General features: G+C 43.5%; 1 protein-coding gene and 3 non-coding genes across 4 annotated transcripts; 1 reads left to right on the forward strand and 3 right to left on the reverse strand.

Annotated features, from left to right (window-relative positions):
- The first annotated feature begins 14,846 nt into the window (after positions 1-14,846).
- LOC145405145 (5S ribosomal RNA) lies at positions 14,847-14,965 on the forward strand. The gene has a single exon (XR_013898267.1). It is a non-coding gene; the product is annotated as a 5S ribosomal RNA (ribosomal RNA).
- A 16,160-nt stretch (positions 14,966-31,125) lies between these two features.
- Positions 31,126-192,128, reverse strand: msk (importin-7 msk). The gene is made up of 22 exons (XM_080276609.1): positions 191,969-192,128; positions 173,835-174,070; positions 159,956-160,114; positions 156,830-156,986; positions 154,187-154,371; positions 152,202-152,375; positions 148,508-148,653; positions 135,565-135,728; positions 127,818-127,937; positions 122,795-122,983; positions 112,509-112,664; positions 108,034-108,202; positions 100,184-100,275; positions 97,565-97,708; positions 94,083-94,247; positions 93,367-93,503; positions 81,159-81,304; positions 71,381-71,446; positions 49,205-49,326; positions 40,472-40,604; positions 31,408-31,551; positions 31,126-31,254 (listed from the first exon to the last, which is right to left on the reverse strand). The coding sequence occupies exons 1-22, from the start codon at positions 192,050-192,052 to the stop codon at positions 31,190-31,192; spliced, it is 3,153 nt and encodes a 1,050-aa protein (XP_080132735.1). The 5' UTR covers positions 192,053-192,128; the 3' UTR covers positions 31,126-31,189.
- LOC145405214 (5S ribosomal RNA) lies at positions 163,717-163,840 on the reverse strand. The gene has a single exon (XR_013898313.1). It is a non-coding gene; the product is annotated as a 5S ribosomal RNA (ribosomal RNA).
- LOC145405199 (5S ribosomal RNA) lies at positions 189,994-190,112 on the reverse strand. Its single transcript, XR_013898299.1, has one exon. It is a non-coding gene; the product is annotated as a 5S ribosomal RNA (ribosomal RNA).
- Positions 192,129-210,888: the final 18,760 nt, after the last annotated feature.

A 210,888-nucleotide genomic window follows, 5' to 3' on the forward strand; every position in this document is an offset into this window, starting at 1 on the left:
TTCCAATTTATGTTTGTATTAAAATCTCCAGTTAGTATAATTCTTTTTTATTTTTCTTCCATTTTATGTAGTAAGGACCTTAAACTCTGAATTGTTCTCTCCGCCAGGTCCTCATATTCGTCTCTTTCCCATGTGTTTGATCTGGGTGGCATGTACAAATTGGCTACAATTACTTTCCATTCCCTCCTGTTTATGTACCACTTTCGTACCTGCAATCCTATTACTTTGTAAAAAAAAAAAAAATGTGTTCTTCTCCTCCTCTGATCTTCCCTCATTTTTTGTTTTTGCTTCCTCTCTCTTCTCTTTCAGAAATTCCAGTTCCTCTTGTGTTAGGCATCTTTTTATCCTTACATTTTTGAACTCCTCTTTTTCCATAAGATTCTTTGCATTTTTTAGTATCTCCACGGTGTTTACACTCTGGAAGGTTACCTTTAAGGGTCTTGATTTACTTGTCTCGTATTTCCCGAACCTTTTGTGTTCCTCTGTCTTTACTACAGATTTCCTCTGATACTTCTTTCAATATGCCCATTACATTTGCCATCTCCTTTTTGTCTTTTGAGATCTTGTTTTTTACTTCTTCCTCTTCTATACCAGTGATTACTATAGATTTGTTAATATCTACTGAATCCCTAAATAAGGATTGTTTTGGATTATTCTTTTCACTTCCTTTTTAATGCTTTCTTCTTCCACCCTTGTTTCTAAGTCTTTCTTTACTTTCACCAATTCAGCATATGTGGTTTCCACATCATTTTTGTAGCTTTGCACAGCTTCATTCACCTGTGTTATCTTCTCAATATCACTGCTCTGATCTATCAGACTGCTTACTTGCTTAATTGTCTCTGTATCACTTTTGAACTCTTCCATAATACTCTCGTGATTGACTACTGTACTTGCCATTTCACTAATTTTTCTCCTAAGTGTACCCACTTCAACGGATCTTTTTTGTTGACTTCCTTTCCTAATTTTTCTATTTCTTCCTTTTGCAAGTGCATCTGTTTCTTAATTTCATCAATTTCATTTTGAAAAGCAGTCTCAAGCCTGTGTACTCGCTCAACCAGTTTGTTATGAGTCTCCATTTCAACCAGTTCTTGGTAGAAATCATCGTCCTGCTTTCTACCTTTATCCCTTTTCTTTTCCAAATTTGCTTTACTAAAGTCTGTGGCCATGTTGCAGTACTAAAAACACATATGGTACTTACATTCCCTGGAGCAGATTGTAGACTAAACAAAGATCAGCTGACTGTGCGCATTCTTACTCTAAATTGTTTTCTTTTCTGTTTGAACAAGTCTTGCTTTAAAATTTCTTTTTTTTTTTTTTATATATTAGAACACCATTTGGTCTAACCTGATACAGAGCTTGACGCATATAAAGATACAAATTTAGGTAATGTCTCTGGCCAGGTTGGCCGTGTATGGAGCGATGTCGGCGTGCGTCTGGTCTCCTCCGTGCCTTGTGTGTGTGTGTGTGTGTACAGTAGTCCCTCAATTATCCGGACACTCATTATATGGATGTGTTCAGTAACCGGATGCTGGTCCTTGGCTCTGTCAAACCACTATCCGAATTTGCTTCATATTATCCAGACATAAAAGAGCCCGAGAACTTCGGCCGGCCAGCCAACTTGTCCAAACATTCAGTATCGTGGCCGCTGGGCTCGAGCTGTGAGCAGGAAGTACTCCATAACCTACAACCAGAGCTAAAATGTCTGTCTGCCCCTGTACTGAATAGTCAAAGTCGCGTGCTCATCCTATCACTCCCAATGAACCTTCAGCACCCAAGCAATACGACTGTTACCAGCAACCGGTGTCAAAACGTCCGTATGCATCCCCATCGAATGACCAGTATCGTGCGGCCACCTGGCTAACTCTTTCCTAAATGCCGTTGAGATTGTAACACAGACCGCAAGCCACGAGTACATTTTCGGTGACGGCGGCCGTCCGCCTCTCTACCGAATGTTGCGCTGCCAACAGGCTAAGTCTTGCCCAACCGCCACCATCATTGAACACAGACCACAAGCCATGAGTACATGCTCGGTGACAGTGGCCATCTACCTCTCTACCAAACACTGAAAGTCGCACAGCCACCGGGAGACACACACACACACACACACACACACACACACACACACAAAGAGAGAGAGAAAGAGAGACATTCCTTCCCACAATATGATTACAGTATCAGTACAGTAATTTTTGTACCAGTGCAAATGATAGTACTGTACACAGTATAGTACTGTATGTGTGTATGTACTGTTCAGTACACTTCTATTGGGTGTGGGTACTCATTTCAATACCACAGTCAGCTATCTTAGCCAAGCAGCCCTAATGGGATAGGATAGGTTAGGTTTAGTTAGGTCATAGAAGAATAACTATGTAATTTTGACTGGAAAACACATTGAGCATATTTTTGAGAAAATCCTATGGTTATTTTTGAAAAGACGAGGCGAGCGTTGTTCCTGGCTGAAGGGTACCGGTGGCTACCACGCATGTAACGTAGACCACAAGCCGCGAGTAAATGTATGGTAAAACTGCCTGTCTGCCTCTACACCGAATGGTCGGAGTCCCCTGGCCTCCGAGATTAGTGCGAAACCCGCCACTATGCGTGCCTGTCCACTTCCCTACTGAATGATCAGAGTCGCCAGGCAGGCCGCATTAGTCATACACTGTCTGAGGCAATGATGTACTGGTAATCTGCTGTTGCAATTACATACACATACTAACCTTTGCCTGGGCAAACAGATGTGATCCTGATATGCAGATGTCAGGTTGCTGCGTTTTGCTTCCTCTTTGCTCGAACGCAACCGTTGGGTGTGATATGACGGTGCTGTATTGCTTGCCGGTGAACACAAGCCCGCACCTCAGTTCCTGCAGGGTGACCAGGTTTGGCCTTTTTGGGCCAAATTGGCCTTTTTGAAGGGTTGTTAGCTTAAAAAAAAAATACAGTTTAAGGCCAAATGCTATTTGGCTTTAAATATGGCCTTTTTCAACCCATTAAAGCTCACGGTCCCGATTTGGAGACTGTTTTTCTGCATATATTTTTTTTCTTAACACTAAAAAAAATTAGTCATGTAAAACTGCAATGATGATGGTAAAACATGTATGCTTAATAATTTGACACAGAATGTTTTAGGTTTGTAACCCTGGTCCCTGATGTCAGTCGTGTACTCGTGTCACTGTTTACAAAGACCTTCTTAGGGGTAAGTCGGATATTTGGCTTTGCTCTTGTTTGTACTAGTTACCTCAATCTGTAGGGATAATCATGATCATGACAAAAGCATTGATGGTAATTTGGATGAGATCAGTGAAATTCCCTTTTGACAAATGCTACATGATTTTCACACTATCTGAGTGCCTCACAAATATTTAGGCATTTTGTAACGAGATGGCAGTTTTGCTTGTTTGGCAATAAGCAGATATGTATCTTTATTTTTTTTTTTTTTTAGTGCAAATGCTCATAATGAAAGTGTTGATGAACACTAATGTATTTTCCTTTATGTGATCGAATTTATGGGCTGTCACACCAACAAGCTAAAAATACTTGTTCCAGTAATTGAAACTTGTACAGATATTCAGGGTAAGAGAACTGATGATTTTTTCATTTGCTGAAATTGGAATTCCTGTTATGCGGGATGTTTTTAGTCCGACTCCCTAAAAACGCCCGCGACTGAGCGGGGTCCTCTTTCCGGACCGGAAATAAAGCACTCACAAAGGAACAGGGCACAAAAACTAGGCAGTACACCTTAATACATCTATTGTCTTAATTCAATACACTGTTACAATAAAAACAAAGAGTTACAGGATATGATGGAGACAGGTTTACAGAATTAGCTTCTCAATATAATGTATCACACAGCGCAGGCAGAGAGTAAAGTTCTGCAAATACATCGATGGTGAGTTGTAATTTCCTTGTACCCGTCTTAAGTCCATAGGCAGAATTAGCATTTAATAGTCTAAACCAGATGCACTAGGGTTAAAGAGGGTCAGGGGTCGAGAGAGTGAATATTACTATAACTTGTCAGAGCGCGAGTCACGACACTCGGGATAGTTACTTAGTCGCGGAGACACCGTTCTTAGGTTTTTGGTTTTTCCTCGTGCTCTTACTGTTTCTGTATATTCTTGTACCCGTGTTTACTAGTCTTTTCTGTTCAGCCTGGGTATTTGTCTCACTGCGTGTCATATTATTCTGGCCTTACTCTTTCACTGTCACTGATAACCCCCGTCTCTGTGGGGTTTCAAGGCACACGAGATGCGTTAAAGTCACTACTTGCCCTTGTTTCCTGGGCTTAACATAGGAGGCGCCCGGGCGTGGGAGGGGGCTCTACTGGAGAGCCCTCCTGCAGGAGACAGTGCACTACCCGTAGGGGTGTCACTGCCCGGGCCTTCTTCGTCAGGGGGTGCAGGGAGACTCTCCCGTCTGGGGGCCTCGACCTGTCTGGGGGCCTCGACCTGAGAGGCCCTTGTGCTGGAGACTCGTCGGTGGGGTGCAGGGAGGCCCTCCGGCCTGGGGGCCTCGACCTGAAGGGCGGCCCTCGGGACTGGGGCCGAACAGCTGCAGGAGGCGGGCCTGTCGCCTCTTACTCCAGGCGGAGAGCCGTGAGGGAGTGGAACCCAAACAGCCTGGCTCAGGCCCGCTGGTCCGGTCTGGGAGCCCGGGTGCTGCGGTCGCCTGTAGGGAGGGGCGCCGTCAGGGGCAGACTGAGGCACTTCTTCTGTCTGGCGTCCGTCATGGACCGGGGCAGACCAGGAGTATGTGGCAGGACCGACACAGGGCCGCGCCACCACTCCGGCAGCACCTCCAGGGAACCACACCTGGAGGGAGTAAGAGAGGGGCGTCCCACGCAGCCGAGAGGTGAAAGGCCAGCCGCACAAGGGACCTCCTTCTCCGGGAGAACCTCAGGAATCACGAATGAAGGGCGTACAGTGGCCGCTCCCTCCCCGACACGTACAGTGACCGTTATTGCGGTTCCACTCCTCCTTCCTTTGCCAGTCGGAGTGCACTCAATAGCTAACACTCCGGTGGTGTTACTCCCATAGGAGGAGGAGGTAGTGGATGAGGGGCGTACAGTGGCCGCTCCCTCCCCAACACGTACAGTGGCCGTTATCGCAGTCGCTCAATAGCTAACACTCCGAGGCCGTCTCCAGATGTGGCTGTAGCTGAAGGGCGTACAGTGGCCACTCCTTCCCCCACACGTATAGTGGCTGTTGTGGCGCCGTTACAGGGGGGAAAACAACTGAGGGGAGTACAGTGGCCACTCCCTCCCCGGCACGTACAGTGGCCGTACCGCGGTGTTGCCTGGGACTGAATCTGGCTCAGTCCCACTCCGAACCTGGTGAAGGCTGCCCCGCCCGCAGGGTCGTGTCTTTTGCCGGCATAGCTTCTTTCGGATGAGTGACAGAGAGACTTAGGACGGGGGAGCACCGGCGCCCTTCTTGTCCTGGGTTGACCTCTCGGTGATCCGGCCCTCCGTGATGTCCTCCTGGGGTGGTGGTGAGTCGGCGGCTCAGTGGTAGGGTGGGGGGTGGTGGGGTGGTCGGTCCGGCGGCAGCGGGTATTTCACCACCTTCCGCGGTCGAGAAGTCACGCCCCCGTGACTGGAGGTGATATGTTGTGGTGGTGCAGGTCTGGTGGGCCGCTGTGAGATGGTTGAGGAGGTTGGTCCAATGGCAGGTGGTGAGGTTTGGCTCCTGGTGGGGGTTGAGGGTGAGGCGTAGGGACGATGGTTGGGTGGTCTGGCGTAAGAGACGGAGGAGCTGGTGTGTCACCCTTATCCTGATGGTGGTGGGTTGTGGGAGCGCCATAGTACTCTTTCAATCTTCATCTCCGGTGGTGGTGCTTGGTGCCGGGGCAGAAGCTGTATGCTAGCGAGTGAGGAGATCTTGGGGTTTATATGGGGGATGGTTTGGTGGGAGGAGAGTTTTCCTTTGAGGAATTGGGAATTGGGAAGTTTCCACCTTGCTTGATGGAGGGGGAGGGTGATGGAGGTGGTGTCTGTGGGGAGGGTGGCATGTGTTGGGGAATGGGGAGCAGGATGGGGAGGAGATGGAGGTGTTGGGGTGTATCTAGATGGTGGGCGGGAGAGGCGTCCTGATCTGGTAGTCTTGGTGGTGAGGGTGGGTGTAGGTGGTGAGGGTGGTTGGACACGTGGTGGTGTTGGGGTGTTACTGTGGGTGGTGGAGGTCGTGGGCGGTGGTGTGGCACGTCGTGTGTAGTGAGAATGGTCAGTGGGTAAAGGGGGGGCAGAAGTGGTGGTGTGGGTGGTGTGTGCGAGAGGTGGTGTGGGCGCACGTGGTGGGCTGGAGGGTGGTGTGGTGGCAGGTGTAGTGCGTGGGGTGGGTGGTAGGATGCTGTGGTGTGGTGGTGGTGGGCGTGAACTGTGTTGGTTGGCGGGGAATGGGCGGGGTGGTGGGTGCCGTGGGTGGTGTTGGAGACGGGTGTGGAGATGGTAAGGTGGGCGTAAGAGAGGCATGGAGAATTGTTGGTGGTGGGGGATAGGGGTCGGGGAGAGGGGGGGGGTGTCGGAGGTTGGAGTAGGGGAAGGTGGCGTGGCTGTAGGTGAGGTGGAGGGGGGGTGAGAAGGAGTAGGAGTCCGGGGGGTAATTCTGGGAAGACGCTGCGGTGGTAGGTGCGCAGCGGGTGGTGTGTGGCGCACCGGTGAGTGTGGGGTCATTGTTGGAGGGTGGGAAGAGACGCACGTGTCTGTTTCTCTAGGTTCGTGGTTGTCCCTGGTGGTGAATCGTGACTTGATAGAGGTTAGGGACTTTGATGATGGTGAAGGGACCGTCAAAACGGGGGGAGGTCTTAGTGGGGGTAGGCAGACGTGCCACGACGACGGAATCTCCTGGCTTGTAGGGATTGGAGGGGTTAGTGTCGGGTTGCAGGTCTTGTTGTGCTTGGAGGTGATGGAGGCGTCGTTTGAGGTGGTGTAGGGGGTCGGTGGTGGAGGGTGGGGTGGGAGGTTGGAGGTGGTGGTGGAGGGGTGGGAGGAGTGGGGCTTCCCCGAAAACTCACTCGTGGTGGGTGATGCCGTCCTCTCTGGGGCACGTGTTCAAACCTCATTGCACGATTTTGACGTGCGCCGGCCAATCGTCATTTCCAGTTTGTACAATTCTCGTCCTTACTTGGTTTACGAGGGATCTATGACTCCTCTCACAGATGCTGTTTCCCTGTGGCCAGTATGGAGATGAGTGGGAGATGCGGTAGCCAAATATTGATGCGAGTTCCTCCCAGATTTTTCCCGTAAATTCTGGTGCGTTGTCTGAATGTAAGGCCTGTGGGATTCCGAAATAGGGGAAAACGTGACAGACTAGGGCGTCGGCAACTGAAATGGCATTGTGGTCTTTAGCGGGGCATGCAATGATGAATTTGGAGTAAACGTCTACGAAGGTGATGATATATTTGTATCCTGCTTTAGGTGTGAGGGGGCCGACGACATCGAGAGAGAGCAACTGCCATGGTTTTTGTGCGGTGAGTTCCCCTGCTGGGCCAGGTGTGCGGGTGATGTCTTTGCCCAAGGCACAGGCACGGCATGCTTGAACAATACTTTTGGCAATGGTGGAGGGGTTAGAGGTCCAATATATATCATTGAAAACTTGCAAAAGTTTCTTTGTACCGAGGTGGATGCCGTTGTTGGCATGGAGATGCAGCATTGCGTCGTGTGCGGTGGTTGGGTCGAGGATGATGTGGCCGTCTGAGTTGAACAGGTGATCGCTGTGTCGGTGTAATTTGGTGAACGTGCGCTGCGGAATCCAGGTGGGGCATTGTTTATCCTGCCACATTTGAATGAGGTCAGGTTTGGGGCGGATAGCATTGATGGGTAGGCAGGAAAGGGCGTCAGCGTTGGTGTGTAATTTGCCGGGCCGGTAGGATATTTCGAAATCGAACTCCTCAAACGCTTCTCGCCACCGGATGAGTTGGGCATTGTTAGTATTGGACTGGCATAGCCACTGGAGGTATTGGTGGTCGGTGATGATGACTACGTGGGTGCTGGAGATATATGACCTGAAGTAGTCTAACGCCCAGATGATTCCGAGGCACTCACGCTTGGTGGCCACGTAATTACATTCGGCCTGATTCAGGGTGCGGCTGGCGCAGGTAATGATGTGTTTGCGCCCATCATGCACTTGAGCAAGAACAGCCCCTATTGCAATGAGGGAGACGTCAGTGTACAGACGAAAGGGAAGGTTGTAATCTGGAAAGGCAACGATGGGGACTGAGATGAGTTTTGACTTGAGGTTGTTGAATGCAGCTTCCCTTTCCTCAGTCCATACGAACGGTTCGCCCTTCTTTGTCAGGTCATGGAGAGGCTTGGCGATATCGGTGAAGCCTTTCAAGAAATGCTGATAGTATGAAGTTAGGCCTAGGAAGGCACGGGTTTCGTTAGGTAGAGGTATGTCGGCTATCGTGCGTAGTTTTTCTGGGTCAGGTGAGATGCCCTCGGCTCCGATCACATGTCCTAGGAGGGAGACGGATCGCTCGGCTAGGACGCATTTGGAAGGCTTGAGTTTTAGTCCAGACTGGCATATACGTAGGAAAACTTGTTTGAGGCGGTGTAGGTGGTCGGCCCAGGTGCGGCTGAAGACAATGACGTCGTCGAGATACGCCAGGCAGATTTCCCAGGTTAGACCGCTCAGTACAGACTCCATGAGGTGGGAGAATGTAGCTGCGGCATTGCAGAGTCCGAAGGGAAGAACGTTGAACTCGTAGTGTTTGCCGTGTGAGGTTGAGAAAGCCGTCTTCTGTTTGTCCTCTGGATGAATGGGGACTTGCCAGTAACCTGACTGTAGATCTGGCGTGGAGAACCAGGTTGAGCAGTGTAGGGAGTCGAGGGAATCGTCGACTCTCGGGAGGGGCGTGGTGTCTTTGGTGGTGACATCGTTGAGAGTGCAGTAATCCACACAGAACCGCATTGTTCTGTCTTTTTTTCTAACTAGCACGACGGGGGAGGACCATGGGCTATTTGATTTGGAAATGACACCGGCATCAAGCATGTCCTGGACCTGCCAGTCTTCTTCTGCACGTTGTTTAGGGTTTTTGCGGCGTGATGGTTGGCGAATGGGTGGTCCGGTTGTGTGGATCTCATGGCTGAGGTAAGTAGTGTGGCCGATGTCTGTAGGGCCAGATGAGAAGAGGTCTTGGAAGTCCAGGAGTATCTGTCGGAGGCTGTTAGTTTGGGAAGTGGATAGGTGCGGAGGGAGAGTAGGTAGAGTGGGGTGGTTGGAGGGCGGTGTTGCACAAGGCTCGGCTTCTTCCATGTCGCCTACAATTAACCCTCGTGGTAGGGTAAGTGGTGTGGCGGCGAGGTTTGCGACATGGATAGTTCGGACATGGGGGGGGAGGAAAGTCAGAGACACTAAACATGACGACAGGGGTCCGGTTGGTAGGGCGGGAGAGAAGAGGATGGAGGTACCAGAGGGTCTATTTAGTTCTAACCAAGCCTCGTGGTGGGGTGGAATGGTGATAGCGGAGGCGATTGTGGCGGGGAAAGTTGGAGAGGGAGGTGGCATAGGGTGGGTGGAATATGAGGATGGTGAGTGAGGGGATGAGGTGTGGGGTGATAAGGAAGTGGAGTTGCATGTGCAGATGGGTTGGGGAGGATGACTGTCAGGGGGAGGTGGTTTGTATGTGTTGTGTGGATGGGTGGTGATGTTTTTTTTTCCTTGGGGGGCGTTGGGGGCTGGACTGAAGTGGAGTCGGCGCTGGTGACAATCGATAGTGGTGTATAGTTTTTGTAGGAGGTCCAGCCCCAGGTAGCCATCGTATGCATGGCAGGTGGAGTCGAAGATGATGAAGGGATGCATGGTGGATACTTGTTGGTGGGTTTCGGTCTGCAGGGCCCGAGTTTCCCCACGGATAGGCAGGGGGCCATCCCCTGCATCTACGAGGTTGGCTGAGGTGGGGAGAAGGGGGCCAAAGGCGGAATTGTGACGGGAGTAAAAGTGTGAAGACAGGCATGACCTGGCAGCTCCCGTGTCCACCAGTAGTCTAGCCTTGACCCTGTTCAGGCGTATTTTGTCGTAGACTGGGGGTCTGTACTTGTGTGAAGTGGCCCCCGCCACCGTGGGGAGGTGCGGGGGCAAACCTAAAAATCCATCTGCTGAGTGTTATCCTCTTCTTCGCGCTGCTCGTCGCCGGGTTCAAGGTAGATGATGGGCGGAGCATCGTCTTGTGGAGTGTCGTCCTCAAGGGATGAGACATTCCTGTGCCCCTGTGTAAGGGTCCTGCGTCAGTTCGCCTTAAGCTGCTCCCTGATGTCGTGAAGGGGGCAGGTACGACTACAGGCAGTAAATTCCCAGGGGTTAATAGAGATGAGGTTGAAATTTTCCCTGGGGTTGGGGCGTTTTCTCTGTGGGTGAGCCCTGGGGACGGTGATAGACGGCTCCGTGGTGGGTTGGGTGGGCTGGGTGGGCGGCGTCCTTGCCTTGGGTGGCTGGGGTTTGGTGGTGGGGAATTTGCTCACAGCGTGGATAGGTTATGGATTAGGGCGTGCGGCGAGGAGCCGTCAGACGAGTTGTAGGTCATGATCCATGTCTCCTGAGGGATCATAGATGGTGAAGTGCTCCCGTACTGTGCTTGGGAGAATCCTCAGCAGGAGGAGACCCACCTGACGGACCCCGACGCAGACTGGTGCTGCAGCCCCTTCCTGACGGTGCCGCCAAGCACCGGGGACCGCAGCCCTCGGGAACTCCAGGCCGCCCCCAGGACTCCCGGGCAGGAACTCCCCATACCTCGACGCCGGAGATCTTCGTCCTCCATCAGGAGCCTGAACGAAAGGTTCAGGCAGTTATTCGGTCCCAGCCCTGAGGTCCATACTCCAGCCCCCAGCCCCGAGAGTGCGGGACCCCTTCGCCACCCACAGCCCCGGACGAGAGAGGACGCCCTTGCACGTGATCCCGTGGCCTGTGGATATAGAGGCCCCCGGCGGAACCCAGCCCCATCAGTACCGGAGCTGTGACACCTCTGCCGTCCTTGTACCTGATCGCCACGACACCCGGACCCGAAAGGAGTGACAGTGATAGTAGTGTCTGTGACCTAGTAACATAGAGGCAGAACAGTGAACTAACCCTCTAATGGAAGTCAGTGATAATACCAAAGTGGCGGAGTGAGTAACAGTGACAGTTAGAGTCGGGTCTATTAGAGTGAATACACTACCACCAGTAAATACCTCCTGATACTAAGACCATATCCAGATCCCAGTGCCAAAGAAACACTTACCAGCAAGGAACAATATTAGTGACTCCACAAATATAGAAAACCCAGACTTCCTATAATTAATAATACTCTGCCTCAAGTGCTATTCACTGTGATCCGAGAAGTATCCTGCGCGATACTGATAACCCATATCTAGACGTAAGGGTTGTAATTGCCCAGTGTATCTTTATCAGTGACATGTACTCGTTCCCCTGTCCAGCTTAGTAATACACGTGTAAGGTTGTTGCCTTGAGTTTTTGTGTCCTATCTCTCTCCTATTTGTCCAAGCTCCGGTCTAGAAAGAGAGCCCTGCTACACACTAGGCGTCTACGGGACGGGAAGCCTGACCCTAAAACACCTAGCATTACACAAACCAAGCCTCCAGTACCAACGACAGAGGGGGGGCTCGTTGGCTTAGTGCCTGCTAGAGGTGGCACAATCGAGCTTGCTAAATGTGGCTCGGCAATGCAGGAGTTCCGGTGTTCCAGAGTGCTTGCTAGAGGAGGCACAACCGAGCTTGCTAGAGGTGGCTTTGCAATGCAGGAACTCCAGTGTTCCAGAGTGCTTGTTAGACGCAGCACAACTAAGCTTGCTAGAGGTGGCTTGGCAATGCAGAAGGAGTTCCAGTGTTCCAGTGTGCTTGCTAGATACAGCACAACCAAGCTTGATAGAGGCGGCTTGGCAACTCAGAAGGAGTTCCAGTGTTCCAGTGTGCTTGCTAGATACGGCACAACCAAGCTTGGCAGAAGCGGCTTGGCAATGCAGAAGGAGTTCCAGAACACACACTCCCTGGAGTCTGGAAGGCTTCCCCAAAATGATGTTGAAGCTAGAGTCAGTCCCCCACACACATAGACATCCCCTCACACAAGTAAAGCCTGCCCTCCTAGACCTGGAAAAGGAATCCTGGGCTTAGTAATATAAACTTGTTGTCCTGACTATCTTGGGTCCTCTTTAACTTCACCGTTAGGCCCACTCTGGGTACAGACCACACTACTCTATTCCTAGGCTGAGAGAGAGAGAGAGAGAGAGAGAGAGAGAGAGAGAGAGAGAAAGACTGACATCAGGTCTCAACTGTGCCGCAGCCAGGGTCGTAGTTTATCTGCCCCTTGGTCCTACCTCAAATAATACACTACATCCCAAAATTCCCTACAGACGTAAAGACAAATTCCGGCCCCATCCTTTTACAGAGGGGTCTTTGTGACGGGCGTCAGTGTCATATGCGGGACGTCCCCTTCAGATCTCCCCTCCGAATTCCCCTTTGCCCCAGTTGACCATTTCTTGTATATAACTCTCACGATATTGGAAGTAAGGTGGTATAAAGAGGCTTATGCAATAATAAATCTTTTGTCCTGCCATCTGGAGTTTCTGTGTCAACCCTGTACTCTTAAGGTGTGTTGAAGCCTGCTTTGGTATTCTTCCCTGTTTAGAAGAACCCCACTAGACCAGAAGGACTTCAGTATAAAAATGTATTTATTTATTTATTTATTTTCAGTATAATGTTACCCATTCTCATCAGTTTAATCCATCAGTAAGTGAGGACACACAACACACGAATGAAACCTTCACTATAACATTTTATGAATCAATAGTAGAAGACGGGACACCCTAGAAGAAAAGCAAGAAACTTTAAAAAATTTCATTGGAACTTCTAAACAAAATAAGGAAATTTATTGTAGGGACAAAGAGAGATCACAGAATTGGCCAAGCTAATGCAAACCATCTCCAAATAGGTAATTGAAGATATCCTCAAGTTTAACACCACTCCCTCTGAAAATTAGGACAAGTAGATGGATACGGCAAAAAAGTATGTGAGGAAGTGAGGTGTGGAAGTTGATATGGCTAAGGAATTACCAGGGGCTCGAGCTAGTCACGTGCAGTATTGACAGAGTTGCACCTGAAAATCGCTTAGCACACCTTTTTAAACTTAAAAGACGACGGAATAACTTCACTGGCAGGTGTTTATATATATATATATATATATATATATATATATATATATATATATAAAGCGCAAATGGTTAGGATTGTGAAGTGAAGCCCTGTTTCAGGCTTGGATGCTGTGTGAACGACGATGTCTCATTTCGACGGGTATGCTCATGACAGTAGATCTACTTCGTATTTTCTCATTCCATGTTTCTGGTTCCTAACTCATCCCATCCTTAGATGGGAAAAGAAAGATCACGATGATGATGATGATTATGTTGTTGTTGATGATGATGATGATGATGATGATAAGTGTTTGCAGTACATGTGTCCTGATGGCACAACACGTATACTTTTTGTATGTTGCACGAAATCCTACTGATGCTGCACACTGATTCAGGAATTACTCATACTCAGTATAACAAGAACAGTCATTAATCCAGGAGACTATGTAATATTGCCAAAAGTTGCTTCAGTTGAAGGGCTGTAAGTCTGCATTATTTTTAGCTCAGACCAGTCATCATAATTCTCCCAGTTAAACATATTACCAGGGCTTATACCAAGAGATAAACACTTAATTTGCTTTTTAGTGTATCATCAACGCATGACCTGGCCAACCAGTAATGGAATTTATTAAATATTATTCTCTGTTTTCAGGCCACACGAAGGAAAAAGTAAAGATGCGGAACTGTTGCACGAGTATGTGGCTGCAAGGAGTCTGGGCAACATGGATGAAGCTTTGTGCAGTTCTCATTACTACTCCTGTCCATTCAGCATCTTCAAGTACTTTGAGAAACTGGCAAATATCACCTCAAGCCTCTACACAGATCAGTAAAAAAAATATAGTAATGACTTTTTTTTTTTCAGAATGTAAATCACACAGCAACTGTATGGTCATAATCAGTTAAAACTGCCGGTACACATTATTTCCATCCGTCTGATAGCACAAGCATTTATTATTAAACTATAGTTCAATATTAATAATAAATTAAACAATACTGCGTCTATGTATCCTTTACATAACGCTATCATGACTCTCATCATATTCTAGTGTTAACTTCTTATCACAGCTGAGCTGTCAAGATGGAGAGAGGGCAATTTTAGGCCTTTAAACTGGACAACGCGTAATGAAAAATGCATGTGTTAACCATGTATTTCGAACACACTGTTCGTACTTGAGGATGCTCTGAACAAATTGAACGTGATAACGTTCTGAAAAGCAGTATCATCTATGGTAATCCACACCCTCTTATTTTGACATTAAAATGTCACTGACTTATTACAATGTTTTCAGAGTAACATTATATATAGTACCTGTATTAGTAATATTGTTTCCTCTCCCATCACCCTATATTATCTGAAATTTCACCAATCCATTTAGTACGCCACTCAACAGAAAATCTGAGATCTGTAACTTTTAACACACACACACACACACACACACACACACACAGCATTGTCAGTCAGTCCCAGAAAAAGGTGCATAAAGGACCCAAAACGAAGTTGAAAAAAATTACATTATTCATTATAATGGGGAAGGGGATATAATGAGACAGCCTCTGATAACACTGGTTTATTAAAAAAAAAAAAAAAAAATATCTGAGGCAAGCATGTGAATAGGTGTTTTGGACTAATTTTGATATGCTTAATTCAAATTTCTAAGCAGTTTTGCTCTATCACCTCTAGTTTTTTTGCTTTCACATATCCCGTTTTTTTATTATAATGCATATATTCATACAGCCAACGGCCATGCCACGTTGAGTACACCGCTTCCCGTCCGATCAGCGAAGTTAAGCAACGTTGGGTCTGGTTAGTACTTGGATGGGTGACCGCCTGGGAACACCAGATGCTGTTGGCATAACGTTCTCCCTACGTGTCAAGTGGGGTTGGTGGAGGATTAGTGCCCCTCCCCGTAAAACAATTAACTCTGAGCCCTTGGCCACCCCGTTTGGGATACGTGGCATCTGGCAATGGATGGATGATGGATGGATGGATATATTCATAATATAATGACTTTATTTCATATATCAAAATGGCATATTACAGAACGAAACAAAACAGGCACAGAACACTGACAGAACTAAATATTACCATTACTTGGATGTAAGCATATATATACACATCATAGTACTACAGACAGTCAGAAGTGAGTTTGTTTGGACGATCTGGTGTACTTTGACTCCTTGATGTCACGCATCAGCATCCAGCAGAAGTCCCCCATCATGCTGGGGTTCCACTTGCCTTGGTAGTTACTCTTCATCTTAGTAATATCTTAGTGGAATCTTTCCCCATGTTCGTCACTTACTGCTCCGAGGTTCTGGGGGAAGAAGTTGAGGTGGAAGTGGAGAAAGTAAATCTTGAGAGACATTCGGCACCCCATATCCTGATAAGCCTGCAACAACTTCTCGACACGCTCTTGGTAATCAAGTGCCCGTGTGTTACCAGGGAAGCCATGGCCGACTGACTTAAATGCTTCCCATGCTCTCAGTTCCTTCAAGGTGAGCTTCTCCTCGAATACCTCATCCTTCAGCACCTCCCAGATCTGAGGTCCGACGAAGATGCCCTCCTTGAGCTTAACAGAACTGAGAGCTGGGAACAGAGTACACAGGTGTTGGAAGGTAGCGCCATCCTTGTCCATGGCCTTCACAAAATTCTCCATAAGGCCAAGCTTGATATGAAGAGGGGGAAGAAGCACCTTGTTCACGTCCACCAAAGGATTTTCTTGGACACTGTGTTTCCCAGGCACGAAAGTGCTCCTAGACCCTCAGTCCTTCTGCGTGTAGTGCTTGTTGTGGCGCGCGTTTTAAACAAGTTCCAAGAAAATAGGACGGTAAATTGATTTTTGACGAATATTTTGGATCTAGGCCTATATGTATACATGTACTTACATGTATACATGTATATCTCAAAAACTAGAGGTGATGAGTGAAAACGGATTTCGAATCTGAAATCAGCACCCCAAAATTAAGTTAGAACACCTAAGTTCATGCTTGCCTCAAATATTTTGTAAACCAGTGTAATGTAGGCTACCAATTTATATGTAATATGAAGGAAATTGACAAGACTGAACAGTCAAGAGGACATGGAAAGAAATTACATGAAGTACGGGGTGAAAGCGATGTAAGAAGATACTGTTGAGTTTTTTAATGACAACATGTGACTTATGGAACCAGCTATCAGATGATGAACCCAAACCAAACCATTCATAAATTTAAATAAATGTCTATCAACTGATCTGTCTATAGCTAGACCTCGTAATCTCGGAATATGCTAATCACCTCCACATCACCCTGTCCTTTGCTATCAGGCAGCCCTCCCTCCATCCCACACCAAACTAAGTTATATGATTTTCCACCCCGACCATCCGCCTTATTCTTGGTGTCATCCACTTCTTTCACCTTATCTATCGATCTGTTGCCAGACGCCTTAATCCCAGAAGGGGTGGCCACAAACAAATTGCCTCCGTGTCGCCCTATCCCCCGCCATTTCACTGCCTTCCCCCCAGCTCACACTCCCCTCTCTCAAACTGTATAGCTCTCCACTTCATCCTCGGCCTCCTCCTCCCTCAACCTCACTACAAACACTCTCCTCATAAGTCTCTCACTCTCCATCCTCTCCACATGACCAAACCACTTCAGTGTAAAGAAGAGAGAAACCTGTATTTTACACAGGAAATATCATCTGAGAAATTACCAATATGCCGGAAATCGAACCCAGGAATCTCAGGTGAGAGCCAGGCAGCATACCACTACACCACGACCAGGTAAAAGTTAACTCACGTTGTCACAATCTTGTAACCAACGTCCCTCCGCCCCCACTGTGGGCCTGAAGAGGGTGAGTTAACCCCCTGGCACTCGGGCAAGTAGATGCTTTTAATCTATCCCAAACACTTCCGGTAAGTCAGAATGAAGAGAGAAACCTGTATTTTACACAAGAAAAATCATCTGAGTGTAGTGGTATGCTGCCTGGCTCTCACCTGAGAGTCCCGGGTTCAATTCCAGGCATATTGGTAATTTCTCAGATGATTTTTCCTGTGTAAAATACAGGTTTCTCTCTTCATTCTGAGTTGCCGGAAGTGCTTGGGATAGATTAAAAGCATCTACTTGCCCGAGTGCCAGGGGGTTAACTCACCCTCTTCAGGCCCACAGTGGGGGCGGAGGGACGTTGGTTACAAGATTGTGACAAAGTGAGTTACCTTTTACCTGGTCGTGGTGTAGTGGTGTGCTGCCTGGCTCTCACCTGAGATTCCCGGGTTCGATTCCCGGCATATTTGTAATTTCCCAGATCACTTCAGTGTACTTATCCCAACGCTTAATTTCTATCACATCCAAATTCACACTACAACGTTTCTTCACTTCCTCATTTGTCAGTCGGTCTCTCCATGCAACTCCACATGCTCCTCTCAGATAACTAATTTCCACTGCTCTCATTCTTGACTTCTGTCCTTTCAACAAAGTTTAAGCCTCATTTCCATATGTCAGAGTTGGCATCACAATATTATCATGCAGAGACATTTTTTTACTTCCATGTTCGCTTCCCTATATCTTACCACTGCTTTCAAAGAACCAGCAACCATTCTTCCCTGTTGTACCCTTTCAAGCACTTCGTCCTCCAAACTTCCATCCATACTCATCACACTACTGAAGTACTTAAATGCACTCACATTTTCTATTTTTTCATCATCCAACCTCACTGTGCATTCCCAACATTCACCTTTAGATTCCGTTTCCTAAACACTCTCCTAAACTTATTCACCAAGCCTTGCAGTTCCCCTTTGTCTTCACATGACAATACATTATCACCTGCAAACAATACATGCAGGAAGCTTCCAAACGCCGCCCACTCTCATTAAGGCCGCTTCAGCATCCGCTGCCCTACCTTGCATCTCTTTTATTACCCCATCCATATACAGATTGAACAACCATGGAGACATGACACATTCCTGTTGCAATCCAGCAGTCAGATAGAAAAATTCACTCAGTTCACCCTCCACACATACTGCACCCTCATGCATACTCACGGCATTCAACAGCTTCCCATTTACTCCATGCCGTATATTCTTCATATTTTCCACACTCCTTTTCTGTCTATTGTCATATGCTTTCTCCATATCCATGGATGCCACATACAACTTCTTTCCCTTTCCTAGAAACTTTTCTTTACTTACATACACTGTCTTATTCCCTAACTGTCTGCATGGCTAAACCATCTCTGCATACTCTTAATTTTCATAGAGATCCACAACAGTGGCATAGCCATGGGGGACCTGTGGGGGGGGGGGTGGAGGTCCAAGCCCCCACAGTCAGATCTTTAGCCCCCTACTGGCCCCCTAATTTGAAATTTAGGCTTCTTATTACATGTGCTTACACTATGCAGCAGTTATCCCCTCAGATATAAGGCCTGGTCCCACCTTGACCTCCTCATTTGTAGAAGTTTGACTACGCTGCTGATCAACATCAACACCACAAATTTACCAAACTTCATATGACTGTCTTCACCTAACTCCACATACTTCTCTCGGATAACTTATTTTCTTTCCCCTCGATTGATTTGTGTCCACCCAACAAAGTCCCAGCTTTGCCACTACATGCTATCGTAAGCATCACAATATCGTCTTAAAACCACTTCTTTGCTTCCATACTCACCTTCCTATGTCTTGTCACTGCCCTCAGTGTACCTGCAAACCCCCTTCATTGCAGTACCCATGCTCTCATTCTCCATACTCCAATTTTCGCTCATCACGGTACCTAGATACTTGAAGGTGTTCAGAGTCATCTTTTCCTGACCATTCAGCCCCACTGCACATGACTTCTTTAGTCTCTGAAACCATGGCATTACTTTTTGCAACATCTTTGTCTGATTCCTTACATATACTTCCAAACTCATTCATCATGGCTCATGTCTCCAACTCATCTTCACTTACTGGTAACAGAACAGTATCATCAGCAAACAGTAGTTTAGATATTTGCTTCACCTAACCCTCTCTCACAGTGGACAGCATAACAGCCACTATTAGTATAATTTTCTAATTCCATTCCTCTCTCTCTCTCTCTCTCTCTCTCTCTATTATATATGTTTACATATATATATATATATATATATATATATATATATATATATATATATATATATATATATATATATATATATATATTCTCATTTTATTTCGTTTTTGAAGGCTCTAACATGCTTGGTTGCGTCGGCCTTTGTCACCTAATCGCTGCTCTCCATGCTGCTCGATCTCTGGCAGCATCTCTATTTGGTCCCTTGCTCCTGAGGCCACATTCAATGACCTCGTCCCACGTCTTTTTCGGTCTACATTTTGCTACCCTACCCCTAACATTAACACTTATCCTCTCCACATGCCCAAACAATCTCAATCTACCCCTCCTCATCACAACACCAATACACTCCAGTCCCATGCTACCTCTCTACTCTTCCTTGTAAACCTAGCCCCCCGAGGCCTCGCGCTCAGGAGCGCACTGCCATGTCTGCACGTTTGAGCCTGCGAATATCCTCTTCCTTCACTACCCAGGCCTCACTACCATACAGCATTACATTCTTAATACATGCCGCAAACAAAGATCCTTTTCACGGAGGGAGAGCCCTCTCAATGTCAGGAGAGGCAACAGCTCCCTGAACTTCTTCCAGCCACTCCTCACTCTAGCCATAGAGCTAGCTCAGCCCCATCTCCAGCACATAACATGTCCCCCAAATAAAACTCGTCCACACATTCAAGAGACTCACCAGTAGGTTCAATCCTTTCACGCCTGGCCATTTCCACATGCTCCCCCCGACACATCGCACGTGTGAAATCAGCATTATCTTGCAGTTTACCTCTAATACCACTACATCTCTTATGCATCCACTTGTCATAAACACTGCACAAGTTGGAATTACTTCCGAAGCCCTGGTGGCAAATCGCTCATGGCCAAGCCCCCTCTTCTTTGACAGCACCACCCCCAACCCTAGATATCATCAATTTTGTTTTATCTGCATTCACTCTTAAGCCCTTATACCACGTACCATCTGTTCATTTTCTAAATCTTTCCTCCGCCTCCCTCTCAATCTCTGCAATGAACACCATACATCTCAAACGGGAGTAAATTTCTAAAGTCACATGAGAGGGCTTCAAGACTGACCCTGATGCACACCAACATTCAAGGAAATGTCCTAACTCATACCTCCATTCACCCTTATCTGGTTGCGAGCTACCACATACATGGCCATAACCACCCTAATAGTCACTCCTCGATCCCAAGCTTTCTCATTGTCCACTTCACCACCACTCTAGGGACTCTGTCAAAGGCCTACTCCAAATCAACAAAAACAAAGTACAGTTCCATTTTCTTTCCAATATATTTTTCCTGAAGCTGTCGAATAATGAATATGGCATCAGTGGACCCTTCGCCTGGCATTAACCCAAACTGCATCTCATCAATATTCACTCATTCTTTAATCATACCTTCTAGAACTCTCTCCATTACCTTCATTATCTGGTCCAAAGGCTTTACGCCTCCATAATTTCCTCTTTCCTGGGCATCACCCTTCCCTTTGTACAAATTTTCAGTTGCACTCCAGCAAATCATCTGGGACAATACACTGATGTATAATCGTATTTATGAAATCATTGACTAACCCCACTCCTATATATCCTGAGAATTTCAACATTTCTGCATTCAACCCAGACATACCTTCTGCCTTCCCCACCTGCCTCTTACCTATAGCCCTGCTCACAGTTGCTGCGTCAATCAAAGGCCAAGGGTCAAACACTGAATCTGCTGGCTCCAAACCTTCCCTGTCCCAGTTAAACTGCTCATTCAACAACCCGTTGTAGTGCTCTCTCCAGGCGTCTTTAACATCCCCACTGTTCAGCACTACCTATAATGGGGGCGGTCATCATCCATTCAATGTAGTATTGCCTTATTGGTCACTACACTGAGTGACAAGCCAAATGGTTTCCTGTACCCAGGAAATCATTTAATACGCTGGGTGGTAATCATATAACGGGGGTTTCTGGCAGGGTTAAGTGTCCCTCAGATACCCCTATATATCTAACATCACTAAATTAAGGCAAACGTTTCGGAGAGCCTCGGAGGGCCCAATACCTGCCCAGGGCCCCAACCAAATGGGCAGATTCGCATGGCCATCTGGAATGTGAGAGGTGTGAATGAGAAGAGTAAGAGGGTGGAAGTGGTGAATGTGTTCAAGAGTGCGAGATATGCCGTGATGGCACTGTGAGAAACTAAGATGAAAGGGAGTGAAGTAGAGGAGTGGGAGGGTGTAAAGTGTGTAAGGTCGGGCATGAAAGGGCGAGGAAGATGCAAGGAAGGAGTTGCTTTGTTGATGAATGAAGTGTGGCAAAGTGGAATGAGAGATTGCAAATGTGTCAGCTAGAGATGTATGCATGTCAAGTTTGAGAAGGTGAAAGTGGCAGTGACTGTGGCGTATGCACCGTGTGAGAACAGGAGTGAGACAGAGAAAGACTGGTTTAGGGATGGGCTAGATAAAGTAATAGGAGAATTGCCCAGGAGTTATAAAATGATTGTAATGGGCGATATGAATGGTAGAGTAGGCACTTGTCCTGTGAATGATATAATGGGTATAATGGAGTACCAGGAAAGAATGATAATAGGAAGCGACTGAGGGACATGTGTCAGGAAAGGAGGTTGTGCATTTGTAATTCTCATTTTTAACAAAGATGCACGTAAATATACGTGGTATAGAGGGAATGGAGCTCATGTTCAAAGGAGCCTGGCTGATTACGTGCTCCTAGAGAAATCGATGCTGGGTAGTGTTGCTGATACGAGGGCAGCGAGAGGAAGATGTGGAGGTTTGTCAGGTCAGATAATTGTGGTATGCAAAATCATGCTGAGAGGAATGAGGTAGACCAAGAGAGAGGAGCTGTCAGGGAGAGAGACTGAAAACTGAGAAGCTAAGGATCAAAGAACTGGCAGAGGAATACAGGTCCAAAATAGGGGAGGAGTTAGAATCATGAAATTGAATGAAATGGATCTGGACAGCTTGTGGAATGTATATAAGGCTTGCATAGTTTGGAATGCTAAAGCAGTGTGTGGTGTGGCAAGAATAGCAACAAAGAAGAAAGGTACGGCATGGTGGGATGAAGAGGTTAAGAGAGCAATGAAGGAAAAGAGGAAGAAGTGGGTAGAGTGGATACAGGACAAGGGTTCAGTTGAAATAAGAAATGAATATACTGAGATAAAGAAGCACGTAAATAGACTACTGAAGAGGAAATGATGGTCTATGAAGAAAAATGAATGCAAATTATTTTTAAAATAAGAAGTTATTCTGGAAAGAGATGCGAGAATGTAGCAGTGACAATGGAAAGAAATGTGAATGTGCGAAGGTTTTAAGTGGTAGATTATTAACCCATAAGGATGAAGTAAGAACCAGATGGAAAGAATATTTTGAAAGTCTGATGAATGGGAATATAGAAAGCAAAGCGACTGTTAGCATGATTGGTTTTAGGGGTGTACAGAGAAGGAATACAGTACAGTGCCCGGAAACGTGACACTCGCGCAGGTAAAGAACGGCTGAAAATTGGGAAAGCAGCTGGGGATGATGAGGTGTATGCAGAGATGATTAAGTGCAGTTGAGAGAGTGGAATGAAGTGCTTGTTGAAGATATGTAAGAAGGCCTGGATGAGTGAAACTGTCAGTAGAGTGGAAAAGCGCAGTAATTGTACCCGTACTAAAATAAACGTGTGCGAAGTGAGTGCAAGAATTGTAGCATAAGTCTGTTGCATGTGGTAGGGAAGGTATATGGAAGAATTATTATAGAGAAGGTATGACAGATATCAGTAAGTCCTACTGAGCGACGAACAGGGTGGCTTTGGGAGTGGCAGAGGATGTGTGGATCAAATATTTGCAGTGAGAGAGATAGAGGAGAAGGAGTGTGAGAAGGACTATTAGGTGTTCATGGCATTAAAGGCTCTGGAAAATGCATACGACAAAGTAGATAGAGAAGGACTAGAAATTTTGCGCATTTACGGTGTAGATGGTAAGCTGCTAGGTGCTGTCAAGAGTTTTTGTGATGGTAGTGAGGCATGTGTAAGGGTAAATGAGTTCATGATCAGTGTGAGTGTGGGCATGCGACAAGGTTGTGTGACATCACCATGGTTGTTCAATATATATATGGATGGGGTGATGACAGAAGTCAAAACACAAGTAATGGAGAGAGGGATGGCGTTCGTAATGAATGGTGATGGATGGAATATCTAAAATTTGTTGTATGCTGATGACGCAGTGCTAGTTGCAAATACCGGACAAGAGCTTGGTAGACCAGTGCAGTTTAGTAGATGTCTGTGAACGTTGTGCCTTGAGAGTAAATGTAGAAAAGAGTAAAGTGAAGGTTACTGAGAGAGAAGGTGACTCCCAGAGTGATGTGACAGTGAATGGAGAGAGATTGAAAAGAGGAGAAAAGGTTCAAAAGAAGTGGAAAGTAGAGTGACACAAGGACGGAAAGTAGATGGTGCTATGAAGGCCCTGAAACAGAGGCTTGAGTGTTGCAGCTGTGCGAGGCTTATATGAAGGGGTGTTAGTGCCAACTTTAACCCCCCGCATCCTGACCTATTTTTCACCACTGTCCCGCCCCAATCCCGGCAGATTAAAAAAAAAAAAAAAAAAAAAAAAAAAAAAAAAAAAAAATGGCTAAAACCTCCGCTTTTTATGAGAAACATTGGAAAATGCCCCCAAAAGTGCTCACCTGAGCTTAGAAATGGTCTAAACAGGTGACCCTTTAAACACCTGGTACAGTACTCTGTTCTCTGGAGCCGAGTTGTTGGTGTCGCGTTTTCTGTGGTAGCGGTAACGATTGCAAACCACTCGGAATAGGTAGATATTTTTTCATTTGGTACGAATTTATATGTAGTACAAGAATATGTTGGTTTTCACACAATAATATGAGCGACATAAGCGTTGTTTCACTCACTGAACACATCAACATGCTGCACCTTCCTTGGCGACGTTACTTCCTCATAATTTCTGCTCGTTTCTTCCTCTGATGCCACGTAATCTTTGTCCTCCACATTGTCATCCATTGGGGAATTGCTCTCGCCTTGACATGGCGCGACATGTCTTTACTGGCCAGGTCACTGGTAACAGGTGAGTTGCCGAGACAATGGCATGCTAGGAGAGGTCACACAAGGTAAGGCAGTGTCCCCGCCTGGCGGCGGGTAGAGGAAGGTGTCCTGCGTATACGTACCAAAAATCACATGCGAAATTTAAAAATTGTGCAAATGACGGACCTTGCAATAGCAAAATGTGTGGGTACGTCAACAGGAGTCAGTGTAAAAAGATGTTGTGACATACCCATATGTCAACGGGATGCCTCAGGTTAATGTAGGGATGTGATTCTATGGTATGGAATGAAAATGAAAAGTCAAAAGTGAGAGCAATGGAGATAGGACTGCTGGGGAATGTATGTGGAGTACAGAGAATGGATAGGGTATGGAATGATGTGATTCGTGAAAGATGCAGTGAGGAAGTCTGTGACACCAGAATCTAAGAGTGTACTGAGATGGTTTGGTCATGTGAAGAGAATAGATAACAACAGTGGGGTGAAAAACGTATATGTGAGAGAATTTGAAGGTGGGAGGAGGCGAGGTAGGCCAAGATGAAGATGGAGGGGTATGGTGGATGAGTGTGTGAGGAAGAGAGGTATGGAAGTTGGTGAGGATAAGGGACTGACAAGAAACAGAGCTGACTGGATGAAAATTGTGCGGAGGAGCGCATAACCAGGGAGTTGGCACCTTTTTTTAATGTGACTGCGTTCAGATTGACTCTCATCTTTGGTATATGTGAAGCTACAGAAGGTGGTAAAATTTTCTTGGCCTACCTGATGGAGCCAGGATTCCGTGGGCCACTGAGCGATGAGTGAGGCTGGTCACTCTCATCTTTCATTTATCAGGACCAACTTGCCTAGCCCTGGGCTCCTATGCTCCTCATGGGGCAATGTAGGATTATATGATGAATGGATGAATGAATATATATATATATATATATATATATATATATATATATATTCATCCATCCATCCATCATCCAAACCTACGTTGTCCCATGAGGAGCGTAGGAGCCCAGGGCTAGGCAGTTGGTCCTGACATTTAAGACGAGTGACCAACCTCTCATCCCTGAATGGCATTACGTGAGTAATAAACCCCAACCACCCCTTGGATATAAACCTTCACCGGCTTAATCCGACTGGGGCATAATAATTACCCACTGAACCACCAGGCGTCAAAATTTGGTTATATGGTTACCACCCAGTGTATATATATATATATATACTGTATATGTAATCATTCATTCATCATCATCATCCAATCTTACATTACCCCATGAGGATTAAGGGGATTAATCCCCAAGCTAGACCTCATCAGATCATATAGCCCTGCTAGGGTTACAGGAGAGCTCTACCCCTCCCAGCAGAGCAGCCACTGGGCGGGGCATGAACTCGCAACCTTACGATTACGAGCCCGACACCCTACTGCCGAGCTACAAGGCTCCCCTTACCCCATGAGAAGCATAGGACCTCGGGGCTAGGCAAGTTGGTTCTGACATTTAAGATGTGAATGACCAACCTTACTTACCCCTGAGAGGCATTATATTAGCAATAACCCCAACCATCCCTTGGATATAGACCTTCACCGGTTCAATTCGATTGGAGACCGGCAATTACCCACTAAACCACTAGGCACCATAATTTGGTTATATGGTTACCATCCAGCATAGGAGATGGTTTCCTGGTGTACAACAAACCATTTGGCCTGTCACACAATGTAGAGTCACCCATGGGCAGAAGGAACAGGAAAGAATGAAAAGAATATATGCATATATATTCATTCATCATCCAATCCTACATTGCCCCATGAGAAGCGTAGGAGCCCGTGGCTAGGCAAGTTGGTCCTGACATTTAAGATGAGAGTGACAGCCTCACTCATCCCTGAGTGGCATTACGTGAGCAATAAACCCCAACCATCCCCTGGACATAAACCTTCACCAGCTCAATCCGACTGGAGCTCCATAATTACCCAATAAACCACCAGGCGCCGAACTTTGGTTATATGATTACCACCCAGCGTAGTAAATGGTTTCCTGTTATACAGAAAACCATTTGGCTTGTCACTGAGTGTAGAGTCACCCACACGCAGGAGGAGGAGGAAAGAAAGAAGGAAAGAAAGACAGAAGAGGGAGTGTAAAGTCACCTGTAGGCAGAAGGACGAGGAAAGAATGAAGGAGAGAAAGAAAGAAGAGGATGGAAGGAAAGAAGGATGGAGGAGAGGAAAGGGCAGACACCCGACAGCAGCACTACATCGAGTGAGTGGATGGTGAGCGCCCCCACCTACCACAATATATATATATATATATATGGAGCCTCTGTGGTACAGTGGTAGAGGGTGCGTTTTGCATCCTGGTGAGCGCGGGTTCGCCTCCCGCCAGAGTTGTAAAAACTTTGGGAAGCATTCACCAAGCCACTTGCTACTTTGGCAGACACAACGGGTGCTGTGGTTGAACCAGTGTTGCATACTAGTATGCTTGCACCCAATCTACACACGTCCAAAGCCACTACAACACTACAATCACATTCACAAGCACTTCTCACCCTACATGCAGTCTCTACCAGACAGCCTAAGCCACTGGGTAGAGATACATTGGCTGTATCGTCCCTGTTTCGGTAGGGATAGGCCGGTCCTGCAGTGGACCTCAACGGCTGATGATGATGATGATGATGATGATGATATATAGAGAGAGAGAGAAAGAGGACTTTAAGGAATGGGAAATGATCCCCTGAGTTAGACCTTACTAGGCCATATAGCCCTGGTAGGTGAAACACAGCAAGGAGAGTAAGACTAGAGACAAAAAGGCCCTTTTAGCCACCTCTTATGATAAGCAGGGATACTGGGAAAGTATTGTTCCCCTCACTACCATACAGCATTACTCTCCTAACGTGCGCTGCATACGTGGACCCCTTAGCATGGAGGGGGAGCATATCAGGAGAGGCAATAGCACCCTGAATTTCTTCCAACCATTCCTTACCTAGCCCCACCTCCAGCACATACTATGTCCCACAAATAACAAAACTCCTCCACACATACTTGAGACCCCCCAGCAAGGTTGGTCCTTTCCCACCTCTGTTTCTGCATACTCTCATCAACGCACCACATACATTAAATCACAATATCGCAGCCTATCCTACTGCATCTCTTCTGCACTTGGTTGTTAGAAATGTACAGTATATTGTACTGAAATGTTCTCTCTTTACTCGTTTTCTTTGGTGTTTCTCTCCCCAGCATACTGTATAATGTATATAATGCACTTCCAAACAGGAAAATAATGCATTCATAGACTTAAAAAGTTTATTAAAGCAACATGACTGATTTGTATGGTGAATGCAACAAGATTAAAAAAGAAAAAGGTAATATATATATATATATATATATATATATATATATACCATGAGACTATCTTGTTGATCCCTATGATGACTTTTTTTTTCTTTTTTTTTTTTCTTTTTATGATGGAGGGCAATGAGACCAAGACTAGAAGAAGAAAGTTTGAAGATGTGATGAACAAAGACAAACATTTCTAAATATAAACAGAGTCAGAGTATATTATTAAAAGAGTAGGCGAGCGAGCAACGTTGATGAGTAAGTTTGTCATATCCTAAGAGTGAAAAAACTATTTATAGTAATCAACATAAATAGATGTGACCCATAGCAGTGCTAATAGAGTCATGTGTCCTTAGAAGGGCTGCCACACCTGACCCCACCTGGCTGGCTGACTGGCTTGGGGTGTTTCATTATATTTCCTCTCTGTGCAATGATGGCAATTTGGTGAACAGTACTCTTAGGAATGATTCACACTTCCATCCAACTTCAAACAACTGAACAATGCCCATAGTTCACGACCACATAAACCTCTATCTTACCAATTAAAGTACACACACACACACACACACACACACACATAGTATCAGAGGCAGCCCAGGATGAGAGATCCAGCCAGGGGGAGGGCAGAATGTCACTGACCTATAGCAACAGCTAATGGAGGTCTGGCGGTGACTAGCATCACTAGTTGTCTCCGCCGTGGTGGCGTTGAGGTATAAAAATATATCTTTCTTTCTACTTAAATTAACTGATGTATTTACAAGGCCCATAGCACATGCTACTGCGGACCAAGGCCACTGTGATCCTTACAGAGTGGGAATGTGCATTGGGCAGTTTGGTTGATGCTGCAACACCAACACTGGCCAGGATGATAATGCCATCTGAGCAACACGGGGCTAATGGTGTGTCACCAGGACATCAACCAACCACCTGCATGTCCAGATAAATGAGCAACTGTGTCAGCCATCCTGATGCTGACATTATATCCTGAAAAATAACAAGTGCAGAGAAGTGTAATGCGGCATGCTAGCACATTACTTATTCCTAAAAACTGGGAACAGGCATTTTAATAGTATGTAGGTCCTAGACTGACTGCAGATCCAGCTACTATTTATGACTGAATAATTTTGTTTGTACAGTAGCATGATCAATAGGGTTACAGTATGAATTTAACAGCTACAAGAAGTCAGGAAAAGAATATCACAGATGGCCTTTGAAAATATTCAGAGCACAGTCTGCACATGGCACAACTGTTCAGTTAATGAGCTTCTAGTTACAGTAGGATACTGTACATGACACACATGCCAAGTCAAGCTTCTCGCACAACATCTTATCTGAAAGGAATCCCTCTCAATATTCTACTTTAGTGGACACAGTTCATCAGTTTATAATATCTAGCCTTTCAACAGAATTATAATATGCAACACGTGATATATACACACATACATACATACATACACACATACACACAAAAGGCATAATCAAGAAGCTCAACAATTCAGGTGTGAGAGTGACTGGACTAGATAGCAAAGTGCCCAAGGATCCCTTTTCGTAACATAGGCATCCTTTACAACAAAACAACAAATAGCTGCTACAAAACAAACTTCCTGAGCCATTGCATCACCTCAAGAATACACATGTGCAACAAAATCTCTTCCTGCTGACTTTTGCTACAAAATAAAATTGAGAGGGTTCTTGCAGTAACTATTCTAACACTGTGGAACCCATGTGCAACTTTTAACAAAACCTTGTATACTCATATATCAAGAACTTTTACTCAAAATCTAATCTAAGTTACTTTAGAGACTGGAGTCACATTTAAAATATCAACAAATACCAAAAATTACTCTACTTCAGAAGGGTAAAAGTCAGTTTCTACCTCAAATTATGTTACTACTTACAACATTAACAATCGTATTTCCTTTGAAGCTCAATTTAGTGATAAAATGCCATCACCACTTAAACAGCCATCAATGATTAGTTTTACAACACCAGCACCATATTTATCTCAGCTAGTGGAAGAATACACAAAATGAGCCTCACACTGAATATGAGAACAGATTTCTTGGACCTCAACCCCATACATTCTATTATCTGATCTCAGTAAAACATAAGAATATGCATAATTAGAAAAGATCAAAATGAAAAGTGTTGCATACAGCTTAAAAATACATGGAAGTGATAACTGTACAGATGGAAAGAATTCAAGAAATACTGTACAAATCTTATAAAATATTGCATTTCTAATGATGTAACAACACTTAATATTCAGCAGTGATTACATGGGCCACTTCTTAACCTGATCATACAGAAAGAAAACTGTACATGAAATACCTCATGTATCACAAAAATTACTGGAATCACCGACATGAAAACTAACACTGCAACCCAGATCTATTATGAGTATTACACACCAAAACTGGAAGAAGTGTAAGGCAGCAGTAGGAGCTGTGACACATGAGGGGGAGGGGGGATGTGGGTGGGGGCAGGGAAACAATGACTTAGAAGCCATCTCTCCCTCTAATGATAAATATTGAGAGCAGCCCGTGCCACCTCATCTCATACCGACCTACAGGTTTAGCTGTATTTTAATCACAGGTCTCTCAACTTCAGGGACTGTATAAAGACAACAGCCACATGCACCAACTGGGGTCATAGAGGAGAATTACTGGGGGTGTAATGCTAAGGGTGGTGGGAAATGCAGATATCCAATTAACATTTAACAGACACAAATTTACAAACATATACAGGTGATCAACTGATATCAGGTGTCACAACTGTACATTCCGGGAAAAGGTCTTACTGCTTTTTCTAAGTATCAGCTGATGGCATTTTGATTTACAATCCTTTTGTACGAACCAATACCATGATGGGATAAATGATAAGAAAATAAAAATGATAAGCATTTTCTATGAAGCTTTAAGTGTGTGTGTGGGGGGGAGGGGGAATGGGGGGTTTCTCACTACACAAAAAGGGAAGGAGGAGGGAGGTGATATATAATATTTCATTGCAGAAGATCAGAAGGGTATGGAGGGGGTGCGGTCGGTTCCAAAGGTGGGGCCACTCTTTTGTACGTAAGATCATTACTGTGCTCCAGTTCACTGTAAGCAAATACGAAGAACAACAAACATGGCCCAAAAAGTAATTACAAGTGCCTCAAATGCAGGAAGCTCCAGACTTTACACAGTGGTAACTGTATATTATATAAATAACCAACACAATCAATTGCTAGTACAGTGCCCTACCAATAATCAACCACAGCAGGAAATGTAACCACCAAGACATACAGTATCAGTGTACAACAAAGATACAGGCATTACAAGATTTTAACAAAGTGAATAATGATCAAGAAGAAGGAAGGATGAATAATGAAAGGATGGGGGAAGTCTGTATGCACAGACTGGCACACATTCAATGAGCTCACTCTATTTCACCGTACCTAAGACTCTATCACCACTAAACTTTTAATTAATCAACCAAGGAGCTGTGGTGCTGAGTAACATTCTTGGTGAACACAGGTACTGATAATAAATAATAATGTAAAAAAAAAAATCATTTATGATTACTAACAACATGAAAGATTAGCCGACTGAAATTATGCCTACAGCAATATTTACCTAAGGCACTAAAACCAAATCCACTACAAATGCACACTAGCCAAACTAATTACCATGATTAAGAACCAAAGGAGCCACCAAAATTGAAACTTGCAGGAACTGCTGTTTGCTGGAAGTTGTACCCTGAAATTACAAATTGGTATGAGTTTAATTAATAAAAGCATAATATTGAAAATTCAGTTCAAGAAGCCTGATGATCAACAGGTAATTTTGCACAGTAATGACTGTGATGGCTAACATTCTGTCCATTATATTACCAAGCGTGTGTGTATTCACCTCCACTCTGTTGGATCTTCTTGCTCTGTGCAGCAGCACGCCTCTGGTCTGCCAACGTGGCTACTTCCTGCATAATCTTTTGCTGTTCCTCACTCAGGCCCACTGTTAGGGCTTGGTACCATCCAGGATTAGTGCCTTCCATATCTAAGAGCAAGAATATTTTATTTATTTATTTATTATATATATATAATACTATGCCAACCATGTATTACATGTAATCCTAAATATTTATATCAGAACCTGGCTAAGAAAATTTACCATACAGAGTAGATCCTCACTACAATAAACCTGTATATAATAGATTTCTGATTTAACGAATGCCACAGAGACCACTGAACTTTCGACAAATAATACAATGGTCATTAAATGAGGTGCAATGAGTTGCAATACATGCTTCCTACCCTTTTCACTTCAACCTGGCCTGACATTGACCTCTCCCCATCACAAATGGCAAATTGTAACAACAGATGTATAGTAATGTGTTACTGTACTATAGTCAAGGCGCGCAACACTGAGATTGTTATTATCGTGCTCTGGCAACCTACCATTCAAAAGTGCGTCTGATTTCAGGTATGAGACGCTTGTGATTCATGTATAATATATTCCTGCATAATAATATGATTCATGTATAACATAATACAAAATCAGATGCACTTTTGAATGGCAGGTTGCCAGGGTATGATAATGAAAACCTCAGAGTCATGCGCTGCGACTATAGTCATAAAATGGTATGATATAGATGTGAAATAAGCTGCAAAAGGGCAAAATTATGGATCAAATTAGTGTAAAATGTGTCCACTCATGTGCTGCTAAATGTCCCACCACACACAGTCCGTTCACTTAACGTCCAGGGACCCATAGGAATATAACAGAAAATGGACTCGTAAGACATCATAAGACTGACTCTATCAGATACGTTTATGTGAAGCTACAGAATGTGGTGAATGTCTTTGGCATATCAGATAGAGACAGGATTCCAGGGGTTTGAATGGTGAGCAAATGGAGGCATCGCCCATTGGACTGGGCAAATTTGGGCTGTCTGAACACTGCTACGGTACTCCTCACCCTGCCCTATAATGAGAAAGGAGGTCATGATGATGATGATGATGATGGACTTCAAAAAAAAATAAAAAATAAAATAAATTTAAAAAAAATAAATTTGAAGAACAGGACATAGTAAGTGTATGTGGGCGCAAAGTAGTGCTGCTGCGTGACGGCCAGCCAGCATCCCAAAACAAAGCCATTACACTGCCAGCTGTACGATACACAGTACATGTATAACCTACACAGATACACTGTAATACTATTCATATATCTTAATATTTTTCTTTTTTTCCCTACTTACATAAAAGCATTGAAAATTATACCAAAAAGCAATAAAGAGTTTACTAACAAGCTGTAAAAAGTTTATCACATAACAGTGTCATCAACACCAGCCGCACGCAGCCGTGTCCAGTCGCTTATTTTATAGGCTATGTACAGTAATCCCTCTACTATCTGGACCCCCTCCCCCCCACTACCCGGATATTTTGGGCCTGGGACTTCATACCCCCCCCCCCCTCAAAAAAAATAATAACTAATTAAATAAAAAAATAAATAAAATAAATCCTATTTTTTTTTCCACCCATAATTTCAACTTGGCGCATGGAGCTGCGTTTTGCCGGGTAGTTCCAAAAACGTCCGGCATGGCAACGATGCTTCCTCCCCATTTCTCGCCCGTCCTTCATCGTGAGTGCACGCTTGTCTCCATGGCTGCCCATGTGCTCGTTTTTGTGGTGGTGCCCTACCTTCTGCAGGCTCTGCTGTTCCTCTCCTTCCTCTTCTTCGTGTGTGTAATGATGGCCCCGCTGCCCGAGAAGAGGAAACGAGTGGTTCTGACTCTGGAGAAAAAGAGGGAGATATTGGACAAGGTGGACGTGGGATGGTCGACGTCACGCATCCTCCGTCAATTCAACCTGGCCTGCTCTACCTTGTTTGATATCAAGAGATTCTGGGACAAACTTACCCAGTACAGGGCTGACTTCCCATCCAAGACCAAATGCAATGTGGAGAGGAAAGTTATGTTCACTTCCCGGTTTGCAGAAACTGACCACTCCACGCTGATTTGGTATCGTCAACAATGTGCTGCTGGTGTTCTGGTGTGTGGTACGGAGTTGAAGGCTGCTGCTGAGAAGTTTGCAGCGATATACGACACCCCAGTCTTCAAAACATCAGAGGGTTGGCTCTTCGCTTTCAAGTTACAGCATGGACTCATCAACTGTAAGGCCCATGGCAAAGCTCTGGACGCCAATGAGGAGGGAGCAGAACAGTTTCGACAGAAGATGAAGGGCTTGATCGACAGGGAGGGCCTCACTCTTGGTCAAGTCTACAACGCTCATGAAACTGGTCTATTCTATTGCTCGATGCCGACGAACACTCTAGCCAAGAAGATGGAGAAGCATGTACCTGGCTGCAAGCATTGCGAGCAACAGATATCTGCTTTGTGTTGTGCCAATGCTAACGGCATGCACCACCTCAAGCCCATTATTGTTGGCCGTGCAAAGCAACCTCGGTGTCTTCGTGGGGTGATGGACGTCCTTCCTGTCATGTGGTACTATTCTCTTGAAGGCTTGGTTCACAGCCAATATCTTCAACGACTGGTTTCACAGCCACTTCGTCAAAGAGGTCATCCATTACCAGAAGAACGCACTGGGAATCCCGCATGACCAGGTAAAGGCCCTCCTTCTTCTGGACAATGGACCTGCGCATCTGTCCAACAAGGAGTTGGTGGTGGAGAATGCCCGCACTAGGTGCATGCTTCTGCCACCTAATATGACTGCTCTCGTCCAACCAATGGACCAAGGAGTGATCGTGGCAATGAAGAGGCTGTAGTGTCGCAAGTTCCTGGACGAGGTGATGGTTGTTCTAGAAGACGAGGACGAGCGCAGGTAGGGACGGGACATGCAAGGCCAGCAGACTATGGAAAACCTTCCCCGCTACAACATTGAGTCTGCCATCTACAACTGGGCCAGTGTATGGAGGGAAGTCTCTGTCAAGACTCTGGAAAGTGGTTGGTCTAATCTGCTTCTTGCAGACAATGTGGTGCACGATTTTCTAGGTTTTAACATGGACGACTTCCATGCATGTCTTCGTGCGGCTGGCGACAATCTTGATGTGGACAAAGTACGTGAGTGTTGGATGACAACGAGGGCGATCCTGGGTACCATATCATGTCCGATATCGAGATCACATCTTCGGTTGCCGGTACAAGTACTGTACCCAGCTTGAAGATTCCAACGAGGACAGTGACGATGATGCGGACTCCTCTCAGCGTGCCACTACTCCAGCCATCCTCAAGCTGAGTGCACTCAGGGAGCACTTAGAGTTCATTTTCGACTACCTGGAACACCTAGACTGTGACAGGGAGATGGGCCCCCTGGGACTTGTGGTGGAAGTGTGCGCTTTCAAGCAGTACATCATCAATCGCCAGAATTGTCATTCCTTGCATCACTCAACCACTGACAGTTTTGTCAGGCCTGTTACCCCCACCGTGCCGAGCCCTGGCTCCACACCGCTGCCTCCTCAAGATAGGCCTTCCACCTCTAAGCCACACCCCAGGACATCAGCCACAGTGGAGTCGCCACTGGACGTGAGTTTGTGCCTCTTTTCGGAGTTGTCTGCAGTGGGTAGTCCATCACCACGTCTCAGCGACGCACCCTCGGCCACCTGCAACACATACTCTAGGACTCTGACAGTGAATTAAAAGCAAAAACTCGCTGCTAGACCAAATGGGAATTTACAGTGTTGCGTAGTGAAAAGAACACAATGTACAGTATTAAGAAATTACAAATCAGGGTGCAAAGGCTTCAGTGCAGAGTGCAACAGTGGTGAGAGTCAAGTACAGTAGAGTGCAAGTGAGAAAAAAATGCACAGTGTTAAGAAATTAAATTCAGAGTGCAAAGGCTTCAGTGCAGAGCGCAACATTGGTGAGAGTCAAGTAGAGCGCAAGTGAGAAAAGAATGCGCAGTGTTAAGACATTCAAGTTCAGTGTACAAATGATAAGTGCAGTGCAACACTGGATTGCTGTAGGTGCTTCAGGTCCACCTCACTACTGTCAGAGTCTGAGAGGAGGTGGGTTATTCATCGCGACAGCCACGGACTTGTTATAAGTACCCTGGATACTGCTAAATATTTTCCATACTCACCTCTAAATCCTCATTCTCTGGTTCCTTTTCATTTATTTTGTCCTTTCTGTCCCTTATTTGTGTGATTAGGGCCTTAAATAGGTGCTATGCATATCCGGTAGGGAGTTATGTAGGTGGTTTTCTGAGTTAGAATGGGTTATGGCCCATATGTACCAGTCCAGGAGGCAGGGGCCCACTATCCAGATGAACCCACTTCCTGGACATGCCTTTGGCTGTATTACATCGGAAAATGGGACTATTACTGTATGCAGAATTTCACGAGCTTTTATACGGTGTCTCCAGAATTTTGATATGACCAATAGTTTTTGAGTCAATTGACAAAATTTGTGAATGTGCACCCCCAAAAAGGCAGAGAGAAAGTTGACTATCTGAGCGCGCTGGCCTTGAAATAGACAACCTCCCCTATGACACACTTTATCCTAAAACTTAATACTTGGTTATTGTCTAAAACTGCCTCATTGGCATCCCTTCAGACCAAGAGTGACACGTGCATCACAGTGAGTCATTGGTTCCTCTTCTGCCTAACATCATTTTGACTCAACTTGTGTCATTGTGCGCAAGGGGGTTAATTGTGGCAGGCACTTCTACCCTTCAGAATTAACTGATTCTGACCAAACCTAGAAGCAATGACCTGTCTGACCTACTTGTGTCTGCAAGGTTTTGGTTGCTAGGCAATTACTTGTTGCCTAGCAACAGCCAAAAAACCATTTTTTTCATACTTTTCACGTTTCGGGATGTAGATGCATTACTAATGGGCAAAGAAACTCTTGACTTCTTTAGACGTAATCTTGGTCATTCCCTATCGGAAGTGTTCTATCCATTTCTCCCCTCTCTCCTCTAGTTTTCAAGTGGCAACCCGGCAAAGACTGGCCTCAGCATCCCTAGCAATCTTGTTTAACTTTGGTAAGCACTTCTACCCTTCAAATCACCCAATTCCAACCAAACCTGGATACAATGACCAGCCTACTACGTAGCTGTATCCACAAGGTTTTGGATGCTAGGCAACTACTTGTTGCCTAGCAATGGCCGCCTTAGCCCTTCCGTGGCCATGAGTCTGGAAATTGTCAGGACCCAGTGGCCAGACCCGACACCATTTTTTTTTTTTTTTTTTTTTTTTTTTTTTTTTTTTTTTACCAAACTGAACAGAAACGTCTGGTGCACCTGGCAATGCAATTTTTAGTTTCCTAAACCCATCCTGAGCTTTGCAATGAAGCACAAATAATTCCACAAAATGACTGCATAAACTATCAATCTATCTATTGCCAGATGCCTTACTCCCGTAAGGGATGGCCACAAAAAAATCACCTCCATGTCACCCTGTCCCCTGCCATTTCACTGCCCTACTCCCAGCTCACACCTCTCTCTCTCTCATATATCTCTCTACCTCATCCTTGACCTCCCTCTCCCTCTCCCTCCCTCCACCACCCCACTCACATAATCTCCTTCTCAGTCTCTCACTTTCCATCCTTTCCACGTGGCCAAACCACCTCAATGTGTTTCTCCTAACACTTCCTCTCACATCCACATCCACACCACAACGGTCCTTCACTTTCTCATTTGTCGGTCTTTCTCTACATGTGACTCCACAGGCTTCTCTCAAATAACTCATTTCCACTGCTCTCCCTCTTGACTTCTGTCCCCCCAACATGGTCCAAGATTCATTTCCATATGTCAGAGTTGGTATCACAATAGTGTCATGCAGTAACTTTTTCACTTCCATGCTCACTTCCCTGTTTCTTATCACTGCTTTCAAGGAACCAGCAACTTTTCTTCCTTGTTGTACCCTTTCAAGCACTTCACCCTCTAAACTTCCATCCTTACTCATCAGACTAACCAAGTATTTAACCCGTGGATTGCAAGCCACAGCTCAGACTAGGTAACATCGGGTTGCAAGCCACAGTTCAGGCTGTGCTGGCCGTGAATCACCGTTAACAACTCAACCCCCACGGAAACTTACGCATGGCGCTACACTAAGACAGACAGACATATTTTTTTTTTTTTTTTTTCCCCCCCCACCAGATGATGCCCTGGATGTTTATTTTCAAGTTTATAATAAACTAAAACATTTTTTTTTTTTTCACTACTCCCCTATGTAAACTTACACATGGCCCTATGCAAAGATGGAGAGAGAGAGAGAGAGAGAGAGAGAGAGAGAGAGAGAAATTTCCACCAGAAAATGCCCTGGATGTTTATCAAGTTATAAAAAATAAATAAATAAATATATAAATAAAAATTCTTCATTTTTTGCACACCACGGGGTGGGATAAAAAAAGGTACAGTAATTGCGCAATCCATGCGATAAATGCACTCACATTTTCCACTGCCTCCTCATCCAAAATCACTACATTCACCAACTTCATTTCTCTCGAAGACCATCACTTTACTCTTCCCTACATTCACCTTTACATGCCATTTCTTACACACTCTCCCAAACTCATCCACCAAGTCTTGCAGCTCCCCTTCATCATTACTTAACAACACAGTATCATCTCCAAACAACAGTACAGGGAGTTTCCAAACATTACCCTCTCTCATTAGGGCCACTCCACCATCCCCTGCCCTACTTTGTATCTCTTTTATAACCTCATCCATATACATATTGAACAACCATTGAGACATGACACATCAATGTTTCAATCCAACCTTCAAATAGAAACATTCATTCAGTTCACTATCCACATGCACTGCAGCCCTAGCACTCTCATACATATTCTTCAAGGCACTCAACAACTTCCCATCTGATCCATATATTCTTAATACTTTCCACAATCCTTGTCTATCCATCCTGTCATACTATCTATCTACCTATTGCCAGACGCCATAATCCCGTAAGGGGTGGTCATTTGTCTATCTATCTATCTATCTATTGCCAGACGCCTCAATCCCGTTTGGGGTGGCCACAAACAAATCGCCTCCACGTCGTCCTGTCCCCTGCCATTTCACTGCCCTGCTCCCAACTCACACACCCCTCTCTCATATACCTCTCCACCCCATCCCTCCATCTCATCCTCGGCCTCCCCTTCCCTCTTCCCCCCTCCACCTCACTCACATACACTCTCTTTGTCAGTCTTTCACCCTCCATCCTCTCCACATGGCCAAACCACCTCAGTGTGTTCCTTATAATGCTTCCTATCACATCCACATCCACACTACAATGCTCCTTTATATCCTCATTCATCAGCCTGTCTCTCCATGTGACTCCACAAGTTCCTCTTAAATAACTCATTTCCACTGCTCTCACTCTTGACTTGTGTCCTTCCAACAACGTCCAAGCTTCACTTCCGTACGTTAGAGCTGGTATCACAATACTGTCATGTAGTAACTTTTTCACTTCCATGCTCAATTCCCTGTTTCTTATCACTGCTTTCAAAGAACCAGCAACCTTTCTTCCCTGCTGTACCCTTTCACGCACTTCACCCTCCAAACCTCCATCCTTACTCATCACACTACCCAAGTACTTAAACGTACTCACATTTTCCAATTCCTCACCATCCAACCTCGCTGTACATTCACTGACTTCACCTCTCTCAAAGACCATCACTTTACTCTTCCCTACATTCACCTTTAGATTCCGTTTCTTACACACTCTCCCAAACTCATCCACCATGCCTTGCAACTCCCCTTCGTCTTCACTCAACAACACAGTATCATCTGCAAACAACAGTACAGGGAGTTTCCAAACATTATCCTCTCTCACCAGGGCCACTCCAACATCCACTACCCTACCTTGTACCTCTTTTATTACCCCATCCATGTACAGATTGAACAACCATGGAGACATGACACATCCCTGTTTCAACCCAACTTTCAAAGAGAAAAATTCACTTAGTTCACCATCCACATGCACAGCAGCCTTCGCACCATCGTACATACTCTTCACAGCATTCAACAACATCCCATCTACTCTATGTATTCTTAACACTTTCCATAATATATATATATATATTGTGGAGGGGGGTCCTAAGTCAATATGCAGAAGCTATATACAGTGTATATATATATATATATATATACCTAGGCTGCTTCCCCCAAGGAAAGGGAGGTAGCCGAGACAGGATGACACACTCCCCATTTACTCATCCATTCAAACACATTCATTCGCATCTTAGTATATATAGTACAGTATGTATATATATATATATACATAGGCAGATAAACAGACATAGATAGATAGATAGATAGATATACAGTATATAAATCAGATTCAGGTATAGTACTGTACTGATTACAGTATTGTACAGTATACAGTACTCTCTCCAAACACATTGTAATACCATAAGTGGTGATGACAGTGTTCACCAATAAATTTAAGGTACTGAGTGGGTAGGTTATTCGATTATTCGGCAAATCCAATTTCTCGGCATCAGCCCGGTCCCGTAGATGCCAAACAAAAAGACTTTTACTGTACTACTTCCAACCCTGATACAAAATCAGTGGAGCTTGGTCACCGAGGTGAGTTACCATACAAACACTTATGAATTGTTACCATGGGGGATGGGGGAGTGGGAAGAGGGGGTGAATGTGACAGTGAAACAGATGAAGTAGTAAATGCTTCAGCTACATGGCGAAGGAATGAATGGAGTAAGACTATGTAACTGTCTGAGAATAAAATGGAACATGAAGAAGCACATCATAAAAAAATGATGAAGAGACATGGGTAGAAAAATACAGATATATAAAGGCTTGTACATCATCAAAAAATGATGAAGAGACAGGGGTAGAAAAATACAGATATATAAAGGCTGGTGGTGTATGATGGGTGCAGGGGTATTTACTGTGTCCACGCAGCTCCTTTAGTGAAATGCATCCTTTAAAAAATACAGCATCTGGTGCAACAAGATATAAGAAGAATGCAACATTCTCAACATTTAAAAACGTACTTTGCATAACTTCCTTGAAAACACAATACTCATCCACATCACAGTCATCTCGGTCAAGAGGTGTGGTGAATGATTCTAGAGCTGTTTCACCCATATCATCATCAGAGTCATCATCATCTTCCTCTTCTTCATCCTATGGGGTGATAAAGGTTAGTAAAACATTAGTTACCAAAAAAATAAAAAAGGAAAGAGGGAAGCAAGTTGGCAGAATTAAAACTGAATACTAGAAGGAAAAATGCATCATCATCATCCAAACCTTTCCCACGCCCAAGGTGTAGTAAGGTAAGGTCTAGAGACCCAGAAAAATATACACAAGACTGGAAGACACATGGGAGAGTTCAAAAGCTGCAGTGAAAGGTAAAAGGAAAAATAAAGAATTATAATAAAATTTAGATGCAATATACATACATAATAATGATGCCAAGCTTCCTCTCAGAGAAACTGTACAAGGATTGGCATAGTACAGTTGATGTTTTCTATGGACTGGAAGTTAACCCAGTGCCATAATGTGAGAGTTTCAGCTTGGATTTTGACTCTAAATACACCTGAATATTTTCTGCCATGAGTGATGATTGTGTGGCTAGATACCAAGCTTGCAGCAACACTTCACTCTCATGACAAAACTTTCCGAGTCGATGGTAGTCTTTCATCTACTCTGATTCATATACAAAATGATAAAAAATGCAATAAATGTTTCACTAATTTCATCCACATACAACACTGTCACTTGAAAAAAAGAAGTGCTTGACAATACAAAAACAGTACAAGTGCTACAAATAAAAAAATATACAAATTGGAAAAAGTGAAATAATTTAATCATCCTAATCCATTTTCCAACTTGAAGATAAACTGAAGGTTTGAGAAAGAAAGAAATCACAAGTGGCAAAATTACCAACAGCATCCCCAGTGAAATGGGTAAAATTTTGACATACCATTCTAGCTGCAATAATCATGGCTCCACTCCAAAACTCCATTCCATCTCCACTCATTTTTATTGTACTTTATCATCATCATCATTTATCATCATCCGGACCTCCTTTCCCACCCTAGGGCAGAGTAAGGAGTAGCAATATCCAGACAGCCCAAATCTGCCAAATCAAATAGGCCACGCTTCCATTCACTCATCATTCAGGCCCCCAGAATCCTGGCTCTTTCTGATGCGCCAAAAACATTCACCATGTTCTGTACCTTCACATAAACGTATCCAATTGAGTCAATCCAGACGCTGCCATGTTAAAAGGGGCGCTAAGTCGCTGATCATGCACTGCTCCTCACAACATTCATCCAGCCAGCTTGATCTCTTGTCAGTTCCCTAGCCTCACCGACTTCCAAACCTCTCTTCCACACACACTCATCCACCATATCTCTCCACCTTCTCCTTGGCCTACCTCGCCTCCTCCCTCCTTCAAATTCGCTCAGATATACTTTTCTCACCACTCTATTGTTATCCATTCTCTCCACATGACCATACCATCTCAGTACACTCACTTTGATTCCAGTGTCCACCAACTTCCTCACTCCACATCATTCACAAATCACATTATTTCATATCCTATCCACTCTCTGTACTCCACATATACTCCTCAGCAGTCCCATCTCCACTGCTCTTACTCTTGACTTTTCATTTTCATGCCACACCAAAGTCTCACACCCGTATGTTAGTGTTGGCACTAACACTCCCTCATGTAAGCCTCGTGCAGCTGCAACATTCAAGCCTCTGTTTCTTATCAAGGCCTTCATTGCACCAGCTACTTTTCTTCCTTGTGTCAATCTACTTTCAACTTCTTTTGCATCACTGTACCTAGGTATTTGAACTCTCTCACCAATTCCAATCTCTCTCCATTTCCTGTAACATCGCACTAGGAGTCACCTACTCTCAGTTACCATCACTTTACTCTTTTCTATATTTACTCTCAAGGCACAATGCTCAGACATCCAAAAAACTCTGCACTAGTCTACCAAGTTCCTGTCCAGTACTTGCAAGCAGTACTGCATCATCAACATAAAAAAAATTTGAAATATCCCATCCATCATCATTCATTACTAATGCCATTCCTCTCTCCATTACAGGTACTTGCGTTTTTACTTCTCTCATCATCCAATCCATATATATAATGAACAATCATGGGGACATCACACAACCTTGTTGCACACCCACACCAATCGTGAACCATTAACTTATGTGCTCATTAACCCTTACACATGCACATCCAAGTGAATGGTTCACGATCGGTATGGGTGTGCGACAAGGTTGTGTGATGTCCCCATGGTTGTTCAAAACATACATGGACGGGGTGATGAGAGAAATAAAAACACGAGTAATGGAGAGAGGGATGGCGTTGGTAATGAATGGTGATGGATGGAATATCTCAAATTTGTTATATGCTGATGATGCAGTACTGCCTGCAAGTACCAGACAAGAACTTGGTAGGCTCGTGCAGAGTTTTGCTAATGTCTGTGTGCATCGTGCCTTGAGAGTAAATTGCACTTTATATTACAGATATAACGGACATACATCTTCCAGAGCTGTTTTGTGTTTTGGTTATAAGGGTTTCCGTATGTCTGCATGAACCGGCCTAGGTCACGTACTGGTAGCTCTCCATGCAGCTCAGTCCTTGGCAGCCTCTCTATTCAGTCTTTTATCCCTGAGGTCACACTGTATGACCTTTTCCTAAGTCTTCGTTCATCTGCCTCTACAACTCTGCACAACACCAACACATTAAAAGTCCAATCCTTCCTCTCAGCTCTTCATTTGCAATCTTAAACTACCCAGGCCTGTCATTCAAGGATGCACTCCACATCCATCTGATCATTCTCATCCCCACACAATTGGTGAGAGATTTCAAATACCTGGGTACAGTGACAGAAAAGGGAGGAAAATGTGCGAAAGAAGCAGAAAGTACAGTGAGATATCGAAGGAAAGTAGCTGGTGCTATGAAGGCCTTGATGAAAAACAGAGGCTTGAGTGTTGCAGCTGCGCCAAGCTTACATGAAGGAGTGTCAGTGCCAACTACAGACTGATATGAGGCTATGGTATGCAATGAAAATGAAAAGGCAAGAGTAAGAGCAGTGGAGATGGGACTGCTGAGGAATGTCGTGGAGTACACAGAGTGGACAGGATATGGAATAAAGTGATTCGTGAAAGATGCGGAGTGAGGAAGTCTGTGGACACCAGAATCAGAGAGAGTGTACTGAGATGGTTTGGTCATGTGGTGCGATGGATGACAACAGAGGGGTGAAAAAGGTATATCTGAGCGAATTAGGAGGAGGGAGGAGGGGACATAGGGCAAGAAGATGGAGGGATATGGCGGATGAGTATGTGAGGAAAAGAGGTATGGAAGTTGTTGAGGCTAAGGGACTGACAAGAGATCAAGTTGGCTGGATGAATTTTGTGCAGGGAAGCACATAACCAGGGATTTGGCACCCCTTTTTAACATGACAGCATTTGGATTAACTCTATCAGATAGCTGTATGTGAAGGTACAGAATGTGGTGAAATTATTTTGGCCTAGCAGATGGAGCCAGGATTCCATGGGCTTGAATGATGAGTGAATGGTAGCATGGTCCATTGAATTGGGCAAACTTAAGCTGTCTAGACGATGCTACTCCTCACCCTGCCCTAGGATGGGAAAGGAGGTCCAGATGATGATGATGATGATGATGATGATGATGATGATGATATCATCCTCATTTACGGCCACAGTTCATAATCCAAAGCATTATTGAACTAATAACAGATAAAAACTATCAGATCAGAAAAAAAAATAATAAGTATGGATGAAGATAGAAAATGGAGGGTTTATAGACAAGAAAAAGCTAACAATTACTTCTTAGCTGCTTTACATTAACCTCTGCTGAATTTTTTCTTCAATACTATTCTACCTGTTGGTTGTGAAGAGGTTAATTCATCGTTTTGTTTACAAAAGCTTCAACATGCATGCATGAAAACAGTAACACCACCACTTCAAGGGGAATGGGAATGCTGGTAATAGGGAGAGCAGGAGCTCCTGTTTCAACAGCTACCAGAATATCTGACCATCCCCCTTTGATGACCTTTTCAATAGAAAGTTGACCAGCATACTCTCCCAAAAACTTTCCTCCAACTATTCCATGCATTACTCTACATGAACTTTACATAACAACGTACACTCAAACCTTGATTTAAGGTATTTCAGATTTAAGGGACTCCATATTCTACCTGACAAACGGACAAGACCATTAAAAAATGATGTGTAATGTCTAGGTTATACATATTAATATGTTTCTTTATACAGTACCCGTAAAATAATATTCATAATCATATAAATATATAAGTAAGATAAGTGAAACAATCATTGCATTTCATAATAAGATTGTCTTTATATGTGGTAAAACAATGGACATTTTTAAGCAAGGGACATTTTCAAATAAGGGACAAGTTGATTCCCCATTTAGTCCCTTAAATTGAGGTTTGAGTGTATCCCACTACATCACAGGGGTTGACACCAACTAGGACAGGCTGCCAGAAATTTTGCCCCCCCCTACTTAGTGGCTGACCCACTGAGTGGAGGCGTGATGAGGGCTCTGCCAGCGAAGTTCTTGGGGTCGGTATGGAATGGGGCTCGGATCTGTGCTAGAGGGTACACGGCATTGCAAGTTTCCAGGCTGCCGCTCCCACCCAACAGAGACGGGCCCAATCCTGGGAGTAGTGCCCCAGGAGGCTGCCCTATCAGTGGGTGAATAAGGGAAGGGCAGCTAAAGTGCCAAGGTGCCATTGGAGGGTGTCTCCATAGCTGTCCTGGGAGGGTGCCCCGAGGCCACTACCACAGCCACTGGTCACGGCTTCAGAGCTATAGGTCCCAAATCCCATGCCTGGACTTGGGACTATGTGGGTGGGCGTGGCCTGTGGTCTGTCTTTCCTTGTCATTTTTATTTTTATTGATTATGGGAACAAAGGAAAATCAGAGCAAGCCTGGAGAACATAAATCACCCAAGAGGTTCAAAGTGCCATTAGGGAAAGTGGGTAGTTTGAGGGGTAGAACAAGGGAAGCATTGGAGGCAATGAGTAGGAGGTGGGTGGATGTTGGATGTATGCAAGATGGACATGAGGAAGAATCAGCCAGAATGACTGCCGGGAGGAACTGTCAATACAAATTTTTTTGGCAGAATGAGGCAGATGGATATGGTGGTGTGCGTGTGTTAGTTAAGAAGAAATGGGTGGAATATGTCATGAATGTAACGAAAGTGAGTGCCAGGATAATAGTAATAAAATCTTTTTTTGATAGGATAGTATTTGCATTTATATCGATGTATGTTCCACAGGCTGGCTTGGATGAGGAAAAGAAGGATAGATTCTGGGATGACTTATACATGTAGTAAGTGGTATGGGGGATGATGAGATTGTAGTTTTGGGTGAGGACTTGAATGGTCATGTAGGTGAAGCAGCTCAAGGATATGAAAATAAATGGGTGATGTGTATATGGTACAAAAAACATGGAACAAGAAAGGATACTTGAGTTTGGGGGGGCAATGAACATGACTGTGTGCAGCACACACTCATGAAAAGAGGGAGAAGGTTTATTACATAAGAATCAGGGGGAAACAGCTGCCAGATAGAATATTTTGGCCAGGAGGGCTGATAGGTTAGTGTGAGATGTTAAAGTTATAGGAAGCGAGGACTGTGAGCAGCAACACAAGCTATTGGTATGTGACAAAGCACTTTAAGAGCAAGTGATGAAATAGAGTACCTATGCACCTAGGAGGAATATATGGAAGTTGAAAAACCATGAAGTAAAGGATGCCTTCTATAATAAGATGTGTAGGGTGGTGGCTGAACAGGGAGCTACTGACACAAGTGTTAATGAATAGTACAGAGCTCTCAAGAACAATCTCCTGAGAGTTGCTGATTCAGTGTATGGATGGACAAGGGGCTCCCCCAAGACATAAAGGAACTTGGTGGGATGAGGGTGTAGAAGTTGCAGACAAGGAGAAAATAAGGCTTTTCTGGGAATGGAAATGGATGGTAACAAAGAGGAACACTTGGCTGCCAAGTGTAGGGCTACAAAAGAGGTTTACAGGGCAAAAATCTGAGTCTCAGAGACTTGTACTGGATAACCTAAATACAGTGAGTCTTCGAAATACGAAAACCCGAAGTATAGATTTTGATGGTACAAAAACGATGAATATAGAACAAATTCCACAATAGGAAAATATCTGTCTCAATTATACGAAAATTGATACGAAAGGAAATACAGAGACAGCCCATTTATCCAGACTATACGGTGTGAAGAGGTGCCTGAAAAGTCTGAAATCACGATTAATCCAATGGAAACAAAACACAAGTACTGTTAGATTGATTTATTTACCGGTAAATGTACAATGAATGACACAACTATCTTCCCAGTTCTGTCTGAAGAAAATTTACACCAGGCAAAATACAACGAAAACCTTGTTTCTACTAGTGGGTGTTTCAAATGGTTCGATTTTTCCACGCTATTTTCGTCAGACTTTGGGAAGATACTTGTGTCTTTCACTGTACACTTAAAGCTGCAGAAAGACCTTACCAATTCAATTCATAATCCTCCAGCTTGTTTCTGTAATGTTCTGACAACTTTCAGTTTGGCAAATTACTTTTTCTTGCTGAAAAATTTCCTCCCTGTTATTATCGTCACTTTCCCCTACGATCGTTTCCAGCGCAATGGAAGAAAACGTGCTCAAAGGTGGATATAGTTTCCCAATTTCCCAACAGGACGTTAGGTTAGGTTAAATTATTAGACAGATAGGCGTGTATGAAGATACAGAATGTGGTGAATTTTTTTTTTGGCCTATCTGATGGGGCCAGGATTCTGTGGCCTTGAATGATAAGAAAGTGGAAGAGTGGCCCACTGAACTGGGCAAATTTAGGCTGTCTGGATGATGCTACTTCTCGCGCTGGCCTAAGGTGGGAAAGGATGTCCGGATGATGATGATGATATGATTGTAAATGTGTACAAGGGGAAGGGTGATGCCCTGGAAAGGGCTAATTATAGAAGCATAAAGCTTTTGGACCAGATAATGATGGTACCAGGGAGGGTCCTAAAAGGATCCTCCCCACTCCCACTGATGACATATTCACTGTTCAACACCTTCAGGAAAATTTATAGGAAGAAAAGGGATCTGTACTTTGTTGTCACTGACTTGGGGAAGGCCTTTAACAGAGTCCCTAGGGAGGTGCAGAAGTGGGCAATGAGAAAGCTTGGGATCAAAGAGTGGCTGGTTAGGATGGTTATGGCCATGTACTGTATGTGGGTGCTCGCACCCAGGTATGGGTGAACGGAGGCTTGAGTGGTGAGTTTTCCATGAATGCTGGTGGGCACCATGGGTCAGTTTTGAGCCCCTTGTTGTTTATCATGGTACTTGAAGCCCTCTTACATGACTTCAGAAATGGACTCCCATGGGAGATGTGTCCCGATGATTTAGTGTTAATTGTTGAAAATAAAAGGGAGGTGGAGGAAAGATTTAGGAAGTGAAGAGATAGTATGGGACACAAAGGCATGAGAGTATATGCATATAAAACAGTACTGTCAAAGAAGAGGGAGAGTGGCCATGTGTGATTTTGCTCATAGGTGTGGGAAGTAATTCCACTTTATGCAGTGTTTGTGGTAAGTGGGTGCACGAAAGATATAATGGTATTAAAGGCAGACTTGAAGATAATGCTGATTTTATGTGTGCTGTGTCGGGGAGAGCATGTGGAGATTGTCAGGTGTGAAAGGACTGAACTTGCTGGTGAGTCTCTCGAGTAAGTGAAGGAGCTTTGCTATCTGGGAGACATTCTGTGCTGGAGGTGGGGCTTGATCTAGCTCAACGGCTAGAGTGAGGAGTGGTTGGAAAAAGCTCAAGGACCTGTTGTGTCTCCTGACATTGAGAGGGCTCTTTTTCTGTGCTAAAGGATCTCTGTATAAAGCACGTGTTAGGAGTGTAATGCTGTATGGTGGTGAGACCTGGGCAGAAAGGAAGAGAATAAACGAAGGCTCAGATATACAGAAATGACAATGATTAGGTGGATCTGCAGTGTGTCCTTGAGTGTGAGACCTTGGGGGCTAAGTTGATGATGGAAGAGTCAAGTGGTAGGATGTGACTGGAGTGTATTGGTGCTGTAATGAGGATGGGTAGATTGAGATAGTCTGGGCATGTGGAGTGAATGGGGGATGACAACTGGGTGCAGAAAGTTAGGAATGTTAACATTAGGGGTTGGGTTGTGAAAGGCAGACAGAAAAAGACCTGGGATGAAGTCACTGTGCGTGGCAACGGGGATAAGGGACTGAACAGGGAGGCTGCTAGAGATCGAGCAGCATGGAGAGCAGTCATTAGATGACCAAGGCCGACACATGCAAGCATGCTGGAGCCTTCAAAAACAAAAATGAATCTGCACCCCTGATGGCCATGATTAGAACTAATTTGAAATAATCAACGGTACTCAATTACAGCAGTTTTTTTTTACTTCTACAACTGTAGCATTAGCTCCAATGGGTCAGACGGATGGACAGACTGGTGGAGTGGGTGGTTGGGTAGAGGAAAAATAGGTCCAAGGAGAATATATCCTTGGGAGAAATAAGTTGTGGAGGAACATAGGTTTCAATGGGTAAAATGGAACCCTGGGAGTCTTCCCCAATAGAAGAAGTGACCATCCAAAGTCCCAGGCAATGCTAATATGTACAATTACTGGGTTTTATCAGGGCAATGTCAGGTACCCCTGATTGTAATAATAAAAACTCACCTGGATAGAAGTGTTGACTGGGAAGGGAGATGATCCAGACCCTTTCTTCACCTTCTCCTCTAGTTTTTCCAAATATTCAAAACCCTCCTCATCAATCTCATCCTCATCACTTTCTAGCACCTCTGAGGAAGTCAAAATAACTTTATTTAAAAACCTGTCTCTTGGGAAATGATATATTTGACAATTTGGTCCAATATCACACATAAACAAACAATAACTGATGTAAATGACAGTAATACAGTTTCAATCTAACATCCAATCCAATACTACTATCAAAACACTGAAGGCCAGGATTAGGGTAATCAGTCCTGATATTAAAGGCAAGAGTGACCAGTTGCCCACACCTTAGCAGCCCTGCAAGGGCAATAAACCCAACTATCGCTTGGAATTAGATCCTTTTGAGCCACATCTTGCTACAGTCTTGAATTACTATCAGGAGTCTAAAAACTGTATGAAGGTAACGGGACTAATGAACCACAGCAGTATGCACCATAAAGGCCTAACTTTGATCTCCCTGCATGTTTGAAATCCACATCCATGAAAGTAGGAACAGTTTGTGCAATTTAATATATGTACGTATGTATATACCCTATACGGTACATATATATATGATCTCCCTGCATGTTAAAATCCACATCCATGAAAGTAGGAACAGTTCGTGCTATATTATATATGCACGTGTGTGTGTGTGTGTGTGTGTGTGTGTGTGTGTATATATATATATATATATATATATATACAGTAATCACTCTAATATCCGAACGCCCAATAACCGAACATCCCCACTAACCGAACCTTATCGTCCTGGGATCAAACATTCCCAAAATGGTCCGAAAATCCAAAAAAAATTGGGGAAAAAAATCGATTTTTTGCCGTCCGTAATTTGAACTTGCCGCGCGCGCCGCGTGAGAGCATTGTTTTGGTTCGTCATTCCTCCGACGTCCGATAGAGCGCCGCTGCATCCTCCCCACTTCCCGCCTGTCTCTCACCGCGACAAGACCTGCGCTGTTCGCCATGGCTGCCCACGTGCTCGCTTTTGTGGTGGTGCCGTACTTGCTGCAAGGCCTCCTGCTGCTCTCTGCCATACTCTTAGTGTGTGTGATGATGGCCCCGCCTCCTGAGAAAAGGAAGAGAGTGGTGTTGACTCTGGAGAAGAAACGGGAGATATTGGAGAAGGTTGATGCGGGTTGGTCTTCCTCTCGCATTCTCCGCGAGTTCAACCTGGCCCGGTCGACTTTGTTCGATATCAAGCGTTCCCGAGACAAGCTCATGCAGTACACGGCTGACTTCTCGTCGAGAAGCAAACGCAACGTGGAGAGGAAGGTTATGTTTACCCCCAAGTATGCAGAGATCGACCGCTCCACGTTGATTTGGTATCGACAGCAACGTGCAGCTGGTGTGATGGTACGTGGAACGGAGCTGAAGGCTGCTGCTGAGAAGTTTGCAAGGCTTCACGACGCCCTTGACTTCAAGGCATCCGAGGGTTGGCTCTTCGCGTGCAAGTTACGACATGGCCTTACTAACCGTAAAGCACATGGCGAAGCATTGGATGCTAACGAGGATGGAGTGGACAAGTTTCGGCACAAGGTGAAAGGCTTGATCGACAGGGAGGGCCTCACTCTCGGTCAAGTCTATAACGCTGACAAAACTGGCCTATTCTATCGCTCGGTGCCAACGAACACTCTCGCCGATGAGACGGAGAAGCGTGTACCTGGCCGCAAGCTTTCTAAGGAACGGATATCTGCTTTGTGTTGTGCCAATGCTAACGGCATGCACCGGCTTAAGCCCGTTATTGTTGGCCGTGCAAAGCAGCCTCGGTGCCTTCGTGGGGTGATGGATGTCCTTCCTGTCGTATGGTACCATTCTTTGAAAGTATGGTTCACAGCTGTGATTTTCAAAGACTGGTTTCACCATCACTTCGTCAAGGAGGTCATACATTACCAGACGAAGACGCTGGGAATTCCTTGCAACCAGGTAAAGGCTCTCCTTCTCCTCGACAATGCACCTGCCCAACCGTGCGACAAGGACTTGGTTGCTGAGAATGGCCGTATTAGGTGCATGTTTCTGCCACCTAATACGACTGCTCTCATTCAACCAATGGACCAAGGAGTGATTGTGGCAACAAAGCGCCTGTACCGTCGGAAGTTCCTGGACGAGGTGATGGTGGTTCTCGAGGACGAGGACGAGGACGAGCGCAGGGAAGGACGTGACACTTGAGGCAAGCGGACTTTGGAAAACCTTCGCCGCTACAACATCAAGTCTGCGCTGTACAACTGGGCTAGTGCATGGAAGGAAGTCCCTGTGAAAACTCTTGAAAATGGTTGGTCTCGTCTGCTTCTCGGAACAGATGTGGAGTACGATTTCCTAGTATTTGACGTGGATGACTTCCATGCACGGCTACGTACGCACGGCGACGATGTTGATGTGGACGATGTTCGTGAGTGGTTGGACGACGACGAGGGCGATCCTGGGTATCAGACGTTGTCTGATATCCAGATCGCGTCTTCGGTTGCTGGTGTCAGTCCCGAACTTGAAGATTCCGACGACGAAGGCGATGATGATGCAGACTCCGCCCAGCAGGACACTACTCCAGCCATCCCCAAGCTGAGCGCACTCCGGGAACATCTAGAGTTCGTCCTAGACTACCTGGAACACCCGGACTGCGACAGGGAGATGGGGCCCTTGGGACTCGTGGAGGAAGTGCGTGCTTTCCGGCAGCGCATCATCAATCGCCAGAATCGTCGGTCCTTGCGTCAGTCAACGATTGACAGTTTTTTCAGGCCCGTGACCCCCGCTGTGCCAAGCCCTGGTTCACTCTGTTGCCTCCCCAAGACAGGCCCTCATGCTCCGAGCCACAGCCCAGCACATCAGCTACAGTGGAGTCACCGCTCGACGTGAGTTTGCGGCTGTCTTCAGAGTCTTCTGTAGTCGGTACGCCATCACCACTACCCACCGATGCACCCCTTGGACGCCTGTCAGTGATACTCTCGGGCTCTGACAGTGAATAAACAGCAAGAACTTCTCCACTAGACCACACGGGAATTTTGAGTGTTGTGCAGTGAAAAAAACGGTGTGTTGTGTTAAGGTTTTCAAGTTGGGAGAAAAGACTAAGTAGAAAAGAAATTTAACGTAACTAACCTTCTTTGTTTTGGCTTTGGAAACTTAAAAAAACTTGGGAAAAGTTAATGTGCAACACTTAAATTTAATGGAACATTATTTGGACTTAAGTGAACACTGTGAAAAGAACGGACTTCTGTGTGTTAGTGACTAAGTTCAGTGCAAGACTTCAGGAAGAGTGTAGTGCAAGTGCTTCAGGAAATCGTTCTTACTGTCAGAGTCCGAGAGGAGGCGGTTATTCATCGAGGTGGCCAGGGACTTGCTGTAAGTAGCCAAAATGTTTCATGTTGTACTATTTTCCATACTATATTTACCAGAATGTTTCATATTGTATTTTTTCCCATACTATACTTACCAGAAAGTGTCATACTGTACTTCTTTCCATACTAAACTTACCTCATGCATGTGCAGTAGGAATGTGTTTTTCAGAGTTCGGTTAGGTTCGGTTAGGTTAGGTTCGGTTAGAGTCCATAAGTACCAGAATGTTTATTAATGTATGAACATACTTCTAAACCCACATTTTATGTTTCTATTGCATTTATTTCAGTCATTTATGTGCCTTATTGGTGTGATTTGGGTGTTAAATAGGTGCTATGCATGTCCGGAGGGAGTTGTATAGGTGTTTCTCTGTGTTAGGGTCCGTAAGTACAAGTCCATAAGCTGGGGCCCAATATCCGGACGAAACCAATATCCGAACCTACCGATGGCTCTATTGATCCGGATATTGGAGGGGTTACTGTATATATATATATATATATATATATATATATTATATATGTAGCAGCCATGGCTCAGTGGGTTAGAGCGCTCTGCTCTAACCGAAGGGTCGGAGGATCGAATCCACCCAAGGATCATTGCTAGACATCAGGAAGGGCATCTAGTCATAAAATGTTATACGCTCCAGTCCAAAAGTCCTATACTCAGGGGCAATGGCTTAGCCCTTCAGGAATACCTGGAGTGAAACCAAATTATTTTATTATATATATACAGTACCCTCGTCCAACAGGGTAATATTGCCATGCACAGGTCCCGTGTTGGACCAAAAACGTGTTGGACAAACAACAGAGCTTATGGGGAAAAATGAATTATGTCAGCAACCCTAGGAAAAGTCACCCTAAATACCTACCATATACCTTTACATATATTGGTACTACTGTAATTATAATAAATGGTGCTGTACTATGAATGATAACTAACCTTTTAGGATAGTGTCGGTGGGCTTGCAGGGAATGGAAGGTGGTATCCAAGGATGTAGGTAGTCCTACTGGGTCCCCGGAGGATGGCTGCTGGCGTTACCAGCAGGTAATGACCGCTGCTCCTCCTCAACCTCCCTCATAAATCCTTCGAAATCACACTCAGAATCACTATTCTTATCCACATCCATGGAAAGTCCTGCTTCTGCCTGTCCTAGCATTCCGTAAGCCTTCACTGCTGCCAGGATCTTGTCTTGGTTTTTATTATGGTCCTCATGCTGGCTTCATTCACGTCGTAGGCCTTGGCGATGTCCACTTTCCTCTCCCTTTTCTTCTTCCTCTCAATGATTTCTAGCTTGGTGGCCTGAGGGAGGTGCCGCCGCTTCTTGGGGTTCTCAGAAGGCTTCCTAGGCATCATGAGCAGGATAAAATGCAGTTGCAAGGGCAGAAAATGCAGCGAGAAAAAAGCACCTTCCAATGCAAATTATGCGACTGAGTGGCACTGTGGCGGGAGAAATTTAAACAAAACATCACGTGAAAGCAGAAGCATTTTTGATTGGGCGACTTCACGATCACGTCACGATAGCGGGTGGGGGAGGCAACTTGATCAGAAGTTTTGATTGGCTGTCAGGATCACAGAAACGTCCAGTATGACCGTGTTGAACCGGGGGTGATCGACCTAGAGGTGAACTCTGCGGATTTCACCCACTTCTCGGAGCTCCATGCATGTTATGCTAATGCACCCATGTTACAGTAATTAAATTGTATTAAATCGTACTAATTCTTTGCTCTCCGTGCTGGACGCGAATCGTGCTGGACAAACGCGTGTTGGATGCGAGGGTACTGTGTATGTGTATGTGTGTGTGTATATATATATATATATATATATATATATATATATATATATATATACTGGATACAGTATATATATATATATATATATATACAGTATATATATATGAGGCGTCTAGAACCAAAGGGGCATCGGCGCCAAAATGTACTTTTGAGTTATAACGCTTTAAAGTTGTGTTTATCGGAACATCATAGCCAGAAGGCAATAAACAAACCTTTTGTACATCAAAATGATCATCAGCGCCTATGCTCTACATGTCAAGCCAAAAAAACAAAACAATAATGACCGTAACCACAAAATAGGCAGTAAACAAAACCCCCAATTTATAAGTGGGCATAATAACATATTGTAGGGATTTAAAAACATAGCAGAAAAAACATAAACGAATGTATTAATGTACAAAACATTATTAACTGAAGATTCCAGTTCACTTATTATTAATAAACGAATAATTATTACTGTAATTTCACGTTTTTTACAACTAAAACTGAATTCAATGCAGTTATTATTTTTCCTCTACCATAATAGATTGAAATAATAACACTAAAAAAAAAAAAAGTAGTGTAGTGCTTAAGTAAATTGAGAAGGGGCAGTGGGGGGTTAAATGGTGGGGTCGTCATCTAGGAGATCAACATCCAACTCTGCGTCCTCGGTGCCAAGCCCCTCCCGCTGTCTCCCCTCACCACTCTTTTTTCCTCTTCCTTTCTACCTTTTTCCACTTCTCCACACACTTCTGACACTCACGAGAGGTTATAGGCACCACCTCCTCACTGTACCTATGTGATGAACTCATCTTGTCACCCCCCCTTCAACCCCAATAACAACAGCTCATCTTGTCACCAATAATCCACGATAAATGGGGTAAAAATCCAATACGTAATAATTATACACATCAGTGAACACGGGAGGGAATCCTCACCGTCACACCGGGCGGGCCACACGCTTGCTGATTGGCTGCTCTGGGGGAGTGGCAGAGAGTGAGAATGCTGATTGGTTTGGGCTGTGTGGCTTAGATGCTTGCCTGCTCTGATTTGTTCGCCCGGCAGCATGGACAAACCCACGTGACTTTGAGTCCCTCTACCACTGTCCAGAAGGCCGAATCTTGTATGGCAACCAGTGCTGTCACTGAGAAGAGAGTTAAGCCTGTTGTCTCCCCTACCTAACTCAAAACCAGTATATTGGTGGGGATGCCCCTGTGGCTCTAGACGCCTCATATATATACAGTATATATATATATATATATATATATATAGTATATATATATATATATATATATAGTATATATATATATACAGTAATACCCGTACTATCCGGACGCCCATTTTCCGGACATCCCCACTTACCGGATATTTTGGTCCCAGCACCCAGTATTTCCAAAATGGGCAAAAAATCGCAAAAAATTCGGAAAAAAAATCCAACTTTTTCCCACCCGTAATATGAACTCGGTGCGCGCGGCGCGGCCCAGCTGTGTTTTGGTGAGTAGTTCCGCCGCCGTCCGCTAGAGCGACCCTGCATCCTCCCCACTTACCGCCCGTCTCTTGTTGTGAGTGCACACTCATGATCATGGCCGCCCACTTGCTCGCTTTTGTGGTGGTGCCTTACCTGCAGCTCTCGTGCCTCTTATTAGTGTGTGCGATGATGGCCCCGCCACCTGAGAAGAAGAAGAGAATGGTTTTGACTCTGGAGAAGAAGAGGGAGATATTGGACAAGGTGGATGTGGGATGGTCTACCTCACGCATCCTTCATGAATTCAACCTGGCCTGATCTACTTTGTGTGACATCAAAAGATCCTGCGAAAAACTCATGCAGTACACGGCTGACTTCTCGTCGAGAAGCAAACGCAACATGGAGAGGAAGATGATGTTTACTCCCAAGTATGCTGAAGTCGACCGCTCCACGTTGATTTGGTATCGACAGCAATGTGCCGCTGGTGTGCTGGTGCGTGGCAAGGAGCTGAAGGCTGCTGCTGAGAAGTTCGCAAGGCTTCACGACGCCCTAGACTTAAAGGCATCCGAGGGTTGGCTCTTCGCGTTCAAGTTACGACATGGCCTTACCAACCATAAGTCTCATGGCAAAGCTTTGGACGCCAGCAAGGATGGAGTAGAGGAGTTTTGACACAAGGTGAAGTGCTTGATTGACAGGGAGGGCCTCACTCTCAGTCAAGTCTACAACGCTCACAAAACTGGTTTATTTTATCCCTCTTTGCCTACAAACACTCTAGCTGAGGAAAAGGAGGAGCATGTACCTGACCACAAGCTCTCCTAGCAACGGATATCTACTTTGTGTTGTGCCAATGCTAACGGCATGCACCGGCTTAAGCCCGTTATTGTTGGCCGTGCAAAGCAGCCTCGGTGTCTTCGTGGGGTGATGGATGTCCTTCCTGTCGTTTGGTACCATTCTTTGAAGTCGTGGTTCACTGCCCAGATCTTCAAAGACTGGTTCCACCGCCATTTCATCAAGGAGGTCATCCATTACCAGACGAAGGAACTGGGAATCCCGCTCGACCAGGTAAAGGCCCTCCTTCTCCTCGACAATGCACCTGCTCACCTGTGCGACAAGGACTTGGTGGCTGAGAATGGCCACATTAGGTGCATGCATATGCCACCTAATACAACTGCTCTCATCCAACCAATGGACCAAGGAGTGATCGTGGCAATGAAGAGGCTGTACCGAAGGAAGTTCCTGGACAAGGTGATGGTTGTTCTCGAGGACGAGGACGAGCGCAGGAAGGGACAGGACACGCGAGGCCAGCAGACTGGAAAACCTTTCCCGCTACAACATCAAGTCTGCCATTTACAACTGGGCCAATGCATGGAAGGAAGTCCCTGTCAAGACTCTAGAAGATGATTGGTCTCGTCTGCTTCTCGGAATGGATGTGGAGCACAATTTCCTAGGTTTTGACGTGTATGACTTCCATGCACGTCTACGTGCGCATGGGGACGATGTTGATGTGGACGAAGTGCGTGAGTGGTTGGATGACGACGAGGGCGATCCTGGGTATCAGACCATGTCTGATATTGAGATCGGATCTTCAGTTGCAGGTGTCAGTACCCAGCTTGAAGATTCCGACGAGGACGGTGACAATGATGCGGACTCCTCTCAGCGTGACACTACTCCAGCCATCACCAAGCTGAGCGCACTCCAGGAACACGTAGAGTTCATTCTGGACTACCTGGAACACCCGGATTGCGATAGGGAGATGGGGCCCTTGGGACTTGTGGAGGAAGTGCGCGCTTTCAGGCAGTGCATCATTAATCGTCAAAATCGTCGTTCCTTGCGTCAATCAACCATTGACAACTTTTTCAGACCCGTGACCCCCGCAGTGCCCAGCCCTGGCTCCACTCCATTGCCTCCCCAAGACAGGCCCTCATGCTCCGAGCCACAGCCCAGCACATCAGGCACTGTGGAGTCACCACTCGATGTGAGTTTGCGCCTCTCTTCAGAGTCGTCTGCAGTGAGTACTCCATCACCACGACCCAGCGATGCACCCCTAGGTCACCTGCATCAGCTACTCTCAGACTCTGACAGTGATTAAAGGGCAAGAACTTCTCCACTGGACCACATGGGAATTTACAGTGTTAGGCAGTGAAAAAAAAGTGCATAGTGTTAAAAAATTAGAATTCTGAGTGCAAAGACTAAAGCGCAGAGTGCAACATTGATTTTATAAACTTTCAATGTAGTGCAAATAAACTAGAGTGTGTTATGTTTAGAAAATGGATTTATGAGTGCAAAGACTTTAAGTGCAGAGTGCAACACTTATTTCATTAAGGTACAATGGAGCGCAAGACTAGAGTGCGCAGTGTTATGAGAATGGAATTCTGAATGCAAATGACTAAGTTCAGTGCAAGACTTCATGTACAGTGTACTACAGGTGCTTCAGGGACTCCTCCTTACTGTCAGAGTCTGAGAGGAGGTGGGTTATTCATCGAGATGGCCAGGGACTTGTTGTAAGTACCCAGAATGTTTCATATTGTACTGTATTTTCCATACTTACCTCTAACACCTCATTTCACTCTTTTATGTCCCTTATTGGTGTGAATAGGGTCTTAGGTGCTATGCATGTGCAGTAGGCAGGTGTTTTTCTAAGTTAGGCTAGGTTAGGGTCCATAACTACCAGTCCAGGAGCCAGGGACTTGTTGTAAGTACCCAGAATGTTTACTATTGTAGAAACTCACATCTAAAACCTCATTTTATGGTTCTTTTGCATTTATTTCAGTGCTTTATGTCCCTTACTGTTGTGATTTGGGTTTTAAAAAGGTGCTATGCATGTCCAGAGGGAGTTGTATAGGTGTTTTTTTGAGTTAGGGTCCATTAGTAAAAGTCCAAGAGGCTTGGGCCCACTATCCAGACGGGACCACTTTGCGGACATGCCTTTGGCTCTATAACATCGAATAGTGGAGGGATTACTGTATATATGTATATGTGTTCATATATATATATATATATAATATATATATATAATATATATATATATATATATATATATATATATATATATATAAATATATATAAATATAAAACACCTCTATGCAACATAAGGAGCCTCTGTGGTACAGTGGTAGAGTGTGCCTCTCGTACACAGGTGAACCAGGGTTCACGCCCCGCCAAGGTAATAAACTTTGGGAGTGTTCATCTGGCCACGTACTGCATTGGCGGACACAAGGAGTGCTGTGGATGAACCAGTGTCGCTTACTATAAAGTATGCTTGCATCCAGTCGGCTTGCGTGGGCCGATTACACTTGGTTCACAGACTACACACTCATCCAACGCCACTCCAACACTACAATTACACTTACAAGCACTTCTCACCATAAATACAATCTCTACCAGACAGCCAAAGCCACTTGGTAGAGAAACATTGGCTGTATCATCCCGACTTCGGTCAGGATAGGCTGGTCCTGCAGTGGATACTCAAATGGCTAATGATGATGATGATGATGCAGCATAAAGGCCTAACTTTATCTCACTGCATGTATAAATCCACATCCAGGAAAGTACGAAGAGTTCGTGCTATTTTATACATATATACAGGTAAGCCCTTAATTCACACGAGGGTTACGTTCCCAGACCCTTCACGCATGTGGTAAATTCGCGTATACATTCTGCCCTTGTGTGCACAATTACGCATGTCTACTAAGTATATTGCATGTCTACTAAGTATATTACATCTGAATAATACTGTTTATGCACTACATACACCTTATAAACTAGCATAAAGTATGAAAAACAACAAAAATATAAGAAATTTAACACTGAAACCTGACAACCACAGGCGTAGGTGGAGACACTTCAGCAGTCTGGTACAAAAACCCTCACTACCTCCCATATGCTACATTCTGCCTTCTTTATTGTCCAAACAGTTGACTCATTCACCCTAAACATACGTTCCAAGCCAGTTCACAGGCGTAGGTGGAGACACTAGCACAGTCTGGTGCACTAGCCCTCACTGACTATAATCATATGCTACGTTCTGTTTTCTTTATTGTAAGGACAGTTGACTCACCCCAAACACACGGTTCCAAGACAATTCACCATTAAAACATGGACGACTCCCTGTCATTCTATAAATATACTTATTATTGATTAATACTTTAATAACTAACTTTCAGGGGGATTTTATAACTCATATAAGTAAAAAACTAGTGTACTGTACTTGCTAAATAAACTGGTATGCAAATACATGACGGGGAATCGTCCTGACGGAGAATTGTCGCCGACATTCCTCCTTCCTCCCTTAAGTTTGTCCAACACTTTAACTTTCTCTGTCACCAACATCACTTTACGAGTCCGTTTTGGTGTGTTACCACATGTATCACTAGCACTACGCTAATGCCCCATGTTGACAGACAAGGCAGGCAATCACTGCAAGGCAGAAAAATAAGCCACAAATAACGATTCGCGAGTCCTGCATGATTCGACCGTCGGATTCAAACTGCCTGTGTGTATGGTGCGTGGTATACAGACCTCCCACACACACACACACACATACATATATGTATGCACACGGGCAGCAGGTAGGCATTTTTATATTTTATTTATTTCTCTTGTATATTAAAATTATTTATTTAAACACTACAATTTTGTTTTAATTAGTGTACGAAAAATTCGTGGATAACCGAAATCGCGTGAAAAAAAGTTCGTGTGAATTAAGGGCTTACCTATATATATATATATATATATATATATGTATATGTATATACCGGTAAAATTTCTAATGCAAGAAAGAAGGAATCAAAGGGCAGGGGCCAGCAAACCATTCCTTCAAAAAAAAAAAAAAAAAAGAGAGAGAGAGAGAGAGAGAGAGAGAGAGAGCCAAATTCAAAATCCGATCATTTTGAGATGCCTGGACACACTGCATTTGAAAGACTGGAGATCATAGTAACTAGGAAATACAGACAGAGGGAGACAGTTCCAGAGTTGACCTGTTGCATAAATGAAGGACTGGGAGTAATGGTTAATTCTTGCATTAGAGAGTTGGACAGAAAAAGGATGAGAGTTTGTTGCTAGACGGGTGTTACGCGCCCGTTGTAGAGGTAGAGGGATGCAAGCACACAGTTCAGAGAAGCAGTGACCATTGAAGTAACAATAGAAAAGAGATAAAGAGGCAACACTGTGACGAAGAGACAGAGGTTGAAGGGAGCCAGTAAGAGAAGGAGAGTTGAAACGAAAGGCCTTTGACTCCACCCTATTGAGAAGACCCGTATGTGGGGAGCCTCCCCACACATGAGAGTTGTACTCCAAACAGGGGGGATAAAACTCGTGTATAAAGTCAAAAACTGTGCAGGGGTAAAGAAGGGACGAAGTCAGCTTAGCACATCTAATCTCTTGGAAGCAGATTTTACAAGAGATGAAATATGATCTTTCCAAGATAAGTCCCAAGTGAATGAAACCCCAAGCATGTTCAAGGATGATGCAGGACTGAGCTGGATATTATTAAACATTAGTGGGTGCACCTGTGGAAGATTGTGTCGGGTTGATAGGTGTAAAAACTGAGTTTTTGATGCATTCAACAACAAGATTATTTTTACCCCAGTCAGAGATACAAGCCAAGTCACACATTAGGTTTGCCATAGCCTCATCCCTTGTCTGTTGAAGTAACAGCTGAGATGGACATTGCAGGAACCGAATGGAAAGGTCAAGGGTGGAATCATCAGCGTACGAGTGGATAGCGTTAGATGTACAGCTTAGAAGGTCATCGATGAATAGAAGGAAGAGAGTCAGTGATAGGACAGAGCCCTGAGGAACACCACTGTTGATTGATCTAGGAGAAGAATGATGGCCGCCTACAACAGCGGCTATAGAACGACCAGAAAGGAAGCTATAGATGAAGGCACAGATAGAAGGATAGAAACCGTAAGAGGGTAGTTTGGAAATTAAAGATTTATTCCAGACTTGATCGAAAGCCTTTGAGATCTCAAATGCAACAGCAAAGCTTTCGTCAAAGTCCCGAAAGGAGGATGACCAGGAGTCTGAAAAGTATGTGAGAAGATCGCCAGTGGAGCGTCCCTGACGGGATCCATACTGATGATCAGAAACCAGGTTGTGATAGGAAAGATGCTTTAAAATTTTTCTGTTAAGAACTGACTCAAAAACTTTTGAAATACAGGATGCAAAAGAAATTTGACGATAGTTAGAGGGTTGGGAATGGTCACCCTTCTTTGGGACTGGCTGAATGAGAGCAAACTTCCAGCAAGAAGCAAAGGTACAAGTTGATAGACAATGGCGAAAGAGTTTACCTAGGCAGGATGTAAGCACAGATGCACAGTTCTTGAGAACAAAAGGAGGGACTCCATGAGGCCCATATGCCTTGTTAGTATAAAATCCAGTGATAGCAGAAAATACATCAGCTGAAGAAATTTTAATGTCAGCCATGAGGAAGTCAGAGGGGGGAAGTGATGGAGGAACAGCACTGGAATCATCTAAGGTGGAATTGGAGGAGAAAGTCTGGCCGAAGAGATCAGCTTTATCAGTAGAAGAAATAGCTACAGAACCATCAGAATAAAAAAGAGGAGGGAAGGATGATGAGGTAACGTTGTTAGAGAGGTTTATGGCAAGGTGCCACATGGAGCGGAAATAATTCAAGTTGTTATATATAAAATATATATATATATTCTCCATCCATCCATCATCCAATTCTACATTGCCCCATGAGGAGCGTAGGAGCCCGGGGCTAGGCAGTTGGTCGCAACATTTAAGATGGGAGTGACCAGCCTCACTCATGCCTGAGTGGCACTACATGAGCAATCAACCCCAACCATCCCTTGGATATAAACCTTCACCGGCTCAATCCGATTGGAGTGCAATAATTACCCACTAAACCACCAGGCGCCAATATTTGGTTATATGGTTACCACCCAGCGTAGTAAATGGTTTCCTGGTGTACAGGAAACTCTTTGGCTTATCACTCAGTGCAAAGTCACCCATAGGCAGAAGGAAGAGGAAAAAATAAAGAAAAGAAAGACAGAAGAGGGAGTGTTTTATATATATAGACATAGATAGATAGATACATATTGCCAGACGCCTCAATCCCGTTCAGGGTGGCCACACACAAATCGCCTCCACGTTGCCCTGTCCCCCGCCATTTCACTGCCCTGCTCCCAACTCACACCCCCCTCTCTCATATACCTCTTCACCCCATCCCTCCATCTCATCCTCAGCCTCTCTCTCCCTCTTCCCCCCTCCAACTCACTCACATACACTCTCTCCATCAGTCTTTCACCCTCCATCCTCTCCACATGGCCAAACCACCTCAGTGTATTCCTCATAACCCTTCCTATCACATCCACATCCACACCACAATGCTCCTTTATATCCCCATTTGTCAGCCAGTCTCTCCATGTGACTCCACAGGCTCCTCTTAAATAACTAATTTTCACTGCTTTCACTCCTGACTTGTGTCCTTCCAGTAACGTCCAAGCTTCACTTCCATACGTTAAGAGTTGGTATCACAATACTGTCAGGTAGTAACTTTTTCACTTCCATGATCACTTCCCTGTTTCTTATCACTGCTTTCAAGGAACCAGCAACCATTCTTCCCTGCTGTACCCTTTCAAGCACTTCACCCTCCAAACCTCCATCCTTACTCATCACACTACACAAGTACTTAAACGTAGTCACATTTTCCAATTCCTCACCATCCAACCTCGCTGTACATTCACTGACTTCACCTCTCTCAAAGACCATCACTTTACTCTTCCCTACATTCACCTTTAGATTCTGTTTCTTACACACTCTCCCAAACTCATCCACCAAGCCTTGCAGCTCTCCTTCGTCTTCACTCAACAACACAGTATCATCTGCAAACAACAGTACAGGGAGTTTCCAAACACTATCCTCTCTCACCAGGGCCACTCCAACATCCACTACCCTACCTTGTACCTCTTTTATTACCACATCCATGTACAGATTGAACAACCATGGAGACATGACACACCCGTGTTTCAACCCAACCTTCAAAGAGAATAATTCACTCCGTTCACCATCCACACACACTGCAGCCTTAGCACCATCAGACATACTCTTCACAGCATTCAACAACTTCCCATCTACTCCAGATATTCTGAATACTTTCCACAATCCTTGTCTATCCACCCTGTCATATGCTTTCTCCAAATCCATGAATGCTGCATACAACTTCTTTCCCTTCTCTAGAAACTTTCCCACTAAAGATCTAAGAATGAATATCTGATCTACACAACCTCTTCCCTTCCTAAAGCCTCCCTGTTCTTCTCCAACTAATTTCTCTGTTCTTTCTCTAACTCTGTCAATAAGTATCCTACCATACACTTTTCCTATTATACTAAGAAGGCAAATGCCCCAATGATTACCACACACTTCTTTTTCCCCTTTTCTTTTGTACAAGGGAATAATTATACCTGACTTCCAATCCTACGGGACTCTACCTTCCTCCCAGGCCAATCAGCACATTTTCCACATCCATTCTACTACTCTCTCTCCGCCATGCTTCAGCGTTTCACCACACACTCCGTCAATTCCTGGGGCTTTCCCCAATTTAACTTTCTTCATTGCTTCCACAACTTCTATCCTACTGATTTCTTCCTGTCTTCTCCCCTCCCTCATTCTCCCAGCCATTCCCCAGCCACATATACTCACATTACTTCCATCCTCTAGGTTCAACAATTCCTTAAAGTGGTCTCTCCATCTGCTCACTTTTTCTCCCTTCTCCACTGGTAATCTACCATTTTTATCTTTCACTCCCCTGCTAATTTCACTTCCACCCTGTCTTATTCTTTTCACCTCTTTCCAGAACATTTTCTTACAGTCCCTCCACTTTACACTCAAATTCCTTCCAAATTCCTCATCCACCCTCTTCTTACTCTCTCTTATTAATCTTTTCACCTATCTCTTTCTTTCTACATATAACTCTCTCTTCCGCCTCTCAACTTCTTTCACGCCCCTATTTCTCATCCATTCATTGTATGCTTTCTTCTTTTGTGCCACAGCCTGTCTCACCTCATTCCACCACGCTGTTCCTTGCACCCCCTCCGTCTTCCCTTCATCCCACACACCACATCACATGCTGCACATATTTCTTCTGTGAATATCCTGCACACACCTTCCAAGTCCCCCATCTGCTCCAATTCATATTTGCCCAATCGTTCCTCCACTTCTCTCTTATACTCTGCCTTTTTCTCATCTCTTGTAACCTTTCCACTCTCCTTACAAATACTCCTTCTTCCCGTTCTTCCCTTCTTCTATTTCTCCATCTTATTTGGATCTTCATTCTGGCCACCACCAAGTAGTGGTCAGAAAGTCCACTCCCCCAACCTCTATAAGCTCTTGCATTCATTACACATTTTCACATCCTTTCATCCACACACACATAATCAATCATTGCCTTCCTTTCATTCAGTTCACCACCCACCCTTCTCATCACTCGCCATGTATACCTGTGGATCATTTTGTGCCTGAAGAGGGTATTGGCTATCACCAACCCCCTCCCAGCACAAATGTCCACTAATGCACTGCCATTCTCATCTATCTCAGCAGGCACACCCCACTCACCAACTATTCCATTCACCTTCACATTCCCTACTTTTACCATTCACATCACCGATCAAAAACACTCTCTCATTCCTTCCAAACTTTTCCATGCATACTTCCACGTTTGTCCAGAACTCCTCTTTCACTCTGCTTGCACAATCTTGCGTTGGCGCATACACACACACAATCGCCTACATTTGTATTCCAACTTTCAATCTTACTCACACAATCCTTGACCCAACTGATCCATACTCTCTTATGCTCTTCTTCCATCTTTTGCTCACAACTATACATACTCTTTCTTTTGCCCTCTCATTCTCACCTACTCCTGCACATATACCCCATTCATACTCCCTTTCTCTCAAACTCTCACCTTCCATTTAGTTTCAGTTATTCCGCATACATCAACTTTCGCACCCTCAAGCACCTGGACAATCTCTCTCTCTTTCACCTCATCATTCGCTCCCCTTACATTCCATGTTCTGATTACTATGTCCTTTGTCAAGTCCTTGGTCGTCATCTTTTGGTCAGTCCTTGTCCGAGGCTTATTGCTTGTTGTTTTAGTTATTTGTTTTCCAGGGAGGGGCACTAACCCTCCGCCAACCCTTTTAGTCGCCTTTTATGACAAGCTGGGATACTTGGGGAGTATTCTTGAAATATATATATATATCCATCCATCCATCCATCATCCAATCCTACATTGCCCTCATGAGGAGCGTATATATATATATATATATATATATATATATATATACAGGGTGTAACGCGACGTATGACAAAAACTTACACCAATGATCTATCATGTAATTTTGAGTATATTTTGTTCTATAGACATATGCTCTCTGCGACCCCAGTTCAGTACCCAGGATTCGGCTGTTTTGTGTAAAAGCTTCGTGCCTTGCATGTGCCATTGGGTGAGAGCTTCGCAGAGCGATGGGAGACGAGTATTATTAGCTTATACTGTACTGTACATATCCCATATCCTATCGGTACACACGAGTTTTAAGAAGAAACTTTACGTAGTCTATTGATTCTTTAACATCAAGTCATGCATTCATGCAATTCTTTTGCACGAATCGACTGTAATTAAGGATTAAATTCAAATTTTATTGCTTGCAAAGGAGTAGGGAGGGAGGGAGGACAGGTTGGTGTGTTGTTGCCAGTTATGTTATATTTGGTTTGTAGGATGATGCTACCAGCATTATCATAACACCCACTGCTCATTCAGTGAATAAACATTATTCTAATGGGAGATTAGCCTCACTTTAAGTCAGGAAGAATTTTATTTATCACAACTATTCTGCGCAAGTAAACGTGGCACGATTGGGTATCTACACCTGTATTCCTCTCTCCAGCACTGGCATTATCATCTCAGAATCCGTGAAAAAAATACACGATATCTGCATATTCTTCATTGCTGTATGTACGTGGTATGCTGTTTCATGAACATGTGAAGCTGAACCCGGTGAACAACAGAACGTGGAGAACAATATTTGAAGCGTGTGCCTCCCCTGCAAATGTTCCCGTTCAAATGACAGTGGACGCAGGGTTGCCAAGTCCTTATCATCAATCTCGCTAATTTAGTCCTGAAAACTTGCTAGAATGTCGCTAGATAGTAAACACTGCAAAACATCGCTAGAAAATACGATAAAATCTCTAGAACATCACCTCAAAATGGCAAAAATATCCACAATGTAGCTAGATATCATGTTGCCAGATGTTAAATAATGGCGCTAGGTGGATGCAAAAAATAGGTCTAGCTGCACAGCCGTCACATTGGCAATCCTGTATCACTGTTCTCACGTCAATATCATATGAAAAAAATGGTGCCACGTTTACTTGCAGCGGAAAAATTGTAATTAATAATAATATTACTCCTGCCTTAAAGTGATGCTAGTCACTCAGAACAGTAATGTTCTTTCACTGAATGAGCAGTGGGTGTTATGATAATGCTGGTAGCATCATCCTACAAACCAAATATAACATAACTGGAAACAACACACCAGCCTGTCCTCCCTCCCTCCCTACTCCCTTGCAAGCAATAAAATTTGAATTTAATCCTTAATTACAATCGATTTGTGCAAAAGAATTGCATGAATGCATGACTTGATGTTAAAGAATCAATAGACTACGTAAAGTTTCTTCTTAAAACTCGTGTGTACCGATAGGATATGGGATATGTACAGTACAGTATAAGCTAATAATACTCGTCTCCCGTCGCCCTGCAAAGCTCTCACGCAATGGCACATGCAAGGCACGAAGCTTTTACACAAAACAGCTGAATCCTGGGTACTGAACTGGGGTCGCAGAGAGCATATGTCTATAGAACAATATATACTCAAAATTACATGATAGATCACTGGTGTAAGTTTTTGTCATATGTCGCGTTACACCCTGTATATATATATATATATATATATATATATATATATATATATATTATATATATATATTCTATCTATTTACACCCTGTATATATATATATATATATATATATATATATATTCTATCTATCTATAGCCAGACGCCATAATCCCATAAGGGGTGGCCATTTGACTTTGAGTTAGTTGTTCTACGGGGAGGGGCACTAACCCTCCACCAACCCACTTGTTGACACGTAGGGAGCACGTATGGGTTGGTTATATGGTTACCACCCAGCGTTGTAAATGGTTTCCTGGCTTACAAGAAACCATTAGGCTTGTCACTCAATGTAAAGCCACTTGTAAAGGAAGGAAAAGCCATAAGAAGTGGCAGGAAAGATGGGAGAAATAGGAAGAGAGGAGGGCAGGCACAGAAAAAGAATGATAAAGGCTAAGGAAGAAGCAGGCAGCACTACATCAAGAGTGTGGATGATGGTCACCAATATATTATATATATATAATATACATAGAGAGAGAGAGAGAGAGAGAGAGACTGTATCTATCTATCTACATATATATATATATATATATATATATATATATAATACCAGCCAGTTGGAGAAATCCATTCATTCTATCTAACTATTTGCATCACCACGGTTTGATGCTTTCAACCACATCTACAACGAAAAATTCTTTTCTTAAGACAGACTCTTAAAGTTTACAATCAACATATTATCATTATGCTCTATAAATATAGTCTTGGAATGATCAGACTCAATGATTTTAACACATAATATGAGGGGTCGCGCAGTGTAAGGTGTTCTCATGCCACCATAATCTGCCAGAAAACGGGTTCAAAGTTCAGTAATATTCTCGCAACCTTAACTTTTTACATTTTGATGGTAGAACGTCACTTCCTTTTTTCTAGGAAAGGTTTTTGAGTGTAGATTGTGATTCTTGTAATATTTTGGTCATATACTGTATATGAAACTAATACTGTATTAATGAATATTATTTGTTAATTTAAAAAAAAAATTATTTTGCTGAACTTTTAACCCATTTTCTAGCAAAACTTTGACTGCTTAAAACAACATTGATTAGAACGATGATAAGTACCATTAAACAATATACAGTAAAACCTCGATTTAATGGCATTCATTCTAACGGCAACCCCAAACTAACGACACAAATCTCCTGAGCAATATTTATGCAAAAAATAATAATAATAATAATAATAATAATTATAATAATAATTCACCCAAAATGGGTAAAAATTAGAAATTCAAATGTGGCGGGCACCGCATGCATCTCAATTGTCTGTTTGCAGTTTCCCACCAACTGGGTATGTTTATGCTCACTTAGTCTTCCTCCTGCTTTGCCTGACCCCAAAGCGGAAAAAATTAGCATGTAAGGTTAAATTTAAGAACTAGGGTTATAAACTTCATAACTTAGTGAATTTATTTACGTAGTGCCCTCTATTCTACTTCAACGTACCAACTAACTTACCTGGATTACAGTACAGTAGAGTTGCGATTTAAGACCAAACGAAACAACGATCTTACAATAACACGAGCATTTAATTTCTCCCATAATTATATAATAACACGGTAATACCACTCAACTGCGCGAGACAAACTGTGGGAAATGGGTGTTTTGGTACTGGATTTCCAGTACAACTCGTGTGTTATGCTTTTGTCGGTCACTGATTGGTTTCCTCGACCCGACCCGACCCGACCCATGTGACCCCCATACCACAGGCCACAGCCTGCTGCCTACCTCAGTGTTGTGTGAACGGTCACTGTGATGAGAAGTTTATTTGCTTATTTCCTTGCTCCTCGTTTCCTTTCAGAACTATGCACGTGGTTCCAAACTAACATTATGCCTAAGCACCCTGAAAGTGCTATGAACACAAGAAAAGCATTTATTCTAAATGAAAATGTAAAGCTGTTGGACGAAGTGACGTGTAGCGCTGCAGCTTAAGTGCAAATGATCAGACAGATAAAATGAGTCGGTATGTTTACGATGTGGATAGTTTTCTTTGTTGGAAAAAAAAAAGTTAATGATGGAGCAGTAAAATTCATGTTTTTGCCTTAGTGCAACGTGTGTGAAAAGAAAAAAGAAAAAAAAAGGGGCTTTGTGCTTGATCTTTTTGTTATAAACTGACGATCTTTGGTCAAGTAAAATTCAGACCTTACAATACATGAAGACACCATGTGTTGACATAAACAGTTAGGCAAAATAATTATGTGGGTTCAGTTCTTGTGAATTATACTGTCATACAAATTATACTGTTTGGCTGACTTGTTTATTTTTCACAATTTATGCATTTGTGTGTATCTGAAAAGTGAGATACGCAATCACTCCATGCTGACAATTTCTTTATAGTTTTTTTTCTTTCTTTATTGTTGATGACTAATGGCTTTTAGAAAGTTTCACAATGCATTTTTTTTTTTTTTTTTTTTTTTTTTTTTTTTAAAGTACCGAAAGTGATTCGTGACAAAATATGTGTGATGCTGGCCGGCCATTATTCACGTGTTGTTTAGGTCAAGTTTATGCTTGATTTCTAATAAGGACTGTCAAGAGGCTTAGTGGCAATCCTTGGTGATTAAAATTTTTATGGGGAGTATTAGGGGGCAAAACTAATCAGTTAGGTTAGGTTAGAATGCAGCAGCTATGGATTAATGTCTCCAGTCGGTGAGGTCATATGTAAACACACTGTCTTCGGTGTCTTAAGGCAGACGTATTTCTAATAATCGATCTTTAAATAAATTTTTAACGAAAAATATGAGGCTCCTAGAACCTAACCCTTTACTTTACATGTAAATATATGTCACATTTTAGCACGAAATTGACTTTGCACGTGGTTCTGCATAACATATCTTGAATTGTATGAAGACTCAACTGTACTGTACTTACCTGGATTACTATACTGTACTTACCTGGATTACTGTACAGCACTTTACAACAGTACAACACCACACCTACCTGCTTTCTTTTGATCTAAATATAAATTTTTTTTATTGATTTTGTATGTTTGCACATGTTTATACGCTTAAAAATGTGTTAAAATGTGTTAGTGTGAGTTCCGAGGGTACTGATAGGTGTAAGCCTCAATCTAACAGAATTTTGCTTCTTTCGGCATGCTCAGGGCCCCCTAGGGTGCCATTAAATCGAGGTTTTACTGTAAATGCGCTACGGACCCCCAAAAAAGGTCATACAGGCAGGCTATAAAACGGCAAGAATTTCTTTTTGCGTGCTATGAACATAGCACAACAGCAAGGACTGACAAATGGTGCAGCAGAAACTCCCCCCAAACACACCGCCATGTATGGCCAGCCAATCAGTACGTGAGGCTTGCAGTCTGGCTACATTCTCATTAGCCACAACCAACACACGAGCACACAGGCACAAAACCTAGATGCGCTCCTCTGCTCCCATACCACCACCACAGCTGGATTCATGTACAATACTTCTTTTGAAGGACTTCCAACCATATTTCCAGTGGGGGAAGGTGTTCTCATCCATGACCACATGATACAGTATGGGTGAAAATAATGTTACCCAACAAAAATACATTTTCCAGCCGGTGGTCTGTGAACCCCTTCCATTGCGCGGCCCCTCATGTGAAAATAAGAAATGGTCTCACCATGTTCGATATCTTCATCATCATCCTCTTCTTCATCATCATCATCATCCTCTTCACTGGCTTTTGCTGAAAAGAACAAATATACATGTGTCATTACCATCAATCACCACTGATCATCCTCAACATCACCCAAACTCTCATCCACACCTAAAAGGTGAGGTAGGATCCAGACACAAATAATGAGATTATGAAAATACACAAAAGTAGACTGGTTCAGCTGCATTCTCACTGAAATAGGCCACACATCATTCAAATCTCTGAAATCCTGGCTCCACCTGAGAAGTAAAACTATCAACACATTCTTTTAAAACATGAACTTAAAAAAAAAAAAAATCATATTTCATCCATCTATTCTGACCACTTGAGAACTCCTTAGCTGCCAAGTTTCCACACCTTCCTTTATCAGACATTCATTTACCACATCCACCCACCTTCTTGGACTACCATGCCTCCTCCCACCTTCATAAACATATCCTCCTGGATCACTTTATTTCAATCAATTTTCTCTCTGTGACCACACTATCCATGCAAAAATCATCCACCCTTTTATAGAAAGAATTCTTAATGGTGCATATTTCAACAATATCTTTACTTTCTTCTAACACTCTGTGCAATCCACACACATTAATAATAATAATAATAATAATAATAATCTGCTCTTTTGTTTCTCAAAGGTACCAGTTCTTCCTTTGGGAATCCACTAGCGCTCAACACACACACATTATTTTTATCATTACAAGAATAGTGATATCTCTCACATATAATACAGCTACATCATATACATATGGAAGTGGCAATAATTAAACCCTATAATCATCTGTCATAGTACAGTAAAAGTCCTATTATTCGGCAGCTGACTGTTGGGTAGATCCGACATTTCGGCAGTTTTGAGAAATAGTCCCATTTACGAAAATCATTGATTGTTCGGCAGATGTCCGGAATCATCTCGGCAGTCTAGGAAGTGTTATCTGTGGTTTGTAGGCCTAATGTTTCATTACACTTCTGTATGTTCACTAATTTCTATATTTTTATTCAGATTCAGGTATAGTACTGTACTGATTACAATATTGCACAGTATCATACACTACAGTAACCACCCCCACCAAATTAGCGAGGGTTACGTTCCAAGCCTCCACGCTAATTCTTGAAATTCTTTCATTCTTGATGCCTTCCTGAAAATGACACCGGTAATTGAGTAGCCCATGAACCACTGACACTGTAATGCATTACCCATAAATAAATGTTGCTTGTCAAATCAGTTTCCCCGTTGTTTTTAGCTGTACGGCTGTGACAGCTCTAGTATTTTTATTCCTCAGCATAATGGTGGAAGGGACTGTCCTGTTTAACTGAACCTAACCTAACCGAGTTTAACTGTACCTTATAATTTAACCAAACCTAACCTAAAGTCAGAAAAATACTTAAAAATAAACTGGAGGAATATGAATTGCTAAGGTCTCTCTGATGAAAGTTAAACGTACATTTAGTGCTCATTCTTTTGTTTGTTTTTGTGCTTAACGTGAAAGAGAGAGCATTGATGCAAACAGTAATATATCCCATTAACCCCTTAATAACCTCCGGCACTGAACAACCTTTTACAGTACCGATGTCAGTGATGTTAAGTTAGTGTGAGCTATAAAGAAAACTGAACAATTATGGGGAGGGAACGAAGGTCAGTGGTATGTTTACATGACTACGCTACGATTCCAAGCAGTTAGGCAGTCGGTTAATCTCAGATGTTTTCGCCCGTTTGGTAAATACACCGTAACTTTATCAATCTTTCCGTGACTCATAACGAATCATAGCATGGGTTTAAGAAGCTAAATAACACATTGCTAGGTGAGCCAGACGATTATCTTCCCATCTTTAAGAAAAATAAATTGATTTCAGAAGAATGGAAGAACTTTACGTACTCAGAAAGGGATTTAATTTCTTCCATTTTCTTATAAGATGTGAAGATAATCGTCTGGCGCACCTAGAAATGTGTTATTTAGCTTCCTAAACCCATGCTATGATTCGCTATGATTGACTGGAGAATTGATAAAGTTACGGTGCATTTACCAAATTGGCGTAAACATCTGAGATTAACTGACCCCCTGACTGCTTGGAATCGTAGCATAGAGTCGTGTAAACATACCAGTGACCTTCGTTCCATTCCTATAATTGTTCACAGTTTTTCCATAGCTCACTAACTCGACATCGGTACTTTAAAGGGTTGTTCAATGTCGGAGGTTATTAAGGGGTTCATGGAATACATTACTGTTTCCATCAGTACTCTCCTTTCACATGTAAAAAAAAAACGAACAAAGGAGTGAGTGCTAAATGTAATTTATGACTTTCATCAGAAAGACCTTACCAGTTCAGATCCCTTTATTTTATGCAATTTTCAGACTATTTTATTTTGTTTGGAAAAAGTACTGTATACAGTACTCACTCCAAACATATTTGTAATAATATAAGTAGTGATGAGTTCACCAATACAAGTGATGTACTGAGCTGATAGGTAATATTCCGTATCATTTCGGCCATCCAGGAAGTGTTATCTGACTTGTAGGCCTACTGTGTCATTACCCTTGTATATGTTCACTAATATATATATATATATAAATATTTCAGATTCAGGTATAGTACTGTATTGATTGCAGTATTGTACAGTATACAGTACTCTCTCCAAACACAGTTGTAATACCGTACCATAAGTGGTGATAAGTGTTCACCAATATATTTAAGGTACTGAGTGGGTAGGTTTTTGATTATTCGGCAAATCTAATTTCTCGGCATCATCCTGGTCCCATAGATGCCGAATAATGGGACTTGTACTGTACCTCTCTCAAGGTCATAGCATTTTGAAAAAAGAAAGGCTTTCATCTGTCTCTTAATGGATTCAACAAAAGAAAGTTGTTTTATGGACAATGGCAATCTGTTATATAACCCAGGGGCTCTATACACAAAAGAACGATCAAAGAAAGATGACTGGTGAATGGCTCCAGGCTCATTAAGACGCAAGGAATCATCTTCACTGCATAACATCACACTCGGGCGTGCCGATGGGAATCTTAACAATTCAGCAAGATACTTCAGTTCACCAAACTTCTGAACCTTGAATGTAATAAGTAACTAATGCAACCCAATCAGGAACAGGGTAGCCAAGGTTTGGAGGGGGGGGGGGGGGTCAAAGATAAGCCTTGCTGCCCTGTTCAACCCAGACCGAACCTTTGTTAGTACAGTATATTATTTGGAAGACCAACCCACAGTGAATTACAATAATCAACACGAGACAAGATCACTGCATGGACCAATGTTAAGAGGCACCGTCTATTACAGGAATTTTCTCATAGAGTACAGATTTCTGATGTGCAAGTTTCACCCTCTGACAACCTGATTAATATGTTCTTTGTAATTTAACTCTGAATTAAAATAAACACCCAGATTTTGAACAAAACTGACTGGATGAAGCTGTGACACGCCAATGTTCAAAGCCAAGGCATTATCAGTGTCATCACCCCTTTTGTTTCCTCTGATGTTGATGATCTCAGTTTAACCATCATTCAGCTCAAGTTTCCCCTTAGCCATCCAAATCTTAATATCAGACATTAGAGATTCAAGTTTTGTCTTAGTATCATTGATATCTGACATCTTAACATAGAGCTGGGTGTCGTCAGCTTAAAAATGATGGGACAAATCGTGCGCATCAAGCAAAGACAATAAACTACTTGTGTAGATAGTGAATAGAATTGGACCCAGAACTGATCCTTGAGGGACTCCAAATAAAATGGGGGCAGAATCAGAGCTAGAGTAATCAACAACCAGTATCTGAGATCTGTCCGACAGATACGACTTGAGGAGCAAAAGAGGACTATCATGAACGCCATAAAAATACAGATAATCCAACAATAGTTTATGATCTACTGTATCAAACGCTGCAGACAGATCCAACAGAACTAGGAGAGAGGACAAACCCATTACAAGTGTTTGCCACCAAGTCACTATGAATCCTTGTTTGTGCAGGTTTAGTTGAATGGTCTTTTCTGTATGCTGACTGAACAAGAGGAACAACTCTGTTGTGTTCCAGTTGTGGTACGAGTTGATCAAGTATGGCCCACTCAATAACCTTGGATAAACAAGACAGGTTAGAGACAGGACGATAATTTGTCATGCTCTCGACATCAAGGCCAGGTTTCTTAATTAGGGGCCTAAGAAAAGCACATTTCTCAGACTGCACAAAATTACTTTCTAAGAAGCATCTATTTATTATGCCACAGATAAATACTGCAGAGTGCTCATACACATCAGGCAGTTGTGACATGTTACACGGATCAAGTGAACAAAATGTTTTATTAAGCTCGCTGATGTAACATTTGACTTTGTTTACATCCAGTAGATGAAATGTTGAAAGCAAATGATCCCCGGTGCACAGTGGCTGGAAGTCAACTGAGTACGCTTCACTAGGAGAACTGCTGTCTTAATCACTTCTTATGCGAGATATCTTAGTTGTACAAAATGAAGCAAAATTAGAAGCCAATTGGGCATCAGATACAGAAGCTGCTTTAACAATTACATTCCTCCAACCAACCAAATTGTTCAAAACTGCAGACAGTTTTTTTTATCACCACCACATGAATCAAATTTATTTTGATAACACCTAGCCTCTTGGGCTTTTACAGTGTGAACGACAGCTCTTCTCGCGAAAACATAACGCAAACGAGTTACTTCGGTCCGCTGAAAGCGCCACTCACGTTCTGCCTTTCTACGTTGTCTACACAAAAGAATTAATGGATGGACCATACCATGGAGAATTATCATGTACAGTGATTGTTTTTACTACCTCAGGACAATAATGGTCAAAAATTGACTTAAGCTCACTGTTGTAGATATCAACCAATTCACCAGAAGAAAGATTTGAAGAATTAATGTAGTTTAAATGGTGATCAATTTTAAGACACATCAACTGGCAGTCAACATTCCTGTAATTTCTGAACCTGATGACCTTTTTATATGAAGGGGATTTCAGGACATCAAAACTAAGAGTGATCAGGGCATGATCAGAGATACGGGGGTCAAATGAGTCAACCTCCACATCTAACACACGCCTGCAATGAACAGGGGACAAGATCAAGTCAAGGACATGTCCTGAGACATGAGTTGGATTACTCCATCCATCCATCATCCAAACCTACGTTACCCCATCAAGAGCATAGAAGCCCGGGGCTAGGCAGTTGGTCCTGACATTCAAGATGAAAGTGACCAACCTCACTAATCCCTGAGTGGCATTATGTGTGCAATAAACCCCACTGGCGATCTTTTCACCTACCTTTCAGACTCCTGGTCCTCCTCCTTTCGGGACTTTGGCGAAAGCTTTGCCATTGCACTTGACATCTCAAAGGCTTTCGATCGAGTCTGGCATAAATCTTTAATTTCCAAACTGCCCTCCTACGGTTTCTATCCTTCTGTCTCCTGACTGGAAGTCAGGAGTACACACAGTATCTTTGGCAGCACGGCACAACCCAGATTTGCATCACATGGCTACTTTCAGTTACCATCAGCAGCGAATGTGGACAGATAGTCCATTTTGGTGTACAGTAGGTGGATGCATGGAATATTGTAGTATGGAAATGTAACCTGGTGTATGAAATGTGGCCACAGTCAAAACTATGATGATGGGAAGTTGGGGTTCTGTGCTAATTTTACATATTTTTGCATTCACTTCTTTTCTTACATTATACTGACATAAGGTATGGGAGGGGAGGAGGGGTGTCCATCATCCCATTTACTGTCACACACTAAGGGAAGACTCAAACATTTTCTTTTTTAATATAACAGAACACAGGAAAAAAAAAACAAATGAATAAAAAAAAATAATAATAATAATCCATACACCAGAATTCATAAAATATTTGTAATTGTTGGACTTGAACAGCTGTTGGTTGAAGTTTCAGGGGATACAACTTCAGGGAAGTGAGTTCCAGAGAGATGCAATTCAGGGAATAAAAGAATTCTGATAGGCAGAAGTTCTGCAATATGGCTGTGTGACATTCCAGTCATGAGCGCTACCAGATGCCCGTGTAGAACGAGGGAAGGCATGGAGAGATGGCACAATGGATGCAATATCATATGAGCATTTACCATAAAAGTATATATAAAACAATACATGGGAGGCAACATTCCTCCTTACTTGTAGGGGAGGTAGTTTATCTATAATAGCTGGGCTGTTAATAATTCCAAGAGCTTTGTTCTGAATTTTGTCTTGTTGTTTTAATGCAACCTCTCCACATCCATTCCACAATGGTATGCAATATTCAAGCTGAGAGCACAAATGACTTTTATAAATTATAGCTAACTGCCCATCAGCGAAGAAGTTACGGACTCTACAATAATCCAAGTTTCTTTGAGGCGGTTTTGTCAAGTGATCTGACACGAGAGGTCCAGCTGAGGGCATAGTAAGTGAAACACCAAGAATTTCAACACTTTCTGAGATGGGATTATTAGTAGCACTGATGGTAATATACAAATCTAGCAATATCTGTCTATTCTGCGCAAATGTGTGAAAAACCATGTCCATGTATATAATCGGTCTCAGAAATTTAGGGTACTATGAGCTAGTCTGTATATATACGGACTAGGCAATTTTGACACTATTGGTTTGTCAGTACAGTATCCCTCCAAGACCCAGCGTAAGTGAGCCAAAGGTATGTCCGGGACTTGGGAAAAATGCCCCTGGACAGGTACTTACAGAACCCAACCCAACCCAACTTCAAGCAACCTGAATAACTCCCTACTGGACATGCACAGTACCGATTCACACAAATATGGGACAGCAACCATACAATAAATGAAAAGGAACCAGAGAAATGAGAAATAAGAAGTGAGTATGGAAAATATTTAGCAGTGTACAGGGTACTTATGACACGTCCGTTACCATCGCGAAGATTAACCCGCCTCCTCTATGATTCTGACGGTGGTGAAGGTGCACTTAAAGCACATACACTAAGCCAGTGTTGCGCTGCACTTAATCCTTTGCAAAGTGAATTATAATCGTTTAACACTGCACATTCTGTTCTTACTTGCACCATGCCAGTGTTGCACTCTATACTTAATCCTTTGCCTTAAGAATTTAAATTTCTTAACACTGCACAACACTGTAAATTCCCATGTGGCCTTGGTTTAATCACGCTTGTTCTAATGCTATCCACAACAAGGAGATGGCCTACAAAAGGTACCGGAGACAACCCACCCTGAATCTCATCATCTTTACGTTTCTGCCCGGAATCGTGCTAAGTCTGTTCTTCGCTCTACTAAAAATAATTTCATCCATACTAAATGCTCTCAACTCTCCAACTCGAATTCTTCCCGCTCATTCTGGCACCTTGCCAAAAATCTTTCTAACAACTTTACCTCATCATCCTTCCCTCCTCTTTTCTACTCAGATGGTTCTGTAGCTATTTCTTCTACTGATAAAGAAGATCTCTTCGCACAGACTTTCTCCTCCAATTCCACCTTAGACGATTCCGGTTCTGTTCCTCCATCACTTCCCCCCTCTGACTTCCTCATGGCTGACATTAAAATTTCTTCAGTTGATGTATTTTCTGCCATCACTGGCCTCAGTACTAACAAGGCATATGGGCCTGATGGGGTCCCTCCTGTTGTTCTCAAGAACTGTGCTTCTGTGCTTACACCCTGCCTAGGCAAACTCTTTCGCCTTTGTCTGTCAACTTGTACCTTTCCTTCTTGCTGGAAGTTTGCTCTCATTCAGCCAGTCCCAAAGAAGGGTGACCACTCCCAACCCTCCAACTATCGTCCAATTGCTTTAACATCCTGTATTTCAAAAGTTTTCGAGTCAATTCTTAATAGAAAAATTTTAAGGCATCTTTCCTATCACAACCTTCTTTCCGATCGTCAGTATGGGTTCCGTCAGGGACGCTCCACTGGCGATCTTCTCATCTACCTTTCAGACTCCTGGTCATCCTCCTTTCGGGACTTTGGCGAAAGCTTTGCCATTGCACTTGACATCTCAAAGGCTTTCGATCGAGTCTGGCATAAATCTTTAATTTCCAAACTGCCCTCCTACGGTTTCTATCCTTCTATCTGTGCCTTCATCGCTAGTTTCCTTTCTGGCCGTTCTATAGCCGCTGTTGTAGACGGCCATCGTTCTTCTCCTAGATCTATCAACAGTGGTGTTCCTCAGGGCTCTGTCCTATCACCAACTCTCTTCCTTTTATTCATCAATGATCTTCTAAGTTGTACATCTAACCCTATCCACTCATACGCTGATGACTCCACCCTTCACCTTTCCATTCGGTTCCCGCAACGCCCATCTCAACAGTTACTTCAAGAAACAAGGGATGAGGCTACGGCACACCTAATGTCTGACCTGGCTCGTATCTCTGACTGGGGTAAAAATAATATGGTTGTCTTTAATGCATCTAAGACTCAGTTCTTACACCTATCAACCCGACAAAATCTTCCACAGGTATACCCACTAATGTTTAACAATATTCAGCTTAATCCTGCATCATCCTTGAACATGCTTGGGGTTTCATTTACTCGGGACTTATCTTGGAAAAATCATATTACATCTCTTGTAAAATCTGCTTCCAAGAGACTGGGTGTGCTAAGCCGACTCCGCTCTTTCTTTACCCCTGCACAATTGTTGACTCTATACAGGGGTTTTATCCGCCCCTGTGTGGAGTACAACTCTCATGTGTGGGGAGGCTCCCCACATACAGCTCTTCTCAATAGGGTGGAGTCAAAGGCTTTTCGTCTCATTAACTCTCCTCCTCTTACTGACTCCCTTCAACCTGTCTCTTCGCCGCACTGTTGCATCTTTATCTCTTTTCTATCGCTACTTTAATGGTCACTGCTCCTCTGAACTGTCTGCTTTCATTCCTCCACCTCTACGACGGGCGCGTAGCACCCGTCTGGCAGCAAACTCTCATCCCTTTTCTGTCCAACTCTCTAATGCAAGAGTTAACCGTTACTCCCAGTCTTTCATTTATGCAACAGGTCAGCTCTGGAACTGTCTCCCTCTGTCTGTATTTCCTGCTTCCTATGATCTACAGTCTTTCAAACGCAGTGTGTCCAGGCATCTCAGAATGATCAGATCTTGAATTTGGCTCTCTATTGTATTTTGTTTTTCTCTTGGAGGGAACTGTTACTGCGGGCTCATGGCCTTTGGTTCCTTCTTCCTCGCATTAAAAAAAAAATAAAAAAAAAAAAAAAAAAAAAGTTATTCACTGTCCATCACAAAAGCGAGCACGTGTGCAGCCATGGCGACGACAGTATGTAGGCGGGAAGTGGGGAGGATGTAGGGGCGCTCTTGTGGATATTGCCGGAACTACATGCCAAAACACAGCTGTTCGTCACTGCATATACATATAATAAATCAAGCCCAAAATGTCTGGGACTTGGGCATCCAAGTCTAAAAGGAATTACTGTATATATAATGACTCAGCATGGAATGCATTAAAGGAATCTTACTGTATAACTAATATTGGCTAAGTTTTGTTTGTGTACATTAGTTTGGTACATATTAAACTTAACCTCCTTTCATGTGGTTTGGTCAAATAAAAACCCAGCACAAAATTAAGAGAGTACATCTGGGCAAGGCAATTTGAAAAGGCATTTTTAGGCAGAGAGCAAAATAAGGAGTATAACAAAGGAGGGTGGTGCATCAAGATAGAGTGGTCTTCAAAAAGTAGGAAATAAATATGTATGACAGCTGGTCTTCGTGCTGGGGGTCATTCTTCAAACATGATGCATACAGTAACATGGATACAAAACTAACCTGCATATGCCCTCTTCAGACCCTGAAAGAGCATGAGCATGGCTGGGAGAATCTCTTTGTGGCACTCTTGCAAAACAGTCAGACGTTCAGGTCCCAGCTGCAATAGTGTGCACATTCCAAGCACACAGATCTTACGGTCATGAAGCCTGCAAAGATAAAGGACTGTGCTATTTAACTCTTTCTTTGACATCATCATCATCCGGACCTCCTTTCCCCCCCAAGGGCAGGGTGAGGAGTAGCAATGTCCAGACAGCAAAAACTTGCCCAATCAAAATACAGTAGGCCACACTTCCATTCACTTATCACTCAAGCCCCCGGAATCCTGGCTCTACCACATACACCAAAAACATTCACCACATTCTGCAGCTTCACACCGCGTATTCAACTGAGTCAATCCGGACGCTGCCATGCTCACAAGGGGTGCCAAAATCCATAATCACGAACTTCTCCTCACAAAATTCACCCAGCCAGGTCAATCTCGTCAGTTCCCTAGCCTCACCGACTTCTAAACCTCTCTTCCCCACACACTCATCCACTATATCTCTCCACATTCTCCTTGGTCTACCTTGCCTCCTCCCTCCTTCAAATTCGCTCAGGTATACCTTTTTTACCACTCTATTGTTATCCAGTCTTTCCACATGACCATACCATCTCAGGACACTCTCTTCGATTCTAGTGTCCACCGACTTCCTCACTCCACACCTTTCATGAATCACATTATTTCATATCCTATCCACCCTCTGTACTCCACATACATTCCTCAGCAGTCCCAACTCCACTGCTCTTGCTCTTGACTTTTAATTTTCATGCCACACCAGAGTCTCACACCAATATGTTAGCGTTGGCACTAACACTCCCTCATGTAAGCCTCGTGCAGCTGCAACACTCAAGCCTCTGTTTCTTATCAAGGCCTTCATTGCACCAGCCACTTTTCTTCATTGTGTCACTCTACTTTCAACTTCTTTTGCACATTTTCCTCTCTTTTCGATCACTGTACCCAAGTATTTGAACTCTCTCACCAATTCCAGTTTCTCTCCATTCACTGTCACATCACAATGGGAGTCACCGTCTCTCTCAATAACCATCACTTTACTCTTCTCTACGTTTACTCTCAAGGCACGACGCTCACAGACACCAGCAAAACTCTGCACTAGCCTACCAACTTCTTGTCTGGTACTTGCAAGCAGTACTGCATCATCAGCATACAACAAATTTGAGATATTTCATATACCACGATTCATTACCAGTGCCATCCCTCTCTCCATTACTTGTGTTTTTACTTCTCTCATCACCTCATCCATATATATATTGAACAACCAAGTGGACATCACAAAACCTTGTCGCATGCCCACACCAATCGTGAACCACTCTCTTAGATGCTTAGCTACCATCATAAAAACTCTTGAAAGCACCTAACAGTTTACCATCTACACCATACATGCGCAAAACTTTCCACAATCCTTCTCTGTCTACTTTGTCGTATGCTTTTTCCAGATCCATGAATGCCATAAACACCTTATGGTCCTTCTCACAAGCCTACTCTGCTACCTGTCTCACTACAAATACTTGATCCACACATCCTCTGCCACTCCTAAAGCCACCCTGTTCATCACTCACTAGGACTTCTGATATCTCTCTTACTTTATCATAATTCTTCCATATACTTTCCCTACCACACTCAATAAACTTGTGCCACGATACTTCTTGCACTCACTTCGCTCACCTATACCTTTGTACAGGGGTACAATCACACCCTTTTCCCACTCTGCAGGCAGTTTCACTCGCCCATGCCTTCTTACGTATCTCCAACAAGCACTTCATTCCACTCTCTCCACTACACTTAAGCATCTCTGCATACACCTCATCAACCCCAGCTGCCTTCCCATTTTTTAGCCATTTCACAGTGCTCTTCACCTGTGCAAGTGTCACGTCTCCTAGCACTGCATTCCTCCTCTGCACACCCCCAAAACCAATCATGTTTACAGCTGCTCTGCTCTCTCTATTCCCATTCATCATGCTTTCAAAATATTCTTTCCATCTAGTCCTTACTTCATCTCCATGGGTTAGTAACCTACCACCTGCATCCCTCACACCATCACATTTCTTTCTGCTTTCACTTCTACATTTCCACAACTCTTTCCAGAATAACTTCCCATTTTCAGAGTAGTTCGCATTCATTTTTCTTCCCAGATCATCATTTACCTCCTCCTTTTTCCTCTTCACTAGCCTCTTTACATGCTTCTTGCTCTTGATATGCTCAGTTCTTATTTCAACTGAACCCCTATCTTTCTTTGACAAATTCATTATTTTTTTATTAATAACATATGAATTATGCAGCACTTGAAAACCTTATGGGGTGGAAAGTTAACTTCCTTTCCACATTATGGTACCATTTGGCCTTTTGAGACTGGAGAAGCTAGCAAACACCACTTATGATACGAGAGTCTTTGTTTGAAATTTTGAAACTCAAGAAATACTAATTTAAAACTTACATACAGGAAACCATTAACCCCTTAAACGCGGCCGTGACCAGTCGACCCCCCCCCCCCGAGTGGCGGGGTTGTATCGCGGTCTGAGTACCTGTAGGAAAATATTAGCCAAAAATCAGAGATTAACCCTACAACATTATACTTGGTATGGCAGATAGTACTTACATTCAGCTTTCTCCAGAGACAGGTGTTGAGCCTTCATGGACTACCCAAGGACTTGTGGAGACTTGCAAAGTTGGGTAACCAAATCTTCACTTTCACACCTCCAGCAACCCGGTTTCCCCTCTACCACAGCCTCATTCTGTCACAGTAAACTTTATACTACAACGTAAAGGCAGTTTGGAATCCGTATTTGTACAATAAGCACTGAAAATAAGGCTAAAATCAACAGAGCGTACGGCTGACATGCAGCGTGGCGGCGGTCTTCCCATCACTCAACAAACATTTCCATTTTCACAGCTAAAAACATGTATACTACATTATTTTCAATCATATTACTTCCCAAAAGATCACCGCGGCACGCTTTTTATTCTGCCTTACACCCGTCACTTTATTCTCGTTCCTGTCGGCCGCTTGCACTGACTCGGAAGAGCTAGAACTCGCCATAATGTCACTTTGAAAGCCTGCGGTAAACTGACGCTAAACAGGGGCAAACCGTGCAAAAAAAAGCTAGTGTTACAACTGGGGAAACAAGCGTTTCCTATTAGCATAAACTGCTTGTGAGAGGAGAGCGCAGATTTACAGTTCTGAGCACTCAGAGCGCTGCCATGTATCACAGCCAGGCTGGCTGGGCCGTGGTGGGGGGGGGAGGGGGGAAAAAAACGCGATACTTGGCAACAACGGAGGTCAGTAATACAAAGGTAAAGTATGCTAATTGTAGCTAAAGGGTGGTGGTACTGATAGATAATACCAGCTGGAGCCTGCCTGCCCGCGGTTATTCAAAATTTACTAGAATCGCAAACGCGACGCTCCGCCGTTATGTCCTTTTCGCCGAGCGTCGCAAATGCGACGATCCGCGTTTAAAGGGTTAACTAAGCTGGGTGGTAAGCATATAACCAAACTATGGCACCTAGTGGTTAAGTGGGTAATTATAGCACTCCAACTGGATTAAGCCTGTGTCAGTTTATAGTCAAGGGGTGGTTGGGGTGTGCTGCTCATGTAATGCCACTCAGGTATAAGTGAGGTTGGTCACTCTCATCTTAAATGTCAGGACCAACATGCCTAGCCCCTGGTTCCTATGCCCCTCATCAGGCAACACAGGATTAGATGATGATGATGATAAAAACTTACCCAAAGACATATATCTCTTTTCCATTATTGGTACTGCAGTGAAGTATTATTTACCAATTTCGTTTCATTTCCCAGCACATCGCAATGTGACTCTGAGTCACCTATTTTCACACAGCCATCACTAAACTCCACTTTAATTACAGTTCACATTACACAAACAAAATTAATATACACATTCATAAACCTAACATTTGTGACCCTTAATAAACAAACCTTAACCTACTTCTGTTATCTGTCCCTATGGGGATAAACATGAACAAGTTCACAGACAAACAGATGAAGCTATGATGAGCAGACTGGGCTCAACCCCTCAGTGCCGACATTGTTTTGAGGCCGACACATTCTCACTACGGGCATTTTCTTGAAAAGTCTATTTTCAGACCACCATATCAGGAAAGGTATAGCAGTTTGCGATACAAATTAAAAACCATATTACTCACCAACTCTTCGTCCTGTGAATGAAACCATCCCCAGGTCTGCAGGCTGCCCCATTGATGAGCAGGAACGAGAAGAGAGGTGGTTTCTTGCGGCCTCGGGCTGTGTTCGTGCAGCAGCTCTCAGCTCCAACTTCCGCTGTGGAAGCCAAGCACCTGGCTAGCTTTGGTAGCACTGACCAGGCTGTCAGACTGGTACACTTGTAACAATGGCCAGCCTTTCTTGCAAACGTACTCTTATTTTCTCACTCATTTCCTCAACTTTCCATACTCACCACCAAAGGTACGAATGATCACACTGCACATGTGGCTCGTCACTGGTTTTCCGACCATAACAGAGTGACAATGCCTCGTAGGTGTGTGGGGGAACTGACGCAAATACAATAAAGGGTGAAAAAATAAATATTTTCTTTCCAATGACAGTCTGCAAACTTTCTTTATATTCACTTTGAGAGAAGACTAGCGATGATGCACTTTCCATTATAACTTTTCTGCAGCGTGCATGCATTATTCTCGACTATTAGGTAAACGCTTGTACAGTAGCGTACTTCTATTTATGCTTTTCTGCACTTTTTTCTGGGATGGTGATAATACTTTACTACTTATGCTCTACAACACTTACTGTAGGATCTCGCCAATAATAACTCTGACTATAACATTTTCACCAATTACGGTGAGTTAGAATAGATACCCAGTTTCTATAATAATGTTAGGATTCACTTGAATAATGGTTATTTTGCAAATGCCAAGTTGTTATACTACAAATATGTCCACAACAAGATGAAGAATCAAACAGACAAACAAGACGAGATGAAGGAAATTGCTGAAATGTGAGCAGCAGCGAGGGGGAGATGGAGGATCCTCCCCTCGCCACCTCTCCTGTCCCGCCCGCCGCCATCCCCTCCACCTCCACTGCTCCATCTGATTCACCAGCTGCCTCCCCCTTCACCTCCACAGCCTCACCTGACTCACCTGCTCCATCTGGCATACCTGCAACCTCCACCAAAATAACTGTTGTTGCATTCTGGAAGAAATATAACATTCGACAGGCCGTAAATTTCTTCGTCAAAGCCTGGAATAATACAACACTGGCAACTGTTACACATGCTTGGTCTGCATTCCTGCCACAACTCAAGTCTGCTGAGACGGAGAGAGAGCAGCCATCAGAATTAATGACTTATGATTGGACTTGTAAATCAAATTTCAAGAAAATACCTGAAACAGTATTACGGCCAAGTAAATATCCGCCATCAATCACTCATCACTAACTCTCTTTCAAGATGACCAGCTGAGAAAGAACAACAGAGAGGGATTCAGTAGACGAAAACATTGATGACATTGGGGACTTGCCTGAAGATTTTGACTTTGTGGGGTTTGATGAAGTGTTGACGAAGTGGGTGACCCTGGTGCGAGAGGTAGGAGTGGGGACGAGGCCAGTGAGGGGTCAAGGGGTAGGACGCAGTAGCCTCCATGCGCAAGCCTCGGAACAATCATCACACCAAACACCTCTTTATCTCCTTTACTGTGATTTTTACATTACTCATGGTGATTTAATAAATAATCTTATTATTCCAGCTAAAAAAAAGCAGTGATAGGAGCTTCAAATGGGAGAAATGGATAAAAGTCCTGGGGTGGCGGCACCACTCATTCCATGTAGTGCTGCTCTCAGGTGTCTGCCCTTTCCTCTCCTCCATCCTTCTTTCCTTCCATCCTCTTCTGTCTTTCATTACTTCATTCTTTCCTCGTCCTTCTGCCTACAGGTGACTTTACACTCCCTCTTCTGTCTTTCTTTCCTTCATTCATTCCTCTTCCCTCTACCTGCAGGTGATACACTGACAAGCCAAATGATTTCCTGGAAACCAGGAAACCATTTACTATGTTAGGTGGTAACCATATAACCAAATTATGGCACCTGGTAGTTTAGTGGGTAATTAAGGTGCTCCAATCGGATTGAGCAGGTGAAGGTTTATATCCAAGGGGTGGTTAGGGTTTATTGCTCACGTAATGCCACTCAGAGATGAGTGAGGCTGGTCACTCTCATCTTAAATGTCAGGACCAATCCGCTTAGCCCCAGGCTCCTACGCTCCCCATAGGGCAAAGTATGATTGGATGATGGATGAATGGATAATGTCACGCAAAAAATGCTTTCCCTAATCATGGCATTTTTCTGGCACCAATTTGTAAACATGGTACTGGCAAAATCCTACAGTATAATATTTGCTCTTCATATCACAATTACGGTGCATCTTCCAAACTAATTTCAAGAGCAAGAAAAATGAAGATGTTCAATCCAAGAAAGTAATTTTCTAAGTGTACATACTAGGTTTTCTTCCAGTTTTGCTAGAGTGACTCAATACATTCACAATCTTTGCTGTACATATTACCTTTCCAAATTCATTATCACTTATGATAAAAAAAAAATGCACATACTGTACTTATCCACTATTTACAATCACTCACACGCTTGTTCACGGACGTAGTCAAAAAAAAAGCAGGAGGGAGAGAGGAAGGTGGGTGATGACACCTGATTAACCCTTTAAACGCGGATCGTCGCGTTTGCGACGCTCGGCGAAAAGGACATAACGGCGGAGCGTCGCGTTTGCGATTCTAGTAAATTTTGAATAACCGCGGGCAGGCAGGCTCCAGCTGGTATTGTCTATCAGTACCACCACCCTTTAGCTACTTTTAGCACACTTGACCTTTGTATTACTGACCTCCGTTGTTGCCAAGTATAGCGTTTTTCCCTCGTCCCCCCCCCCACCACCACCACCACCACGGCCCCTGCCAGCCTGGCTGGGATACATGGCAGCGCTCTGAGTCCTCAGAACTGTAAATCTACGCTCTCCTCTCACAAGCAGTTTATGCTAATAGGAAACGCTTGTTTCCCCAGTTGTAACACTAGCTTTTTTTTGCACGGTTTGCCCCTGTTTAGCGTCAGTTTACCGCAGGCTTTCAAAGTGACATTATGGCGAGTTCTAGCTCTTCCGAGTCAGTGCAAGCGGCCGACAGGAACGAGAATAAAGTGACAGGCGTAAGGCAGAATAAAAAGCGCGCCGCGGTGATCTTTTGGGAAGTAATATGATTGAAAATAATGTAGTATACATGTTTTTAGCTGTGAAAATGGAAATGTTTGTTGAGTGACGGGAAGACCGCCGCCGCACTGCATGTTGGCCGTACGCTCTGTTGATTTTAGCCTTATTTTCAGTGCTTATTGTACAAATACGGATTCCTAACTATCTTTACATTGTAGTATAAAGTTTACTGTGACAGAATGAGGCTGTGGTAGAGGAGAAACCGGGTTGCTGGAGGCGTGAAAGTGAAGATTTGGTTACCCAACTTTGCAAGTCTCCACAAGTCCTTGGGTAGTCCACGAATGCTCAACACCTGTCTCTGGAGAAAGCTGAATGTAAGTACTATCTGCCATACCAAGTATAATGTTCTAGGGTTAATCTCTGATTTTTGGCAAATATTTTCCTCCAGGTACTCAGACCGCGATACACCCCCGCCACTCGGGGGGGAACGACTGTACACGGCCGCATTTAAGGGGTTAAGGGACTCCCTGGGGAGATGCTGGCTGGCCAGGCTGGCCACACAGACCAAGTGCAGCCATAGTTTGCCCTCTCCCCACATATGAAAGGCCAGGTTGTGGAGAAATGGCCCTTGAAATGCTTGACTGCGGTGATAAGGGTCGTGGCAGGGAGAGACTGCACCACACTTGTCACAAGTGTGGTGGTGAGACCCAGCAGTGGCATTCATGGACTTCATGCCCGTCACTCTCACCACCATTTCCTTCATTTTTCATTGCTCAAGGGTCATCCACCTCTTCCGCAGAGGTGAAGGTATCCCTGCCATAAGCCAGTCCTACCTCCTGAAGCACTGTGAGGGCCTTTTCCAACGTGTCAGAGTGGGAAGGGGACGGAGCACGTGACACTTCACTCTCTAAGGGAATAACTTTCCCCCTTTCCAGACAAAGTTTGACCACTGTCAGATAAACTGGACACAGTTTCATCTAGAGCATGCCCTATTGCACTAAAACTTAGCCCTCTCTTTGCATCCACCACCAGAAGCTTGGCAGGGATGGATGATACAAGGGGGCTGCCTGAAGGATGGGGTGGGTGGGGGGGGGGGGCCAAATCGGACAAGGATGTTTCAGAAGACATCACTCCACACCTGAGCAAGTCATGGCACAGACTGAACCATACATGAACAAGGTGCAGGGGGTCCCTCCCCACCCCTGGGTACCAATATGAAATGGCGACCAGTTCAAATGGTGGCGGGAAGACGAATGCGGCTGTACCCTCCACCCGGCAACCACTGTCCATATGAAACGACACGGCATATGCCACTCCCCGGTGGTTGGGGGGTTAAGGTAAAGAGCTATTTGGCAAAGATTAACTCTATCATTAGAGACCTCCCATAATCTGAACAAGATTGCCAAAAAACAGACAGAGGAGTAGACTGTAGCACCAGTCAAACAAGGCAGTACTCCCAAGGTAGATGGAAAGCTAATAACAAGGAGAGCTGAAGCTCCTGAGTCATCAGCCCTCGGGACTAGGTCCCGACCGTCCCCCTTTGCTGAACATTTTCAGTGTTTCAGTAATACAGAGAGTAGGCCAGCATGCTCTCCAATACCAGTTTCTCTAAATATCAACACCAAACTACATGTACACTACACACCACACTTCTTTTTCCAAAATTTAAAGAAATCATGGCATCTCAACAAGTGGCCTTGGAGTCCGGGGGGGGGGGGGGGGGGGGGTTATAAACGCCCCCACCTTCTGCCCCTCTCCCGATGATGACCCAAGCTGCCTGGAACCACTGGCCAACACTCTTCTTCTTCATTTCTGCAACATACGCGGCCTTTCCTCTAAGTTTCGCTAAGTTAAGCGCCACCTCTCTTCCTCTAAACCTCACCTTCTTTCTTTAACCGAGACTCAACTGTCCGAGGTAACTGACAGCATACCCTTTTCTGTATCCTCCTACTTTCTCTATATACTCATTTCAAAGCCAAAGGTGGCAGTTGTGTATATATACGCAACGACTTATCCTGCTCTCGTGTTCCTGAACTCGATTTTCTGAATTCTCTACACTCTGGCTTTGGCTTTGGCTTTCCTGTCATTCTCTAAGTATATCTGTGATGTTTACTTATCTCCTAATTTTACAGACTATCAAAAATTCTTTGACTATCTTACTTCTACAATGGAACACATTCTATCCATTTCTCCTTTCTCTGAAATCTCCATTCCAGGAGATTTCAATGTTCACTACCACCTTTGGCTCTCCTCTCCTTTCACTGATCCACCTGGTGAACAAGCCTACATCTTTTCTATCCTTAATGACCTAGAGCAGATTGTACAGCACCCTACCTGTATCCCTGACTGCCTTGGAGAGAGCTCCAACATACTTAACCTTTTCCTTACAACTAATCCTTCTGCTTACACTATTAATCTTTTCTCTCTGTTGGGCTCCTCCGATCACAACCTTATCACCTCAACCTGTCCTATTGCTCCGGTACGGCCTGTGGACCCTCCACAGAAACAATGATTGTGGCACTTTGGAGCTGCAGTTTGGGAGGCCTTCAGGCAGTAATTCTATGATTTTCCCTGGAATGATTATTGCTCCATGGCCGGGAGCCATCTGGGTGTGCCTTGCACATTACGGAGGTTATTCTCTAGGGCATGAAGCATACATTCCCTTCCCATATCCTCTGACTAATGCAAGAAAGCCTTGGTTTAATCACACTTGTTTTAATGCTGTCAGCAACAAGAAGAGGGCCTATAAAAGGTACCGGAGCCAACCCACCCCTGAATCTCATCATCTTTACGTTTCTGCCCAGAATTGTGCTAAGTCTGTTCTTCGCTCTGCTAAAAATAATTTTATCCATACTAAATGCTCTCAACTCCCCAACTCGAATTCTTCCCGCTCCTTCTGGCACCTTGCCAAAAACCTTTCTAACAACTTTACCTCATCATCATTCCCACCTCTTTTCTACTCTGATGGCACTGTAGCTATTTCTTCTACTGATAAAGCAGATCTCTTTGCTCACCTTACACAATTCCGGTATTGTTCCTCCATCACTTCCCCCCTCTGACTTCCTCATGGCTAACATTAAAATTTCTTCAGCTGATGTATTTTCTGCCATCACTGGCCTCAATACTAACAAGACATATGGGCTTCATGGAGTCCCTCCTGTTGTTCTCAAGAACTGTGAATCTGTGCTTACACCCTGCCTAGGCAAACTCTTTCGTCTTTGTCTATCAATTTGTACCTTTGCTTCTTGCTGGAAGTTTGCTCTCATTCAGCCAGTCCCAAAGATGGATGACCATTCCCAACCCTCTAACTATCGTCTAATTGCTTTAACAACCAGTATCTCAAAAGTTTTTGAGTCAATTCTTGATAGAAAAATTTTAAAGCATCTTTCTTATTACAACCTTCTTTCTGATCGTCAGTATGGGTTCCATCAGGGATGCTCCACTGGCGATCTTCTCACCTACCTTTCAGACTCCCGGTCATCCTCCTTTTGGGACCTTGGCGAAAGCTTTGCCTTTGCACTTGACATCTCAAAGGCTTTCAATCGAGTCTGGCATAAATCTTTAATTTCCAAACTGCCCTCCTACGGTTTCTATCCTTCTATCTGTGCCTTCATCACTAGTTTCCTTTCTGGTCGGTCTATAGCTGCTGTTGTAGACGGCCATCATTCTTCTCCTAGATCTATCAACAGTGGTGTTCCTCAGGGCTCTGTCCTATCACCAACTCTCTTCCTTTTATTCATCAATGACCCTCTAAGCTGTACATCTAACTCTGTCCACTCATACACTGATGATTCCACCTTTCACCTTTCCATTCGGTTCCTGCAACGTCCATCTCAGCTGTTACTTCAACAAACAAGGGATGAGGCTATTGCACACTTAATGTCTGACTTGGCTCGTATCTCTGACTGGGGTAAAAATAATATGGTTGTTTTTAATGCATCAGACTCAGTTTTTACACCTGTCAACCCGACAAAATCTTCCACAGGTATACCCACTAATGTTTAATAATAGCTTAATGCTGCATCATCCTTGAACATGCTTGGGGTTTCAGTTACTCGGGACTTATCTTGGAAAGATCATATTACATCTCTTGTAAAATCTGCTTCCAAGAGATTAGGTGTGCTAAGCCGACTTCGTTCCTTTTTTACCCCAGCACAATTGTTGACTCTATCCAGGAGTTTCATCCATCCCTCTTTAGAGTACAACTCTCATGTGTGGGGAGGCTCCCCACATACAGCTCTTCTCAATAGGATGGAGTCAAAGGCTTTTCGTCACATTAACTCTCCTCCTCTTACTGACGTCCTTCAACCTCTGTCTCTTTATCGCGCTGTTGCATCTTTATCTCTTTTCTATCGCTACTTCAATGGTCACTGCTCCTCTGAACTGTCTGCATGCATTCCTCCACCTCTACGACGGGCGCTTAGCACCCGTCTAGCAGCAAACTCTCATCCCTTTTCTGTCCAACTCTCTAATGCAAGAGTTAACCATTACTCCCAGTCCTCCTTCATTTATGCAACAGGTCAACTCTGGAACTGTCTCCCTCTGTCTGTATTCCCTGCTTCCTATGATCTCCAGTCTTTCAAACGCAGTGTGTCCAAGCATTTCAAAATGATCAGATCTTGAATTTGGCTCTCTCTTGTATTTTGTTTTTCTCTGGAAGGAACAATAATTGAGGGTTCCTAACCTTTGGTTCCTTCTTACTCGCATAAGAGAGAGAGAGAGAGAGAGTTGCTGAAGGGGTTAATGGACTGTTTAATAACCAATCACTATAAGATCTCCCATAGAGTGAAAATAATAACCTTGTGGTAAAATGAATTTAACAAAGATCTCATCATACTGAAGGAGTTAATTCACAGGGTCTTGGTTTGTACTATGAAGGACACTTAAGAACATGGCTATGAATGGCCACTCCAGATGAAGTTGATTGGGTATTTATTTGGCTAGAGACAAAAAGAATGCTAACCCCAGGAAACAGTCCGTATCTGTGATCCACTGCTTGATGAAGTGTGAGGTGAGGGTGGTGCTGGTGTTGGGCAAAGTGGTAGACTCCAGCACTTGCAACAACTGGTCTGGACTCGTGTACAACGTTGCAATAATCACCTAAAACAAAACAATCAAGGTGTAAATTTACTCATGTATTATATTAGTACTAGGCTATCTTTTCAGTATTAAAAAATAAAGAAAAAGAAATAAAAAGAAACTATCTTACCTATACCCTGCACGTACATTACCCTTCATCTGAGATGCTTGAAAATAAACAGCTCTTAGTTTCAAGATGTCAAAAGTTTAATTTATGCACAAATTTTAAATTCTAATCAAAGTACTCAGCCAAATCCTATATCTAAACTGAGACATGAGATGAGGTGGGATCCACAAACAATTAAGACCGGTAGAAAATATAAAAAAGCCCCAGTAAAATGGCCCACAAAATCATTCACAAATCAACCAAGTCTCAAAGGTTTCATTTTGACTCACAAGCAAAACATGTACTTTTCATACACCAGTAAGACATAGACATTCAATCAAGTAAGAAGTTAATACAGGGGTACAACATTTGTCATATGCACCTCCACACAAACTTCATCCACACAAATTCCTTTAACTCCTTAACTTCCCAAACTTTACTTCTTGCACAAAGAAATAAAAATGTATCATTCATAATGAAACAGTTGCCTTTACCTGAAGAAGCATGGTACGCAACTCTGTAGTCTTGACTTCCCGCAAGAGTCGCTCTACCACCACTTGAGTGATGGATGCCAGGCACTGTGGGATACGACCCTGGCACTGCAGCACCACTACCTCTAGCAGCTTGGCTGCATGGCACTCCTCGTCCTCCCCACAATCCTGGAATACATTGCCAAACATTAAAAACATTATACACTTGAATATTCATTTACAATACAGTATTAAAAACCTATGCAATTCAAAATACCTACTTAAATCTATCTACCTTCCTCAAATCCCCCCTACCCCCTTCCAAATTGGGGGTGTAGGGGTCCAAGCCTAGGCTACTCAGTCCCAACATTTATGATGACACTATGTGAGCAATAAATCTCAACTACTCCTCTCACATTAATACTTACAGGCCTCATCTAGTTTGAATTGCCCACTAGATCACCCAACATCCATATGGTTATGTGGTTACCATTCAAAACAGAAAATAGTTTCCTGGGTTACAGGAAACTATTGGCTTGTTATCCAATGTTGAGTGGATGGCGAATGCATCCACCTCCCACACAAAAATGTTTGGAGACTGAAATGAGGAAACCTTGCAGTGAACTGACAAGGAATCAAAGGTGAGCAACCACATACATAGCCATGACCACAGCCGCTTCTCGATCCTAAGCATTCTCATTGCCCATATCGCCACCTCTCTAGGGACTCTGTCAAACGCCTTCTCCAAATCAACAAAAACAAAGTACAGATCCCTTTTCTTTCCTACATATTTTTCCCGAAGCTAGTGGACAATTAATATGGCATCAGTGGTCCCTTTGCCAGGTATAAACCCAAACTGCATCTAATCAAAATTCACTCTTTCCCTTATCATGCCTTCTATGACTCAGCATTACCTTCCTTACCTGGTCCAAAAGTTTTATGGCTCTATAATTTTCTCTTTCCAGGACATCACCCTTCCCCTTATACACATTTACAATCACACTCTTCAGCCAGTCATCTGGGACAACACATGCATATATAATCAAATTTATCTAATCAGTAACTAAACCTACTCCTAGATTTCCTGAGGCCTTCAACATTTCAGTACTCAACCTAGACTCACCCACTGCCTTCCCCAACCGCATCTGCCTATTGCCCTATTCATGAGCGCAGTATCAATCAAAGAAGACCAAGAGCTAAACTCTGAATCCACTGACTCCAAACCTTCCCTGTTCCAAACAAACTCCTCATTCAGCAACCAGTTATAATGCCCTCTCCATGTCTCTCTAATATCCTCACTGCCCACCACTACCTTTCCTTCAACATTCTTCACACACTGCTCATTTAGCATATCCCTGTTTTCCCTCTTCATCGAATATGCCACCTTGAATACCATATTCTTCATGACTACACAATTTGAAAATCAGCAACAATACTGCATTCATCAACTTCTTCAACTGGTCTTTCAAACTAGACCAACTGAGCTTGAAAACCGGGGATGCCGCCACTCAACAGAATATCAATGCCTGGTGCTGTTCACTTTACATAACTCATGCTGAAAAATTATGTACCTGTATTTTATTCAAAGACATGACATGAAGGCATGGAATTTTGTTTACTTTATATTCACTCATACTTCACTGAATATCTGGCAGTGGAGAGCGGTCAAAACAATTTGAAACACATGCCATCACTTCTTGGGACTGTACAAGGAACAAAGCTGTCAGCAACAAAATGTTGAAGAGTTATCATGCCATATTCTCCAAACCTCTCTGCCATTCACTCTTGCCCTTTCTAGTTCTCTGTTTGAAGGTTATACTAATTCTCACCTAACCTTATGGAAGTAGCCAAAATATGTCTAACGCTTTCATGAGACTGTGACAGCATGAATAGTTTAAAAGCTGTTAATTTTTTCTTTATCTCTTTAGCTTTTACCAGCACTATTCTCCATCTACTTAACTGGATGAATCTGTCCTATAGTGCTATACTGATTATCACACTTTCCCAATTTTACTCATTAGGGTGATCTTACTGTCTTTCTCTTACCTAACAGACCATCAAACAAACATCCCTCTATTATGCTAATCACTTTTGTCATCATCCCAACATTTTTTTCCCCCAACATCCCCCTTTACTGAACTTTTTCAGTGTCTCAGTTACACAGAGAATAGGCCAGCATGCTTTCCAGTACAAATTTCTCTAACTATCTACACCAAACTACATGCACAGTACACACTACACTTCCTTTTCCAAAATTCAAAAAATTATGGCGTCTCATCACCAAGCCTCGGAGTTCCCAGGGGGAGGGACCATAAATGCCCCCACCATCCGCCCCTCTCCTGGTGACGACTCGAGGTGCCTGGAACCACTGTCTGACTCTCTTCTTCTTAATTTCTGCAACATTCGCGGCCTTCCCTCTAACTTTCGCTCTGTTGAGCACCACCTCTCCTCTAAACCTCACCTTCTTTTTCTAACTGAGACTCAGCTGTCTGAGGCAACTGACAGCAAACCCTTTTCTGTATCCTCCTACTTTCTCTATACTCATTTCAAAGCCAAAGGTGGCTGTTGAGTATATATACGCAACGACTTATCTTGCTCTCGTGTTCCTGAACTCGATTCTTCTGAATTCTCTACACTCTGGCTTCGGCTTTCCTGTCATTCTCTGACTAAATATATCTGTGCTGTTTACTTATCCCCTAATTCTACTGACTATATAGCAAGAAACGATACAGGTACCGATAAATTTGTAATTTGAATGCTTTTGTAATTAATTAAACTCGTTAAGAGAGGCACAGTAAGTATCCAACAACACATTGTTATAAGGTAGGTGGAAGTCCTGCAACCTCATGTTCTTGTCAGGCTAGGCCTAGACCTAGTTTTATCCAAATTTTCTCTTGAAAACGGGAAATACGGTATATCAGACATTCCCATGTGTGTTTTGATGTCTAAATAACCGAAAGACCGAAGAACACTGCCAAAATTAGAAGGGGTACTGTAAATATAGGTAGAGTCTCAATGGTATGGGTGCTGTTCCATATTTTGACATCATTCACATCCGAATGTACCTATGGCTCTATTACATTGGATAATCGAGGGATCACTGTACATGGTTACTACTCCATGCTGTAAGTGATTTCCTGGGTTAAGAAAAGCCATCAGGCTTGTCACTCAGTGCAGAGCCACCTGAAGTGGAAAGAAGAGTAATGAAAAGTGACAAGAAGGATGGGACACATAGGAGGTGAGCAGATACAAAAAAGAATGATAAAGGTGAAGGAGGAAGTAGGCAGTACTACATCCACTGTAAGGCTGATGGTCACCACCACCTATCACCAAGAGCAATGCGTATACTCTACCTTACTTACGCCTCTAACCTATACTGTATCATGTGCAATTTGTGGTGTATTAATTTAATACCTATTATTATTATTATTATTATTATTAATATCTAAACTGCATTCCACCTATCCTTTGCCTACCCTACATCAACCATGCATCAAGCCTCTCACCTGATTTAAGATGGTCTTGCACATATCAAAGACAGCAGCAATGCGTGCCTCAGTGCTTAGGAATCCGTCTGTGTCCACCGTAACGTAGTTGTGCAGTGCTGGCATCATCTCAGTGAAGTAGTCAAATCCATCATTCGTAAACATCTGTTTTGTCAAAAACTCTCAGTTAGATGAGGTAGACTTTTGACGATTTAAGGCTGGTATGAAATAAAACTACTCAATTACCTTTAATATCATTAACAGCTACGAAGTAACGTTTTTTGCTGGTTGTAATATGATACAGTACAATGAATATAAAATTATCCTCCAGTGTCACCTCTCTACGAGAGAAGTGAAGTTCCTGAATGTATAGTGATAGTGATGCTGGATGAGAAGGAAATGGAAAATGTGAATGTTTCAGTAGGTGAGTAGTGTGATGAGTTAGGATGGGAGATTAGAGAGTGAAATGCTTGAAAGGGTATAACAAAGAAGAAAGATTGCTGGTTCTTTGAAAGCAGTGATAAGAAACAGGGAAGTGAATATGGAAATAAAAAAGTCGCTGCACAACAGCGTTGTGGTACCAACTCTAACATACGGTAGTGAAGCTTGGACCTTGTTGGAGGGAAACACGTCAAGAGTGAGGGCAGTGGAAATGAGCTATCTGAGAAGAGCATGTGGAGTTACATGGAGAGCAAGACTGACAAATGAGGAAGTAAAGGAGCACTGTGGTGTGGATGTTGATGTGATAGAAAGCATTAGGAGAAATCCACCGAGTGGTTTGGTCACATGGTGAGGATAGAGAAAGACTGCCGAGGAGAGTGTATGTGAGTGAGGTGGAGGGGGGGAAAGGGAGGGAAGAAGTGGAGAGGCATATGAGAGGCCAGGGTGTGAGCTGGAAGCAGGGCAGTAAAATGGCATTGGAAAGGGGACATGGAGGTGATTTGTTTGTGGCCATCCCTTATGGCATTAAGGTGTCTGACAATAGATAAATACATGGATAGTTATCTCTCTCAGTGTATTGTTTGTCAATAACTGTAACGAATTTCATTTCACAAAATTTTTCCAATGCATAACTGCATACTGTATGTATTCGGCATGGGGTTGAAGCCAGGCTTCGGCCTCTGCAACTCGCTCTAACCTCAACCTTAGCCTTGAGGCCATGTGAAAAGTGTATGAAGTCACTGTGATTTTGCTGTGGCCATTGCCACACAATGGTTCCAGTGATGGATCCCCCACTCCACCGTACCCCACCCCACCCACACCCACACTTTAGGAAGGGAGAGGGTGGTCTACTCCAGTATTCCCAAAAGTTACATACTCATTCACTCACCATTCAAGCCTGCAGAATCCTGACGCTACCATACAGGAACACCTTTCCACACGTGCTTCATAATTAACAAACAGACAACTATCAAGTTAAAAAAAGATACCAAATCCTCGCCATGCACTCCATACAAAATTCATCCATCCAGCTCAATTGCATGTCAGTTCCCTTGCCTCATCATCCATACCCTGCTTTCTCTAAAACTAATTTACCATACCTATCCACCTTCCTGGTCTACCAAGCCTCCTCCCACCTTCAAACTCATACCTTTTCACCATCCTACATCCATTGTCTCCATATGGCCATAACTTTTAAGCATATCCTCTTCATGTCCACGAACTTCCTTACTCCATGCCTTTCATGATTCACATTACTCCTTATCCTATTCATTCTCTGCATTCCACACACATTTATCAACAACCCCACCTCCAACACTGTATTTTTTCAATTTTTTATTGTCATGCCTCAACAAAGTTTCACAACCACATGTTAATGTGGATACTAAACTCTTTCATGTAACCCTCCTGCAGCCGCCACACTCAAACCTGTCCTGTTTATAGGCCTGCACAGCAACAGGCACTTTCCTTCTCAGCCCCATTCTGCTCTCGACTCTCCTTTTTTCTATCACTGCGCCCAAATACTTAAAACACCAATCCAAGAATCTATCCTGTCACCAGAACCTCACACTATATTTTATTCTGGCTAAAGCCAGACAATTTCACTCAGGTGACAAGACTCCAATCTAAGTGAAGGGTCTATTCCGCATGAGAAACCACTACTTGGCTCCTTTAAATTTGAAGAATTAACTGTCTATGTGAAACACTTCTAAATTTCTGTCTGGCTAACACCAAAAGACTATTCTACCCATGTAAATAGGCTACTACAGGCAAACCTCATTTAGTGACCAGATTGCGTTGCTGGAAAACCAAACAGATACTGATCAAGATAACTCAGACACATTATGACATGGGTTCAATGGCTATGTGTCTGGAACTGGACAACTACAAAACATATGTATAAAAATAGGTTTCCAACTCACCTAAACTGGTAATTATTAAACTTCACTTGTGGCTTTAACTCCAACACAACTGACACATTAGAGTACAGACACTGTAGCAACCATTAAAAAAAAAAAAAAAAAAAAAAAAAAAGCATATGTAGAAAAATGGTGCTAAAATTTTTAGTCATATAAGCATATGATTGCAAGTCAGTCAATCATAAAGCAAGGTTTGCCTGTACTACAATGTTTACAAAACTATGTTAAAGACCAACTCAATAATTCCCAGTAACAATATATGAAGTTAGGCAACCCTCACCTGATACATCATTTCAAAGCATTTCCAAAGGTCAGGAGAAATTCTTGTACTAGTTAGACTGTAGATCAGGGCCAGAGCCTCCTCGTAAAATTCTGAAATTTTTAACTGCATCAAAATCACAGAAACACAAAAGCACTAATGATAACATGAATATCAACTACATAACCATCATCATCATAATCCAGGACTCCTTTCCTACCCTAGAGCAGGGTGAGTGGTAGCAACATCCAGACAGCCTAAGTTTGCCCAATTCAAAGGGCCACGATTCCATTCACTCATAATTCAAGCCCATGGAATCATGGTTCCATCAGATAGGAACCTTCACATATAAATATCTGCAGTCAATCCTAACGCTGTCACATTAAAAAGGGGTGCCAAATCCCTGGTTATGCACTTCTCCACACAAAATTCATCCAGCCAGCTCTGTCTTGACTCAGTCAATTAGCCTCACCAATATCCATACCTCTTTTCCTCACACACTCATCCACCATATCCCTCTACCTTCTTCTTGGCCCACTTTGCCTCCTCCCTAAGTAAAATTCACACAGATATACCTTTTTCACCACTCTCTTGTCATCCTTTCTCTCCACATGACCAAACCATCTCAGTACAATCTCTTTGATTCTGGTGTCCACAGACTTCCTCACTCCCACCTTTAACGAATCATATTATTCAGCATCCTATCCATTCTCTGTACTCCACATACATTCCTGACCTGTACCATCTCCACTCCCATTACTCCACTTTTCATTTTCATGCCACACCACAGTATCACATCCATATGTTAAACTTGGCCCTAACACTCCTTCATGTATGTCTAATGCAGCTGCAACACTCAGGACTCTGTTCTTTATCATGGCCTTCGTACCACCAACTATTTCCTTCCTTGTGTCATCACTCTATTTTCAACTTCTTTTGCACATTTTCCTCTCTTTTCTATCACTGTTGGTGCCTGAACTCTCTCACCCATTCGAGTCTCTTTCCATTCACTGTAACATCACAAGGGGAGTCACCTTCTCTCTCAATAACCATCACTTTACTCTTTTCTACATTTACTCTCAAGGCACTACACTCACAGACATCTACAAAACTCTGCACTTGTCTACCGAGCTCATGTCCGATATTTGCAAGGAGACCTGAATCATCAGCATACATCATGATCATCTGGACCTCACTTCCCACCTCAAGGCAGGGTGTGGAGCAGCAACATCCAAACAGCCCAGGTCTGCCCAATCCAATGGGCAATGCTTCCATTCACTCATCATTCAAGCCCCTGGAATCCTGGCACTATCTGCTATGCCAAAAAACATTCACCACATTCTGCAGCTTCACATAACATGTATCTGATAAAGTCAATCAATTTGCTGTCACGTTACAAAGGGGTGCCAAATCCCTGATCATGCACTTCTCACAACATTCATCCAGCCAGCCCGATCTCTTGTCAGTCCCCTAGCCTCACCGACATCCATACCTCTTTTCCTCACACTCATCCACTGTATCTCTCCACCGTCTCCTTGGCCTACCTCACCTCCACCCTCCTTCGAATTTGCTCAGATATACCTTTTTCACCACTCCATTGTTATCCATTCTTTCCACATGACCATACCATCTCTGTACTCTCACTTCGATTCTGGTGTCTACAGACTTCCTCACTCCACATCTTTCACGAAATACATTATATTGTATGCATCCACTCTCTGGACTCCACACACATTCCTCAGCAGTCCCATCTCCACTGCTCTCACTCCTGACTTTTCATTTTCATGCCACACCATAGTCTCCCATCGGTATGTTAAAGACGGCACTAACACTCCTTTATGTAAGCCTCGTGCAGCTGCAACACTCAAGCCTGTTTCTTATCAAGGCCTTCAATGCACCAGCTCCTTTCCGTCCTTCTGTCACCCTACTTTCCACTTCTTTTGCACATTTTCCTCTCTTTCCTATCACTGTACCCAGGTATCTGAATTATCTCACGAATTGCAGTCTCTCTCCATTCACTATAACATCACAATGGGAGTCACCTTCTCTCTCAATAACAAGCACTTCACTCTTTTCTCTGTTTACTGTCAAGGCTCGATGCTCACAGACATCAGCAAAACTCTGCACTGGTCTACTATTTTCTTGTCTGGTATTTGCATCAACAGCATACAACAACTTTGAGATATTCCACTTATCATCATTCATTACCGACCCCATCCCTCTCTCCATTAGCTAATCGTGTTTTTACTTCTCTCATCATGCCATCCATATATATATTGAACAACCATGGGGACATCACACAAACTTGTCGCATCCCCATACCAATAGTGAACCATTCACTTAGATGCTCATTTACCCTTATAAATGCTTCACTACCATCAAAAAAACTCTTGACGGCACCTAGCAGCTTACCATCTACACCGTACAAGCACAAAACCTTCCACAATCCTTCTCCGTCTACTTTGGCATATGCTTTTTCCAGATCCATGAATGCCATAAACACCTTACAGTCCTTTTCACAAGCCTTCTGCACTATCTGCCTTACTGTAAATATTTCAACCACAAATCCTCTGCCACTCCTAAACCCATCCTGTTCATCACTCACCAGGACTTCAGATATCTCTCTTACTTCCTCAATAATAATTCTTCCATATACCTTCCCTACTACAAACAATAAACTTATGCCACGATAATTCTTGCACTCACTTCGCTCACCTATACCTTGGTACAGGGGTACAATCACAGCCTTTTTCCACTCTGCTGGCACAGTTTCACTCATCCATGCCTTCTTACATATCTCCCAACAAGCACTTCACTCCACTCTATTCACTACACTTAATCATCTCTGCATACACCTCATCAACCCCAGCTGCTTTCTCATTTTTCAGGCACTTCAGTGTTCTCCACCTGTCCAAGTGCCATGTTTCCTGGCACTAGAGTCCTTCTCTGCACACCCCTAAAACCAATTAGAGATATTCCATCCATCACCAGTCAATACCTGCACCATCCCTCACTGCATTACTTGTGTTTTCACTTCTCTCATCACCCCATCCATATATATACTGAACAACCATGAGAAAATCAAACAACCTTGTCGCACCACCATACTGATAGTGAACCAATCATTCAGATGCCCATTTACCCTTAAACAAGCCTCACTACCATCACAAGAACTCTTGACAGCACTTAGCAGCTTATCATCTACATCCTACATGTGCAGAACCTTCCACAATCCTTCTCTGTCTACTTAGTCATTTGAGTTTTCTAGATCCATAAATGCCATAATCCCCTTACAGTCCTTCTCACACACCTTCTCCACTATCTGTCTTACTGCAAATATTTGCTCCACATATTCTCTGCCACTCCTAAAACCACCCTGTTCGTCACTCACTCGGACTTCTGATACCTCTTACTTTCTCTTCAATAATTCTTCCTTATACACTCCCTACCACACTCAATAGACTTAGACCAAGATAATTCTCACACTCACTTCGCTCACCTTTTATTTTTGTACATGGGTACTATCACTACCTTTATACATTCTACTAGTGCAGTTTCAATCATCCATGCCTCCTTACATCTCTGTATACACCTCATCAACCCCAGCTGCTTTCCCATTTTTCAACCGCTTCACAGCGTTCTTCATCTTCGTGATTATCACGTTTTCTGGCACTGCATTCCTTCTCTGTACGCCCCCAAAACCAATCATATTAAGAGTTGCTTTGTTCTCTCCATTCCCATTCATCAGACTTGGAAACTGTTCTTTCCATCTGGTCCTTAAATCATCCTCATGGGTTAATAATCTACCACTTAGATCCTTCACACTTTCACATCTATATTTCCACACACCTTTTCAGAATAACTTCCTATTTTCAGAGTAATATCAATTCATTTTATCTTCCTAGACCATCAATTACCTCCTCCTTTTTCCTCTTCACTAGTCTTTACCTGTTTCTTGATCTCAATATATTCATTTTATATTTCAACTGACCCCCTGTCCTGTATCCACTCTAGTCACTTCTTCCTCTTTTTCTCCACTGCTCTCATAACGTCTTCATCCCACCATGTTGTACCTCTCTTCTTCGTTGTTACTCTTGCCACACCACACACCGCCTTAACATTCCTAATTAAGCAATCCCTATATACATTCCACAAGCTGTCCACATCCATTTCATTCCAATTCACTGATTCTAACTCCTCCCCTACTTTGGTCCTGTATTCATCTTCCATTTCTTTGATCCTCAGCTTCTTGACTTTCAGTGTTTCTCCCTGACAGCTCCTCTCTCTCTTGGTCCACCTCACGCCTTGATCTTGCACACCACAATCATATGAACTGACAAACTTCCACATCTTCCTCTCATTGCCCTCGTATCGGCAACATTACCCAGTATCGATTTCTCTATGAGCATGCAAGCAAACAGGCTCCTTTCAACAAGATCTCCATTTCGTCTATACCATGTATATCTATGTGCATCTCCTCCTTTCCTGACACATGTCCTTCAGTTGCTTCCCATTATCATTCTCTCCTGGTATTCCACTATTACCCATTACACTGCACTCGCTTAACTCACTGTAATTTCCTTCTGAACTCATGCCGTGAGTTGGAAAAACGCGAGTTAAAAAAAAACACCTTATGGGGAAAAATATATCTGATTCTGCCATGGGGAAAAATATATCTGATTCCGCCATGATGTCAAGTAGCCTAGTATAACATTAACCGAATCCCTCTTAACACCACTTAACAAAAACATCCTGTCTCAGAAGTATGTACTGCATGTCTTATAATGATAATAAACAATATTAAAAGACATTACATATCCTTGTATGATAAAATATATGGAAAAGCATTTACCTATACCCTACTGATGACAATGCTTACGCAGACGAGAGATGGGTAGCGGTTTCAGCACACTAGCCTAGTTGCAGTACTGGCCACTAGGTGTAGGTGGCATAGGTGGAGAAAGCATTGTTCTGATGGCTGCACATCACAAGGACTGTGTGCTTAAATGTGACTGGCTTCCAGTCACGAGTTGTGGCTACAATACTGTGAGTTAAACATCTAAGAAATAAACCATTATCTAGTAGAAAAACGTGAGTTAAAGCATTTTCCGTGAGTTTGGTGATAATGGTGACTTACATAAGGACACCGTGAGTTAGAAGTCCGTGAGTTATGCGAGTGCCTGTATATCATTCACATGACCAGTGCCTACTCTACCATTGATATTGCTCATTATAATAACTTTATAAAACTCCTGGGCATTTCCCCTACTAGTTGATCCAGCTCATGCCAAAAATTCTCTCTCTCTCTCTCTCTCTCTCTCTCTCTCTCTCTCTTTCACACTCCTGGCCTCGCACAATGCATATGCTACAATCACTGCCACTTTCACCTTCATGAACTACACATACAGTACACACATTTCGAGCTGACACATTAGTAATCTCACAGTCCACTCTACCACACTTCATTCATCAACAAAGCAACTCCTTCCTTGCATCTTCCTTGCACATTCATGCTCAATCTTATACACTTTACACCCTCCTACTCCTCCATACGACACCCCTTCATCTTCGTTTCACACAAGGCCATCACAGCATATCTTGACTCTTGAACACATTCACTACTTCCACCCTATTACTCTCCTCATTCATATATCTCATATTCCACATGGCCATGCAAATCTGCCCATTTGGTTGGAGACCTGGGCAGGTATTGGGCCCTCCGAGGCTTTCCAAAATGTTTGCCATAATTTGCTGATTTTTGATAGGGGTATGTAGGGGACACTTAACCCTACCAGAAACCCCAGTTCTATGGTTATCACAACATAGTAAATGGTTTCCTGGGTACAGGAAACCATTTGGCTAGTAAATGGTTTCCTGAGTACAGGAAACCACTTGGCTTGGCAGTGTAAAGACCATAAGGCAACACTACATTGAGTGAGTGGATGATGGGCACCCTCACCTACCACTACCACTATTATTTACCCTGCTTGTTATTTCCCAACCTCTCCTTGACCAGCTCAGCTCAAGGATGTCTTCTTCATTTTTCCTTGCTATCTTCCAACTGTTTTATTTAACTTACAATAACTTTCTCAAATGAAAGGGCTAGAAATTGTTCCACAGTTGCATAAATCACCTAACAGCAGCAAGAGTACAGGAAAAAGGGAAGGCTACCATAACCATAGGGTGAAAAACCTATTCCCCTACTGACCATTTCAGAGCTACGTGATTTCACAGGCATCATCATCATCATCTAATCCTGTGTTTCCCCCTGAGGAACCTAGAAGCCCAGGGCTAGGCAAGCTGGTCCTGATATTTAACCCGTACCCTCCCAGTTTTTTAAGCCCCCCCCCTCCCCCCCACCTCCTGAAAACCCGTTTGTTTTTTTTTTTGTTTTTCTCAAACATTCCCTTTTGGTGAGATACTAATGAAAATCACAAAGAAAGTTGCTCCTGTCATCCTTAAGTGCTCCTAAGGTGGGTCTCCCCTCACCTCAGCCAGGTGTTCTATGGCCGGGCAGGTGTAACTGCTCCATTTTCTACAGTGGGAAGGACGAAGGTAACTAATCAAAACCAACCTAAATACATATATTTACAATTACTTGCTACAAAAGTATATATACTGCAACAACATTGTGGTATATATATATATATATATATATATATACTGGGTGGAAATAACGAACAGTAGGTTCATAATGGTACCACCCATAAATTGCCAATTTCTGGCACACCTAACTAGCTGATACTGTTGTTTCCACTAACATACACTAGAGGAAGGTCTCACACATCTGCCTGCCACGAATCACCTGCGATATTTGAAAAATGTGCACGCAATGTGCCTTGCAACTGCGAATTGTAAGAAGTACGACGATACGTCTACGGTGGCTCCTGCAGACCGTCGTGCAGCGTACGATGATGGGAGGATACGGGTTAAGATGAAAGTGACCAGCCTCACTCATCCCTGGGTGGCATTATGTAAGTAATAAACCCCAACCACCCCTTGGATACAAACCTGCCCAGGCTTAATCCAAGTGGAGTGTCTTAATTAACCACTAAACTACCAAGTGCCATAATTTGGTTATATGGTTACCATACAGATAGTCAATGGTTTCCTAGTGTACAGGAAACCATTTGTCTCGTCACTGAGTGTAAAGTCACCCATCAGCAGAAGGAAGACGAAAGAATGAAGGAATGAAAAACAGAAGAGAGAGTGTAAAGTCTTTCTTTCCTTCATTCTTTTCTCTTCCTTTTGAAAATGGATGACTCTACACTGAATGACAAGACAAATGGTTTCCTGTACACTAGGAAACCATTTACTATGCTGGGTGGTAACCATATAACCAAATTATCACACCTGGTGGTTCAGTGGGTAATTAAGGGGCTCCAATTGGATTAAAACAAGGCAGGTTTGTATCCAAGGGATGGTTGGGGGTTATTACTCACATAATGCCACTCTGGGATGAGTGAGACTGGTCACTCACATCTTAAACATAAGGACCAACCTGCCTAGCTCCAGGCCCTACGCTCCTCACGGGGAAACACAGGATAAGATGATGATGACGATGATGATGTCTGGGAAATCATATTGCTCTGAAATAGTCAGTAGGGGAATAGGTTTTTCACCCTATGGTTATGGAAGACTTCTCTTTTGTTGTACTCTTGTTGCTGCCAGATGATTTATGCTTCCCAGACAATCTAAGCAAAGCAATACCCCAATGACTTCTAAATTCCCTCACCTCTCTCCTAGTTATGGAAATCAATATAATGCAACTTTCTTGGTCAACCGAAAATTACTAAACACCCCCCAAACTTTGCTGAACTCTACAGACATCAGAGGATTTTTACTCAAGACAAAACTATACTGTCACGTACCCATGACATTTTTAGTAAGGATGAGAGCCACCACCTGAAGAGCAATGGGCTCAATCTCCTCCATAATCTTTGGGTTCTCCTCCATGCAATTGATCAAAGTTTCAATTGTACTCAGGAGACCCATTGCAGTAATTGCCTTCTCATCTGCCCCATCCTCAGCATCAACAACCTGAAAGGACAGAGGTTATTAGATTCAACTAAATGCCATGCTAGAGTGTTTAAAGAACAGGGGTTCAACTGAAATAGGAACTGAGTTTATTGAGAGCAAGAACGTTAGTCACATTACTTGGGTGCTGGAGGTCTGCTGGGAGTGACTGGACCAGCAAGTGACTTTGACCATTCAGTACACGAGCAGACAGACATTTTAACTCTGATTGTGGGTTATGGCCTACTTCCCACTTACGGCTCCAGCCCAGCAGCCACAATACCGAATGTTTGAACATGTTAGTTGGCTGGCTGAAGTTCTCAGGGACTGTCTGAATAATAGCAAGTAAATTCGGACAATCGTTTAATAGAGCCAAGATCCAGCATCCAGATAATTAGCTGGTCCAGATACTGCACATCCAGATAAATGAGCGATTGCTATACAGGGAGGTCCCGAAGATATGAGCAGTTAGGTTCCATTTGGCATAGTTGAGCAGTCAGGTTCCATTTGGCATAGTCGAATAATGAATTCTCGTATAATGAAACACATAACTAATGGTAAAATGTTGGTTGGGTTCAAGGACCTCAACAATGACAAGTTTTCAAGCTAATATATACGATACCAAAAGCAACAAACATATCTATATTACTGAACTGTAGAGAAAGCAACCTGAAAGAGTAAATATTAAGCAAGTAACATGACTGCACATTAATTATATCGCTTTTATCAAAATTATCGCACTCTTAAACAAAGATATTCACATAAATTGGTAATTACTGTGGAATTAATATATTTATAAGTGGAGAGATTAATTAACATTACTGAATTTGTTTAACTGTTAAATACCTACCGGATTATAATACTGATTATCATAAGAGTTACTAAATCCTACTGTTGTACTAGTCTTACAGAAGTAATGTTAATTTTGCAATCCCCGATTTATTTTTCAGATTATGAAATTAAGAAAGTTATCACATTATCGCATGCAGGCTATTGCACATCGCAAAGTGTGACAAAATATCACATTTTGGGATAATTATCGCACGTCTGGCAATGCTGCAGATGAGCAGTCCCGCTATTTCTATCTGAGATTGAGAGAAAACGGCGGTGACTGCGTTTGCTGGGATGACTTGAGTTAGAATCTTCCCATCTCATCCCAAACTGAATGTCGTATCATCGGATTTTCGAGATCTATCTATCTATCTATCTATTGCCAGACGCCTCAATCCCATTTGGGGTGGCCACAAACAAATCGCCTCCAAGTCACCCTGTCCCCCGCCATTTCACTGCCCTGCTCCCAACTCACACCCCCCTCTCTCATATACCTCTCCACCCCATCCCTCCATCTCATCCTCCCCCTCCCTCTTCCCCCTTCCACCTCACTCACATACACTCTCTTCGTCAGTCTTTCACCCTCCATCCTCTCCACATGGCCAAATACGGCAGTCCCTAATTTACCCAGGTCATATCATCGGTCGTATAACGGCACCTACCTGTATATACATACACGAAATGAGGAAGGGGAAAGAATACTCGAGTCTGGAGAGGCAAAGAACATGATTGTGGGCAACACACATTTAGGAAGAGAAAGAGTAGGATGAAACTGCAGTCAGACAGACTATTTCCTGGTCAGGAGGGCTGATAGGAAGTTAGTGAGGGATGTTGAAGTTATAGGGAGCAAGGAGTATGACCAGCAACACAAGCTACTGATATGTAACATGGTGCTTAAGGGGTGGCTGATGAAAAAGAAGACCTATGCAACTAGGAGGAAAATATGGAAACTTAAAAACCAAGAAGTGAGGAATGCCTTCTACAGTAGGATGAGGAGAGTGGTGGCTGAACAGGGAAACACTGACAGCAGTGTTAATGAGCAGTACATAGCCTTCAAGAGCAACTTCTTGAGAGTTAGGGTGCGGCCACACTTGCTCGAAACCCATGATCAACAAGATGAAATGAGGCAGCAGGTTAGAGCTTCTGTAGTAATTGAATCTGAACGCTGCACAGACCCCGAGCCTCGTTTCCTCATGGTGATCACACGTATGGGGGCAAGTGTGTCCAGGTCTTTACTGATTCAGTATGTGGATGGACAAGAGCCCACCAACAAGACATAAAACAACCTAGTGCTGAGGTGAGGGTGTAGAAGCTGCAGCTAAGGAGAAAAGGGGGTTTTTCCAGGAATGGAAGAAGGATGGTAACAAAGAGGAATACTGTACACCCATAACCCGATTTCCGATGCATCAATAACCAACAATTCACTAGACCAAACAAAAGAAATGGGGGAATATTCCCACAATCCAAACAGCCATCAATTCGCTATTCCAAACACTCCATCCCCCTCCCCAGGTTTGAAATAAACGTGTCTGAATGGGCTGTGGTAGCGCACACGGCTCTCCCTGTCCATCCTCCATTCCCTCTCTTCTCCCCTAATCCCTCCTCCATCCCTCCATCAAGCTCAGCACTGCCAGGTGTGTCTCCCTACCATCCCCCACCCCTGGTTGTCAAACTTTCCGTTCCCCCGCCCTGGTCTACCCCAGCTTGTCTCCCGTGTGTGTGTGTGTGTGTGTGTGTGTGTGTGTGTGTGTGTGTGTGTGTGTGTGTGTGTGTGTGTGTGTGTGTGTGTGTGTGTGTGTGTGTGTGTGTGTGTGTGTGTGTGTGTGTGTGTGTGTGTGTGTGTGTGTGTGTGTGTGTGTGTGTGTGTGTGTGTGTGTGTGTGTGTGTGTGTGTGTGTGTGTGTGTGTGTGTGTGTGTGTGTGTGTGTGTGTGTGTGTGTGTGTGTGTGTGTGTGTGTGTGTGTGTGTGTGTGTGTGTGTGTGTGTGTGTGTGTGTGTGTGTGTGTGTGTGTGTGTGTGTGTGTGTGTGTGTGTGTGTGTGTGTGTGTGTGTGTGTGTGTGTGTGTGTGTGTGTGTGTGTGTGTGTGTGTGTGTGTGTGTGTGTGTGTGTGTGTGTGTGTGTGTGTGTGTGTGTGTGTGTGTGTGTGTGTGTGTGTGCAACGAGAGAGAGAGAGAGGAATTGAAAATAAAATTGTGCCATGGTTGTATCAGGTGGCTGCTGGTGCACTGTGAGGCAATGAGTGAAGCACCCATGCCTTGCACCAAAAGGGGCAGATGTCTGTTGAGTGTCCACGAACACCTCTGCAATTTGCAAAATAAAGGTGTTTTACTCACATACCACTCCACACAATCACTGCTATACATTCATGTATAAAGGGTCTCTTCTAGTTAATATTTATCTGATGGCAGTTTAAGAGCTTCTCTCTTGCTATCACCACAAACTTCAAGGCAATCTGCCCACGTTTACCTTTGTCCGTCTTGATGTTCAACACAGTTTGGTGTAACCAATCTCGTTCGTGAATTTGCTGCAGGAACACCAACTTCTAATTTATTCAGTATTTTCACTTTATGCTTCATGTTGCTTCTTGTTGACTCCATTATTCTTTGTCTTAAAAAAAAAAAAAAAAAAAAAAAAAAAAAAAAAGGGGGGGGGGGGGGGGGAAGGCATACTCATGTGCTTGAACAAAGGCGGTCTTGTGACGATCTAGCATAGTCAAAGACTATAACATATGAAAATCACTCTCTGCACTGCTAGGTAAAAGAGGTCATCATATTATTTTAAACATATTTTTGGAATTCAGTTTCAATTTTGCCAGATCAACCAAAATCCAGACTAAATATCTGGACCAGAGAAGTTCTACTGTTTCAAAAGCTTGTCTGAAAAAATACTTCCCAGTTGTCTCTGAAAATGAATCATTACAGGCTTAGGCCTTGGTTCTTTCTACATAAAAATACAAATCCCAAAGGTTTCCCTCTGATCAAGTCTGTAATGTAATTCCTGCCATTTTGGAATACACTTGACAAACATACCTCTGCTGGAAGAGATTAACCATCTGGTTGACATGATCAAATTGAGGCTTTTATTCTGACTACTGAATAACAATACCAATCATTCCAAAGCAGCTACTTGCAGTCTAAGTGTTAATCATGTCACTGACATATAACAAAGCACTGACATACTCCTTAATCAAAACCCTTACAGCAACCTCTTCCAACCTTGGCACAGCCACAGAATTATCCTTGAATGTGGCACACTCAGCTCAGTACATGTTGGAATCTACTGTTTACAGAGCTGCAATGCTTATGTACTCCCTCATCATAAACTTTGCATAAATATATTATTCATACCACCACTTTCTTTGCACACGGCACAAGGTCATTTACCAATGTCCTGACCACATAAAAATCCCATGTTCTACAAGGGGTTTCCATGAGTATCCTGGATAGAAGTCCATTTACTGTAATGCCAGGGATATGTGCATATGAAATATTTACGTTACCTGCTGGAAAGTGGCTGCCAGCTGAGTACACATCTCCACTGCAATAGGAGTCAGCTGTTCAGTGTAAGTGGTGACAATCTTACACATTACATTTGTCAAATCGTCATTCTCAGTCTCCTTAATCACCTTCAGGAGTTCTTGTACAATGGGTCGGATCTGAAAAAAACAGCACTATTAAAATTCTCTTCAGTAGCTACAGCCCACCAGCTCTAGCCTCACCGTGAGCTACACAATCGGACTAACCTTAGCATATCATGATTAGCAGAATAAAATTCAGCATCACGCTCCAAGCCAATCTTCTTTATCCCTTGGTAGTGTCTCACATTATTGTACCTCAATGTTATATATCCAGGGCCATTTAACTTTTTACCCTCTATTTTATTCTTTCAGTGAGTTTTATAAAATACAAAGTTGTTACCATTCAACTTTTTACCCTCTTATTTTATTCTTTCAGTGAGGTTTATAAAATTCAAACTTGTTATCAACTGAACCCTATTCTCACTCATCCTTACCATTTTGTTTCTTTTTCATTCATCATCTAATCCTATGTTGCCCCATAAGGAGCACAGGAGCAATCCTAATTCTGCACAATGTTTAATCTTTAGCCACCGGGGGTTTCCAGCTGTTGCCCACTCCTCCTTACGAGGGAGCTCTGAGATTTTGGCAAAAATATCTTTACTTCAAAACCTAATATCTGCCAAACTATAACAGCTACAGAAAAAAAAATGAGAAACACATAAGACTCACCAACTCTTCCTCTTTCCAATGAAGGTATCCCGAGGGTTCTAGGTGGTCCCGTCGATCAGTAAGTTTGAGTTGAAAACGAGTGGTTTTACACATTAGGCAGGCTGATTCCGAGCGTGCACCACTGGCTGTGACCTTAGACTCACTGGCTAGCATTGGCAGCACTGACCAGAGTGGTGATTGGAACACTGTCCAGGCATCCTTGGTTGGAATGTGTAAGGTTCCATTCATTTTTCGACTTCTCCTTACTCACCGTTGGAAGGATGAGTCATCATCCTGTCCATGTGGCTCCCCAAAGGGTTTTCCGCCTGTTTCATAGTGCCACTATGCCCCGTAGGTGTGTGGGAAAGGAAATAGCTCTTTGTTTTTCTGGTCTCGCTTCTTGCGTCAATTATAATAATTTCCCTTTATAACGACACATAATTGCACTTGACATTATGATTTTGGGTAACTGAACTTTGACAAGTAAATGCTGTGGCTGTTTCATGCAGTATGGTTGAGTATGAGGTAATTACTTGTACTATAACTGAGACTGATTTGTACTAATCAGGGGCATCGTGAATCTTATAAATGTTATACTCAACTTACATTATTGTAAATCACATCACAAATACACTGATGCTCATATTCAGCACAATTTTCCTGATTATCGAGTGAAAAAATTTAGCTATAGCCAAACAGGTAATGTTCTTTCTGGCCTGCTCACAAGTGGTTTTCTTTCAGGTAACAGGTAAGCTAACTCAAGATATTTCCAATAATTTTTTCAACTCAAGGTATATCCAATAATTTTTTCACCAATATCCAATAAACAGTAACACCTATTGCACTGCACTTATAGAACTTATTATAAAACACTTATATCATTGCACTTACTATAAATCACTTATAATATCCAACATTTCACTTGTCTATAAAAACACATACACACTTATGCATTCCTGTACACTATTTCAGTGTCTCAGTAACAGAGTAGACCAGCATGCTCTCCAATACAAGTTTCTCTAACTGTCAACACCAAACAACATGCACAGTACACACTACACTTCCTTTTCAAAATTAGAAAAGAAAAATGGCGACCATTAACCAAGCCTCGGAGTCCCGAAAGGGGGGGGGGGGGGGTTATGACTCAACGAGCTGCCTGGAACCACTGTCTGACTCACTTCTTCTTCATTTCTGCAACATTCACAGCCTTTCCTCTAACTTTCGCTCTGTCGAGCACCACTGCTCCTCCTCTAAACCTCACCTTCTCTTCCTAACTAAGACTCACCTGTCTGAGGTAACTGATAGCAAATCCTTTTCTGTTTCCTCCTACTTTCTCTATACTCATTTCAAAGCCAAAGGTTGCTGTTGTGTATAACTACGCAACGACTCATCTTGCTCTCGTGTTCCTGAACTTGATTATTCTGAATTCTCTACTCTCTGGCTTTGGCTTTCCTGTCGTTCTCTGACTAAATATATCTCCGGTTTACTTATCCCCAAATTCTACTGACTATGAAAAATTCTTCGACTATCTACTTCTACGATGGAACACATTCTATCCATTTCTTTCTCTGAAATCTCCATTCTAAGAGATTTCAATGTTCATCACCACCTTGGGCTCTTCCCTCCTTTCACTGATCCACCTGTGGAACAAGCCTACATCTTTTCTATCCTTAATGACCTAGAGCAGATTGTACAGCACCCTACCCATATCCCTCACCGCCCTGGAGAAAGCTCCAACGTACTTGACCTATTCCTTACTAAACACTTCTGCTTACACTGTTAATCTTTCCTCTCCGTTGGGCTCCCCCGATCACAACCTTACTACCTTGACCTTTCCGATCGCTCCGGTACGGCCTGTGGACCCTCCACAGAAACATCGATTGTGGCACTTTGGAGCTGCAGATTGGAAGGCCCTCAAGCAGTACTTCTTTGATTTTCTCTGGAATGATCATTGCTTCCATAGCCGGGGGCCATCTGAGTGTGCCTTGCGCATTATGGAGGTTATTCTCTCAGCCATGGATGCATACATTCTCTTCTCATATCCTTTAACTAATGCAAGAAAGCCTTAGTTTAATCATGTTTGTTGTAATGCTATCCACAACGAGGAGAGGGCCTATAAAATGTACCAAAGCCAACCCACCCATGAATCACATCTTTTTTATGTTTCTGCCCGGAATTGTGCTAAGTCTGTTCTTCGCTCTGCTAAAAATACTGTAATTTCATCCATAATAAATGCTCTTGACTCTCCAACTTGAATTCTTCCCGCTCCTTCTGGCACCTTGCCAAAAACCTTTCTAGCAACTGTACATCATCCTTCCCTCCTCTTTTCTACTCTGATGGCTCTGTAGCTGTTTCTTCTACTGATATAGCAGATCTCATCACTCATACTTTCTCCTCCAATTCCACCTTAGACGATTCCAGTGCTGTTCCTCCATCACTTCCCCTCTCCGAATTCCTTGTGGCTGACATTAAAATTTCTTCAGCTGTTATACTATCTGCCATCACTGGCCTTAATACTAACATGGTATTCGGGTCCCTCCTGTTGTCCTCATGAACTGTGCTTCTGTGCTTACACCCTGCCTAGGTAAACTCATTCACCTTTGTCTGTCAACTTGTACCTTTCCTTATTGCTGGAAGTTTGCTCTCACTCAGCCAGTCCCAAAGATGGGTGACCATTCCCTACCCGCAATCATCCAATTGCTTTAACATCTTGTGTTTCAAAAGTTTTTGAGTCAATTCTTAACAGAAAAATTTTAAAGCATCTTTCCTATCACAACCTTCTTTCTGATCGTCAGTAGGGGTTCCATCAGGGACGCTCCGCTGACGATCTTCTCACATACCTTTCAGACTCCTGGTCTTCCTCCTTTCGGGACTTTGGCGAAAGCTTCACCTCTACACTTGACATCTCAAAGGCTTTTGATCGAGCCTGGCATAAAACTTCAATTTTCAAACTGTCGTCTTACGGTTTCTATCCTTCTATCTGTGCCTTCATCTATAGTTTCTTTTCTGGTCATTCTATAGCCACTGTTGTAGATGGCCATCGTTCTTCTCCTAGATCTATCAACAGTGGTGTTCCTCAGGGCTCTGTCCCATCACCAACTCTCTTCATTTTATTCTTCAATGACCTAAGCTGTATATCTAACCCTATCCACTCGTACACTGATGATTGCACCCTTCACCTTTCCATTCGGTTCCTGCAATGTCCATCTCAGCAGTTACTTTAACAAACAAGGGATGAGGCTATGGCACACTTAATGTCTGACTTGGCTCTTATCTCTGACTGGGGTAAAAATAATCTTGTTTTTAATGCATCAAAGACTCAGTTCTTACACCTATCAACCTGACAAAATCTTCCACAGGAGTACCCACTAATGTTTAATAATATTCACCCAATCCTGCATCATCCTTGAACATAGCTGGGGTTTCATTCGCTTGGGACTTATCTTGGAAAGATCATATTACATCTCTTGTAAAATCTGATTCCAAGAGATTCAGTGTGCTAAGCTGACTTTGTATCTTCTTTACCCCTGCACAGTGTTGACTTTATACACAGGTTTTATTCGTCCCTATGTAGAGTAAAACTCTCATGTGTGGGGAGGCTCCCCACATACAGCTCTTCTCAATAGGATGGAGTCAAAGGCTTTTCATCTCATTATCTCTCCTCCTCTTACTGGCTCCCTTCAACCTCTGTCTCTTCGCTGTACTGGTGCATCTTTATCTCTTTTTCTACTGCTACCTCAATGGTCACTGCTCCTCTGAACCGCCTGCTTGCATCCCTCCACGTCTACGACGGGCGCACAGCACCCGTCTAGCAACAAATTCTCATCCCTTTTCTGTGCAACTCTCTCATGCAAGAGTTACCCGTTACTCCCAGTCCTTCATTTATACAACAGGTCAACTCTGGAACTGTCCCCCTCTGTCTGTATTTCCTGCTTTCTATGATCTCCAGTCTTTCAAACTTAGTGTGTCCAGGCATCTCAAAATGATCGGATCTTGAATTTGGCTCTCTTTGGTATTGTTTTTGTTTTTTTCTGGGAAGGAACAGTTTGCAGGCTCCTGGCCTTTGGTTCCTTCTTCCTTCCATAAAAAAAAAATAATAAAAAAATAAAATAAAAAAAAAAAACTTTCCCACACACCTGCACAATAATCACACTCAGAGTGATACTCAGAAAATCACTTAGGGCATGGAGGGACCTTGCACTCTGCCCATTAGTAAACTGTCTCTTTTTGTGTTGGGGGACAGCGTTTAGTCGTGTTACAGACATGGCACTGCCTGTAGGCCTGACGATCTGCTGTAGTACGGCCAATCTCTACCAGCGTGTGCTGCCGGAAATACTCAGCACAGCTTAGCCTGTCCGCTGTAGCCACTGACCCCCACCTAGCACCTGGAACCAGTGCAGTTGAATATTCTTCAAGGAGTTTATGTTAATGCTCTCTCAAACTCTTGTACAGACACAGGTTTCCTGACGAGCTCCTTGAACAGCATGAAACTGATCAGGAAGGTGATATCAAGAAGGTGTAACAACGCCCTCTTGTACCACCTGCGGGACTTACGTAGGCAATCAACCTCACCAATTTGCATGTCCGATTTATCAACAAGCTGCATGTTAATATTATAATCATTGACAGCATCTTGCTTTACCATGGGTTCCCTGGTCCAGAAGTCTGTTTTTCAAGTTTCCTCAAACACACCCTTACGCACTGTAGACAACATGTTAACCTGTCTCTTGTCACGCCAGAGAAAGGCTAACATGTTACCGCATTTCTTGGTAAGAATGGCTCCTTTCTCAGTATTTGCTGGAAATACAGGGAAATTCTTTCTATTTGCCCTAACATTCCACAGGAGCCAGTACCGTGTTCAAACAAATACTTTGGTCAATACCGAGGCAGTGTAATAATTAACGGAATACAAAATGGGGTGCCTGTAGAAACGTCATCCCATGAGCACTTTCACGACTGATGCTGAGAAACCATGAGGATCGTCATTAGGTATATCAACATCTGTTGCTGAATAAACTATCACACCTAGAACATACCCAGTTTTGCAGTCGCAAAGGACAAAGAATTTGAGGCCAAAGAGGTGATGCTTGGACAGCACATGCTGAATAAATGCTAGCCTGCCCCTGAATAATACCAGAAACTTGTCAATTACCACTTTCTGAAATGGACGAAAAACCCTGGAAAATGACTCCTTGAGCACTATTAGAATTGGTCTAATTTTCCACAACCTGTCGCTCAGTGCAGGCCCGTAATTTTTATTGAAATGAAAGAACCTTATGATGGCCATGTACCTGTCACAGGCCATATACTTACTGAAGACAGGTGTACCCACGAGTTCATCAACCAACCAACAGTCATCGAGCACATGTTTTTTTATGTGCACCATCAACATGGTAATGGCTAGCCACACAAACATCTCCCCCCACCTCCACAGGTATCCAATCACACATGTGGGTGTTTTCACTGGCAGCCACATCCAGCCATAACACACACATGGCCTGGCGGAAATTTATTTCCTCTACCAGGTATTGCATTATCGCAGTAGTGAAAATAGCTCTGCCTATGCTGCTAATAGTCCAGGGCCTGGGGGAAGCTCATCCTCCTACACACCTGCTCCCTCCTCGTCGCACACCTGCACTGACGGCTCAAGTCCCACACAAAGGTATCGACTCTACCCACACATGGTAAAGCCAGTCATCTGCCATGTGCAGGATAGTTTTTCTCTGCATGTGTGCATACCCACAGGTAGAGGGTGAGGGGGAAGGAGAGGGAGAGGTGTGGGAGGCGGGGGAGGAAGCGGGTGATGACTCACCTGACACGGACCTTCCCTGGGGTGACGCTTAGTGCTGAGTATCACGACATAGGGCCCATGTGGAAAATTCCACTCCTGAAGGGCCTGATTATGGTGATTCTGCCCTTCAGGTGCTCGGCTGAGATGAAAGTGAGTGCTGGAGAGTGAGACGTCGGCAAGCGTGACGGTGAAACAGCTCGTCAAGACATCAACGTTTATTCCGCTGATGACCTCCAACTCCACATTCACCTGCCCGGTGTACTAGGTCATCTACCTCCTCCTCCTCAGTGAACTTGTCACTGTCAAAGGCCCTGCCCTCCTTCTGCAGAAGTTTGACAGCCTTCTCTGGCAACTGAGAGTGGGCAGTGGTCAGACAATGAGAGGTCACTCGTGACATGGTAGCTCCTCTCCTCCGAGGACGTGCTTTCACAAAATGTCCGTGAGGACACGGTGTCATCCAAGGCACAACCAATGGCACTATCACTGAGCCCTTTCCCCGGCACCAAGGGCAGAACTTTCGTGGGGGTTGATGAGGCTATCGGCCCTGCACGCGACGATACGGAATAGGATGACAAAGAAGACATGGCTCCTCACGCTACGAGTCCTGTGTACTGGCTGAACCATGCATCCATGGGGTACCTTGGGGTCCTGCCTACCTGGTAGGTATCTGAGAAAATGGTCGTGAGGTCAAAGGGTGGCAGGAAGGTAAGTGCGGTATATGCCGTCAACCGGCAGCGCTCCGAGCCGTGGATCGTGACGGCTACACACGTCAGCCGGTGGTTAGGAGTTAAGACCTACATTATGGCTCTTTGATCTATTGGGGCCATTAACAAAGAGGAGAAAAAAAGCCCTGGAGCCATTTAAAAAAAAAAAAAAAAAAAAAAAAAACAAGCCCCTGTACAATCTAACCCTAATCAATGTTATACAAGGCCGAATGTAACATTCATATCCAGGTCAATCTATCCCTGTAATAAGTCTATGAGGAGGGGACGCGGGGAGTGAAGGGAATTCAAACTAGTTGTTCAGCTTCTCTGTCCTTTTACGGTATTCAAACTAAATGTGAGCAGTACTTCCTCAATCATCCCATTCACATATACAGTAATCCCGCATTTTTTGCGGATTTTTTGTCTACGGTTTTGCCCTCTCGCGGATTTTCTTAGCATAAATAAGTTCAACAAAAATATCCTTGAATATACAGAAAAAAAAAAAAATTTAAATTCCCGCAGCTTCCAATTGTAGCGCGGTAAACTCACGCCACCCTCTGTCCCTTTCCCGTGGCCCCTCTGCCAGTGTTACCATATCTAGCATAATTTTATTCTTTTAGCATAATTTTGATCAAATTTTCGAGTCTGGAATATTTTTTAGCATATTAGAAGTTTTACAATCATTCTAGCATAATTTAGAATGGAATGGAATATTTTTAGAATAATTTTATAAAAGCTACAAATCAGAGAGAGAGAGAGGGAGAGACGAATAAGGTAAGATGTTTGAATAGTTGGTTACTTTCAGTTTGGGCTTGGGTTGGATTAGGTTAGGTTAGGTTAGGTTGGATTAGGTTAGGTTAGGTTAGGTTGGATTAGGTTAGGTTAGGATAAGTTTGAGCTTTGTACTTTACCCATGAAACCTAGGTTTTTCCGATGGATTTTGGTATGATTCATTCAATTTTCAGCTTCATTTCAGTCGGAAATGACCATTTTCTGTGTTTCCCCCCCTCCCTATAACCCCCGATTCCCCAAAGATCCCTCATTATTTCAGGGGGATGGGGGGGGGGTCATATATCAAAATCTGGTTATTTCCGACGGAAATGATGCTCAAAATCGAACGAATCACATCAAAATCCATCAGAAAAACGTAAGTTTCGTGGGAAAAAGCAGTATGGGTAGATACCGATATTTATCCTCTTACTGTATGTAGGTTCATTTTAATATTTTCATAGTAAACAATACATAATTAATATGTTGCACAAATATGTATAGAATTTTATCATTTACCTTCAAGTTAGCATAATTCATTTTTTACTTGGAACAAATATGCTCAATCTAGCATAATTTTTTCATTGCCCTAGCATAATTTCGTTGTTTGGATATGGCAACACTGCTCTCTGCCTCGCATTCTTCAGTCCATGCCTGCCTGCCGTAAGTGGATGTTGTGGTTGTAACCACACTATGATATGAGCCTCTTGCCTCCCACTTGCTTTCCACATGACCCCAGGACGTAAGCCAGCCTCACCAAAGGCTAATAATACAATTAGTAAGAACTCCAGAGTGACAAAACGATCAAGTTATGACCTTAGCAGAGAAAATTGTGTTACTGGACAAGCTAAGAAACGACCGTGCGAGTGTTTGCTATCACCAGTTAATGCATCTTTTTATTTTGTACTGTTTTGTTAATAAATGTGTAGATAATTGTGTATTACAGTACGGTGTTTACGTTTTTCCTTCATAATGGAGTATGTTCTTTCAATCTTGTAAGAAGGTATTTCGGGATGAGTATGGAGGTTTCGGGACAATTCGCAGTCACAACAAACACAAAACAATTCGCCTTCATTAATGAAGATAGCTATGGGTGACGCTAGAATATAATTCAAAGGCGACTACAACGAGGAAGAAACAAGTTAATTATTGACTAAAGGTGCAACTAATAAATAATATCCAGAACCTACGCTACTGAACATAGATTTTGCTGGATACCCCTGAAATATAGTTATTAAAGTATTGATTAATTAATAATAAGTATATTGATGAAAGTTTTGATTAGTATATTTATAGAATGGCGGGGAATCGTCCAGGGTGCGAATTGTTCTGAAGGGAATCGTCCATGTTTTGACGGGGAATTGTCTGACGGCGAATTGTCTCGCAGTCAGTATGGACATGGACTGTGTGATGGGCAGCATGGTGGACACAAGTGCAAGTTTTCAATTGTTAATAAGGTATTCGCGGAATTGACTTTTCGCGGGGGTTACAAGAACCTAACTACCGCGAAATATGCGGGATTACTGTACATATATATGTTAGCTCATTTATTCATAAAGGCTCCAACATGCTTGCATGCATCAGCGTTGATCACCTAATGACAGCTCTCCACACTACTCAATCTCTTGCAGCCTCTCCTTTCAGTCCTTACTCCTCAGGTCATACTCGATGACTTCATCTCTAAGTCTTTTCCATCTGCCTCTCACAACTCTACCTTCAACATTCACAGACCTCATCCTCTACACCCATTTGTCATCCTCCATCCTCTCCACATGCCCAAACCATCTCAATCTACCCCTTCTCATCACAACATCAATACATTCAAGCTCCATTCTTCCTCTCAACTCTTCATTCTCACTCCTAATCCCTACAAGCCTATCATTCAAGGATGCAGCACACATACATCCAATCATTCTCATCTCTGTATGTTTAAGCCTACGAATGTTCTCCTATTTCACTGAAAGTCTCACTAACAAACAGCAATACACTCTCAACACATGCATCATACAAGGTCTCCTTAGCACTGTCAGGGGGAGCAACTTTTTCAAATCACTCCTTACCCTTGCCACCGAGCTAGCTCTAGCTCAACCAACAGCACGTATGTCTCCCAAATAACAAAACTCTCCTCCACACTGAAGACTCTCCAGCAAATTTTAATACCTTCTATATGCTCTCCTTTACATGCCACACACACATAATCAGCATTATTTTGCAGCCTACCATACACACCCATTTATCTCAAACAATGCATATATACATACATGTACATGAATCACTACACACAAACTTGTACATACATATGGTTCAACAATCTTCTCTGCTTTGTGCTGTGATGCAAGGAAAGCTGAGAGAGCCATGGCTGCCTCCACTTTCACTGGTAACTCCTGGTCATTGAGCAGAGCATTCTGGATACAATTCATTGCTGCCACAATGTTCTGGTCAGATTTGAATTTAATCTCATCAAAGTTCTGAAGAATCCAACATGCCTGGAAAGGAGGAGGAAACTATGAATGCAAACATCTGTAAACACTAAAAAGTAAATCTTAAACAACAAAAATGAATAGCATAAATCTGATAAAAATGAGTACCAAAAACCTGTATCTCCTCAATTACAGTCAATCCCATTCTCATTATCATCATCATTACCCAGACCTCCTTTCTCACCTAAGGGCAGGGCGTGGAGTAGCAATGTCCAGACAGTCTATAGTTTGCTCACTTCAATGAGCCATTCTTCCATTCACTCATCATCCAAGCCCACGGAATCTTGGATCCCATTCCACAATCATAATCATCATCATCCGGCCATCCTATCCCACCCTAGGGCAGGGTGAGGAGTAGCAACATCCAGACAGCCCAAGTCTGCCCAATCCAATGGGCCATGCTTCCAATCATTCATCGTTCAAGCCCCCGGAATCTGGGCTCTATCTGATGTGCCAAAACAACTTTCACCACATTCTGTAGCTTCGCATAAACATATCTGATAGAGTCAATTCAAATGGTGTCACGTTTATAAGGGATGCCAAATCCCTAATCATGCACTTCTTCTCACAACATTCATCCAGCCAACTCATTCTCGTCAGTCCCCTAGCCTCACCGACTTCATTACCTCTCTTCCTCACACACTCATCTACCATATCCCTCCACCTTCTCCTTGACCTACCTCGCCTCCTCCCTCCTTCAAATTCGCTCAGATGTACCTTTTTCACCTCTCTATTGTTCTCCATTCTCTCCACATGACCATACCATCTTAGTACTCTCTCTTCAACTCTGACGTCCACAAGCTTCCTCACTCAGCATCTTTCACGAATCACAAAATAATGTGATTCGTGAAAGACGCAGAGTGAGGAAGTCTGTGGACACCAGAATCGTAGAGAGTACCGAGATGGAATGGTCATGTAAAGAGAATGGATACCAGGAGTAGTGAAAAAGGTATCTCTGAGCAAATATGAAGAAGAGAGGACACAAGGTAAGCCAAGAAGGTGAAGGGATATGGTGGATCAGTGTGTGTGGAAGAGGGGTATGGAAGTCGGAGAGGCGAGAGGACTGACAAGAGACAAAGCTGGCTGGATCACCAACTACATTCAGTATTACAATCTTTCCTCCTCCTTCTGCCCCCTTCCCCATTTTTTCAAGAAAGAAGGAACCAAAGGCCAGGTGCCAGCAAACTGTTACTTCCAAGAAAAAAACAAAAACAATACCAAAGAGAGCCAAATTCAAGATCCGATCATTTTGAGATGCCTGGACACACTGCATTTGAAAGACTGAAGATCATAGGAAGTAGTACGTACAGACAGAGGGAGACAGTTCCAGAGTTGACCTGTTGCATATATGAAGGACTGGGAGTAATGGTTAACTCTTGCATCAGAGTTGGACAGAAAAGGGATGAGAGTTTGTTGCTACATGGGTGCTACGCACCCGTCGTAGTGGTCGAGGGATGCATGCAGACAGTTCAGAGGTGCAGTGACCATTGAAGTAGCAATAGAAAAGACATAAAGATGCAACAGTGTAGCGATGAGACAGGTTGCAGGGAGCCAGTAGGAGATGGAGGGTTAATGGGATGAAATAAGATGAAAAGCCTTTGACTCCACCCTACTGAGAAGACCTGTTTGTGGGGAGCCTCCCCATACACGAGAGTTATACTCTACACAGGGACGAATAAAACCCGTGTATAAAGTCAACAACTGTGCAGGGGTAAGGAAGGTATGGAGTCAACTTAGCACACCTAATCTCTTGGAAGCAGATTTTTCAAGAGATGTAATATGATCTTTCCAAGAGGAGTCCCGAGTGAAAGAAACCCCAAGCATGTTCAAGGATGATGCAGGATTGAGCTGGATATTATTAAACATTAGTGGGTACTCCTGTGGAAGATTGTGTTGGGTTGATAAGAGTAAAACAGTCTTTGATGCATTAAAAATAAGATTTTTTTTTACCCCAGTCCGAGATACGAGCCATGTCAGACATTACGTGTGTCATAGCCTCATCCCTTGTTTGTTGAAGTAACTGCTGAGATGGACGTTCCGGGAAATGAATGGAAAGGTGAAAGGTGGAATCATCAGCGTATGAGTGGATAGGGTTAGATGTACAGCTTAGAAGATCACTAATGAATAAAAGGAAGAGAGTTGGTGATAGGACACAGCCCTGAGGAACACCACTGTTGATAGATCTAGGAGAAGAACGATGGCCGTCTACAACAGCGGCTATAGAACGACCAGAAAGGAAACTATAGATGAAGGCACAGATAGAAACCATACGACGGCAGTTTGGATATTAAAGATTTATGACAGACTCGATCAAAAGCCTTTTAAACGTCAAGTGCAAAGGCAAAGCTTTCGCCAAAGTCCCGAAAAGAGGATGACCAGGAGTCTGAAAAGTATGTGAGAAGATCGTCAGTGGAGCGTCCCTGATGGAACCCATACTGATGATCAGAATGAAGGTTGATAGAAAAGATGCTTTAAAATTTTTCTGTTAAGAATTGACAAAAAAATTTTGAGACACAGGATGTTAAAGCAATTGGACAATAGTCAGAGGGTTGGGAATGGTCATCCATCTTTGGGACTGGCTGAATGTGAGCAAACTTCCAGCAAGGAAAGGTACAAGTTGACAGACAACAGTGAAAGAGTTTACCTAGGCAGGGTGTAAGCACAGAGGCACAGTTCTTGGGGACAACAGGAGGGACTCCATCAGGCCCCTATGCCTTGTTAGTATTGAGGCCAGTGATGGCAGAAAATACATCAGCTGAAGACATTTTAATGTCGGCCATGAGGAACTCAAAGGGGGGAAGTGATGGAGGTACAGCATCGGAATCATCTAAGGTGGAATTGGAGGAGAAAGTCTGAGCGAAGAGATCTGCTTTATCAGTGGGAGAAAGAGCTACAATGCCATCAGAGTAGAAAAGAGGAGGGAAGGATGATGAAGTAAAGTTGTTAGAAAGGTTTTTGGCAAGATGCCAGAAGAAGCGGGAAGAATTCGAGTTGGAGAGTCAAGAGCATTTAGTATGGATGAAATTATTTTTAGCAGAGTGAAGAAAAGACATAGCATGATTCCGGGCAGAAACATAAAAAAAATGTGATTCACGGGTGGGTTGGCTCTGGTACCTATTATATGCCCTCTCCTTGTTGCGGACAGCATTACAACAAGCATGATTAAACCAAGGCTTTCTTGCACAAGTCAAAGGATATGAGAAGGGAATGTATGCTCCACGTCCGAGAGAATAACCTCCATAATGCACAAGGCACACTCAGGTGGCTCCTGGATATGGAAGCAATAATCATTCCAGGGAAAATCAAAGAAGTACTGCCTGAGGGCCTCCCAGTTTGCAGCTCCAAAATGCCATAGTAGATGTTTCTTTGGAGGGTCCACAGGCCGTACCGGAGCAATAGGAATGGTCAAGGTACTGAGGTTGTGATCGGAGGCACCCAACAGAGAGGAAAGATCAACAGTGTAAGCAGAAGGGTTAGTTGTAAGGAAGAGGTCAAGTATGTTGAAGCTCTCTCCAAGGCAGTCAGGGATATGGGTAGGATGCTGTACAAGCTACTCTAGGTCATTAAAGATAGAAAAGATGTAGGCTTGTTCCGCAGGGGGATCAGTGAAAGGGGGTAAGAGCCCAAGGTGGTGGTGAGCATTGAAATCTAATAGAATGGAGATTTCAGAGAAAGAAATGGATAGAATGTGTTCCATCGTAGAAGAAGACAGTCGAAGAATTTTTCATAGTCAGTAGAATTAGGGGATAAGTAAACAGCATAGATATATTAAGTCAGAGAATGACAGAGAAGCCAAAGCCAGAGAGTAGAGAATTCAGAAGAATCAAGCTCAGGAACACGAGAGCAAGATAAGTCATTGCGTACTTATACACAACAGCCACCTTTGGCTTTGAAATGAGTATAGAGAAAGTAGGAGGAAACAGAAAAGGGCATGATGTCAATTGCCTCAGACAGGTGAGTCTCTGTCAGGAAGAGAATGTGAGGTTTAGAGGAGGAGAGGTGGTGCTCCACAGAGATAAAGTTAGGGGTAAGGCCACAAATGTTGCAGAAATGAAGAAGAAGTGTGCCGGACAGTGGTTCCTGGCATCTCGTTGAGTTGTCACCAGGAGAGGGGCAGATGAGGGCATTTATGTCCCCCCCCAGCGACTCCGAAGCCTGGTTAATGTGACTATACACTCCCTCGTCCATCTTTCTTTCCCCTTCCTTCTGCCTATGGGTAACTCTACACTGAAAAGCCAAATGGTTTCCTGTACACCAGGAAACCATTTACTACGCTGAGTGGTAACCACATAACCAAATTATGGCGCCTGGTGGTTTAGTGAGTAATTATGGCGTTCCAATCGGACTGAGCCAATGCAGGTTCATATCCAAGGGATGGTTGGGGTTTACTGCTCACATAATGCCACTCAGGCATAAGTGAGGCTGGTCACTCATCGTAAATGTCAGGACCAAATTGCCTACCCCCAAGCTCTAACGATCCTTATGGGGCAACATGATTGGATGATGGACGGATGGATTACTACGTTCTATCATACTCCTGTATTATCATGCACCTGGAATCCAACAACCTCAATAAACTGATCGAAAGTGATTTATAATGAACAAAATCAGGAACTCTTATAACAACAACTGCCTATTTCATTTTACCGTCTTTGAGGTATAGCAATCCACGGCTAAGATAATGTAGTACTGCATTACAAGGCAAAACCACTGCATTGAGAGTACATATTTCTGAATACTTTTCTACCTGAATGCAAAACACTAAGCATGTAATCAAATGTCTACTGAATACACATATCACCCAACCTTTTCCCTCATATGATTTTCTAACAAAACTCACCCGTGCCCTCATAAATCCATATGGACTCTGGAACTCTGGGAAGACATACTGGGCTATCATGGTTTCCATCTGGTCCTTGTATATCTTCTTTTTTAGTAGCACACCACCCAAGGTACCAATCTATGAAAAGCAATGACAAAGCACTGTTATTACAATTTTGAATAATTCATGATTTATCATATACACCAGCACACCAACATTCATAGGATCAACATCCAGGATTTCACCCACCCACAAGAGCCTAAGACATTTGAATTTATAAAGGAAGAAAAAAAATGACATTAAAAAGGTGCACTGGACAGCACCACCAACTACATCACAGTACTCACATCATCCTCAGAGGTGAGCACTTTCACAGTCTTGGATCATGTAAAGGATGTGTAGAGAATGTACACACCTGTGTGTGCACATTCTCTACCCAGTAATGCAAGGGTATGAGAATGTGTCATCAATGGTGCTGTGATAGTCAGTGAAACTGTGAAGTAAAAGAGTAATGTTGAGAATAGGCATGAATGCAAATTCTATACACAGTAATAGGAGTGTGTGTATACGTGTGGTCATTGGTTGTGGTCAATGGTGCTGCAGTCTATATTGGTCAGCAAAACATTATCAGATGAACGAGTGAGGGAGCCAGGCCGTCGCAATGCTACCGAACATGTTGCACATAAAACACATACACACACACGCACACACACCCTTATATTAACATATTACACTAAACTCATGATATAAGAGATGACATAACAGATGTTTTAGCAGTCAGTGGAGCAGTGTATTGGGTGGCTGTGTACACATAAGGATGCAAGAAGCAGCAGCCCAGTAGCATTTGTTCACAGCCACAACCAAAAATTAACTGACAAATTTCTCACAACACTGAGCTGGCTTCCATATTTCCTGGTCCTCCCTACACAACAGGATATTCTGAATTCTCATACTTGCATAATTCATATTGCTATGACAAAAACTGTCTATGTAACACCATCCATAAACCCAGCTGGTCATGACATCAAATTTTTGCTTATGGCTGTACATAGGGTAAGTCCTAGTGACACACAGCCATGTAAGTGTTGCCATATATTGATGTTTCTCCTAGTAACTGAATTTTAATGCCACCGTCATAATCAAATAAACACACCATCTCTACTCTGGTGACAATCCAGTAGAATACAGAATACCTACTGTGACAAACAAACTGGGGGGGAAGCCAGATTTGTTAAAGACGAAAGTTCGTTAACTCCAATGGTTCACTCCCCCTCCAGTGGGAATTCAAGCAGGTTTGTAATTAAATGAGTACAATACTCTAGTACTAAAGATGAAAACAATACCTATTTTACACTAACCTGGCCCACAAGTTTGCCCTTTATCAGCTTATTTCCATCATTCTCATAGCACTTCTTCAAGCACTGCAATTACTAAATACATACTGACTCCTCTATCTAAAATCAATTAATCATGGCAAATGTTTCGGAGAGCCTCGTAGGGCCTAGCCAGGGCCCCAACCAAAAGGGCAGATTCGCATCCCCATGTGGAATGTGAGAGGTGTGAATGAGGACAGCAGGAAGGTGGAAGTGGTTAATGTGTTCAAGAGTGCGAGATATGCTGTGATGTCATTGTGTGAAACAAAGATAAAAGGGTGTGAAGTGGTGGAGTGAGAGGACGTAAAATGTGTGAGGTTGGGCATGAATGGGTGAGGCGGAGTGGAATGAAAGATTACAAATGTGTCAACTCAAGATGTATGTATGTCAAGTTCATGTGTGAGAAGGTGAAAGTGACTGTGACTGTAGCACATGCACCGTGTGATGACAGGAGTGGGATAGAGAAAGACAGGTTTTGTGATGAGGTGGATGAAGCAGTGGGAGAAATGCCCAGGAGCTATAAAGTGATCGTAATGGGCGATACGAATGGAGGAGTAGGCACTGGTCCTGAGGATGGCATAATGGGTTGTAATGGAGTGCTAGGAGAAAATGATAATGGGAAGCAACTGAAGGATATGTGTCAGAAAAGGAGACAGTGCATCTGTAACACGAATTTCAAAAACAAAGATGCACATAAACATACATGGCATAGACGGAACAGGGATCATGTTGAAAGGAACCTGATTGATTATGTGCTCATAAACAGGTCAATGCTGGGAATAGTTGTTGATAAGAGGGCCGTGAAAGGACGATGTGGAGGTCTGTCAAATCACGTGATTGTGGTATGCAAGATCATGTTGAGAGGAGTGAGGTGAACCAGGAGAGAAAGGAGGAGTCAGGGAAAAAGACTGAAAGTCAAGAAGCTGAGGATCAAAGACATGGCAGATGAAAACAGGCCCAAAGTAGGGGGGGGAACAAGAAAAAGTGAATTAGAACTAAATGGATCTGGACAGCCTGTGGAAAGCATATAGGGACTGCTTAGCTAGGAATGCTAAAGCGGTATGTGGTGTGGCAAGAGTAACATTAAAGAAGAAAGATACGACATGGTGAGATGAAGAAGTTAAGAGAGTGGCAGAGGAAAAGAGAATGAAGTGGCTTGAGTGGTTACAGGACAGGGGTTCAATTGAAATAAGAACTGAACATACTGAGAGCAATAAGCACATAAAGAGACTACTGAAGAGGAAAAAAGAGGAAGTAAATGATTATCTATGAAGAAAAATGAATGCAAATTACTCTGAAAAAAGGAAGTTATTTTAGGAAGAGGTGTGGAAATGTTGAAGTGACAGTGGGAAGAAATGTAGAAGTGTGAAGGATGTAAATGGTAGATTATTAACCCATGGGAATGAAGTAAGGACCAGATGGAAAGAATACTTTGAAAGCCTGATGAATGGGAATAGAGAGAGCAAAGCCACTGTAAACGCAATTGGTTTGGGGAGTGTGCGGAAAAGGAATGCAGTGCCAGGAAATGTGATGCTGTGAAGAAGCTGAAAAATGGGAAAGCAACCAGGGATGATGAAGTGTATGCAGAGATGATTAAGTGTAGTGGAGAAAGCAAAATGAAGTGCTTGCTGGAGATATGTAAGAAGGCATGGATGAGTGAAACTGCCAGCAGAGTGGAAAAAGGCTGTGATTGTACCCCTGTACAAAAAGAAAGGTGAGTGAAGCGAGTGAAAGAATTAAGTGTGGTAGGGAAGGTATATGGAAGAATCATTACAGAGAAATTAAGAGAGATATCCTAGTGAGTGATGAACAGCACAGCATCAGGAGTGGCAGGGAATATGTGGATCAAATATTTCCAGTGAGACAGATAGGAGAAGGCTTGTGAGAACTATAAGATGTTTGTGGCATTCATGGGTCTGGAAAAATCATACAACAAAGCAGAGAGAAGTACTGTGGAAGGTTTTGCACATGTACAGTGTAGATGGTAAGCTGCTAGGTGCTGTCAATAGTTTTTATGATAGTAGTGAAGCAATGTAAGGGTAAATGGCCATCTAAGTGAATGGTTCACGATTGGTCTGCAACAAGGCTGTGTGATGTCCCCATGGTTGTTCATTATAAATATACATGGATAGGGTGAGGAGAGAAGTAAAAACACGAGTAATGGAAAGAGGGATGGCGTTGGTAATGAATGGTGATGGATGGAATATCTCAAATTTGTTATAAGCTAGTGATGCAGTACTTTTGCAAATACTGGATAAGAAGTTGGTAGAATAGTGCAGAGTCTTGCAGATGCCTGTGAGCATCATGCCTTGAGAGTAAATGTAGAAATGAGTTAAGTGATGGTTACTGAGAGAGAAGGTGACTCCCAGTGAGATGTTACTGTGAATGGAGAGAGACTGGAATTGGTGAGAGAATTCAAATACCTGGGTACAGTGACAGAAAAGAAGGGAAAAGGTGCAAAAGAAGTGGAAAGTAGAGTGAAACAAAGACAGAAAGTAGCTGGTACTATAAAGACCTTGATAAGAAACAGAGGCTTGAGTGTTGCAGCTCCAAAAGGCTTGCATCAAGGAATGTTGTCAACTTTTATATAAGGATGTGAGACTATGGTGTGGCATGAAAATGAAAAGTCAAGAGTGAAAGCAATGGAGATGGAACTGATGAGGAATGTATGTGGAGTACAGAGAGTGGGTAGGATATGCAATAATGTGATTCATGAAAGATGTGGGGTGAGGAAGTCTGGACACCAGAATCTATGAGAGTGTACTGAGATGGTATGGTCATGTGGAGAGAATGGATAACACAGCGGTGAAAAAGGTATGTCTGAGCCAATCTGTAGGAGGGAGGAGGCAAGGTAGGCCAAGTAGAAGGTGGAGGGATATGGTGGATGCGTGTGTGAGGAAGAGAGGTATGGAGTCAGTGAGGCTAGGCGACTGACAAGAGATCGAGCTGGCTGGATGAATATTGTGAGAAGTGCATGATCAGGGATTTGGCACCCCTTTTTAATGTGACAGTGTCCAGATTGGCTCTATCGGATAAGTTTATGTGAGGCTACAGAATGTGGTGAATGTTTTTGGTGTATTAGATAGAGCCAGGATTCTGGGGGCTTGAATGATGAGTGAATGGATGCATGGCCCATTGGATTAGGCAAACTTGAACTGTTTGGACACTGCTGCTCCTCACCCTGCCCTACGGTGGGAATGGAGGTCCGGATAATGATGATGATGATATCATCTAATCCTATGTTGCCCCATGAGATGCCTAGAAGCCCGGGGCTAAGCAAGTTGGTCCTGACATTTAACCCGCCGCATGCCAGCTATTTTTAGCCCAATGGGTCGCCTCCGTGCCGGTCATTTTTTGAACTTGTTTGGGGGGGGGGCCTAAAAAGATAGATTTTGATGTGAAACCAACGAATTTCACCATTAAAATACTCACCCAAGCTTGGAAATGGGTTTTACTGAGTTCTGCATACTCGTATACAGGTATTCCTGCTCTCTCACGCTCTAAACATAGGTGAGAGAAAGCTGTTTTCTATGTAAGGTATACTTAAGAATTTATGCTGGGAAGGTATAGCAATGTTCAGTACACTTTTCTGATTACTTTTTACTTCAACATCTATCACAATTTGCATGTCCCTCTCACTGTGAATGCATTGTTTTACACTTACTGGCCCAGTTGTAGATGGTAGACTTGACGTTGTAGCAGCGAAGGTTTTCCAAAGTCTGCTGGCCTCGCGTGTCCCATCCTTCCCTGTGCTCGTCCTCGTCCTCGAGAACAACCATCACCTCGTCCAGGAACTTCCTTCGGTACAGCTTCTTTGTTGCCACGATCACTCTTTGGTCCATTGGTTGGATGAGAGCAGTAGTATTAGGTTGCAGAAACATGCACCCAATGCGGCCACTCAGCTACCAAGTCCTTGTCGCCCGGGTGAGCAGGTGCAATGTCAAGGAGAAGGAGGGCCTTTACCTGGTCTTGTGGGATTCCCAGTTTCTCCGTCTGGTAATGGATGACCTCCTTGATGAAATGGCGGTGGAACCAGTCTTTGAAGATGTGGGCAGTGAACCATGCCTTCAAAGAATGGTACCAAACAACAGGAAGGACATCCATCACCCCACGAAGACACCGAGGCTGCTTTGCACGGCCAACAATAACAGGCTTAAGCCGGTGCATGCCGTTAGCATTGGCACAACACAAAGATATCCGTTGCTTGGAAAGCTTGAGGCCAAGTACACGCTTCTCCGTCTCCTACGCTAGAGTGTTCGTTGGAAAAGAGTGACAGAATAAACCAGTTTCATCGGCACTGTAGACTTGACCAAGAGTGAGGCCCTCCCTGTCGATCAAGCGCTTCACCTTGTGTCGAAATTCCTCTACTCCATCCTCGTTGGCGTCCAAAGCTTTGCCATGAGACTTACGGTTGGTAAGGCCATGTCATAACTTCAACACGAAGAGCCAACCCTCAGATGCCTTGAAGTCTAGGGCGTCGTGAAGCCTTGCGAACTTCTCAGCAGCAGCCTTCAGCTCTGTGCCACGCACCAGCACACCAGCAGCACGTTGCTGCTGATACCAAATCAACGTGGAGCGGTCGACTTCTGCATACTTGGGAGTAAACATCATCTTCCTCTCCACGTTGCGTTTGCTTTTCGACAAGAAGTCAGCCGTGTACTGCATGAGTTTGTCTCGGGATCTCTTGATATCAAACAAAGTAGATCAGGCCAGGCTGAATTCACGATGGATGCGTGAGGAAGACCATCCCGCATCCATCTTGTCCAATATCTCCCTCTTCTTCTCCAGAGTCAAAACCACTCTCTTCCTCTTCTCAGGCGGCGGGGCCATCATCACACACACTAATAAGAGGCACGAGAGTAGCAGGAGAGCCTGCAGCAGGTAAGGCACTACCACAAAAGCGAGCACGTGGGCGGCCATGATCACAAGCATACACTCACAATAAGAGACAGACGGTATGTGGAGAGGATGCAGGGGCACTCTAGCGGACGGCGGCAGAATGACGCACCAAAACACAGTTGGCCTGCGCCAAGCTCAAATTACGGGCGGGAAAAAAGTCGGATTTTGTTTCTAATTTTTTGTGGTTTTTGGCCCATTTTGGGAATATTGGATCCCGGGACCAAAATATCTGGTAAGTGGGGATGTCCGGAAAGTGGGCATCCGGATAGTACGGGGATTACTGTAATACGTAATGTTGCTATGTGCCATATTGTATTAGGAATGAATGGAAAGTGATCCATTCGGTAAAATTTCAGTTTAAACATGAAATTAAGTGTCTTAGGGGTCCCACCCCAAAATCCCAAAAATCTGATAATCCAAATGATTCTCGGTCCACTGCCATTCGGATTAACTGACTTTTACTGTATATGTCTCTTGCAATTGATGTTACGAATATTTCACATCCCCTCCCCCTTTTTTAAGACCAATTACCATACAATTTTAAGCCTGAGATTGACAATACTCAATACCCCTCCCTCCCCTTTTTCTGTTTAGAACCAAATTTAAGGCTGGACAACTCGGAAAATAAAACATGGAGGGCAAACAAGTTATCCATGAAATCCTACATTTCTGAGGGCTGAAAGAACGTATCCTCTGCAAATGTCGTGGTGCTGGTATACTTCCAAAATCAAAAAATTAAAAATCTAGATTTGTATGGGACACCAAAATACATTTTTAAAAATCCTCGTGTCCTCATTACTAAACCACATTGAAGAAAATTCCTCCAATCCAATGGGAGATTCTGTGGAATGCTATAATCAGCTACACAAAGGAAAAAGATTACATGAAAAGCCGGCCTCTTACATGATAATTATGATCCCATAGGAACCCTCACTGATCGATATACAATCCCCTTTTTTGCATACATGACTGCCCTTGTGCAATTCTAGTCACTTGTTTGTTCCAAGATGACACTTGCACTTGCCACTATCAGATGTGTTAGTGTCAGTCATGAAGCAAGTGTGATATTGGAAATGATGCAGCAAATTAAGTGCAGTGAAGTGAAATAATCAGTTTATGTGAATTGGAAACTTGCCTGTAGACTTTGCTAGATGGGTGACCCTTGACCAAAAATATATCCCCATTGAACTCATGTTATAACTGACTCAATATACTTAAATTGTTATGCAATAGATTTTTTTCAAACATTCTTATAGTAAAATGAGGATGAGTTGTATTAAATCAACAATGTAAGACAAAATAAAAATTTATCTATGTAAGGGAAAAAGATTATATATACGAAATAACTTAAAAATACAAATTTAAAATCATTATCATCATCATCTAAGCTAGAGGAAAAAAGTATCAACACATAAAACACCTCTGAAGATACATGACAAACATCCAATATTCAAATACATAATAAATGGATGGGAGGGGGGAGGATACTGTACCATGTGCATGACACCATCTTTGTGTCTGGGGTCTACATTAGGTGTAGTAAGGACCTGCATGAGGAAAACCATAGTTTTCTCCAGCATCTCCTTCCTCTTTCGCACCATTGATAACAATAACGCCTGGGCTGCAGTCACCGGTGAGACAAGGTCTTCATAGATGTCTGGAGACAGAAGTTTAACATCATCCACTAGAAACAGCTGTATTAATCATTATCATCATGACTATTGTATTCTCTCCCCCAATGGGTGAGGTGAGGTAGCATCCAGAAAACAAAAGAAAAAAAGAAAGGGCATGATAAAAGGAGAACAAATCAACAGCATGTAAAATGAAATGGGCCATACATGCATTCCCTCACTGTTCAAGCCTCCCCCCCCCCCACACACACACACACACTCTCTCTCCCTCTCTGCAATTCCTTACATTTTGCTTCATTTACAAAGGCTCCAAGAAGCCTGCATGCACCAGCCTTTGTCACCTAATGGTGGCTCTCCTTGCTGCTCGATCTCTAACAGCCTCCCCATTCAATCCCTCATCCCTGTTACACCATAAGGCCTTGTCCCAGATCTTTTGCAGTACCGTTATGCCTCTTGTAACCTTACCCTTAACACATACCTCTCACCCTTTGCACCTGTCATCATCATTCTCTCCATATCATCAAACCATCGCAATCTACCACTCATCACAACACTAATACTGTACATTCCAATTTCATCCTACCTCTCAACTCTTTAGTCCCAACTCCCTCAGGCCTCTCATGCAAGGATGCATCCATCTAATCATCATCTCTACATTTAAGCTTACAAATAAGCTCTTCCTTTACGTCCATGTCTCACTACATACAGCATTACACTCCTAACACATGCTACATACAAGGACCCTTTATCAGCACACCTGACCAAGAAATGGTCACCCTGGCTGCCCTTACCCCCAGCCTCATATGTACGAGTAATCAGCCTACTCTCTCTTTTCTTAAAAACTGTGCTGCATAGAATCAAGTTCATTGCCACTCCAAACTCTACTATTCTCTCCCTTTACATAATCCTCGTACCATACGTGCATACCCCGCACCCTGAACACAAAAATCCTATGTACACAATAATATTGTACTGTACAGTACACAGAATTCATTTAAAACACAATGCACCTCTTGCATCATAGCCACAAGTTTGCTTCCTTTTTCAGGGGTAAGGGTGACAATATCTGCAGTCAGGCAGATAATCGCATATGCATGTGAGAAGGATTTCCAGGACATCTATGGTAATTATAATTCTCATAAAATGAGCGGGGAGGGATGATGGAACATTTACATTTAAACACAGGTGATCATGCTAGCATCTGTAGCCTATGTCTTTTCACTTGATGGCTGTTCAGCATGTGTTGCCACTGAGCCATTTCCCCACTAAATTCCCTGTTCTGGATGTCACATGCAGGACTTCATCCCACGTCTTCCTCAATCTGCCCCTAGGGATTTGTCCCTCCATATTCATATCTATGACTCGCCTAAACCAGTTACCCTCCCCTTTCTTCTTAACACATCCAAACTATCTAAACCTCCTGATTCAAATTACTTCTCCAATATCTCTTATGCCAGACCTCATAATAAACCATTTTCAATACTGTCACACAATGATGCCCTACTCATTTACCTAAACATTCTCCTCTCTGTGCATTCCAATCTGCTTGTAACCTCTTCTCTCTCTAACTAGGTCTTATTGCCATTCAGCATTACATTTCCCATATATATTTAGTAGAAAGTACCCTTAACACAATAGAAGATCCCCTTCTTAGTCAGGTAAGCCAACAGTTCCCTAAACTCCTTCCATCCCCTTCTCAATCTAGCACTGGAACTAGCCTCTGCTGCTCTTGGGCTCAGCATATCCCCCAGCTGACTGACCTCCTCTATCCAATTATGCACTGTGTGGAAAGAAAATCACCAAATGTTGTAGGTTAAAATGAAGTTGGTATATCATGCATAAGAGTAATGGATATTTGAGAGTGGTTCATTATAAATGCTGGAGTGTGAGAAGGGTGTGCGATGTTCCCACGATTCTTCAATAATTCTGTACAGTACATGGGGTTTCTAACATGAATACCATATGTCTGACGAACAAAGGTAATACTTTGCTACTTACTAAGAGTGAACAAAATACAGTCAGGCCTCATTATATAACTGTTCGCTATGTGATAAATTGATAAAATGATGAACTAAAACTTACACCTAGTGTTTCAATAACAACATCGAAATTTGCTGAAATGATAATTGTGACGGCTGCTTACAACAATCCCATGCAGATGCAAGCTAACAGTCAGATGTTTGACCAGAGATGGTTGCCGAGTTTTTACATAGGCAGAACCCCAATCTCAGGACTCAATGCTTGAATCCACTAGAACGATGCATCCGGTGACTGAGCCAAGACAGCCATCCAATGTTTACATTCACTGTGATCGTCTGCCTTTCAATCCATTTTGTACATGAAAGGGCACTGAAACACCACTGCTATCGCCAAATAACTGTGCAAGTGCATAACAAACAGTGCAGTGTGCAATACTGACGTAGTTAAGTTTTGTGTGTGAAATACCAAAATTTGTGACTTGCAAATCATGTCTACCGTGTCAGCTGATAATGGTGCCTCCCAGTCAGCTGACTGGGCCAAAAGGCTGCCCAGTATTTACATTTGCTGTGACTGTCTACCTTTCATTCCATTTTGTGCATGAAAGACTATTGAGACACCACCGCTAATAATAATAGGTGCAAAACAAATAGTGCAGGGGAAGGGGGAAGCAGCTATGTGGTCGATGACCCCTTCCCCATTCCCACCGAACCCACATTACAAACACCTCGTTACACAATAAACCATTATCATTATGCAACGGGTTTTCACCTAACAAACCTGGCAAATAGCAAATCATGACTGTAACTGCTGTGTGTATGCTGCAGCAGAGGATGCAGGCTGACCATATGTAATGACCACAAGCGTTCCATAAATGACTGTAAAAAACTGGAGCTTTGCACTCCACTTAGCAATTTAAGGTTTAAGTATACAACCTTACAAGGGGAGCAAAACACAGTAAGTGAAAGTTTAAGAAAGTGAGGAAGGGAATCTCTATCTCCAGTATCTATAGCCAGAAGCCATAATCCTGTAAGGGGTGGACATTGGACTGAGTTGGGTGTTTTACAGGGAGGAGCTCTAACCCTCCACCAACCCACTTGTTGACACGCAGGGAACACATATGGGTTGGTTATATGGTATCCACCAAGCACTGTAAATGGTTTCCTGGCTTACAGAAAACCATTAGGCTTGTCACTCAATGCAAAGCCACCTGAGAAGGAAAAAAAGAGTAACAAAAAGTTACAGGAAAGATTGGAGAAACAAGGAGAGAGTAAGGCAGACACAGAAAAAGAAAGACAGTGGCGAAGGAAGTAGGCAGCTCTACATCAAGTGACTGGAGATGGTCGCCAATATAGATGAGACAGCAAAAACTTGGCATCCATCCAACCATCTATCCATCACCCAATACTATGTCGCCCCATGACGAGCGTAGGAGCCTGGGGATAAGCAAATTGGTCCTGACATTTAAGATGAAAGTGACTACCCTCACACATCCCTGAGTGGCATAAAGTGAGCAATAACCCCAACCACCACATGGATATAAACCTACACAAGCTCAATCCGACTGGAGTGCCTTAACCCCTTAACCGCGGGGCGTCACTTTCGTGACGCTTGGGAGCAAGGGATCATACCGCGGGGCGTCGCTTTTGTGATTCTGTGTTATTTTGAATTCACCCGGGCTTCCAAGTGGGGGCTTGTATCATCTATCAGTACTGACAATGTCCAACACTAGTCAGCACTCCTAATCTCATCTGTACTCCCATCCATTGTTGACAATTTAGCCATTTCTCCCCGTTCTTGACTCCCCTCCCTACCCCCCCTCCATTACCCTATCCTCTCGCCTGCCCGGCCATGCTACGCTAAGTAAATCTTCCTTGGAATTTTTCACTGATTTCATCCATTGAAATAAGCCCTATGTCCTATTCTTATACCAAATAATATATACAAGAAAGAAATCAGGTAAGTGAGAGTGCCATACACCTGGAATTGGCTAATTATCACCTGACAACACCTCACGTGCACTCGTTCGCTAATTTGTTCGCTAATTTTCGCTGTTTTTTTCCCCTTGAAATATGCCGTATAATCTATTTTCGTAATAAATATAAATGTAAGGAGGGAAGGGAGAAGCCTAAGTGATATTTACATTCACCTGGAACTACCTAATTTATAATGTATTGTCTAGATTTCCTGCCAATCATATCAGTGCTACATAAAGCTGTTTCAAGATTTAAAATTGGTAGCTCCGATTATATATCTCCTAAGTAGGCCTCTAATCTATTTTCGTAATAAATATACATGTAAGGAGGGAAGGGAGAAGCCTAAGTGATATTTACATTCACCTGGAACTACCAAATTTATAATGTATTGTCTAGATTTCCTGCCAATCATATCAGTGCTAGACTTAGCTGTTTCAAGAACCAATATTGGTAACTCTGAATAACCCCTAAACAGGCCTCCACGCTGGCCCTGCTTTATCAGTTTACTCTCATCTTCCGAAGTGAGGGGACATATGTTTCTTCTTGCTGACTTCAAGGCCTTTTTTCACCCCCATGCAAATGGCTCTGTGACCTTTACCCCCTACTAAACCTCGTGTGGAAAGAGGTAAAGGGCTGACAATTGATAAAAGAGTGACTACGATCTTTCTATTGAGTAAAACAGTGCAAGTGGAATTGTAAATAATGTGTAAACAGCAAGTGAAAGTAATGAATGTAAATATACGTGAACAATGGAAAATAGTTTTATAAGTTATTTCAAGTGACAGTGCACAACACAGTGTAAATAAAATAGAAATGTAAATAACGTAAATAAAATAGAGAACGTAAATAGAAATGTAAATGAGTAGTATTATAAGAATACGAGTATATACCCTAGGAGTAATGAAAGTGAAAGTTTCACTCTAGCATGTCTGAATGCTATGAGTTATGAGAGTGAAGATGAAAGTGACATTCACTCTCAATGCCAGTATACAGGACGAGAAAGTGAATGCTACGTATTTTACTAAAAGAAATTGAATCCCTACAGTGACAATAAACTAATACTACTGAAGGAAACTTATGGATAAAGACTGTAGATATATATAAGTGTTATATAGTAATAGAAGTATAAAGTGTGAGGGGTTTTATGAATAATAAATGACAGACTACCAAGAGCGAACTAGTGCCAGTGCGACAATCAGACGCGCTCGTAATTTCCATTGCTTTCACAGTGTTTTTTTTTGAGTATGGATCCCAAACTACTTGAAAATTGTAGAATAGTGTTTATAGTGTTTGTATCTGGCTGTGGTAATCATATTACGGGTTGTCGGGAAGTGTAAAGTGGAGACTTCATTACCCTTCTTCAGAGGTCTCCACAAGTCCTACGGTAACCGACGAAGGCTCAACAATCATTCCAGGAGAAAGCTGAAGGTATGTGCCATAAGCATATGTAATTTTATTATTCTAGGACTAATAACTGATTTTTGGCAAATATTTTTTGAGAGTCTGTCGGAGCCCAAATAACCCCGTGGCACACGCAAGTCATTGGTAAAAAAGCCCGCGGTGTAGGGGTTAATTACCCACTAAACCACCAGGAGCCGATATTTGCTTATATAGTTACCACCCGGCAGAGTAAATGGTTGTCTGGTGTACAGGAAGCCATTTGGATTGTCACTCAGTGTAGTCAACCATGGGTAGAAGGAAGAGGAATGAAGGACAGAAGAGGAAGGAAGGAAAGAGGGACAGAAGAGGAAGGAAGGAAAGAAGGGAGGAATGGGCAACCACCTGAGTGCAGCACTACACTGGGTGAGTGGATAGTGAGCGCCCCTGAAACAGCTGAAGTTTATGTAAACAAAATGTCCCTAACTAAAGACTGCACCACTTTTATATCCATCCATTTATCATCTAATCCTGTGTTGCTCCATGAGGAGTGTAGGAGTCCAGGGCTAGGCAAGTTGGTCCTGACATTTTAAGATGAGAGTGACCACTTTTATAATCTTAGCAATATTCCCTGAATGGATCTATCAAATGAAGAACAATGTATGCTTGTGGGTCCGAGCTGAGAAATACAACAGTTTGAATTATAATCTTGAAAGAGGTGTGATGACAGAAGGCTTCAGAGTTTAACTGATGCCACGGCCACAGATGCAATTTTGCATACATTTTCATCATCTTCAATGGTGGCAATTTAGTTATTTATTTATTATTTTCTGAGCACTAGTAAATTCCTCAGGAAGAACTGGGGCTTCTGACAAAACAGTAACTTGATCACTATCATTATACTATTCAGAGCTATGATGTGTTTGCAAGGGCCATACAATAATCAACCCTGGCAATGCCCTATATAAAACATAAACTGTACCTAGCAGAGTGAGAACTATCAATTTCCACACTGCTCTTTATATTTTGCAGCAGATGGAAGCACTCACCAACTACTTACTCAATGCAGTGCTACCTTCAGATGAATCCACAGCAGGTGATAACCCTAACTGTTCCTTATTATGTATGAAACCATTTTCTATGTTGGGTAATACAATGCAACCTTTTAACCAAAAAATGCATACCTGGTTATCTGGTGGGTCAAGGCACCCCAACCATATGTGACTTATGAGGGCTTATCTCAAAGAAGAGAGAACCTGTATTTTTACACAGGAAAAATCTCTGATGCTTATCTCAAAGGTTTGACTTACATTTATTACTTATATAACGTCACTAAGGTAAGCAGTCACCTGTGCCTAAAATGTTAAACTGATTATGCCAGCTCATGATCCCTATATTCTTGACACAGTAATAAAGAATTGGATGATGGATAGCTCTCCATACTGAGTAATTTTGTCTTTTGATGGTTCTCTTGACAATGATAACTTCCATCCTCTTACCTTATGGATACTGTAATAACTGCAAAAATAACAGAATACCAGCATTCCCTACACACAGCTGAATTAGATTATAAGAGTCTGAGATCAGACACCTTAACTAACCCCGAAATGCAGTGGCAACAACAGACTCCTTCGCCCCCCTACCCTCCACCCTTAAAATCATCGGACCTGAAACGTGAAATATTTCATTTTAAGGTCCATTTCAAGAAGTCAAGTTTCCATACAGTTAAATTATATCCTCTGACTCATAACTGGAATGACATCTAACAATACAATTTACAAAACACACAACTCCTGAACCAGAAATATTCTGAACAAATTCTTCAACAATGCTCCATATCTGGCCAACCCCCCACCTGTAAAACCACTTGGTCATCTGATTTCCCTCAAATGCAAACCATCTTTTGAAGCTTCTGAAATTATCCCTGGGTCCCAGTCCACACCATCCTCATCCACCCAATCACCTTCACAACACCTTGGCCATAAGAGAGTTTTTTTGTCCTCAGCCCCAGGGGCAAGAGGTAAGAAATTTCCATAAATACTGTACTTGCAAAATGCGAGAATCTTCACTAAGTTTGATTTTACATCTCCGTGACTGAAATTTTTCCCAACCTCACACCAACATGGCAATACCTCCTATATACCTGATAGGGTTTGAACAAACCTCCTTGTCAACCATCAGTTGGGTAATCAACATAAGAGCAAGGAGAGGTTGTGGAGTTATGGAAATGTGTGAGCAAAGCATACAGACTTAAAAGCAGGCTTTCAAAAATTGTATTGGAACAACTTGTCAGGCTATCAACAGACCTTAGATGAACAACTATGAGAGGCAACTTGAAATTAGAGATTATCATTTGGTTTCGGAAATGTGCTAATAATTTTCAGCCGGTATCCTCTCTTACCCTTTTCCAACTGGTTGACAAAGGTGTGATGCCATTCAGCATGTGGTCTTCTGTCAGGCAATGATACCAGTAGAATTGATTTTTAGTTTTCAGTCACAGTACAGTATCACATCACTGACTTCTTGATAAAAATTAACAATGAACGTGCATGTACAGTGATCACTTGATAACATGGCACTGCATTTGGGAATTAGATGGCAACTATCATTACTCGCCTTTACTATATTTCAACAAATGGAGAAAACAAAAGCACTAAAATTCATGAGATAGTAGCAAATATTTCCAGGTACATCTACTTTCCATTTTTTTTTTTGTATGCTGGTATTCTAAAGTTGTAGGAGGTCATACTACTAAACTTACTCATCCACCATCTAGCTGTGTGTAATACTCTATCATACAGTGATCAGTGAATTTCCACCATCTTAACCCCTTAACCGCGGGGCGTCACTTTCGTGACGCTTGGGAGCAAGGGATCACACCGCGGGGTGTCGCTTTTGTGATTCTGTGTTATTTTGAATTCACCCGGGCTTCCAAGTGGGGGCTTGTATCATCTATCAGTACTGACAATGTCCAACACTAGTCAGCACTCCTAATCTCATCTGTACTCCCATCCATTGTTGACAATTTAGCCATTTCTCCCCGTTCTTGACTCCCCTCCCTACCCCCCCTCCATTACCCTATCCTCTCGCCTGCCCGGCCATGCTACGCTAAGTAAATCTTCCTTGGAATTTTTCACTGATTTCATCCATTGAAATAAGCCCTATGTCCAATTCTTATACCAAATAATATATACAAGAAAGAAATCAGGTAAGTGAGAGTGCCATACACCTGGAATTGGCTAATTATCACCTGACAACACCTCACGTGCACTCGTTCGCTAATTTGTTCGCTAATTTTCGCTGTTTTTTTTCCCCTTGAAATATGCCGTATAATCTATTTTCGTAATAAATATACATGTAAGGAGGGAAGGGAGAAGCCTAAGTGATATTTACATTCACCTGGAACTACCTAATTTATAATGTATTGTCTAGATTTCCTGCCAATCATATCAGTGCTACACAAAGCTGTTTCAAGATTTAACATTGGTAGCTCCGATTATATATCTCCTAAGTAGGCCTCTAATCTATTTTCGTAATAAATATACATGTAAGGAGGGAAGGGAGAAGCCTAAGTGATATTTACATTCACCTGGAACTACCAAATTTATAATGTATTGTCTAGATTTCCTGCCAATCATATCAGTGCAAGACTTAGCTGTTTCAAGAACCAATATTGGTAACTCTGAATAACCCCTAAACAGGCCTCCAGGCTGGCTGGCCCTGCGTTATCAGTTTACTCTCATCTTCCAAAGTGAGAGGACATGTTTCTTCTTGCTGACTTCAAGGCCTTTTTTCACCCCCATGCAAATGACTCTGTGACCTTTACCCCCTACTAAACCTTGTGTGGAAAGAGGTAAAGGGCTGACAATTGATAAAAGAGTGACTACGATCTTTCTATTGAGTAAAACAGTGCAAGTGGAATTGTAAATAATGTGTAAATAATGTGTAAACAGCAAGTGAAAGTAATGAATGTAAATATACGTGAACAATGGAAAATAGTTTTATAAGTTATTTCAAGTGACAGTGCACAACACAGTGTAAATAAAATAGAAATGTAAATAACGTAAATAAAATAGAGAACGTATATAGAAATGTAAATGAGTAGTATTATAAGAATACGAGTATATACCCTAGGAGTAATGAAAACGAAAGTTTCACTCTAGCATGTCTGAATGCTATGAGTTATGAGAGTGAAGATGAAAGTGACATTCACTCTCAATGCCAGTATACATGACGAGAAAGTGAATGCTACGTATTTTACTGAAAGAAATTGAATCCCTACAGTGACAATAAACTAATACTACTGAAGGAAACTTATGGATAAAGACTGTAGATATATATAAGTGTTATATAGTAATAGAAATATAAAGTGTGAGGGGTTTTATGAATAATAAATGACAGACTACCAAGAGCGAACTAGTGCCAGTGCGACGATCAGGCGCGCTCGTAATTTCCATTGCTTTCACAGTGTTTTTTTTTTTAGTATGGATCCCAAACTACTTGAAAATTGTAGAATAGTGTTTATAGTGTTTGTATCTGGCTGTGGTAATCATATTACGGGTTGTCGGGAAGTGTAAAGTGGAGACTTCATTACCCTTCTTCAGAGGTCTCCACAAGTCCTACGGTAACCGACGAAGGCTCAACAATCATTCCAGGAGAAAGCTGAAGGTATGTGCCATAAGCATATGTAATTTTATTATTCTAGGACTAATAACTGATTTTTGGCAAATATTTTTTGAGAGTCTGTCGGAGCCCAAATAACCCCGCGGCACACGCAAGTCATTGGTAAACAAGCCCGCGGTGTAGGGGGTTAAAGATCATCTTATTTCCTCCTGGAAACTCCAAATGAAATGATCATGACAGACCTAGTTTGTCCTTACATACCTGTGCACCTCTCAATGTTGGAGGCCTTGCTGTTTACATCATATTTACCCTAACCACTCCAACTGCCGTTACTTGCAATAAGACAGTCCAAAATATAGCATCACCCTAACACCCGCCCCCCCCTCCCCATGTATCAGCACCTATTATTTATTCTATTTTATACACAGTTCACCTCTCACACTCTTGGATGATCAGGCCTGAGATTCACTTTCTCACGCTACCCTTAGTTTCTTCTTAGCTGCTACCTGTGGTAACTTATTCCTTTGCCTAGGTCATTTATCACTCTTTCTCTTCCCACAGTAAGCTTCCGCAATACAACTCTACCTCATTTCTGTATCATGATACACCTACTAATGTCTCACTAATTCTTACCACATTCATCCACGTGACACATCCTCAAACTATCCAACATTTTCTATTTTCAGGTTTAGATCACAAATTTCACATCTCCTGGCAAAATTTCTGTTAACAATACTATACACTCAACCCCCTGCTATCGCGCCTAACTGGTCACAGAAAACAAGCGTGATAGCTGAATGCGCGATAGCTGAACTGAACAATCAACTGGAAAATTTCTAATTGGTTTTTCGGTGGCCCATTTTTCTAACTTTTAACCGCTTTATGCCTACGACTTCCTGCCAATCTCTCCTCTAACATGAAATAAAGCATTATTATATTAACCCACCCCATCTCGACGTTTTTGGACCTTTTTTTGGGGGGGGGGCCAAACATGCGCTTTTGGTGAGAAACATCGAAAAATCATAGAGAAATCGCTCACCTGAGGTTTAAAATACGCAATTTAGGTACGAGTACTTCCTTACCTGACTGGTTTTCTAACAGGCTGGCACCAAAGAAAACGAGTTCTATGGGAGGGTAACTATTTTATCCACTCATAAACAGTATTTATTTATTTACCTGGTACGAATTTATATGTAGTACAAGAGTATATTGGTTTTCAAACAGTAATATAGGCATTATAAGCATTGTTTCACTCACTAACTCATCACCATTCATGACCTTTTTTTTTCCCACATTACCTGATCATCATTTCTGACTGTTTCTTCCTCTAATGCTATGTAAACTTTGTCCTCCACATTGTCATCGACTGGGGAATCACTCTGGCCCTGAATGTCTTTATTGGCCAGGTCACTGGTAACAGGTGAATTGCCGAGACAAGGTGTGCAGGGGGGGGGGAGATTATGCGGTGTAAGGCATTGTTCCCGCTTGGCATCTTGTAGAGGAATAGAGGAAGGTGTCCCGTGTATACATGCCAAAAATCACTCGCAAAATCACTCGCGAAAATTGAAAATTGTGCAAATTAGGGACCTTGCAATGTTGGCGCGTTAATTCACATCGCCGGGACGGCGCGGGTTAATAATAACAGTATAATGAATAAATAAACAACATAAAAAGCTATCAAACTTTTATAAAGATTACGGCTTGGGTGGTTTGATGGGTTCCGAGGCTTGGGAGTGGCTTAGCTGCCGCCAGATCTCTTTGGCTGTCTCCATTTCTTTAGTGTCCACAGCTAAAGGGGGTATCACATCGTACCTTATATCAGGAATGGCTGAGGAACATTTAGGTGGAACAAAACTTGGATGCTATCACACACGTTCCTCACACTGTCGTCAAAGACCCATCTCAGTTGTAAACACGTGATTACTTTATCGACATCACAGTTTTTTCGGCATAAGAAATATTAACTCTTTATAAGGGTTTCAAAACGATTGATATTTATTCTAAAATACAATATTAATAAGTATTCACCGTTAGGCTAAATTTCAATGCTGTAGTACGATATATTCTTTCGAGCCGAATGGGTTTTGGTCACTGTTTTGCCCGTCGTGTCCTCGGCAGGAATCCGTTCAGATGCATTCCAAATGCCTGTGCTATAATCGGGAATTTTACCACGTTACCGTTCCGATTAACCATCGTATCCTCTGCAAACCTCGTATGAAGTGCCGTGTGAATAAGTTTCGCTTAGCCTGTCTTCAAACTCGACACGTGATAGCGGTCTTGGGGTGCGTGATAGCATGTATGGTTGTGCATTTGATGTGTGCGTGATAGCAGATACGCGTGACAGCTGAACGCGTGATAGCAGGGGATTGAGTTTATCATCTTCTTTCTATATTTGCCTAAACACATACCTGCTGTCTACCTGAATATCACACTCTTGCCCATACTCTCCCATAAGTCACCTTGTGATTATTAGGTACAACTTATATAATAACCTCACTCCAAGCCACAGCAAATATATTATCCGTATTCAATGTATCCTATACCCATTTGTGTCTCTGGAGTGAAAGTGAAATAGCACATTTCTCTTATTCTTTTCACTTCCTGTGCATCTTTCAGATTATGGTTATGAAAAACTACTACAATCATACCTTACATTCCCATACTTGATGTTTACTTTATATGAATTTCAAGTGTCCTTGCTATTATTTTACAACCACCCTGCCCTTGGATGGGAAAGGTCTGGATGATGATGATGATATACAATTTCATATGAATTACTTGTCAGTTAATCTTGTTAACCTGAGCCTTAACTAAATACTCCCACACACTCATTTTCATGGTACAGTACTTACCAAATTTAACCCTGACATATTCATAAGGGTCAGAGTTCCAGAGCTCTTGATCAGCATCTGAATAGCACATGAGAGGGAAGAGGACGTCTTGTACCACTGACAGCATGTGTGGCTTCAGCAGTTTCCATGCCACCGACTGGCCAACACTATAGGAGAAAAATATATATATATATTTTAGGATATGGCCCTCTACACACTGGCTAAACTGTCACGGACTGCATTAATAAGTCACAAGACTTGCAGTACTACTATCGATTAACAAATTTCATAACTTAGTTTCTCATATTGCAATTTAGTACAGCACTTTCTTCTTTTCCTGATGCACATATGGAGATTAAGGATGAGCCTCTGAGCTATGTACTCATCTAGTTAATTAATCCTGTTGTTCACACTGAACTTTTTAGAAGCCTGGTCATTAAGTTATTCCAACCAGATGTGGCCCATAAAGGCTTGCTTTAGAGGGGTGGTTCTGGTATACTGTATTGCTCATGAAATGCCACTCTAGCACTGAATATCTGGAATGGCCTAGCCCCAGGCTAGGGATATTGCTGGGTCAGAGGATGCATGGAAGCCAACAGGTGATCCTAGCTCCACTGCTGGTGTTTGATGTAAATGAAAAAACTTACCTCTGTTAACCCGTTCTTTACCAACCTACCCCCCTCCCTGATGTAAACATTACATTCACCCTCCATACCAACCTGACAGCTCCCCGTCCTGCAGTGTGGGGGGTAGAGTATGTTTTACTGTCACATCCAAACTATTCACTCTTTGTGAATTGTTTGTTTACTGATGATCACACAAATCAAACACAATGTTACTACCGTAAAAAATAATCATAAAAAAAAAATTGTATAAGTTTACATATCTTGTACTGGAGTACTGTACTGCTGCCCAGGTAAAAACTGTACACAATGAAAAAAATGTTATGCACAGATGAATGGCTTATTTATTTACCTTGTAAGTTGTGTTGATTTTGAGCAATAAATAGTGGTCTAATGATGTCGCTAAAGTAGCAATGTGTTGTGGTGCACTCTGAGGCAGACGCAACCAGGTGATGCCAGGCCATATGTGAGAGACAGGTATGAAAGAAGAGAAAATGGAGAAGGAAGAGGAAGTAAAGTATAACAAAATAAACAAATGCAAAACCGTAATAAAAAAAAAAAGGGTGTGTGAAATGTTAACTATAAAAAAAAAAAAAAAATGAGGAAAAGAAAGTGAAAGAAGAGAGAATGAAGATGATGAGAAAAAAGGTAGGAGGGAGTGCATGCTGGCTACTGACTGTGCCAGGCCTGGAAATGATCTGGAGAATATAAGTCAGGTTGTTCATTGCAAGCAGACAGAAGCGTGAAGCATGTGGAAACATATGATGGGGATGGTGACCTTAAACCTCTTATTGCTGAGAGCATGGTGTCGTTAAGCTCACTATTAATTACCTCTTCCTCCTCCTCACTCACATCAACCTCACTATCGTTTTCAGGATCACAATCAGCATCACTGTCATTTGCTGACACATCAGACACTATTGCAACATCATCTGATACATCTAAATCACTAGCATCATGAGGATTAAACTCTTTATCACTATTGGAATCCGCCTGAGTTGCCATGAGAGAAAACTATCCTGGGCACCTTCTCTAATGGTCAAGTGCATGGTAACTGTGGTTCTCTCAGGTAGACCAAGAGGTGTAATTGTTGCCATAAGTCTCCAGAAGATATAATGCAATATCTGCAGAAATAATAAATAAAACAATGATTGGTCTGAAAGAGGTTGCATCATAGATCAGTTGGCAACCCATTGGTGCAGGCTGAACTTGGTCATGATCTACCTTATGACATCAAAATTTGTCACAGTCTTTGTTGTCAAAACACAGAGCTGTTGCCATCACGAGGTCCTCAGAAACAGCCCTACAAGGCTATCCTGACGCCCATATGCTGCCATTCATTAGCGGGTGTACGAGCGTACCATGGTCGCAGTTCCTGTGTATCACAGGTGTCTGCAAGTGACGTGTCGGGATACATCAAAACACTTCTAGTAACGAATAGGTTAACAGAGTGGGCTCTTCCTTCACATTAACAACAACCACATACCTGTACTACACATGTAAGAAATGTATAGATTTCTGGTAGTGAAATTTGAATAGTAAAGGAAACCACTGATAATAGGTTTAAGTATACATAAATCTGGATGGCTTGATGAAAGTTTAGTACTCCCCTGAATGATAATGGCAAAATTACTACTGAACAGCTGTGAGGTCACCTGGAAAATTAAAACAATTGTGACATGATGCATGTGTGTACAATGTACTGAGGATGAAGAGGGGATCTCCCTCATCACATACCAGCATCACACCACTGTAAAGCAAGACAAAATCGTTACCCAAATTAACCATCTGAGGAACAACAACCAACATGACCTTCATTTCTTATGTTAAATACCTGGAACAAAACAGTAAAGCCAAAAATTAGGGCCACTTCAGATACTGATGTTTTAGGTCATCAGCAATGTTGAGACAGTCAGAGCAAGTGAGGTCTGCTTATGTTTGTTCGCATCATCAGGTTAATTTTAGTTCATTAAGGTCAATTCAGGGCCATTATGATTCATTCAGGCCTTATCAAACAGTAATCAGGCCTTTCACATCATACTGGCTCAGTAACATCAAAGTAGATCCATTTACAACCAATCTCTATAAATTAGGTTCATTCAGATCAAGTGATGAATGTTATTATCAATGTGATTTGAGGTTCAATCTGACTTTTCACATCCACTATCTAGTCAGGTTACTTCAAGTTAGCTTTAGGCAATTAACGTCCAATTAGATATATTCAGACTGTTTTTGTTGGAGATGTTTACATGATCAGCATGTTCCTCATGCAGATTATGAACCAGAAACCTGAGGTATCAACACAAGCCTTAAAACATACTTCCAATTTGCACAATAGTGTGTGTGTGTGTGTGTGTGTGTGTGTGTGTGTGTGTGTGTGTGTGTGTGTGTGTGTGTGTGTGTGTGTGTGTGTGTGTGTGTGTGTGTGTGCTTCGATAAAATTAAAATCAATAAGCAGAAATGAATATAGGCAGGTCATGTTTTTAATTAGAATAAAATAAAATTTTAAAAAAATAAAGCAGATGGATAATATGGATAGCTAGGTGACAACTCGGAGATGGACTGAGAGACTAGACAAGATGGGTATGAAATTTGGAGATTTACTGGGGCTGGATGGAACCAACTAGCAGAATACAGGTCAGAGGTAAATATGATGGGAAAGGTCTTCATTTTGCTTTAGACTGTCTCAGGCTGTTGTTAATGAAGGCTTATTAAGAGAAAAGTTATTCTTCTCTTCCTGTGTTTGTCTTCCAGTATCTGCAACTATTATATGTTTGGCTTGCTGAGACAAGAAAACTATCAATACTATCATTTTCATACAGCTCTAAACCAAACCAAAATATTCTTACACTCAGAACTCCCTTTAGAATCTCTAAGCCATCTATGATGATCATATATTCATTTGGTGGAGGAGAACCACATTCACATGATGGCACCGATAATACTGGGGATGTATAAATATCCATAAATTTTCTCTCTATCCCATTAAAGGAGATCGGTGGACTAAGGGAAAAGGGCAACTTCAACATAAAATCCACAAGGTTGATGTCAAAATGAGCCTGGGACCACAAGAATCATACTGTAACACTTACCCCTGTTCTAAGTAATTCAAAGTTTGCTGGAGAACTCGGGGTGACACGTAGACCTTGTTACGATAATTATTTAAGATTTTTAGCAGGACCTGAAGTATTCCCTGGGAGAAACACTTAATAAACCATTCTGCAAACTCCCGGTACTCTTTGCTGGCTGTGCTGGGGCAACCATATCTGTGAAGAAGACATAGGGTCGGCTGAGCTATATGGAATACCGGTACATTACGGTTGGATTCGAGACAAGTGGAACTGGCTCAATTTAATACAGACATTTCAAGTGTGAAACATAACTCAGTAGTAAACGTGATACTGAAAAGTAAAAGAATAATATGCCTTGATTCCATAATATTAGGTTAATATTATTATATGACAACTGGTCACCATCATCAATATATGCTAAATACTAAATAACATCTGATCTGTCTTGAACATAGTGACTTCAATAAAACAATGAGGAAAGGAATGCTTTGGACATTTTTAAATTCAATATACAGCAAGCGCTCACATAACGCGTGATCACAGAGCACGATTCTCACATAATACAGAAGGTGCCATTTTGTGTCCCAAAAATGTCACAACAAGTAAGAAAGTATATGTGACGCAGTAGAAGGAAGCTGCTCATTTTTTACAGCACCTGACTACACTGTGATGATGGACGTAACGGGGCGGGAGGCCCCAGTTTATATTTCAAAGTCATACTATGCAGCCAATAATAGACAGAAAGCGGCGCAAGGCATAAAATTATGGTTGGAATTCACACAATATGGCAAGCAATAGCGTGCAGATTGCATCAGTCAATGATATATTGCTATCTTGTGTCTGCGCAGGGTGTCGTCACGGTCCACTAAGCATTCCTGCCCCAGTTGAGCCTATCCTCTCCCCACGCTGCGGCTGCACACGTGCTCTGTGTGATCTTTGCTCTCTCTCTCTCTATTTTGCCACCTGACCCAGCCTGACCATGCCGCCGCACCGTGACCCTGCCAAACGTCCAAAGTCACTGACACGAGCAGAAGGTGGATGTCATCAAGAGGATGGAGAGAGGACAACAGAACTGTGACACTGAGAAATCATACAAAGTTAATGAGTCCACCATTCATACAATTCTCAGCAAGAAGGAAGCCATTCTGAAGACAGCTCGGGAATATGGAGGATCATCCATGGACAAGAGGATACGAGTGTTTGACTCTGCTCTCGTAATGATGGAGAGGTTTCTGCTGATGTACTGCAACCCGAAGGAAAGGTGAGGAGGCCAATCAACTCGTTAAATACTCGGAAGACGGCCGGCCACCTTTATGCTATAGCCTGCCGCTGTATTGCATGCAAAGCAAGCCTATGAACACCTCCGGTAAGAGAAAATTCGCCAATGCCACCAGATTCTCCTCACCCGCTATTTTCCTCGTCAAGAAATTCAAGAGCAACAACAACCAGAAGAACATGCTATGTCTGATGTTTCTGTTGACTATGAGGGGTTTGTGCAGGAAGCAAAAGAGAGGCAACAGAGGAATCAGGACGTACTAGATGACTGTGCTGCGGACCAGTAGGAGTCCTGCCCTGCCTCGGAACCCCTCACCACTTCCCCCCAGTACGCCCACAACCTCTTCCATTCGAGGTGAGGAATCCACCAGTGTTTGAATGTAATGATGTCTTTATTGGGTGGATAAATCTCCTGGGAAAAAAAAAAAAAAGAATATTGTCCCAAAGTTTGAAATTGGGGCTGGCTTAGGTACCATGAAACCCTTTAACATGTAAACCTATGACCCTATAATGCAGAATTCCCATAAAGCGGGAGCTTCTGGGTACGATATTCCCTCGTTATGTGAGCACTCGCCGTACAGTAAATTTCTCCTTTAACCCGAGGTTATCTTCATGGAAGCCCCGCAGCTTCCATGATGTTAGTCAGAGATTTTATAACTAAGTAGTGTACTGTTACAACTGCATCATCATTCTGTAACTTCCACACATCAGTGTCATCATTTTTATCTCACCTTTCAAATATCCGGGCAAGAATATGCAGAGCCCATTTCTTAACCTTCCACCATGGTAAATCTGGTCGCTCCTCCTCATCAACCTGAAGCGTCTGATCTGGCACAGGTCGATCTGCCACCTGTCGTATGGCCTCCATCCACTGAGTGAACTGTTCTCTGTCCAACAGTTCAAGTGGCAGGTGGTACTGAAGGAAATTAAGACTCCAATGATTATACCTTAGCATCTCACTTAACTAGATTTCATATGTAACAATGCAACACATCAGTAACTGAGAAATCCCTACAAAGCTATACGGGTGCTATGCAGATACTCTTGCATCTCCTAGCATACAATATTTTTCTCTAATGATCATCAAATATTGACACTCTGTTCTAGTTTCCAATTAGCCCCCTCCTGTTTAAATAAATGGCATGGGAAAAAAAAAGAAAAACTGCACTTGGCACACCATGTGCTAAAATACAGTTGACTCCTCCCAAACAGTCACCGCAGTGGAGAAAGCATGACAATTTATTTTAAAAATAAACTAAATCTTCCTTGATGCACCAATATACTTCCCTAATTTCTAGTATATAAACTATGCCAAAAGAGTAATTCCTCACTAACAGTGAAAATGTTTTTAAAAATTAACCAGTATTGCCTCATCATCACTGAAAATGTTTTAAAAACTATCCAGCAATTCCTCACAAACACAGAAAATGTATTTTAAAAAATGTGAAAGTCATATACACAGTAATTCCTCGTTATAAGAAAAAGTTCCACCAGAGAAGCATTTTCTCATACATTAAAACCTCATTCAAGGCCACAAATAAATTGTTAAGTGTATTTGATATGATCAGTTTTACCCCTATGTGTATCAAATGCTTAAGTCCATAACCAATTAACACAAAACAAGCAAAAGGGTAACGGGACCATTAGGGCCGTAATTACAGGCACCATCAAAGTCTACATGGGTTAAGCACGTTGCGTGTGTGTGTGTGTGTGTGTGTGTGTGTGTGTGTGTGTGTGTGTGTGTATTTACCTATTTGTAGTACTGTATACAGGAATTGAGCAATGCTCGTGTTGTCCTGTCTCCACTTCCACATTTATCTAGTCTACCTTTACAAACATGAATGTTTTTCTCCTGCACAGCCTTTTCGTCTAAGTCATTCCAAATACTTATGTATTTACCTAATAAACCTAATTGTGATAAACACGAAATGTGCTATGCTCGTGGGTTCCGGTCGCTGTTTCTCGATAAGTCAAATTTAGCTTTAAACTCGTTTAAGTTTTTAGACTGGACGATCTCTTTGACCAGGCTATTCCATAAATCTATAGTTCTGTAAGGAAAGTTATATTTCTTGATATCCTTCAAGAAGCTTGACTTTTTCAATTACATTCCGTGTCCTCTTGTTGCGCTCTTATCCCATAAAAACAGATCTTCTTTGTCAATTTTATCTACTCCCACCATGGTCCTGAATACTGCAATCATGTCTCCCTTCTTTCTCCTTTCCTCTAAGGAAGGCAAATAAAGCTTTTCCAGCCTCTCCCTGTATGACAGATCTGCCAGACTTGGGGACCATCTTGGTTGCTGTTCTTTGTATTTTCTCAATCTTGTTTATATCTTTCTTTTTGTATGGGGACCACATTACCGCTGCATATTCTAACCTGGGGCGGATCACGGCCACTATCAATTTTTTCATCATCTCCTCATCCATATAATGAAATGCTACTCTTATGTTAGTCAAGAGTTTATAAGTCTCTCCAACTATCTTGTTAATGTGCTTTTCTGGTGACAAACTATCTTGGACCAGCGCTCCCAAATCTTTCTCTTCTCTCATTTTTGTGATTAATTCATTACCCAATGAATAATTCTGTGATGGCCTCCTGGTACTCTGACCCATTTCCAATATTTTACATTTCTTTACATTAAATTTCATTTCCCACGTCCGGCTCCAATCATGTATCCTATCCGGATCCTCCTGCAGCATTTTACAATCCTCCTCAACCTCTACCTTTCTCAAGATCTTTACATCATCACCAAACAGACTTGCATTACTGTTCACTCCATCTACCATATCATTCAGGAACATTACTGGCACCAACACCGAGCCTTGAGGGACTCCACTTGTTACTTCCCTCCATCCAGACATCCTATCCTTTATTACTGTTCTCATTTGTCTCTCTCTCAAAAAGTCTCTCATCCATTCCAGGAGTTTCCCCTTCAGTCCTCCTATATATTCTAGTTTCCACATTACACTGTGTGAACAAACAAACACACAAACACAGGTGAATACATAACCTCCAACTTCGTTGGCGGACATAAAGCCTTAGTTCAAGACTGAAATCATGTATTTATATTCAGAATGTATGCTGTAATTTTCTAATTACAGTAAGCTCACCCCAAACGCGTTCTCGCCGAACGCGCTCGCAACTGTACAGTTAGTGCTGGGATACGTATACGACAACATAAGATTAAAGAACTATTACGAAAACTATAAATTTACACGAGAGGCCTTTGAAAGGCCAAATCTCGAACCTCACCAGCCTGACAAATTCAACAGCATATGATGTAAGGGGAAGGAATTTGAACTCAATGAATGTTTAGGTATACACTGGAAAATTGGATGACAAATGGCTATACTGTAAATATAAACAATAGTTACCTGAGTCATAGCATAAAATATCTTGAGTATAAGCTTCTGGAGGAGTGTGGAGTGCTCTGATGGATCTGGGATGAGATGAACCATACGCTCATAGCACATAGGCAGCAGTAACCGCATTGCTTCATGTAATGGACCACGATCACCCTTCTTTTTGTACCTGTATAAAATGTCAAATTAGATCAAACTCTTATGACTTTCATTTTATTTACATATCAATTTGGGAAAAAAAAGTAAAAACCTATTTAAAAAAAATTAAACCTATTTGGCAATTTTTTTCAAAATTAAGATAAACAAGAAACTTCATTTCAGAAAGCGAGATATGAAAATTGAGGATGGATGAAACTGATACCTTTAAGACCTCAACGAAATTTGTATGGAAATGCAAAAAATACAGGCTACACATCTAACTTCACAAACAGCAAAACAACTCTATCCTACAAAAAAGTGGCCAGTACATAGATCAGTTTGTGGAACAGTGTAAAATTTTGAAGGTTTTGATGGTGGGTGACTTAAATGCATGGGTTACTTTTCTGGGTACTCAATCAATGCATAATCCTAAATTTGTGGCTCAGTGGGTCAAAGCGCTCTGACCGAAGGGACAGAGGTTCGAGTCCACCCAAGAGTCACTGGTAGACATCAGGAAGGGCATCCGGTCATAAAGTGCCTACATGCTCCAAAACCAGAAGTCCTTTATCCAGGGACAACTCCTTAGCCCTTACCAAAAAAACAGGACACAGCGTAGAACTCAAACAAACTCCGCATTTCTGGACACGATAATGATACAAAGCAATGGCAGATAAATATGAACATAAAGTAGTGGATGATGTGAGTCATTAACCCTTTTGTGTTTATGGGTGCGGTGCAAGTTTCATGCACTCGTTACCAGTTGACACAGGCTGAGTCTGCACACATTTCAACCACTCGTTACCATTCAAAGCCAGTTGCGTCAAACGAAATGGCCTGTTTTTTTGGTTATGGAATGATTTCGCATCTATTTCTGGGTGGGAACAAAGCACTACTTGCGTCCCCGTGTATTCCTTCGCTGCACTCAACCCACCCGGCACCCAGCGTCGCCCTACTACCCCAGTCAGTGCGCTATGAGCTTTGCTGAAGCGTTAAGATAATCTACTTTCGTGCTCCGTAAAATCATCCCTAACTGACCTACAGTAATTCTTTATACACCACAATGTAGCCAAATAAATTCCCTATAACTTCATCTCAGAACAATTTCACAACAATAATATTTCCATAAAAAAAAAAAACTGAAAAAGAAAGTAAAAGAAAAAGTAAAAAAAAAAATAAATAAATAAATAAATAAAAAAAGGCATAATTTACATTCAGCTGATCTTTTTTACAACACCATAAGCAAGTGCATTTATTCAGATTACGGTGAAAAAAAAATTACAATTATCGAAGCATAAATAAGGGTGTGAGGATAAATTGTTTATGAACTGTCGAGTGCATTCCCGGGAATAGCAAGGTGACCTGGGGGGGGGCCCCCCCCCCACTCAGTGTGTGGTGTTGGGTGCCCAAGACTGTGTCCCAAGTACTTGCTCACAGTTGGACACAGCCTGCATTGATTGGTAACGAGAGGGTTGACATCAAACAGATTTGAAAAATTCAAAGATTGCATTTAAGATATATTTGGTTACGAATGAAAAATCTGTGTGTGGCGCTGAAAAGGTTATCAGAAATAAAAAACAGCTTGGTGGTTTGTGGAAACTAAAAGAGCAGTAAAAGAAGAGAAAATACAGGTGGGATGGTTGCGAGTGCTGGTGAAAAAGACAAAGGAATATATTGGCAGTAAGAAATGAGAAGAAAGAAGAAAAAGGGTAAATGACACCAACACTCAGTTAGTGGGTAATCCTATGCTGAGCTATAACCCAAATGGTTTCATACTCTTCAAGAAATCACTTCCTACAATCAGTGGTAAACGTACAATCAACATCTGGATGCCAAGTGTTCTAACAGGTCATAGTAAGTTGATAATCAGATGTGGCACATATGGAGTTAGAGTACAAGCCAGAGTGGGGTTTACTGCTTACACAACGTCTTTCTTTTCCCAAAATACGTGGACTAAATATCCTAACACCAGACCCTATGCTTCTGATTCAAGGGACATTACATGTAGGACCTGGTGGATGAAAGTAAGAAAATAAAGGCAAATTATTCTGTAAACAGGAAACTATCTTGTAAAGAGGTGCAAAAATGTAAGAATGTGTGCAGAAAATGGTCCAGTGAAAGCAGGGGTATGCTGCTGATACTTATCCCACTTCTATATGTTTCCTTGCTTCTAAATGTTACCTCAACATATCTTTAGATGGGAAAATGGGTCAGGATGAAAATTTACCGATCTATCCATCTATCGATAGCAACATGCCACAATCCCATAAGGGTTGGCCATTTGTCTGAGTTGTTTTATGAGGAGAGGCACTAACCCTCCACCTACCCACTTGCCGAAATGTAGGGAACACGTATGGGTTGGTTACATGATTACCACCCAGTGCTATAAATGGTTTCATGGCTTACAAGAAACCATTAGGCTTGTCACTCAACCACCTGAAATGAAAAGACACCATAAAAAGCAAGAGGAAAGATGGGAAAAATAGGAAGGGGGGACAGACACAGAAAAATAATGATAAAGGCAAAGGAAGAAGTATATAGCACAACATCAAGGATGAAAATAAAGATGATACCGGTACTGTACTTACACTTTTCCATATTCATTCCTACATATTCATTCCTAAATCTTTGCACCCCTTTCAAAGATGTTTCCTATTTTGAGAGACCTTGCCATCAGCAGCTGATTCAGGATATTAAATATAAAACTGAAATTTTGACTTTGGACAGGGATAGCAGAGATGCTAAGGATGGAACGACAAATCTGGAAATGAACAGGTCATCACTGTCAGCATCTAACTTTTCATATGCATAAAGCAGTCACCCTTCCACACACAGGAACTTCCTTCATTTTCAGAAGCAGCACCAGGTCTATGTGCCGGTAAAGTAATATCTTTACGTTCCATCAGGAGCATACGGGTTCACAGCTATGCCCAGAAAAATAAATAACTGATAAAAATAATAATAAATAAATAAATAACAGTACATCAAACGAATGGAACTCACTCAAAATTCTTAACCAGCTGATACAGGCAAAGCAGGCTTCCATTCCACAGTGCTGTGTCTGGGTTTTGAAGATATATGCTGATTTTGTCCACTATAGTTGTCCAACGCCCTGGGAAGTCATGTTTCACCATCTGATATGTGCATACAGCAAGCTGAACTCTGAAAAGAGTATCTGGACAATGATCAACTCACCAAAAGCTTCAAAGCAGACAAGTACTCTATTTTATCCTTGAGTATAAGCCATATCAATTATGGTCATCTTTCTGGCATGTGAGAGTATTTGCATATTGGTACATTGTACTGCTTACAATAAAGCCAAATATAATTAGTTATGGCATAGCATATTTTGTCCTTGTAGTACCAATAAGTTGCTCTCTATGGTGTTATTTGTAAAATCTGAAGCTACTATATCCAGGCAGTCTCCACTAGGACCATTACAGGAGATATGGTTAACAAATCTGTACATGGCATAATGAAATAGAATGGTAATAGGTGTGGAACATCAGAAAACAGTGAAAAAATATGAAACGCAAATACAAAGTTGTCTGTGTACCCCAAATCGTATCATATCGAATTGCATAAAAAGGACAGAATATGCTTGCATACATCGGCCTTGGTCACCCAAAAGCATTTCTTGGCCTTGGTCACCTAAAAGCATCTCTCCATGCTGCTCAATCACAGGCAGCATCCCTATTCAGCCACTTATCCCTGAGGTCACACTCTATGACTTAATCTCAAGTTTCTTTTGTGGTCTGTCTCTCAAAACTCTACCCATGACATTCACACTTCTCACCATCCACAGCCAACTGTCATCCATCATCCTCTCAACATGCCCAAACCATCTCAATCTACCCCTCCTTACCACGTCAAAACATACTACTTCTTTTTTCTTTTCTTTTTTAATGCAAGGAAGAAGGAACCAAAGGCCAGGAGCCCACAAACTATTTCTTCCAAGCAAAAAACAAAAACAATACCAAAGAGAGCCAAATTCAAGATCCATTAATTTCGAGATGCCTGGACACACCGCGTTTGAAAGACAGGAGATCATAAGAAATAGAATGTACGGACAGAGGGAGACAGTTCCAGAGTTGACCTGCTGCATAAATGAAGGACTGAGAGTAACAGTTAGCTCTTGCATTAGAGTTGGACAGAAAAGGGATGAGAGTTTGTTGCTAGACGAGTGCTACACGCCCATCGTAGAGGTGGAGGAATGCAAGTAGACAGTTCAGAGGAGCAGTGACCATTGAAGTAGTGATAGAAGAGAGATAAAGATGCAACAGTGCGGCAAAGAGACAGAGGTTGAAGGGGGCCAGTAACAGAAGGAGAGTTAATGAGACAAAAAGCCTTTGACTCCATCCTACTGAGAAGACCTGTATGTGGGAAGCCTCCCCACACGTGAGTTGTACTCTACACAGCGGCGAATAAACCCGTGTATTAAGTCAACAACTGTGCAGGGGTAAAGAAGGAACGAAATCGGCTAAGCACATCTAATCTTTCGGAAGCAGATTTTACAAGAGATGTAATACAGTATGATCTTTCCAAGATAAGTCCCGAGTGAATGAAACCCCAAGCATGTTCACGGATGACGAAGGACTGAGCTGGATATTATTAAACATTAGTGGGTACTCTTGTGGAAGATTGTGTCGGGTTGATAGGTGTAAGAACTGAATCTTTATTGCATTAAAAACAACAAGATTATTTTTACCCCAGTCCGAGATACGAGCCAAGTCAGACTTTAGGTGTGCAATAGCCTCATCCCTTGCTTGTTGAAATAACTGCTGAGATGGACACTGCGGGAACCGAATGGAAAGGTTAAGGGTGCAATCATCTGAGTATGAGTGGATAGGGTTAGATGTACAGCTCAGGTAACTGTTGAATAAACAAAAGAGAGTTGGTAATAGGACAGAGCCCTGAGAACCACCACTGTTGATAGACCTAGGAGAAGAACGATGGCCATCTACAAAAGCAGCTTTAGAATGACCAGAAAGGAAGCTATAGATGAAGGCACAGATAGAAGGATAGCAACCGTAAGACGGCAGTTTGGATATTAAAGATTTATGCCTGACTCGATCAAAAACCTTTGAGATGTCAAGTGCTGTGGCAAAGTTTTCGCCAAAGTCCCAAAAGGAGGATGACCAGGAGTCTGAAAAGTATGTGAGTAGATCGCAAGTGGGCTGTCCCTGATGGAACCCATACTGATGATCAGAAAGAAGGTTGTGATAGGAAAGATGCTTTAAAATTTTTCTGTTAAGAATAGACTTGAAAACTTTTGAGAGACAGGATGTTAAAGCAATTGGAGAATAGTTAGAGGGTTGGGAATGGTCACCCTTCTTTGGGACTGGCTGAATGAGAGCAAACTTCCAGCAAGAAGGAAAGATACAAGTTGACAGACAAAGGCAAAAGAGTTTACCCAGGCAGGGTGTAAGCACAGAAACACAGTTCTTGAGGACAACAGGAGGGACTCCATCAGGCCCATATGCCTTGTTAGTATTGAGGCCTGTGATGGCAGAAAATACATCAGCTACAGAAATTTTGATGTCAGCCATAACGAAGTCAGACAGGGGGAAGTGATGGAAGAACAGCACCGGAATTGTCTACAGTGGAATTGGAGGAGAAAGTCTGAGCGAAGAGATCTGCTTTATCAGTAGAAGTAGCTACATAGCTGTCAGAGTAGAAAAGAGGAGGGAAGGATGATGAAATAAAGTTGTTAGAATGGTTTCTAGCAAGGTGCCAGAAGGAGTGGGAAGAATTCGAGTTGAAGAGTCGAGAGCATTTAGTACGGATGAAATTATTTTTAGCAAAGAACAGACAGCATGAGTCCGGGCAGATACATACAAAAGATGTGATTCAGGGGTAAGTTGGCTCTGGTACCTTTTACAGGCCCTCTCCTTGTACCACTGTTCCTCTCAACTCTTCAATCGCAATCCTTGCACCCCCTCCAAGCTGAACATTCATGGACACACTACACATCCATTTAACCATTGTCATTTTTACAATACTAAACCTTGTGACTAATCAGTTATTCTTTGGATTCATGTATGTTATCAGGGGATATCATTATGAAGCATAAGGAATTTTTTGCCATATTATTGCCACAACTGGGCAGAGAACCATTTTTTTCCTCCGTCAAAGATAAGTTTTGCCATCACATTCACACAACAGACCTCTGTGCACTGACTGGTTGTGGTAACATTCCCAAAGAGCTTAACTGTCAATAACTGAATGTCTATGACTTGAGTATGGCATGATCCATGGTCAAGTAATCCTCACTCTTAGGTTTGAACCAGTCTCTAATCCTAGGTTTAAACCACTGTTCCAAATTTGGCCCTAAATGTCTGTCATAGCCTTAGACTATATTGATCACCCATAAAATCTGTGGTCGTTGCATGTGGCACTTTGGGCCTTGCAAGTACTGCAATACACAATCCAAACCAATCCGCACATCCAGTCCCCAACAAGCTTACAGGCAGGCCATATGCCTTTTCTTACATATGGTATGACAAATTTGCAAATTCACTTGTTTTATCATTGTACTGTATTTAAATTACATTGCTATCACTGTATCCAGGAGGAAATTCCATATATCAGAGAAAATATTCCAATACAGTATATTGTATACCAGTAACGTTGGAATTTTAAAAATTCATTCATTCACTCATTGCCAGACGCAATGTATCCCAGACAGGGTGGCCAAGGGCTCAGAGTTAATTGTTTTACAGGGAGGGGCACTAATCCTCCACCAACCCCACTTGACATAGGGATGCCAACAGCATCTGGTGTTCCCAGGCGGTCACCCATCCAAGTACAGTACTAACCAGACCCAACGTTGCTTAACTTCGCTGATCGAACGGGAAGCGGTGTACTCAACGTGGTATGGCCGTTAAAATTAATTAGTTATAAAGACGCGTTATAAGCACTGTTAATCTGACAAAATCTGCATCACACTACCATACTAAAAATTCTATACCTTGCTTATTCGCAAATTATCCAAACTCTAACTAAACAGCTGTTTTCTGCAAGAAATCGAACACAAGATACAATTAGTTCAACATGTAGGCTACAACAGGTATAGAGAAAAAAAGGTGAAAACAGACACTTTACTTTTTACACTTGTTCTTCACTTTTCCTACCATTACCCCCCTCATTTTTGCAAAGATATTTATTACTTCTATTTATGCTCAGAGACCACTGACAATGTTTGCATTTGTAAGTCATTTCACATGATGGCAACTCTCCATGTGTTGCAATCTTGAGTAGTTTCTCTTTTCAATCACCCAATCAAGAAGTCTACATACAGAACTTCATCCCATGCCTCCCTCGATATGCATTCCTTCCTTCATATTCATACCTGTGACTTTCCTCAACCAGTCACCCTGCATAATTTTGCTACCTATTCCTCTACCTTCCCAAATGATTTGATGCTAAAACAATACTTCCCTGAATGTGGTATCTGGCCATAAATTTTCAACTGTATAATACACTCTGTCTCACCAACAACAAAAATGTCAGTTTTTTTTCATACTAGGTAAATCCCTTACTTCATCCATTTTGAAGTACTAACTCCTATCAAAATAGCAGACTTGGAGATCATTATTTCTAACCAGGTGTTCTTACTGATTATTTTTGTTCCTTATTGTTATCAATAGGTAATTCTTTACTATTTCCCCAATTGTTTTTTAGCCCACGTCAGAGGTACCTGAGCTGGTCTATTAACACTAATGATTTCACTACTACAAGGTGTCCCACAAGTCACACACCATAGGGAAAACTGAAGTTTAGAATATTTGTTCAAAGTACTGATTGTCGTGCCGCTACAAATATTCAGATGGGTGACCCACTGATCAAGGGCAAGACGAAAGATGTTAGGGGATAATTCTTTGCATGCAGCAATGATTCTTGATTTCAGATGAGCCAGTGACATTATCTTTTCTGCATACACAAATGTCACTGCCTCATCTGAAAACAAGAATCACAGCTGCATGAAGAGACATAACCCATGACATCTCACGATGTGTCCTTGATGAGCAGGTCACCCATCTGAACATTTGTACGAGACACGACAGTCAGCACTTCGAACAAATACTCTAAACTTCAGTTTTCCCTATGGTTCGTGCCTTGCGGGACACCGTGTACTCTCATTTTTGCACGTCTCATTTAGTACATATTTTAACTGTCATGAAACAATGAAGTTCAGAGGCAGAAGATAGAGTTATAAATAGAGAGGAAGAGAGAGGTGAAAAGATTAGTAAGAGAGAGTAAGAGAGTGGATGAGGAACTTGGATGGAACTTGAGTATAAAGTGGAGGGAATGTAAGAAAATGTTCTGGAAACAAGTAAAGAGGGTTAGACAGGGTGCCAAAGAAGTTAGTTGGGGAGTGAAAGATAAAAATGGTAGATTACTAGTGGAGAAGGGAGAAAAAGTGAGCAGATGGAGAGAACACTTTAAGGAATTGTTGAACATAGAGAATGAAAGTAATGCAAGTATAAGTGGCTGGGAAATGGCTGGGAGAAGGAGAGATGTGAGAAGTGAGGAAGAAGTCAGTAGGATGGAAGATGTGAAGGCAATGAAGTAAGTTAAAATGGGGAAAGCCCCAAGAATGGATGGAGTGTGTGGTGAAATGCTGAAGCATGGGAGAGAGATAGTAGTAGAATGGATGTGGAAGATGTGAATATTGGCCTGGGAGGAAGGTAGAGTCCCGGAGGACTGGAGGTCAGGTATGATCATTTCCTCGTACAAAGGAAAGGGGGAAAAAGAAGTGTGTGGTAATCATTGGGGCATTTGTCTTCTTAGTGCAACAGGAAAAGTATATGATTGGATACTTACTGACAGAGTTAGGGAAATAACTGAGGAATGAGTTGGAGAAGAACAGGGAGGTTTTAGGAAGGGAAGAGGTTGTGTAGATCAGATACTCATTCTTAGATCTTTAGTGGAAAAGTTTCTAGAGAAGGGAATGAAGTTGTATGCAGCTTTCATGGACTTAGAGAATATGACAGGGTGGATAGACAAGGATTGTGGAAAGTATTAAGAATATATGGAGTAGATGGGAAGTTGCTGAAGGCCGTGAAGAGCATGTATGAGGGTGCTAAGGCTGCAGTGCGTGTGGACAGCGAACGGAATGAATTTTTCTATTTGAAGGTTGGACTGAAACAAGGATGTCTCATGTCTCCATGGCTGTTCAGTCTGTACATGGATGGGGTTATAAAAGAGATACAAGTGGGGCAGCGGATGTTGGAGCGGCCCTAGTGAGAGAGGGCAGTGTTTGGAAACTACCTGTACTGTTGTTTGCAGATGATGCTGTGTTGCTCAGTGAAGATGAAGGGGAGCTGCAAGGCTTGGTGGATGAGTTTGGGAGAGAGTGTAAGAAACGAAATCTGAAGGTGAATGTAGCAAAGAGTAAAGTTATGGTCTTCGAGAGGTGAAGTCAGTGAATGTACAGGGAGGATGGATGAGGAGGAAATGGAAAATGTGTGTGCATTTAAGTACTTGGGTAGTGTGATGAGTAAGGATGGAAGTTTAGATAGTGAAGTGTTTGAAATGGAACAACAGGGAAAAAAGGTTGCTGGTTCCTTGAAAGCAGTGATAAGAAACAGGGAAGTGAGCATGGAAGTGAAAAAACTAATACATGACAGTATTGTGATACCAACTCTTACGTATGGAAGTGAAATTTGGACCTTGTTGGAGGGACAGAAGAGTGAGAGCAGTGATAATGAGTTATTCTGAGAAGAGCATGTGGAGTCACATGGAGAGAGAGACTGACAAATAAGGAAGTGAAGAAGCATTATGGTGTGGATGTGGATGTGACAGGAAGCGTTAAGGGAAACACACTGAGGTGGTCTGGCCATGTGGAGAGGATGGACAGTGAGAGACTGACAAGGAGAGTGTAGGTGAGTGACGTTGAGGGAGGGAGAGGGAGCAGGAGGCTAACGATGAGATGAAGGGATGGAGCAGAGAGGCATATGAGAGAGGGAGGGTGTGAGCCGGAAGCAGGACAATGAAATGGCGGGGGACAGGGGGGAAATAAAGGTGATTTGTTTAGGGCCACCCCTTACAGGAGTAAGGGGTTTGACAATAGATAGATAGAAAGAAACCATAATTGCCTCTACTAACTTAGCTTGTATATTCAGATTCTCCACATTCTTGTCTCTTCCCTCAAAATGAAAATTTTCCTTCCTAACTAATACATTTTCATTTTTAAAGGCTCCAACATGCTTGCATGCGTCGGCCTTGGTCACCTAATGGCGGCTCTCCATGCTGCACGATCCATTGCAGCCTCCCTGTTCAGTCCCTTAACCCTGAGGTCACACTTAATGACCTCGTCCCATGTCTTTCTTGGTCTACCCCTCGTAACCCCACCCCCAATATTAATACTTCTCACCTTCCTCACCCAATTATCATACCCCATCCTCTCCACATGTCCAAACCATCTCAATCTACCTCTCCTCATCACAACACTAATACACTCCAGTCCCATCCTACCTCTCAACTCTTCCATCGTGAACCCAGCCCCCCCAGACCTTGGACGCAGGGACGCACTGCACATCCACCGAATCATTGTCATTTCTGTACATCTGAGCCGGCGAATATCTTCCTCCGTCACTATCCAGGTCTCCCTACCATACAGCATTACACTCCTAACACATGCTGCATACAAAGATCCCTTAGCATGTAGGGAGAGTCCTCTCAATGTCAGGGGAGGCAACAGCCCCCTGAACTTCTTCCAACCACTTCTCACCCTAGCCACAGAGCTAGCTCCAGCCCCACCTCCAGCACACAACATGTCTCCCAAATAACAAAACTCTCCCACACACTCAAGAGACTCACCAGCAAGTTCAATTCTTTCACATCTGACAATCTCCACCTGCTCTCCCCGACACGCCGTACACATAAAATCAGCATTATCTCGCAGTCTACATCTGATACCACTACATCTCTTATGCACCCATTTATCACAAACACCGCAAAAGATGGAATTACTTCCCACGCCCTTGTGGCAAAATGCACATGGCCACTCTCCCTCATCTTTGACAGTACCACCACCAAACCTAGATATCATCACTTTTGTTTTATCTGCATTTACCCTTAAGCCCTTGTGCCCCACACCATCTCTCCACCTCCTAAACCTTTCCTCCGCCTCCCTCTCGTTGTCTGCAATCAACACCAAATCATCAGCATACAACAACTCCCACAGAAGTCTGTTTCTAAAGTCACGTGAAAGGGCTTCAAGTACCATGATAAACAACATGGGACTCAAGACTGACCCCTGATGCACACCAACATTCACGGAAAACCCATCACTCAAATCTCCATTCACTCTTACCTGGGTGTGAGCACCCACATACATAGCCATAACCACCCTAACTAGCCACTCCTCCAAACCAAGCTTTCTCATTGCCCACTTCACCACCTCTCTAGGGACTCTGTCAAAGGCCTTTTCCAAATCAACAAAAATAAAATAAAGATCCCTTCTCCTACCAATATATTTTTCCTGAAGCTGTCGAACAATGAATATGGCATCAATGGTCCCCCTACCTGGCATAAACCCAAACTGCACCTCATCAATATTCACTCTTTCTCTAATCATACCTTCTAAAACTCTCTCCATTACCTTCATTATCTGATCTAAAGGCTTTATACAGGTACCTCTATAATTTCTTCTTTCCAGGGCATCACCCTTCCCTTTATACACATTTACAATTACACTCTTCAGCCAATCATCTGGGACAACACACTCATAAATAATCCTATTTATCAGGTCAGTGACTAACCTCACCCCTATATCCCATGAGGCCTTCAACATTTCGGCAGTCAACCCAGACACACCTGCTGCCTTCCCCACCTTCATCCTGCCTATTGCCTCACTCACAGTAGCAGTATCAATCAAAGGCCAAGGGCCAAACACTGGATCTGCTGGCTTCAAACCTTCTCTGTCCCAGTCAAACTCCTCATTCAATAATCAGTTATATGTTTTCTCCATGCATCTTTAATATCCTCACTGTTCACCACTACCCTTCCTTCATCATTCTTCACACACTGCTTGCCTATAATATCCCAATTATCCGTCTTCACCTGACCTGCCACCCTAAATATCATATTTTTCCTTTCCCCATGATATAGGTTATCAAGTAAAAGTCTCTGTGACTTAGACTTTGCCCTGTATACCTCTCTTCTAGCCCTACGCTTGGCAGCCAAATATTCCTCTTTGTTACCACCCTTCTTCCATTCCCGGAAAAAGCCTTCTTTTCTCCTTAACTGCATCTTCTACACCCTCACCTCACCACTAAGTTACTTTATGTCTTGGTGGTCCTCTTGTCCAACCACATGTTACATCAGTAACTCTCAAGAGATTGTTCTTGAGGGCTCTGTACTGTTCATTAACGCCTCTGTCTACAGCTCCCTGTTCAGCCACCACTCCTCAACTCACTATAGAAGGCATCCCTTACTACTTGGTTTTTCAGCTTCCATATTTTCCTCCTAGGTGCATAAGTCCTCTTTTTCATCACTCGTTCTTTAAGCACCATATCACAAATCAGTAGTTTGTGCTGCTGCATACACTTACTTCCTATAACTTTAACATCCCTCACTAACCTCCTATCGGCCCTCCTAACCAGAAAATAATCTATCTGACTGCTATTTCCCCCAGACTCATACGTAATTAACCTACTGTCTCTTTTCCTAAAATATGTGTTGCACACAATCACGTCCGCTGCCTCCCCAAACTCGAGTATCCTTTCCCCTTCTGCATTCCTCATACCATACGCACATCCCCCATGCACTCCTTCATAACCTTGTGCTGCTTCACCTACATGACCATTTAAGTCCCCTCCCAAAACCACCATCTCATCATCCCACATACCACCCACTACATGTATTAAATCATCCCAAAATCTATCTTTCTCTGCTTCATCCAATCCTGGCTGTAGAGCATATGCCGATATAATCGCAGCTATCCTTCTACCGAACAGAATTTTCACTACCAATATCCTATCGCTTACTCTCATAACATTCACAACATATTCCACCCATTTCTCCGCAATCATCACACCAACACCTCCATATCCGTCTGTCCCCCCTTGCCGAAACAACTTATAGCAACAGTCCTTTCCAACAATCTTTCTGGCTGATCCACCCCTGTACCAGACTTCCTGCAAACACGCCACATACGCCCACCTCCTACTGAATGCCTCAATGACTTCCCCCGCTCTTCCCCTCAAACTTCCCACATTCCATGAACCACCCCCTGGGTGATTTACTGTCCTCAGGCTTCCTTTGAAACTTTTTCTTGTGTTTTGTCATATTCAGTATTAATAAAGGGGGATAGACATACCACAGGCCCCACTCACTGCACAGTCCCAGGTCCAGGCAATGGATCTGGGACCCCTAGCCCACCAGCTTACCAGTGGCTGTGGTAGTGGCCTCAGGGCACCCTGCCAGGACAGCTGCAGGGACACCCTCCAAGCGCGCCTTGACACTGCAACTATCCCGCCATTATACACCCACTGATAGGGCAGCCTCCTGGGGCACTACTCCCAGGGCGGAAGCAGCAGCCTGGGAACCGCAATGCCCTGTACCCTCTAGCACAGGCCCGAGCCCCATCTTGCCCCGGACCCATGACCTATGCCGGCAGAACCCCCAATACACCTCCCCCCAGAAGTCCGCCACTAGGTAGCAAGGGCAAAGTTTTCTGGCCACATGCTCTTGCTGGCGCCAACCCCAACGTAGTGGGATACGTTGTGTGAAATGTAAAGTGCATGTGGTGTAGTGCATAGGATAGTTAGAGGAAATGTTTGGGAGAGTATGCTGGTCTACTCTCAATGTTACTGTCACATTGAAAAGGTCAGCAAAGGGGGATGGTTAGATAGCTAGTGAAACAGGAACTCCAGCTCTCCCCATCACCAGCATTCCCATTCCCCTCGGGAGTACCACCCTGTTCGGCCTGTGCTACGGCCTCCTCCTAAATTAAATTAATTTCTTTTTCTTCTTTATGTCATACTACTTCCTTGTACCTATTATTACCCAATACTTGTCATCCTGGAATTAATTCATCAAACACATTAATGATACCAGACATCATTACAATCTACATCTTCGGTTCTACATTTGTCTATACAGTATCTCTAACTCAAAAAAAAAAAAAAAAGTCTACTACATTGAGTTACATCTCATCCACACTTGGCATTTTAACTACAGAATTGATCCCAGTTGTCAATAAATGATATTACATTCCCTGCACTACTTGTCCAGACGGCGACTGAAACCAGGCATCAGAGACAACCATTCCTTTCACAGCAAAATGTTAAGGGAAACTGGGATCCCACCTTTCTTCTTCAAACAACACCTCATTGTACTGTTTGTACAGTATCTCACTCCTAACTACCAACACCAATATCCACTGAATGTGGCAGATGTGGGTATATCTCTACTGTCTTTCATAATATGTGGGGGTGCTCACCATCCACTCACTCAATGTACTACTGCTCTCGTGTGACTGCCCTTTCCTCTCTTTCTTCCCTCCCTTGTTTTTCTTTCCTTTTTTCTTTCCCCCTTCCTTCTGCTCATGGGTGACTCTACACTGAGTGACAAGTCAAATGGTTTCCTGTACACCAAGAAACCATTTACTACACTGAGTGATAACCTTGGTGCCTGGTGGCTGAGTGGGTAATTAAAGCACTCCAACCAGATTGAGCCAGTGCAGGTTTATATCCAAGGGATGGTTGGGGTTCATTGCTCATGTCCAGCTACGGGCTCCAACGCTCCTCATAGGGCAACACAAGATGACGAATGAATGAATGAATGATCTTTCATGATGTTCTCCATCTGCCCAACACATTCCCTACCCTGGCCACTGATAGACACAAATGCTTGCCATGAGGTATGTACAGCTCTAAGAGGTCTTTTCAGAAAGTATCCGACCTTAGGTTTAAAAAAAAAAAAAAAAAAAAAAAAAAAAAAAAAAACTGCCAGACGCTATAATGCTGCAAGAGGTGGCCATTTGACTTTGAGTTATTTGTTTTACGGGGAGGGGCACTAACTCTCCACCAACCCACTTGACACATAAGGAGCACGTATGGTTACCACCCAGCATTGTAAATGGTTTCTTGGCTTACAGGAAACCATTTGGCTTGTAACTCAATGTAAAGCCACCTGTAAAGGAAAGAAAAGCAATAAGAAGTGACAGGAAAGATGGGAGAAATAGGAAGAGAGGAGGGCACGCACAGAAAAAGAATGAAAAAGGCTAAGGAAGATGTAGGCAGCACTACATCAAGTGAGTGGATGATGGTCGCCACCACATACAACTAAATAATAATAATAATAATAATAATAAAAAATAAATAAATAGAAATAAAAATAAATAAACAGCTAACCTGTTGAGCTACGACACTAATCTCTCTAAGGGCAGGCCCCTTCTGAATTGACACACATAGCCCAGTGTTCTTTCCACTGCCTGAAACATTTTTCGAAGTCGGTTTTCAGTATCTCCTGCAAATGCTTCATCACATTCGTCTTATCTCTTGTCTCAGATGAACGTTGCTCAAGACATGATTTGACAATGCAAATCGTGACCCAGATTTTTCAGATCTGAAGACTTATTATTGGAGATGAAACTTGGGTGCATGGGTACAACCAACAAACCAAAGCACAACCATCCTTGTGGAACCATGTAGGGTCGCCTCAGCCAAAAGAAGCACAACAAGTCTGCAGTAAGGTAAAATGAACTCGCATGCTGACAGATTTTCTTGACTACCGCGGTGTTGTGCATCACAAATATGGACCAGAAGGTCAGACTGTCAACAAATATTACTACCATGATGTTAATCTGTCATCTTCAAGACACAGTTCGGTGGAAGGGACCAGACCTTCAGAATGCGGCAAGTTGGAAGCTGCATCATGACAACACCGCTGCCCATTCTTTTCAACTGATTCAGGAATTTTTGGCCAAGCACAACATCAAGAAGGTCCAGCGGGCTCCCTACTCATCATATATGGCTCTGTGTGACATCTGGTTATTCCCCAAGCTCAAAACTCCACTAGTGTTCTTGATTTCAGACAAGAGAAGACAGCATGACAAATGTAATGAGGCACCTACAGGAGATACTGAAATTAAACTCTGAAAAACGTTTCTGCCAGTAGAAAAATGTTGAGTTATGTGTGCCAAGTCAGAGGGTGCCCTACTTTGAGACGGATTAGTGTCCTAGCTCAACATGTTGGCTTCATTTATTTTTTCAGAGCCTAAAGTTGGATACTTTCTGAACATACCTCGTACATATAGGTTACTAACCTGCCAGTCTCCAACAACGAACACTTTTTTCTTACCTCTGTAACACAGAGCTTCAGCAGCACAAGAAGTATCAACAACCTGGCCACCAATGCCACCAGGTCCCTCCCCCACACCTCACAAACCCTACTTTCTGCCAACACAGTGCTAAAACCAATCTTACTCCAAAAATCCTCGGTCTGCTTCCTCAGAGTGCACTTGGTACCACCTTTACAAAAAGGTGTCTAGATTTTCTTCCTCACTCCTTGGCATTCAGAAACTTGAACAATTCCCACAACTCCTCTCTCTCTCTCTGTTTAAATTTCAAGCTTTAGTTTTTAAAGTTTGTCTTTCATACTGTTTCTCAAATGCTGCAGACTTACATTCTGAAAGAAACCATAACATATATTGTTACAACACAGGGTTCACAGTAGAGACATGCCTGACATGACAAACCCTTTGCTATCACAGTAAAAGGGAAACCACTTTGCCACAAGAAAATTTACTTGTCTCCATCAAATGCTGCATGCATGGGAAAATGTGATTGTAGCTTTTGGAAGGGAAAAATATTTTTTTACTCAAGTAACTACATTCTACTCTTGTATTATAACCATCCAGTACACTAACCTTACAAGATCAGGAGCATGGACTACGGCATCTACAATGGCATCCCTGATCATAGCACGATCCTGCTCGTGAATGTGGAAAGGGATGGTTTCCCCACACTCATACTCAGCATCTTTCCAGTACTGTGCTACCATATTTTTGAGGTAAATTACTCCAGCCTGACGGACTGGCATGTCAACATCCGTCATCATTACTACTTGCAGCAGAGCCGGTGTAAAACCTATAATTTTCTTCATCTGTGGGACGGAAGGAAAGCAATTAGTACCTGAATCATGGTTACCCTTATATACATAATTGTACTTACTTTTAGTACAAGTACACGCACAATATATCATATTAATTAAGGGGGGGATAAGGAATGGCTGAAGATATAGTCGATGTTTGCTTGGGGTAACTGCAATGACCTAGGCTTTATTTTTTTTAAATCTTGTTCAGTGGCTATCCAACAGAATTACATGTGTTCAAACTTTTACTTCAGTTTTGCACAGGCTTACAGTGCATACCTTTAGATGAAGAGATAAATATTAAGTACTTTCAAACACCAATATACAGAACTCAAAAATAAAATAAAAAAATACTTTGCCATATATTTGGTCTGACAGTCAAATAACCTTGATAAATTGACCTTTAGTTTAACATATCTGAAGGGTGTTTGGTGGGCTCACAGAAGTCGATGTTGCCAAAATTTGGGTTACCATGGTTCAACAATGTGCAGGTTTACTGAAGTTCCATTTTGCTGAATCACCCTCAACAAAATTCAAACATCTTTTCCCACCCAAAGAAGGGGTGAGGCAGGAACCAGAAAGCAAGTAAAGAAAAACATAGTGTAATGCTAACTCCACCTCAAATGCATAACCATCCACACTTCATAATACATATCAGACTGAGTTAATGCACTCTATATAAAATTAAAAAAAAAAACACATTGATCCCCTGTCAATTCCCTAGCCTCCTCAACCTTCTAACCTTACTTTCTCACAGAAATTTACCATATTGATCCACGTTCTTGGCCTATCATGCCTCCTCCAACCTTCAAGCTCACTCAAATATACCAGTACCCTTTACACCATCCATTTACACCCGCTCTCCTGATGACCATATCACCTAAGCACTCTCTCCAACTACTATATATTTTCCACAAACTTCACACCAAGAACACTTTCCACTATATTGTTCACAAATTTCCAAACTCAATTTTCACACTGAGCACACTAACTATATTGCCACAAACTTCTTACTTTCATATACTTCTTGTCATTCACTCTCATCTGAAATGTCAGGATCAACTTGCCTTGCCCCATGCTCCTCATGGGGTAACATAGGATTGGATGGAAGGATGGATGGATGGATGGATCACATTTTCTTATCCTATCCATTCTCTGAATTCCACACACACTCCTCAATAACCCCATATAAACTGCTATAACTCAAACATTTCATTTTCATATCACACAGTCTGAAGGAAGGACTAATCCCCCGAGCTAGATCTTATTAGATCACACAGTCCAGCTAGGGTGACGGGAGAGCGCTACCCCTCCCAGCACGGCAGCCACACAGGCAGGGCGTGAACTCTTGACCTCACAGTCTCGAGCTCGACATCCTACCACTGAGCCACCGTGCTCCACACACACACACACACACACACACACACACACACACACACACACAGTGTGAAGTTTCACACTTACATATCAATGTATACACCAGAACACTATATGTAAGCTCAGAAAGTACTGAGCATCCACCTGCTTCACTGTACTGTACATAAGTAACATTTTACAGTGAGAGCAAGCTGCTAAAGCAGTAATAAGCTTGAATGACATGTAAGACATCTCTTCAGAACACTTTTTCCCTGAAACTTCAATATGCAATTAACTGCCTAAAGTGTTCATGGGAAGTTACCAATTTTCAGTAAATTGTACAGTTTAATAAAAAACTTCAGGCACTGCTAAACATTTTCCCCCGTACTATATTACCTGAACAATGTGTACCAAAATGTAACTGAATTTCCGACTATCTAAGAAGCGATTTTCTTGGGTGGTGCTCTGAAGTATAACTGTTCATTACAGCTGTCATTAACATCCAATTTACATCAATTTAGTATTATATAAATTATCAATATTTAGATTTTACCAAATATTTAGAATGTTTTGGAACTTATAAAATGGTAGGTATTTTGAGTCATTATGCACTAATATACTGTACACAATGTTTATTGTATCATATCATTTATACAGGCTCCAATATGCCTGCATGCATCGATCTTGGTCACATAATGGCAGTTCTCCATGCAGTTCGATCTCAGGCAGCCTCCTTAATCAGTCTTTTATTCATGAGGGTACACTCTATGACTCTGTCCCAGGTGTTCTTCGGTCTGCCTCTCGCAACCCGACTGTTGACATTTACACTTCTCACCTTACGCATCCAACTGTCACCCTTCATTCTCTCAACATGTTCAAACCATCTTCATTACCTCCTCTCCAGCCATATCTACAGTGACCCTTCTCACAAACTGGACAGCAGAACTCAGTCACATTCCACACCTCACCATAAACAACACACACACACACACACACACACACAGGACCTGATGGAATTTCTAATTGGGTACTGAAGGAATGCAGAGAACAACTGGCGGATAAAATTCACAGTTTAATCGTATGCTTACTGGAAGAGAGGAAAGTGCCACAAGAATGGAAGAGGGCAAATGTGGTACCAATTTACAAGGGAGGAAACAGGGAAGAACCCCTGAATTATAGACCAGTGTCTCTAACCAACATGGTCGCAAAATTGTGAGAGAGAATCCTGAAAGACAGATGGATAAAATATCTGGAAGAGATGAATATTTTGGCTGAATGTCAGTTTGGATTCAGAAGTGGAAGGTCATGTGTTTCAACTTGTTGAGCTTTTACTCAAGAGCGATTGACGTGGTACAGGAGAGAGATGGTTGGGTGGATTGTGTGTACTTAGACTTAGAGAAGGCCTTTGACAAGGTACCTCATAAGAGACTAATGTGGAAACTAGAATATATAGGAGGACTGAAGGGGAAACTCCTGGAATGGATGAGAGACTTTTTGAAAGAGAGACAAATGAGGACAGTAATAAAGGATAGGATGTCTGGATGGAGGGAAGTAACAAGTGGAGTCCCTCAAGGCTCGGTGTTGGTGCCAGTAATGTTCCTGATTTACGTAAATGATATGGTAGATGGAGTGAACAGTTATGCAAGTCTGTTTGCTGATGATGTAAAGATCTTGAGGAAGGTAGAGGTTGAGGAGGATTGTAAAATACTGCAGGAGGATTTGGATAGGATACACGATTGGAGCCGGACGTGGGAAATGAAATTTAATGTAAAGAAATGTAAAATATTGGAAATGGGCAAAAGTACCAGGAGGCCATCACTGAATTATTTGTTGGGTAATGAATTAATCACAAAAAGGAGAGAAGAGAAAGATTTGGGAGTGCTGGTCCAAGATAGTGTGTCATCAGAAAAGCACATTAACAAGATAGTTGGAGAGACTTATAAACTCTTGACTAACATAAGAGTAGCATTTCATTATATGGATGAGGAGATGATGAAAAAATTGATAGTGGCCATGATCCGCCCCCGGTTAGAATATGCAGCGGTAGTGTGGTCCCCACACAAAAAGAAAGATATAAACAAGATTGAGAGAATACAAAGAACAGCAATCAAGATGGTCCCCAGTCTGGCAGACATGTCATACAGAGAGAGGCTGGAAAAGCTGGATTTGCCTTCCTTAGAGGAAAGAAGAAAGAGGGGAGACATGATTGCAGTGTTCAGGACCATGGCGGGAGCAGATAAAATTGACAAAGAAGATCTGTTTGTATGGGATACGAGAGCAACAAGAGGACACGGAATGAAATTGAAAAAGTCAAGCTGCTTGAAGGATATCAAGAAAAATAGCTTTCCAAAATAGGCCAAACTGTCATCCATTCCAACTCGCAGATCTCCAACCTTGCCTGAGTGGGTGAGAAAACCTGCTACCAACCTTGGTGACTTCTCAGTTACCCCGTGCACAGCGAGCGGTTCATAAGGGCTGTGTGATGCACCCCTTGTAACAGACTTTCATTTCATAACCGAAACTCTGTCCAGTGGGCTCAGAGGCGTACCAAAGGGTTGTGTGATGCACCCCATTTAATGGACATTGTTCAGTACAGCCTCCGTGGCGGCTGTTAAATCCAACATCTGCTATGCTGGTGCCCATTGTAGCAAAGGTTTATTTTCCATCCATCCATCCATTGCCAGATGCCATGTATCCCAAATGGGGTGGCCAAGAGCTTAGAGTTAATTGTTTTACAGGGAGGGGCACTAATCCTCCACCAACCCCACTTGACACGTAGGGATGCCAACAGCATCTGGTGTTAAATTAATATAAATTAAACAGTCTACTAACATTTTTTTTCCTCAGTAACTTACAATGTACCAGTACTTACTTTGATAAATTATGCATGCAGCTATGCCATTATTTACATGTAGGTGAAATTGCATGCTGATAGAAAACTAGGAAAACTCAGTTTTTTTTTTGTTTTTTTTTCCCCAGTGTGTAGGCAACCTTTAGGGACATATTTTCACAACACTGCATATGAGCCACTATTAACAAATTTACAACAATACAACATCTGACACATTTTATACTCCATCTCTCATAACTTACTCATGGTGTCTTCAGCCCTTCATTACTAAACACCTGAAATTTAAGATATCATTTTCTGTGCCTGCCCTCCTCTCTTCCTATTTCTTCTATCTTTCCTGTCACTTCTTATTCCTTTTCTTTCCATTACAGGAGGCTTTACATTGAGTGACAAGCCAAATGGTTTCCTGTAAGCCAAGAAACCATTTACAACGCTGGGTGGTAACCATATGACCAAACCACACGTGCTCCCTACGTGTCAACAAGTGGGTTGGTGGAGGGTTGGTGCCCCTCCCTGTAAAACAACTAACTCAATGTCAAATGGCCACCCTTTGTGGGATTATGATGTCTGGCAATAGATAGATAGATATCAACACCACACCAGTTTTTCTGAACACATTATTCAACACTTACATGAATTACATCACATGAGAATTCAGTCAGACAGTCAACTTTCACAGAAATTGAAGAGAAAGTTGTCAAACTTTCTGTTTTCAGATGACATGGCTTGTCCCTCAGCCATTCTAATGAACTCTAATGTATGACATCCTCCAGTACAGTACACTGTAAGAGCTGGCAAACTTGAACAGTTCTGATGTACAGTTGTCAGCACAAATTCACTGAAAGCCTACTCGTGTGATATGAGCCATTTTGTCTGGCAACGATGTATGGGGACTAGTTGCCGCATATGCTTTTATAAACTTTACAGATGCTTTTAAAAAGCATTGCTGGAGACTGCCTAGAAAACAATATTCTGTATACCATAACTGATCAGCATAAAATAGTGCAAGAGGTGACAGAAGGATGTTATGGAATAACGTGAGAGAAATACTTTGGTATTCCTTATTATAACCATCTAAACTCCCTCCCCCTTACTCTTCTCGATATCCCTTCCCCACCCCTCCCACTCTCTGCTACTCCCCACCCGCTAACATGCCTCTCCACTCTCTCCTCTCAGCTCCTTCTCTACCTTCATTCATTTATCCACGGCACTAATCCAACTGGTGCAATGCAATTACCAAACCCAGCGTGCCCTGTTCTCAGTTGCTCGCAATACTTTAATAATATCAACTACATTCAAGGTTTATTATCAACATTCCTTCCCATTCAATTCCAATTCTCACTCTCCCTATCTTCTTCCCACTCCTTTCACCCCAGCATCTTTCTTTTTTCTAATCCTTGTCACTGCAGACAGCTGTGAAATACAACAACGCTGAGGTCTCATTCTTGTGATGTATTCCTTTCTGGCATTTGTCTAAGTAAGCCTGGCAGTCAGTGGCTAATATTTCAGTAGGCTGAATTTAACAAACATTTATGCCAATTCCTCCTACTTCTTTCTTGTTCTTCCCAAACAAAATTTTTCCATTCACCTCATATTGTTCACTGATTCATGAAGCAGGATCAATAATATTTTGAAATGCTCCATCATGTTTGAAGTAAAGAGTGCAAGAAAAAGACTATGGCATCACAAGAAACTCACAAATGTTGAGAAGCAAAAATGTTACAGGAACAGATATGAACCAGAGAGGAGTGTGGTTCATTATGCAGGTTAGTGCCATGGATAAAATAAAGTAGAAAGGATGGAGAGGGAGGACTGAAGATTGGGGGGAGGGAATCGGAGTAAGCAAGAATTTTATCAGTCCATAACATTCTTGCTGCCCTTTGGAGTACGTTGAGATGTTGCATCTTTAGCATTATTTTATAGATATTTTTACTGTAAGTGTTCAGACGAACTGGCTTCAATTGTTCCTCTCCTTCACATTTTCTGCAGAAATACTCAGGCAGCTGCGAGCGCCCATGAATTCACACTCTCTCCACCGCAATGCAGAACCTCTGCTTATCAAAATTCATTTATCCCCAGAACTACTACTCTCTGGAATTCGCTTCCTGGGAGTTGTTTCCCACAAATATTTGATCCACTTCAGTTCAAGTCCAGTTGTTATGGGTATTTTATGAATGGAGGATGCCTTTTGGCACATGGACTTATTTTTTTCCCCCTTTGTAAAAAAAAAAAAAAATAGAATATTGTATTCTAGGCGGTCTCTAGTACTAATTCTCACAAACATAGTTTTAAAGCGTATAAAAACTTATGTGGCAACTAGAACCCACACACTCTTGCGAGATAAAATGACTCGCATCACACAAACAGGCCTGCAGCAAATCTGTGCTGACAACTGTGCAACTGCACTGTCCCAGGGTTTTGGAAACTACTTAGGTATTGGACCTAGCAGTACTGTGTTCCTGGGGTTATTCTAGGTTGAGCTTGTACACTCAAGCAGCATTATCAAAACTGCTCCAGTAAAGATTATCAACCAGATACCTCACTACTCAATGACTGAATATTCTGTAACCGATATGAATCGCTGCACCGACATATCGTTAATACAGTAAAAGTCCCATTATTCGGCATCTATGGGACCGGGATAATGCCGAGAAACTGGATTTGCCGAATAATCAAAAACCTACCCACTCAGTACCTTAAATATATTGGTGAAAACTGTCATCACCACTTATGGTGTTACAACTGTGTTTGAAGAGAGTACTGAATACTGTACAATACTGCAATCAATACAGTACTATACCTGAATCTGAAATATATATATAAATTAGTGAACATATACAAGTGTAATGACACAGTAGGCTTACAAGTCAGATAACACTTCCTGGATGGCCGAAATGATACGGAATATTACCTATCAGCTCAGTACATCACTTGTATTGGTGAACTCATCACTACTTATATTATTACAAATATGTTTGGAGTGAGTACTGTATACAGTACTTTTTCCAAACAAAATAAAATAGTCAGAAAATTGCATAAAATAAAGTGAAGGAATATGAATTGGTAAGGTCTTTTTGATGAATGTTAAACGTACATTTAGTACTCATTCTTTGGTTCGTTTTTTTTGTTTACATGTGAAAGAGAGAGTATTGATGGAAACAGTAATGTATTCCATTAACTCCTTAATAACCTCCGGCACTGAACAACCCTTTACAGTACCGATGTCAGTGATGTCGAGTTAGTGAGCTATGAAAAAACTGTGAACAATTATGGGAAGGGAACGAAGGTCACTGGTATGTTTACACGACTCTACGCTACGATTCCAAGCAGTCGGGGGGTCGGTTCATCTCAGATGTTTTCGCCCATTTGGTAAAAGCACGGTAACTTTGTAATTTCTCCCGTGAATCATAGTGAATCATAGCATGGGTTTAGGAAGCTAAATAACACACTGTTAGGTGCGTCAGACGATTATCTTCACATCTTTAAGAAAATGGAAGAAATTTAATCCCTCTCTGAGTACGCAGAGTAAGTTTCTTCCATTCTTCTGAAATCATTTTATTTTTCTTAAAGATATGAAGATAATCGTCTGGCTCACCTAGCAATGTGTTATTTAGCTTCCTAAACCCATGCTATGATTCGCTATGAGTCACGGAAAAATTGATAAAGTTACGGTGCATTACCAAATGGGCAAAAACATCTGAAATTAACCGACCGCCTGACTGCTTGGAATCATAGTGTAGAGTCATGTAAACATACCAGTGACCTTCGTTCCCTCCCTATAATTGTTCACTTATCTTTATAGCTCACACTAACTTGACATCACTGACATCGGTACTGTAAAGGGTTGTTCAGTTCCGGAGGTTAAGGGGTTAATGGGATATAGTACTGTTTGCATCAATACTCTCTCTTTCACATTAAACACAAAAATGAACAAAAGAATGAGTGCTAAATGTACGTTTAACTTTCATCTGAGAGACCTTAGCAATTCATATTCCTCCAGTTATTTTAAAGTATTTTTCTGACTTTAGGTTAGGTTAGGTTTGGTTAAATTATTAGGTAAAGTTAAACTTGGTTAGGTTAGGTTTAGTTAAACAGGACAGTCCCTTCCACCATTATGCTGAGGAATAAAAATACTAGAGCTGTCACAGTCATACAGCTAAAAACAACGGGGAAACTGATTTAACAAGCAACATTTATTTATGGGTAATGCATTACGGTATCAGTGGTTCGTGGGCTACGCAATTAGCGGTAAATGTCATTCTCAGGAAGGCGTCAAGAATGAAAGAATTTCAAGAATTAATGAGGGGACTTGGAACGTAATCCTCGCTAATTTGGTGGAGGTGGTTACTGTACTGTATGATGCTGTGCAATATTGTAATCAATACAGTACTATACCTGAATCTGAAAAAATATAGAAATTAGTGAACATACAGAAGTGTAATAAAACATTAGGCCTACAAGTCACAGATAATACTGTACTTCCTGGACTGCCGAGATGATTCCGGAAATCTGCCAAACAATCAAAGATTTTCGTAAACGGGACTATTTCTCAAAACTGCCGAAATGTCGGATCTACCGAATAATAGGACTTTTACTGTATTTGCATTTTTCCAATACCGATATTTATTGTCGATATCGGGATACTGAATATGGATGGAAGAAACATTAAAATGACTTTCACTGAATACTGTATTTTGGTCACTGTTTTGTCTCATTGTGTGGAAAAATGCTGTTACCTTGACACTGTTTTGCAGCTTAACAGTCTTACCAAAACCCAAGAACAGTTCATAATAATAAGCGGGCCCGTGGAAAAGGGGAGGGGGAAAAAATTGAAAGCCGAAAGCAGTGAGCTGTGTGTGGTATGCTGTATTCTGGTGGTGTGTAAGTGTGTTGGCCATGTGGATTAATGCAAGTAAATAGTATCCACATGCTGTCAAAATAAGTGAAAACTGCCTGCACCCAATAGTAACGGTGTTACATTCTTTAATTTGTCATAATATTTAGTCACTCTTTTCACTGTAACCTAAACAGAGAAGTGATTTGCTACATATAATAAGAAGACGGCAGTAGATGGGGAGAGTAAGAGGATAGTAACTCTGAAACAAAGAGATGAACGATATTTGGCAACTTCATTTTAGCTTTGTTGATAGGCCTACAGCGAAACAACTCCTTAGTTGATGGAAAAACATTACATATAGATCCTACCTATGTTTCTTTAAGTATCCACTGCAGGACCAGCCTCTCCTGACCGAAGTCGGGACGATACAGCCAATGTATCTCTACCAAGTGACTTAGGCTGTCTGGTAGAAATTGTATGTAGGGTAAGAAGTGCTTGTAAGTGTAACTGTAGCGTTGTAGTGGCTTTGGATGTGTGTGTAGTCTGTGAACCAAGTGTAATCGGCCCGCGCAAGCCGACTGGGTGCAAGCATAATTTATAGTAAGCGACACTGGTTCAACCACAGCACCCCTTGTGTCCGCCAATGCAGTACATAGCTGGATGAACACTCCCAAAGTTTATTACCCTGGCAGGGCGCGAACCCTGGTTCACCCGTGTACAAAACACACACACTACCACTGTACCACAGAGGCTCCATATATATATATATATATATATATATATATATATGTATTTTTTTTTTTTCATGTGTCCGACTCTGGGAATAGGCTTCACAGCCTGCTCTCAAGGCCCAGTAGTCTTCTTACTTACCATACACCTCTACATGTCACCACTTCGGCGCTACCACTCACCGTCCATATTGAATACATGCTAGGGCTGTCTCATACAGGACCAGTGTATTGGTATTAGCAGGGGTATTTTGAAAACATGTTGGTGGGTCTTCTGGTAGATCAGTAAAGTCTGATTTTCTGAAATTCAAATCCTTAAACTGTTCCCTGCCCCAGCGGGGATTTGAGCCTGGGTCCAGTAGGACTACAGGCCACCTCTCTACCGGTTGAGCCACCACCTCCCCCAAACAGGCACACAAACACACACACACACATATATATATACATATATATATATATATATATATATATATATATATATATATATATATATATATATATATATATATATATATCTATCTATCTATCCATCATCTACATATATATACAGTATATATATGTTATATATATACTGTATATATATACATATATATCTACTGTGTCTATCTATATATATATATATATATATATATATATATATATATATATTATGTGGTGGGTGGGGGCACTCACCATCCACTCACTCAATGTAGTGCTGCTCTCGGGTGTCTGCCCTGTCCTCTCCTCCATCCTTCTTACCTTCCATCTTCTGTCTTTCTTTCCATCATTCTTTCCTCATCTTTCTGCCTGCGGGTGACTTTACACTCCCTCTTCTGTCTTTCATTCCTTCATTCTTTCCTCTTCCTTCTGCCTGTGGGTGACTCTACACTGAGTGACAAGCCAAATGGTTTCCTGTACACCAGGAAACCATTTACTATGCTGGGTGGTAACCATATAACCAAATTTTGGCACCTGGTGGTTTAGTGGGTAATTATTGTGCTCCAATCGGATTCAGCCGGTGAAGGTTTATATCCAAGGGGTGATTGGGGTTTATTGCTCAAGTAATGCCACTCAAGGATGAGTGAGGTTGGTCACACTCATCTTAAATGTCGGGACCAACTGCCTAGCCCCGGGCTCCTACGCTCATGGGGCAACGTAGGATTGGATGATGGATGGATGAATGGATGATATATATATATATACATATATATGTATGTGTGTGTGTGTGTGTGTGTGTGTGTATAAGTAAACACTCGATATAATGAACCCCGATATTCCAAATTTCGGATTTAGCGAACGGCCAAATCAGGACTGAACTTCCAACAGATTTTGCGATCAAAAGTTGCTAAATGCAGTGGAAGTTCATGAACCCGCCGGCTTTCACATGATGGCCAAATCAGGACCAAACTTTCCCCAGATTTTGCGATCAAAGGTTGCTAAATGCGGCAGAAGTTCACAAACCCACCGGCTTTCACGTGATCTATTATTTGGGGAGTGGCGCGTCGATAAGTCACGTAAGCCAGCCTGGGAGCGGCATGCCTTACCCCTTCCCTTGCAGCCTCTCCCTCAGTCTATGCCTAGCGCTCGCCATGTACGTTTCTCTCCTGCCATACCTCCAACCATCACGTTATCTCTTGCCCCACATGGCACCTACCTACCTACCTACAATCAAGAATGGCTTCTAAGTCCGCTACCCCATCTACCTCATGCAAAGAGAAGGAGAGTCTCTCCATCATGGAGAAATATGCTATAATTCTAGATTTTGAGAAGGGGGCAACAAGGGGTCAATTGTGGAGAAGTATGGCCTAAAATAAAAACAATTCATGATCTCATCAAGGCAACAAACAAGGCCAAGGAGGCCATAAAGGGAATGGAGAGCAGCAAAACAGCCAAACATCCCCATGAGAATATTGATGAAGCCCTCTACAAGTGGTACACTCAAGAGACAGCTGAGGGCGTTCCTGTGCGAGGGGTGGATATCCAGCATGCAGCACAGAAGCTTGCGAGTCACCTAGGGTACAAGGACTTCAATTGCAGTGATGGCTGGCTGTGGAGGTTTAGGCGGTGTCATGGGATTGTCAACAAAGCCATCACAGGGGAGCTGCTCAGCGCCAATGCCGACACTGTGGACCCGTTTATAGACCAGTTTCATGAGCTGATGGAGAAGGAGGACCTGCACGATTTTCAAATGTATAATGCTAACAAAACTGGTCTATTTTGGATATCTTTACCCACCAACATTCAGGCCTCTAAGGAGATGAGCAGGATTCCAGGGGGGAAAACCTCATCTCCTTGTTGGGCTGAGCCAACACTGACAGGTTGCTCTGCCTGAAGCCAGTCATGGCAGGAAAAAGTAGGAATAGTGTGGGGGCCAATGTATTTTCGTAGTTTTAAAATGTTAATTTTAGAAGAGCAGTTGGACTGTCTTCTGGGGTGATTGAGCTTTGAGTACAATGATGTCTCCAATTTTTCTTACTATATTCTCATACCTCTTTCTCAAATTTGACATTTTGTACCAAATTAGCATCATAAAATTTGCTTGCAATGCCAGGATGACAAGTTTTGTTAAATATACTTAACAGAATGTCCTCTTTACATGTATGATGTTTATTATTATTTTACAGACATCCTTCAACATTTTTTGTATGATTTCTTTTGAAAAACTTAAAAATGGAACCAAATAGTTTGATTTTGCTGTTAAAAATTTAAAAAAAAAAAAAAAATGTCATTTTATTTCTGGCCTTGAAACTTGCAAAGTTTTACACTGAGTGTTATTAGGACCAGTAGGCCTACTATCATGTATTCAGACCAACCAAAATAATCAATATGATAAAATGAAGACTATATAACAAGCAAAAAAAGGAATCACTAATGAAACTAGGTTGATGGCACCGAAATAGTCCCAGCATCTTCCGCCAAGGAGTTTCAGTAACTGTTCAAGTGTAAAAATCTCCATCATCCTCATCATCATCGATCCCTACCAGATGCCCCTGGCTAATATTTCCATACACCTCTTCATCCGCTCCAAACAGGCACAACTCAGAGCAGTTGAGATTCTGAGACTTGCAAGAACAGTGTGACATACAATTGGTCTTCTTGCAACCACATTTGACTAGATGTGTAATGGTGGCAGGGGCTGGAGGATCCCCTGTTGTAACTGGTACCAATCATCCGTCCTCTGCATCCCATCCATACTCTGTCGATGGTGGTAACTGTGGGTTAGGCATGTGATCCTGATCCCATATCATAGCCTGGAAATATGCACAAGCCAAGGCTTCATGTAAGGCTCCTCGTGTTGGTGGCAGATTCTGGCCTTCCAGACGTTTCTTTGTGAATGACCTCCACCTGGGATCACTGACGTCTACCATAGTGGTACCAGGCTCATACAGTAGGCAAACAAAGGCTTAAGTGCTCTTTTCTGTGTCAAGACTCAGCTTTTCTGTAGTTCCCAGAACAGCAAATGCAGATACTACCTCCACATGACACCTGTTAGTGCTTGCCAACAGGTCTGCTTTCCCTTGCCTGCAAAGCAGCCTGTCTGGTCAGCTCCAGAGAAGGCATGGACCCTGGTAAGGCTGCAGCCATCCCCCTACCAAGTGCATATACTACTGGTCCCAGTAAGAATATTCGTTTCTTGTTCCCCACACCAGTGATGAAGTAGGCGTCCTTGCATAGCTGATGGTACCGCCGAATTGCAAGATCAAAAACATCAGTGTCAGGAAAATGCAGTGTGTTGTTGCACCTCTTAAAACAGTATCCAGGCTGTGCAGGATTATCCATGTGTCAGCCTCTTCTTGTGAGCAGTGGAGATGATGTACATCCGCACAGTCTGAGTGGACATTCTGCCTTGATGTGACAATGAAAATTTTGGATTTTCCCTGAAAGTGTTGGAGGGCTTTCTTGGCGAGGTAGACAGTCAGCTCATCTTTGGTGCTGGTACTTGATAAAAACTGTTTAGCTGACACTTTCCCTACTGGGATGAGTGCAGATGTGTTATTCTTATAACTAATCCAATAAATATCATGTACAAAGGAAGCAGATAAACTCCTCAGCACTGGCCTGTGCAGCAATTACTGAAAATAATTAGAATTAATGAACTAATGAAGACAGTTGTTCTCAGAGTACAGATTTTAGCATTTTACACTTGCAAGATAGGTATATGTAATACGAAGGTTTACTGGCATGATTTTCTGAAAGAAAGTTATCAGCCTATAATATTTCACAGTATCATATTATGTAGCTGAATACCTGTTGCATGCTAGTTTTTTGTATGTCATCAAACCCCAAGGCGCTAATAGCAAAAATGCCAAAATTGAGGCCAAACGCATTTCTGCTTCTGACCTACGATTAAAGTCACTAAAACAAAAAGAAAAAAATGGAGACATGTTTATTTGACTTTCTAGGAACCCAAAGCATACAGACATAGCAATCTCCAAAAATTAACAAGCGAAAACCATGGACACCAAACTCTGATACATTGGCCCCCACATTAGAAGCCTAGGGCACTAAAGGAAACAATGGACAAGCTTCCTACTGAATATTATAACAACCCTTCCCCCTGGTTCATCCAAGAGATTGTGCACAACTGGTTCACAATATGCTTGACCCATCTGTTCAGCAGCACCAGCTCTGGTATGGGGTACAGAAGGAGAATGTGAAGGCTATCCTCCTCCTAGACAATGCCCCAGCCCACCCTTCCACTACTAAGCTCTGCAGCAAGGATGGCAAGATCAAGGCCATGTTTCTGCCACCCAACACCATTGCCCTAGCCCAGCCCATGGATCAGGGGGTGATAGAGAGTGCCAAGAGACATTACTGGGACTTGTACCTCCTGAAGGTTTAGTGGTGATGGAGGAGGGGATGGAGGAGGGGATGGAGGAGGAAGGATATGTTGACACCAGGGGGAGGAAAACAATGGAGAACTTCAAAATGTACACCATCAAGGATGCCATACTGAACTGGGCAGACGCTTGGAAACAAGTGCCGTCACCACACTCCGTAACGCGTGGTGCAAGCTCCTCCACACCTCCAAAACTCCAGTCAAAAGCCAGACTTTGAGGAGTTCGAGCCACTGAGGGCAGCAGAGCTGTTGGCTTCAGCTGGCCAAGGTTCAATCCCCCAGGAGGAGGTGGAGGATTGGTTGCATGAGGATGGTGGTCTGCCTGGGTACCACCACCAGATGGAGGAGGAGATTGTGCAGGCACCGACCTCGCCAGAACCATCTGTGGGGGAGGAAGAGGAGATGACATCTGCCCCATCTCTGTCTGCTGGCATTGACGCACCAAACACACTGCTGGCCCTGGCTGATAAAATTAGGGGATCTCTCGGCCAGAACTACGAGATGCTCAGAATGATCAAATTGGACCTGAGGCGACAAAACCAGGCCACTCAGTTCAGCAGAAAATTTCCAACTTTTTCAAACCACTGCCCTCACCTGTAGGAAAAAAGCAACAAACAGTATCTGAAACTTCCAGTGTGTCTGTGGCGTCAACCTCATCAGTTAGCCTACCGAGTTTGGCATCAGGCAGCATCACACCTTCCTCACTGGAAGTAGTGACACCAGAAAATCTTTTCGCAGAGTCTGATGAGGGCAAGTGTTCAGTACAGTCTTGTGTTCTGTGTAGTGTTAAGTGTAAAGTTTAATGTTAAGTACATACTGTACGGTGTATATTATTATCATCTTAACTTTGTACAGTACTGTTCAGTGCCCTAGTATGGTCATGTAATACTGTACATTTCTGACATGTATATTGTGGTGTGCTCTGGCGTACAGATGTAGTGTGTGGTGTGCTCTGGTGTACAGTGTGGTGCCAACATGTAACCTCTCCAGAATTCCTCCCCCTGCATCCCACTTCCTCTTACAGCGATAACAGTATCCCTTCCTGGCACGGTAAGTTTATTGTAACAGTACTGTACTACATTGTACTCTGTTCTTAGTACAGGTACTGTACAGTATTTATATGTACAACTTCATACAGTATTGTTTTTACACATACTACTTCATACAGTATTGTATTTACATGCACAAGTTCACAAACCCTTGAATTCTCCATGTAAAACTTCATTCATTCATTGCCAGACGCCATGTATCCCAAACGGAGTGGCCAAGGCTTAGAGTTAATTGTTTTACAGGGAGGGGCACTAATTCTCCACAAACCCCACTTGACAAGTAGGGAGAACGTTATGCCAACAGCATCTGGTGTTCCCAGGCGGTCACCCATCCAAGTACTAACCAGACCCAACGTTGCTTAACTTCGCTGATCGGACGAGAAGCGGTGTACTCAACGTGGTATGGCCGTATTTAGTTAATTTTGTGTAAGCACCAAGGACTGAACAACTTGCCTTATACTGCGACCTGAATTTGGTAATCCCTCGGGAGTACCGACCCCATCGTATATAGCCAACTTTCGGATATATCAAGTGACCCCTCCCCACAATTAGTTTGTTACATTGAGGGTTCACTGTTAAGTTGGTTGATGGCCACATGGTATGTTATAAAGGTACAGAAGAGAGAAAAGAAATGTGGAGTTGAATTTTTAATAAACAATTAGAATTTTCTAAAATACTGAAAAAATAGGTCAAAAACTCGTAATTCTGTTAGGGGATGAAATGATAATAGAACCATACACACACCTATATATATATATATATATATATATATATATATATACACATACACACCGGTATATAAGATCCAAGGTATGGTTTCTTGGGAAATTAGAATTAAATTCATCTCTAAATATCAATTTCCAAATAAGATTATGGGGGTTCATTATCATTTTTAAGTAATATACTATGAGTTAATGGTGGTAATATTCCTGAACTTCATACTGTCAACTTGTAAAATAATACCTATATATATATATATATATATATATATTCATGATCCGGACATTCTCTCCCACCCTAGGGCAGGGCGAGGAGTAGGAATGTCCAGACAGCCCAAATTTCCCCAATCCAATGGGCCTAGCTTCCATTCACTCATTATTCAAGCCCCCAGAAATCCTGGCTCTATTGGATACGTCAAAAACATTCACCACGATTTGTAGCCACATATAAACGTATATATATGCTGTTAAATAACACCTGACATCAACCATACATGCTCCCTACATGTCAGCAAGTAGGTTGGCGGAAGGTTAGTGCCCCTCCCCGTAAAACAAATAACTCAAAGACAAATGGCCACCCCTTACAGGATTATGGTGTCTGACAACAGATAGATAGATAGATCAATGGAAGCAGATAATACTTCCTACAACTGAGTGACTAATTACCAAACATTTATCAATCCCCTAATGAATAAATTAAAAAAAAAAAAAAAAAGTGCTCATCAGGCTATCTAAACTAATGTACCGTAACCTGGATAGTTATCCTATAAATATCCATCATCATGACATTACATACACTGTGCAATTCTGACAAAACACTGAATGAAAAACATACATAACCTGCAATAAAAATTACAGCCTTAGCAAGTTTTTAAATATTAGTTCTTCAGTTACAAGCCTGAATCTAACTTGAAAAACCACATGCTACACAATGTTAAGCTATAAATCCAAATAATGGAAACTCTGCATGTTTACTATGGAACAAGTAACACAAAGGCTCAAGAGATTACAGTAAGATCTTATATTAAGATACAGGTAACTATTAGCATTTACTCCAACTGACACTGTCAAGTTTCTACTTCACTGTTCATTGTGCATAAGGCTAATAATTAAGGAGGACAAGTGCAGTATTGGCCTGTGATGCTATAAAGACTACCATGGGTTCCCTCACTACTCATCTGTTCTCACATTGCCATGATAAACTTGGCAAAGTTTCTACCTTTCTTTGACTAATATAAATATTCTACCGGCAATGCAAAATTAACACTGCGAAATGTGGCCAAAACTTGTGAGGTGGCAGCGGCACGAGCACCCACTTGTGATATCTGGGCAGCATGGAGTCTCGTTGGATCCCCTGCCTTTTAAATCACAATATGAAGCCAATACTGCCAGTCTATTGCACTGTCCTAACCTCCCGCGGAAATCAACCCCCAAAGGTTGAATTAAGGTAATCGAAAAGAACACGATATTGAAATATATAGATCTGATCTATGTTTAAACTATGAGTCGGCTACAATCACAGGAGATCCATTCCGCCGCATTCTGGCCTACCTGCTCCAGCTCGTCCTCTGCCTGCTGCCGCAGATTTGGGTCTATGGTGCCCCTCAATATCTCTATAATCTTCCTGGAGTCCATCTTTGACACGTTAGCGTCTAAACACTTATAAATAACGTATTTGAGAGCAGTATGTGGGTCCACGTGACTACCCCACGGTATGGCGCGCTCCCGAATGTCACTACTACATTGCTGGAACATTTGAAGGGGGCCAGAACGGGTGCCACTTACCGTCCCATTTTCCGTATATCTAAATTACGTATCGTTATCTTGGCAGAGATCTATCATCCTGGATATATATGTGTTTTCAAGTTCGCCTAAAACGTCATGCATTTGTAGTTTCTGATAATTACAGCAACCTACTTTTCTAAAGACTGATTTTGCAGACGATCACCTTCACATAAAATATGTAAGCAAATCTCTGTGTAAACCTCCACATATATATGATGGACACCGCCTTATCCTATGCATGAAATAAGCTAAAACTGATACAGTAATCATTCAAAATTATCAGTCTAAGAATCGGGTACAAGAGTTTGAGCGGGAATTTAATTTCCCGATTCTTATCATTATGTTAAACGTATAACTATTGAGACATAATGAAAATTTGATTGAGGAAAGTTCAGGGAAGACACATGAAAGTAACCATTAGATTATTTTAATGTGGTTTTTCTTGGGTATTAACCTCACTGAAGAACGTAACCATAGAATGTGGGGACACTCAAAGGTAATTTATTATAGTAACAAGGCTTTTAAAACAAATGAATGACCTTAACGTTTGTCATTTCATCTCCCCAGGGAAGTGTGGGAAAATACTTCCCCAGTATTCCTGCTTGTCGTAAAAGGCGACAGAATGGGACATTTTTGTCTCCAGTCTACCTCCCTTGTTCTCTTCCGCTCCTCAGTTCTACCTCTTTTTTATATATCCTTGTTTCTTTAGGCCTTTATATCTCTTTACTCGAGCAGTATCATATAGCCATATTATGGCCTGGGTCTGTCTTCGTTATTCCTTCCTTCCTTGTCATTTCACCATGAACGCACACCATGACAAAAGTAGCCATTTCCCCATGCATATTCCTTACCCTAGAGGTCCCCCGGGTATTACATCTAGTTGGTGCAAATGAATGTACTCCAGTACAAATGCAGGCCTCATTTTCGCTGAGGAGGTTTTACTAGTGAGTACATGTTACTTGAAATTTTTAAACAAACAGTGTGAGTTCCCTCATGCAATAGAGGGTCCAAGAAACATGGCTCCACCTTACCCCTGCAAAATAATCTGATTATACTCTTTTCATTTTGTGCAAAGTACTTTTTTCTGGAGCCTCCCACAGGCTAACTTGGAAACATCATAAAGTTACTTAACTTTACTTATTTACTCAGGAACCGACTCAAATCAAACCTTTGCAGCCCTCCTAGAACTTTCATAGGACGGTTAGTGTCGAGCTCCAACAGACTTCGGGAATATGCCTACCGGGTCATTTTCAGTGCCCAGGGAGACTCCGAATCCTGTTACTATCACTGACGGCAGTTTTTCCCACCCGCTTGGGCCAGGTTAGGGAGAAGCAAGCAGGAAACAGTGATGCTGTATCCCTGGCCCCTGAGCAAGATGGACGCTGTGGACACACTGTAAGCACGAGCCGAGGCGACCTCAGCTGCAAGTTTGGGATTAAGAGGTCGATCCCTGAATTACATTTTGAAGGCCAAGGACAAAACAAAGGAGGATTTGAAAAAAACGAAGGGTGTGAGGAAGGCTAAAAATGTGTCCAGGAGCAGGAAGCTGCCCAGCAAGAAACTGGACGAAGCAGTGTACGTGTATAAGTGGTACATGCAGGAACGAGCTGAAGGTATTCCTGCACATGACCTGTATACCCAACATCCAGCACAAAGGCCACCACCTGACCTCCCGCCCTGCACCCCAGCAAATCAACGTGGTAAAGAAGTTTCTCACAAATGCTCCAGCTCCCCCCATCAAGCCACGCCCACCCATGCCCCACACCAGCCCCACCCCGGCACCCAGCCTACCTAGAGCACACTCCGCTCACTGACGCCCCAGTCACAAGGAGAACCCCAACCTCATCCTAGTCAACCCTTGGGAGTTCTCTGCCTGCAGCTCCCAATGTCCCCTGCACGACATCAGGGACCAGCTAAAGGCTGCCAGACGAAAAACCACCACCCCGGGCAGGAGTAAAGTCTCCTTCCTTGATAATGAGGAGCAAGACAACGAACCTGGCCCCGTGGAGGAAGCCGAACCCAGGGAGCAGGAGCCGGAGCAAGAAGAAGGAGGTCCCCGACAGTTGGATTTTTAGGACCGCCCCCGCACCTTCCCACGGTGGCGGGGGCCACTTCCCCCAAATACCGCCACCCGGTTTACCACAAGATGAAGCTGAATGGAGTAAAAACTAGATTGCTGATCGACACGTGAGCTGCCAGATCTTGCCTATATAGCCACTACTTCTCCCGTCACAAGTCGACCTTTGGCCCGCTACTCCCGACGGCTACTCACCTGGTAGACGCGGGGGATGGCCCCCTGCCGATCCGTGGGGAAACACGGGCCCTGAGCGTCGACACCCATCAGCCAGCATCGGCAATGCACAAATTTATTGTGTTCGACTCTTCCTGCCTGTAATGCTAGGTGTAAATAGGCTCGACTTCTCGTTCCAAAAACACCTAACGTGGAGAGGGGTCCTCTTTCGAGACCGGAGCTTAGTGCAATAAAGAGAGGCAGGACACAAAAACTCTAGGCAATAACCTTTACACGTATATTACCACAATCAGACACAGGACAAATCAGCAGATATTACAACATAATATATAGCAATATAAAACCCTTATCCAGGACATGTGTATCTCACAGGATACTTGCTTATCTGATATTAATGCCAATCAATCAAACCTGGTGTATTCAGGGTACAGTGAATATAGGCGCGCGCGTGAGGCGCGGAGAGTGTCTCTCACAAAAGGGGGGGGGAGAAAAGGGGTGGGGTGCGGGGAGTGACTTGTGACGGATAGGAGGGAGTTACGGTAATACTGGAGAGAATTACACGTTTTCCAATAGCAAAGGGACTTTGGTAATTGATTCTATTCTTGGTTTACACTTATACTAGATACTGGGACGAGGGAATGTCGTACAGGATTTACGGGTAGCGGGAGTGGGGGGAATATCACTAACACTTTCTCGTATTACTTCTTTAGAGCTCACAGCAGTAGGGGTGTATTCCTACGGAGGAATTTCCAGGCGGCACAGTCTTACTAATTGTATATAAGGGACGTCACTCATAAATATAGTTCATCAGATCTTGGTTCTCACACTCGTCCTTTATTCTCTCACTGTGATCTTACTGTAATGCTGTGTTTTTAAGACGACTTCTCGTCGTAAAAACACGAGCACTGGACGGGGTCCTTTGGCTAGACCGGATGTAATGCACTAACAAAGGAACAGGGCATAAAAAGAGACAGTACACCGAATCACATCTATTGCTTAAATTCTATCCCTTACAGCGCTACATACACAACATTTGGTACACAATTACACAGAGATACAACAATACACTTATAATTGGATCCAATCTACTTTTGCACAGGGCACAGGGCAGTCAGGGATATGGGTTACTGTTATTGAGGAGAGATATCACCTCACTGCGATGGTCAATCGAGAACACTGGTCGTGCCACTGGTGGATAATAATAAACGGGGGAGTCTCACTTATATTCACTGTGATCGGGAGTCTGTGGGGGATATGATACTATAATAAAGGTAGGGTGCGTGTGGCGACATCCGACACCGTCACCTAGTCGCAGGGAGGCACTTCATTAGCCTTTCGGCTTGTTCACACACCTACCTTCGACTCCACAGAAAACTCCCCGCCCCCCTTCTGGGAGGGGGGGACTGAGCTGTTTAATGTTCAAGCACGACTCACTCCGATATCACTGTTTAACATAACTTTTATTTGTCACTGCCACTGTGCATTGGATCACTGTTACTGTATTAGGGGTCACTGTCACTATCACTGTTCTACCCGTGTTTCCTGGGTAGTTGGGTCACTAGTACTTACTGTCCAGGGAGGTTCCCTTGTTTAGGGCCTTGACCTGAGGGGCGGCTCCTTCCTAGGGCCGCACTGGTGGGGTGCAGGGAGGCCTCGTAGTCTGGGGGCCTCGACCTGATCGGGGGCCCTCGGGACTAGGACCGAACAGGCGGAGGATTCGGGCCTGCTTCTTCTTCTGCTGGGGCGTGAGAGAGCCTAGGTCGCCGTCGTCGGGGAACGTGGTGGAAGGCCTGGGCGTCCGGGGTCTGCAGGTGCTCAGGGGGAGAGGCGCCATCAGGGCTGGGCTGCAGAAGCGACTCCTGTAGGGCTCCAACAGTGCTAAGGAGCGTCCGGGTGTGGGCGGTAACTCCGCAATCGGGCCTTGCCACCACTCTAACGCCTCCGCTTGGCCAAGAAGCCTGGATGGCGACGAAGGGCTCCCAGGAGGGAAAGAGGCTTGAGGGAGACTCACGCTCTTCGTGGTTCCCTGAGTGTGTTCATTGGGCTGAGGTGGGGCTCCACTTCCCCTAGTATGGACTTTGGCTGGCGCCGTGAACTTGTCCGGCGTGCGAGGGACACCAGTAGGGTGATCGGGGTCGCCCTTTCGCCGAGGCAAGCGGCCGTCAGCGTGGTGTTCCTCCCACAGTAGGGAACAAGCCGGAGTGAGGGGCACGAGGGCCGCACTCTCTCCAATACGGACAGAACCTACCATCAGGGAATTCTCCACCCTGGTACGTGCCCCAGTCGTAACTGAGTGTCTGCCCGTACGGGAATCGACTAACGGAGAAACGGGATCACCCGTCTGCTCCGGCGAGAGGCCGGCCCCGAGTCGCCGCTTCCGTAATTGGGTAGCGCTACACGTACGGTAGCAGGGTCTCTCTACCCTGGACCGTATTCTGGCCGTAGCCAAAGTACAACTGGAGAGGGATGCGCACAGGCAACTCTCTCTCTCCTCAGCGTGTTAAGGCCGGAGCCTGGGGTCACCTTCCCCTTTACACACTTTGTCAGGCCGTAGCCTGTGTCTATTTCTCTTTTAAGGCCATAGCCTTGGGCCTCTTCCTGCCCTTAGGCCTCTTCCTGCCCTAGAGGGTGTAGCAAGACCGTCAAGACGGTGCTACTTGGGACTGACCTCTTTTCAGTCCCACCCCTCGTCTGACGGTCACTACCCCGCCCGCACAGTAGTTCAGGTTGTCTGAACGCCTGGGGTTGGGGCACTTGCGAGGAATAGGGGCTCAGGGCCGGGATGTCCCGATGACCCTCTTGCCCGAGGTCGCTAGCCTCACCTGTGTTTCCTCCTGGGGTGGTGGTGGGGTGGCGGCTCGGCGGTGATGTGGGGGGTGGTGAGGTGGGAGGTCCTGTGGCGGTCTCGGCGGGCATTTTACTTACTTGCCCCGATATTCACTATATTAAATCACTGCACGATGCTACACTAGGCAAAGTCACACTTAACCTAAATCACTTGCACTGTTTCTGGGTAGCATCACACGTATTCATCGTGGGGGCAGGGGCAGGAACACGCCGTCGGCAATCCTGCCGGGCTAGGGGCACCACCAAGGGGAGGCGTGCCAAGAGGGCACAGGACAACTCGTAGGGGCGTCCTCTCGCGTCCTGGGCTACCCGTGGCTTCCGGGCTGGGCTCAGGGGTATGACCCTCGGGACTGGGGCCGAATAGCTCCAGGAACCTCTGGTGTAAGTCTCGGCCGGAGGTGGGAGCCTTACGTCGTCGTGGAGGCGTATGGAGATCGCGCCCAGGTGTCCTGGGGAGGATTGGGAGAGATCGCAGACTGCGGTCTCCAGCGTCTAGGGGCGCCGACAGGGGAAGGCTGCGGCATCGGCTTACGCTGGCGCCCGTCAGGTGCGTCTGTTCCAGAGCCAGGCGTAGGAAGCGGAGGCCAGAGGAGGCTGTGAGGCCTGTCTGGGCCACTCTGGTACGGGAGGGCTGGGCTCTTGTCTCCTGCCGGGGTGACGTCTCGCTCCTTGCCTCCTTCCGTGCACCTTTGGAGTGACAGTGGGCCATCTCACGAGGGCGGGAGCGACAATAGGCCGTCTCTACCAGGGCACCTTCGGAGCGACAATAGGCCGTCTCACGAGGAGGGGAGCGACAATAGGCCGTCTCTACCGGGACACTTTCGGAGCGACAATAGGCCGTCTCACGAGGGCGGGAGCGACAATAGGCCGTCTCTACCAGGACACTTTCGGAGCGACAATAGGCCGTCTCACGAGGAGGGGTGCCGTCTAGAGTGTCTAGAACAACTCCACCCCTAGCTGGTTCAACAATCCCACTCCGTGAAGGTAGTGTCCTTCTCCTACGACGGCAACGGCATGGTGGCTGTGTGACATAGGGGTGCACGGCCCAGGCTGACATATGCCATTGTTGCCGGGGGTTGTTCCAACTGGTGGCGGCTACCCCGTGGGGTCCGTGTGGGGGTGTCGGCACGTTCCCGGGCATACTGGGCTGTATCTTGCTTGCCCCGTTGTCGGGGGCACTATGGTATTCTTCTGTTTCCATTTCGGGGGCACTGCTTTGTAAGTCACGCATTTTACTGCCGAAACTACGACGGCTATTTGGGGCTGGACTTGCTGCAGAAGCTGGGCGCCACCATCGACTGCCAGAATAGACAGCTCCGGTTCCGGAAACACTTGCACGCCCCCCTGCCCGGCAGGAAGACTCCCCTCTCCCCTCCCTCTCTTTTGTCCCTCCCTTCCCCCCCTCTCTCCTCTCCCCTCCTTCCCTGCCGCCACCTCCTCGGCTGTCATTATCCCCCCTCATCACGAGGTTTGGGTGCCCCTTAACCGGCCCTCAGGTACCTCCGCTCTATTCTCCCTGCTCCTTCCGCCCGGAACCCTCTCGGGCTGCCTCCTGCCCCCAGCCTTGCTTCCCCCTCATCACTCGGCAGTCTGGATTGCAAATCTTGCTCCCCCGCCCCTCACTCTCCCAAAAGGGCTTGTAATCGGAGAGATGGAAGAAGCCGAGCCCTGTGCCTCTTCCCCATCCTGCTCCCCCGCCCCTCTGCCCCCTATCCCCGACCAACTCTCCAACCACCAATCCAACACCCTGTGCCGCCTTCTCCTGGACTTTCAGGCAGGACCCGCCGACATTGGGCATACCACCTACCTACTGTAGCTCACGAGATCCATATGACGGGCCCACCGATCTGAGAGCCATCCCGGCGGAAAAACCCCAACCAATGGGAAGAGGAAGACTGCCAGGTGAAGGAGATGATTGAAGCCGGAGTCGTCTCCCCCTCTACCAGCCCTTGGTCCTCCCCCGTCGTCCTCGAGAAGAAAAAGGATGGCACGATGCGGTTCTGCGTCGATTACCGCCGGCTCAACGACGTCACTATCAAGGATGCCACTCCACTCCCGTGAATAGATGATTCCCTAGACTCCCTGTACAGCGCCTCCTGGTTCTCCACCCTCGATCTCCAGTCGGGGTACTGGCAGGTCCCGGTGCGATCAGAGGACAGAGGCAAAACTGCATTTTCCACCAGCAACGGGAAACATTATGAATTTGTTTTACCTTTCGGCCTCTGTAATGCCCCTGCCACCTTTTCAAGACTCATGGAATCCGTCCTCGGTGGCCTTACGTGGGAGATTTGTCTGGCGTACTTGGACGATGTTCTTGTGTTCAGCCAGACCTTGGCCAACCACCTGCAGCGCCTCCGCCGGGTTATTTCCCCGAATCCAACAGGCAGGCCTCAAACTCCGGCCCTCCAAATGCGTTCTGGCCACCAGAACCGTCTCATTCCTGGGGCATGTCATCTCCCAGGCTGGCATATCTCCCGATCCCAACAAACTTCGTGCCATCACAGACATTCCCCCACCCAATGATGTCCATGGAATCCGAGCATTCCTCAGCCTGACTTCCTACTACCGCCATTTCGTGAAGGCATTCACGCACATCACCAAGCCCCTCCACGACCTGACGCAAAAGGAAATGCCGTTCATCTTGACAGACGAGAGACGAGCCGCCTTCCAGCTACTTAAGGATAAGCTCGTATCCGCCCCTGTCGTCCCTTTCCCTGACTACACCCTTCCATTTCGGCTCTACACAGACGTCTCCCTCATTGCAATCGGGGCCGTGCTGGCATAAGTCCAAGAGGGCCACGAACACATCATCGCCTGCGCCAGTCGAACCTCAACGCCACCAAGAGGGAGTGCCTAGGTATTGTCTGGGCACTTCCGGGCACACCTATCAGGGACCCAGGTCACCATCATCACTAATCACCAGTCCCTCCAGTGGTTGTGACAGTCCGACACCCACAACGCACAGTTCATCAAGTGGCGCGAAACTCTGGATGAGTTTAACTATGAACTCTTGTACCGCCCCGGCAAACTCCACACCAACGCGGACGCCCTTTCCCAACTCCCTATCAACGTCGCCCAGCCGGGGGCTGACCTCCTCCAACAATGGCATCGGAAGGAAAGGCCACCCTGGATTCCTCAGCCCCTCTTCAAAAAATTGTACCGCCAAGGCAACTAACTGCTAACTCCATCTGAGCATACCATCCTGGCCCCCGACGCCACCCTAGACGCCCTTCAACACATGCACGCCCACAACGGCATTCACCTGAGCACGAAGAAACTCCTACAGGTTTTCAACGACTCCTATTGGACACCAAATCCCTCCACCCTCGCCAAGGAGATTATCCAATCCTGCCGAGCGTGCGCCCTCGGTAAAAACATCACCCATACTGCAGGCCCAGCTGGACGTATTATCGCCCACAAAACCTTGGCAACTATTGGCACTCGACGTAGTGGGACCTTTGCCCCCGAAATTGGGCTATAGGTACGTGATTACATTCATCGACACGTACTCTAAAGTTCGTCGTAGCCTGCCCAGCGAAAGAACACCATGCTGTCGCAGTGACTGATGCTCTGATCCGACATGCTCTTCCCTACTTTGGTATCTCGCAAGCCATCCATTCAGACAACGCGCCAGAATTCACCAGCAAAATCTGGGAGGAACTCGCCCATCTTTTTGGCTATAGCATCTCCCACTCATCCCCTTACTGGCCTCAAGGAAATGCCGTGTGCAAACGCGGCCATTGTACATTAATTAATCAACTCCGCACCCAGACAGAAGTCACCAAAAACGATGACTGGCCCGCCCATGTAAAAATTGTGCAATGGGGCATTAACTCCTGCCCCCGAGAGGACGGCATCTCGCCCTACGAGTGAGAGTTCGGAGAAACATCCCTCCTCCTGCCCCTTCGGTAGCACTTGCAACTCCCTGCTCCCATCCCCACCTCCGACCCCTTACACCACCTCAAACGACAGTTGACACACCTCCAAAACAACCTGGACCTCCACCTTGACACCACCTCCAACCCCTACAAGCCAGGCGATACCGTCATGATCGCACAGCTCCCCACCCCCCATAAGCCTTCCCCGTGCTTTACTAAGGAGCCACACACCATCACTCATGTCCCTAACCCCTACCAGGGGACTGTAGAATACCACAGCATGTCCCGCACCCTCAGAAACCAGCATGTCCGCCCCTTCCACGCCCCCACCTCCCAGGCTCTGGCCCCTCGCCCCACCTCACCCCCCGCCCTCACGCCACCTTCCTCTACCTCCTATGACTGCTATACCTCCCCCTCCCCTTCTCTCTCTCTCCCTCTCCCTCCCCCGCTGCCCCCACCACGTCCAGCACCTCACTTGACAGCTCACCAACACCACCGAGCCCCTGCACCTCCCTTACCCTCACACCACCTAGTACACGGGCCCCCACACCCGACACCAAGTGTCCCACCCATGCCCCCGCACCCTCGCCGCCCACCACATCCATGCCTCAACCTCCGGCCCCCTCTGACAACCAAACCCACCAACCACAGCCCACCCACACCCCATCAGTCTCACCCACCCCAGCTCCCACCCCTGCTTCCACCAGAGTCGCCCACACACCCGCCCCACCACCAACCCCTACACCCACCCGCCACTCCCCGCCTTGCGCTATCCACCCACCGACCACCTCCAAACCAACCGCCCATGCCCCACGCCCATTATAAGCAGGCCGACGCCACATGCCCCCATCGCCGCCCACACCCACCCTCAGAACAACCACCACCCGTTCCGGCCGCCTCTCCCGCCCACTATCCCACCCCACCTGCCTCGCCACAAATTCACACTCCGACCCCTACCTTAAACCCTCTCACATTCATGATACACCAAGTTCAGATCCCGATCACGTATGCTCCCCAGAGACTCCATGCCGCATTACCCCGGCATAAAACTCCACACTTGCCCTCCATCTCCAGCATTCAGCACAGCCCAACACTCGAGACGACACCTACCATGAAGATCTGCTGAGCCGCATGGGGACCGCCCTTCGGGCACAAACAGCGTGTCCGAGGACTTCGCCGCCTCCTATGCCTTCTCTGCTCCTCCACCGACCAATTCACCCTGTTCATCACTTGTGACAAACAGCATGAAGAAAATCCTGCTACCACAGCCTGGCACGCCCTACTCCAGCACCTCCAGCCAGTCTATGCCACCTACGATACAAGAGTTTATCACCTCCAGTCACGAGGCCGTGACTTTTTCCTAGCCAACAGTGGCAAAATGCAGCAGGACATCGAAGCAGACAGCAACAATCCACCAGAAGGAGCCTACGGAGGAGTGTACACGGCGCGAATGAGCTCCGGGCGGAAATGGCCTAAGTCTACCCAGGCCACGGGCCACTATGACATGGAACTCTCCCGCCGCCACCATAGCAGGAATACAAGACGACCTGCCGGGCGAGCTGCCCATCAATCAGGTCGGGGTGGAACTGTTTCTCCATTTCCAAACAGCACCCCTGAGACGGCCGGTAGCCACTCATCCTCCTACAGGAGATGGCCTGAAGTCGCTCTGCAGGAAACAAGGAAATGACCTGAAGCCGCTCCCGCCTTCGTCAGTAGACAGCCTGCAGCTGCTCAGAAGGTGCCCCACAAAGAGACGGCCTGTAGCCACTCACCTTCCTACAAGAGACAGCCTGAAGCCACTCCCGCCTTCGTTAGGAGACGGCCTGCAGCCGCTGGGAAGGTGCCCCTCGGAGAGACGGCTTGTAGCCGCTCACCCTCCTACAGGAGATGGCCTGAAGCTGCTCCAGAGGATAATCAGGGGACAGCCGGTAGCCGCTCCCGCCTTTGTCAGGAGACAGCCGGGAGCCACTCTGAAGGTGCCCCTGGAGAGACGGCCAGCAGCCGCTCACCCTCCTACAGGAGACGGCCTGAAGCCGCTCCGGAGGCTAATCAGGAGACGGCCGGTAACCGCTCCCACCTTCGTCAGGAGACAGCCAGAATCCGCTCTGAAGGTGCCCCCGGAGAGATGGCCTGTGGCTGCTCCCCCTCCTGCAGGAGATGGCCAGTAGCCGCTCTGAAGGTGCCCCGAGACAGCCACAGCCAGTAGCCGGGCACTACAGCCAGAGACGGCCTGAAGCCGCTCCTTCGTCAGGTGCTGAGCCCGGTCCACCCACCCATGACTTGGAGGAAGCCCCCAGCCTGGAGGAGTATTGGAGAGGCCCTGTGACCACCACCGGGCTCTTCTCCCTACAGCCGATGGAGACACCCCTGACGGACCCCGACGCCACAGCTCACTCCTGACGGCGTCCCCAACCTTCGGGGACCGCAGCTCCCGCAATCTCCCGACCGTCCGTCAGACTCCCGGGCGGGACCTCCAGGCACCCAGACGCAAGAGATCCTCATCCTCCGTCAGGTGCCTGACTCAAAAGTTCAGGCGACTGTTCAACCCCAGACCAGAGGGCCAGACTCCCACCCCGAGCCCAGAAGCCTCGGGCCCCTACGCCTCCAGCAGCCCTAGACGAGAGAGGATGCCCCTACGTGCTGTCCCCTGCCCCCAGGACCTAGCAGCTCCTGGCGGATCCCAGCCCCGTCAGTGGGGAGGCTGAGACTCTACCGCCGCCCCTGTGCCTGACTGTCACACATCCGACCTGACAGTGAGTGAAAGTGAACACACGCAGCATACAGTGTAGGAGTGACAGAATAAAGTGAGCTGGTGGTTAGAGCATATAAGAAAGTGGTGGAAAAAGATAGTGCAATAGCGAGACAGTGAAGGACAGGTCTACCATAGTGAACAGTGCCGCTGCATCACGTGAAGATCTTATGTAGGCCCCTGTGTTGAAATTCCAGTTCCACCAGCTCCATCCGGGTACATAGTGAAGTAGTGTAATAGTGATCTACGGGCCAAGGTACAGTGAACACTCTATCCAACAGTGACGGCATATCTCAGTAAGACCACTCTTAGGCCCAGTGTAAAATATTAATGCTACCCAGGGAAATCAGACCACCACCACCACCAGCCTAGGAAAGCAAAACTCCCCCACTAACATAATTGTCTAGCTCAAGTGTCATTCACCCTAACCAATCTGGTCCTGTACAGAATCCTGCGTGATACTATTATTCCATATCTGCAGCCCAAGAATTATAATTGTCCAGTTTATTTGTATTTGTGACATCTACTCGTTCCTGTGTAAGATTTAGTAATACACATGTAAGTTGTTGCCTTGAGTTTTTGTGTTGTGCCTCTCTCTTATTTGTCTAAGCTCTGGTCTAGAAAAAGAACCCAGCTATTCAATAGGTGCTCTAGGGACGGGAGGCCGACTCTAAAACACCTAGCATTACATATATATATATATATGTTGGTAGGTGCCATCCACTCACTCGGTGTAGTGCTGCTCTTGAGTGTCTGCTCTTTCCTCTCCATCCTTCTTTCCTTCAATTCTCTTCTGTCTTTCTTTCCTTGTCCTTCTGCCTATGGGTGACTTTACACTCCCTCTTCTGCCTTTCTTTCCTTCATTCTTTCCACTTCCTTCAGCCTGTGGGTGACTACACTGAGTGACAAGCCAAATGGTTTCCTGTGCACCAGGAAACCATTTACTACGCTGGGTGGTAACCATAAAACCAAATTTTGGCACCTGGTGGTTTAGTGGGTAATTATTGTGCTTCAATCGGATTGAGCCGGTGAAGGTTTATATCCAAGGAATGGTTGTGGTTAATTGCTCATGTAATGTCACTCAGGGATGAGTAAGGCTAGTCACTCTTATCTTAAATGTCGGGACCAACTGCCTAGCCCTGAGCTCCTATGCTCCTCATGGGGCAATGTAGGATTGGATGATGCAAGGATGGATGGATATATATCATCATCATCATCATCAGCCGTTGAGGCCCACTGCTGGACCGGCCTATCCCTACCAAAGCAGGGATGATACAGCCAATGTATCTCTACCCAGTGGCATAGGCTGTCTGGTAGAGACTGTATGTAGGGTGAGAAGTGCTTGTGAGTGTAATTGTAGTGTTGTAGTGGCTTTGGATGTGTGTGTAGTCTGTGAACCAAGTGTAATCAGCCCACCTTAAGCCAACTGGGTGCAAGCATACCAGTATGCAGCACTGGTTCAACCACAGCACCCCTGATGTCCACCAAAGTGTTCAGTGGCTCGGTGAACATTTCCCAAAGTTTTTACAACCCTGGCAGGAGGCGAACCTGAGTCAACAAACGTGCGAAACGCACTCAACCACAGTACCACAGAGGCTCCATATATATATGTATATAATATACAGTGGTTTCTCAAATTTCGACAGTTTAGAATTCGATGAATCAAATTTTGATGCATTTTGGAGTGGTCTGCCTACCTTACTTTTCGATGCAAAGTCGCACATTTCGATGCTCTCAGGGCCAGACTCCAACCAAAACAAGCAAAGATAATATCAGTCTATCTATCTATCTATTGCCAGACGCCTCAATCCCGTTTGGGGTGGCCACAAACAAATTGCCTCCAAGTCGCCCTGTCCCCCGCCATTTCACTGCCCTGCTTCCAACTCACACCCCCCTCTCTCATATACCTCTCCACCCCATCCCTCCATCTCATCCTCGGCCTCCCCCTTCCTCTTCCCCCCTCCACCTCACTCACATACACTCTCTTCGTCAGTCTTTCGCCCTCCATCCTCTCCACATGGCCAAACCACCTCAGTGTGTTCCTCATAACGCTTCCTATCACATCCACATCCACACCACAACGCTCCTTTATATCCTCATTCGTCAGCCTGTCTCTCCACGTGACTCCACAGGCTCCTCTTAAATAACTCATTTCCACTGCTCTCACTCTTGACTTGTGTCCTTCCAACAATGTCCAAGCTTCACTTCCGTACGTTAGAGTTGGTATCACAATACTGTCATGTAGTAACTTTTTCACTTCCATGCTCACTTCCCTGTTTCTTATCACTGCTTTCAAGGAACCAGCAACCTTTCTTCCCTGCTGTACCCTTTCAAGCACTTCACCCTCCAAACCTCCATCCTTACTCATCACACTACCCAAATACTTAAACGTACTCACATTTTCCAGTTCCTCACCATCTAACCTCGCTGTACATTCACTAACTTCACCTCTCTCAAAGACCATCACTTTACTCTTCCCTACATTCACCTTTAGGTTCCGTTTCTTACACACTCTCTCAAACTCATCCACCAAGCCTTGCAGCTCCCCATCGTCTTCACTCAACAACACAGTATCATCTGCAAACAACAGTACAGGGAGTTTCCAAACACTATCCTCTCTCACCAGGGCCACTTCAACATCCACTACCCTACCTTGTACCTCTTTTATTACCCCATCCATGTACAGACTGAACAACCATGGAGACATGACACATCCTTGTTTCAAACCAACTTTCAAAGAGAAAAATTCACTTAGTTCACCATCCACACGCACTGCAGCCTTCGCACCATCATACATACTCTTCACAGCATTCAACAACTTCCCATCTACTCCATATATTCTTAACAATTTCCACAATCCTTGTCTATCCACCCTGTCATATGCTTTCTCCAAATCCATGAAAGCCGCATACAACTTCTTTCCCTTCTCTAGAAACTTTTCCACTAAAGATCTAAGAATGAATATCTGATCTACACAACCTCTTCCCTTCCTAAAGCCTCCCTGTTCTTCTCCAACTAATTTCTCTGTTCTTTCTCTAACTCTGTCTATAAGTATCCTACCATACACTTTTCCTATTATACTAAGAAGACAAATGCCCCTATGATTACCACACACTTCTTTTTCCCCTTTTCCTTTGTACAAGGGAATAATTATACCTGACTTCCAATCCTCCGGGACTCTTACCTTCCTCCCAGGCCAATCTGCACATCTTCCACATCCATTCTACTACTATCTCTCCCCCATGCTTCAGCATTTCCCCACACACTCCATCAATTCCTGGGGCTTTCCCCAATTTAACTTTCTTCATTGCTTCCACAACTTCTATCCTACTGATTTCTTCCTGTCTTCTCACCTCCCTCCTTCTCCCAGCCATTCCCCAGCCACTTATACTTGCATTACTTCCATCCTCTACGTTCAACAATTCCTTAAAGTGTTCTCTCCATCTGCTCACTTTTTCTCCCTTCTCCACTGGTAATCTACCATTTTTATCTTTCACTCCCCTGCTAACTTCACTTCCACCCTGTCTTACTCTTTTCACTTCTCTCCAGAACATTTTCTTGCAGTCCCTCCACTTTACACTCAAATTCCTTCCAAATTCCTCATGTAAACCAAAATGCTAGAAGTGAAGGAAAATTATAAGAAAAAGTATGAACGTTTTCGTTTTCGTTTTTAAAGGCCGCAACATGCTTGCATGTGTCAGCCTTGGTCACCTAATGACGGCTCTCCACACTGCACGATCCATTGCAGCCTCCCTGTTCGGTCCCTTAACCCTGAGGTCACACTTAATGACCTCGTCCCATGTCTTTCTCGGTCTACCCCTCATAATCTCACCCCCAATATTAACACTTCTCACCTTCCTCACCCAACTATCATCCCCCATCCTCTCCACATGTCCAAACCATCTCAATCTACCTCTCCTCATCACAACACCAATACACTCCAGTCCCATCCTACCTCTCAACTTTTCCATCGTAAACCCAGCCCCTCCAGGCCTTGGACGCAGGGACACACTGCACATCCACCTAATCATTGCCATTTCTGTACATCTGAGCCAGTGAATATTTTCCTCCTTCACTGCCCAGGTCTCACTACCATACAGCATTACACTCCTAACACATGCTGCATACAACGACCCCTTACCACGTAGGGAGAATCCTCTCAATGTCAGGAGAGGCAAGAGCTCCCTGAACTTCTTCCAACCACTTCTCACCCTAGCCACAGAGCTAGCTCCAGCCCCACCTCCAGCACACAACATGTCTCCCAAATAACAAAACTCTCCCGCACACTCAAGAGATTCACCAGCAAGTTCAATCCTTTCACGTCTAACAATCTCCACCTGGTCACCCCAACACACCGTACACATAAAATCAGCATTATCTCATACTCTTCCTCTGATACCACTACATCTCTTGTGCACCCATTTATCACAAACACCGCACAAGATGGAATTACTTCCCACGCCCTTGTGGCAAACTGCACATGTCCACTCTCCCTCGTCTTTGACAGTAACACCTCCAACCCTAGATATCATTACTTTTGTTTTATCTGCATTTACCCTTAAGCCCTTGTGCCTCATACCATCTCTCCACTTCCTAAACCTTTCCTCCGCCTCCCTTTCGTTCTCTGCAATCAACACCAAATCATCAGCATACAACAACTCCCATGGGAGTCCGTTTCTAAAGTCACGTGAAAGGGCTTCAAGTACCATGATAAACAACATGGGACTCAAGACTGACCCCTGATGCACACCAACATTCACGGAAAACACATCACTCAAATCTCCATTCACTCTTACCTGGGTGTGAGCACCCACATACATAGCCATAACCACCCTAACCAGCCACTCCTCCAAGCCAAGCTTTCTCATTGCCCACTTCACCACCTCTCTAGGGACTCTGTCAAAGGCCTTTTCCAAATCAACAAAAACAAAATAAAGATCCCTTCTCCTACCAATATATTTTTCCTGAAGCTGTCGAACAATGAATATGGCATCAGTGGTCCCCCTACCTGGCATAAACCCAAACTGCATCTCATCAATATTCACTCTTTCTCTAATCATACTTTCTAAAACTCTCTCCATTACCTTCATTATCTGATCTAAAAGCTTTATACATTTATAATTTCCTCTTTCCAGGGCATCACCCTTCCCTTTATACACATTTACAATTACACTCTTCAGCCAATCATCTGGGACAACATACTCATAAATAATCCTATTTATCAGGTCAGTGACTAACCTCACCCCTATATCCCATGAGGCCTTCAACATTTCGGCAGTCAACCCAGACACACCTGCTGCCTTCCCCACCTTCATCCGGCCTATTGCCTCACTCACAGTAGCAGCATCAATCAAAGGCCAAGGGCCAGACACTGGATCTGCTGGCTCCAAACCTTCTCTGTCCCAGTCAAACTCCTCATTCAACAACTGGTTATAATGCTCTCTCCATGCATCTTTAATAACCTCACTGTTCACCACTACCCTTCCTTCATCATTCTTCACACACTGCTCACCTATAATATCCCGATTATCCCTCTTCACCTGACCTGCCACCCTAAATATCATATTTTTCCTTTCCCCATGATTTAGGTTATCAAGTAATAGTCTCTGTGACTCAGACTTTGCCCTGTATACCTCTTTTCTAGCCCTCCCCTTGGCAGCCAAATATTCCTCTTTGCTACCACCCTTCTTCCATTCCCGGAAAAACCTAACCTAATATCGTATGTGACATGTGCTCTCAGGGCCAGACTCCAACCAAAACAAGCAAAGATAATATTTTTGATGCGAACCAAAATGCTAGAAGTGAAGGAAAATTATAAGAAAAAGTATGAACCTAACCTAATATTGTATGTGACATGTGTCAAGAAGAGAATGAAAATCAACGTCATTTATTCATGTGTGGAGCACATGATGATCAGGTTCCGAGACAATTCACCGTCGAGACAATTCACTGTCAAGTCAATTCGTCGTCAGATAATTCCTCGTCAAAACATGGACGATTTCCCGTCAGGACAGTTAGCACCTGGACTCTTCCCCGTCATTTTATAAATATACTTATTATTAACTAATCAATACTCTAATAACTCGAAGATATAACAAGAGAAATTAAAGGAAAAGAATCAATAATAGAAATACTATATATTATATACTGTATATATATATATATCATCATCATCATCATCAGCCGTTGAGGTCCACTGCAGGACCGGCCTATCCCTACCGAAGCAGGGACGATACAGCCAATGTATCTCTACCCAGTGGCTTAGGTTGTCTGGCAAAGACTGTATGTAGGGTGAGAAATGCTTGTAAGTGTAATTGTAGTGTTGTAGTGGCTTTGGATATGTGTGTAGTCTGTGAACCAAGTGTAATTGGCCCGCCTTAAGCTGATTGGGTACAAGCATACTAGTATGCGACATTGGTTCAATCACAGCACCCCTTATGTCCGCCAAAGTAGCAAGTGGCTCGGTGAACGATTCCCAAAGTTTTTACAGCTCTGGCGGGAGGCGAACCCTCGTACACTATCATGCGAAACGCACACTCTACCACTGTACCACAGAGGCTCATATATATATATATATATATATATATATGCATATATACAGTATATATTTATAATATATATAGATAGATAAATTATATATATATATATATATATATATATATATATATTTATAATATATATAGATAGATAAATTATATATATATATATATATATATATATATATATATACAAAACCACTTGTTTGTGAATAATGAGCAGATTTAAGTGAGATGCAGGTGTTATATAATTAGAATGCAAAATAATGAATAAATGAGGACTACCTGTATTGCAGTGCTCAGTACTATAGTTTCTGCTCTAACAAAGGTTTTACACTGAATGTCATCTGTTGTTGGCAGGCTTAAGATTTCCTGCACTGCAAGAGCAACAAATCCATTAAGAACAGTTTTTCATGCTGTCTAGC

The sequence above is a fragment of the Coenobita brevimanus genome, chromosome 65, assembly GCF_032717465.1.
Source record: "Coenobita brevimanus isolate Jiangsu-jjx chromosome 65, ASM3271746v2, whole genome shotgun sequence".
NCBI lineage: Eukaryota > Metazoa > Arthropoda > Malacostraca > Decapoda > Coenobitidae > Coenobita > Coenobita brevimanus.

Excerpts from the sequence above, each read along its gene's own strand:
- msk (XM_080276609.1), bottom strand. The coding sequence starts at position 192,052 with ATGGACTCCAGGAAGATTATAGAGATATTGAGGGGCACCATAGACCCA. Across the intron at positions 93,504-94,082 it reads TGCGTACCATGCTTCTTCAG|GTGATTATTGCAACGTTGTA; the intron begins GTAAAGGCAACT and ends GTTTTGTTTTAG. Across the intron at positions 81,305-93,366 it reads GATACGGACTGTTTCCTGGG|GCTTCATGACCGTAAGATCT; the intron begins GTTAGCATTCTT and ends TTATCTTTGCAG.